Below are 283,623 nucleotides of genomic sequence, written 5' to 3' on the forward strand. Positions count from 1 at the left end.
CAAGAACACTGTCATCTGAGATATTTCTTCTACAGTAGTTAATGGAAGCAATCATTTACTGCTATGATAGTCTTTGGCAGTAACCAGAAATACTGAAAAATATTCAAATTTTAATTTTATTGAGGAAATATAGCATGGTGTAAAAATGAAAATAATTAATCCCATTCACTGATAACTATGACATAAATGATATTGTATCCAATCCTGGTATTTATTCACAAAATGCTGTAGTAACTCAGCAGGTCAGGCAGCATCTCAGGAGAGAAGGAATGGGTGACGTTTCGGGTCGAGACCCTTCTTCAGACTTAAGTCAGGGGGGCGGGACAAAGGCAGGATATAGGTGGAGACAGGAAGATAGAGGGAGATCTTGGAAGGAGGAGGGGAAGAGAGGGACAGAGGAACTATCTAAAGTTGGAGAAGTCGATGTTCATACCACTGGGCTGCAAACTGCCCAGGCGAAATATGAGTTGCTGTTCCTCCAATTTACGGTGGGCCTCACTATGGCAGTGGAGGAGGCCCATGACAGAAAGGTCAGACTGGGAATGGGAGGGGGAGTTGAAGTGCTCGGCCTTGTCAGTGATTTCTATTAGTTCCTGCTTTTCTTCTCAGCTGCATCAAAATTAACCCACTACATAAAATAACGATATTCTACACAGATTTCCCTTCTCCTTAGTTCTTTTCTGTCTACCTTTTCCCTAACTTCCCACAATCTAGGTATACCCAATCTTACAAATATTACTAACTACCAACTCTCATGAAATTATTGTAATATCAATCAACTTTTGATATAGTGAATGTTCTGTGTGCTATTTAATGGGCCCTGATGAGTTGCTTTGACTGGTCAGTGCTGAAAGTGCTCTTTTTGGGGCATTCACCGGGAATTTCAGGCATTTGATCCAACAATAATGAAGGAAAAGTCCAAGTCAGCTTGTTGTGTAATTCAGTGGGAAACATGGATCTCAGGGGCAAGGAATTGTCAAAGTTTTGTACAAATTAAAGGAATTGTGGGCTGTGTTCATGTTCATGAGTTATAGGAGCAAAATTAGGCCATTTGGCCCATTAAGTCTACTCCACCATTCAATCATGGCTGATCTATCTTTCCCTCTCAACCCCATTCTCCCCATAACCCCTGACACCCTGTTTATTACCCTTTAACCTGTCTTCACCTTCATCTTTCCCTCCGCACATCTGGTCTCTATCAGTTGATACAAAGAACTGAGATGCTGGTTTACAAAAAAAGTTACAAAATGCTGGTGTAACTCAGCGGGTCAGGCATCATCTCTGGAGAAAACATGAAGAGGTGACATTTGAATGAATGAATGAATGAATGAATGAATGAATGAATGAATGAATGAATGAATGAATACGTTTATTGGCCAAGTATGTGCATATACAAGGAATATGCCTTGGTGCTTCGCTCACAAATGACAACACGAACATACAGTTAACAATTAAGAATAAAGCATAAACACGTCAAAACAATAAGGATACAACATTACGGTCTAAACATGTGGGTGAAATTAAACCAGAGCAAAAAAGAGACTACAGACTTTGGTTATTGAGTAGAACTACTACTCGTGGGGGAAAAAAGCTGTTTTTATGTCTGGCTGTGGCTGCTTTGACAGTCCGGAGTCGCCTTCCAGAGGGAAATGCTTCAAAGATTTTGTGGCCAGGGTGAGAGAGGTCAGAAATGATCATGCCCGCTCGCTTCCTGGCCATCAGGAAGGTTGCAGCTAACAGATGAAGGGTCCCGATGAAGGGTACTTCTTCAGATGAAGGGTCCCGAACCTAAATATCACCTATCCCAGTACTCAAACGCAGTGTCGCTTTTTATGTCCTTCATCTGTCCCTATTTCATTTGTCTCCACCTGTCATCCATTTGCCTCCATCTCCTAACTTCACTTCCCTACTTTGGTTCATCTTCCCCTTGCCTCCACTGCTCCTTGGTGCACCCATCACCCACTGACCCTGTCTCACTAAAACCCCTATCTTCTTTATATAAATTATCCTCCCTCTCCACTCCCATCCTGATGCAGGAGTTCCACCTGAAATGTTGACAATTCCTTCCTCCTCACAGGTGCTGCTCAACCCATTGAGAATCTCCAGCAGATTGTTTGTTGCTCCAGATTCCATCACCTGCAATTTGTTGTGTCTCACTCATAAAATTCTGGAATGTTGTTGCAGTTGCATCGTTAATTTGGTTGATGGGAATTCCATTATCTCCTGAAATTAATCATGTAGATGATAAAATGACATTGACAAATCTGAAAGCGAGCCAATTATTGCAGATGGGCTATTTCAAATGAGTTTTTCATTATAATTTGAATTTTTGACACTTTCAAAACAGATGGCACATATTTCAGTATTTTACCAAAAGGTTGCCTGTAGTATGTAGATGGTCACATCCTCTCAGGCAGTAGTAATAACTTAGGATGAATTCCTTCCGCTTGTATTCAGTGGATCCTGAAGTGACCGATGAGGTCAATGTGGGAATTGCACACAAATAGGGTGTAAACTGCCTGATACAAAATATAAGGTGGAAGTTAATCAAAAAAGCTAACTTAAATTAAAATCAAGTTCTTAAATTAGTGTGTCGAGCCATAGTAACTGCTGATGCTGGTTTACACAAAAGGATACGGGTGGCACGATGGCGCAGTGGTAGAGTTGCTGCCTTACAGCGAATGTAGCGCCTGAGACTCAGGTTCGATCCTGACTACGGGCACCGTCTGTACGGAGTTTGTACGTTCTCCCCGTGACCTCCGTGGGGTTTTTCCGAGATCTTTGGTTTCCTCCCACACTCCAAAGACCTACAGGTATGTAGGTTAATTGACTGGGTAAAGTGTAAAAATTGTCCCTAGTGTGTGTAGGATAGTGCTAATGTGCAGGGATCGCTGGGGGGCGTGGACTCGGTGGGCCGAAGGGCCTGTTTCCATGCTATATCTCAACAACAACAAAAAAGTGCTGGAGTAACTCAACGGGTCAGGCTGCATATCTGGAGAAACAGTATAGACGATGCTTCAGGTCGGGACCCTCCTTCAGACTGATTGTGGTGGGGGGGGGGGGAGGGGAGGGGGTGGTTGGACTCAGGTAAGGGGGCAGGGGGTTGAATTAGTGCCTTCAGCATGTTTCAATGTTATTCAATATCACCACAACATTGACAGACGTTCTGTGTCTTAAAGGTAATACTGACAATATATTGTAAAAAAACAAAGCATTGGAATAACTTGGCAGGTCAGCCTTTTTATTCAGCCTTGAAACGTTGACTGTCTATTTTGCTCCATGTATGTTGCCTGACCCACTGAGTTCTTCCAGCACCTTTTTTTCCCCCTCAAGAGCAATCAGCAGTAGTAGCAGCAATCAGCAGTAGCAGCAGCAGCAGCAAGCAGCAAGCAGCAGTAGCAGCAGCAGTAGCAAGCAGCACCAAGCTGTGTTGCTTGGGAAGTAGTGTGTGGGGATTGTGTGGGGATTGTGTGGGGATAGTGTGGGGATAGTAAGGAGTAAGACCTGTGTGATCTCCCGGATTAGTTTCGATCGCCTAGCTTGGGGTCGGAGAGGAATTTCCCGGATTTTTTCCCAAATTGGCCTGGGTTTTTTATCCGGTTTTTCGCCTCTCCCAGGAGATCACTCAGTTCTTTTGGGTGGGCGGTTGGAGCGGTTGGAGTAGCGGCCGGGCGGTAGGTTTAGTAACCGAGCGCGGGGCTTTGTTTGGAGAGTATGACTGCCAGGGCAGTTTTTTGTTCTGGGTGTCAGATGTGGGGAATCTGGGAGTCTGATAGTCTTCCAGACATCCACATCTGCGCCAGGTGTGACGAGATGGGGCTCCTAAGGGACCGTATTAGGAACCTGGAGCGGCAGATTGATGACCTCCGTCTGATCAGGGAGAGTGAGGAGGTTATAGATAGGAGTTACAGGGAGGTGGTCACTCCTAGACCACGGGAGGTAGACAAGTGGGTCACTGTTAGGGGGGGCAAGGAACAGAGGCAGGGACTAGGGAGTACCCCGGTGGCTGTACCCCTTGGAAATAAGTACTCCTGTTTAAGTACTGTTGGGGGGGACAGCCTACCTGGGGGCAACGACGGTGCCCGGGCCTCTGGCAAGGAGTCCGGCCCTGTTGCTCAGAAGGGTAGGGAAAGGAAGAGGAGAGCAGTAGTAATAGGGGACTCTATAGTGAGGGGGTCAGATAGGCGTTTCTGTGGACGCAGTCGGGAGACCCGGATGGTGGTTTGCCTCCCTGGTGCCGGTGTCCGGGATGTGTCTGAGCGTGTCCAGGATATCCTGAAAGGGGAGGGAGAGGAGCCAGAGGTCGTGGTACATATAGGTACCAACAATATAGGTAGGATAAGGGAAGAGGTCTTGAAAGGAGAATTCAGGGGGCTAGGAAAAGAGTTAAAAAAAAGGACTTCCAAAGTAATAATCTCAGGCTTACTGCCTGTGCCACGCGATAGTGAGAATAGGAATGGAGTGAGGTGGAGGATAAATACGTGGCTGAGGAACTGGTGCAGGGAGCAGGGTTTCAAGTTTCTGGATCATTGGGACCTCTTCTGGGGGAAGTATGACCTGTACAAAAAGGACGGGTTGCATCTGAACCCGAGGGGAACCAATATCCTGGCGGGGAGATTTGCTAAAATAACTGCGGAGACTTTAAACTAGTACGGTTGGGGGGAGGGACTCAAACACAGATAGCTAATAGGCAGTGTGTGAGGCAGGAGGCAGAAAAGGGAAACACTCAGACCCAATATGTAGGAGAGAAAGAAGGGAAAAGAAATAAACTGAGAATAAGAAATGATGGGTCCCTTAAATGTGTATATTTTAATGCTAGGAGCATTGTAAGAAAGGTGGATGAGCTTAGAGCCTGGATTGACATCTGGAAGTATGATGTTGTGGCGATCAGTGAAACATGGTTGCAGGAGGGTTGCGATTGGCAATTAAATATTCCAGGATTTCATTGTTTCAGATGTGATAGAATCGGAGGGGCAAGAGGTGGGGGTGTTGCATTGCTTGTCAGGGAGGATATCACAGCAGTGCTTTGGCAGGACAGACTAGAAGGCTCGATTAAGGAGGCTGTTTGGGTGGAACTCAGAAATGAGAAAGGTTTAGCAACACTTATAGGGGTGTATTATAGACCGCCAAATAGGGAACGAGAATTGGAAGAGCAAATATGTAAGGAGATAGCAGATATTAGTAGTAAGCACAGAGTGGTGATTGTGGGTGATTTCAATTTTCCGTATATAGACTGGGAATCACATTCTGTTAAAGGGCTGGATGGTTTGGAGTTTGTAAAATGTGTGCAGGATAGTTTTTTGCAGCAATACGTAGAGGTGCCTACCAGAGAAGGGGCAGTGTTGGACCTCCTGTTAGGAAATGAGATGGGTCAGGTGACGGAGGTATGTGTTGAGGAGCACTTGAGTTTCTTGAGGAATATAAAGAATGTAAAAGGAATCTTAAGAAGGAAATTAGAAAAGCGAAAAAAAGATATGAGGCTGCTTTGGCAAGTAATGTAAAAGTAAACCCCAAGGGGTTCTGCAGATATGTCAATAGCAAAAGGATAGTGAGGGATAAAATTGGTCCATTAGAGAGTCAGAGTGGACAGCTATGTGCTGAGCCGGAAGAAATGGGGGAGATATTAAACAATTTCTTTTCTTCGGTATTTACCGAGGAGAAGGATATTGAATTATGTGAGGTAAGCGAAACAAGTAGAGTAGTGATGGAAATTAGGAGGATTAAAGAAGAGGAGGTACGGACACTTTTGAAGAATATAAAAGTGGATAAGTCTCCAGGTCCTGATAGGATATTCCCTAGGACATTGAGGGAAGTTAGTGCAGAAATAGCAGGGGCTATGACGGAAATATTTCAAACGTCATTAGAAACAGGGATGGTGCCGGAAGATTGGCGCATTGCGCATGTTGTGCCGTTGTTTAAAAAAGGTTCTAAAAGTAAACCTAGCAATTATAGACCTATTAGTTTGACGTCTGTGGTGGGAAAATTAATGGAAAAGATACTTAGGGACAATATATATAATTATTTGGATAATCAAGGCCTGATTAGAAACAGTCAACATGGATTTGTGCCTGGAAGGTCATGTTTGACTAATCTTCTTGAATTTTTTGAAGAGGTTACCAGGGAAATTGATAAGGGCAAGGCTGTGGATGTTGTCTATATGGACTTCAGTAAGGCATTTGACAAGGTTCCACATGGAAGGTTGATTAAGAAGGTTAAATCGTTGGGTATTAATAGTGAGGTTGCAAGATGGATTCAACAATCGCTGAATGGGAGATACCAGACGGTAACGGTTGACAATTGTATGTCAGGTTGGAGGCCAGTGTCTAGTGGAGTGCCCCAAGGATCTGTGTTGGGTCCACTGTTGTTTGTCATTTACATTAATGATCTGGATGATGGTGTGGCAAATTGGATTAGTAAATATGCAGATGATACTAAGATAGGTGGAGTAGTTGATAGTGAGGTAGATTTTCAAAGTCTACAGAGAGACTTGGGCCTTTTGGAAGGGTGGGCTGAAAGATGGCAGATGGAGTTTAATGCTGATAAGTGTGAGGTGCTGCATTTTGGTAGGACAAATCAAAATAGGACGTACAGGGTAAATGGTAGGGAATTGAGGAATGCAGTGGAACAGAGGGATCTGGGAATAACTGTGCATTGTTCCCTGAAGGTGGAATCTCATGTGGATAGGGTGGTGAAGAAGGCGTTTGGTATGCTTGCCTTTATAAATCAGAGCATCGAGTATAGAAGTTGGGATGTAATGTTGAAATTGTACAGGGCATTGGTGAGGCCGAATCTGGAGTATGGTGTGCAGTTCTGGTCGCCAAATTATAGGAAGGATGTCGACAAAATGGAGAGGGTACAGCGGAGATTTACTAGAATGTTGCCTGGGTTTCAGCACTTAGGCTACAGAGAGAGGTTGAACAGGTTGGGTCTTTATTCTTTGGAGCGTAGAAGGTTGAGGGGGGACTTGATAGAGGTTTTTAAAATTTTGAGAGGGACGGACAGAGTTGACGTGGGTAGGCTTTTCCCTTTGAGAGTGGGGAAGATTCCAACAAGGGGACATAGCTTCAGAATTGAGGGACAAAAGTTTAGGGGTAACATGAGGGGGAATTTCTTTACTCAGAGGGTTGTGGCTGTATGGAATGGACTTCCGGTGGAAGTGGTGGAGGCTGGCTCGATTTTATTATTTAAGAGTAAATTGGATAGGTATATGGATAGGAGGGGATTGGAGGGTTATGGTCTGAGTGCAGGTAGATGAGACTAGGTCAGGGAGAATGGTCGGCGTGGACTGGTAGGGCCGGACAGGCCTGTTTCCATGCTGTAGTTGTTATATGTTATATGTTATATGTTAAGAGTCTTGCAACGGCAGTCTCTTGTTTCTCCACTGACAATGCATACCTTGGACCAGACATAAGACAAGTAAATGGTAGCATGTAGACAGAATGCATATATGAATGAGTAATCCTGAACCAGTATGATCTTCAGTGAAATGTAACAGGCTCAGTTAATTGGAACTGAGAAGACTCAAATGAAATAGACAAGAAACATTTCAGCTTGCCATCCAAGTGTGAAAGAAAAATACAGGGTCAAAATATTACTTGCGAAGTTTCAATCAGTGGCCCAATTTTTATAACTTAGATCCAAATCCAAGATGTCAGCTCTTTTGCTATGCTGTTCCTGCCCATTAATATTAACAGCATCAGCCCTAATAGTAAGATTAAACGAGAACTTACCAGTTTGAAGTTTGATCTGTATTTTATGAGGAGTTACGATGAGGGATTACGTGAAGACCCCGTCCAGCACGCATGCGCGACATTCTTCAAAGCAGCGGTGTGGATTCACAGAAAAAACACAACGATTGAAATAAATATAGTAAAGAAAAAATAAGAACTTAATTACCAGTTGATCTGTATAATAGAGGGTGGGAGCGGAGGGCACGTAATCCCTCATCGTAACTCCTCATAAAATACAGATCAAACTTCAAACTGGTAAGTTCTCGTTTAATCTTACTATTTTATTTCGGAGTCACGTGAGTGACTACGTGAAGACTTCAAAGCTCTGTGATTCCGAACCGTGTACCAGCTCATGCTTCACTCACTGTCTGAAGACCTTAGAGGGAGGAAGTATGTTATCGCGATCAAGAACCTGTTTGTGAACAAAAAAGGTTTATTAATGACAACAAAAAACAGAGAGCTCCCCAGGGCTTAAATTAAATATTATCTGCAGACTCTAAAATTCTGTCTGCAAATGTAGCAGGTTGCGCCAGCGGTTTATTATAAAACCTTTGGAAAGTTCTTTCCGGGGACCATCCTGGTCTGGCCAGAATATGGTCCATAGGCACGTCCATTCGACTAGCCGCCGACGTAGATGCAGCCCTGGTGGAGTGAGATTTGTAAACATTGGTATTGACTCCCGCGGACTTAAGCACCTGCTTGAGCCACCTTGAAATGGTTTGGCTCGTCACCTGACCATGAGGCTTCTTGTGGCTTATCCATAAGGCTTTTTCTCTCCCTCTTAAGTTGTGTGTTGTGTCTATGTAATTGGCGAGATGGGTCTTGGCACACAGCCGTGGGTCAGATGAATATGCCCAGAACTCCATGACTGGAGGCGTGGTACCTGGTCTAGTTTGTTTGACCAGTCCCTGAATATGGAATGTGAAACAGTCCAATGACTCTGTCATGCTGTCCAGCCTCAGAAGGTGGAGGGAATGTACCCTTTGAGCTGACACTAGTGCCATGAGCATGACTGATTTCAGTGTAAGTTGTTCCAGCGTGAGTGCCCTGGGCGGTGGCCATCCCCTAAGGTACGTCAGCACAATGCTGACATCCCAGATCTGAGTGTACCTTGGTCTGGGGGAGTTAGTGTTAAAAATGCCCCTCATGATTTTGATTACTAGTGGATGGGACCCCAAAGCCAGTTGTCCTGCTGCTGGAACCAAATAAGCTGACAACGCACTCCTGGCTGTATTTATGGCGCTGTAGCTGAGTCCTTCCCGATGTAATCCAACCAGGAACTCCACAACACTGGTGGGTGTTGCTGTAGTGTAGGTAGTTCCTGTTTTGGAGCAATACCGTTCCCATTTTCTTATGTTGGTCAGGTATTGTCTCCTGGTGGACTCCCGGTGGGATGCGGTCATCATGTTGATGGCGTCCTCAGACAGTCCCAGGCCCAGTAGAGGTCTTTTTAGAATCTGCAAGCCAGGAGATTGACTCTGTCATGGCACGGGTGACTAATGCCTGACACTGGGTGGATTAATAATTCCGGACTGCTGGGGAATTCCAACGGTGTTTCGACAGCCATGTCGAGGGCCACTGGGAACCATGGCTGTGTAGGCCACGGAATCCAATTGAATCTTGCGTAATACCCGACTGATGAGGCAGAAGGGAGGAAAAGCATAAAAGAACATTTTCCCCCAATACAGCGTGAATGCATCAACTGCTGCTGCCTCAGGGTCTGGTTCCCAAGCGACATACGTTGGTACCTGGTGATTCAGCCTGGATGCAAATAGATCGATATCTGGTGTGCCATATTGCTTTGTAATTTCGGCAAATACTTTGGGATTTAACATCCATTCGATGTTATCGTTAAATTTGCGTGACCTGGTGTCTGCCACTTTATTTTGCTTACCTGGTAGGTAAGTTGCTGATAACCAAGTATGTCTTTCGACACACCATTGCCAGATTAGGTTGACCAATTTGTCACACGATATCGACTTTATACCACCCATGTGGTTGATATAAGCCACCACCGTGGTATTATCTAATTGCAACCGGACATGTGCATGATGCGTATTAGATGAATATGCTTTTAAACCATAAAACGCACCCAACATTTCTAAATAGTTGATACCCCGTGTCTGTAGGCAAGATGATTCAGAATTAGTCCATCTGCCCCCTGTGCTGGATTGCATGTTAGTTGCTCCCCAGCCCAAAGCACTGGCATCCGTTTGAATGGTTAATACTGGGTTGGTGATTATTATGGGACTGGAACTGAGCCTAATGTTCCTTGTCCACCATTGTAACTCTGGAATGGATTCAGCAGTTAAATACATAGCTCGGTCAAAGTGACCTGAGTTTTGCTTTAGTGCGTGCACTTTTGCTCTTTGTAAATTTTGGTAGTGCAAAGGCCCAAATTGTACAGCTGGAAAAGCTGCTACCATTTTACCAATAACTCTAGCTACCTGCCGTATGGTTGCCTGACGTTTATGCATTAGTTCGTGGCATGATAGTGCCAATTGTGATGCTTTCCCCTTTGGCAGAGTTACAACCATGCGAACAGTATCAATCGTAAATCCCAGATAGTCCATGGTAGTGGACGGTGTAAAATTGGATTTATCTGGATGTATGACAAACCCCAAAGTTTCAAACAAACGTTTGGTGGCTGCTACTGCCAAAATAGCTGTCTCCAAGGTTTTCCCTACTATTAAAATGTCGTCTAAGTACGCCATGACTATATGCTTTTGTTTTCTCAATAATGCCAAGGCGGGTTTTAAGATTTTAGTGAACAACCTTGGAGCGGAGGTTAGTCCTTTTGGTAAGGCTTTAAATTGCCATAGCTGTTTCATCCAGATAAATTTTAAGTATTTACAGTGCTCCTTGTGTATGGGTACTAAGTAGTAGGCATCTTTTAAATCAATGCCTGCTAGAAAGTAGAAATCAAAAGTCTGGCGGTTTCAAAAGTTTCCATCTTAAAATGTGTATACTTAACTGACTCGTTTAACGTAGTTAAGTCAATGATGATGCGACATCCACCATCTTTTTTAGTTTTAGTGAAAATATTAGACACAAATTCCAAAGGTTCATGTTTTGTTCTTTCAATGACACCTTTTGCTAGTAGCCTCACAAGTTCAGCTTGACCCTCTTGTTTCTCTTTGACTGAGAGGGTGAATACCCTTTGGGGTATATGCTGAACTGGCGGAATGTTTTCATGAACAAAGTCCATTTTATAGCCATGAATGCAGCTTAGTATGTACTTGTCATTAGTGATGGTTTCACATGCATCCAAAAACAAGTGCAATCTCCCCCCTGATAGTATAGAGTCCCTACTGCTCATATGCCGAGAGGTACCAGACCCACCTACCTCCATGGTTTCTGGTGTTAATTTCTTCTGCCTCTTCGCTGGACGATGAGGTGTCTGCTGGGCTGTAGAGGGCTGCTGTTGACATTGATGTTGTTGTTGGGGGTGGCGCATTTTCCATGGGGTCCGCTCTGGGCCCTGGCCTAAAAAAGGCTTACGGGGAATGGTTGCGGTCCCCGAGCTTTCACCAGTCCCATATGGTGGTCTATGACTGGTGGACGCCGTGAGGTACTGCCGCCTGGGTTTGTTAGGTCTGCTCGGTCCCAAACCTGCCCTCACGAGACCAAAGGTCTTGGATTCTTCCTCTAGGTCTTTCACCTTTTTTGGAAGGTCCTTTCCAAAAGCAGATTGGAGGTTCTGAACCCGATGTTTTGCGAAGTCCCGCAAACTTAGGGTTGAGGGCAGGCTTGATGATTTCCTTGGTGCACAGCAGAGCTAATGTATCTTGCTGATTTGTGGAGATGTCCACACCATCAATGGACCGAGCATATAATGTCATCCCTGCAGTCAGGGGTTTAAGGATTTTCTGGAGCTTCAACTCCAGGTTCCTGATGTTCTGCCCCAAATGTCCCCAAATTTGGCTGTTTACAGCTGGTACATTCAATGATGTACATTTTTCTGGGGCTGAATATAGTTTAAGAGCCTCATTGACCACCCGTTCTTGTAGGGGTTTTGAGGACAGGTGGTCAATGCTGGCTGCAAGTTTCGGCTCTAAAGGCCGACCCCCTCGTGGAATGACCACGTAGCGGTTGACCACACCCAGCAGCTCTTCCTGATCCTGTACACTCTGCGTACTCCGGACATCTTCAGCCAACAACCCCTCTTCTTGACCAGCCCAGACCTGGTCGCCAATGCTGCCTTCAAAAGAAGGTGAGGCAATGGCCAGTGCCGTAAAGGGCACTGCGGGAGTGCCTGGGCGCTCTGGGCCCTCCCTTGGCGAGTCTGCTGCTGCTCTCAGCAGATCTCGCTGGAGCATTTGCTCCATAAGCCGTTCCATTCGGCTTAGGCGGCTGCCAGTGCCGCTCTCTAGCGGTGTGGCATCTTCATCCGAATCGTCGGATACTACCGCCCGGTTCTGGCTGCAGGTACCTCCAGCTCGCTGCTCAGGCTGCACTAGCGGTGCTGGGCTCGGCTCGGTAGTTTGCCGCCTCTTGCCCCCCCTCCAAAGAACGTTCCTCAACGGAAAACGAACGGGGGCGAGCTGCAAGTTTCTTCCCTCTGGTCTTGTTCATTCATGGAACATAAAACAGACAAGAGAGAAAATACTGACGGCCACGGTAAAACTTACCTGTCGGCCCGACTTTTCAAATTGTAGCGGGAGCACCTTGAACTCCCGTTCGTCGCGCTGTACTGCATGAACGCTAATGTCGCGCATGCGTGCTGGACGGGGTCTTCACGTAGTCACTCACGTGACTCCGAAATAAAATTCATCACTAAACCTCACACTAATCTCACATTTTATTGAATGCAGTTAATACTTTCCATGGAAATTATGGCACCAGTTATAGAAGAGCCATGACACAGAAAAGCACAACTTAAGGCACTGAAATTGAACATGAACTAAACTCATTATTCTTACAATGAGCGCTAAATTGTTTCCAAACTCTGACAGAAAAGTTCACATTTTTGCTCCACCTTTTTGGTACAACCACTTGAGATTTGAGAAATCTAGAATATATCCTCTCAGGTATACTTTTTTATGCTTTCTTTTCTGCATTAATTAACCAGCTACATAAAATTAAAAAGTATTCAAAATCTCCCCCTTGGTATCTACAATAGTGCCCAGACCACTTTACATGACACATGTGAGCATTATTGCTATTGGATTGTTACATTTGTAGATCTATGTGATGGTACAGAACAGCGTAATGCCCAACAGATTGGTAATGTTATTTCTAACTTGAAGCCAGACTGTTCTTAAATTGGTAATCATCAGCCTTTAGTTATATACTAGATGGGTGTGCACCCGTTGGGTGCAAATCTCTGCTGTGGGCGATCCTGCGGGCACGGCTGAGGGAGGGGGGGTATAAGGGGAGTTGAGGAGGGATGGAGTGGGTGCGTGGGTGAGGAGGGGAGGGGAGGTGAGGAGGGGTCATTGAGGGGGGATAGAGTGGGTGAATGGAGGGGGAGGGGAGGGATAAGCGGGGTTCAGGGGGGGATTGAGTGAGTGAGTGGGGGGAGGAGGGGGGATGAGGGGGGTTGAGGGGGGATAGAGTGGGTTAAGTGGGGGGAGGGGGAGGTGGAGGGGGAGGGGGAGGGGTGAGGGAGAGGGGGAGGGGGAGGGGAGTAGGGGGCATGGGGAGGGGGGAAGGTGGGAGGGGAGGGTGCTGGACCATTCAGGAGAGGTTTGGGACCAGAATCATTGCACGGAAAGCTCTCCTTTGGGCCCAACAACCCTACCGATCCATGGAGCTATCGCCGGGCAGGGAATGTCCCTCGGGGCTGTGCCGGGCCCAGCAACCCTACCGATCCATGCACCCATTGGCGGGTGGGGAGAGTCCCCCGGGGCTGTGGGCGGGAGCCGGTGGCGGGCGGGGAGTTTCACCCGGGGCCGTGGGCGGGAGCTGGTGGCAGGCGGGCAGTGTCCCCCAGGGCTGTGGGCGGGAGCCGGTGGCGGGCGGGGAGTTTCACCCGGGTGCTCTAGTTTCTACACGCATCCTAAAGAAGTTTGGGTTTGTAGGTTAATTGGACTCTGTAAATTGCCCCTATTGTGTAAGGAGTGAATGAGAAAGTGGAATAACATAAAACTAATGTGAATGGGTGATCAGTGGTCGGCATGGACTCGGTGAACCAAAGGGCCTGCTTTCATGGTGCATATCAAAGGTTCAAAGGTCTGTCACGTGTACAGTGAAACTTGAATTACCATTCAGCCAAACTAAAAAAAAGCAACAAGACACACAACTACATAAAAGTTAACATAAACATCCACCACAGCAGATTCACATTTCTCACTGTGACGGAAGGCAATAAATCTAATCCTCTGCCTCTTCATTCTCCCACGGTCGGGGCAGTCGAACCATCCGTCAGGGCGATCGATGCTCCCGCAAACGGCGATCGAAACTTCCCCGTCAGGGCGATCGAAGCTCTCGCATTGGGGCGATCGAAGCTCCCGCGTCGGGGCGGTCGAAGCTCCTGTGGCCTGGAGCTCCCGAAGTTGGTCTCTAACCAGGGACCGTGAGCTCCATAATGTTAAAGTCCGTAGGCTCCCACTGTTGGAGCTCCGAGGTCGATCCCGACACGAACCACCAACTCTGTGATGTTAAGTCCACAGGCTCCCACGGTTGGAGCTCCCAAAGTCAATCTCCAGCAAAGGCCGCCAGCTCCTCAATGTTAGGTCGCAATATGAACGGAGATAATATATGGAAATAAATCGCATCTCCGTCGAGGTAAGAGATTAAAAAAAGTTTCCCCAACCCACCCACCCCCACCCCGCACATAAAACAAGCTAAAGAACACTAAAACACACATTTAACACATACTATAAAACAACAAAGAAGGAAGGACGAGACAGATTGTTGGTGAGACAGCCATTGCGGGCGCCACCCAGTGGATAAACTTAGGATAGACTTTATGAGTTGAAATAAATGCTATTTGCTGCTATTGTGCTGCAAAACAAAATAGCTGGAGGGCATCTGTCTGCAAGGCTTGCTGAGTCCGTGAGTAATGAATCTGGATATCAATGAGGCTTCTCAACTGATTAGCTGCACCCAGCAAGCTTCAGCCAGACTTAGCTTCTTCTTGAGGTTTGACGCTATACAGGCATAGGATATTCATGAAGACTGCTCCTTTTGTGCTATAGACCTATGTTATTGGAAGCATACCAATGCTTCCACTTCCTCAAAAGAGTATGGGGGTTTGGCATGTCTCCAACAACTCCTATCAAATTCAACAGATGCACCGTAGAAAGAATCCTACCAGAATGCATCACAGTTTGGCTTTGGTACAGCTCTGCTCAAAACTGCAAGAAATTGCAGAGTTGTGGATATAACTCAGTCCATCTCACAATCCTGACTACCTCTCCCTCCCCCACACCACTGACTCCATCTACACTTCACACTGCCCAGGAAAGCAGCCAACATAATCAAGGACCATGTACACCTTGGCCATCCACACTTCTCGTCTCTCACACCAGACAGAAGATACAAATGCTTGGAAACATCTACGACCAGATTCAGGAACAGCTATTCCCCACTGTCATCAAATTACTGAACAGACCCTGAACAGGGTGTCATCCTGGCCCTTAAACCTTTTTTCATCTGTACTTCAAATGTAACTCTAAGCTATAATGTTGTAACGCTAGGTTTTGCACTATGGCATTTTGTTCTTTGCACTAGCTTATTGTACTTGTGGATGGCTTGAATGTACTCAGATTGTACTCATGTTTGATGTGATTTGACTGCGCAGCACCAGAAGTTTTTCACTGTATCTCAGCACGCATGACAAATTAAACCAATACCAATAACAGTATAGTTCACAGGTACACTTTTAATTATTCTTTTTATTCAGCCTCAGAAAGTGGCAATGAAGGAAAATGCTGAAGATACTTGAAATATGACATGAAACAAAAAATGCTGAAATACTGTTGGTGCAAGGAACCAATGGTGCAAGATGCTGGAATCTTGCATAGAAAACAAAATGCAGATTTAACTCAACAGATCAGGAAATGTCTCTGAAGGACAAGGTTTAGGTGACTTTTAGGTTGCCATTCTTCATAAAATATTCATACTGATTAATTATTGTTGAAATACTCAGCAGATGAGACTGTACAGTAAAAACAACATTTAATGGTTTTGATCAATAACTTTTCATCAGAACCTTGACCATTTCTAGTTGCCTTCAGAAAACAGACGCGGGCTTTTTACTAAACCACTGAAAAATACTTAGAAACATAGAAAATAGGTGCAGGAGGAGGCCTTCGAGCCAGCACCACTATTCATTGTGATCATGGCTGATCATCCACAATCAGTAATCTGTGCCTGCCCTCTCCCCAGATCCCTTGATTCCGCTAGCCCCTAGAGCTCTATCTAACTCTCCTTTAAATTCATCCAGTGAATTGGCTTCCACTGCCTTCTGTGGCAGAGAATTCCACACATTCACAACTCTCTGGGTGAAAACGTTTTTTCTCACCTCAGTTTTAAATGGCCTTCCCTTTATTCTTAGACTGTGGCCCCTGGTTCTGGACTCCCCCAACATTGGGAACATTTTTCCTGCATCTAGCTTGTCCAGTCATTTATAATTTTATACGTTTCCATAAGATCCCCTCTCATCCTTCAAAATTCCAGTGAAATATAAAGTACAAGTAATGTGCTTGTCATGTCATTTCAGATGCCAAATTGAAAGTCAACCAACTTTGTAAGGCAACTGACATCAAAAACAATAGAGGCATGAGAAACTGTAGGTGCTAGAATCTTGACCAAAACACAAAGTACTGGAGAAACTCAATGGGTCAGGCAGTATCTATGGAGGGAATCAATCTGAATAACAGTCCCAACTCAAAACATCATCTGTTCATTCTCTCCACATATGCTGCCTGACTCCCTCCAGTACCTCCAGCACTTTAAGAATAGTTTCTAATCTCCAAAAGGTGACACACTGAGGGGTTTTTAAAGCATTTTCTATTTTATTTCATATTTCCAGCATCTGCAGTATTTTGCTTTATGAATGGGAAATAACATCAATCCTGTTCAAAATCAAAGTGCATTTTCAGTGCCAGTTGACCAATTCAAAGGAATATTGTGATGCTGAAGCTGAATGATCAAAATTTGCATCTTTTGTATCAGCTGAAACCTCATCAGCAATTCATGTCATGATACCTTGACGTCTCCACCCTCTGCAAGGCCCATTGGATGAAGAATCGGTGGTCAACCAATGCAACCAATCATATCTTCTATTCCACTTGTGTCCAAAAATTTCTCAAATTTATGCTCAAATATGCTCAATGACTGAATATCTTTTTCAAGAGTTTCAAGTTTTCAAGAGAGAGTTCGATTTAGCTCTTAAGGCTAATGGAATCAAGGGATATGGGGGAAAAAACAGAATGGGGTACTGATTTTAGATGATCAGCCATGATCATATTGAATGGCGGTGCTGGCTCGAAGAGCTGACTGTCCTACTCCTGCACCTATTTTCTATATTTCTATCTATGGCAGTTTGTGATAGAAATTTAACTCTCTGAGTTAAAAGAAAATACTTACACAAGTCCTAAGTTGTCTAACATAGACACAAAATGCTGGAGTAACTCAGCGAGACAGACAGCAGCACTGGAGAGAAGGAATGGGTGACATTTCACGTCGAGACCCTTCTTCAGACTGATGTCAGGGCAGTGGGCGGTACAGAGATAAAATGAAGTCAGAGGCAACATTGTCTACCTCCTATTCTGAGGCATTGCTCCCTGGTTCAAACTCTCAAATGAGTGGAAACACCTCCTCAGCTTTTATTTTATCAAGTTTTTCAGACTCAATGGGCCAAATGTGTTCCTTGCATGCTGCTACCTTTTTGTGAATATGTGATTTTATGTTATACTTGTCAGAAAACTATGTTAGAAACCTACAAAGGGGGACTCTCATATTGAGAATCAAGGGAAATGGAGTCTGTGCAGAAAGGTAATGATGAGTTGCAAAACCAGCCATGATGTTATTGAATGGTGCAACAGGTGTGCGGGGTCAATAGACAAGAGACAATAGACTAAGTCGAATGACTTACCCTTGCTCCTTCCTTCCACATGCCTTCCACTTATCTACCTTTTTACTAACATTCCCAAAAACTTCTTGAAGTAATTAAGTAATTCCGTCAAATACACTGGTTCTGCCTAGTCACTTTAAGATTTTCTCAACTTCCTGCACCAATTTTCTTAATGGTTTCCCAATAACGACTGTCAGGCTTGTTAGGAAATATTCAGGTGTTATAGAATTGTGTGGATATGAGATATTTATTACAATAAGAACCAATCTTTAAAATGGCATATCATCTGTTCACAAGTTAAATTGCAAGGATACTCTAAGGCAATTGCAACCAGTCATCGGTTGACATTCTGATTAGTGCCATTAACGACAATAGGTGGATGTTCATGTTAATTGGCCCTCATTGAAATCTCTATAATGAGATCAGGAAAGGCATTAAGTTGCCATGTCCTGTATTAATATATCATTGAAGGTATACACTTGCCAGTCAATACACAATCTGTCTTGTCACTTAATATTTTGCTATTTGTGGACTCAAGAAAGTCAGCCTTCACAACAGTAATTTTGGATGGACACAAAATGCTAGATTAACCCAATGGGTCAGGCAGCATCTGTGGAGAACTGGATAGGTGACATATTGGGTCAGGATTTTCACCAAATTCCTCGTCCACCATGAAGTAAAGTTCTCCTTCTGTAGCCCGCGCCTCCAGGCCTTTTTCTACAGTTGGGGGTCCTTACCTCCCAGTGACAATCCCTTCTACTATCTCCAACATTCCTGCTCTTCTTCGACTCCCCTTGCTGGCCTTCTACCCTCTCTGGACCTTTTTGCAGTAGAAGGGTCCTAACCCGAAATGTCACCTATCCAAATGCACCAGGGATACTGCCTGACCTGCTAAGTTACTCCAACATTCTTTGGTAAACCAGCATCTGCAGTTCCTCATTTCTACTAATTTTGGGTGTCTAAATTGCCTTCCTCAGAACCTTTTCGACTATCCTAGTGAATTAGACCATCTTTTAAACCATCCAAGTGACCATCTAAGTCCCAGCAAAGGTGTTTGGATATTCAGAGGTGGCTTGGCAGCTACAATGTGCTCCCTTTGTAAATCCATAATTCTGCAAATAAACCTGTCTACACTCAAAACGTTAAAGCCAAGTAGGTAATTGTAGCCATTGACACTGACTGATCAATACTGATCCATCACTATCAATTAATCTTCACCTTTTCTTTTAGAATACCAGAATGTAAACCATTGAGTCCTGAAGATTTAATGACTTTTGGTTCCATTCATTTCTCCAATGAAAATAATTATTTTATTTATTCATTATTATTAGAACCTAAGTTTCTAATTAATATAGGTGTATTTTATGTGTTCAATTGTGAACACGTTTCCCATTACACTCATCAGCTTATTCTCCATTATAATTTCTTCAATTTCTTCCCCTGAGGAAGCCACATTTACTTTTGCTGCTCTTTTCCTTTTCAAATGTCACAATCTATTTTTACTTTTCTTGTCAGTTATTCACATTGTATTTGCTTCCTCTATGTGTCTTAGTCCTCCTTTGATGGAATCTAACACACAACCAATTCTTTTGACATCTTTTCATTTGAACTAATCCTTAACTGCTTTAATTTATTTGTTCATGGGGAGTGGATATCCCTGGGAATGCTAGGATTTATTATCCATCCCTAATTGCCCCAAACTGAGGCCATTAAGAATAAATCACTCTGCAGGGTCTGGAATTACACTTCAGCCAGACCAGATAAGGCTGATAGCTTCTTCACATGAATGACATTAGATAACTAGATCAAGCTTCTTTTTCGAAATCAGTAGCTGATTTATTTAAATTCCCCAGCAGGGTGGGATTCATGTCCCTGAGTCAATGAGGCAGAATTTCTAATTTAAGAATTTTTAAACATTATGTGACTATCCACTTAGTTAGGATGGGTGAGGTTTTCTTTTATTGTGTTTTTAATCTCCAAATGAAATGTAAACTCATTGATAATCATAAAATATAGTTAGTATTGCTCAATTAACATTGGTTATTTTAATCTAATTTCTGAAATGATCTAGTTTAGTTTAGTTTAAAGATACGGCATGGAAACAGGTCCTTCGGCTCACCAAGTCCACCCAGACCAGCGATCTCCACACACTTATACTATCCAACACACACTAGGGACAATTTTACAATTGTACCAAGCCAATTAACCTGCAAACCTGTACGTCTTTGGAGTGTGGGAGGAAACCGATCTAAACAAACTTTTGACTAATGCTTACGTCATTGCCTTTATTCAGGTTCAAGGCTCTTGTTTTTGGCTTAGATGTGTCATTCTTAGTGTAAAATCATCATACCATAATCACAATTCTCAAGAGACCCCCATTTCATAAGATTACTAATTAACGTCCTCATTTACATAAAACAATGTAAAATATCCTTTTCCCTAGTTGATTCTGCGACATATTAATATGAAATAGTTTCAAATACATTAAGAATCTGATCTTTAAACTACTTTAACAACTTGATTTGTCTAGTCTACTTGAAGATTAAAATCTCCTCCAATTAGTGCATAATCTTTGTTGAGAGGTCCTCTTAATAATTGTATAATTCTGCCAATGGTATAATCAGTTTCATCTCTCATCTCCAAATTTACTAATTGAGTTGATATTTTGAGCTAAAATAATTTCTCCCAAGTGTCTCAAATCACTCTGTACCATCAGGGACCCAACACACACCTCATCCTTTCCATTTTGATTGTCTTTTCAAAATGTCAGCTTGGATGGTTGAACTCACAACATTTAAAGTGTTCAAAATAATTCACTGTATTGAGGGAAACTTGTCTTCTATAAGAGACTGGTTTATGTTGCTATTTTTCAAATTGACGAATGATTCAATTTACTATTGCTTTCTCAACCATCCTGTTTAGGAAAATAAATGGAAAATATTGTCCACTCTTTAGAGTGTATAGGAAAGCAGAGGAACTGAACAATGAATAATAAACACGTTACTTTAAAGTCATTAACAGGTTGAGGTGTAACTAACCATGGTAAAGCTGTGTGAAATATCCTGTGCATTTTAAATAGTGAAGTATGCTTTTTTTCTACATCTGTCACTGAAGATTTCAATGGGCTGGACAGAGGAGCACGCTTTTCCTGTGTCGGAAATGCTAATGTGGGATTGTTGTGAGCCCTCTGCAGGATTATTGCGATTTGACACCAGCCTGGATTGCATGGCGCCGACTGACTGTACTCGCTGACTTTCTGCAGCCTTTTTTTTTTGATGGGATCCTGCGTGGAATCAACAAGGGGACTCCGCGGTTCGTAGGGAATAGCGTGGCGCTAATGAAAGGCTGAATTCACCATGGATCTCTTGTCTCCCTTCTATCTGCCAAAACTATCTGATCACTGTCAACTCTTTGGGCTTTTCCTCCTCAGCGTGTATATATCTTCTGCGCAGTTTGGTAAGAATAAGTTTGTATATTTTTTTAAAGTGTCTTTTAATGCAACTTTTGCATGATTGTTGAATATTTCAGCACTTAAATTATTTTAAGTGGGGAATGAATCAATGTATTTGTGAAATAAAGCATTCTGTTGATATTACATCCCAGTGTTTAATCTCTCTGCATTATTAGAGTTGCCAGCTGTATTCTGCTTTACTTTAAACGCTTAGAAAAAAAACCTACATGAGTATGTCAGTGGTAACCTCTTCCCGTGGGGCAGTTCTATGGCTGCCTTTTGTTGTACTTAAATCTTGGGAGGTCACGGGCGCAACTTGCAGACAACGGGAAGGCGAAAGAAAAGTTGAATAGACATCAAACGAGGCTGCGGGTATTCCTTGCAATGAAAGGTGCTGGTGGCTGCAATGCTCATGGTATGGGTAGGTTGTCATACTTGCTTTTGTTTAAGAGGGGGCTGCATACATGTGTTTGTAATCTCAGAAGAATGATCTGAGGAGCGATGTGATGAATTTGCCCAGATTGCAGATTGAATCAAAACAAAACTCAGTGTGTTTCTCTGTAAGGTGTGGACCAGGCATAATATTAATCACCGCAGGCGCCAGTGTTCTTATGTTGACAGGATTGTCAAAATGTAAAAATCAGAAACTTTCCACCCCCAAACTCTTTAGTTGATTTATTTTATTATCTTTGCTTAATTTCAGATAAATATATCTTAAAAAGTACACTAGATTGAGCACAACCACAACCCAAAAAGATTGAAAGATGTGTTGATTGTTTTTCAAGGCAAAGATTTGAACAAACTTCAAAGCTCTTTAAAGGTTGTCATATATTCACCCTCTTCTATTTTTCTTTAAATTTCACAATTTCCCAACCTCATATGCTGTGACAATTAGTCACAGCAAATGGGGACTTGAAATTGTGAGTTTAAAGAAAAAACATTTTTTAATGTCCATGTTTGTGAATTAAAAACATTAAATTGTTTGAACATAACACTTCACCTTAAAACAACACATGATAGAAAAGATGTTATTACACCAACAAGCCTCCATGAAAATGTCCTCTGGTCACAAAGCTGATTGTAACCTATCAGGCTACTTTGATAGGTAGCCATTGTCATGGGTAGGTAGACATTATAATTCAGTATTAGCCCTGATGAAACTGAACAGAGACAAGAATGGGAAGCGTACAAAGTACGTGTACACTTATCATCACGAGAATGTGACTGAATGCATGATATTTGCTAAATTGCATGTTCAAGCTTTCTATCGACACCAAAAAAGACACAAAGTCCTGGAGTAGCTGTGGGTCAGAAAGCATCTCTGGTGAACATGGATAGGTGACATTTTGGGTCATGCCCCTTCTTCAGACCTGATACAGTCCCAACCTGGAACGTCACCTACCCATGTACTCCAGAGATGCTGCCTGACACACTGAGTTACTCCAGCACTTTGTGCCTTTTTTGTAAGCCAGCATCTGCAGTTCCTTGTTTCTCCTTTCTTTTGACACAGTTCTTCATTGGCAAGGAAGACAAAAGCATATAATTGTGTACATTACAGCTGTAGCTTCCTTGCAAGTTTTAGCAACAAAGCACAAGTCACTTCCACATGCACAATGCCATTAATGCAGCAAAGTGGCCCAGGGTGCTTCACAGAAACAATGTTAAACCAAAACTGACACCAGGCAACGTGACAGAGAAAAACAGTTAGAATTGTATGGATCTCCCATATTTATGTTTCGTGTAACCAAAAACGGTTCAAAAAGTGAGAAGTGGAGAAATAGAGAGATTTAGGAAGTGGAATTGCAGACTTTGGACATGAAATTAAAGTTGTGAATTGTGAAGAGGTGACAAGGACAGAATCCAGATAACATAGAAAGTTTTAGAATGGGGGAAAAAAATACAGATCCTTGAAATATGAAATCAAATTAAAATTGCTGTAAACATTCAGCAGATCAGGTAGAATCAGTGGAAAATTAATGTTTTAGGTCCAGCACAGTCACAGTCAGCGGTAAAGTTGCTGCCTTACGGTGAATGCAGTGCCGGAGACCCGGCTTCGACCCTGACTATGGGTGCTGTCTGTACGGAGTCTGTACGTTCTCCCCGTCACCTGCGTGGGTTTTCTCTGAGATCTTCGGTTTCCTCCCACACTCCAAAGACGTAGGTTAAAGGTTTGTAGGTTAATTGGCTTGGTAATTGTAAAAAATGTCCCTAGTGGGTGTAGGATGGTGTTAATGTGCGGGGATCGCGGGTCAGCACGGACCCGGTGGGCCAAAGGGCCTGTTTCCGCACTGTATCTCTAAACTAAACCTTGTGGGTTAGTGGAGATGACAGATTTACTGAAGGAAACAAAAATAAGATTGTCAATAAATTGAAATGCTTTTCAGGGATCAAAAGAACCATAATGGAATACTTGTGGTACCAATGCAGTTAGAAAATTTAGTTGAGACATTATGATTTCTATGATTTAGTTAACTTTTGAAATTATAAATTACAGCAGTTTGGGGGTAATGACACCATCATAATTCATCATATAACCTCTGGTAGAAGTTAGCATTTTAAAATTTGTATTTTACCAGAGCATATGATATGAATTGGAACAGTGAGCATGAATGGCTTAAGGGAAGACCATTAAATGGAGTTAGCAAGACTGTTGTGGCTGAGTATTATGATGGGCTATTTTTTTAATCAAGTAAAAAACTAGCAAGAGGATATGGAATACATTAGAAGAATTTAAGCTTTATATTACTGATAGTAATTTTAGAAAGCTTCTAATGCTATATTAAAAGCTACAGTAATTTTATCAGCAGGCAGAATTGTATAACAAAACTTCTTGGAGGCTTTCCATCCACCTCCCAGGGCAAAGAAATTAGAATTAATAAGTATAACTAATACATTTCTTATGGTTTTGCATAAGCCAATAATGCTACAAACACACTTTATTTTGAAAAATTCCAAATGAGTACATACAACTACATAAATTAGAATCAGACAAAAAGTGTGGCGTGGGAGACCAATCTGAGCATTTGTTTTTATTTATAGAGTTTAACTAACTAACAAACAAAAGCAGTATTTGACAGAGACACAGTGAAACCTTGGACTCCCAAACTGAAGAGGAGGAAGTTATGAATAGCGATCTGTAGAACTTACTGAGTGTAGGAAAATAACTGCAGATGCTGGTACAAATCGAAGGTATCACAAAATGCTGGAGTAACTCAGCAGGTCAGGCAGCATCTAGAAGAGAGGGAATCCCTCTCTCCTAGATGCCGCCTGACCTGCTGAGTTACTCCAGCATTTTGTGATAATGTAGAACTTACTGAAATGGGATGGAAATTGAATGATGAGAGTGTTTCAGGAAGAAACATCCAGACATTATTCCTTTCTCATGTATCTGTACACTATGAATGACTTGATTGTAATCATGTACAGACAATGTTGTCTTTCCGCTGACTGGTTAGCACGTAACAAAAGCTTTTCACTGTACCTCGGTATACGTGACAATACACTAAACTAGTCCAAGAGATTGAGCTGAGATTATCGAAGGGATAACCGTCAACTCTGGCCTGAAGGGAGGATGAGGATGTGTAGATGTCTGCGAAGATTACTGAGAGAAAGGGGCAGGTAGAGGCTGTGAACAGGTTTAAATCAGTGTGATTCCTGTATTTATCTTGTATGAGCATTCAGAATCAATGATGGTCAGCAAGGTACAATATGAATCCGCATGGATAATATTTTATTTACTTGTGGGATTCACAGATCACTGACAAAGCCACCATTTAGTGTAGCCTTCTTGAAATGCTGCTGGCCATCAATACTGCATGCGCTCCATACAAATTGTGATATTTTGGTGTAAAAGAATTGGAATAGTTGAATGACGAGGTCGTGAGACATATTTGATGATTCCCTTCATTGTTATGAAGGTCTTGAGACAGATGAACCAGTATCAAAGCGGTCAAATTAGGTGATCTTCTGACAGAAGCATGGGGATGAAATGTTTAAATAAGGTTGCCATTGAATCTTGAGTTTGAGGATAGATTCAGTGGTATGTACAAAGAACTGTAGACAATGTTGTTCAGTAACTTTGATCTTCGCACAATTTGACTGAAAGGCATTCAGTCTCAAATGAGGTTGCATTTAATCATACCATTGGGTTTGTACAACACTTCGTTTATGTGAAGACAATACAAATCCTACACCAACATTTACTCTATATCCCTCTTTGCCTTGATCATTCAAATACCTGTCCAGATAACTCCACTGCCTCCTCTGACAGCTCATTCCAAATCCAACTATCTCTGTGTGCAAATAATTTAGAGCTTCTTGAAACTTGTTCCCCATCATTTTAAAACTAGTCCTGTACTTTTAGACATCCTACCATGGGAAACAGACACTGGCTATTTGGCTCTCTAACAGATTCAGGGGTGATGGAGGATATTTCTAGTATGTAACCCAATCTTGGTCATAAAAAGGGCAGAAAAAGGCTGAGTTGGTGTGCTCTATATTGTCTAAAAAACCTAAAATCAACTTTAATTTGACAATAAGCTTGTCTGGACCTTGGCCAATTCCAGAACAAAACTTGTTACATACAGATGGAGTCTGGAGAATTGGTTGCTCCTTCAGACTATATGCTTAACTTTGATATAAATCATCGTAAATATATTTCAATGTGTTATACAGGTACCAGTCAAATGGGCAAGAACAATGGAATTAATGAATCAAGGAGTGTTTGTTCCTGCGACATAACTCATTGCCAAACCACCTTCTCTCAGTGGGTCTGTAGTTTTTCTTGCATCAAAGTTTGGCTACGTCATCTTTTCAGGAAGTTAAAGTTAAATGTAAAGTTTGGAATGAAAATGTGTCCGTTTTCTGGGCAAGGTGCCTAAATTGAACTTTGTGATCAAAGAGTCAGTGATTGTATGGATGCAAAATTAGTTAAGGGTCAGAACACAGTGTGGTGGGGAATGGGTGTGCTTTAGGCTGGAGGGATCAATTGTATCAAGGAGAACACTTTAGAGGGATCTAGGTTCCAAAGAATGCATGATATTTGAGATAATAGTAGATCTCCTGAAGAAGTGTAGGTTAATAAACCATGCGGTGTCATTCTATATTTCATAACTGCATTTTCCCTTAGTATATCACAAAGTTAAATCTTTGTTTAGAAATAGGTTTCCAATGATTAGGCTAAAAATGATAATTGGTCAGAATTTGAAACACAGGACAATTTTAAAGAGTCTACCACTTGACACAATCTTTATGCAATGTTTTTCAAGATACTTCTGCTTACTTTGACAATAGCTGTCTTCAATAAAGGACTTTATTTTGTTGGTTATGTCTAATCTCAATGATATTTTGTTGTTGCAACAACAACAAAAAAATACAGACGTCGTATTGTCCTTGGGAACGAGGGTTTGCTAATTGTCAGTGTTGTGACAGTGACAGGCAGAGCAAGTATGCTCCTGACATTGTTCTGATGCGCTAAATTACAACATAGCCTAGTCTGGAAGCGTCCATGATATGTATCACAATGAAATTGGTGGAAATTACCCAGTCCGTCACTTGTGTGATATTCCACCATCAATGGGATCTGCAGGAAGTGCTGCCACAAGAAAGCAATTCATATCATCAAAGACCCACACCCCGCCCTGGCCATGTTGTCAGGATGCTGCTGCCATTAGGAAGAAGGTACTGGAGCTTGAGAACCATTATCTTCAGGTTCAAAAACAGCTTCTTCCCATCAACCATCAGGCATTTGAACCATCTTTCACAACCCTAACCACAACCCTCACTCAGTACTGAACTACTATGGACTTTACACTATTGAGGTTGCACCATGTACTCTGCCTTGCCAGTAATAGTCTAGTTTAACTGATACTTTATTGTACATTTATTAGTTGTATTGCATTTAATGTGGCCGTAAATATGCAGCAAGTAAAAATCTCATTGCTCTGGTCAGATGACAATTGAACATAAACTCTTGATGCAAAATTGCTTGGTGTCCGATGCCTGATTTAATATGAGCTAATTAACCCCCCTATTGTCTAATATTTGGCTGATGCATTTGAGAATGTCTTGTTTAATTTGTTGTGAATTTGAAATGATTGCATGGAATTAACATTTGAACAGGTTATTTAAAACGGGTGCATGTTTGTATTAATGCCTATTATCCGCACGATTCCATTGCTCCTAAATAATTCCTAACAAATAGCATATCTGGCAGGAAAGTGGAGGATATCAGGGTACAGGTCTCAGTAAGTTGGGAAGAATGCAAGATGTGTTCTGAGCACCTAACCTTTTGATTGATTGAAATATACAGCCTGTGCCATCTTTTCAGATCAGATAATACTATCCATAAGTACAGTCAAGTAAATCTGTTGAAAAAGGATCCCAACTCACCGCTTTATCCAAGTTTTCCAAAGCTGCCTGTTCTGTTGAGTTACTCCAGCACTGTGTCTTTTCTTGCAAACCAGCATCTGCAGTTCCTTGTGTCTGCAGACTCAAGTACAGACAAAGGGTAATCATCCATCAGAATGGTGCTGGCTGGCCTCAAATATACTATTGATATAAGAATTCCCATCTCTTGATTTGGCCTAGAATATTGAGGTAAAAATTGAAATATTGGACATTTTCAGATTTCTTTCCTCTACAGATTTATGCTTTTCCAGAATTTGGGGTGTTGCCTTTATAGACTTTGGGCATTAATTGTCTGTGGTAACAACGTTGGACTGAAGCTGCAGTGCGGAAGTGGAGTGTCAGGCCATGGTTACTCACATCCTGGACATTAAAGTCAAAATAATGGGCACAATAACATAGTAGAATTTGAATATGCTTCTTGGAGATGGGTTAACATGTTATAACCTTTGAAGGTTGCTGCAATAAGAAACATCATTGATAATGGCTCCAATGGAGGTGACACAAGATGGGGAACATGTTGAGGTATGGGGACTCAACTGGAACAATAGGCAGCACAGACCAAGGCCACAAGTAAAGACACTAAGAGATCCCACTAATCGTTGCTGGGAGCCGGTCAGGTATGCCATGAATTCACAAGCTGCACATGTTGCTGCTCATGAACATCATGGCCCCGATGGAACCAACACAACCTAGATGAATGAGCCTTTCTTCATAACTTGTAAGTAATGCAATTAATGTAATTCGAACAGCAGAGGAAAGCAGATGGTAGCTTTAAATTTATATATGATTTAATTTCTGGATTAATGCTGCATCCTGAGATGAGAAATATTTGGGCATAATTGGCCAGTAAGCATAACCGAAAAATAGTTTTGATATGCCTTGTCTTATGTTCTTCCCATCAGCTTTGGCAAGAAGTAGCTGTGTTAACTGGGGACTCCATCCTCTGATAATAGATCATTTCTGTGTGCTAATTTTGCTTGGAGTATTTAAAATATATCAGAAATGTTCCTTTTAAATGTACATATCTCCTGCAGACATTATTAACCTCAGTAATCCGTAGTTACGCAGCCTGTACCTATTAATTATTCATAGAATACAAGATTGTAAATGATTTTACAATGAATTGATCATTTGCCTTTTACCATGTAAATCATATCATGCAAAGAGTGTTTTAAGAGAATGGATAAATGAATGAAAATGATATTTATAAATTAAAAAAAATACAATCTCTGATATTAGAAACATTATGCACCATGTGCCATACCTTTTTGATTTGGGAATTTGAATGCCCTCGGAGAAAATGATATTCACAGTCTTGTTAATATGGTTAATGGTCTTCTGTGACATTAGCCTAACAGAAAATATAATGCATTGTAAAATAAGCTTACCTTTGAAAGGCTTACAAATTTTTGCCACCTATTTTACAATAGGTTAGGATGGCTATGGACCAAGCACAGGCAAGTGGGACGAGGGTAGCTGGGACATTGTTGGCCGGAGTTGGGCCAAAGGGCTTGTTCCACACTGTATCACTCTATGATTCTATGACTCTATAAGACCCACACACACACCTTCAATGCATTGAATAGAAATGCAATGTAATATGATTTGTGATCTATAATATATTAATTGGCTTCCTCGTGTTTCCTGGCCTCCTTTGTAGATTGTTTAATCTTTATCCATTCATTGCAATTAAAATTTTAGAAAAATATATAATGGTTTTCTTTTAATTAAAAACAACCTTGTTTCCTTTGGATTTTGAAAATTGTTTCAGTGGCTTGCAGGTCAATGGTCTCTCACTTCCAGTTTTCAGAGATTTGCAAGAAATGTTTGTTTGGTTCTTAATGTCTGTGATCAATAGTATTTTGATAATGACTTGCCAGTTACCAAAATTGGTTTATTACAGTTGTTCAAAAAAAAAATGTTTGAAGTGGTTGGCAACTTAAAATTCCTTTTAGTTTCTCATTAAATTTGCCACACAACTCAAATCCCCCAAGTCTTATGATCTTATGATCCTGTATCTATGTTTTTTTAATCTGATGTTTTCACAAGATGCAATCCAGTATAAATTGACTGTTGACAAGTTCAAAGGAAGTATTCTACAGGAAATGCTGGTCCAAACCAATTCTGCTAATAGCAATTTAAGAAGTGAATCTTGGTATTTTTAATAGCAATCTTCAGTACTAGCTAATAAAGGTTTGGTAGTGTAGATTAATAGCAATTTTTAGTACTAGCCATTAAAATGTTCTGTAGTAGAGATGTTCATATAGAAGTTTTTTGATAGTATAGATGACTAGAAGTGTGGGTCAAAATCCCAGCAGAGTAACTGGGAAATTTAATTGAAAGTAAACAAATAAACAAGAAATAAACAAGGTGTATTAATTAAGATGACCTTGAAGCTACTACATAGTGGTTGAAATACATCTGGTTTATTAATCTTTAGGGAAGGAGACTTATTCTTGCCCATTCAGATCCATATGTAAGCTATATACTAAAGCTCTCATTTGTTTGTTTGTTATTCCTGAACGACAGCCAAAACGGTACACGACAGCGTGACAATTTTAGGCCTACCTTACTCACCGTCGTCCCTTTGGAGCTAATGGAAGAAGTTTAATTTAAATTGGTGCTATATTTTTAGTTATTCACATTTTAAAGTTTAAATGTATTTTCTTGGGAGGGAGGGAGGGAGGGAGGGAGGGAGGGGGTGGAGGCAGGGGGAGGGAGAGGGGAGGGAGGGAGGATAAGGGGGGTTGAGGGGGATAGAGTGGAGGGGAAGGGGAGAGGCGAGGGGGATGGGAGGGGGGTGGATGGAAGAGGTGGAGGGAGGGGGAGGGGGGAGGGAGGGGGAGGAGGGAGGATAAGGGGAGTTGAGGGGGGTGGAGTGGGGGAAGGGGAGGGAGGAATGGAGGGAGGATGTGGGGGGGAGGGGAGGAGAGGGAGGGGAGGGGAGGGGGAGAGGAGGAAGGGGGATGTGGGGTGAGGGGGAGGGGGTGAGGGGGTAGGTGGGGGGAGGGGAGCGGGGGGAGGAGAGAGGAGGGGGGGAGGAGAGGGTGCTGCACCAATGCAGGAGAGGTTTGGGCCCAACGGGTCCACTTGGTCGGGTTGTTCTATAAAAGGGCCTAGCAGACCACTTAGTCAAACGGGGGCAAATGGAGAAGGATTAGCATGCCAACAATATCAATGTCCTGCGAATAAATGAGTATAAGCAAACATGAGACACTCTTCAGGTAGACAGGGTCACACAATTTTTTTTGTGTGAATCTGCATCTTTATTAAATCCCCCCCCCCCCCCCCCCCCCTATGTTAAATTCCCTCTTAAAAGAGCCATGAAGTGAAGATGCCAAGTCAGTGTCTGAAAGCGAGTTTGTAATGACTCTAATGAAAGTTTAGACACTGGCTCTGCATCTTCTCAATATGGTTCTTATAAGATGATGGTACTGTCCAGGATTATTCCAAGGATGTGTGTATAGTAATGGATCTTTACCATTTTCTTTCGCATCACAATTGTTCGGGTGCGAAAGACTGACCTATCAGTTTGGGTTTCCTTTAACTTGTTTATAGGATGTCGACAGCCCAGCTTGTACAGATGTGGGGTGTGGATGCAATCTCTTGCATCTACTGCTGTCATTTTCTTTTTTTGGGGTGTTGGATGTTAGGTAAAGATGCTTTAATTGATTAGTCATTTGTGGAAATATGAATGCCTTCTTAAAAAAATACATTCTGAGAGGACATGACAGATTAGGTATGGGGAGAATGTTTCCTCTGGTTTGGCGTGAGGATTATGGTTTTAGGATAAGACATTTAGGACCTTGACATGGAGATATTTCTTCACTTTAAGTGCTAAATATATAAAATTATTTCTCACAGACTGAATTTTATAAGGCCATAACTCAGAAAATTGATGTCAGAGCGTAGAGATTCGTCACATTGACCTTGGTAATGCTTATGACAGGTTCAGTATACTTGGCAAGTTCAGGAGGTTTAGGGATTGAGTATAATAGTTGGGACATTGTGCCATTCGTATTCAAAGATTCTGTACAGTTCTGGTCACCACACTTCAGGGAGGATGTGGTAGCAATTGAGAGACACAGAAGAGGTGCACTAGGATGTTGCCTAGAATGGAGAACTAATTAAAAGAAGAGGTTGGATTTATTCTGCATTTATTCCCAATCAAATATAGGAGGATGAGAGGTGATCTCATGGAGGTTTATAAATACTAGGAGGGGCATGGATAGGGTAGATGGTCAGAATCTTTTTTCAGGAGAGTCTACAACTAGAAGGCACTGAATTAATAGGAAACTGTTGGGGTGTGTGGAGGATGCTGCAAACTGGAAGAATAGTATAATGTACAGTGCCCTCCATAATGTTTGGGGCAAAAACCCATCGTTTATTTATTTGCCTCTGTACTCCACAATTTGAGATTTTTAATATTAAAAAATCACACGTGGTTAAAGTGCACATTGTCATATTTTAATAAAGGCCATTTGTATACATTTTGGTTTCACCATGTAGAAATTACAGCAGTGTTTATACATAGTCTCCCCATTTCAGAGCATCATAATGTTTGGGACACAGCAATGTCATGTAAATGAAAGTAGTCATGTTTAGTATTTTGTTGCATATCCTTTGCATGCAATGACTGCTTCAAGTCTGCGAATCATGGACATCACCACTTGCTGGGTGGCTTCTCTGGTGATGCTCTGCCAGGCCTGTATTGCAGCCATCTTTAGCTTATGCTTGTTTTGGAGGCTAGTCCCCTTCAGTTTTCTCTTTAGCATATAAAAGGCATGTTCAATTGGGTTCAGATCGGGTGATTTACTTGGCCACTCAAGAATTGACCATTTTTAGCTTTGAAAAACTCCTTTGTTGCTTTCGCAATATGTTTGGGATCATTCTCTTGCGGCAGAATGAACTGCTGGCCAATGAGTTTTGAGGCATTTGTTTGAACTTGAGCAGATAGGATGTGTCTATATACTTCAGAATTCATTATGTTACTACCATCAGCAGTTGTATCATCAATGAAGATAAGTGAGCCAGTACCTTCAGCAGCCATACATGCCCAGGCCATAACACCCCCACCACTGTGTTTCACAGATGAGGTGGTATGCTTTGGATCTTGGGCAGTTCCTTCTCTCCTCCATACTTTGCTCTTGCCATCACTCTGATATAAGTTAATCCTTGTCTCATCTGTCCACAAGATCTTTTTCCAGAACTGTGGTTGCTCTTTTAAGTACTTTTTGGCAAACTGTAACCTGGCCATCCTATTTGTGCGACTAACCAGTGGTTTGCATCTTGCAGTGTAGCCTCTGTATATCTGTTCATGAAGTCGTCTGCAGACCGTGGTCATTGACAAATCCACACCTGACTCCTGAATAGTGTTTCTGATCTGTCGGACAGGTGTTTGGGGATTTTTGTTTATTATAGAGAGAATCTTTCTGTCATCAGCTGTGGAGGTCTTCCTTGGCCTGCCAGTCCTTTTGCGATTAGTAAGCTCACCAGTGCTCTCCTTCTTCGTAATGATGTTCCAAACAGTTGATTTTGGTAAGCCGAAGGTTTGACTGATGTCTCTAATAGTTTTATTCTTGTTTCTCAGTCTCATAATGGCTTCCTTGACTTTCATTGTCAAAACTTTGTTTCTCATGTTGATAAACAGCAATAAAAGTTTCCAACGGTGTTGGAAAGACTGGAGGAAAGACTGGGTGTTGAGAGCTCTCTTATACCTGCGTTAAGGAGGCATTTAAACACACTTGAGCAATTACAAACACCTGTGAAGCCATGTGTTCCAAACATTATGGTGCCCTGAAAAGCTGAAATTTGTACATGGTGAAAGCAAAATGTATAAAAATACCCTTTAATAAAATCTGACAATGTGCACCGAGGCAAATAAATAAATGATGGGTCTGTGTCTCAAATATTATGGAGGGCACTGTAGATCAGTTGGACATTTGGACAGTGAATGGGGTTCTTTGGACATGGGGTTTAATCTGGACAAATGTGAAGTGATACATTTTGGGATATTACATGCAAAAACAAAATATACAGTTAATAACGGGACCCATTGTAACATTGATGTGCAAAGGGGTGAAAGTCTCCTGCCCCCTGAATGTGGCAAAACAAATGATAAAGAAAGCATATGGTATGCTTGGCTTCATCTGTTGGGGATTGAGTGTAAAAGTTAGGAAATCATGTTGTAGCTGTACAAAACTTCAGTTAAGCCACATTTGCAATTTTGTGTGCTTTTCTGGTTCCACAGTATAGGATGCTGACACTTGTTCCTCCATGGTGCATTAATTGACATGTCGAACAAAGACTCTAAATCAAGGATTAGTGCCCTTTAAATTTTATTAACACTCAAGTTACTTAAGAACGTGTGCAAACCACCGACATTTTTGAAACTTCACATTTGATTTACTGTTGGAGCTTATCGCGTCTTATAATAAATCACATTTTGGAGTTGAATACAAGCCATACAATTGAATTGGCTAGATTCACTTTGCTGATAGTGGAGTAGTCTACTCTGAGCTTTAAATTCGGGCCCCTCTCCTTGAGATGGTTGTTGCCACCAATATCTTGGACTATCCATCTTTTATACGTTTTTTCATAGAACATCGAACAGTACAGCACAGGAACAGGTTCTTCGGCCCACAATGTTTTTGCTGAACATGATGTTAAGTCAAACCGATCTACCTGTACATGATCCATATGCCTCTATTCCCTGCACTTCGATGTGCCTATCTAAAAGCCTCTTAAATACCACTATCGTATCTGCCTCCATCACCAACAGAGGCGTTGCAGACCACAACCACTCTCAGTGTTAGAAAACCCTTGCCCCGTACATCTCCATTAAAATGTCCCCCTCTTGCCTAATAGCCATGGGCTCTAGTGTTGAATATTTCCACCAATGGAAAAAGGTTCTGATTGTCTACCCTATCTATGCCTCCCATCATTTTTTAAAACTTTTATCAAGACTCCTTTCATAACAGGAAACAATAATCTCTGTGCCACACTGTTCGGTCTTGGTACACAGGGAGAAGAAGCACAGCCAGGTGGTCAGATTTTCCAAATTGCGGGCATGGGCTGCAGCCTCGTCAACAGTCTCTGTCTTTTCATTTTTTTGTTATTTTTGGTGTGTTTTAAAAGTATGTGTTAATGTTCTCTGGTTTGTTTTATGTGGGGGGTGGGGGAGAGGGTTGGGGGAAACTTTTTTCAATTTCATACCTTGCCAGAAATGCGATTGTTTTGTGGATCGTATCTCTGGTCGCTCTGCGGCCTAACATCATGGAGCTGGCGGCCTTGCTCGATCCTAACTTTGAGCCCCACCGTAGGGCCGTAGGCATAATCGGAGCCTGCGATCCCTTGCCTGGGATCGACGCTCCAACCGCTGCCTGCGGATTTTACCTTCGAAGAGCTTGCAGTCTTGGGTAGAGACTGATGTCGGGAAGCTCCAAAGTCGCAGATGGTTCGACCAGCCCCGACCCGGGATCCAATCGCCCGGCGCGGGGGAGCTGAGATCTCCCGATGCGGGAGCTTGATCGCCCCGATGCAGAGGGCTCGACCGCCGGCTGCTGGAGCGAAGATCGCCCCGACAACGGAAGGTTTGAGTGCCCCGACCACTGGAGAACAAAGAAGGGAAGAAGATTGAACTTTTTTTGCCTTCCATCACGGTGAGGAATGTGGGGGAGTCGCTGTGGTGGATGTTCATGTTAAAAAATTATTTGGGTGTCTTGTTGCTCTTTATTGGTATGACTGTATGGCAAATCAAATTCCTCGTATGTTGCAAAACATACTTGGCTAATAAAGAACTATTATGATTATGATCCTGCACTCAAATTCATTTGGACCATCTCTGACTCCTCCCTCCCCTTTCTTGATCTCACTGTCTCCATCCCAGGAAATAGACTGTCAACTGACGTCTGTTACAAACCCACTGACTCTCACAACTATCTCGACTACACTTCGTCCCATCCTGCTTCCTGCAAAGACTCTAGCCCCTACTCCCAATTCCTCCGTCTACGCCACATCTGCGCCCAAGATGAGGTGTTCTAGGACATCCGAGGAATGCTCATTCTTTAGAGAATGGGGGTTCCCCTCTCCCATCATCAATGAGGCCCTCACAAGTGTCTCCTCGGTACACCACAGCTCCGTCCTTGCTCCCCCTCCCCTAGTCGCCACAGAGACAGTTCCCCTAGTCCTCACCTTTCACCCCATCAGCCATCACAACACATAATCCTCCAACATTTTTGCCACCTCCAACGGGATCTAACCACTAGTCACACCATTCCCATCTCCACCCCTTTCTGCCTTCTGCAGAGACAGTTGCCTCCGCAACTCCCTGGTTAACTCATCCCTTCCCACCCAAACCACCCCATCCTCGGGTTCCTTCCCCTGCAACAGCAGAAGATGTAATGCTTGTCCCTATACCTCCTCCCTCGACTCTGTCCAGGGATCCCGACAAGTTAGGCAGAGGTTCACCTGCACCTCCTCCAACCTCATCTACTGTATCTGTTGTTTAAGATGTGGACTCTTATACATCAACGAGACCAAACGTAGACTAGGCGATCGTTGTGCTGAATACTTTCGCTCAGTCCACCTGGACCTAACTGATCTCCCGGTTGCTAAACACTTTAATTCTCCTTCCTATTCCCACACTGACCTTTCTGTCCTAGGTCTCCCATTGTCTGAGTGAGGCTAAATGCAAAATGGAGGAACAGCATCTCATATTTTGCTTGGGCAGCTCACAGCCCAGTGGTATGAATATTGATTTCTCTAACTTCAAGTAATCCCGGCATTCCATTACTCCATCCCTCCCCCACCCAAATTGCACCAGCTTCTTGTTTTCACCCACCAAAAGGCTAACAATGGCCTGTTTCTTTTATCATTGTTACTTTTTTGCATATCTTTCATTCATTGTTCTATATCACTCTGCATCATTGTCTATATCTCTCGTTTCCCTTTCCCCTTCCCCATGCCTTTTAGTCTGAAGAAGGGTCTTGACCCGAAACATCTCCACTTCCTTCTATCCTGAGATGCTGCCTGTCCCACTGTGTTACTCCAGCTTTTTGTGTCTACCTGAGTTGATCCCAGTTAATGAAGTAATTCTTTGGTCATGTATTTATGCCAACATTTTTTAAATTGTTATTTGTCATAGAAATACATTCATAACTGACAATACAGTTTGAACCTGGTTCACTGACTTCACCACTTTGGTGGAAATCAAGACTGTGTGCACAGACATATCTGCTGCGTTTCAGAAACTAATGAGAGTGGCTGAGAGCAGATCATTTTCTGTCAACCGTGTTAGGTGTCTGTCCCTTAGAGAGTGTGAATCAAAAAGGAGGAGAGAACACGAAAAGGCTGCTACTTTACATTTCGCATGTACAAAATTAACAGTTACTATTCCCTAATTACTGTTGCAATCTTTCAGCTTTTCAATGTGGTGTCATTTGATTATTAGGCTATAATTGGAACAAATTTGCTATGAGGATTACCTCAGGGTTTTTAAATATTGTAAGAATGCAGTGTGAATTTTAATGAAAGGTGCACAAGCATCAATGTATTTTTTCTGGTGTCAGATCACCTCATCTGAGTTTAGACAATATTGCAAATACATTTTAAAGCTCCTTTTATTTAAACCTCTTCATTTCCTGAAATCATTCTAAAATGTTTTATAGAGAACAATTATCTGCAATGTGTTTATTGGTGCGTGCTGCAAATAAATTGTACAGAGTAAGGGACAACAGGCAAATACCCTATTGTGGGTCTGTAGAATGGTCCCGGCCAGAAACATCATCTATCCATGTTCTCCAGAAGTGCTGCCTGACTCATTCAGTTACTCCAGCATTTTGTGTCCTTTTGTGCAAACCAACAATCTGCAGTTCTTTGTTTTTATTCTTCAACCTTTTAAGTTGTATTGGCTGTGTTGGACAATTGATGTCCAGGTCCAACATGAAATCTCCCATGCTTTAAATTGTGTTCTGGTATGTTTTGTTAAAAAAAATCTAAACAATCTCATCATCTAAGCCAAAAGTTAGTGCCTCTGGCAGTAAAATATACACTAGTTGCTGATCTGAAATGTCAGTGTGGATTGTGCATTCTACTCCTGGAATGGGACTACTTGAACAAAGAGCCACATTTGCTGGGCAGTAACCATTTTCAGCAAGGGTGTGACTCAGCACACATCCCTCCGCTTCCTCCTTGATATTTAACAGCCTTATGGTTGTCAAACCATACACAGAACATGCTGAAAACTTTTAGCAAGTCAGGTAGCATCCATGCAAAGAGAAGGAGAGTTAGCATTTCAGATTCAAGAACCCTGTTCTGCTCCAGAAGCTTTGTGTTTATTAATGATTTCCATCATCTGCAGTCTTTAATTTGGGGAATTTCAGTCTCCAAATCCTTGGGGATATCATTGATTTAATGGAATCAGAAATATAAATAACATAGCTGTAAATGGCAGGTCAGAGGCTAGTTAGTACATAGTATTTCATTCACCTTCTGACCTCCCTCACATTCCTGTTTTATCTACAGGATACAAATTAGGACTAATGAACTACACTCTATTTGCCTGGATAAAAGCATTTGTAGCATTGCTTAGCTGGCTCATCATTATCTGAATCAAATAACCCACTTGATTAGCATCCCAACAACCACCTTAAATGTTCATGCCTTTCCCACCAACCAAAGCAACTCCTGATATGTGTTTAACATTACCTTAGAATCCAGGAAACTTCAAAGGTTAGAAGATTAGCAAGCACACTGGAACATAAACGTCTGTACTTTATTTTCGAAGAACATATCATCTAGACTTGGAGATAGATCTCTGATCATTCATCATGACTGGGTCAAAATCTGGAATTCCCTGCAAACTACCGTTGAGTGGATCATGTGGTATCTGGGTAGTGCCAAACAGTTGCTCTCCATGCCTCCATCACCCCCTCCAATTTACCATTTAAAGATATGTAGCTCCCACTGCTTTGCTAGCTTCAGAGCTGCGCTTGTGTGAAGCAAAAGTCAAAGATGCAGAAAGTTCTGCTCTGATGTGATAGCTGTGTTCCTAACAGCACCTTGTGTGTAGAAAAACACATTATAAAGGTCGTTGTGCCAAGGGGGGAAAAAAAGGTTACAATTTCAGGCCTGCAGTTACACTTTTTACCCCCACAGGATTTTCAAAAGCAGAAGTCTTTTCAATAGCAATATGTTTTGGTTTGTTGCTATAAGCTAATAATACTAAACCTGTATGGTACATTATTTCATTAAATATCATTGCACAGGTGTCACAAATAGAAGTGATTACTTGCCAATCTCAGTGTGAATCCACGGTTAAAGTAGCAGTTGTGTTCTTAGTCAACGGTGTGTGATTAGTGCAGGGAGGTTACATGGCTGCAGTCGTAGTCCCGTCCCCTCCCCCCCTCCCCCCCTCCCCCCCTCCCCCTCCTCCCCCCTCCTCCCCCCTCCCCCCCTCCCCCCCTCCCCCTCCTCCCCCCCTCCCCCCCTCCCCCCTCCCCCCCCCCCCCCCCCCCCGTACTGTTGAATTCCAAGACTGTTTTTCTCTGCTTGTTAATTTTCAAAGTAACTGTTGTGGTTCTCTGTTTTCTGATCAAAATCACATTATAACCAGTTAGGCCCCTGTAATACAAATAGTGTTCCCTAACTCATCTCTTGCTTTTTTATCCAATTCGTGCTAATGAAACGTGCATTCCACCAAACTTAACTGCATTTGGAAACAATGGATAATTTTAATAATTGCAAGTGAAAAATATCAAAGTAAACTAAACAATCAAGTCCACTTTAATCATGTTGAACCGATATACATTAACTTCAATGCTTTATTAATATAAAACCAAAAGTGGGTATTGGGCTTTGTATATCATCAGCAACAGTTGCAGCACATTTTTAATCCAGCAGGAAGGGAATGAACATTTAAGATGGTTGGTCTGCCAACTGCAGCTGGTGTGAAGCTGAGGAACCAGTTATGAAATGTATCTGGTCTTTTGTCTGGAGTGGAATTACTGATGGATGGCATTGCTCAGTCCAACAATGGAGCAGGAGATCATCCCAGTAAGGAATAAGTCATTGTTATTATAAGATATCTCAATTACACTTAGTGTGTGCCCTTTGAATCAATCCCATTCCATCACTGTGAACATGCTCCTTTTTCCTCACCTACTTTTACCAATTCCGTTTGGGAAAGCACTGTTGAAACTCTTCCACCTGATCAGGCAATCCATTTAAAACCATCGGAATTCTATGTCTATGATAATTTCTCCTTTTTATGCACTTTGCTAAATGCAGATATTGCATGTGGTATCAACAGGAAATTATGAGTGGGGACATAGAGAAAGTAGTGAGTTTAATGTTGCAATACAAATATTCTGTAGTCTCTAAGTCTATACGTGTTTGTCTTTCTTGAGTGCCTAATATTTTACTTATTTTTGCCATCTCACTATGACATATTATTTCTTCAAAACAAACTGCACACCAGATATTACAAAGCAACTGAGAATGTTGTACCTTACAGTTTAAATTGCAGTTGGAGAAACCCAAAATTGTCAAATTTTTAGACATTTGATATATGCTTGGAGAATATCATCTGATTAGCTCACTATTGTTAGCATAAATTTAAGATACAGTGCTCTCTAAGATAATTCAGTTTTGAAATATTGAAGTAGAATTTTCTATCACCCACTATAAAAGATAATTAACCTATGGTGCAAATCCCTTGGAAACATCAGGCTGACATTGTCTCTTATTTCTTTACTAGGTGCATCCTGTCTGTAGGTTTGTGATTGGAATACATGAAAGAGTTTCACAGACTTTACTGTTAATGGATATGCGTAATATGTGCTCTTGCTAATACCAAACAGGACAAACAGCAGGAAGTTACTGCAAAACATGTAATTAAATGCTCGCCTTCTCATTAGATTTTACAGCCTGTTATTGAAAATTGTAAATACTGAAAATAAAAGGCATTGAAACTGAAATTGTGCAGCAGTGTTTTAGAAAATTGTGACATTTTGTTTTCCAGTTTGCACATGCTTAGGTAATCATCAGATTCAATTCAAGCCATAGAGGAAAGTTTTGATGTGGGGTGGGGGTGAAGGGATGATGAACACCCAGAGAAATGTGGTATGATGGAAAACTTGCTTCAGTTTACCAACCACATTTAACTGCAGTGTGTTACGCTGCATCAGAGAACTACTGTCTTCCTCCACCACTATCCAAGGACAGATGGCTTGTCATTTTAAGCATTTTAATTTCTCAACGACAAAGAATTTCACGAGTTTGGAAAATTAATTTGAGCCAGACATGTTTGCAGCTTTTAGTTTGGTTTAGTTCAGAGATACAGCGTGGAAACCTTTGGCCCACAGAATCCACATCGACTATTGATCACCCGTACACTAGTTCTATTCCAAACACTAGGACAGGCCCTTGGTCCCACCATGACCATGCTAACCATGATGCCAAGTGCTTGCCCTTCTATGCCCTTCATCAGTCAGGGCATAGAATATAAAAGTTGGCAAGTCATGTTGCAGCTATATAAAACTTTAGTCGGGCCACATTTGGAGTATCTTGTGCTGTTCTGGTTGCCGCAATACCGAAAAGATTCAGAGGCTTTGAAGAGGGTGCAGAAGAGGTTGGCCAGAATGTTGTCTGGTTTGGAGTGTATTAACTGCAACGAGAGGTTGGACGAACATGGATTATTTTCTCTGAAGCATCAGAAGTTGAGGAGTGAAGTGATAGAAGCAGTTAAATTATAAGAAGCAAAATAAATAGTCTTTTTCCTGGGAGGAAATGTCAAGTACTAGAGGACACAAATTTAAGGTGAGAGGAGGAAAGTTTAAAGGAGATATGAGGGACAATTTTGTTTTACACAGAGAGTGGTAGGTTCCTGGAATATACTGCCAGGGGAGTAATATATCAGATATGATAGAAATGTTTGCAAAGCATCTAGATAGACAGATGAACAGGCAATGCCAAGTTGGCATACAGGGCTAGTCCCATTTGCTTGCATTTGACCCTTATTTCTCTAAACTATTCCTATCCATATGCCTGTCCAAACGTTAAAATTGTGTATCTTTTTATAACTTCCTGTGGCAGCTTATTCCAGAAACAGGCTACCTTCTGTGGGAAAAAGTTGCCCTGAGGTCTCACTTACACGATTCCTCTCTCCTCTTAATCCTATGCATTAAAATCTTCTACCCTGGAAAGAAAACTGTGAATGTTCATTTTATTCATACCCCTCATGATCTTGTACATGCTAATAAGGTCACCCGCCAGCCTCCTATGTTCTAAAGAAAAATCTCAGCCTCTCCCTATAAGTCAAGCCCAAACACCCAAGTAACATCTCAGTGAATCTCTTCTGTACCCTTTCCAACTTAATGATGTCCTTCCTATAGCTTGGCAACCAGAATCACACACAGTGCTCTTAGTTTGGGTCTCATTAATGACTTGTACAGCTGCATTACAATTAACCAACTTTTATACTCCATGCCCTTACCAATGAAGGCAAGCGTGCTAAATACCTTCTGTACCACATTGTACTCCTGACTCACCACTTTCAGGAAACCAGGCCTTCAATCAGAAACACAACTCTCCGCAACTACTCTTTGATTCCTTCCTCCAAGCCTATTCTGCGAAACTCTCCAGAGCTCTACAATTTATTGCATAAATCCTGCCCTGGCTTGACATACCAAAGTGCAACACCTCACACTTGACATAGTTAAATTCCATTTGACATTCCTTGGCCCACCTTCCCAGCTGATCTAGATCTTATTGTAAACTTGGATATCCTTCCTCATCTTTTACTATCCTACCAATTTTGGTGTCATCTGCAAATTTTCTAACAAAACTAACTACATTGTCATCCAAATTGTTAATGTATATACCAGACCGTGGTGGGCCCAGCATCGACCCCTGCGGCACACCACTGGTCGCAGGCCTTAAATTTGAAAAACAAACCTCCACAGCTACTCTTTAAATCCTTCCTCCAAGCCAATTTTGAATCCAATTGCTAGCTCACCATGGATTCCATGGGTTTGTAACCTTCCAGACGAGCCTACTACGTGGGACTTTGTCATAGGCCTTGCTAAAATCCATATAGATAAAGTCCACTGCAATGACTCCATTGCATCTCTTGGTGACCTCTTTAAAAATCTTTTGCCAGATTTGTGGGACATTATTCCCCATGCTGACTATTCCTAATCAGTCTGTGCCTTTCCAAATCCTGTCCCTTGGAATCCTCTCCAACAACTTTTCCACCACTGATGTCGGTCTGGCTGGCTTGTTCCTGTGCTGTACTTAAATGTTATGTTCTAATATAGCATCAAGATTGGGTTTATGTTGAGGATATTGCTCTGATTCCAGCCAGATGTCCTGGCATTCATAGCTTTCAGCCTTCCATTGGGGATCCTCCATACTGATGGAAACTCCTTTCTGGAGATATGCCCATAAGATAAGATAAAAATAAAAATCTCTTAAAATTATATTGTAAGGAATTAAATTTAACCTTTTAGTTTGTGGATGAGTAAGCTGTTTTCTATTAAGAGAAGAGTTTATCACCACTCTTGTTCTCTAAGTGTTTTGTGTTTCTGTTTGTCTTGGTGCATTCATACTTGTGTGAAGTAATTCAAATGTGTTTTTTTTGTTACTTATGGCTTTTAATTCTTGATCTTTGTGCTGAGGGCTTAAATGGGAGTAACTGTTTTGTCTGCATGGTGAGTCATCTTAAAAACATTTGTAAGTTAAGTACATTGAAATATTTTTTTCCCTGCTGTTATCAGGCAACTGAACAGTCCTCTCATCAGCTAGAGTGCAGTCTGAAGAAGGGTCTCGACCCGAAACGTCACCTCCATCTTCCTCCAGAGATGCTGACTGACCCGCTGAGTTACTCCAGCTTTTTGTGTCTATCTACCTCCCATCTACCTCATTAGAGACCTTTCGAACTATCTTTTATCGGACAACAGTGTTAATACTTTGCACTAAATGTTGTACCCTTTATGCTTTATCTGTGCACTGTAGATGGCCTCAATGTTTTCATGTATAGTCTTCTTTGACTGGATAGCATGTAAACAAAGGCTTTTTTGCTGTACACATGACAATAATAAACTAAACCAGATTGTCAAATAACATCACTTCAAGTAAATCTTCAATTAACTGAGGAAATCTGTGTGAAATTAAGTTATCTTTTTCAAACAAAGAGTTTCAAACCTCCTTGATTTACCATCTCCCAAATTAAGGTGCTGGGGTTTACACATGAATTTTAAACAAAAGGACTGTCTTTCTCTAGATTCAAATTGATTAATATTATTTTGATGTGATTACAGAGTTGCCCACACAGTAGTTGCTGTGGGTCCAAGAAATGCTTCATCTGAATTTCCACCAGGGAATGACAAATGGTTTGGAAAATAGTCCAGGATATACTGTGAAATACCTTTACATGCCCAAGACATATTACCCAGTCTGATGAAGGGTCTTGACCCGAAACATCACCCATTCCTTCTCTCCAGAGATGCTGCCTGTCCGGCTGAGTTACTCCAGCATTTTGGAGTGTCTACCTTTGGTTTAAACCAGCATCTGCAGTTCCTTCCTACACACATTATCACTTATGACAGATTGATAATAATTTTGTAGACACAATATGCTAGAGTAACTCAGCGGGACTTGGTTACAGATCTGTTTTTCCATGTTGATTCTAGATTTCGTAAATTGCTTGCATAAAAACTGCATGGTCAAGAATGTGCCTTGTAACAGTTATCCAGTTTTATGTCTAACTAGACCAAATGGACCCGTTGGGCCCAAACCTCTCCTGCATTGGTGCAGCACCCTCTCCTCCCTCTCCCCTCTCCCCTCTCCCCCCTCCCCTCTCCCCCTTCCCCCTCCCCCTCCCCCTCCCCTTCCCCCCTCCCCCCCTCCCCCCCTTCCCCTTTCCCCTCCCCCCACTCCATCCCCCTCAACCCCCCCTTATCCTCCTTCCTCCCCCTCCCTTCCTCCCCCCCTCCCCCTCCCTCTCTAGGAGATAGATTTAAACTTTAAAATGTGAATAAATATTACACCAATTTCAATGAAACTTCCTCCATTACCACCAAAGGGACGACGGTGAATAAGGTGGGCCTAAAATTGGCGCGCTATCGTGTACCGTTTTGGCTGTAGTTCAGGAAGAAACAAACAAACAAACAAGAGTTTTAGTGTATAGATTATGCAGCCATGTCTCTGAACTATTTACGACTTGATCCAGCAGATTGTTTTGGCATAAACTATATTATGTTTCAGATTGGAATTTAGGTTTAGAATTCTACAGGGTTAATCATCAAAGATTTTTTACTGCCACCTTGATAGGAAGACTGGCTGGCACCAGATAGATAAAGAAGAGATTGGTTCATTAATGGACTTGTCTGAATAATTAATGATCCTGCCTCTGAAACTGTTATCCATAGCCATCTGGGAGAAGAGATAATTTGTTATCTCATTTCGAACTTCCAGTCGACTTGACACAAGATGTTGGGAGAAATTGTGTTCTTGCATACAAAACGTTGTGTACCATGTGTGCATGTTTGCCAACTGTACATCCATTGCACTCTTTTATCACTCAGTCAGAAGGCTGCAGGTTTAGGTGCCACTTCAGATCATTAAGCACAAGTTAAATAAGGCTATCCTAGTACGATACGTAAGGATTGCCGTTGATGTGCTGGCATTCAGAGAAGCCGCTAATATTTGGAAAGATAGGGCCCTTTGTGTGGTGCACTGACAAATATTTATTCCTCAAACATCATTACTAAAATTATCTCTATTGCATTGCAACTTGTGGGAGCACAATGTGTGTAAATTGCGTGTAGTATTTGCTGTGTTTCAATAGCCGCAACACACAAAGCACAACTATACAATTGCCATAAAGCACTGCTGAACATTATGAAAGACAATACAAATTTGCACAAGGAAGCTGGCAATTGAGTAAATTATCAGCTCTACTAACCAATAAAGATTTTTGTCGAGAAAAGCTGCACAAAGAAACAAGTAACAAATTACTTTTTTTTCATACGTGGACACAAAATCTGGAGTAATTCAACGGGTCAGGCAGCAAAGACAGACACAGGGAAGGGGAGGGGGTGGGGGGTCAATAGGCAGATGGTTGGAACAAATGCCAGAGATTAAACCAAAAGGTGTGAGACAGGAGGATTGAAGAGTTTCACATTGTGAAGCCAGAGGAAGGAATGTAGGAGGAGGGGGAAATTGAGAAATAGACATGCATCTGGGGAGGGAAGAAAGGTGGGGGAGGGAAGTGCGGGAGAAGAGGGAGGGGGAGAGAGGGAGTTGTTAGAGGTTACATATAATTGGAGAATTCAATGTTCATATACTAAAGGCATAATTTAATGTTTGGCCAGATTTCAACCTTGGTTTACAGGGATTAATGTAAATAATGGTGCAGTAATTACCATTAACTCTGTCTGCACTTCATGTTGTGTAAGCAGTCAACATAATCAAAAACCTGTTTCATCCTGATCATTCCCTCTCCTCCCCTTCCCCATTGGGCAACAACGGGTTGAACCAAGTCACTGGAATTATAAGGCAGCAGCACTAACTGCTGTAATTCAGTGTGGTGATTTTTACTCGTGTGTGTGTGGCAACATGCTGATTGTTCTAACTGTTGTTTGATGCCAATTTCCCAACTGCTGACAAACATTGGAATCCTCTTGGAATCCAAATGCTGAGTATTATTTACCTGGGGAATACACCAGAACAGACTATAATTTAGAAGTGTAGGAAAAAAAACTGCAGATGCTGGTTTAAATCGAAGGTAGACACAAAATGCTGGAGTAACTCAGCGGGTCGGCAGCAAATCGGGAGAGAAGAATTGGGTGACGTTTCGCGTCGAGACCCTTCTTTAGACTGATGACAGGGGAGGGGGTGGACAAAGATAATTTAGAAGGGTTATTTTTTTGTTAATGAACACATGAAACTATTTAATCAGTTTTGCTTAGTGTTATATTTAACAGAGATACTGTATATATTTGAAGTAAAAAGTGATTAACTCATTTGTCGCATTTCAAAATATTTTTCCTCATAAATTAGAATAGGTATGAGACCAATTATAATTATATATGGCGAAGTCTTGTGACATTTGCTGGTGGTAAATCAAGATGAACAATCTTTCCTCAAGTGTGTACCAGTTTTATAGTGGTCATGGGTGTGGCCTTTTGTAGAAATGTGAAACTAGTGGTCTGGATGTCTGATCCTGAAAGATCATACTAAAATAAGAATTGCTTGACTGTCGGAAAATGAAGAAGTGTCTCGACCCGAAACGTCACCCATTCCTTCTCTCCAGAGATGCTGCCTGTCCCGCTGTTACTCCAGCATTTTGTGTCTACCTAAGGACTGCTTGACATAGACTTTTAATTTATTTTGATGTTTTTGAGAATATTATCAGGGTTTTTGGCAACTTCATACAAACAGTGATACCAAACTGACATACCTTTATCCCTGAAAGATTAATCTTGAGATCATTAACCAGGTGCATTTTGTAGAATTGGCTTAACAGCAATTTTGCAAGTAATTACTCAAAATTAGCAATATGGTTCATAACAGTTTGGCTTTTTTGTGAAAATTCTTAAAAGCTGTCTGCATCTGCCATAGCACTTATTTTCTTTCGACTACTGCAATTTACCCATCTCTTTCTGTCCCACTTCTACACCACAACCTGTACCAGTGCTTTTTATATTTATGTTGAAGAAATTATGATGTGATAACACAGATAGAACATTACGGTCCAATATGCTACTATCTCTCACATTATGCAGTGTTAGATTACACCACATGACTTAGAGTTTCATATGAAATTCAACTGCACTCATAGCACTGTAGTGGCATGGCCTGCCTATCCCATCAGGGCGGCACGGTAGCGCAGCGGTAGAGTTGCTGCTTTACAGCGAATGCAGTGCCGGAGACTCAGGTTCGATCCTGACTACGGGAGCTGCACTGTAAGGAGTTTGTACATTCTCCCCGTGACCTGCGTGGGTTTTCTCCGAGATCTTCGGTTTCCTCCCACACTCCAAAGACGTACAGGTATGTAGGTTAATTGACTGGGTAAATGTAAAAATTGTCCCTAGTGGGTGTAGGATAGTGTTAATGTACGGGGATCACTGGGCGGCACGGACTTGGAGGGCCGAAAAGGCCTGTTTCCGGCTGTATATATATGATATGATATGATATGACATTGGGTCTTTTGTACAATGGAATATTGCTGTGGGATGATTGAGTATAAAACCAGTTCAGATCCTCAACACAGTGATAGTTTTGTAGTGTTTTTTATTTAGGACCTAAATCTTTCGTGCACCTACATTTTTTAATGTAAGATGAGCTACATCTCAGGGTTGAATGATCTCCAGCCAAACAGGAAACCAATTCTCATGCAGCTCTTAAGTGGCATTTTCCGAGGTTGCACTAGGAGAAATCTGGTTATGTTCAGTTGCACTATTAGAATTCTAGTCAGACAAACTGCCTGATTTCTCCCCGCTTGGGAATTCAGAGGAGCGAAAGCGAAGATACCATAGAGAAGGAGCTATCATTAGTCACTTCCTTGCACTTTGATCAACTGACATGTTCAGCAGTGATTACTAATAGAATATTTATCGACAAAACTTATTCGGACTTTATTCCTTGGAGCGCAGGAGGGGTGATCTTAGAGGTGTATAAAATCACGAGGGGAGTTAATAGGGTGAATGCACAATGTCTTCTACCTAGGAGAGGGGAATCAAGAACCAGAGGATATAGATTTAATATAAGAGGGGATAGATGTAATAGGAACCTAACTCGAAGAGTGGCGGGCACATGGAATGGGCTGCCTGAGTTGGTAGTTGGCACAGACACAATAACAACATATGAGAGACACTTGGACGGGTACACGGACAGGAAAGGTTTAGAGGGATACGGGACAAATGCAGGGAAATGGGACTGGCTGAGATGGGGCATCTCTGTCAGCATGGATGAGATGGGCTGAAGGGCCTGTTTCTGTGTTGGGGGTACTCAGAAGTCTCTATGTGTCGATGACACAACTTATGTTGCGCTGTCTTGACTGCTAACTGCATTAAATCAGAAATTACCTAATACTTAGGTAATGCTTCAGATGTGAGGTTTTGAAATTAAAGAAACAGTTGAGAATCAGTTGTCTTCTTGACTAATCTGTAACTTTTGTTTTCTGCAGCCCCAGAATGCTACCCAGGAGGATATCAGGTTTTGTGGAGCCCTTACCGCAGTGTTCATTTTGATTCTATTGAGCTTCAACAATTTGCAATCCAAAATCTCATATGTGATCATTCCTTGACGCCAGGATGGTATCGCTTTATGATTGGGGACAGGCCAGCAGAAATGCCAACAAAATGTATAGAAGTTAGTAGTATGTGCCACATTCGTATGTCCTAAATTTAACTCAACCTTAATGAACTAAATTTTACACAGGAACTATGTAACTTGCCATTCTATGTAACTATGTAACTTGCTTTGAACTTGCCATTCTGTTTCTTTAAAGTCAATTAAACTCTGGACAAGTAAATGAACTAAATGCGTAACAATTATTTATGAGGGATTTTACGGGCCATTTATTTCAATGTTATAACTCTGACCTTTCTAATAACATTTAATCTCAGATGAATAAGTGTGGCACACAAGCTCCCATTTGGCTTTCTCTTGAAGATTCCAACTCATTGCCACGACCTGGTGAGATGAAGAAATTAACTGCCTGTGCTACATGGCAGTTCTTCTCAGGCAGCACCAAAGACTGTTGTTTATTTCGCATCCCCGTCTCTCTGAGGAACTGTGGAGACTTCTTCGTTTATTATCTTCAACCTACACAGGGATGCATGGGTTACTGTGCTGTTGAAGGTTAGCAGATAAAAATTTGCATTTAAAAAAAATATTGTGAACACTATAATGAAAATTTGTGTGATTGAAGATGTTACTAATTGGCATTGCGCATGTGTAAGAGATACAGCTAACTTAATAGTAAAATAGTCCCTTTAAGGGGCGGCAGAGCGGTAGAGTTGCTGTCTTACAGTGCCAGAGACCCTGGTTCGATCCTGACTGCGGGTGCTGTCTGTATGGAGTGGGTACATTTTCCCCATGACCGAGTGCTCCAGTTGGTTTTCTCCGGGTGCTCCAGTTTCCTCCCGTACTCCAAAGAAGTACAGGTTTGTAGGTTGATTGGCTTTGGTAAATACTGTAAATTGTTCCTAGTGTGTGTAGTATAGTGTTAGTGTGCGGAGATCGCTGTGGACTCGGTGTGCCGAATGGCCTAGTTCTGCACTGTATCCCTAAACTAAATAGGAGTCCAGAACAAGGGGCCACAGTTTAAGAATAAGGGGTAGGCCATTTAGGACGGAGATGAGGAAGAACTTTTTCAGTCAGAGAGTGGTGAAGGTGTGGAATTCTCTGCCTCAGAAGGCAGTGGAGGCCAGTTCGTTGGATGCTTTCAAGAGAGAGCTGGATAGAGCTCTTAAGGATAGCGGAGTGAGGGGGTATGGGGAGAAGGCAGGAACGGGGTACTGATTGAGAGTGATCAGCCATGATCGCATTGAATGGCGGTGCTGGCTCGAAGGGCTGAATGGCCTACTCCTGCACCTATTGTCTATTGTCTATTGTCTATTGTAAGTGCTCTGCAAACAAAACAAAGTTTTCAAGGCCTATATTTGAAAGCCCATAAAAATGGAAGGAATAAATTCACCAAGGGTAATCTGCACCTACAAAATAATATTAAGCAGCTCTGCCAGCTTAAACCTTAAGCTTCACTTTGGTGTCCTGTCAAAGGCTCACCACACATTTTGCATTTAAAACTATCAGAGCTAATGTTGGTGAGTGAAAACTATCTTGCATCAGCTAGTTTAGACTATATAGTATTTATACTGATGACTATTATGAGGTGCACAAACTATCGCTGAATAAATGAACTGTCTTCTGTTTTGGTGATTATAAAATATCCATGGCACTGTTAGATGAAGGTAATTAAATGAGTGAATTAATAAGTTACAGATGTTACAAAGGCTGTTCAGTTATATCATAGCAACTTGGCTTCAGTGATTAGCTAATTATTAATTTATAGTTGAAATCAATGCCTGAGGCTGTTATAAATTGGTAAAATTAATTTGGATATAGACTCCAGAGATAGCAAATAATTTAACACCATTGGAGCCTGTTGAAGTGATTAAAGTTTAAGCATTTGGAGTTAGCAATGCTTCCAGAACAGACACTGGCCACTCTCATAGCAGTCAGGATGTTTTCCAGGAACAAGAGTGCACGTGCAATCAGTTCTAATAGAGGTCATTATAAACTTAAGACCAAGACGGGTCGCTGTTAGAGCTGCTGCCTCACAGCGCTAGAGACCCAGGTTCGGTGCTGACCTCTGGTGCTGTCTGGAGTTTGCACGATTTCCCTGTGACCGCATGGCATTCTCCCAATGAACGCATGGGTTTCCTGAGGTTTTCTCCCACATCCCAAAGACATGCAAATTATAGAGGTTAATTGGCCTTTGTAAAATTGCCCGCAATGTGTAGGGATTGCATGAGAAAGTGAGATGACATAGAACTAGTGTGAAGGGGTGATCAATGGTCAGTTTGGACTTGTGGGCCAATGGACCTGTTTTCGTGCTGTATCTCTAAACAAACCTGTGACTCTGACTTGGGAACTACTCCTCCATAGTGCACAACCAATCTTCATTTTGCATTTGTCATAAATCATGGGTTTAGATTAGTTTATAGATACAGCGTGGAAACAGGCCCTTCAGCCCACTGAATCTGCACTGTCATAAGCACAAGGGACAATTTACAATTTTACCAAGCCAATTCGCCTACAAACCTGTATATCTTTGAAGTGTAGGTGGAAACCGGAGATCACTTTTACATTCAAGTGGCCAAGTCCATCAAATCTTCCACACACAACAGTTGGGAGATGAGAGAGTCTTACGGCCAGCATGAAATGTCATTCATGCCAATCAGTGATGGTCTCAATGCTGCTGTTGTCAGTGAAAAATTACAAAGTAAATTTCAGCAGAACCAGATCGATGGGATGGGTAAGCTCTAAATACTGCCGAAACCTCACTGACTAAACCTCAGCACAATGAATCAAAGGAAGAAAATTTATAGTTATGATCTTGGACATTTTATCAAAGACTGGGCTAAAGAATTTAAGGAGGAGATTCAATGGGTTTTTGTTACTTGTGACTTTTTTTATCTATGCAAGGTAAAAGTTTAGTTGGGCTCTCAGCGAAAGGGGATAATATATTCAAATTTTCACTACGAGACTGAGGAAGAATTGAATCATGGAGAAAATAATTGGAATACCTTACCGCAGGGAATATTTGAGGAAAAGACTGGTGTATATTTTAGTAATAAGATTAAATAAACGTTTGAAACAGAATACGGTGAATGCTGCAGGGAGAAAGGCAATGGAATTAGTTTTGGCTTTGTTTCTAGAAAATAGTTACAGAGTTATTTGGTTCCTTGGCCACTTCTGTGCTGTATAGTTCTACAGTTTGGCATGAACTCATTGAGTAATGATGGCTAGCATCAGGAGGATTATTCAGTAAAGGCAGTAAAGTTCCGCCTGGAGATCCTGGCTGCTGATAAAGCTGGAAGTCTTCAATTTGGAACATGACACTGAACAGTGGACCAGACAATAAGATGACTAACTTTGAATCCAAACAAGTATCTCTGGGAAGTAAAAGGTAACTTTCACATGTAAAGAACAACACATTGTATTTCACGAAATGGCCTAATTAAAGCAAAAATGTTATATGACTATATTACTTTGATAACCTTAATCCCAACTTTCTGGAAACTCATTTGGGTTTGGAAAGAGAATAAAAGTTTTTGTTTTGTTTCTGCTGCACCTTTCACCTGTGGATTCTTTTCATTTGTACAAAAGAAAATATGACTGCAGAAATCATTGGGGAAAAAAAAACCTCAATTCAATCCCGGTGATCTTTGGCTGAACTTTTTTAACCCTGTCATAACATATGTTTAGAGTAACCCTTGGGCTGATAGTACATGGCCATAAAGAAGACAAACTGTTAACATAATTTTTAGCCTTGTTCTTCAAACAAGTTCCACTGCTTTGAAAATAAAATTATTGTGACTGCAATTTGTCTCCTTGAAAGGTGTTCATTCTAATTGCTGCACTTTTCTTTTCACCATAAATAGCCATTACAGAAACAAAATCAACATCCTGTGCCCCAGGAGAAGTGGAAATAGATGGAACTTGTCGAGGTAATGAAGGTTTTTATAAATTTAACAGAATTTCATGACCATACCATAACCTTTTTTATTTGCTTTGACCTATCAGGTTAGTTCAGTTTCATGGCTTAATATATAAGTGCTGCACTGTGGTTAGAAAATACCATTATATTATATAATGCACATTTATATTTGTAAAAGTGAAGCAGCTCTTTCATGCTAAAAAGTCTAATTTCTATTCAGTAAACAAAAGATAAGATCATTCAGACTTTGATTAGTGGTTGGTGAGAGAAGTTGCTGATTACAGGTTCCTATTTGGAAGAATGGAAGATGAAAGCCTGTATTTCTTTCTCCTTTGTTAAAGATGCCTTGCATCTTCAGTGGAATCCAGCACTTTGAAATATGTTGGGTCTGGATTGTAATGGATAAATGTCACACACAGGGTGACCATTAGACACTGGATCTATGATGCCAAGATTAGGATTATGGTGATGCAAAACTGTGATTATAATTTATCTTGTAACTTTAACAAGATGGAGAATTGTAGCAGTCACATTATCGGACTATTACTCCAGGAATGTGGACTAATGATCCAAATACATTAATTCAAATTCCTGCATAATAGCTGGGAACCTATATTAAATAAATGGAATAAATCTGAAATGGGTTGCTGGTGTCAATAAAGGTGATAATGGAAACTACTAGATTGCTATACAAGAAAAATAGGGTTCAGTGTAGTGAGGTTATTTATATTAATAAAATTAATGTTTCAAACTGTGCACCCTCATCAAGGCCCCATGCAATTTCTTATCTTGCCCCTCTCAATAACCCAGGATAGTTTCTATCTGGCCCTGAAGATTTATCCACCTTTTATACTTTTCAAGAAAACCAGCGTTACGTCTCTTTGGATCTCAAACAAGCATGTTTATACGCCTTGCACTGATCCCACTAACGTCCATGTCATTCTTCTGGGCAAAAAACAGGTACAAAGTTGAAACAAGGAACTGCGGATGCTAGTTTACCAAAGAAAGACACAAAATGCTAGAGTAACTCAGCGGGTGAGGCGACATCCCTGGAGAACATGGATAGGTGATATTTCGGGTTGGAACCCTTCTTCAGGCCTGTTGAGTCACTCCATCATTTTGTCTTTCCTAGAAACAAGTACTAATTTATTACTTTGCCTACATGCTCTGACTCCAAGCATGAATACTCTCCATTATCCTTAGGTATCATTATCCTACCTCCTCCCTAGTTACCCTCTTGCTTTTACTTTTTGTATAAAAAGCCTTGAGATTTTCTTTAATCCAACTTGGCAATGCTATTTCATGCTCTCTTCTAATTACTTGCTTGAGTTCTTTCCTGCTTGCCTTATACTCCTTATTTGATTTCCTGATTTCATCTTAAACGTCTGATCTAGTCTTACCCAGTAATAGCTGCTCCTGATTTACTCTTCCTGGCTCCTGCCTAATAATATTATCAACAAATCCATGAGAATATTAAATTGGTCAGCTAGATTACAGGATCTTATTGATTTTTTTTGTAATGATTCTACAAAGTTGAGACCTTATCATCCTTATTTGTTTGCAAAAACATTTTTTTTTCCAAAATGTCCCTGTCAACAAATATAACCATTTAAAGAAGTGAATTATTTCATTGAAAGGGAATCAAAATTAAATTAAAGGATTAGTTGAATTTGTTATGGAAGAAACCAAATGCTTTGCCAACTTAGGGAGAATTAGATATTTTCCATTCTTTTAAGGTAAGCATAGATTTCGGCCCATTTTCCAACCAAGTATGGGGTGGTATTAAGGAGGCATGGTGACTTGTAAGTTAGATCCTCGTACATCTTCTCTTGAGAACATTACATCATAACCAGTGGTGAATATTCATGTGACAGATACCAATGACTATAGTTTTGCCTCTTTAAGCATAAGGTTGGATCACACCTGGGTGGTTACAGACAATTCAGGTCTTTCATGTACTTGTTCCTTCCATTTTCTGTGCCTGGAGCCTTGCACTTGTTCTAAAATTAAAGGGTGACAATACTGAATAGGGTATTTATCCTGAAACAGCTGCAGTTTCAATGGCTCATTTATTTTGATGCTTCAATTCAGAGTAAGCATTACTGATCAAGCTTATAAATGAAAGGAAAATTGGGTCAACATCAAAACAAATCAATTCAGGGTTTAAAAAGAATGCATTATAATATGGTGTATCCTATTGATAATGTATAAATGATAATAAATTATGCGTAGTGTAATGTTTGCTGGATCACTTCCAAGCAGGTTAGCAACAGAACTGTTAGGATGTAAGCAGGATCTGTGTTGAATATTCTAATTTAGGAAATACTCCAAGAGTAAAAACAAAACACGGTGAAGCAGCTTTTAGTCACTCTGCTTCGTGCATCTGGAATAAACTCCCCGAAGAAATCAAACAGGCCCAAACTCTAAATATATTCAAAACTAGGCTTAAAACCTTCATGTTCTGCAGTGTCTATGACTAGCACTTTGATTCTTGTTACTCTATATATCTTACTTTTGGTCTATTATTACTTTTATATTTTATTACTTTTTATCTACTTCTATTACTCTATCGTTCGCTCGTGTGTCGGACGACGTTAGCTCGCTGTTGGCTTCTGTCGTCGTCCAACATGTTGACACAATTGGCCGCTCGACGCGTCACAGAGTGCATCGTGTCGTCTTTTCCGGGGGATCGCCACGAGAAGGCATCTGTCATAATCCCCCATTTATTAATCTTACTTATAATTATTATTTATCTATCTTATTACTCTTATTATTTGTATTTTCCTACCTTTTCTCCTTGTTCTGTATTTTTATGCTCTGTGTAAAGCACTTTGAATTGCCATTGCTGTATGAAATGTGCTATATAAATACACTTGCCTTGCCTTGCCTTGGTATTTGCTAGTATCATGGGCTAATACTGCAGAAGGCTCCCCGCCGAGCCATGCGGCAGAAGGCTTCTTGCGGAGCTGCGCTGTGGACCGGGAACATGGCCGGAGACATTTATTGAAGCGCTGCGGTGCCTCCTAGAAGGCCGCAGAGAAGCCGGGGCTGGAGTCTCGCTGGTCGGAGCCCAGGCCGGAGACTCACGGGTCGGAGTCAGAGCCTCGCGGGACGTAGCCGACGGAGCCTGGGTCGATGGAGCCCGCGGCTGGGGCCTGCGCGGCACCACGGAGGCGTTAGGAGGGGACCCAGCGATGATAGTAGTCGGTGTGGCGACTGTATAGGAGATGCCGACCGATGGATGAGGACAGACCGCATGGAAGTGAGGACACCGCTGCCAGGGGAAGGAATAAAGGAGGACCCGGCGTGGAGGACTGCTGTGAGGTGGGGGAGGGCAGAGAACAGAGTGGGAGGGGGAAAGAACAAAGGTGGACGTGTCATGGGATAATTTATAACTTTGTAAGTGCCCTTTATGTGGCGACTATTGCATACCTTGGGAATGCAAGTAAAAATATTCCCTGTGACTTGTCACATATGACAAAAAAGCATTCATTCATTCATTGGAGGCTATGCTCTGGAGATTTGGCTTGTGATCGAAAGCAGTGTTGATTTCAGTGGGGATTGTAGAATCACAGATGAGGAGAAAAAGAGAAAAGTGTATTCGTTTTTTACTTCTTATTTTAATTTTTAATTATTTGATTTTATTTTGATTATTTTGCTATTTTTTAATTCTTTAGAAATTATGTACTTTTTTCTTTCTAAATGACAGTGTCAAAAGCATCAAAAATATCTCTGGCTTTACATATATTCAAAACATTAACATTTAAATATACTATCAAAAAATTAAAGCAATTGAATCATGTAAATCAGTTTTAATTAAACAATGTAAATTACCCGAAAGTCAGAGGAACTGCAGCAGATGAGACTTCATTGCATGAATAATGAGCTTCTTAACAGTCTGTAAGGAAGTGCAGGTCCCACTAGCGACTGATGATATATCTTTGGAATAAGTCGGGAAGAATTCAGTTGTAAGCAAAGCAGTTGGTTTATAATTACCCAATAGCATTTAACTAAGATCCAACAAAAATGTGATTCCCATTCTGTGGCAGTAATAAACTAGATTAAATGGATTATTATTGGATGTTCCATTAAAAACACGGATTAAAGGGTTTATTAGCTGGGTTCTCATTTCATGCAAGGTCAACATTGCTTGAGATTCTGTGGGTGAGATGAACGGCCATGTTGATCTTTACAGATAGATACAATAATTTCTCGCCCTTTAAGCAGAAGAGCGGACTTTTCTTGAGCAAAACGCAGAGTGCTGGAGTAACGGCAGATCAGTCAGCATCTGTGGAGGGAATGAATAGGCAACAGTTCCCCAGTCTGAAGAAGAGTCCTGACCCGAAACATTGTATATTTTCGATGATAGTTTGGTTTGGTTTAGTTTATTTTAGTTTTTAATGTCATGCGTACCAAGATACAGTGAAAAGCTTTTATTTGTGTGCTATCCAGTCAAAGAAAATACTATACCTGATTACAATCAAGACATCCACTGTGCACAGATAAAGGACAAAGGGTACAACATTTTAGTGTAAGATAAAGTCCGATTAAAGATAGTTCAAAGATTGCCAATGAAGTAGAGAGGAGATCAGGACCGGACTCTAGCTGATGAGACGGCCATTCAGGTGTCTGACTACAGCTGGGAAGAATCTGGACGTATGTATTTTCAAACTTCTGTACTTGTTTCCTAGTGGAGAGGGGAGATGGGAGAATGACCAAGGTGAGACTGGTCCTTGAATTTGCTGGTGGCCTTGCCGAGGCAGTGTGGTGTAGATGGAGTCAATGGAAAGGAGGTTGGTTTGCGTGATGATCTGGGCTATGTCCACAACTCTCTATAATTTCTTATGGCCTTGGATGGAACTGTTCGCAAACCAGGCTTTAATGTATCCCCATAAGATGCTCTCTATGGCGCATCTGCAGAGGTTGGTGAGGGTTGTTGGGGACATGCCGAACTTCATAAGCCTTCTATGGAAGTAAAGGTGTTGGGGTGCCTCCAAATCATGCCCATCTTTCTCAGAAATTCTCAAATCGGGTTTATACTTCTGTCACGTAACTAAAAAAGGACTCCTGTCAAAGTCAAGAGATCCCAGGTAATCTTTAGTTAATTTATCCCTTCTCATTCTTGCTCAGCCCACACCCTTTGATTTGGTTGACTGCACCATCCTCATCAGGCTATGACAGCGAAGATGAACTGCCTTAGACTGTGGTACACTGTGTAGAGCAAAAAATCTCAGTCCAATAATTTTATAGCAACTTCGTGCTACAAGTAAAATTAAAAGCTGCTTTTGTATTTATTGCCGGCTATTGTAAACATGTCAAAACAGTACATGGTATTTGTCTTTAAAGCATGAGCAATAAGTATATTAAAGTGCAGCATATAAAACACACTAAAGACTAGATGTAGTATTCTTCGATAAAATTGGAAGCAGTATTTTTTATCCCCCAAAATGATTATGAGCAGATTAGAGGCCACAGATGGAATTTTTAATTCATTCAATCGATGTGGGCTTCACAGGCAGAGCCAGCTTTTAATTGTTCATCTCTTATTGCTCTTGAGAATGTGAAGGTGTTTTGCCATCTTAAACTGTTACAGTCTATGAGCTGTGGGTAAATCACAATGAGATTAGGGAGGGAATTCCAGGAGTTTGGCCCAGTGACAGCAAGGGGACTTGCTCCATAATTTTTCTGGGACATTAAGACAACGACGTGGGTCATGCTATTGTTGCATAAACCAATGAAGACTTTTGTTGTGGCGTTCATGGAATAATAGCATTGGGCTCCATTATATAACTCCACTCTAACACTGACGTGGTTGGCATCATCAAATGCTCTCAATGGATAAGTTCTCTCATATAACACAGCAGATGTGATCTCACCCGGCAGCTCTGAAATGGACATCCAACATTGCAAACAATACCTTTTCAGTTAGTGCAGCTGAAAGAATGGATGCTGCAATTATGGTGGGGCATGTGAATGCTCCAAGTGTGGCTTCATCAAATACTGTGAAATTGCATCAAATCTTCACTAATGTTATACATACCATTACTTTGCAATAAAGTCCACAATTCCACGTGCCTTCCTAATTACATGCTGTATTTGCATGCCTTCTCTTTATGTTTCATGCAAGAGGACACCTAGATTCTCTTGTGCCACAAGTTTTTGAGTAATCTCACTCCATTTAAATAATAAATGATAAAAACAGAAAATACTGGCAAGTAAAGCAATACTTTAAGAGAGAGAAAAAAAGTATTAGCTTCAGGCTAATTAGGCTGGAAATGTAAACTGATTAGGATGGCATTAAACTGGAAAGAGTGCAGAGAAGTTTTACAAGGATGTTGCCTGGACTCGAGGGCCTGGGCTATAGGGAGGTTTGGGAAGGGTAGGACTTTATTCTTTGGAGTGCAGCAGGCTGAGGAGTAATCTTACAGGAATGTATAAAATCATGAGTGGAATTGGGTGAATGCAAAAAGTCTTTTTTTCTCATCTCCACAACCTTCAAAACCAATAACAAGGGAGTGAAAGCCCACATAATCCAATGTTATGCACCCACCAACGATGCAGAGAAGGAGGTCAAAGACAGGTTCTATGACAGCTTGAACCACCTACTTGGTAGTATTGGAGCCAGAGATCTCATTATCCTGATGGGTGACTTCAAAGTAAAGATTGGAGACCAAAACGAGGGATATGAGGCAGCAATGGGAAAACATGGAGTGGGGAAAATGAATGAAAATGGCGAGATGTTTGCTGAGACTTGTGTTAACAATAACCTAGTGATTGGGGGAAGTATATTCCCCCATAAAACAATCCACAAAACAACTTGGGTGTCACCAGATCATGTCACAGAAAATCAAATTGACCATATTTGTATCTGTAAAAAGTTCAGAAGGTCCTTGGAAGATGTCAGAACAAGAAGAGGAGCAGATGCAGCTTCAGACCACCACCTCCTGGTAGGAAAATACAAGCTAAGGCTTAGGAGACACTACTGGGCCAAAAGCCAAAGAGCAAAATACAACACTGAATAACTCAACAGTGCTCAAGTGGTGAAGAAGTTCAAGGATATCCTCTCAAGGGAAAATACAGAGCTACAGCTGAGGAAGAAGGAAGGATGGACAATAAATGAGGAGGGGGAACACCTAAAAACTGCTTGGAGCTCAACCTGTGAGGAGGCCCTAGGGAGAAGGACCCAAAAGCACAAGGAGTGGATAACACCAGAAACCCTCAACACAATCCAACAGAGGAGAAAGTTCAAAGAGAAGGTGAACAACTCAAGCACAAGAGCTGAAAAGGCTTTGGCCCAAAAGAAGTACAACAGATGCCACAAAGAAGTGCGAAAGAACATCAGGAGGGACAAGAGAACACAGGTGGAGAGGCTAGCCAAGAAGGGAGAAATTGCGATGACTCAAAGAAACATGAGGGAGTTGTATACCATCACAAGTAAATTGTCCGGGACACACCTGCACAGTAATAAACCAATTACAGACAAGAATGGCCAACTGCTTTCAACCCAGGAGGCGCAACTCGACAGATGGGTAGAGCATTTCGAAGAAGTCCTAAACAGGCCACCACCGGCAGTGCAGCCACATATTCCCAAAACCAGGATACCACTACATATTAAGTGTGATAGACCAACAAAATCAGAAATAAAGGCTGCAATCAAGCAACTGAAAACTGGCAAGGCAGCTGGCCCTGACAATATTCCACCTGAAGCCCTTAAAGTAGATATAGACTCATCAACAGACATGCTGGAGTTCAAAATACATCTCAATCAACACCAAAATACGCATCTTTAATTCAAATGTGAAGCAGTTAATGCTGTATGGATCAGAGACATGGAAAACAACAAAATACACAACAAACAGGCTGCAAACATTCATTAACACCTATCTCAGGAGAATACTAAACATCTGGAGGAGAGACAAAGTAAGCAATGTGAACCTGTGGAAAAGAACAAGCCAGGATCCCATTGACTTACAAATTAGAAAGAGAAAATGGGGTTGGATTGGACACACCCTCAGAAAACCTGCCACAAACATCACCCGGCAAGCCCTGAAATGGAACCACGAAGGAAAAAGGAAAAGAGGTCGCCCCAGTAACAGCTGGAGAAGAGGTGTCCAGGCAGAAATGTCTGGGAGTGGGCTCAACTGGGGAGATCTCGAAAGAACCGCCAACAACCGAGTGAGGTGGAGGACATTTGTCAATGGCCTATGCTCCCCAGAGGAGTCAAGGGCTTAAGAAGAAGAAGAAGAAGAAAAAGTCTTTTATCCAGGTTAGCGGAATCAAGAACCAGAGGACATAGGTTTAATGGAAGAGGGGCAATATTTAATAGGAAACTGAGGAGCAACCTTTTTGTAGCCGAGGGTGATGGGTATATAGAAGGAGTTGCCAGAGCATATAGTGAGGCAGGTACTATAACAACAGGTAAGAGACATTTGGACAGGTACATAAATAAGAAAGGTTTAGAAGAATACGGGCCAAATGTGGGCAAATGGGAGTAGATTGGACAAGGCATCTTGGTTGGCATGGACTAGTTGGGACGATGGGCCTGTTTCCGTGCAATATGACCTTATGACGCTATGATGACCAATTACACATTATTATCCCACATCCGTTTTGGGGTTAGTGGCCTTCCTTGCTACAGCAAGGAAGAATATCAAAGTTCGGGTGGGATATGTGACCATTTATGTGATAATTGTATTTATATGCGTGCACCTTTTATTTCAGACCTATCAATGATAAAAATCCACATTTAACTGCAGTCATTAAATTTGTTTGAGCTTTATACATAGTTTATACATCATATAACTTGTGAAATTTGTAACCACATTTGAAGTAAGAGTGCTTGTGTCTTTTTTTCTTCAGCCAGGCTTCCCGTTCTGCCTAACAAACCATTGATTACCCCTGAGTTAGTAGGCACCAGCATCCATCTAAAGTGCACTTATGTGAGCCCTGCCATAAATGGCAGCATGGGATATGTGGTGGTGTGGTCCCGGATTTCCCCACTTCACATGAAGCAAGAAGTAAAGAGGGACACAACCCAACAGATGTTCTCATTTGTGGATATGGATGGTACTTCTTTAAAGCTGGGGGACACGGTAAGATTTTCCAAATTACTTGAAACCATGTCCAAAATTTAGATGTGTATTAGTTGTGTTTGTGGCCACTGTACCGCCCCAACGTGTTTTGCAGAGAATGTGAATAAATACCATTTTGGATAACAGTTTGAGTTAGGGATAATTGTTCCTTCTGGCAATCCCAGTGGGGATCAATGCTTTCACTTTTTCATGGGATATGAGCACAGGCAAGATGGGCTGAGTGGCCTTCTGCAGAGTAGGAAATGGGGCGATGATATTGTCTCAAATAGCATCACTTAAAAAAGTTTACACAGGAAGCAAACTAAAATCTGTGTTTCCTATTACTTATACTTTGTTTTCCAGGTTTACTGCAGTGTATCGACCTTCTTACAGGACTCTCCAGGTATACGCAGCCTGCCCAAGAATAGTGAGCCATTTTTTGCTGGTATTAAGGTGAATAAAAAATGTTTTCTTCAGTTAACTTCAAAATCATACCTTTTATTGCACCTAGTTTACGATGATGTACAGCAAATTTCAAGTTGAAATACATTTAGAGGAAGTCTCCTGTGATTTTTAAGTCCTCAACCAATGATGTGATTCAACTCACTCAATTATTGATGGCGAACCATTTAGATAAAGTGTTTCTATTTTTTTACATCTGTGCTTTTTACCAGAGTGCCAAGGTCAATAATAAGGATCACTGTAGCACTAAAATAGTGTTCGTAAAATAACTAAAGGTACCAAGGAACTTCACGTAAGCGTTATTGCAACACACATGAGGCAAAAAACTAGAAGTTGAATCATAAAAGATTAGTTTTTAAGAAGTTTCTCAAGGAGGAAAAAGCAGGAGAGGAGCATTGGAAGAAATTGCAGGGCTCAGAGCCAGCGGCTGAAGTCAAAGCCACCAATGGCAAAGGCTAGAATTGAAGTGTTGTTCATCTGTCCATTAGTAAGCATTGACAGTGGTTGAATTGAGTGTAGTGCGAGAAAAGTCACAGTATGCTTTACACAATAATTTATTCTGAGATGCATCCAAGCATAATAGGCCACTGCAGGATTGGAAAATAGTGGAGTTCAAACAGACAAAAAGGAATCTGCTAGATATTTGTTCAATTTTTCAGTAATCAGCCACATATCCATGGCTGTAGACGGAAGTCAACCACTCCATATTTCTTTTGAGAACTGCAAGGAAATACTGTATGGTGTTTCAAAATGTGCACAGTATAATTACTGTTGTTAATATAGATGTTGTTTATAAATAATGTTGTCTGATTAAAACTGAAAACATCTTTTTATCATAGCCCTTGAAGTAATTAATTGATGAATAATTACCTTGGAAGCCATTTGATGGGCGACCTTTGTACTTCTGTGTCATATAATATGTTTTAAAAGTTGTTAAAATTTGCTATTTATTTTCTTTGACATAGTTTGAGCTAGAATCTTTGCACATTGCAGAAGATGGAAAGGAGCATTCTCTGTCAATCCAAAGTACTGTCCCGATCTCTTGCCTGGAAGATAGTCAAAATCTAAACAACTGTAAATTAACCTTGCAGCTAACTATCAATGATTCAGGTAAGCATTCTGGTTGTGAATAAAGGCACCAAACTGATGTAAATAGTGATTAAGCCACTGTTGAAAGCAATTAATCATATTTTGATTAATTTAATTAAGAAATGCTTTATTGCATGTTGTACATCAATTATTCATTCACTTTGATGAGACCTTCGCAAAATGGACCATTTATTTTATTTCAACTGAAAAGTTACCTGAATATGAAATAGATACCATCAGAATATATTGAGAAAATTTTCATAATCCATAAAATATGCATATTAAGCATTGTATCAAATGCTGTAAAATCTCTGTCACCATTTAAAATGCCCTTGGTATCCTTGCATACTCTGAAGATCTTGTGAAGAAATTTACATTGAGTTTATTGATTTAGATGTGAAAACCAATTTAAACAGAATAAACGGTCCTTACTTTAGGAATAATATTACCAAGGCTATATGAAAATAGTGATATTTAGCAGCATGTATTTTACAACTCCCTGATGATGGGAAAATAACTGTAATGCTGTCAGCTTTAGACTGCAAATTACAACATGCTAGTGCCTAGAACACATTTTATATAAATTGGTCTGAAATAAATGGCAAAATCCACTTACCATGACTTTCCAGAAATGTTATGTTACAATCTCAACCGAAAAACAAAATAAACCTTGCAGATTTGGAAACCTGAAATAATAAAACAATTGTTGGAAATACTCTGCAGATCAGGCAACCTTTGGTATGAGAAACAGACTTACTGTTCAGGTTGATGACCTTTCTATTTGAGGTCTGAGGAAAGATCACTGATCTGAAATGTTCATTATTTTTCTCCTCTCCACAGGCGATGTTTGACCTGCTGAGTATTTCCAACATTTTTGTTTTTATAACCATGTCAAATTATTTGAGCAAGACAGTGAGCAAGTAATACATTTACATATCCCTGCTGATACTTTACAGAATCAGCCCATTCATTCCATATTCTTTTAAACTGATAAAATAACTTTAGACATAACTTTCTCCCTCTACTATAGTGCATGTGTGAAACAATCTAGGAAAATCAGTAACGGAGACCTGAGATATTTCTCTTGAATAAAATCTTCTTGAAAAAACATGTTTATATTAGTCAAAACTAAGAAGTCAAAGTGTTATGTAAACGTAAAGACTTTGTTATAAATCACTGAGCAATTTGAGGACGGATATTTGGATTGGATTGTCCAGGTCAATGTGTGTTTTTTTCCAATACAATAGTATGTAATTTGTATCATAAGAAGATAAAAAGTTTGAAAATTATTGAATTAATGTGAATAAAATGTGTTTTAATGTGTTTTAAAAGCCAAATACCAAACACAAGCAATCCAGCCTAAATAGCAAAAAATTATTTAAAAGGAAGACATTTCAACCTGGTTCAAATTTTATCCTGGCCAGAACTTGTACATTATCTACCTTCCACATAAATATTACAGAATGAGGCTACTCAGCCCATCAAGTCCAAGAGTCAGGAGCGTCTATTTGTCATTTGCTCTAGGTATAGACTGGAAAAATGTAATTCTTACTAGCTGCCACATTACAGGCATATTCGATGCAACAGCAACAACAATAAATATGCAATACATTATGATTTATTATATGTAAACTAGACCATGAGGGTGCACAAACCAAAGTTTTGTCGAACAGCCATTATAGTAGAAAGTCCTTTGTGGTTCAGTGCAGTTGAGGTAGGTTTGTGGCGAGAGTTGCTCAGGGTGGGTCAAGAAGCTAATGTTTGATGGGGGAAGCTGTTCTTGAAACTGGAGGTAATGATAATCAGGCTTTGTTCCTTTATCCCGATGATAATGGTGAGAAGAGAATATCACCAAAATAATATGCATCTGAAAGATGAGGGAGGAAAGATGTAATAGGAACTTGAAAGGAAACATTTTTACACAATGTGGGTGCATGGAACAAGCTGCCAGAGGAGGTAGTTAAGGCAGGTAGTATTGCAATGTTTAAGAAACATTTAGACAGGTATGTGGATACGACCGGTTTAGAGGGATCTAGGCCAAATGCAGGCAGGTGAGTCTAGTACAGATGGGACATGTGGGCAAGTTAGACCCAAGGGCATGTTTACACGCTGCAAGACTATGATTCCATGGCTCTAAAAGTTTGTTTAAACCATCAGATCTATGCTGTTTTTCTTCATCATCCACTAATAAACTCTGCTTCAACAACTACTTGTGGCAGAGAATTGTAGATAGATTTTTTTTTTAAGTGCTTTATTATAAACTTTTTGCTTTATGATTATCTCAATTTTTGACTCACTTATTACCCTGAATCTATTTGTAGCTACCTATCACAGTGCTTCAAGGTAGTCAACACAATACCAGAATCTCTGCATAAATATCTGGCCCAACTTTCATCTTTGCTTCGATTGGTGATGCATGGTGCTTCCACATTCATTCTGAAGAAGAGTCCTGACCCGAAACAGTACCTATCCATGGTCTCCATTGATGCTGCCCGACACTGAGTTATTCAAGCATTTTGTGTGTTTTTTTTATAAACCAGCATCTGTGGCTCCTAGTATCCACATGTTACTTCGTACCCTATAAGCATATTTTTTTTTGTGGTGATAAGTTAATGGAGTCTCCTTATTTATCCATGGAATTACCTTCTTCGATAGGATCATAGAATCTTTGGCAATGTGGGCTTCCTCCAAGTGCTCCAGTTTCAAAAAAATGCTGGTGTCTTGAATGGTTACTGTGAATTATTCTTGGTGTAGGTCAATGTCAATAAAGACCAAAAGAAAAGTTGATGAGCATATGTGAGAGAGACTAAATTGTAGGGATATAGGAACATGGGGGGAGAAGGAGGAACAGGACTATTGGAATTGTGATGTGTGCTGGCATGGCCTGGATCAGAAATTTGAACACTCTGGATTAGAGGCTGCTGCATAAATTGGAGGACATTGCCCAGCCCATCATAGAACATTGAACAGTACAGCAGAGACCCAGGACCTTTGGCCCACAATGTCTGTGCCAAACAATTATGCCAAATTCTACTCTGATCTGCCTGTATGTAATCCAGATTCCAGGACTCACCTTAAATCTATGTCCTCTGGTTCTTGATCCCTAATCAGGGCAAGAGGTTTTGCTTGTCTACTCAATCTATTCCTCTTATGATTTAGTGCACTCTTCTCTAAGATCTAGCGGCTTTTGTTCAGCACTTTTCCATTAATCCAGAAACAAATTTATCTTCAATGATTTTAAAAAAATGAAATGCAGACACGTACTTCCTCCCCTCCAACTTGAATGAAGTTATGTAAATGAGAGGTAAAATTATAAGATTGCAATGACATTTTCTGCTCTCATAATCTCTCCCTTATCAGGGCTAAACATTAACATTTATTGTTATTCATGTCACTTGTATATGCAAAGAAAAAAAAATTAGATCTGATATTTATTTCTGTTCCTGCACTGAATTGGAATTTCACATTTGTGCCTTGAATTAGGAATGATAATTGATGACATTTCAGAATTAGTTTTCTCCATATCATGTTAAGTGCTAATTCTCAGAATCTGTGAAAACAGAGGACACCTTTAATGTATTTTTATGATTTCATTTGCTGTTGTACTTTCAGACAGTCACAGTTCTGCACCCCAAAATGTAGCACTGTCGGCATGCCAGGTGGATTTAGTGTTGATGCCTTGTGTGGCTGGGAGCTGTGCTAGAAGTACTTTGTCTGTTATAGCTGTGACAGACTTCACCCGAGATGGAAATCGAGTCAGCAATATTAGGATTGAGCCTATTAAATCAAACAATTTCTTGTGGCACGGTTATATCCCAAATAGCATGAAGGTGAGTTCCTAATAAATCATTTTAATAGCTTCAGCAGATTGTTTTCATTTTAATCACAAAAATCATGTTGATTGTCATTCGATATCAACCCTATAAAATTCTTAATCATGCATCACCAAAGAAACAATTATGTTTATGTTCATTTTCATTCATAGCAACTGAACGGAGAAACTTTGTCCCTGACTATTCAAACAATTTGTTTAAATAACGTGGGCCCTTTGGTTTTCCCATCAGATTGAATCAAAAATAGTTACACACAAAGGCAAGGCTGTTTTTTCTCCATCTGAACTGCCTAGTCTAATAGTCTAATTCACTCCACCTCCGCTCCAATACACTTTAACTGTGCTCTTTTGTAATTTTCTGGTTTTCATTTTTTTAATTCATCACTGGAATGCCAGCATTTAATGGATGACTTCTACCCATAATCATGTTTGAACATCTGCCTTTATATTTCATTTTGAGATGTTTCACATTACTGGCACATGGTGATAGTCACTTAATTGTTTTAACTCCTTAACCTTGAAATGGTTCCAGTTTTATCTTGCCTTCAAATTTCCTTTCTCTATTATTTTTACTTATGTTGGGATGCGAGGTGAGCATTTATTAAATCGAGTGGCTGGCTGTAGCTTTTTAAAAGGTATTTCAGAGTAATTCTGGATTGTCACATAAAGCAGAATAGGTAAGGGTAGTAGATCTAGATTTATCCTGAATAGGAATGTCAGTTAACCAGATGGAATTTTCCGAAAATCCAACATTGTTGTGGTTATCATTACTAAAAGCTAGTTTTCTTTTAACATTTCAGATTATCCACTGAACCAAAATTCCACATCTAACCATTGTGGGTTTTGAACAGTTATCTTGATGTTAGTCCCTCAATTATTAATCTGGTAATTTCAGGAAGCAGTGGCTAAGGCTAAAGCAACAGTAGTCAGTGCCACAACCAAACTGTGGGCAGAGTGTAGTTTTGGGAAATACCAGTTCCTCCTCGTCTCAAAGAATATGGAAAAACAGGTTCAAAGAATGTATTGATTTGGGTGTCTTGCGGTTCTACTTCCTCGCTCCACAGTCCTCGGCCGATTTGAAAGAAATTGTTAGACACAGGTCATGGGAAGGGAGTTTGGGTGGGGGAAGAAAAGTTGAAGTGTCTTGGGGAAGAAAGGAGAGGGAGAAGGGGGCTGTTTCTGAGTTAGTTACCTAAAATTGGAGAATTCAAGCGTAGTTGCTATTCCTCCAGTTTGCACATCGCCTTACTCTGGCCTGGGAAGAAGGTCAGGACAGAAAGGTCAGTCTGGGAATGGGTAAAAATCCACAGTAGTTTTCCTGCCTAGGCAATCAGCTAAAATTGTAAAGGGAAAATATGAGCCATACTCCTTTGATCCAGAGGCACGCTAGTGACCAAGGTATCTTTCCGTTTGTCTTTTTCTCTTTTTAGTAATGATGTGAGTTCAATATTATGACTTGATATGAAAATGGAGTTTAATCTGCGCAAAATCTATTCTGGGTTTTCTTTTCAGAAATGCTCAATTGCACTCCAAGTTACTTAAGTCTGACCCGTTAAGTTCCTCCAACCTTGTGTTTTACTTTGCTCAAGATTCCAACATTTGTGATTTTTAATGACTAAATATCATGTGATGCCTAACAACTATGATCAAAAATTTACAAAACGAGTTTTTGATCTCAACAAAATAAAGCTTACTTAATTATATATCATCTTTCAAACAAAAATTGGCTACTGAAGCAGATTGTTAATTTGACTAATCTGCCATTGAAATTAATGGTTGTCAAGTTAGTTGGTGCAGTTTAAACTCCTAATTCTAAAAAGACAGCAGTTGATTTTTAGTGCACGTTGCTCCTGTTTAAAACAAATGTTCTAAATATTTAAAGTGCAACAAAGTGAAATATATTTTGTTGAATGTAACAAGCTGCTGCTGTTCCGTGTTACATTTTAAACAGCCACGCTTTGAACTCTCGCCTTTAGTAATTTTGACCACAAAGATTTGCATCATGATGTCTTAAATGGTATGTACAAGAAGCCACAGAGGAACAAAATCTGAACATCGCCTGATGGAGCAGCAATGAATAATTTATCTCTGTGAGACAAAGGCAGTATCTTTGCACTTAAATCACTGCAGACGTCTCAAAAACAGGATTTCTTTTGATACTAAAAGATACAAAGTGCTGGAGTATCTCAGTGGGTCAGGCAGCATTTCTGGAGCACACAGTTAGGTGACATTTCAGGTCACCCAAAACATCACCTATCCATATTCTCCAGAGATGCTGCCTGACCTGCTGAGTTACTCCAGCAGTTTGTGCCTTTTTTCGTAAATCAACATCTGCAGTTCTTGTCTCTATGTTTTGATATTATCTGCACCTAACCAAGGAAAATGACATTGTGTTATTGGCAAAAAAAACCTGATCTAGATCGAGCGTATTTGCATATCCCTTTGTTATTGTACTGTTACGTAGTTAGCATACAATTTGCATGGATCATTGGTAATATTAGGTACGTGGTAAATATTATTAGTTCCTTCCAATTGTATTATTCCTCCAATTTTCTCTTTTCTGTTTTTCTTCACGTAGGTAACTGTGCAAGATATCCTGACAGGTCACTGCTATTCCTTCACTGATCCACATATCATCACATTTGATGGAAGGTCAGTTTATAGCGCAATCAATGTTTTCAACGTTGTGATGAATTCTGTGCTCAGCGATGTCTGGGGCAACTATGGCTGGGAATTAATACTAGGTTTCTGTAGCAGGCACCGCTTGTTCAGATTGTCTATCAATGAAAGTTAGATAAATGGTACAAAAATGTTTGTATATAAATGTGTCCCAGTGATTTAATCAGAGTTCTATTAAGTAGATCTAGATCTTTTCTGGTATTCTGAAATTGTTAAAATATTAATCCTTAAAATTATTGATTTTTTTTTCCATTGGCAGAATTTTATAGATTGGATTGAAGTCAAGGTTATGCCCCACAATGGAACTCATTGTAACGTTCAATTCCCCACATGATATCCACTCTGTTGCCTCACCTCCATCTCGCATTCTTCTGAAGTATCCATATCCTCTCTGTTGCCTCACCTACATCTCGCAATCTTCTGGTATTCATATTCCTCCAGTTCTTGGTATTTGTGCGCTTTTGATTTTTATTACAGTTGTGCCATCAATTGCTTTGACATTTATCCTAAAAATTCTCACCCTGAACTTCTCTTATCCCCTCCCTCCTCATTTAAGATGCTCTGTACCTTGTTGACTAAACTCTTGAATGCCTGTCATTATCTCCTTTTGTGAGTCAGATTTTGTTTGGCAATCCTCCTGTGACATGCAATGGGTCATTTTCTAAATTAAAGGGGCTATATAAATGCAAGGTATGAATAGTCTATGTGAATGTTAGATTAAAACCAGAGCATGAATATGAGAACGATTGACGCATTTTATTTATACTTTTCCCTGAGCATCCAATATTGGTCTGAAGAGCAGAAAAAAAGATTCACAGCAGATGAATAATCACTTATGTTGTTGGCAAGAAGTAGTCCACATGTCCAATAATGTCACCGACGGTCTGATTTCTTTTCTTTATTCAGTCCTCACAGTGGGGGAGTGGTTGGGGATGGAGAGAAGGAGATTTGATGTCAAGAAAAAATATATAAGCATGAATAAGCGAGGCAATTCTTTGGGCATGCACTACCATGCTGTGAGATGAGTTGATTCTTTATCTTCATTCCATATTGAATCTGCCACTGTATGTTTCTTTTTTTTTCCTAGTCAGATGTGCAGCACTTTGGTCAACGTGGGTTGTTTTTAAATGTGCTATACAAATAAATTGACTTGACTTGACTTGACTATGTTCTTGATTCTCAAAAAGTCTATTAATTTCAGTCTTAAATATGCTCAATGACTAACTAGGTAGTGGCCTGTGAGGTAGCAGATTCTCAATCTCTTCTCATCTAAGACCTAAATCAACCATCCCTTTCATTGAAACTACTTTGTTTACTTTGGATTCTCCAGCCAGAGGACACAAACTATGCTTTCTGGCTCTCTCATAATATCAGGTGTTTCAGAGGCATTGTCATTCATTCCACTAAACTCCATTTAGAACAGACCGATCTGATTTAATCTCGTACCAATTGACAATCAGGGAGAATGTCACAGCAGCACTCATAAAGGACATGCTGGAGGGTTGATCCACTTAGGCAATAGTTTAGTTTATTGTCACATGTACTGAGGCACAGTGCAAAGCTTCCGTTGCATGCTAACTAGACAGCAGAAAGTCAATACATGATTAATACAAGATATGGCTATAACCCAAAAATAAGAAAGGTTCAATTACTCCATTGGGATTATACTGTATACAGGCCTACCAATAGCCATTGGAAGGTAGAGGAACAGATATGTAGACACATTATGGAAAGATGTAAACACAACATCTTGCCATAATGGGTGAATTTAACTTCCCCAATATTAACAGGGGCTTCCTTAGTGCAAAAGGCTTAGATGTTTGGTGAATCCAAGATAATTTCCTAAAACAGTGAGTGGATAGGCCAACCCAAGGAGGAGCCAGATTGGACCGTGTATTTGGAAACAAGACTGGTGTTTTTATAAATGGTGATTTAATCAGTCATTTTACTGGATAACATTGCAGCTCATCCAGTATTGAATGTTGAACAAGTAAGTCTGGCTATCAGGCCTCCAGACTATTGCTAGGCTTTGAGTAGACTGGAAAATAACAAAATCCTATGTTCAGAGAGCAGTTAAAGTTTACAACACCTATCACCATCATCTTTACTATTTCTCTTGTATGCAATGGACAGACGTTCAGCGTTTTGATAGGAGAGGTGATTTTCAACTTGGTAGTCTGGGAGGAACTGAAATCCAGGTGAAGCAAGGAATCATACAAACTCAGTGGGAGTGTCGGTCCCAGGGAGCTGTGCGCGTGGCGGTAGTGCCCCAGGATGCCGTGCGCGTGGCGGGAGTGTCCCGGGAAGCCACGCGGGCCCGATCCACCTGCCGAACAACCGCGGCACAGACAACAATAGACAATATACATTAGGTGCAGGTGTAGGCCATTCGGCCCTTTGAGCCAGTACCACCATTCACTGTGATCATGGCTGATCATCCACAATCAGTATCCCGTTCCTGCCTTCTCCCCATATCCCTTGACTCCGCTATCTTTAAGACCTCCATCTACTGCCTTCTGAGGCAAAATCCACAGATTCACAACTCTCTGGGTGAAAATGTTTTTCCTCATCTCCGTTCTAAATGGTCCACCACTTATTCTTAAACTGTGGCCCCTGGTTCTGTACTCCCCCAACATCAGGAAGATGTTTCCTGCCTCTAGCATGTCCAATCCCTTAATAATCTTACATGTTTCAATAAGATCCCCTCTCATCCGTCTAAATTTCAGTGTATACAACCCCATTCGTTCCATTCTTTCAAAATATGACAGGCCAGTCATCCCGGGAATTAACCTCGTGAACCTACGGTGCACTCCCTCAATGGCAAGAATATCCTTCTTCAAATTTGGAGACCAAAACTGCACACGTTACTCCAGGTGTGGTCTCACCAAGGCCCTGAACAACTGCAGAAGGACCTATTTGCTCCTATACTCAACTCCTCTTGTTATGAATGCCAACATGCCATTAGCTTTCTTCACTGCCTGCTGTACCTGCATGCTTACTTTCAGCGACTGATGTACAAGGACACCCAGATCTCGTTGTACTTACCCCTTTTCCTAACGACACCATTCAGATAATAATCTGCCTTTCTGTTCTTGCCACCAAAGTGCATAACCTCACATTTATCCACATTAAATTGCATCTGCCAAGCATCCACCCACTCACACAACTTGTCCAAGTCACCCCCCATCCTCAGAGCATCCTCCTCACAGTTCATACTGCCACCCAGCTTTGTGTCATCTGCAAATTTGCTAATGTTACTTTTAATTCCTTCATCTAAATCATTAATGTAAATTGTCAATAGCTGCGGTCCCAGCACCGAGTCTTGCGGTACCCCACTAGTCACTGCCTGCCATTCTGAAAGGGACCCATTTATCCCTACCCTTTGCTTCCTGTCTGCCAACCAATTTCTATCCATGTCAGTACCCTACCCACAAAACCACATACTCTAATTTTGCTCACGAATCTCCTATGTGGGACCTTATCAGCTTTCTGAAAGCATCCACTGTCTCTCCCTTGACCATTTTCCTAGTTACATCCTCAAAAAAATCCAGAAGATTGGTCAAGCATGATTTCCCCTTCGTAAATCCATGCTGATTCGGACCGATCCTGTTGCTGCTATCCAAATGTGCCGTTATTTCATCTTTAATAATTGACTCCAGCATTTTCCCCACCACCGATATCAGGCTATCTGGTCGATAATTCACTGTTTTCTCTCTCCCTCCTTTTCCTAAAAAGTGGGATAACATTAGCTACCCTCCAATCCACAGGAATTGATCCTGAATCTATAGAACATTGGAAAATGATCACCAATGTGTCCACGATTTCTAGATCCACCTCCTTAAGTACCCTGGGATGCAGGAGCGACGACCGGCGACCGGAACGCGCCTCAGTAGGCCTGATTCGCCCCACAGGCCTCCCAGGAGACTGCAGAGAAGCCAGGCGGCAAAGCCTGCCTGGATCGAAGGAGTCTCAGTGGTGGCGGCGATGGGAGCCTCGGCGGTGGCAGCGGGAGACTTGGCGGCAGCTTGAGCCTTGATGGCAATGGGAGCCTCGGCAGTGATGGGGCCTAGGCGGCGGCGGGAGGGAACCTCGGTGGTGGCGGGAACCTCGGTGGCGGTGGAACATGAGGGGGGTTGTGGGGAAGACAATGGGGGACCCGGCATGGGGAGGGGGGGTTAGAATCATCTGCACAGGGCATAAGCCTGTGTTTGTTTGTTTGTTTATTGTTCGTTCCGGTTTAGGCGCTGTGCAAACGGCAGCCACCCAACAGTCGCTTGTCATTTTCTATTTTTTTGCACTTTTAATTTCAAGTTTTTGTGTACCTTGTGTGTTGTGATTGTTGGCAGACCAATTTTCCTCTGGGGTTGAATAACGTTTTATAGTATCGTTTCGTATCAAAGCTATGGCGAGAACTAATGTGTTCTTTGAAAACAAAGGGCTGAAGGTTATAATGACTTTCCCAATTATAGACCTGACACTGCTGCTTCTAGTCACTGTGGCACCTTGTAGTGTGAAAGGGAGAACTACATTTCAAACACAATTTGTGACAGGAATGCAAAAGTGTTGTCTGTTATCACCAGCTCTCTGTGATACAGCAGTAGACTTCATATGTGCTGAGTATGTGGGGAATTGTTTTCATTTTACAGTTGACAACCTATTTGGTGCTTTATCTTATTTATGTAGGCTAAGAAAAACTATGACCACATATACCCAGTGATATTGGCCGGCATATCTCCTTTAAAAACTTGAATAGCTTGTTTCCAAAATGTGCTTTTCAAAAAGGGAGTCCAAAGGATATAAACCTACATAATACCAAGACAACTATTCTAGTGGCTTGCTGGGTTTCTCTAGCACTTTGTCTTTTATTCTGAATTTTCTGTTACTGAACTGGCTTTTTGCTGTTTTTTAGTTGTCCAGCGTGGTCATTAATTTGCACGAACGGCTTTAATTTTTATGATAGGATTAATTTTTCATAGAATTTCCTGTCAGTGGATAGAGATGCATAAGACTGTGCAAAGCAGAAAAAGTTCACCAAATGATCTTTACCCCACTTGGATCGAGTTAATATGAATTAGATCATATGTTGCTCTGCTATTGAATAATAAGAGGGAGAGGTTAACTCTTGGCCACTGCATTAAACTCCGTGAATGTGTAGAATTCTGATTCTGAGTTTCAGGTTCCATTGAGTCAGTTCAGATACAGTATCTTACATATGCACCCCGAGAAACAAAGAACTGCAGATACTGGCTAATACACAAAAGGGCACAAAATGCCAGAGTAATTCAGCGGGTCAGCCAACATCCCTGGAGAACATGGAAAGGTTCTCTGAGGATGCTGCCTGGCCCGCTGAGTTACTCCAACACTTTGTGCCCTTGTCTGCACCCCTATATAGTGTGCTGAGTAAAGCAGCTGAATAATGACCTCCTATCGCTTGTATTCTTGCTTGAGGGTTTCTAAGAAAGATTATCCCATGTTGCCATGGATATCTTTAGTATGGCCTCGACACGCTGAGTTGCAACTTTGTGTGCTTTAAAGATAGTTAGTATTATTAAATTTAAGGTTTGCATTCAACTGCTGTGGATTTATCTTGGTCCTCTCTGTATACTTGTAAACCAAAGAATGCTTGTGTATATGGAGTTAAGTTTTAGATTTATCGGTTGCATTCCTTAACTCTTTGTCCTTGGCAGATGTGAAGGTACATTTGATGCCTAGATTTTATGCCTGAATTAACTATCCACAAGTGTCATCATCAATTGTCTGCATTCTTCTATCTCTCCTCTAAAACCGGAACCTGTTTGCAGATGTTTTTAAATCAAGGTGTGATAGTAAAAGGAAAGTAAAAGAAACTGAAAAAAATCTGAACATTAAATTGGCCCTTAAACCCAAAATATCATGCCATATCTTTGTTTCCCCTTTCACTAAATTTCCCCGGTGTGGGACAAATAAAGGAATATATTATTATACTAAAAACCTGTTTTTATTGTCTCTGTGCCATTGTGAGGTAATTGGTTTGCGTTGTTCCAAAAATGACTTGGATGTTTAAATTTGCATTAAGATAATATTATTTGGCACAGCTGCTCTGGAAGCTCAGCAGATGTTCAAAGCTGCTTTCACGGAGTGACGTTTGACATTTTACAACAACAAAGCCTGGGAACGGGCATGTGATTTATGGGATAGTTGGTCAGAATGAACTTTCATACACTGCACAGGATTCATAAAGTGTGTTTCATGGGGTGAAGAAGCATTTTGTTCCGTCATGAGCCGCATGTCAAGTTTCTTTTTGAAGCTTCTGCAAGATAAACAACCCATAGATAATGAGGGATCATAAGATCATGTGATAGGATCAGAATTAGGCCATTCGACCTATCAATTCTACACTGCTATTCAATCATGGCTGATCTATCCCTCCCTCCTAACCCCATTCTCCTGCCTTCTCACCATAACCTCTGACACCCATACACTTATACCCATACAGATATACACTTATTAGTTGTTCTTGCATACACTGTTCCATGAGCATTTGGCTAAATTAAAACCTTAACATGATGCATTGTGCATTTATGTGACAGATCAGTTTAGGCTGACTTGGCTTCATGCATAGAGCTCAAAATCTTTGAAGCTAGGCTCATTCTGTCATCATATTTCTCTCACCTAAACTTTCAACTTCTTTTAAGCTGCTTATATTACTTCATTAGTGTGTGTTTGTTAAATTCTTACATAATGAAACAGAATAATCACCCAAAATGATAAATAATCTAGTTCAAAGTGCAATACCATTAGGTAACATTTCCCTTGGTAATAATTAGATGATATCAACGAAAGTCATAGGTGATATTTTATGATGGCAATTGTACGTGAGTGTTGGTGCACATATGCATAAGGAGGCATAAGTATAAAGAGGCATTTTTTATACATTTGCTCATATGTATAAGGAGGCATTTTAAGATTTCTATACCAGATTATGTATTCGGATTTTAGATGGAGTTATATGAATGACACAGGAAGAAAGTGAGATTGGATGGATTACACTAATTTCTGGGGAGCAGTACCACATCTTCCTTGCTACTCCCTCCTCATTGCCAGCTGGTCTCCAACATCTTCACCTATGCATAGAAAAACAGTTGTCAGAAAAGTGTTAGACATCAGACACTGGTTCATCTGATCTCCTCCACCATCGCTGGCTTCACCATTAAATCCAAGGATAGAGCCCTGATGCACTGAACTGTAGGACTGAATGCACTTGGCACGTGATTCCTCAGATTTACACCGAATCTGAATGTTTTTTTTCCTATTTTATATCGTTATGGATTAAATTAATTTCCATGTCAAGATGTTTTTTTTAAGTAAATGTATTTTTTATTGTTCTTCATTATTAAGCCTATTTGAATTGTTTATAAATCTGTCTAATCAGCAGACTCAATTGAAAATTGTTCAAAAGCCTCTGCCAGCACTAAGTTGTCAGGACTTTTAGGGCTGACAGCCCAAGTCCCACTGCCAGAAGCCTAGTTGCAAAACCTTATACTAACAATCTCGTACACGTAGAGACAGCCTGCCCAGGCATTTGTATATATGTGGTTCATGCAGTTGAGTAGTGGGCCAGAAGGAAATGAGCTAATGAAGGAAAGGATCAGAGCAAGCATTTGGAAGTAGGTTAATTGGCTTCAGTAAAATTGTAACATTGTCCCTAATTTGTTGAAAGTGTGGGGATCGCTTGTCGTCACGCTGAAGGGCCTGTTTCTGCGCTGTATCTCTTAACGTCTAAAGACAGGTAATGGATAGGACAAGTTTGGTGGGATATGGGCCAAATGCAGGCAGGCCGGACTCATGTACATGTTACATGTTGGCCAGTGTGGGCAAGTTGGGCCGAAGGACCTGTTTCCACACGATATCACTCTATGACTATCCCAAAAGGGCTGCAGAGTGTGGCAACTCTTTGCATGCTGGACCCAGAGGAGGTTCGAGTATCATCCTAAACTTAAGGTATTTCGTCTTCGGAAAAGGAAGAGAGATCAATGGAACTAGGGACTAAATTCTGATGAGGGAAAAGGATACAAAAATAGGCAAAGACTTTGTCCTTTACCTTTTAAAGCAAAAGTAATCAGGCAGGAATCAAAGTTATCTCAGCACTGATCTGCATGGTAAGGGTTACACTTGTCGTCATTGGGGATAGATATGCTGGTGTAACTTGGAAAGAAGGATGTAGAGAATATCAGACAGAAGGATGCAAACTGGAGTGTACACTAAGAAACAGAGAGAGGCTCTGAAATGCTATCCAAAGTGAAATTTAATGAAGTTACATTTTGCAATGACAAGAAAGAGAGAAGCACGAGATGAGAAAAAGGTACTAAATAAGGGGAAGAGCTGAAATGTTGTCAGTGTGAACTGGAATGGTGTCCAATCTGTCCACAGACCCTGGCCTAGATGAATTTGTCTGGCTATGGATCTAGGGTAGGTGTAGGAGTACGGATAATGACAACTGAGAAAATTTTGTTCTATTGAAGTTTTCTTTCATGTGGAGATTATGAAATATAAATATGTTTAAAATAGGGCATAAAATGTAAAATTTCCACTGGGATAAATTTTTCATATTAAAATGTAACCAGAGAATAAAATTTTGGGTGAGAATCTATGTTAGCACACATGTAATTCTCTGTTCTGCGGTGCTGACTCAAAGGGCCGAATGGCCTCCTCCTGCACCTATTGTCTATTGTTCTGGGGTGCTATCAGCATGAAATGGAGCATATGCATGTGCTGTGAAGTTTTAAACCCGAGATGATCAGTGTGGTGCAATGGCAATCTTGGTGTATAATGAAGGAAAATAACTTCTCAAAATAATGCTGGCTTAGATTTAGTGCCAACACATTTTATTTGGTCACTATTAATGACACAAATCTAAATTTAGTACTTACGAGATGGTTTTTAAAAAAATGCTGTTTATCCAATTAAATGGTAAAACATACGTTATCCTTGTGAACCTGATAAAAATTGGCTGCAACAACTGTATTTAATCAGAAAGAACAAAGGCATGGTGGCAACCAGATATCTAATAGACCTCTATAAAAGATTGACACAAAATGCTGGAATAACTCAGAGGGTCAGGCAGCGTCCTTGGAGATGACATTTCAGGTCAGCACCCTTCTTCACACTGATTGTTGGGGGGTGAGAAAGAAGGAGAGAGGGTCAGGGCAGAGCATGGCCAGTAATAGGTGACCACAGGCGAGGGGGTTATTTGATGGACAGATTGTTGGAAAAAGGAGTCAGCCAAAAGGATAAAGAGTTGTGAATTGGTAAGCTCAGGGATAGAAAAGTTGGTACATGTTGAGGGGGATGGGGAGGGAAGGAACCAGTGTGAGGTCAGCCAGGTTTCAGGGCAAGGGGGTTGTAGCGGTTGGGGGAGGAAAGGTAAGTGAAGGTTTTTGGTGGAGAAAGTGAAGGGGGAAGGAGGCTCTTGTTGGTTAGCCACTTAAAATTTGAAAATTCAATGTACATACCATTGGGTTGTAAGCTTCCCAAGCAGAATATGAGGTGTTGATCCTCCAGTTTGCAAGTAGACTCTCTCTGGGAACGAAGGAGGCATTATCAAAGGCAATGTGAGACCTGCTATCCACTTATATGTTTCCAGATATAAGGATTGATCCATTAATCTAAAACCATAATAGTTTTAAAAAGTTATTGATAAGGCTTTAATTTCTACAAAGGGTTTGGTGAACAAGCATCTTTAACCTTTAAAACATTTCAATTTATGCCTGTTGTGGTTCTATTTCAGCCATTGCTCTGGAATTTCGCGTTCTTTTCACACTTTATTTTACTGTCCGTTGCATGCATTATACATATGTTTGCAATGTTTTATTTCTGGTTTTAACAACCTTTCTTCCCATTTCAAAATTTTGAGCTCCGAAGTATTTTGATTTTGTACTCCTTTTGATAATCTACGGATTGCTGACACACCCTAAAAGCGTGATATTAGAGGGTGTTCTATCTCATAGTGTTTTCTGTTTGTTAAATGATATTCATTCTAAGCATCTTCCAGTCAGCTAACATATTGATGTTATTTTATTCCAGAGTTTATGACAACCAGAAAACTGGCACTTTTGTGATGTATAAAAGCCTTTTGCGAGAATTTGAGGTTCACGTCCGGCAGTGGGACTGCGGCAGTCGGTATTATGCTGTGTCCTGTAACTGTGGAGTCGTTGCCAGGGAAGGCGATGATATCATTGCATTTGATATGTGCAATGGGCAGTTTCAGGAGACTCGGCCTCATCTTTCAGTCAAAAGCAGTGGATCCGAACCTCATCACGTCAAAATAATGGATGCACACCAGGGGAAGAAAATCACTGTAGGTACTTTCTGAAATGATTGTCGACTGTTCATCCTGATAGCTATTTTTATTAATTAGAAGTGAGCTAGATGACAGTTTAAGTCATAACATTTGATCAGTGCTTCTATTTCCATACACACCTAATTATCCAAAAGTGTAGGAAGGAACTGCAGATGCTGGTTTAAACTGAAGATAGACACAAAAAGCTGGAGTTACTCAGCGGGTCCGACAGCATCTCTGGAGAAAAGCAATAGGTGATGTTCCGGGTCGAGACTCTTCTTCTGAAGAGGAGTCTCAACACAAAACATCCTATTCCTTTTCTCCAGAGATGCCGTCTGACCCACTGAAGGTATTTATTTCACAAAATGCTGGAGTAACTCAGCAGGTCAGGCAGCATCTCAGGAGAGAAGGAATGGGTGACGTTTTGGGTCGAGACCCTTCTTCTGACCCACTGAGTTACTCCAGCTTTTTGTGATTGCCCAAAAGATTATCTTCCGTTTTTAACAGATAACTCGCATTATCAAGTGGATAATGTTCTCACAGATTGATTGAAAAGATATCCTCCCATTTGTATTCAGTGGCCATCAGACATTAATCTTAAGCCATTGGGTTTAGTTGTTAAGTGTCTGGAGATATAGATTGGGATCATTTATCACTGACTCATCCTGCCCTACACTTTTGTTTTGAAATGTTATCAATCCCATGGTGAAGGAAGTATTCTTGGGATGTAAACTGCTGACTGACAAGTGCATTACAGAAATTACCATCTCTGCTGATCTTTATCGATGCACAGAAATTCCCAAAATAATCTAATGCTGGAGATTTGACATTATCAGAGATGAAGATGACGCAATAAAAGTAATATAAAGAATTAAATTTAGAATCCTTGTTTTTTTTATCCCCATTTGTAGAAATACACTGGTGTGCACATTGCACTCTATTTTAGTTTGTACATTTATAAAGTACTCATGAAGAACACTCACTTCATTGTGATATATTCCTAACTTTCAGATTTTATTCATATTTTGAATAGTAACTTAAAACATTGAGTGCAGTTTGATCTCCTAATTTGAGGAAGGACATTCTTGCTATTGGGGGAGTGCAGTTTAGGTTCACCAGGTTAATTCCCGGGATGGTGGGACTAACATATGATGAAAGAATGAATCGACTGGGCTTATATTCACTGGAAGTTAGAAGGATGAGATGGGATTTTATGGAAACATATAAAATTCTTAAGGGATTGGACAGGCTAGATGCAGGAAAAATGTTCCCGATGTTGGGATAGTCCAGAACCAGGGGTCACAGTGTAAGAATAAAGGGTAGAACATTTAGGACTGAGATGAGGAAAACATTTTTCACCCAGAGTTGTGAATCTGTGGAATTTTCTGCAACAGGAGGCAGTGGAGACCAATACACTGGATGTTTTCAAGAGAGAGTTAGATATAGCTCTTAGGGCTAACGGAATCAAGGGATATGGGGAGAAAGCAGGAACGGGGTACTGATTTTGGATGATCAGCCATGAAGGCTCGAAGGGCCGAATGACCTATTTTCTATGTTTCTATGTTTCTAAAATAATAACCCTATGTGTTGAAAGAAGTGGATTACTTTATCATTGTGGAATTTGGCTTTTGCTGGTATATGTTTCCACAGATCATGTTTCCATCGGGAGCATTTGTCCGTGCAGATGTGAACGATTGGGGAATGAGCATAACAGTGCGGGCACCCAGCATCGATTTTAACAACACTAGAGGTCTCTGCGGGATATTTGATCGAAATAGTAATAATGACTTCCATAGTGCAGATGGGAATCCCATGGCAGCTGCACATTGGAATAAATACCCCAATGATTTTATCGAGGAATGGAGGTATGCATTAGAACAAAAAAAGTGCAATTTCTGGTTTTAATTTTTAATGTAAAAAAAGATACATGGTGAATAAATTAAATTTCAACTGTCCAGAGTAATGGATCGTACAACTTGGACGAATTTGCAGGTGAAGCATGTCTTCACTTTTTCACTGCTAGAAGTACTTCAGCTTTTCAGGTCAGAGTTCCACCTGCTCCAGGTATTTAGTTTAGTTTCGGGATACGCTTGGAAACTGGCATTTCTGCCAGCCGAGTGTAGGCCGACCATCGATCACCCGTTACACCCTTTCTGTTTTTCCATTTTCTCATTAGAGGCAATTTTACAGAAGCCAATTAACCTACATACCCCTACACATCTTTGGGATGTATATCTTTAGAGTATGGGAGGAAACCGTAGCACTTGGCGGAAGGCCACACAGTCACAGGGAGAACATGTAAACCACAAAGACAGCGCCTGTGGCCAGGATCGAACCCCGATATCTGGTGTTGTGATGCAACAGCTTTATGAGCTGCACCACTGTGCTGCCCTATTTATTTTACTTTAAAATGGTTTGCTTAAACAAAATCCCGTGTTTTTTAAAGAAATTGTGATTTTTCTGTGCTCTATACTGCTATTACTCCATGGTTCTTTTGTTGTATTATTAATTACTAAATATTTTTAATATTTACAGTGTACTTTGTTTTCATTTCATTTGCTATCCGCATTATAAATAATATTATGTTTCTTAAGTATTTGATGACGATGACAATATGATAATGAATAACGTTGTTAATTCATGTAGACATGAAACTTGTTTAGTTGCTTTCTCCTCACAGAAATTTACAGTTTAATCTAAAGTAACAAAGACTAATTATGTTGTTATATGTCTAGAACATAATTTCTTTTTAAAAAAATCACTTGTATTTAGATAGAATAGTAGTTTGAAAATCTTTGTTATTATCTGACTTGCATGGTCTGTTTGCTTTAGAATACATTCAGGGGAAAGTTTGTTTGACAAGATACCAAGCCCCTCTGTGAGAGAGAAAAGAAGAAATTACTGCAAGTGTCAGAAAGAATATACATTGTCCCTTCATTCAGTGAACAAGTTGGCCTCTGGATATGGCCATTCTCATCCATCATCTCGTTGCTATGCCTATGAAAATGTGGATTATACTTCATTAATTCCTTTCTTGGATGTTACTGCAGAATATATAAACAATCCTGAACTTTCGTTCAGAAAGCGTGACATAATCCAGTCTTCTCAAAGGTCAGCTGGACATACGGCCTTGCTGAAATATATTCAGTCACATGGCCCCAAAGAATTTACCACAAAAGTCAAGTCACTTACTAGTCGGTCAGTGGGATATTCCAGATGGCCACACATAATTGATTTTACTGAACCAGGAGTTATGCTAGATAGAATGAAAAGGCAGGCTTTCTACGAGTATCTACCAACATTCACATTCCAGAGCCTAAGCCAAAGCGATCTGGAAAGCCTTACTTACTTTTTCCCAGAAGACCATTTGTCCAGCAATCGACCTAACGTGCAGCCAAAATGGCCAACTCCAAGTGGACTGACATCAGCCAAAGCCCTAGAGATATGCCAACAAGCCCTAGGAAACTCCACTATTGGTGTAGCATGTCAAGACCTTCTGGGAAGAAGACTTATTGAGGCTGTGAATCTGTGTATTTCAGACATGCAGCTTAAAGATGATCTTGCTTGGGAGGAAGGGATGCGGGCTTTCCTTGACAATGAATGTGAAAGAAAACTTTTGGAAAATAGGGTTAAATGGTCCCACGGAACAAATGGTCCACGTGTTAAAGAGATTGTTACAGCTCTCCGTTGTCCTAACTCCTGTAGTAACAGTGGACATTGTACAGCATGGGGTTGCCAATGCTTTGCCGAATACAGCTCCTATGACTGCAGCATTTCCAATGGTAAGCATAAAAATATTTTAATGATTGCATTTCCTTGTACAGAATAATAGTAGAGTTCAGTATATATGGCAAAAATTGCATCTTCACAAAATTAAAATGCCTTATAAAGACTTGCCCTTTCACTTGCCATTTTGCTGGGAAAAAATCAACTATAAGCATAAATCCTTGGCCGATCACTGTGTTGTTGACAGATACTAAGTCCATGTGGATCTGATACATAAAGCAATTTACCAGGACTATAAAAAGATCAGAGCCAAATGTGAGCTGCTAAAGCTGCTGAGTCCCAATGTCAGTTCTATGGAATTGTTTTAAAAAAATGCTTTATTTTAATTCATTATTTTATCATTTGAATATTTACCAAGATCAGCTTATTGCTTGTTTCTGGAACTGGAGAGGTTCAGATCAGGGAAGAATTCCAGACCTATTTTACCTTTGAATATTTTTGTTTTAAGCTTTACCAATGTGGAGAAATAGTTGTGGTTTCATCTTTGTTCCTCATGGTTCATTCATTAGGATTGACTTGTTATTTGGACGGTCAAATCTAAACTCTAAAATCTACTTGATCTAATCTTTGGCTGCAGTGCAGAAAGTCAATTGAAAAAATAATCAGATGTTTGGATTAAAATTTGGCATCATCCCACGCAAATTACATCAAAGTTAAACCAAATGCTTCTGTTTTCCCAGTAGCTAACCAGAGGAAATTGTGTTTCATTAACAAACTAGAGAGCAGACAAGTATAGCAGCAGAGAAGGGTCACTGAAGGTGATTGCTAAACACAACACTGAATTCTATTCAAATGACAAATAAGATGAGTTGCAAATGTTACCTGCCTTACATATTTTGCAACACGTAGTTGCATATTTACGTGTAAACGATCTTCAGAGAGACCTCGCAGAGTAAGATATCGTTGGTCAGGATTAAATCCAATTTGCACCTAAAATATACATAATCACCTAATATGGCCTGATTTATACACAACATTGCAGTGATTATCGGCAACTTCAAGACACCCATGCAAGTGGAGGTGAAAGCTTTGTGACATAGAAATTCTGCCATGTAGCACAACATTTGTGTCCTGCAATGCAATTCCTCTGATCATTAAAAACAATATAGTAAATTTACTGTTTTAATTGAAAAATCCATGATTGTCCTTAAGAGTCTTAGGTGTCTCTGACTGACCAATGCAGGGAGGCAATATGGTGATGTCCAAAGACACGCATTACACACTAATGCAATACTTTAATAATTTTTATCGACACATGGCTGCAGCACAGTAGCAGACCTACATGGAAGACATGATCTTTCATTATTCCCAGGGATGTGTAATCCAATACTGGGAGTACCTGCTCTGCAGCTTCTCTTCTACATATTTAATGTGCAAGTTGGTTCTCCCTTGGGCTCTCCATGTATACCCCACTCCCCAACCAACAATGGCACCAATCTCTCCCCAATAGGTCATGAGGCTGATCTTTGCCCCTTAGCATCAGCCTCCTGTGTTGTTTCAACAAGGCCCATTGCAAATTAATTATCAGAGTTAACATTTTGAAACATGAATTTTGTTTTGATTTCGTGGATGGGCTTTATTTTATTGTTGTTTATTGTCTATTGACCATCATCTGCAGTCATCAGCAATAATGGACTTTACTCCTTCCATTATGGTCCGTTTATAGTAAACCCTCATTATAACGGACCATAGAGGAAGGAGTGGTGTCCATTATTGCCGATGACGGCAGATGATGGTTTAAGACAAAAGAACAAGAAGTGCTGGAGTAATTAAGTGGGTTAGGATCTCTGGAGAACATGGATAGGTGACATCGGAACCCTTCCTCAGACTGGTTCAGTTGGCTAAATTACTCCAGCACTTTGTGTCGTTTCACTTTAAAACTAGGCGCATTTACCATGGGGCTTCCAAGGTGAAGTATGTCAGCATCTCCAGGGGAAGGGAAGGAAGCAGAGATGGTGGTGGGGGTGGGCGGGGGGGGGGGGGGAGGGAGAGGAGAAGAGGTCGACTGAACAGAGCCACTGGAGAAGTAGGCAGCAGTGGTTGAGCGGGGAGCAGATAATGCCACCCCTGACAGCAAGAAACATCAGCAGGTGAAAAGGGCTCGATGGTGCACCTTGCGAGTTGGGAGTTGGGTCAGGGACGGAGCTCTCAACAGCCAGGGAGACAGAGGGAGCCAGGGATGGGTCGGCAGGTAATTGCATTCACATTCAGGTTATATTGCCATCTGTGGTTGCTCAGGAAATTTCAACTGAGCTCTCGTAATTTTGTCCGGATTATAGCGGGAACCAGACCGTCAATTGCCAGAAAATTTGTGTTCAACCTGTATTGTAGACAGAGAAGAATGGTATCAAGACTTAAAATGAGGTTTCGATCAGCCGGGCAAGTGGGCCAAGAAATGGCAAAAGGAATTGTTGGGGAATGTTGTAGATCAGAGAGACAGAGGTGCACATAGTTCCCTGAAAGTGGCATTACATGGGTACAGTATGATGAAGAAGGCTTTTGGCATAGTGGCCTTCATCAGTAAGGATAATGAGTAGAGAAGCTGGGACATTATATTGCAGTTGTACGAGATGTTGTTTCGCTCGTGTGTCAGACGACATTCTGCCATCGCTTTGCCACAGGCAGTGCTACATCTGTGCCTCTGCAGAGATCGTCCCCAGTGCATGCCTCTCTGCAGCAGGTCAGTGGGTGGGCCATTGTCTGTACCTCTCCACAGTTGCATTTGTCAGAGTCGGAGAAGCCCCACTTCTTCAGGTTGAATCTGCAATGTCCCACTCCAGTGCGGAGGCGGTTTAGGGCTTTTCAGATAGTATAAGGATCTGCGTCCCCGCAGACGGGGGTCTGTGTCCACATTGAAGCGTTCTACTGCAGATGCCCGATCATGTCTTCGAGAATGTTCGTCGATGCCAGCCAGCTTGTACAGATGTTCAACCTATGTTGGCTTCAGGCATCCTGTGATTTTCCTGCAGGCAATGTTCAATGCAGAGTCCACTTTGTGTGCATGTTTAGAGCAGCTCCAGACAGGGCTTGCATATTCTGCCACTGAGAAACAGAGCACCAGTGCTGCAGTGCAGATTGTTGTTGGTTAAGCTGTATTTTGGGTTCAGTTTTTGCCACCCTGCCATTAAGATGCCATTAAGGAGGAAAAGGTGAAGAAAAAATTTACATGGGTATTACCAGGACTCAATGGATTGAGCTGTAGAAAGAGATTGGATAGTCCAGGACTTTATTTCTTGGAGCACAGGATGCTGAGGGGGTGATCTGAGACAGGTATAAAAAATTCACGAGGAGCATAGACAGGGCAAATACACACAGCCATTTCCCCTGGATTGGGGAATCCAGGATGAGAGGGCATGGATTTAACGTGAGGGGGGAAGATTTAATAGGAACCTTAGGGGCAACCTTTTCACACAGAGGCTGGTATATGTATGGAACGAGATGCCAGAGAAAGTGGTTGAGGCACTTAAATAACAATATTTAAAGGACATTTGGTCAGCTATATGGACAGAAAAGATTTAGAGGAATATGGATTAAACACAGGCAAATAGGATGAACATATGTTCAGCATGGATGTGATGAGCCAAAGGACCTGTTTCCATCTTGTATGATTCTTTGAAATACAGAGGTGATTAAGTAACGATTTGATAGACACCATTGATAGGTTATCATGTGATCTGCTGGCTACCAGTAAAAGCTTTGCTATATACTGCATCAAACAAATTGCTTTAGTGTCTTTTACCTGAGATTGTTTGATGTAAGCATAATTTTCCTGTTGAGCAGTTCCGACACATTAAGGTTTTTTGTAGCAATTTTTATGGCTTTTTCAGCGATGGCAGCTGGTGTTAGTTAAGGGTCTCTTAAGGAATGTTAATGTGAGGTTCAACTATGCCAGAAATCTGTCTCTATCCTAACTGATGCAAACTGATTTTCTTTCAGTAATGTACATTTGGGAAAACATCAGTACACTTTTGTACCTTTGAATGTGTTTACATTCCAGTCTGCTACTAGGATCAAGGCCATCCAATCAGTTGCACCTGTCACTTTCCCCTTTCTTTCTGGCAGAAAAGGCCAAACTTCGAACATGTTCACAGTCCTGACTGTAGTAGGCTGCTATAATTTTTTGCATTATTCTAAATTCCCTCAAGCTTGCTCTGAGCACATCTTATACATGAGGCACCATCCCTGTTTCTTTCACCCCCATTCTTATTGAACTCCTGATCATTCAACAACTTCTTATCATCATATCATATCATATATATACAGCCGGAAACAGGCCTTTTCGGCCCTCCAAGTCCGTGCCGCCCAGTGATCCCAGTACATTAACATTATCCTACACCCACTAGGGACAATTTTTACATTTACCCAGCCAATTAACCTACATACCTGTACGTCTTTGGAGTGTGGGAGGAAACCGAAGATCTCGGAGAAAACCCACGCAGGTCACGGGGAGAACGTACAAACTCCTTACAGTGCAGCACCCGTAGTCAGGATCGAACCTGAGTCTCCGGCGCTGCATTCGCTGTAAAGCAGCAACTCTACCGCTGCGTTACCGTTGCCTGCGTTGACTGATATTGTTGACAGTTCTCTCCAACCCGACAATAGCCTATAGCTGACATTGGTAGTTATCCTGCAACCCCTCACTAAAACCTTTTAATCAAATTTCAGTCTACCACTTAATCTCCAAACTTCATCACCCCAAACTTTTTTTTGAATGTATGTTTTCCTGGGGATTTGAATTTTGTTTTGTTACAGAATTTTTTACTTTGTTTTTCTTGGATGAGTCCAAGTAGACTAAATTTCCAGTGAGAAAGGAAGGGAATGTATCCTCTCTGCCAGGCTTCTCAAATAGATAACTGAGTTATGCAAATTTATACTACTTTGAGGAATTGTGGACAATTGATCAATCAGCTCATTCACAGAACCTGGTTTATTATCTGGTGCAGGTTTTTCTAATTCAGGTCCAGGTAGTTTAGCAAATGAAATGCTAGCAAGGAGCATTTTAACTCCCCCTTCCATTCCCAATCCAACCTTCCTGTCCTGGGCCTCCTCCATTGTCAGAGTGAGGCCCAGCGCAAATTGGAGGAATATTTTGCTTGGGTAGCTTACACCCATAATTTGCTTCGATAGCTTAAACCCCAGCGGTATGAACATTGACTGCTCTAACTTCAAATCGCCCTTGCTTTCCCTCTCTCTCCATCCCCTCCCCTTCCCAGTTTTGTTACCAGTCTTACTATCTCCGACTACATTCTATCTCTGTCCCGCCCACTCTCCTGACATCATTCTGAAGAAGGATCTCGATCTGAACTGTCATGCATTCCTTCTCTCCAGAGATGCTGCCTGTCCCGCTGAGTTACTCCAGATTTTGTGTCTACCTTAGATTTAAACCAGCATCTGCAGTTCTTTCCTAGACATTTTATTGGAGAGGTGTCAGTAGAAGTGATTCCATATCAATTTCAAAGGTAATTGATGCCTAAGAAACAACGGTGTCTGATTACTGCATGGAGATTACTTTGAACAGCCCCCCCCACCCCCTCTCCTGTCCTGTTTAAATCAAGGCCAGGTTATTTTTGGTTTGTCAGTTGCCAGAGTAACTTTTAAGTGTATCTCTAATTCCTGACCAAAATCATATTATAACCAAGTCAGCACGCATTATACAATTAATGTTCCCTAATTAATCATCTGTGGATGATGGAATTAGAAGTAACACTAGCAGGTTTGCAGATGACCAAAGCTGGGTGGCAGTGTGAACTGCGAAGAGGATGTTAGGAGGTTGCAGGGTGACTTGGAAGGGTTGAGTGAGTGGGCAGATGCATGGCGGATGCAGTATAAATTAGATAAATGTGAGGTTATCCACTTTGGCGGCAAAATCAAGGAGGCAGATTATTATCTCAATGGTGTCAGATTAGGTAAAGTCAAGTCAAAGTCAAAGTCAACTTTATTGTCAATTTCCAGTTAGTTTCCAGGGGAAGTGCAATGAGGGGAAGTGTAAAGGGGAAGACTTGGGTGTCCTTGTACACCAGTCACTGAAAGTAAGCGTGCAGGTACAGGAGGCAGTGAAGAAAGCTAATGGCATGTTGGCCTTCATAACAAGAGGATTTGAGTATCGGAGTAAAGAGGTCCTTCTGCAGTTGTATAGGGCCCTGGTGAGACCACATCTGGAGTATTGTGTGCAGTTTTGGTCTCCTAACTTGAGGAAGGACATCCTTGCTATTGAGGCAGTGCAGCGTAGGTTCACGAGGTTAATTCCCGGGATGGCGGGACTGTCATATGAGAAAAGATTGGAAAGACTGGGCTTGTATTCACTGGAGTTTAGAAGGATGAGAGGGGATCTTATAGAGACGTATACAATAATAAAAGGACTGGAGAAGCTAGATGCAGGAAAAATGTTCCCAATGTTGGGGGAGTCCAGAACCAGGGGCCATAGTCTAAGAATAAAGGGGAGGCCATTTAAAACTGAGGTGAGAAGAAACTTTTTCACCCAGAGAGTTGTGAATTTGTGGAATTCTCTGCCACAGAAGGCAGTGGAGGCCAATTCACTGGATGAATTTAAATGAGAGTTAGGTAGAGCTCGAGGGGCTATTGTGGATGATCAGCCATGATCACAATGAGTGGCGGTGCTGGCTTGAAGGGCCATATGGCCTCCTCCTTCACCTATTTTCTATGTTATATCCAATTCATGACATGGAAATAAATGTTATAGCAAAATTACCTATATCAAGATTTAGATTTTTCTCCCATGGGGGGCAGTTTTCTCTATCCTTTGATCCTCAGAATTTTGTATGCCTCTTGGCCGCTTCATCTCTAAGAGAGACAATTACAGCCACTGAGTGTCCTCATAAATAACATTCTCCTCTGTACCTCTGTGGTGCGATCAATTGAAACCTTTAGTGTGTTGACCAGAACTGTACTTAATTATCCAGCTGTGGTCTAACTAGCTTTTTTTAAGATACTGTAATCTCCCTGCTCTTATATTCTGTGCCCTGGCTACTGAAAGCAAGTGTCTCATTTGGTTTCTTCTTGGATCATCACCATCTTGGATCCTTAGATTTAGTTTAATTCAATTTAGTTTTAGTTTAGAGATACAATGCGGAAACGGGCCCTTTGGACCATGGAGTCCGGGCCAACCAGCGATCCCCATACACGAGCACTATCCTACACACTAGGGACAATTTACAAGTTTTACCAAAGCCAATTAATCGACAAACCTGTACCCCTTTGGATTGTTTGAGGAAAACTGAGCACCCAGAGAAAACACGCGGTCAGGCAGCACCCATAGTCAAGATTGAACCCGTGTCTCTGTGATTGTAAGGCAGCAACTCTACCGTTGTGCCATCGTGTTACCATACAGTAACTAGGACTTCTGCAGCAAAATCTCTCTGTTCCCTCATTTTTAGATTTTTTTAGATTTAGAGATACAGCGCGGAAACAGGCCCTTCGGCCCACCGGGTCCGCGCCGCCCAGCGATCCCCGCACATTAACACTATCCTACACACACTAGGGACAATTTTTTAAAAACATTTGCCCAGCCAATTAACCTACATACCTGTATGTCTTTGGAGTGTGGGAGGAAACCGAAGATCTCGGAGAAAACCCACGCAGGTCACGGGGAGAACGTGCAAACTCCGTACAGACGGCGCCAGGAGACTTTCCTAAGTGTCTACCGTTCATTATATTTTCATTTAATGTGTTCCACAAACAATATTTAATGATCTACTAGGCAATTTAGATTAAAATACACCTATTAAGAATATATTTTGCAGGTATGATTGCCCTTTTGAAATCATTTGTTACTTCCAAGTGAAATGTGGCTTTTGGTTGAATCATGGCATGTGCCTAATAAAATGGCACCTGTCTGGACACATAAACAGAGTAGGATTAAATGAGGTATGAAAAATGAGTTGTATGCACTTGGGATCCTCTCTCCACATAGTCCTGCACTGAGATTGCCAAATATTGATCTCGATATTTTGAAGCTTGTTTGTTTCAAGGACAAATTGAGGCAGAATGAAATATTATGGGATTCACTATGGTGGTGTGTTCTTTTTCAATGCCATGAAAATAAATGAGCTGTTCTCTTAAAAATCTGAATGAAAACAGAAGTAAACATAAGCAGTAGTGCAGGCAAGAGCAGGAGGAATGCGGTAAAGACATTAAACAGCTGGTGTTCTGCGCCTTGCACATTTATGATGTGTCAGCACTTGAATTTTCCAAATGGTACAGACATCTTGAGTCGGGGTTTAAAGTAAATGTGTATTTTTATGAATAGTTTAGTTTTGTAGACAGTCAACAACTGCAGTGGACACGGGAGGCTCTGGATGCTGGAATCTGGACCAAGCAATAAACTGCTGGAAGAACTGATCAGGTGAATCAATACTTATGAGGGCAAAGGGATGGTCAACATTCTGGGTTGAGATCCTGCTGAACAGTCCATGTCATAACACGATATTCTGCCCTATAATTATTTTCTCTTTAGCATGATCTGATGTACTCATGTATGGTATAATTTGTGTAGGAAGGAAGTGCAGATGCTGGTTTACACCGAAGATAGACACAAAATGCTGGAGTAACTCAGCGGGACAGGCGACATATCTGGAGAGAAGGAATAGGTGACATTTCGGGTGGAGATCCTTCTATAATTTGTCTGGCAAACAAAAAGTTTTTCATTGTATCTCAGTACACATTACAATAATAAACCAATACCAGGTGGAACCCAAAATGTTGATACTTAGTGACCACAGATGCTGCTTGACTGTGCTGAGTTCTTTCAGCAGTTTTATTTTGCTTCAAAAACTATAAGGGTTCAGTATCTGAACCTCTCTCTCTCTCTCTCTCTCTCTCTCTCTCTCTAGGTCACTCTGAGCTTGCAGCGTGTCCATTCACATGGCCCTGCTTCTCTTCGGACAGTGCAATATTAAACTTTTTGTCAGTTTCTAGGTTTCTGGACTGTAAACTGTTCCTTACCCCTATACTTTCCTGTGGGCAGCTAGTGATCTCTGTTCGTCCATCCTCGCTTCACTACGTTTCCTGTAGGCTTTGTTAGAACATACACAAGAAATATTAGAGACAGGAAAAAGATTTAAATTGAGAGGATGAAGGGAGAGGAAATGAAGGGAAAATTGTTCGTGAAGAGATTAAAGAACAGTAATGGATCAAAGAATTTGGTCTTTTAACTTTCATAGTGAATCAAACTTCACTCCCTGCTTGCATAATTTACAAACTATAGAGGACCACATACTATTGTGTTGGATATTTACATTCTTTCAGAATCTTATTACAAATTTATATATATATACACCATTTGGACCAATATCAGAGTGTAATTTTATTGCAGCATCCCAATCAGAGATTAGGTATAAAATATTATGTGGGATGCAGGCAAAGGTGCGTTTCATCATCTGTTTTCTGCAGAGTTTTAGTCATTTTTTTCTGATGTGACACCATTCCTTCAGATTTGGAGACATTTACTTTTTATCAGATTAAAAAATAGTTCAATTATTTCAGACGTAGTGGAACAAGAAGATCAGATCAAAGCACATATGACTGTTCACCAGTGATTGCATACATGATGGATGTATCTTATTACTTTTTACGGTTTTGACCCAGGTCTTTGTTATGAAAATGCTAGGGATTTCTCTGTTGCTGCCACACTAACAGCCAAATCTTGTCCTTGGTAACTGTAACTTGGTAACTGGCATAATTAAGGTTGAAAACTCATAATGTTTCAACCAGTTTTCAATGGTTGACTGTCATGTTATTAATGAATAATTTCTGACTGCTGTATAATAATGTTGAATAACAATTGCTATTGCTAATAATAGCAATATTAATTGCTATTTGATATGCAATTGATATGCGGTTGACTTTGCAATTACTGACAATACTATTGCTACTACTTGTAAATAGCTTCTGATTCAAAACTCTGTGATGAAACTTAGCCCTGTTTGATAAACTGGAGAATAAACTAATTTTGATGAATTAAGATTTTAAAATGCTGCAAGTATTCAGTAAGTAAGGGGGAAATAAAATTAATGTTTCAAGTTTATGACCTTGCATCTGAGCTGGAAAACATTAGATAGTAGACGTGTTTTAAGTTTTAGGTAAGGATGGGGTAGGGAAAAACTAAGAGAATAGAGACTGAGAGAAAATGGATGACACAGGTCGGTGTCTCCTTTGAAAGGATGGTGGGGTCTTGTTGATGGGAACTAATCTGTCTGGAAGAGGTGAAAATAAAAGCAGAATAAAAGAGGGTTAATTTAAAAAATGTTGAAATTGTGAGAAACAGAATATAGCAGTTGTTAAAGTTCTGGAATAAAACAATCATGACTGGATCAGCAACAGAAAGGTCTCGATACCTAAACAAAACCTGGGTGCTTTTCTTTCTTCTTTCTCTTCCTGTAAGATGACATTACTTGCTTATTAGACATTAGAACTAGTGTTAGATTCTTAAAAGATTCATAATGTAAACCAGTGTGGTGATGAAAAGATGTCCGTTTATTTAGCTATAACATGTGCACTCACTAAAACAGATATCTAATCCAATCAAGTGCAACATCATCAGATCAAATGAGACGAAATGTTTGAGTTGTCATTCTCCATGCCTTCCACAAGCTCTCTTCATTGATTACCTTTAATTTTGTGTCTCAGGCCTGAATTCACAAAGATCCCCTGCACTTCGATTAGGACATTTAAAAGTTGCAGTTCACTAGTATGCATCTACATTGATGCGACAGCCAAGAAGGCACACCAACACTTCTACTTCCTGAGGGAACATGCATGTCTCCAGTGACTCTTACAAGCTTCTACAGATGCACCATAGGAAGCATACTATCAGGTTGCATCACAGCTTAGTTTGGGAACATCTCTGCCAGAAACCGCAAGAAATTGTAGAGATGTAGATTTAGCCCAATCCATCACTCAGAGCAGACCTCCCACCAGTAACACCATCCACACTTCACGGTGTCTCGGAAAATCAGCCAATGTAATCAAAGACTTGTCCCACCCCACTCATTCCTTCTTCCCCTTGTACCCATCTGGCAGAAGGTAAAAAAGCTTGAAACGCGTACAACTAGATTTGAGAACAGCATCTTCCACTCGGTTATCAGGTTTCTGAAGGTCCTATCAACTAGGGTACAGTCCGATTCACCTCTACCCCATTATGTATATAGGACCATCTATGGTACTAATGCGTTACAAATGCTGAGAACTATACTCTGCACGCTTTATCTTTCCCTTTCCTTTATTTATTTTACTTGTTTGCCTTGATTGCCTCTGATCTGTTTGGATAGCATGCAAAACAAAGCTTTACACTGTAGCTCGGTACACATGACAATAATAATCTAAACCTAATCCTAAACCTTTTCTCATCTTTGAGTGCAGAGCGGAAGACACTAACCTGTCAAAAGCCTCACAATTCATGCTTGCTTAATTAAAAGCTGCTTTCAATTCCCTTTGCCTTTCAATGCTTTCAGACTTTGCAATTCAACTCTCATAGCAAATGTTCATGTTGAACAGAACTCATCTTAGAAACTATTTCTTGTGACTGTTCATACAGATATTTCAGACGTCCCTTAGTCCTAGCAATTTGCAATCCCTTAACTCCGGAGTTGAGGCGACCTGTTTATTTGGACTCATCTTCCTATATATTTCTCGCTAATCAGCTCTTTCTGTGGGTTTTCTTGCAGACATATTTACCCTTTCTCTGTGCCATGCATTTTAATTACTTTATGGCAGAAGAATGAAATGCACACCGTGGGAATCTATGATCTTGTTAACTGCATCTTTCCCGAGGCTGGAATGTCATTTAAAGATCTCTTATCTTGTTAATAGCTCCATATTTTATGTCTCTGTCAAGTAAGAAGCAGGCCAGGCCAATTATTTAAACCCATCACTCCTATGTTTTTAATTTTAACAGTACTTTGTGGATTCTAAAAGCAGTTGTACTTTACAACTGAGTTTGCATTTTACTGAATTGTTTCCCGAGTAATGCATTTTTGCCTTAATATTTAATTATTTTATAACATGATTAGCGGTCTTGATCGTACTATATTTTAATTTAAAATTAATCCCTAATAACCTACACATGTCTAATATCCTGTTAATTTTTATTATATTCCTGTCTTGTTATCAACATAACAAGATGGAAAAGGCTAGTTAAGCACTGGGTTGCTCATCTAACTGGCTGCCCCTCATCAGAATTTGGGCTGTGAGTTTGGCAGGTTACTCTACCGTGAGTAGCTTAGAGCAGATGAGTCTAATTCAATTTTAATTCAATGTCTAAATGAGCACAAACCCAGCAGGGAATATTGAAATTGGAGTCCTGGCTGATTTTTTTCGTTCAAAAATCTATGGATTTTGATGTCACCTGCTGCACCCTAATTGTGCCTTGTCAAGCACAGGAAAATTAGACAGGCCAAATACAATGCTCTTCATTCACGGGTGAGACAGGAAGGCACATTGTCGATTAACATATATTTATGAAAACTTACTGAAACAGCACAATTGTGATAAAGATATTTGTAAATGCCTCCTTTCATCGAACTATGGCCAGCCCATATACCATCCGCAAATTATTCGCTGGACTTTGTCATGCCCGAAGATACTATTATGTGTGCTTTTCTGTTCAAAGTGGCGACTGTAATCTTTCTCCCTATGAACCATTAGTTGCTGGAATTCAGTTCATTTGGCTCTTTTGTTAAAGCACAAAGACTTTACCTTATGCAGCCATGATGTCTTACTATAACGTGTTGAAAATCGAACTACATGCAGATCTCCTTTACAATAATATGCCAGACACTATATGAATTAGGGTGTCAAAAATGTTATTGAACACATCATGTGGACACCTCCATCTCTGTGACCTCAGGCAGAATTATGGACAACAGTAAAATAACAGCATGCATCACATCTCAGATTTATAAGACTCTTATCCTAATGTACTTTTAAATTAAGGAAAAACCATCGCTTTCTTAAGGCATGTACGTGGGAAAGAAAGGCCCTACATGCATCTTGAGAACAAAGGGAAAGCAAAGGAACAATTAACTTCTCAAATTAATTAGTGGCGCAATTACATGAATGTGCATTATCTTCATGCGATAATATTGCAGAGTGGTCCATTTATCTTCAATTTTTGCTGCATGTAACTATACTGGCCTAAAAAAGTGCAAGTGAACTTCTAATTTCCTGAAGATACACACAAAATGCTGGAGTGACTCAGCGGGCCAGGCAGCATCTCTGGAGAAAAGGAATAGGTGATGTTTTAGATCTAGACCCTTCTTCAGACTGATTTCCTGATACCAGCATCAGCAGCAAAATAAAGTTGTGTCAATTTGTTAAATTGGCTGTAAATGTCTGCAATGCCAAAGATCAGCCTTGTGCATACAATAGTCGGATACTTTCCTCAGGAAGGCCTCAGATGCCAAGAGGATTAACAAGCTTATCAAGAAGGCTGGCTCCGTCCTGGATGCAGAGTTAGATTCATGGGAGGTGGTTTTGGAGGGCAGGAGCATCTTGGGCAATACAGCTCACCCCCTCCATGACACACCGGTCAACCTGAGGAGTACCTTCAGCAATGGACTGGTTCCACCAAGATGCAGGACAGAACACCACAGGAGAACCTTTTTCCCTGTGGCTATCAAACTGTGCAACTCCTCCCCCTTCTGTCGTGGGGTAGACTAACTCCCCTCCCTCCCCCCCTTCCCAATCTTTGCACAATCTTTCCATCTACCACTGTGCCACCCTAAATGTGCTCAATCCTTTCCACTCGTCACTTTAATGTTTCATGTATCTTGCGTTTTTACGATAGAACTGTTGCAGACCAATTTCCCTCCTGAGATAAATAAAGTTCTAAATATCGTATCGTATCATATCAAGATGACCAGAAACACTCCCTTTTAAGATGTAGTTTGACCAGAGCATTATACAGCATGAGAATCACTTTTTTTTTCTGACCTCTATAGTTTTGCATTCAACATTGTATTGTTGCTCTGCATCAGTTGGCTGTGTGAGTGGAGAACCCATTTAGACACTAAGGATTTTTAAAACCTTATCCTTAACTATTTCAATGACATTTATGAAATATTTTGGTTGGCCTTCTTATCCTCATTATGGTTTTTATTCATTCAAGGCATGTGAGCCTCACAGGCTGAGCAAACCTTTAATCTCCCATCCCTAATTTTTAGATTTACATTTATTATTGTCACTTGTACAGAGGTACAGTGAAAATCAACACATAAAAAGATAACGCCTAAGCCTGGTGACTCTCTACATGCTTGTCCCAGAAGTGGATCTGCTGTCATTCATTACAATCGCCCCACTCTTTTAAACCTCTACTCCAACACAAAACATTATTCCATTTATCCTGTATCAGTACACCGTGGATGACCTGATTGTCATCATGAATATTCTTTCCACTTACTGGATAGCATGCAACAACAAAAAAGCTTTTCAATGTACCTTTATTGTAAGCTTTATTTGTAAGCTCTCCAGGCAAATCAGATAATATTATCCAGAAATACATTCAAGTCAAACTCAGGTACAATAGATAGAGTAAAGGGGAAGATTCAGAGTGCAGAATATAGTTCTCAGCATTTTAGCGTATCAGTTCCATAGACAATTAGGCTTGAGAAGGATGTGGTGAATTGCTGCCTTGAACTTTTGCTGTCCTTGGGGTGTGTGTATACTCACAAAGCTGTTCAAGAGGGAGTTCCAGGATTTTAATCTAGCGATGGTGAAGGAAAGGTGATATATTTCCAAGTCAGGGTGCTATGTGGCTTGGAGGGCAACTTCTAGTTGATAGTCCTCGCATGTTTTTACTGCCCTTGTCCTTCCAACTGGTAGAGGTCATGGGTTTGGAATATGTTGCGTCAAGAGTTTTGGTGAATTGCAGCAGTGCATCCTGTAGATGATGAAAACTAGTGCTACTTTACGTTGATGGTGGAGTGAATGAATGGTTTTGGATGTAGTGCCAAAGGAGGGGGCTGCCCTGTCCTAAATAGTGATGAACTTCTTCAGAGTTGCTGATGCTGCGCTCATCCAGTCAAGTGAAGAGTATCCCATTATGCTCATGACTTGAGCCTTCCAGATGATAGGCAGGCATTGTAGAGTTACGATGCAAGATACTCTCTGAAATCTTTACTGACATAACTTTCACCAATGAGATACAAAATAATGTTTTTGTCTTCATTTACTCTTTACAGGTTGAAATTTACCCTCCTAATTATCATTGTAACATAGTTGTATATGCTTCTAATTTTCAATCTATTCCTTTCCTGAACATTTTTGGAAAGGTCTATTTTTCCTTTGATTCACACTGATTTACTTATTAACTTAATGAGCACATTCCAACCTTATCTGATTTTAGTTATTTACATAAATAATAATAATAATAATAATAAGCATTTATTTTATATAGCGCTTTACCAGGTGCTCAAAGCGCTTTACAAAAACAGTCATAACATAAAAACAAACAGACAAACTATCCTGAACTATCAAACTAAATGACCATTTTAAGCACAATGTAAATTATATACTGAAGTTAGATTTTAAAAAAAGGCTGGAGTAACTCAGCGGGACAGGCAGCATCTCTGGAGAGAAGGAATTCCTTCTCTCCAGAGATTCTGCCTGTCCCTTTGAGTTACTCCAGCATTTTGTGTCTACCTTCAATTTAAACCAGCATCTGCAGTTCTTTCCTACGCATTATATACTGAAGTGTTTGGAACAGTTTGGTTTTGCTGTTGCCAGTTAGTCGTTATAAAGTTAAATATACCTTATTCCGAGTTTTTGGGAATTATAGTTCAGATCCCTCTTGATATGCTGTCACGAGAAGTCAGAACTGGAGCCTTACAAAAGCATACTCAGCCGTCAGTGTGAACTTTTTCATTTCAAAAATTAAAGGCTCATTGAGATGTGTAATTTATGACAAATTATGGAAAACCTGTCACTGGAAACATGTCCTCTAGGATTTAGATTAAAGAATCTTAATTTATTTTATGTAAAGCCATAGATCTGAAGTAATACTTGATGTAATAACCAATTATAACCTTAGAGTTTTTGTGCAAAAGAATGAGCAATGCCCTGAACTGGAAAGGGTTTCTGCTTTATAATTGGTAGTTCTTGAGCCAATGAAGCAATATTACCTTCAAATTTTAACTCTTTTTAGAGTTTAGAGAGATATCCAGCTACAGTGGAAACAGGCTCCTCAGCACATTGAGTCCTTGCCAATCCATCTATGTTAACCCACTTGTGCATCCTACACACTCAGGGCAGTTTACAAAAAGGCCAGTTAACCTACAAACCTGCACATGTTTGGAATGTGGGAGGAGACTGTTGTTTATTGACTACAACTTAGCATTCAATACCATCATCCCCTAGAACTTACCAAGCTTAGCGAACTGGCTTTCTGCTCATCCGTTTGCATTTGAATCCCCGACAACCGCATGGACACACCACAATCAGTATGGATGTTCAACAACACATTTTCCTCGATTACCATCGAAACAGGAACACTTCAATCAAGCCTGTGTGCTCCATCTCCTGCTCTACTCACTCTATACCCTGCAGCCAGGTAGAGTCCCATCACTATGCATAAATTGGCTGTCAATACCACCATTGTTGGACGAGTAAAAGGTAATGAATCAGAGTACAAGAGGGAGATTGACAATCCAATTGAATTGTGCCAGAACAACAGCCTTGCTCTCAACATTTGCAAAATCACTCAGCTGATTGTTGACATTAGAAGGATAAAGCCAAGGATCCAGAGACAGAGAGTCAACAACTTCAAGTTCCTGGGCCTGTAAATCTCTGAAGATCTGTCCTGGGCCCAGCATGTTGATGCCATCAGAAAAAAAAAGCCCATCGACACGTCTCCTTCCTTCAAAGATTGAGGAGATTTGCATGTCACCGAATAGTCCAACAAAGTTCGACAGGTGTACACTAGAGGACATACTGTGTAGGAAATAACTGCAGATGCAAATTTACACCGAAGATAGACACAAAATGCTGGAGTAACTCAACGGTCAGGCAGCATCTCTGGAGAAAATGAATAGGTGACGTTTCGGGTCAAGACCCTTCTTCTGACTGAGAGTCATGGGAGAGGGAAACTAGAGGCATAGGAAGATACAAAGAAAAAATGAATGAAAGATATGTAAAGAACAAATCAAAGCCAGGAACAATGATCGAGGAAAGGTGGAGCCAACAATGTTCCATTGTTGGTTGTGGAAAAGGTGATAATGAGTGGATACAGACAGTGAAACTAAGGAGGACGGCAGTGAAGCTAATTGGATAAGTAGGGTGGGGGAGGGACGGAGAGAGATGGAATGCAAGCGTTACTTGAAATTGGAGAAATCAATATTAATACAGCAGGGTTGTTAGCTGCCCTGTATGTGGTGCTGGACCTCCAGTTGTGACTAGGAAGCATACTGACTGATTACATCGAGGCCGATTTGGTAACTCAACATTAAAGGAACAAAGGATGCCGCAGAAAGTGATGGATGTTGCCCAGTCCATCATGATGATATTGACCACCCAGAAGGCCAATTTAATCAAAGACTCTTTCCACTCTGGCCACACTCTCATTGCACTGTGACCATCAGGAAGGAGGTACATGACCCGGAGAACTGTGATCTCCAAGTTCATGAACAGCTTCTTCCCAGCAATCATCCGCCTCTTGAATCCTGCACATCTCCAATCCTACCTCAATACTATGATCTGCAAAGAACTTTCTTTGGTTGCACTACATACTTTGGGTTTGACTATTATTGTCTTGTTGCCAGGTATTGCTGATTAATTTTGTGTTATTGATTACTGTATATTTAAGTGTTATTGTGTTAATGGGCCTGTAAAACTGCATAAAGTAGAAATGTAATTGTTCCATTGCCATACATATGACAATTAAACATTCTTGAGCCTGAACTCTTGGTGTTTTCTGCCATTCCTTAACGTTGTTTCTAATGTTGCTGAATTGCAGAATCAATTTGTAACATTTCAACGGCTAGTTTACAAGCCTTTTTATAATTACAAATCACCTGATTAAGAAGGTTTGTACTAAAGGATGAACAACAGCCTGACATACATGTTCTTATTGTCCAAGCGGTCCAGTGCAGAGTGGGTAACCACAGGGACGGCATACTTAAACTAAACCTCTTCCACCCAATGCATGCTGCGGGTGGGATTTGTGATGCCTTCTCCTTAATGTGCAGTGCCAATCATGATGTTAAATTAATTAGGACTTCAGCCAGGGGTCTCAATTTTAAGAGTGGCTTGCACCACTCTGAAACCAGCCGGCGTTTCTCAGAGCCGACCCTGCATTTCTTCAAGTAGAGGTAGAACTGGTGCAAGTAAGGGCTAAAGTAACTTGATTCAACAAGCATAACTCAACACTTGAGAGACTGGGCTCCATATTTATCTTATGGTGCGCAAATTCTTTAAAGGGGTGGCATGGTGGACTAGCAGTAGAGTTGCTGCCTTACAGCACCAGAGACCTGGGTTTGATCCTGAGTATGGGTGCTGTCTGTACAACGTTTGAATGTTTTCCCTGTGACCGCATGGGTTATCTCCGGGTGCTCCGGCTTCCACCCATAAAGACGTACAGGATTTGTAGGCTAATTGGCTTTGGAAAAATTGTAAATTGTCCCACGTGTGTAGGAGAGCGTTAGGGTATGGGGTGATCACTAGTCAGCGCGGACTCGGTGGGCCGAAGGGCCTTTTTTCACACTGTATCACTAAACTAAACTAAAACTAAGGAGTTAGTACAGAAGTATGACCTATCTCAGAAGGACCACAGAAATAAATTGCATGGGCAATGAGGAGTGATGTCAGGAAGTGAATGCCTGCAGCCAAGAGTGATAGTAGGGTTTGGGTCTTTGTCTCCAGTGACTCTCTTCACCTTATTTCTTTGGATATTTCAGCTTTTCTTACCAGTTGCTATGGATCTAGCTAAGGTTCTCCCTATTATATCTAAAACCTCTGCTTCAGAAAGTCTGTAATATTTTTTATCCGTCTCCCTTCCAAATGTATGCTCATTAAACAGAGGAATATCTCTCATTACTCTGAACATTATCTTTTTTGCTGCCCAATATGTTCAAGCATAATAATGTAAGGTTGACACACAAAATGAAACATTGTTATTTGACATGTTAATTTACACAGACAAATTGTGCTCATCTGTTAATAATATTGTACTTTTATTACACTCATCCCTTACTGGCGAAGGATTTATTATTCAGTTGCTAATGCGATGGATTTGAACTGTATCCTTTGATTCCTTCCACCTCTGGTAGAGGTTTCTCCTTAAAGCAGCAGCCATTCCCCATAATTTTGTGTGTGTGGTCCCAGCAAGAGCTCTTTTAACTTTTCATCCATTGTGTCTTCACAAATAGCAACAGAAAATGCTCTCCCTAAATTTTGATGAGGAATAAATCCTGTCAGAGGATTGCTTTCAGTGGTGGATAACATGGAGTAGTGAATGGTTGGATTTGGCAGAGTTTACAAAACGGCAACTATTTAATGAGATTCTATATCCCAAGAATAGAACGGATTGCCATCATCACTTAGAATAGAATATCAGAGCACATCTTGAGGTTACCCAAATGTTTAATTTGTGTTATTTCTTATTCTGAGTTTTTTAATTTATTTGGGATTGTGCACGGTTTCAGCAGTATAGCAATTGTCAAGGTTTTCAATGAGCTGGTTGCAGTGACATTTACACCATAAATTGGGTGATATTCAAGTTTTCAAGGGCAATTTATTGTCACGTGTACCAATTAAGGTACAGTGAAATTCGAATTACCATGCAGCCATACTAAAAAATAAGCAACAAGACATAAAAGTTAACATAAAGACCCACCACAGCGGATTCCCCATGGTCCTCACTGTGATGGAAGGCAGAAAGGTCCAATCTCCTTCCTCTTTACTCTCCCACGGTCTGGGCAGTCGAACCATCCGCAGTCTGGGCGATCGAAGCTCCCGCGTCGGCACGATCGAAACTCTCGCATCGGGGCGATCGAAACTCCTGCGGCTTGGACTCCCCGATGTCGGTCTCTCACCAGAGACCGCGGGCGCCGCAATGTTAAAGTCCGCAGGCTCCCGCGGTTGGAGCCCCAAAGACGACCCCCAACAGGGATCGCGAGCTCCGTGATGGTAAGTCCGCAGGCTCCCGCGATGGAACTCCTGGTTGATCTCCAGCAAAGGCCACCAACTCCTCAATGTTAGGCCGCAGTGTAGACAGAGATACGATACGGAAAAAATCGCACCTCCGTCCAGGGAAGAGATTAGAAAAAGTTTCCCCCAACTCCCCCCCCCGCCACTCCCCACATAAAACAAGCCAAAAAACAATAAAATACATACATTTAACACATACAAAACAGAAACAAAGAAGGAAAGGACAGACAGACGGTTGGCGAGGCAGCCATTGCTGGCTTCACCCGGTGGCGTGTTGTTTAGTTTTATTTAGTGTTAGAGATACAGGGCGGAAACAGGTCCTTTCAACCCACCGGGTCCGCGCCGACCAGCGATCCCCGCACATTAACACTATCCTATACCCACTAGGGACAATTTTTACATTTACCAAGCCAATTAACCTACATACCTGTACGTCTTTGGAGTGTGGGAGGGAACCGAAGATCTCGGAGAATACCCACGCAGGTCACGGGGAGAACGTACAAACTCCGTACAGACAGCACCCATAGTCAGGATCGAACCCGCGTCTCCAGCGCTGCATTCGCTGTAAGGCAGCAGCTCTACCACTGGGCTACCGCGCCACCATTGTTATAGATATTGTTATAGATTCAATAATTTATACATGATTGTCTTTCCAGTAAATATGAAATAAACTTCCCTATAATGTCTTGCATTTGCTTGAATGCCTTCATTGTCTTTCATTGTCTTTCTTCCTTCTGTGGTCGACATAAAAATCTTTTTGAGAATTGTGAGTGTTAGGTATGTTTAGTTCTAATGAGTTAAAAATGTAAGTAATTAAAACTAAGTTATGTTTTTCTCATTATAAAAAGAAAACATCTGTGTTTGCATTGAAATTTGCCATATTAAAGAGTCATCACTATTTGCAGTTAAAATGGATTTTCAGCATGTCTTCTTAGTGCAGTTCAAATTTATTGTGGATGCTTTTCCATTTTTAAGCTCGGCCTCCTGAGATTACTGATATGGAGAATAATGGCCTCTGTGATATTCGAATCTATGAATGCAATAGTATCAGAGTATTTGGCCTGGGCTTCAGGGACTCTCCGCATCTCCAGTGTGAAGTTATCAGCTTGGCGGTAAGGACTTTCTGGTATAGTGTGATTTGAAATTATGTGTCCCTTTAGACTGCTTTCATGCTTGGAGCAGATAAAACTGTAAACAAAATTACACAGTGACACATACTTGCACTTACTGACATGGACTGTAAATTTAATGGTCAAGCCATGACAAGCACTGTTAAAAATAAAATATTTCCATTGTAATACATCGAGAAAGTAAAATTGTGATTTATATTTAAGGGAGGAATAATGGCTTTCACTCTGCAGAACAAATTATGAGATAGTAGCTGATAAAATATATTTCCCAAGAATATTGATCGAATGAGTTTGACTGGACTCTTGTCTGCTCACAAAAAGAAAGGCAAATTCCAGTGAAGCCTACGTCTATCAAAGCCATTCAGTAGAAATCAGATAAGTTTACGAGAGAAGTTTATTATCACATGAGTCTGACCATGCAAGTATACATTAAGAACAAAGTAAAAATAATACATGACATACTTTTTTTCATTCCAGTGACCTATTGCAATCAAAGCCAAGCTGTCTAAGAGCCATATGTTGATTTTATCTTGCCAACTAAATAACATAAAACTATCCAGTGCAAACTAAAGTAATCTCAGGCAGCATGTGCAAGTTGGTACAAACCTTTACTGGTCATATAGTGTCCATTACGGACCAGGAATGTGCACCAGTGATCATGCAAATAGTTCTGATTGCATTGCATGGATTGGATTGTGCTTTTGAAAGATTGTGGCCTTCCATGGTGAAACAATAACAATTTGGGGAACACTGGCCCCATTCAAACAGGTCAGCTTAGGAGGCACCAACATATCTAAAGCCCTTGGATACTGGCAGACCAGAGTTACAGGTTACAATTCCAACAGAATATTACATGATAGTCTATTGTTACAAAGCAATTGCCTGGGATAGTTAGAGTGCTTACCTGGGATGAAAACGATTATACAGCAAGGACAATTGGGCACTTGCACCAGTGTACATGGTATTACATGATAGTCCATCTGACAAGAAATGTGGGACTTAGGCTGAAATGAAAGCTAGGCAGTTAAAAGTAAGACCTTCCTGGGAAGAAATCACCCAGCTGTTTGGTCAGTGCATACTCCGGAGGCCAATGAATGACTTTGTGTTGTGTTGCACTTTGGGAAGTAGAAGGTACGGGGAAAATATACAGTTAAAAGCAAGACCATTGATGTACAAAGTTGGGGTACTTGGGGTACAAGTTCATCATTCCCTGAAAGTGGTAATACAAGTTAACAGAAAGGTAAGGAAGACATATGGTAAGTTTGCTTTTATCGTTTGGGGCCATTGAGTACAAGAGACAGGAAATCGTGTTTCAGCTTTTGAGGACTTTGGTTAAGCTGCATTTGGAGTATTGTGTGTAGTTCAGTTCGCCCCAGTACAGGAAGGATGTGGAGGTGTTGGAGAGGATATAGAAGAGGATTACCAGAATACAGCCCGGATTTGTGTATATTAGCTACAAAGAGATGTTGGACAAAGCTGAACTATTTTCTCTGGAATGCTGGGGGGTGTGGGGAGACCTGATAGAAGCATATAAAAATTATGAGACACATAAATAGGGTAGAGAGTCAGAACCTTTTTCTGAGAGTGGAATTGTCAAGGACTAAATGGCACGGCTTTAAGGTGAGATGGACAAAGTTTAAAGGAGATGTGCAGAGTGCGTTTTTCACACAGAGATTGGTGGGTGCCAGGAACGTGCTGCCAGAGGTGTTGGAGGAGGTAGACACGATAGTGGGATTTTAAATAATTTTAGATAGGCACACTGATATGCAGGGAATGGAGGGATAAGAATCATGTGAAAGCAGAGGAGATCAATTCAGCTAGGCATTGTGTTTGGCATGGGCATTATGGGCCTGTTGCTTTGTGGTATTATCATATAACATAGAGCCAAAAACTGTGATAAAGTTCCATGGTAGTGAATAGGAACGTGAATGGGAACATGAAATATCGAGAAGTGAGTTTGTAATAAAATGTAACAATGCCTTGTGATAAAAGGGAAAGACGAAAGACATTCTTCAAGAGGCATGGATTTGCATTGCTTGGGTGTCTGTTGTACTTGAAGCCAGTCTTTGGTTCTGATACGGTTGCTACCTACTGAGGCAAATAGCAGAGGTTGCACCACCAGCAAAACATCCCATGTTAAAGGCAGGTATGTAGGTTAATTGACTGGGTAAATGTAAAAATTGTCCCTAGTGTGTGTAGGATAGTGTTAATGTGCGGGGATCGCTGGGCCGCGCGGACTTGGTGGGCCGAAAAGGCCTGTTTCCGCGCTGTATCTGAAATATGAAAAAATAAATAAAAATTTAATAATACAAGTAGACAGCCTTGTCTGACATAACAGTAAATTAAGTGTTATATCACAGGAGTCATAGTTAATACGTTCATAAGTTATAGGAGAAGAATTAAGCCAGTCTACTCCATGATTCAATAATGACTGATCTATCTTTCCCTCTCAACCCCATTCTCCTTGCTTCTCCCCATAACCTTTGACAACCTTACTAATCAAGAACCTGTCAATCTCTGCTATAAAAATACCCAATGGCTTGGCTTCCACAGCCATTTGTGGCAATGAATTCCACAGATTCACCACACTAACTAAATAAATTCCTCCCCCTTTCTAAAGGTATGTCCTTTTATTCTGAGGCTGTGCCCTTTGGTCCTAGACACTCCCACTAGCAGAAACATCCTCTCCACATCCACTCTATCCAGGCCTTTCACTATTCGGCAAATTTCAATAAGGTCGTTCCTTATTCTTCTAAATTACAGTCGTAGAGATGTCAAATGATCATCATATGTTAATTACAATATTAAACACCGCAGTTTGGACGATTCTGTTATTTGTGCGTAAAGACACTAAGCGACCCAGAGCAGAAAATTGCCAAGTTTGTTCTTATTCTGTGCACGTTGACTTCAGTTAGTACTGCTATTTGTCAGTGTCCCTATGCAGTGTCCCAATTCTTATCAAGCAATGACTCCATGAACACAGAACTAATCTCAGATGTTCAAAAAACACTCAAGTCCCCACGTGGATAATTGCTGCCTTGGCAAGCTGCATGAGGATAGAGGGCAAGGAATCAGTGACAATGGGGAAAAATGGGTCAATAGACAATAGGTGCAGGAGCAGGCCATTCGGCCCTTCTAGCCAGCACCGCCATTCAATGTGATCATGGCTGATCATTCTCAATCAGTACCCCGTTCCTGCCTTCTCCCCATACCCCCTGACTCCGCTATCCTTAAGAGCTCTATCTAGCTTTCTCTTGAATGCATTCAGAGAATTGGTCTCCACTGCCTTCTGAGGCAGAGAATTCCACAGATTCACAACTCGGAAGGGTTAGGAGGTCTGGTGACGTAACAAAATGTGGAACAAGTGAAGGGGTCTGAATACTTTCTGAATACACTGTACATACTGGAGGCATAATGCCCGGTAATGAAGGTAATGAACCTAACATTGATAGATGAGGTACAATAAAGTAGGCTGTTTGTTCTGGTTCATGATGAGCTCTTTGTGTTTGTTAGACAATAGACAATAGACAATAGGTGCAGGAGTAGGCCATTCACCCTTTGAGCCAGCACCACCATTCAATGTAATCATGGCTGATCATTCTCAATCAGTACCCCGTTCCTGCCTCCGCTATCCTTAAAAGCTTTATCCAGCTCTCTCTTGAATGCATTCAGAGAATTGGCCTCCACTGCCTTCTGAGGCAGAGAATTCCACAGATTTACAACTCTCAGAGTGAAAAAGTCTTTCCTCATCTCCGTTCTAAATGGCCTACCCCTTATTCTTAAACTGTGGCCCCTGGTTCTGGACTCCCCCAACATTGGGAACATGTTTCCTGCCTCTAACATGTCCAACCCCTTAATAATCTTATACGTTTCGATAAGATCCCCTCTCATCCTTTTCCATCATCTTCAGTGATGGAAATTCTTGAAAAATATCCACTAAGAGATGTCGGGAACGCTTGATTTTTGCAATTCCCTAAAATATCTGAAGAGGGAAGTTGATAAATTTGTACTAACACCATAAAGACCATTCTTCTAAAGATGACTGCATTGTGGAAGAATAGACCATCTTTAGAAATATCTAATACTTTAGAAATGTAAGAAGATATTCTCACCTTGTTGAACATAAAACTGAAAATATTTCTGAATATATATATTTTATTTTTAATTATGTTGACTAATTTATTTATTTTGATGATTTTTTTGTTGTAATACTTACAGATATTGATACATGTAAATAGTGATTCGTTATGGCAGGTGGTTTATTATTACTTTAATTTGCTATGAAAGCTGGATTTTCACAGCATCAAGGAGTTCATATCATATCATATATCTACAGCCGGAAACAGGCCTTTTCGGCCCTCCAAGTCCGTGCCGCCCAGTGATCCCCGTACATTAACACTATCCTACTATGTGGAATTGAAGAATTCTGACAGCGAATCAATACAGAAATTCATGGGGTTTTTCATGGAAAGTTGAGGCCGCTCATTAATTTGTCCGAGTCAAAGAAAATAAAGCATGGTTATTTATTCTTACAATACAGGCAGAATCTCATTTACACCAGACATTGATGCCCAATATATAGTAGTAGTAAGGTACAAGATAGAACCCTTTGTGTTTTTTAAATACTTTTTAGTGCAAATATTTAAATATATCGATAATATGTTTTATTTAAAAATGCATTTTATTGAATGGAATAGCCCCAGGGTGTCTTGTACTTGGCAGTAAAGCCTTCTTTTGTATCAGCATGATCTTTGAAAGGTTGCTGTTATTTATTGCAGTCAGAATGGTCGTGAAATTCAAACTTTTATCACTTATTAGTGTTTTTGGCATTAAATCCTCTCTCCCTCTCCCTCTCCCACTCCCTCTCCCTCTTCCTCTCCCACTTCCTCTCTCCCTCTCTCCCTCTCTCCCTCTCTCCCCCTCTCCCTTCCCTCTTCGTCTCTCCTCTCTCCCTCTCCCTCTCTCCTCCCTCTCCCTCTCCCTCTCTCCTCCCTCTCTCTCCCTCTCTCCTCCCTCTCCCTCTCTCCTCCCTCTCCCTCTCTCCTCCCTCTCCCTCTCTCCTCCCTCTACCTCTCTCCTCCCTCTCCCTCTCTCTTCCCTCTCCCCTCTCTCTCTCTTCCTCTCTCTTCCATCTCCCTCCCTCTCTCTCTTCCCTCTCCCTTCCTCTCTCTCTTCCCTCTCCCTCCCTCTCTTTTCCCTCTCCCTCTTCCCTCTCCCTCTTTCCCTCTTCCCTCACCCTTTCCCTCTCCCCTCTCCCTCTTCCCTCTTCCCTCCTCCTCACTCTTCCCTCCTCCTCCCTCTTCCCTCCTCCTCCCTTCTCCCTCTTCCCTCCTCCTCCCGCTTCCCTCCTCCTCCCTCTTCCCACCTCCTCCCTCTTCCCTCCTCCTCCCTCTTCCCTCCTCCTCCCTCTTCCCACCTCCTCCCTCTTCCCTCCTCCTCCCTCTTCCCTCCTCCTCCCTCTTCCCTCCTCCTCCTTTCTCCCTCTCCCCCCTCTCACCCCCCCCCTCCCCCCCCTCCTCCCCCTCTCTTCCCCCTCTTCCCCCCTCCCCCCCCTCCTCTCCCCCCCTCCTCTCCTCTCGCCCTTTCCTCTGCCCCCCTCCTCTCCCTCCCCCTCCTCTCCCCCCCTCCTCTCCCCCCCTCCTCTCCCCCCTCCTCTCCCCCCCTCCCCCCCTCCCTTTAACATGAGATTTTGATTGATCATTTATCTCAATACTAACCTGCAGAATTAAATCCCATTTGCCTTGATACCCTTAATAATTAAAAATCTTTGTAAATCGCCTTGGGACATGTTTTGCTATGCTATAAATGATATGCAATGCAAAATGTTTTGGTTACTTCTTAACAACCATCAAAAACAGGATATTTCATAATTGTCTCATGCTCTTTATAGCATCTTGCTCTGGGCAAATTAAGTGGCATGCTCCATCTGTTATATTAGTGATTGGACTTCAAAGTGCCGTTTGGGTTATTAGGCACTTTGAAGCTTCGTATGCACATGAAAGGACTGGATGAATACAATCTGTTTGTTTTCTTCTTTGGTGACTTGCATCCATAATACGGGTATAGGTTAAAAATCTACCCGACCGGAAACTTTAATTTTAACACCTTAATAAAGAGATTGTCAGTAAATACATTAGTAATGTGCTGAACAAAATGTTATGGTGATGGAAAGTTGAAAGATTGTTGTAAACAGACCATTGAGATGGGCAGAGATAGTATTTAGTTTCAAATTATATATATATTAATGGGAGTCAGGGTTATTTTAGTATTGCATTAGGAAAATATATTGTTTTTACTGAGTCTTAAGTATTCTTTCTGGATCTTTTTTAGATGTCTGATATACACATACCAAATGACTAATTAAATAGCGTTCATTACAGAAGTTGGATACACAAGGGACTGCAAATGCTGGAATCGTGAAGAAAACACAGAGAACTTAAAGGGTCAGGTAGATCTAGGGAGGGAACAGATAGGTGACGTCTCAAAGAACTGCAGATACTGGTTTAAATTGAAGGTAGACGCAAAATGCTGGAGTAACTCAGCGGGATGGACGATGTTTTGGGTCAAGACCCTTTTTCAGACTGAAGAAGGGTCTCGACCCAAAACGTCACTCATTACTTCTCTCCAGAGCTGCTGCCTGTCCCTCTGAGTCACTCCGGCATTTTGTGTCCAGCAGGTGATGTTTCAAGTTAGGATGCTTCTTCAGACTGGTTGGAGAAGAAGCTAGAAAAAGCCTGGAAACTGATAGATGGATGCAGGGGAGGTTAGGTTGGCAGATAGGTGGAGTAAATGACAACGGCTAGAGGTGAAAAGGAGGCAAAAGAGTGTCAGATAATGAGAGGCGAAGCGAAATGTAAAGCTGGAGGAATGGATGTGTGTGGAAAGGGACAGTGGGTTGGGAAGAGAAAGGGAGAAAAAAGTGAAATGGGAGATGGGTGTACGAAGGGAGGGAGAGGAGTAGGGTTATAAAGGAGGGGAAAGGAACAGGGTAAAGCCCCTCCTTCATACACTAATCTCACATCTCTCAATCCCCCATTTCCGCATTTTTCCCATTGGTTGTGAGATAACTTATTTCAGTATGTATCATGTTGCTACTGATCTATCCTGTAGGCTATGAACTAGTATACCATATCCCTCTGCTTCCTCAAAATATTTACATTTTATTTTATTGTCTCTTTAGTAGCATTGGTCACAACAATGGTATATAATTCATTTATCATCATATACATCCATGTGAAACTCATTTTGTCTGTATCTCCTTTTATTGTTAAACACAGTATATAAATAATGAATGGGTTCCAGGAGCTAAGCATACAACGAAAGCAGAGTTCCTGAGCACCAAAGCGGTTGATTGCCCAATTCCAATCTTAATAACTATGGAAACTGAGACTGTGGACTTCATGTTTTCAGACAAACCATTTGCCAGGTGGCAAATAAAGGTAAGATTTTTGAAGAAATCTGTACAGAAAATTCCAACACAATTTAGCAATGCAAGCTGACACAAATATGTGAAATGTCAGTGCTTCACTAGGCTTGAAGTGTCTGCTTCCTACTTGGCTCTTCTACCTTTTGCACTTTGCTGCTGAAATATGCAGTTTTATTGACAACGCACCCAAGAGCTCATCCGTGAGGAATGTTCTGTGCTTTAAGGAGTAAATTGAAAACTATTCTGAAACAATATTTGGGTGAGTGAGATGTCATTCTGTCAGGGCAGGGAGAATATGGAAAAAATATTGATGTTTTGTTTAAATGCTGGACGTTCATCTTTTATCAAATGATAGATGGATTTCCTTCAAAATATGAAAAATGTTGATCCAATATATCAGCTTTTTGCAACATGACATGTGGCAACTGTAGCAATCTTGAAAGATGTAACTTAAACATGGACTAGGGTTATGTGTTTCCCAAAGTTCTCAATTGCATAAAGTTTTCTTGCATTACGACTGGATTTGTTGTCAGCTATTTGACAGAGATCACTTGGTCATTGATTACATTATTAAATCATACAAACTAGATACGATTTTCTTGTCCAGGAATTGTAATACTCGAACTCAAGCTTGTTTTCATTCTGTCGTACATAGTTCTAACTGGCATGATTACATGTTTTTTGTTCCTTTCTTGAGGCAGAACTAATACATAAATTACTATGCCACCAAAGAGTGAAATCACATAATTAACAGCAGGCGAGGTAGGGCTTTCCTCACCAGCGATGCTGACTGTCACCAATAATGAAATAAGAGGTTGCCTACCTCAATGAAAATTAGCAACTATGAACAATATAATTATCATCCATTATTCGTTTTTCAATTGTAATGAAAATATCTGGTGCTGAATTTGCTGATTTTTTGTAATCGCTTTTCACAAGCATTTAAGTGTTAATTGTTCAGTTACCTCCAATATTTGGTTTTAAATTAAAATTAACCTGTTAGTATATTGCACAATTTCCTAGTCATATTTTTAATGTTATCCATATCTATGCAACTAGCTAAGAACCAATGCTTAAAGCATTCCCCACCGTTGATTATTAGCATTCATTAGGATTGAAATTAATTTACAACCTAAATTTTGTTTTTGCGCATCAGAACCTGCAATTTCCTAGTAAGGCCCTAAAAAACCCCATCATCTCCTGTTATCATCACTTCTTTCTTTGGTAAAGGTTTAGCATTCTAATTTTATCTTGAAATTATTTGGCCTAAATTTTTTAACAGGTGGATATGCGCATTCATGGAACAAAGCACATGTCCATTTATACAATTGTACATTGTGCCTGTTAGAAAACCTGATGGTGTCCGACCTCTTGATTTTCTTCATCACTCAACCTCCAATTCCGGGGATTGTACAGCATTACTCAATACTGCCATTGCCTCTGAATTCCAATTCCTCAATAGAATTGAACCATGCAACTGGAAATTTCTTGTTACTTACCTACTTGCCTACTTACTCTCCCTACTTACATCCTTCAGAAGCATTAACCAATGTGGATATGTGCCGAAGACCTGTCCCATAAACAGTTTTAGTCATCCATCATCCTGCCATTTCAAGTTCCACTTATTTATTATGGCCTCAGCAAATTGTTGGACAGTTCTTTTATTTTCATTTTAGAATCCTTTCTTGGCCTCGCACTATAACATTCAAATGGGTTTAACTTGGACAAGTGCAAGATGATGCATTTTGGGAAGTTAAACCAGGCCAGGACATAAACGGCAAATTGTGGGCTGTGAAGAATGTTGCTGAACAGGGAGACCTAGGGATACAAGTAAATATTTCCCTGAACGTGGCAACACAGGTAGACAGCATGATGAGGAAGACAAATGGCATGCCTACCTTTATTAATCGAGCCAATAAGTACAAGGATTGGGATGTCATATTACAGTTGTACAAAATATCGATTAGGACCTCTTGGGGTGTTGTGCGCAGTTCTGGTCACCACACCAGATGAAAGATGTGATCAAGCTAGAAAGAGTGCAGAAAAGATTCATAAGGATGTTGCCTACATTGGAGTATAAAGGAAGATTGGATAGACTGGTTTGTTTTCCTGAAATGAATGAAGATAAGACATGACATGATAGAGCTAGATAAAATTATGAAAGGCAAAGACGATAGATAACTAGAGTCTTTTTCCATGGTAGGGGTGTCTAAAACTAGATGAAATTGGTTTGAAGTAAGAGGGAGGATATTTAAAGCAGATTTGGCAAATAACTTTTTTTCAGAGTCAGAATAGTTGATATCTGGAAAAAAATGCGATAGGAGGTGATGGAAGCAGAAACAGTAACAATATTCAAGAGGCATTTAGGCAAGTACTTGAATGAGCAAGGCATAGAGGGGCATGGAATTAATGCGGGAAAGTGGGATTCGTATAGATAGGCATGATGGTTGGAATAGTCATAGTAAGCCAAAAGGACCATTTATGCGCTGTACAACTCTTTGTGTTTATGATCACCTTCCAAATATGTCAGTAAATCCCAGGCTTCCCCGCTTTACAGCGCATGAGCCGAAATCCAGAACATATTTGCACTTAGGTAGTCCTGGTAGTTCCAAACAGAAAAGCCACTTAAAATCAGTTCTACCTAGAACATGTGTATAGATCATTACATCCAAAATATTCTGTTTTATTTCGAAGTTATTTTGTTTTAGGAAGATATTTCCATTGCCACGGTGGCGATTTCTCCATTTTATTAATGCCTTCACCAATATCTCATGAATGTCCTCCACCCACTTTATTCCATGTAAAACTTTCAGAGACGGTGAGTAGCAATGCTTGAAAGTAATGCACGAGAGATGATATAAAACTGAACCCAAAAACAGCTGGGAAACAAATGAAATGTAAGTCAAAATGTGGGGGGAAAATGACAGTCCCACTAGGGTTGAATTCCATGCTAAGTTCTAAGCTGCATCTTCCACCAGCAGCAGCTGCTTGCTTCCCAGAGTTTGTATGACCCCCACACATAATCCTCAGTTATGAAACTATTTAGGAGGTGAACTCTGGAGACGATCACTGTTATTTGTCACCTATGAATTCAATCATATGTTTCATTATATTTTTCCTGTATTTTTTAACTGGGAGTTAAGACATGCCTCAAGTATAAAATCTGCAAAGTATTGATAACTCAAGATGAATTAATACAAGATTAATTAAAGATGAATTAATACAAAGTATTTTTGCCAAAAGTGTTGCCTATTTCTCTCTAATTGACAGATTACAAATGATGGATCCTTGTTCAGTGATTCGAAGGTTTTGACACTTTATGATGGAGTTTGCCAGATCTGTGATAATATTCCAACTGGACTTTGTAAGTTGAAGGTAATTTGAAATTCCTGAATACTGAGAAATCTTGATTTTAAATTGGAACTTTAAAGGTTGAAAAGAATGTAATTTATTTGAATTGAATTTGTATTCTGCGTCAGTTGACATCTGGTGAGTAATATGTTACCACAGTGAAGATCTTCAAAGCAAGCCTTTTGCCAAAACACATAGAAATATTCTGTTTCTCTAATATAAATATAAGGGGAATTATTCCCCTATAGGGATGCACTGCACTGTTCCAAACTCAAGAAAATTAGACACAGACTGTCGAAAGCCAAGGTTTAGGCCTTTAAAATATAATTGGGGATACTGCTGGAATATCGCCATCGAAAGCCAAGCTCAGAACACGAGTATATCTTATATTACTTGTCCAGCCAAGGATTACCATACCCTTTATGGAGGAGCATTCAAATAGCATCCCTTGTGCTCGCAGTCTTTCAACCTAGCCATGAAAGTTCGGATGATTTTGTGTTATTCATACATATATTTAATTCACATATTTGCTATTTCTATTTTGTGTGCCTGGTAAACATAAGACTTGTAGCCTCAAGCACCATTCACATACTCAGGGTATTTACAAGCACTTCAAGGCTAATGAGTAATTCTCCTGAAGATGTAATCATGATTTTTAATGTAGGAAAATGGGGTTTATATATGCATAGTAATACTCGTACAAGGCATTGTGATAATGACTTAATACATTTTCTCCTCTTATATTAGTTGAGAGATAAGCATTGTTCCGAAGCTTTGAAATAGTGTGATGGGATTGTATAAAGCCTCGATTTAACATCTCATCTGAAAGACAGTTATGCTTGAAATTGTTATTACTTTTTAAAATTAACTAATAGTTTTTAGGCCATCTGATTGTTAAATATCAAAATTTAAAATATCAAGCTTTATTTTATTGTAAATAAGAGATGCAGGCATAAAGATTGATTTGATCACGTGAACACAACTATGCATTGTTTTATCACTGAAAATCTATAAGTGCCTCAACTGTAAACTCTTGAATTCCCTCCCTAAAAATCTCCCTGATCTACATGAGAGCAGCGACTGTACATATATGTTCAACATCCCTTGGAAACTTGTCAATTGCAAGGATTTTAATTTTGGGCTGTGGCATCAGGGAAGAAATGAGTGAAGTGTTAATTGGAATGAGCTTTGAAGAAGAGGGAAGTGATCAGGAAAGCAAGGTGGGAGTTCCCAGGAGATGACTGGTTGGGAGAGGATGAGGGTGCTATTAGGGAATTGATAGAGGTTGGCTGAGGGGAGGAAGCAAATGTAGGGCTTACACTGCACTACAGGTGGGCACATGCACTGAAGAACTATAAAAGGAGTGGAAGTGATTAGAAGGAAAAGTACGTGAAAATGAATAGGAGATGAATGGAGATAGCAAATTGGTTGAGCAAGGTCTTTGGCATTGCTCAGCAGACTTGAACATGGAGCATTTATAAATAAAACAACTGTATCATGATATTTAAATAAATGACATATATCACATAACATGATTTTAACTGAAAGAAAGCGTGCCACTCTTTGAACTGCTTTTATTTCCACTTGGATAATTCGACAAAATCTGGCATCAATACTTTGGATTTCTTTATTCTTCTGAAATGCATCCACACTCTCAATTGGTGAAATAACTTGCCAGATTTGCTTCTAACTGTTTTGTTTCATTTGAATAATCAGGAATATCTTTTTTCTTTTATTAAATATTGAGGAAGAATTTAATATTTTAAGTGTTAATTTGCTTCAGGAAGTAAAACCCAGTGTGATAAGATGTCAATTTTGCCAGTTTCCCTTCTGTGACACTAATTATGTGATTTTAACTGACAGAAAGTGTGCCGCACTTTCACCTGCATTTATTTCCACTTGGCTAACCTGACAAAATCTGGCATCAGTGCTTATACCTAGCCATTTAATCTCAGCTGTCACAAGTTTCCTGTTGCCATTCTATCAAGCACTTTATCCGACACTATCCGAGGTCCTTCCCAAGACCCCTCTTCACCTTGTCCTTCTCTAATCTTACAATTGCCTTCTGGATGTTTATCACTGTTTAAGAAGGGACAGGGCTGACTGTACTTTCTGAGGAGGCTCTGCTCTTTCACCGTATGCAATAAGATGTGGCAGATGTTCTATCAATTGGTGGTGGCTAGGGGCCATCTTCTTCGCTGTCATGTGCTGGGACAGCAGGGCGAAGGCCACAAACCCCAACAAAATTAACAAGCTCATCAGGAAGGTTGGTTCTGTCTTAGGGGTGGAGTTGGATTCACTGGAGGTGGTCTTGGAGTGGAGGAGGATGCTCAAACTGCAGAGCATCTTGGACAATACAGCTCACCCTCTCCATGACACACTGGTCAACCTGAGGAGCATCTTCAGCAACAGACTGGTTCCACCAAGATGCAGTACAGAACGCCACAGGGAATCATTTTTCCCTGTGGCTATCAAACTGTACAACTCCTCCCCCTTCTGTCATGGGGTAGATTAACTTTAGGGGCACCTTACTCACCATTAGTCTGCGGTGTGCAGTATTAAGTTTTGTTCAAATTGTTGCGCTCTCGTGAACCGTTTTGGCTTTACTTCGGACACATCCCCTATAAACTAAACATTGCCATTTTGATCTAATACTTCCATGTCCATCTTATGTCACATCGGGAACCCAACGGGTATCCACGTGTGTGCAGTTGCGGGAGGGTTGCCTGGTTCGGCGGTGGCACTCCTGCGCAGCAGCGCCGGGGGAGCGAAAATCAAGTAAGAGTATTGGCTAAACAAGAAACTGCAGATGCTGGCTTATGGGGAAAAGAGATATAAAGTGCTGGAGTAACTCAGCAAGTCAGGCAACATCTCTGGAGAACATGGATAGGTGAACATGGAGTAACTCAGCAAGTCAGGCAACATCTCTGGAGAACATGGAAAATGTCCGTTTCGTGCCTTCGGTTCTTGGGGGGGGGGGGGTCCTGTGGCGGCGCCCGGGGGCTAGGCTACTCCCTTGGTCATTCCACTTGGCACTCAGTGGACGGGAGGGATTAGGTCACTTCCTGGGTCAGTTCCCTTGGGTCAGGTGGTCTGGGACTATAAAAGGTTTTGTGTGTGTCGACTCATGAGTTCTTGAGTGCGGTGTTTGTGTGCCTTGCGAAATAAAGTATAGCTACTACTCACCTGGCATCTGGCCTGATTTCCGCGGTGACCGCACCCACTACAGGTCTCGACCTGAAATGTCATCTATCTATGTTCCCCAGAGATGTTGTCTAGGTTACTCCAGAACATTGTGTCCCTTTAAGAGTACTGACTTACAGCCAGCTATCACCTTTACTTAATTTTAGTATAAGTATCCAAAAATGACTTCTCCCTTAATACATTTAATAGCTTAATACATGTAATTGGTAACTGTTTTAATCATAATCAAATGTTGAAGTCATTTGTCAATAGCCCATATTTTGTCAAATGTGATGGATTTGTTTTCATAGGAAAAAACGTGCAATATAGATGGATTGTGTTATGGGGAAGGGGACCTAAATCCAACAAGCCTTTGTTTGCTGTGCAACCCAAACATATCCAAGTTCACCTGGTCTATTAATGAAAGTAAGTTTATATTCAAAGACCCTGAATTTCATTAAGGAATTCATGCCAAAAAATTAGACCACTCAGCATTGTTTATATCTGTACCACACAATTGAAATGGTTCCTCCCACAAATTGTTATTCCGTAATGACTATTTTGAAGTTATTTTACAGTATTTCAGAAATTCCACATACTTACTGATATGTGTTGTTGTAAATTTGATGTGATCATGTCAAAAGATCTAATTTTCCATGTAGGGTTTCCTTGGAACATGTTGGTGAAATTAAATCATGTCCCAGAAATGAATGTCATTAGCCTTTTTAATGGTGACAGACTGAAGCATGAGCTCATTGAATTTCATATTTGTCCGTTATCCTTAAACTCTCTCATCCCAAAATACTGATACCACCATCTCCGCCCACCACTTCAACACCATATCCCCAGTTGTTGACGCTGACCCCAAACCAAAGATACTAGAGGAGCAAGATGAACCACTCCGTCAAAATCACCTATACTGAGGTGTAGTGCACAAAGGAGCATAACGTCCGCCATTTTCATAAACAAAACCCGCTGTATGCTATGCCTCTCGCAGGGTAATCAGTGATTTGGGAGAACAGTATGTGTGATGATACCATAAAAATGCAGAATATATCTCATCTATCAATTCACATATTTTTGTTATTTTTCTTTTTAAATGTTTCTGCCTACTAAATTGGCGCCATGACATACTACAGTTTTTAGGGTCGAATGGTCTATCTTACTCTGCTCTATTATCTTTACCCCAAACCAAGTATCATCAGAGGTCTCTTATCTAATGAACTCTGAGGACCCAATCGCTAATACTCCAAAGCGGTTATTCAATTTTATGGCATTCATAGCCACATAACTGTTTTCTTACTCTGTTCGCCATCAAGCAAGCCCCAAGGCCGATATTGCATCTGACCAATAGCCCTCTCTTTCCCCCAGAGTTGTGGTACCAGATACATGAACATGAAAACATCTATTCAATAGCGAGGTCATGAGTGAAGTTTGTAATTGTGGGTTCAGGACTGGTGTTTGGGGCAGTGACAATGTAACATACACATTAGGGCACTACAATTTTATTTTGGCATTGCTGTTGTATTTTTGGAAGGCAAATTGGAATAGCTAAATGTTTTATTGGATTTACTATCAATGCTTTTGCTTTTTATTCCACGAAGACAATCAGCCACCAATTTATCAAGAGTCTACCACCAAGCTCCAGACATTTTTCGGTGAAAATTTTGTGTATCAGTTCACGGCAGTGGATCCAGAAGGGTCAGCTGTACTATTCTCACTGGATTCTGCACCAGAGAATGCCAGTCTGTTACCTGCTGGACTTCTCATCTGGAAAGTGAATTCCCAAAATTCAGGCAGCTTTGGCTTTACCGTGTCTGATGAGTGTAATGCACAAAGCACATATTCTGTTCAGGTGAGTCCAATATGTGTCATTTAAATGCAAAATCATACATATTTTTATTAATTGTTCAAAATATTTACGATAAACTTTCCTACAAATTGTATCTCACTACTCATCAAATTATTTTAATGACAAACACTTAAGAAAATAATTTGGTCTATGCCTTCTGAAACCCCATTGAAATACCACCCAGCAACGATTTCCTGATAACGTTCTGACGTTGTAAATTGAGAAGAGGTAGGACAATGATGCAAGTGAGTGAATGCAACTGGGCTTGTTTGTATCTCCTTTTCTTACTATTTTTCTATCTCTTTGGAAATACATTTCTTGAAGAATTGTGTCCTTCTGTACAAGTAGAATATTACACATTCCTTGCAGGATCTTCAACGTGAAATCTAACTCTTTTCATGGATACTTACTAATCTGCTATTGTATATTGTTTTGCTATTGTATATTTCCATTGAAGTCACAGTTTTGATTCATAAATATCTGACTGTCCTTGACATGCAACAACATTGAACAAATCCCTCCATCCACTGTATCTACCTATTACTTGCAGGCCTTTGTCTCACCCCCACCTCCCTTTTTTCAGCTTTCTCCCCCCTATTACTAGGGTCTAACAAAGGGTTCCAACCTGAAATGTTGCCTATTAATTTCCTCGACAGATGTTGCCTGACCCACTCAGTTTCTCCAGCACTTTACGTTTTATTTAAGATTTAAACATCAGTAGTCCCTTGTGTTAACATTTGACAGAGTGCATTACCAAAGAGCACTCATAACATTAAAGACTTCTGGAGCTGAGATGAAAGCACACACAACCTGAATTCATGCTTAATAGTGAGGGACCTAGTATTAATGGGAGTTTCATTGAGTGGTATCTTTGGATCACTATATTTTACCTGCTTCAGTTATGAACTTTTCTCCATCACACCATCAAGAGCGAAGATGTTTTCTGATGATCGGAAGTTAGATCTCCTGCATGATAACTTTCTCAATGTCCAAAGCTTTCTTGGCATTAATCAGGAAACTGTTGGATAGATCTTGATTTTCATGGATGTTTGCAACTTTGAATTATAAATCAAAGTCAATTATAAAAGACGAAATTGCAGAGCATTTGGATAGCAGTAACAGGATCGTTCTAAGTCAGCATGTATTTACGAATTGACTAATCTTGACTAATCTTCTGGAATTTTTTGAGGATGTAACTAGGAAAATTGACGGGAGAGCCGGTGGATGTGGTGTACCTCGACTTTCAGAAAGCCTTCAACAAGGTCCCACATAGGAGATTAGTGGGCAAAATTAGAGCACATGGTATTGGAGGTAGGGTACTGACATGGATAGAAAATTGGTTGACAGACAGAAAGCAAAGAGTGGGGATAAATGGGTCCCTTTCAGAATGGCAGGCAGTGACTAGTGGGGTACCGCAAGGCTCGGTGCTGGGACCGCAGCTATTTACAATATACATTAATGACTTGGATGAAGGGATTAAAAGTACCATTAGCAAATTTGCAGATGATACAAAGCTGGGTGGCAGTGTGAACTGTGAGAAAGATGCTATGAGGTTGCAGGGTGACTTGGACAGGTTGTGTGAGTGGGCGGATGCATGGCAGATGCAGTTTAATGTGGATAAGTGTGAGGTTATCCACTTTGGTGGTAAGAATAGGAAGGCAGATTATTATCTGAATGGTGTCAAGTTAGGAAAAGGGGACAAACAACAAGATCTGGGTGTCCTAGTGCATCAGTCACTGAAAGGAAGCATGCAGGTACAGCAGGCAGTGAAGAAAGCCAATGGAATGTTGGCCTTCATAACAAGAGGAGTTGAGTACTGCACCTGCAGTACTGTGTGCAGTTTTGGTCTCCAAATTTGAGGAAGGATATTCTTGCTATTGAGGACGTGCCGCGTAGGTTTACTAGGTTAATTCCCGGAATGGCAGGACTGTCTTATGTTGAAAGACTGGAGCGACTAGGCTTGTATACACTGGAATTTAGAAGGATGAGAAGGGATCTTATCGAAACATATAAGATTATTAAGGGGTTGGACACGTTAGAGGCAGGAAACATGTTCCCAATGTTGGGGGAGTCCAGAACCAGGGGCCACAGTTTAAGAATAAGGGGTAGGCCATTTAGAACGGAGATGAGGAAAGACTTTTTCACTCTGAGAGTTGTAAATCTGTGGAATTCTCTGCCTCAGAAGGCAGTGGAGGCCAATTCTCTGAATGCATTCAAGAGAGAGCTGGATAAAGCTTTTAAGGATAGCGGAGGCAGGAACGGGGTACTGATTGAGAATGATCAGCCATGATTACATTGAATGGTGGTGCTGGCTCAAAGGGTGAATGGCCTACTCCTGCACCTATTGTCTATTGTCTATTGTCTAACAAACACAAAGAGCTCATCATGAACCAGAACAAACAGCCTACTTTATTGTACCTCATCTATCAATGTTAGGTTCATTACCTTCATTACTGGGCATTATGCCTCCAGTATGTACAGTGTATTCAGAAAGTATTCAGACCCCTTCACTTGTTCCACATTTTGTTACGTCACCAGACCTCCTAACCCTTCCGAATTTGGTAGAAAGTTTCCGCTTTCTTATTTCATTTCCGCCATTCCGATTTTGCCTCACATTTTACCGCAAAACACAAGCCTCTCTGCTTGCCCTGCCCCTACCGTCGCCCTGCTGCTCGCCTGGCTTCGCCTCGCCGTGCCGCTCGCCGCTTACTAGCCTCGCAGGGGAGGGGGAGAGGAGGGGGGAGTGGGGTCAGGGGGAGGGGAGTGGGGGTGGGGAGGGGAGTTGGGGTTTCGGCCAAACTATTTATTTTTAATTACTTTGCAAAAATTTCTAAACACCTGTTTTCGCTTCTTCATTCGGGGGTATTGTGTGTAGATTGATGATTAAAAAAATAATCAATTAAAAAATAAGGCTGTAACGTAACTCCCCGTTGGATTGCAACCTTGTCGTGGTCAGGGAGCTTGTGTGTCTCAGTGACCCCTAGAGCTATGCCAGCGGGAGATTCGTCTCCTGTTAGGGTTTCCCATGCTGGACAGGTCGAAGGGTAGAGACGAGACGAAGAGCGATCCACTGGTCTTCCAGATTGGGGGTTGAGCACAGGGCTAACAACCCCGCCTCGTAAAACGAATATGTTACGGAAACAACAACTGAAGGAATCAACACTGCTGAGCGTGACGGACTTCCAGGGCTATCGACAGACGCTAGGATGAATGTCAATGGTGAAAGCCGAAAGGAAGCCACTGGCAGGAAGGTGGAAGTTCTGAATGCCAAACATAAGACTAGGACTGAGAAGAGAACCGGACAGCATCCCAAGAATAGCCCTGCACTGGACACCAGAAGGGAAAAGGTAAAGAGGGAGACCCAAAACCACATGGCGTCGAACTGTAGAGGAGGAAATGAAAACTATGGAATTGACCTGGGGTAGTGTCCAGAACTAGCCAAGAACATACAGGAGTGGAGAACCTTCTTGTTGCCCTACATGCCAGGAGGCATAATGGGCAGTAAGTAAGTAAGTAAGCTGTAACGTAACAAAATGTGGAAAAAGTGAAGGTGTCTGAATACTTTCTGAATGCACTGTACTAACTGCTGCAACAAATAACTAGCTTTCTTTATAAGTATCTCCAACCCCATGATCTCCACCATCAAAAAGGGCAAGGGCACTGCCACACATAATAATAATAATAATAATATATTTATTTTATATAGCGCCTTAACACATGCACAAAGCGCTTTACAAATACAATTAACATAGAAACAAACAGACAAACAGACAAACTATCCTGACGGAAAAGCGGCGAATAATCAACGCCAGCGTCCTCTCACGTCAGGGTCCGGCAGTAGACATTAAAGAACACAAGACACACAGATACAATTTTTTACACAAAACAGCCATCACAGTGATTGCTCTAGGCATACCCTCACTGTGATGGAAGGCAAAGTCTTATCTCCTCCTCGTTCTTCTCCCGTGGCGCCAACAAACACATAGCTCTTTTGCTCGCATTCCACACTCACCAGATTTCAAACATATCGTGGAGACACAAGAGATTGCAGATGGTGAAATATGGAGCAAAAGAACAAAGTGTTGGAGGAATTCAGTTCATCAATCACACTTTGTAGGCAAAGAGATAGTCAGTGTTTTGGGTCCGGATTTAGAGTCCCTATTTCACCCCTCCCTCTTGCCTCTTATTACTACCTGTTTTCCCTCTCATATCCGATATAGGGTCTCGCCCCAAAATGTTGTCTTCATAAATGCCACTTGACCTGTTCAGGTCCACTAGCAATTTGTTTTTTAAAATATATCATCATACCTTAACTCTTTCTGAATCAGAATCCTTTAGTATGCCCAACAAACAGCACAATGGAAACATCTTCACCACCTGATTTGCAATAAATCGACAAGGCTTTTCATCACAAAGTTTCCAAAAGCAATTTGGAATGGTCACCAATTTCTGGGCTTCAATTGATGCCTACATTCCGAATCTGGCAGGAACAATAGAAATACATAACATAACTGCAAGTGACGAACCACCCGATCGGGCCACTAACGTTTGAACTCCTTATAGACTTGCCTTTTCCAGATAAGCCGATTTCACCAAAATACAGCCCATGTCAGGAAGGGGTAACACCATCACATGAAGTGCGGAGTGCAAGCCCTCTCTCCAACAAAAAGTAACTCGGACAATGAAATACATCGCACACAAGCTCTGATAGTGAAAGATTTTGAATGATATTCAAAGACATTCAAAAGCTTTGAAAAATCAATTGAGAATTTAACTTTAAATTATTAATGAGATTAAAATTAAATCTAATTTATTTCACTTTGAATATTTAAAATCATTACAGCAAGCTCAATTAATTCCCAAAAATATACATTACCGTTTGTTTCCCCTTCACATCTGTACCGTCCCATTAATACGAATAAGCTTAGTCTCCAGGTGTCAGGTTTACCCTGGTGTAGGTTCAGTGAGCAAATTCCTAAGTAGAACTGCTGTGGAATTGCTTGATGTAGGTGATGTGCTACAGGACTCCTTGCGAGATCCAAATTTGGAGCACAGCACGGAAACCATTGCTTAGTTCAGCCAACACATGAGGACTTGCTGTTTGCATGGACTTGAGAACGTCACAGGGGATAAATGTTGGCAATTCAACTGTGGCTGCTGGCATTTCGCAGTAAGGTTCATCACACTAAATTCCTCAGCTTCGTATATGTTTCGAATGCTTAAGCAAAGGTTTCAACACAACAGAATATAAAAGTCTCTGTGCTCAAATTTCGTGTGGAGCCACTCATGCTGATCTATAATGCGAGAGTAAAGCTATAATTTAAATCTAATCATCTGCCAGGAAGCTAATGTTTGAGTGCTTGATTTTGGACCATTCAAATCAGTAAAGCATAATTACAGGTTCATTCAGGACTTCTTGCAAGACACGGTTCTTTTAAAATTAGTAATATCTAAGTCCACTACACAATGGTTATTGGAATTTCCATCATGTCGGATCGGCTGTCAAATTTCTTGTTTCATAATTATATCCAGGGAGGAGAGCCCGAGCTGGCCGAGCGCACTGTGTTGCCACTTCCAATGGCAGCTAATTCCATGTATACTACAGACCCTCTGTGTGAAAAACTTGCCCCTCAGGTTCCATTGGAATCTTTCCCCTCTCACCTTGAAGTTTAAACTTTAGTTTTAGATCTGGGGGACAGATGGTAGCTATTCACCATATCTATGTCCTTCTTGATTTTGCATACCTCTATAAGATTGCCTCTAGTGGTCTTAAAATGCATAAATCCCTGGGACCTGATCAAGTGTATTCTTGGACATTGTGGGCAGTCTGAGGAAAATTGCAGAGCCACTGATAGAGATATTTGTATCGTTGACAGTCATGTGTGAGATGCCAGAAGACCAGAGGGTGGCTAATATTGTGGCTCTATTTATGAAAGTGTTTTGGTATAAGCATGGTCAATGAACAATGCTATTTTATTGTCATGTATGCACTGCACAGTGAAATTGTTGCACAGGTCGCCATATTTTGGCACCATTTACAAAGGAAAAGTACAGACCAGCGAGCCTAACTCGTTAATGAAGGGGTTTCTGAAAGACAGGATCTAAATACATTTTGAATAGGAAGGACTGATTATGGATAGTCAGCATGGATTTATGTGTGGGAAATAGTGCCTCATCAATTTGATTAAATTTTTCGAAGAGGTGGCCAAGAAGATTGAGGAAGACATGGTGGGAGATTCAAATTAATGATTTGGATGTGAATATAGGCGGCATGGTCAGTAAGTTTGTGGATGACACTAAAATTAGTGATATAGTGGAGAGTGAAGGTATCACAAAAAGCTGGAGTAACTCAGCGGGTCAGGCAGCATCTCAGGAGAGAAGGAATGGGTGATGTTTCGGGTCGAGACCCTTCTTCAGACTGATGTCAGGGGAGGGGGCGGGACAAAGAAAGGATGTAGTCGGAGACAGGAAGACAGTGGGAGAACTGGGAAGGGGGAGGGGAAAGAGAGGGACAGAGGAGCTATCTAAAGTTAGAGAAATCAATGTTCATACCGCTGGGGTGTAAGCTGCCCAAGCGAAATATGAGGTGCTGTTCCTCCAATTTGCAGTGGGCCTCACTATGACAATGGACGAGGCCCATGACAGAAAGGTCAGACTGGGAGTGGGAGGGGGAGTCGAAGTGCTGAGCCACCGGGAGATCAGGTTGGTTAAGGCGGACTGTCGGCGGCAGTGGCGGTTGTAGCCTCGTGGATGTCGGAGGCAGAGGGCCCGGAGAGGCCTTAGAAGTTGGGGGCAGCAGCGGTTGTAGCCCCGTGGAAGTCGGCGGCAGAGGCCCCGGAGAGGCCTTGGAAGTCGGCGGCAGCGGCGGTGGTGGCCGTTGGTGGCAGCAGCGGTTATAGCCTCGTGGAAGTCAGCGGCAGAGGCTCCGGAGAGGCCTTGGAAGTCGGCGGGTCGGCAGTAGCGGCGGTTGTAACCTCGTGGAAGTCGGCGGCAGAGGGCCCGGAGAGGCCTTGGAAGTCAGCGGGTCGGAGGCAGCGGTGGTTGTAGCCTCGTGGAAGTGAAGAGTGAAGGTTATCTAACATTACAATGGGATCTTGATCAATTGGGCCAGTGGGCTGAGGAATGGCAGATGGAGTTTAATTCATATAAATACGAGATGTTACATTTTGGTAAGATAAATCAGGGCAGTATTTGCACAGTAAATGGGAACACCCTAGGGAGTATTATGGTCAGAGAGACCTCAGGGCGCAGGTGCATAGTTCCATGAAAGTAGCTACACTGATAGATAAGGTGCTGAAGTAGGTGTGTGGCATAGTTGCTTTCAGCGATCATGGAATTGGGACGGCTTGTTACAGCTCTACAAGATATTTGTAAGGCCACATTTAGAATATTGTTTTGTATAAGGAGAAGTTGGATAGGTTGGATCTTTTTTTCCATGGAGTGTATAACCTAAAATAAAAAGCTAGTACTAATAATGGTGATCATGACATTATTGAATAGTTGCAAAACCCACTTGGTTTGCTGATGTCCTTTGGATAATTACTCACTCTGGGCCCGGTGTGATTGTAAACCCAAGCAGTGCGCTTCGGTCTCAACTCCTTCCTGAAATGTACTAACAATTTATTTTGATACATTAAAATGCAACATATCAGAATAAAATCAGTCAGACCACCCAGGAATGATATAGATTTGGATTTGAAAATGCCAAGCATAGTTAACGGGGACAAGTTCATCTTACGATCATCTGTGGATTGTGCCTGAATTAGGAAACCTATCATGCTGTCAAGTCAATGTAATTCTTCAGCAGTTTCCAGGCCTCATGAAATCACATGGCATCCAGTCTACTATAAGCAAGGAAGCTGACTGCTAGTTATAAGAAAATAACTGCAGATGTTGGTACAAATCGAAGGTATTTATTCACAAAATGCTGGAGTAACTCAGCAGGTCAGGCAGCATCTCGGGAGAGAAGGAATGGGTGGCGTTTTGGGTCGAGACCCTTCTTCAGACTGATGTCGGGGGGGCGGGACAAAGGAAGGATATAGGTGGAGACAGGAAGATAGAGGGAGATCTGGGAAGGAGGAGGGGAACAGAGGGACAGAAGAACTATCTAAAGTTGGAGAAGTCGATGTTCATACCACTGGGCTGCAAGTTGCCCAGGCGAAACCAGTCTTTCCAGGTGAGACAGAGGTTCACCTGCACCTCCTCCAACCACATCTATTGCATCCGCTGCTCCAGATGTCAACTTATTTACATCAGCGAAACCAAGCGCAGGCTCGGCGATCGCTTCGCTCAACACCTGCGCTCGGTCCACGTTGGCCAAACTGGTCTCCCGGTGGCCGAGCACTTCAAGTCCCCCTCCCATTCCCAGTCTGACCTTTTTGTCATGGGCCTCCTCCAGTGCCATAGTGAGGCCCACCGGAAATTGGGCCTCATATTTCGCCTGGGCAGCTTGCAGCCCAGTGGTATGAACATCGACTTCTCCAACTTTAGATAGTTCTTCTGTCCCTCTCTTCCCTTCCTCCTTCCCAGATCTCCCTCTATCTTCCTGTCTCCACCTATATCCTTCCTTTGTCCCGCCCCCCTGACATCAGTCTGAAGAAGGGTCTCGACCCGAAACGTCATCCATTCCTTCTCTCCTGAGATGCTGCCTGACCTGCTGAGTTACTCCAGCATTTTGTGACTGCTAGTTATCATCAACTGCCCTTCCTCAGCCAGCCGATGAACACATTAACACAAAAACAAACAGGACAACTCTGTTCAGGCTAACCAATGCCCCATCATTTTGATCTCAATCACCAACAAAGTGATGGGAGACATTGTCAACAGGATTATGAAATAGCACCTGCTGACCAATAATCTGATCACCATCAAATTTGCCAGAAATAGTTGGCTTGAGACTTTCTTTAAGCCTTGCTCCAAACATAGGCAAAGCAGTTGAATGCAAGAGGTTAGGTGGGAGTAACTAACAAGGTAACTTTAAGGTAACATTTGACCAAATAGGCCTTCAAACTAACAGATGAAATTGAATTCCTCGATAAACGTTAGACACAAAGAAAAAGGTTGTTGTTGTTGTATGAGACCAGTCATTTCAAACCATGGACATTGTTGCATGAGTTTTTTTATACCAGTGTCTTTCACCTCAACATCTTCAGATGCTTTGCTCATGCATTTCCCTCCATCATTACATCAAAACTATGGATTTCCATTGCTGATTACAAAATATTCAGTTACATTTGCTTCATCTCAATTATTCATCTAGTATATATGTGCATGCAACAACATCCAAAGACGTACAGGTATGTAGGTTAATTGGCTGGGTAAATGTAAAAATTGTCCCTAGTGGGTGTAGGATAGTGTTAATGTACGGGGATCGCTGGGCGGCACGGACTTGGAGGGCCGAAAAGGCCTGTTCCCGGCTGTATATATATGATATGATATGATATGATAAGACCTGGTTAGCATTCAGGCGTGGACTGAGAAGCGATGGGCTTTACTATCACAGTATTTCCTGCTATCAATATTTTAGAATTAATCAATGGCCTGAGGGGCCAAAAATATAAGTACAATTGTAAGTCAGAGCTCTGTGTTGTGTCTCTCTCTCCTGATAAGCTCCTTCTGCAACAGATCTGCAACATATAGGCTGATGCATCCAGTGTGTACCTTCTATAAATATACTGCAGCAACACTCCGGATGCATTTAAAACAGCTTAAATAATTGCCATCAATACAATGTTGAAAGATCAGGAAACAAACTGCTGGAGGATACAGAATGTCAATCCACAATATTACCTATCCCGTATGTCATAAACTAATGATGCATTCAGAATCTACCCGTTTCATTGAGGCTCCTGCACTTATTTTATCTGCACTTTCTCTGTAGATATAACACTATATTTGCACTCTGGTTCCTTTTGCATTACCTGGTGTTCTCATTTATGGTTTCATTGCAATCACATATGGATGATTTACCCGACTAGTGTGCAAAACAGTTTTTCATTGTACCTCAATAAATTGATTGATAGATTGAAGGATACAGCATGGAAACAGGTCTTTTGGCCAAGGGAATCCACACCATCTATCATAGAAACACAGAAAATAGGTGCAGGAGTAGGCCATTCGGCCTTTCTTTTTTTTTTTTTTTTTTTTAATAAAATTTTATTGGGGATAGGTACATAACCTGTTTACATCTTTACAGTCATACATTTTTGAATTGATAACATTGTCAATTATTATTATATACCTTTTACCCCTTTTTTTAAATTTATTTTATATAAACTAAATAAAGCTAACGAAGTAGATGAAGTGAAGAAAGAAAAGAGAGAGAAGAAAACTAAAAACAAAAACCAATTTAAAAGAAAAAATAACTAAAAACAAAAAAAAAAAAAAAAAAAAAATAAAAATAAGGAAAAAATTAGTTAAAGAAGAATGGAAAAATTTATTAAAATAACAAAAACTTCATTCGAGATATATTCGTACATTCCAAATTATAGCATTTCATTCATTCTTTAGTCCGAGTGCTAGTCAGGTTCCTGTGCTGAACTATTCTGACCCTTTAAGTAATCAATAAAAGGAGACCATGTTTCAATGAATACTTCCTGTTTGTCCAACAGGGAAAATCTGATTCTTTCCACGTTTAAGGTCTCCGTCATTTCTATAATCCACATTTTAATTGTGGGGGCCGTAGGGCCTTTCCAAAATTTTAGAATTAATTTTTTTCCTGTTATTAAACTATAATCAATAAAGTTTTTTTGTGTTGTTCTGAATGTTTTATTTAATTCTAATTCTAATATTCCGAGTATAATTAATTTTGGATCTGGGTCCAATTGTGTGCTGGTTATTTTAGATATTATACTAAAAATATTTACCCAAAATTTTTTAATTTTTATACAGTTTGCAAACATATGAGATAATGTAGCTTCTAAATGTTGACATTTATCACATTTAGGTGAAATATGTTGGAAAATTTTATGTAGTTTTGTTTTGGAATAATGTAACCTATGTAATACTTTAAATTGTATTAGAGAATGTCTGGCGTTTAGTGAACACTGATCTATATGTTGCAAACTTTCTTCCCAAGTATCTTTCGTTATTACTTGATTTAATTCTTTTTCCCATTTTTGTCTATATAAATCCGTAGAAGGCATGTCACTGTCTAATAAAATATTATATATATAAGATATTAATTTTTCTGTATTAGGATGTTTGTTCCAACATTCGTCAAGAATTTCTGAATTTCTAATTTGAAAATTTTGGGAGTTCGACTTTACGTAATCTCTAAGTTGAAGATATCTGAAATAATCATTTCCACGAAGACCATAAATCTGTTGCAACTCCTGAAATGTCAGAAAGGTGCCTTCCTTATAAAGTTGTCCCATATTTTTAATTCCATAATTCTTCCACTGTGTAAAACCCCGGTCTAACCATGAAGGCTTAAACAAAGGATTATTCACAATTGGAAGAAAAAGCGATAAATTATCTAGTTTTAATGTCTTTTTTAATTGTTTCCAAATTCGTATAGCACTAAATATTATAGGGTTTTCCCTATAAATTTTTTTGTTTAATTTAGACGTGGCAAATAATATCGAACCAATATCAAAAGGCAAACAATCTTCCTTTTCCATTTTTAACCAGTCTGGTTGAAGATGGTTTAGGCTCCGAATTTTATAAAAAATTCTATGATTTGCTTAGCCCACGTTTACATAGACTGTATGAGTATATATATACTCAACAGAAACTTCCAGATACTTTAAATGAATCTATAATAATACTGATTCCTAAAGCTGATAAAGATCCGGAAGACCCGGGATCATACAGAGCAATTGCACTTTTAAATACAGATCAAAAAATTTTAACTAAAATACTAGCGAATAGATTAAGTACGGTGATGAATAAATTAATACACCCTGACCAAACAGGCTTCATTCAGAAACGATACTCATACTATAATCTAAGAAGATTATTTAATATTATATATTCCAAGAGAATTATTAATGAAGATCTAGCAATAATCTCACTAGATGCGGAAAAAGCATTTGATCAGGTTGAATGGTCTTATTTATTTTTGGTGATGGAAAATATGCAGCTAGGGGAGAAATTCTGTACATGGATAAAACTGTTATATACAAATCCCACGGCTAGAATATTTACAAACCAAAGGTTGTCATCGAAATTTAGCCTAGCTAGAGGTTGTAGACAAGGATGCCCGTTATCCCCATTATTATTTGCGCTTGCTATTGAGCCACTGGCAGAAAGAGTTAGGGGGCATCCGGAAATACATGGATATAACACAAAGGACACAGAGAACAAAATTTCTCTATATGCTGATGACGTATTAATTTACATCACAAAACCAGAAATTAGTATTCCAAACTTATTAAAGCTAATAACCCAATTTGGATCACTTTCAGGATACAGAATAAATTGGAATAAAAGCGAAATTATGCCAATAAGGGAACATAACAAACAGATAATACAACAATTTCCATTTAAAATAGTAAATGAAAAATTTAAATATCTAGGTATCTATGTAACTAAGATATATACATCATTATTTAAAGCAAACTTCCCCCCGTTACTGAACAAACTACATAAGAATATTCAATACTGGAAAACACTCCCCATCTCAATGGTAGGCAAAATTAATGCCATAAAAATGATTTTTTTACCGCAAATATTATACCTTTTTCAGACAATTCCGATATATTTGACAAAAAACTTTTTTAAAAAATTGGACTCTATTGTTAATGATTTCATCTGGGATTATAAGAATCATAGGATAAATAAAAGACACTTGTGTAAATCAAAAATAAATGGAGGCCTGGCTTTACCCAATTTTTTGTTTTATTTCTGGGCAGTTAATATTAAAAATATGAATTTCTGGTTGGAAGAAATAGATCTTCAGCCATTCGGCCTTTCGAGCCAGCACCGCCATTCAATATGATAATGGCTGATCATCCAAAATCAGGACCCCATTCCGGCTTTTGCCCTGTATCCCTTGATTCTCTCAGCCCTAAGAGTTAAATCTAACTCTCTCTTGAAAAACTGTTGAACTTTTGATCAATGAGTTCTATGTTTTTCCAACTTTTGCACACACTAGGGACAATTTACAGAGGCCAATTAACCTAGAAACCTACAAGTCTAGGATGTGATATTGTCTTTTTAAATAACTGACAATAAGGGAAATTCCGCTATCAGTTTAGGCAATATAACAAGGGGAGTGTCAGGGTGATTTTTACAATGAAATATACACAGGAATTTGGCCAAAACTTACTTGATTATCAACTATAAAATGGTAGTATTAGTCAGTTAACCTCTATTGATCCCTCATGTCTCTATGAAGACTGGGCTTTGAAACTGTTTTAAAATATTCAGTTTCCACATAGTCACATTGTTTGTTTTCCCACTACAGTTTCAAGATCATTCAGCTCACATAAATGAAACCACCATGAATGATCATGGCACTTTAATCCAAATTAGTCTTGGTGCATGTCAAGTTTCCACAATTGTTTATGCGATAATGCTTTAGAATTTCAGTTAGTTGGGCCAATTTTTCGGCTCTACGTATTTAAGGAATTAAATTGGTTGTTTTGTTCTCAGGAGCACTAACAGGAGAACACTAAAAGCTTCTGAATGAAAGAAAGACTTATTTTTACTGCAGCATCTTTAATTACTTCAGATTATCAAGAAGCTCTTTACATTTGAACACTTTCAAAACCTGCACACTTACTGTTAGAGTTCCTGATTACATGCAGAATGGAAATTTCCCTCTGATTTCAGTACACGTTCCTGGTTAACATCATTTGGCTTCAAAGGGAAGAAAGATTGAGCGATGACTACTTCAGACAGTGAATGGAATTATAAAGTGCATGATTTACTGTACATTGCAATTAACAGGTTTGTCTTTAAAGAAAAATAATTATGGCTTGATAATGAATGTGCCAAGTATTTAAGTAGCTACTTTACATTATTTGCAATAAAATTCCAACCTTAATTAGGCATGAAATCTTTTCTGTATTCATTTTGTTCCACTGGTTCTACTGATACATTGATTGGCATACCTCTTGGAATAGTGAAATTGTACTCTACACCTTGCTGTGAGGAGAGATGACCTCCAACTGGGTGAGAAATGAAGAGGACCAAAGGTTTAGCATAGAACTAATTAGTTGTAGAGCAGAAAACAGAGCTTTAATTGTTGTTACAGCAAGCAAAACCGGCACTATTTGATTTTTATTGGTATAAACGCATTTCCATTTGGTTGCCAATTATAAAATGTAAATTGGCCAAAGGACATGGAGCATCAGAGGAAAAAAAATATACACCCTACAGTATGTTCACAGGAATCATTTAAAATCTTCTTGTATGTATGATGGTATACAATCGTGATAGAATGCTGTCTCAAGTGTTCCTTATTTTTCTTCCTAGGTTGCAGTGAAGACATGTGGCTGCATAAATGGCGGAACATGTGTCACAGATATCAACTTCCCCCCTGGAAGTGGTGAATACCACTGTGTGTGTCCTGTCGGTTTTGAAGGGGAGTTTTGTCAAGAAAATGTAGATGAATGCAAATCAAATCCATGCGGTGTGGGCACCTGCATAGATAGTATCAACAGCTACTCCTGTAGATGTCCAGCTGGTCTTACAGGTAACAAGATGTCATTGTCATTATAAATAGAATGATTGATAAAAATGTGAGATGACATGGGAATAAATGTGATCTTGTATTATTTTCTTTGCCTCCTGTATTGCAGGAAGAGATAATTTATCTTATAGAATTACCATGATTACAACATTGCCGTAATTATACAGCAGAGCTCAGTGATTGCTGAAGATGATTGCTAGTCAAGTGAATAATATTAAAGAATTCATTGAATATGAAAGGATTTTCTTGAGGCTGCAGTTCTGAATTTGGCTGAATACCTTATCCCATCTATTCAGTGAAGCTCTCCTTTCTTTCCCTTTCCACAAATTGCAAAAGGGGAGGAATTTCAGGCTTGCATATCATATTTGCAAAGGAAGGGAAATAGATAGTTATTAGGTGGGCAAGACATACTGAGGGGATATTATGGCCTGCGATTAATCTGTTTTGCATTAGTGATGCAGCTTGTGTTCTCATTATAGATGCTCCCCAATTTAAGTCAGATATTATGGAAGTCAGAAACTCAAGCGCCACTGCACACACGTAAATTTACTCTTCGTACTGTGTAGTAGCTGTTGAAGACCACATGGGAACATCCATGAGAACAGCTGACTAGCTTGCAGATACGGTCGCATGCACAGTAGCGCTCTGCTACCAAGACTACCGAGACTCGCAACTCGGAAATAAAACAGTGGGCTTAAAGAATTGCTTGCATGAGTGCGAGTTTGTGCAAGTTGCTTATTACATAAGTCAGGGAATGCCTGTACTTCAGAAACAGTTCAGCTGAGAGGGTTTTCCAATATTGTTATTGTTCCTTGAAATAATATCAAAGATTTTGAGATTGATGGCACACTCAATAAAGTCAATGTAGTTTATGAAAATCAGTACAAAAAGTACAGATGCCAGATTTTTGAATAAAAACCAAAAATGCCAGAAATTCTCAGTATTTCTCATCCTGTCAATTCCTTCATCTAAAAATTAACTTACTTTCCCTCTTTCTCAGTTCTGACTTAAACTGTTGCTCTTTCCATAGATGTGTCCTGACCTGCGGCGTGTTTCCAGCATTTTCTGTTTTTAGTTAACCTAGTTTGTCATTACAGATATTGCGGCAAAACTTATTATTTGCTATATCTTCCTGTTCTGACCCCCACTTAATTTCTTCACCATTGCTTGTTTTTTGTATCCCGCTTTGAAGCACCTTTACAATTTTTCTGCATTAAAGGTGTCAAGTAGATGCAAGATATCATTCTTGTTGGCATCTCAGTTCTCTGTGGAAATCAATGAAAGATGATCTCTGGATGGAGTCTCTTCTCAATTGTAGCCCTAACCACAAAATCATTAAGCAAGCATTGGACTAAAGCTGAGTTCAACAGTAGATTTGGAAATGTAGTTCTTCCATTTCTCAATGACAGTAAACATTTCTGTAGCTATTCACAAATTATTTTTATCTACAAAACGATAACTTAAGAGTAACAAACTATTTCTTTGTTTTACTGCATGTATCGCTGAGCTTTGTGATGTTATGTTCAGTTCATTCATTTCTAAACATTTGCTTAAAAATGTTTTAATAGGCACAATACAGACTAGTTCATTTTCAAAACAATGGATTTGCATTTACAATCTGCGTTCACGATACAGAATAAGTGTAAATTGCATTCAAGTAGTTGCAGCACTTCAACACATGCAGGAAAAACCAACTCCTTTGTGTTTTAGGGTGATTGTATAGTTCCTGCCACATAGCATAAAACCTTATGTGGCAAGGATGTTGCAAAATTATAGAGCTGGATCAGTCCAACATATTATTTTCAATACTAACCAGAAAGCAGAGAATCATCAATATCCTAAGATGACCCATTCTTCACATTTATATTGATGTTGGTGTTTTGGAGCAATAGGTTTTCAGAAAATGAAGTTCTCTCTCACCTGTAAACGAGGTGTTTTTGTGCTTTATGCAGAATTATTAAATAACCTGGGACTGCTGCAGATTTCCATCAGAATTTCTTCTGCCAATACCTTGCTATGACTCTTAAGAGCCCACTTTAATTGACAAATGTCCCAAATATATTAGTCCTATATCAGTCTGAAGAAGGGTCTCAACCCGAAACATCACCCATTCCTTCTCTCCTGAGAAACTGCCTGACTCGCTGAGTTACTCCAACATTTTGTGATACCTTCGATTTGTACCAGCATTTGCAGTTATATTCCTACACAGACCACATGATTGAAGCGAGGGGCTGGTATTTCCCGAGACAAAAAGGCTTCAAATTTGTAAATTGTAGTGAAATGCATTAACTTGCAAGAGTGCATGCGGCATGTTGCTCTTTGTGTAAACTCAATATCAAAATCCTACATTAGCAGAAATTCTGAACTTTGGTAGAGAATCCATGTTTTCACAGAGCGTATACTTTATATATTCATGGGTTGAGGTGGTCATAAGCAAGGATGACATTTATAGTCCATTCCTACTTGTTCCTGAATTTAGCAACTTGCTCAGGGGGAAAATAAGAATCAGCCACATTTATGGGTCTGTGGTTACATAGCAGTAGATTGGGATAAGGATAGACAGTTAGTTCTAAACTATGAGCATGAACAAGTTATGTTTTCATGACAAACAAGTATAGGTCCTCCACCAATTTTCGCCACTGGTGGTCCGGCGCTTCCTTTAATCCAGACAAAAATTACAAGAATGCACTTGAAATCCCCGCCGGAAATGTGGCATCTCGGCCCTGTGAGGCGACCGATCTCAAACGTATCCGGACTTCCACGGCTGATCTGCAGGTTGAATTTTCCCCCTTCAGCTGGGGACCTGGAACTCCAGCTCAGCCGGAGGCAGCAGATCCTTTCCCAGAGCTGTCCTCCGTGGCTGTTCGGTGGGTTGAATTTGCCCCCTGTGGCCGAAGCTCTGGAACTCCAGCCCTGCCAGAGCTGGCTGATCCGTTCCCATAGTTGACTTCCCAGGCCAATCGGTGGGTCGAATTTACCCTCTGCCACTGGGGCTCTGAAACTCTGGCCCTGCCAACGCCGGTAGATCCGTTCCCATAGCTGACTTCCGATGCCGAATTTGCGGGTTGGGATATCGACCCCATGGAGGCCTAGGTGGACCATTCCGCTACCGTTCAATTCCTCTCAGGAACCATGATCTCCTTTGCTCCAGCAAAATGGATAATGCAGAAAGGCTCTGGTACCAAGAGTGGCGAAAGTTTGGTGATGGACCTGTAATATGCTCGATATTACTGATACCGATTTTTTATTCCAGATTTACTTAACTACATGAAGATAAAAATCCACACTCCCTTGGTGAAATTTTTAGTTGTGTCAGTGCATCTATGATCCAGGCTGTTCAGAAAAGCAGAGCACATGGATGCCACTACTTCACATTTTGAATCACTGTCACTTTAGCAGTGATTCTCAAAGAGTGGTGGAAATCTTCAAAGTATCTGCTAAATTCTGTAACTTGATATGGTTTGTTTTAACTACAAACAAAACCCTCATCTACTCTCCCCCCACCACTACTAAGTCATCCACAATCCATCAGAAATGTTGGGCAGCAGTAATGATAAATGGCCCAAAACAATTTATTGGCCCAAAGTTACATCATTCCCGACTAGAAATATTTTATTGTCACTCACTTTGAAGTTAGTCAAAACTCCCACTGAAACCAGGTGGCCCTGATTTAAAATTATAACCAGAAGAGGGAAAGATTAGATTTTCCCTAAAAAAATTCTGTGTGGAAGCTTTGGCGATCAGCCCTGACAGAAGTCTTTGTGCCTCTGTAGTCTTGCTCTCCTAGCGAGTGTTGGCTCACAATATCCCTCAGCAGCACCTATCGGAAGCTAGCGGCTTTGATGCCGTGCTCATTCAAGTTGACACCAGGCAAAAGATGAATTTTAAATATTAACTGAAAATTGGAATTATCTCCTACAGTTAACCAAAGATAAAATCTATTCTTAGTTGATCAGATGATAACCGTTCTTGGGTCAGGTTCCAGAATCAATCCGCTGGGAATATTTTCTGAGAATTCACTATTGCCCAACAGGCATTTCTTGTTCAACAAAGGTTGCTTTCCAATTATTTAAACTTTAGGGTATTTCTGAACTTTGGTTTGCTTTTGACCAAGGGATCTACAAAGACTATTGTTTGGGAGTCTCCAGACTCAATGCCCTGTCAAGACTAACAAGTTCACTTGATTCCAGGTCAAAATTCCCTAGTGTTGGGTGTCTAAGTGAGAATGTGAATTCTAAGCCCAAATTCTTGTTTAAGAAATGAAGTTACTGAAGGAGTGTTTGAGCTTTCCTGGCGCACGAAAATGTTTCTGTTGGAGTTCAGAAGTGTGTAAGTGATAGGAGCAGAATTAGCCATGCGGCCCATGAATCTACTCTGCTATTCAATCATGGCTGATCTATCTTCCTCTCTGAACTCCATCCTTCTGCCTTCTTCACACAACCCCTGACACCCATATTAATCAAGAATCTATCTATCTCTGCCTTAAAAATATCCATTGGCGGCCTCCACAGCACTCTGTGGCAGTGAATTCTATGGAGTCTTTATGTTGCCTTATTTTTGTTACTCATACTCAGGATATCAACAACGTAGGTTAGGCCAAAATTAATTTTCCTTCACAATTTTCCCCTCAAGAGAAGGGATGGCTGACGTTTCAGTCCAAGACCCTTCTTCAGACTTCTCACCTGCCCTCCTCTGACTCCAACCCCAACACATGTCATGTCTTAACCATCCCTCCAGACATCCAGCATTTTATGTTTATCTTCGGTTTAAACTAGCATCTGCAGTTCCTTCCTACATATTCTCCTTGCATCCCTTGCCTGTTGAGCTCTGTCAGAAATTTCTGAGATCTCTTCTCATACTTTTACACTTTTACTGATCCAATCTACTTGATCTCTCCTCACACAACAAACCTGTCATTATGGATCTTCAATGTGCTCCCTATTGCATTTCGTATGTTGGAAGACGAGAGCGACTGGGCTTGTATACACTGTGGAATTCTCTGCCTCAGAAGGCAGTGAAGGCCAATTCTCTGGATGCTTTCAAGAAAGAGTTAGATAGAGCACTTAATGATAGCAGAGTCAGGAGGTATGGGGAGAGGGCAGGAACGGAGTACTGATTGTGGCTGATCAGCCATGATCACATTGAATGGCGGTGTTGGCTCGAAGGGCCAAATGGCTTAGTCCTGCATCTATTGTCTATTATCTATATCTTATTGTAAAGAGACCAAAGAGACCACAGTATTCCAGATGTGGTCTCACCAAGGCTCCATTTAATTACAGTAAGACATCTTTTTACTTCTGTGCTAACAAGCCATCATACCTATAATGGCACATGATACAATTTAGGAGTGGAATGACATAATGTGGATTACCTGAAGTTTACAAGGGATAGGAGAGGCAGGCAACCAGCAGTGAAATGAAATATTTAATTCTAAATGGTAACAACATTGTAAATAAAGGTTTCAAGGCCAGACAATCTGGAGCCAAGGCAGAATCAGTGGTGCTTGTAGATACAGAAATAAACATTTTTTAAACTACTGTATATTTGAGCATATGCAGTTCAAAATCGTCTCCATTGCAATCGTGCAGAAAGATCTGATGTTGATTTTGTTGCATGTGAATGAATAAATAATTGCTTAACATGACATGTCCTGTTAAGTATGTATGGTTGTGATTAAGCCAATCATTTTACTATCATTGTCTCTGACTTTTGGTCATTGAAACATGTGTAACCCTGAATTTCCAGCCACCTGTCACTTCAGTTCTCCATCCCATGTGTATTCTGACCTCTGTATTTGGCCTCTTTTACTATTCCAACAATGCCAACATAAAGTGAAAGAAACTTATTGGCGCGTTGCGGTCGTAAGAACAATTCAGCCTTTTTAGTTGTTGTCAGATAAGGTCAACCATCTGTAATATTAACTCTTTCCACAGGTGCAAGCTATTCTGCTGGGTATTCCCAGCAACTGCTCAGTTCTGCATTTTACAATCCCAATGTGTTCTTTTGTTCCTTTTCTCTAACACAGCACATCCTTAGTCTCCACTTTATAACGGATTCTCTTAACTTCTCCCCTTCTGAGCAAATTAAAACACAAGTTTTTCTTCCTGTGCACCTGTCAGCTGCATAGCCAAAAAAGCACTGATGTTCAAGTATCTGTAAAGCTATGCTGTCATGTATATTATTGTTAGCATTTTGTTTTAAAGACAAAAAGGTGTCAATACCCATATCAATTAAACATTAAGCGTCACCCATATCAATTAAACATTGGCGTCATTGCCAAATTTACTTAGCACGTTCATTTGGCTGGCCTCCTGGTGTGCATCAGTTTTAATAAATTGTCCGTTACTTCAAACACCAACTCTGTGTGTCTTTTCCAATAATATGGATGACAAACAACAGTGGAACCAGAACGAACCTTGTGGCACAACATTGGTCACTCCCCTCTGATCAGAAAAAAAACAACCTTCCACTTCTACCCTCTGACTCCTTCCACCAAGCCAATCTTGAAACCAGTTGGCCAGCTTGGTTCTTGGTCCTCCAAAATATTCCAAATGGAATTTAAATTGGAGCTTACCCTAGATCCTGCGTGATCAAACTTTTCAAACTGGCCTACCATGCTAAAGTCTATATAGGCAGCATCCACTGCCCTGCTTTTGTCGATGTTTTTGGTGATCTCTTAAACCACTGTCAAATTTTTGAAACATGATTTCCCATGCACAAAGCAGTGTTGACTATCCCTAATCAGACCAGACTATCCAAATTCATGTTTATCCTGTCCCTCAGAATCCTCTCCAGTAACAACCATCACTCACCAGCCTGTAGTTCCTTGGCTTGTCCATGCAACTCTTCTTAAATAAAGGTACAACATTAGCCATTCTCCACTCTTCTGGTACTGCCCTTGGGGCTAAAGGTAATACCTCTGCCAAGGCACCTGCAATTTCTCCTTGAGCTTCTCACAATGCCCAATGATAAAAGTTAGGCCCTGGAGATTTATCCATCTTAATATGTCTGAAATATGCTGGTGCCTCCTCTTTTGTAATTGAAATATGGTCCAACACATCACTGCTCATTTTCTTCAATTTCTTTTCTTCCTTTTGATAACTTGGTTATGTACCACAATTTCCTTACCAGTATTCTTGATACGTTTATGCCTCTGCATAATATATAATAAATTATTTTATTTGGTATTGTGCCATAAATTAGAGTATTTTTTTCCACTAAGGACATTTCACTAATCTGAATCATCCCTTAGGTTTACTGGGAACTTTGGCGTATTGTTGAAAATATTAAAATCTGTATTGATTGAATGCCTTTATTACCACTTGCAGAAAGCAAAGCTATTGCTTGTAGGAAAATACTGTCTGGTCATGAAGCCTGTGATTTGAGATGTTCAGTGATTGATGAAGCAATAAAGAGTCCATTTAGCAATGGCCCACCTCCAGAAATATCTGGATATAGCTTGCTGATGGCTAGGTTTGGTAATCCTATAATCGTAGACCTGCAACTGGAAATCAGCTGTAAATGTCGCCAAAATAAGGCAGTTGTGTTGACCAAAAAATGAAAGGTATCAGGTAATAGTCACAAGATGCTGAATTCCATTGAAACTTTATTAAACGTGTAATCACCTGGGGCAGGAAACTGGAACACCCCGATGAAACACAGCAACAAATAACAGCTGCGAATTCACTCTGATCTTGCAGAAACTGCTAACAGCTGTTCCCGCTGTTCTCAACTGACCAGCATGCCTGAGTTTGTCACTGTTTGCCAGCGTTTCAAGATTTTCTCTTAAATTTATGTGGTCAGATGTATAAAGCTTATTAGCCTGTTGCCACAAGTGTTTGCAAAAAAAAACTATAGCCAAGGGAAGATTTGGCTTCTCCAGCAAATCCTTCCATTGAAACACGCAGAACACCCCTCACAACATCTGATTTTTTTTGTTGAAAAATGTCAGAGTGTTTTATGCAGTATCCCAAGCTGATGACATGGAAATTGGCACAAGAGTATTTATGGAACTAAATGAGTCTCGTTGTATTTCCTTACTGGTATAATTCAGCTTAGAAATGGACATAATCACATTTTACTTCATATATAAGTGATTTTCAAACATGTAGCACTGAAAAAGCAATGCTGCGCAATCTAATTTATGGGCTATTAGACTTCATAAAATGCTAAAGCAGTTTTCCAGCTAAGTATACCTCCCAGCAGTTATAACTTACAAAGCATAATTGGACCTATTACGCTAATTATTAACTTACTTTCTCCTTTTTCATTTACGTTTATTTCTCCTGTTCCATTAGCAACTTCTCAAAGCATACTTTGTAATGTAAAACAGTGTTGTACTCACATGTTAGCTCAGGAGAGAGAGAAGCAGCAAAAGGGTTAACATTGCAGGAGGCTCTGTGCACCCAATAAGGTCCGCAACTAGATCATGACTGGTCACCTTGAAGATCAAATAGTAGCAGATGACCAGAAGCAAACCAGCCCCCTATTGAATCTGGATTCCGACCCAAAATATCACCTATTCCTTTCCTTCAGAGAAGTTGCCAGACCCAATGAGTTACTCCAGTGTTTTGTGCCCATCCTCCCTATTGGGTCTGATGACTCTCCACGCAACCACTTCTCAGCTGTTTTGCCTTCAAACTCTTCCAGGCCTCCTCCATACAAGATAGATCCAGGATCTCCCATTTAGTCGTGACTGTTGTATTGTTTTCCAGGGCCATTGGTTATCACCTGGGATGACTCAAGATATATGTATATGACCTCCATCTAGGACTACTTTGATTCCTGCAGTGGATGTTATATGGATTTGCCTAGCTTATCCATAGAAGACGCCTTGGTAATGCTCACAAGCCAATATCCTCCATTGTCTCTGTAGTATTGGCCAGTGAGTGAAATCCCCTTATGCAACACTTAATTTTTGCCATCTCTCAATAATTATAATTTTTGTCAATGGACGAAACATCAGTACACCATGAAAAATTGTAAAATGTGTTAGGAACACTGCAGATGATATGTTGATGTCTATTCTGGCAAGGAAAACCTGCAAACTTGTTAAACAGACCTCACTAACTCAAAATAGCAACTATAATGTGTTAGAGATTTCCACACTGTCTAAGTAAGAAGTCTTTTTTTGGTGCGAAAGCTAAGGTTAGTTAAAACTTTTATCTTTGAAGATTTGCAGAAACATGATAAAACCTAGTTTATCATTAGATCACTTTGGGTATGAATGTAAATGTATTATAAATAACAGTGATGATGCATGTTGGAACATTTATATGGAAATGAAAATTCATTCCCCACTACTTAATCAGCACATTGATAGCTGCAGAGGATTTAAGAAACAATTGGTATCAGTTATAGTGTCACCAGTACTTTTGGACAGAGACATATGTTAAGTTAGTAGCTGCACCTCATTAATGTATAATTTTTGATTATAGATCAATACCAGAAATTCAGCTTAAGAAAAGCTGGGTGATCTCATCTGACAGCTTCAATAGCACAAGTGGAAATTCTTTGTTCTTTGGCAAGTCCTGTCAGTGTTTAAATATTATACAGTAACGATGGTGTCATTTACACCAGAGAAAAGAATGATAAGGTCTAGACAAAAGAGTGACATAAAGTGCTGGAGTGATTCATCGGGTCAGGGAGCATCTCTGAGAGGCCGGCCCTGAATGGCCCTGTCTTTTCTCTCCTCCAGCTCTTCACCCATACCCTCACTCTTGATTTTCATTCTGAAGATGGGTCCCGACCCGAAACATTACCCATCCTTTTTCTCTGGAAATGCTGTCTGACCCGTTGAGTTACTCCAGCACTTTGTGTCTATCTTTGGTATAAACTGGCATCTGCAGTTCTTTGTTTCTACAGAGACCAACTTTATCCGTGTTTGGAACGTACTATTATAAATCTCTGAGTTTCTCTCTAATTTGGTCATTTTTAAGTTCGGGGTTCCATTGTAGTTTAAATTGTAACAAATTGTTTGAATGCTGTCATTTTGGGCAAGTTATTATATGAAGTCATATACTTCACCTTAAATGAGAAACATTGAAATCAATCTTAGATCAGTTTTTATTTAATCTACTGAGTAACTTTACTTTTTGAAATCCGAGAGAACATTTGAGGGAACATTTCATTCTTTCTGTAACATAAAATCAGAACAATTTAAAAGTATCTCTAAAAATGAAGGTTCTAAGATGCTCAGAGTTTTAAAAAAATGAGAGGTAAAAAGTGTCGAAAGAAGTAGAAAGCTACTTGAATTTTTTTTTTGAAGATAGCAGAATAATCAGAGCAGGATCTCAGATCTCAATGATTTCATTGGGAGATTGTTGACATATGAGTAAAGGAGACAATCTTGTTTCATTATTTTGCTTTAGTTTAATGGGTTTAATTATTAATTTTTAGTTTAAGTTTTCTTTTTATTTATTTATTTAAATTATAACTCATTTTAGAAGTCTCTGAATGTCAAAGAGTTTAGTTTAGTTTAGAGATACAGCATGGAAACAGGACCTTCGGCCCACCAAGTCCACATCGAACAACGATCTCCACACACATACATTATTGTACACACACTGGGGACAATTTACATTTTTTACAGCAAGCCAATTAATCTACAAACCTGTGCGTCTTTGGAGTGTGGAAGGAAACCGAGGATCTCGGAGAAAACCCATGCAGGTCATGGGAGAACGTACAAACTCCTTACAGACAAGCATACTTAGTCAGAATCGAACCCGGGTCTCTGGCACTGTAAAGCAGTAGCTCTACCACTATGCTACCATAAGCACTATTAAAAATTGCACTCAGCTTTTGCAATCAGTAAAACTATAGGCACTGCTGCTGTTAGGACCAAGCAATTTCTGCCGAGGACACTTCAAGCATACGTGCTGTAGCCCTCTCTATCGAGACTGGATAACTAGGATAGACACAAAAAGCTGGAGTAACTCAGCAGTACAGGCAGCATCTCTGGAGAGAACGAATGGGTGATGTTTTGGGTCGAGACCCTTCTTCAGACCCCTAGATAACTAGGGATGTGAGAGGGGTTCGTGGTTCTAGACTGCAAACCTAGGTGCATCTGAGAATTTCCAGTGTTTTCCGTTTCAATTTCAGGTTTTCAGCATTAATTGTGCATGACTATTGCTATATTTTTGGTGTGCTCACATTAACTATAAGAACCACATGAAAATCCTACAGTCCTACCTGTCTTTTCCCATTACAGACACCAATAAGCAGTCCGTATATCTGTTGTTATTCTAACCGAATGAATGAAATTGTGCATCAATATATGTTTTTAAAATGCCACATTTTCCGAGTGGAAGAGAATTAGTTTTGTTTCCATATGTTATTATATGAAACATTAATTTCTCCATCTGTTCCATATTGTATTTCAGGACTTGCATGTCAAGAAGATGTTAATGAATGTAAGAAAGCACTGTGTTTTCCCAGAGTCCCTTGTTTCAATAGCTTTGGATCATATAAATGTGGAAACTGCCCAGGCAAGATGAAGGGTGATGGCCGATCTTGCAAAGGTGAGATCTATAGTGTTCTGCTTAATTGAAGTTCACAGAAAGTTGACATTTTATAGGCAAGATACCATCCAATTTTTATAGTTTGCAAAATCAGATTCATGGTGTAAATATATGATAATTTGTTGTGATAATTTAAAGAGGCTGCTGTTTTCTCTTCAGCCAATGATACTTAAAACAGCATCTGCTCAGAGCCTTCAAAAGCTATTCTGTGCAAAATTAAATTAATGATATTAAATTATACTCTTCCCAAAAGATTAGATAGCTTAACATTTTTAACACATTCCATGAGGGTGAGTAGTGGAAGATTGCCTCTTCTGGTTGGAAAGGAAACAAAGTCCAAGAGCCTCTGTTTTGCTCTTAGGATGAAGAGATTTTAATGGATCGGTTTGAAAAAATACTAAGAAAAATCTCTCGAGAGATTTAACATTTACCATTTGTGATTTTTGATGGGAATAACTAAAAGGATTGCAAACATTCTTTGATCCATTTTGAAGTACATCAAAACTGGCAACATGTCAATGGATTGGTCCACATAATCCAAGTAAAATAAGCAAAGGACGCTCTCTCAAATTTATAGCCTTGTTTTGCATTTTAAAACATTATTTAATTTTTGGAACAATTACTTCAATTTCTTATAGTTTTGAAATGTCTCTGAATGCCATCTGCTGTAATTTATTCAAATTTGTTTCCAATTTACAGAATAAATATTGATTAATGGAGGGATGCTATGAGAACAAGACTAGAATGTAGAGCATTGTGTAATGAAGTTGCCAAACCTAGACTATTATTTTGAGAGGAGAAAATGTACAGAGTTGGCTTATCATCTTTCACGTTCAGAAGCATCAGTAAATTAGAAACAGAAAATGATATCAAATGTGCATTTAAGAATAAAGGTTATGGTTTATTTAAAGATTTCAAATGAAACAAGAAATACTGGAGTCTTCTACCTATTCTTTGAATGCGTTTATTTCCTAGTGCAAGTTAGACAGTAAAAAACAGACTTTTGTAAAGAATGAACTAGATGTGGAGCAACAAAATCTTGGCAGTTTAAATTCTAGAATTATAGCGAGAATTGTAAAAGGGAAATGGAAGGATAGGATCCATTATCCATTTCTCTCTTTGTGTTCAAAGCTTATGATACAATTTTGTTACACAAGTGAGATAAAGCTGCTGCCTCACAATTTTGTTACACAAGTGAGATAAAGCTGCTGCCTCACATTGCCAGACACATGGGTTTGATCCTGGTCTCGGGTGCTGTCTGTGCGAAGTTTGCATGTTCTCCCCGTGGCGGTGTGGGTTTCCTCCGGGTCAAGATCAGGAGATAGGAGCAGAATTAGGCCATTTGGCCCATCAAGTCCTCTGCCATTCAATCACGGCTGATCTATCTCTTCCTCCGAACCCCATAATCTCTAACACCTGCATTCTTGTGCTCTGGTTTCCTCCCACATCCCAAAAACATGCAGGTTTTTAGGCCTCTGAAAACTGTCATTGGCCTCTGTAAACTGCCCCTAGTGTGTAGGGAGTAGATAGGAAAGTGGGATGCCATAGAACTAGTGTAAATATGTGATCGATAGTCAGCATTAACTCGGTGGGTTGAAGGGCCTGTTTCCATGCGTAGTTAAAACTGAAACTAAAAATCAAGAACAAGAAACTGAGCACCTTCCACAAAAACAGTCATAGCCGAACTCCACCCCTAACTGTAACTCTCAAAATAGCTGGGACTCTCAAATTAGTACTGGATTTCTCAAATTCTCCATGATTACTTATTTCAGAGGAAGCCACCAATCTAGGTCATCTCACTTGTAGAAATATCACTGTGTAGAAATATCAATATGTCTAAGATAAGAATGAACCAGAGTTAAACTTTGTGTGCAAGTAGTTGATCATGTTACTGACAGCTGCTCACTACTCAGAAAAATCTTATGTTAAACTAAAGAGATAGGGATTTGGAGGAACAGCCACCTTTCCACAAGAAGACAATGAGAAAATAAGAGTCAGAGTTGACCTCTATTGTTGCTTTGAGGTCTCCCTTGTCATTCATTCTGACAATGGCCGATCTGCCTCCGACCTCAACTCTTGTCCTGTGACAGATTTCACTTACTTGATCTTTCAAAAATGTATCTACCTCCTCTTTAAATATATCTCGTGATCTTACCCACCACAACCCTCCTATGAAAGAATTCCAAAGATTCACAAGCAATATACCTAATTTTTCAATGATCACCCCTTTATTTGGTAATTCTATCCCGTATTTTATAGATAAGAGCACACAGGCTCTTTGGTCTAGTGGCCCGATTCTCACTTAGGAAGCTAAACTATATAAAGTTCTACATTCATCTTGGATGATCCCATTTATTAAAGTTGGTACAGTGCCGTAGACTGTAGAGCTGCTGTCTCATGTTGCCCGACATGTGGGTTCAAGGTTCTATGGGCATTTCACTGCGACTGAGGGTTTTACTCGGGTGCTCCATTACCTCCCACATCCTTTCAGTGCTTATTGACCACTGAAAATTACACTGAATGTATAAGTGAGTGGTATAATCTGGGAAGTTTATGTGAATATGGGAAGATTAGGATTAGGGTGAATTAGCGTTTGATGGTTGATACAAACTCAATGGGCTGAAGGACCTGTTTTCATACTGTATCTCTCTCACTCAATTAGTCATATGTGCGAAGCCTCTTCCACAAGTGGAAAATCTCAACATCATAAGAACATCCCCTTAAGAACTCAAATGTTTCAATAGGATCACCCCACATTTCAATAAATCGTCAAATAATAAATATCCATCTTCTTTAGCTGTTCTCTTATTCCAGCTTTTGAAAAAAATAATCAGATTTCCATCTTCTAAACCAGGCCTTCAATCATTTTTAATTCTGAAGCAGTGGCATGAAATTTGCTTCTTTAATGCTGTTCATTTTTTTTAATGTTTAATGTTTAATGCTGCCTATTTTACTTTGTTTCCTTCTGTTATACACTGAGATACCTTATATCATTGTAGTGTCATATGAAAGTAAATTGTTTCAAAGATTTAACATACAAGTTTATGCCTTTCTCATTTGCAATATTAAAGCCAGAAATTAAGTAGGGGGAGGGAGACCTGATTAAATTAAAACAATATTTTTGTAGGCTTTGTTAGAATGGGGCAGAGACTATTTTGTTCTCCCTATATAATGAGGTATTAGGGGAATTCATTAGAATGAGTAATTTACATCTCCTTCCATGTGGTATAAAATCTGTTCAACTCTTGATTACTGAAAAAAATGTGACATAAAAGTGATCTAATCACACACATCACAAGCAGGACAGAAGTGCAAATAAAAGTCTTCAAACTATGCTTGTGAATTAGCAGTCAGATATTCTAGGTTCAATATCTACCAAGAGAGAAATGGATACCAAGAGAGAAATCCATCTCATTCTAGAGTTATACTGCTGGTTAGAGACTATAAAAGACATAATTTCTGGAAAGAGGAAATTAATCCCTGGTGGATTGATTCTAATTTCATTGTTTTATTAAAACTAATTTTTTTTAATGACTCTCATTCATATCCTGCACATTATGACCATGTGAGATCTATTCACTGTTGTAACATTGAAAGCATGACAAACGAATGGACATATTTAAAAGTAAATAGGAAAGAAAAATACATTTCTGGCAGCACAAATTGAAAGATATCGTGGGTAAAGTTTGTTTTAACATCTCACCCGAAAAAAATTGTGCCTCTAAAATATAATGAACTCTGTATGTCCTGAACAGAAATATCAGCCTTGATATTATTCATAGATCCCTGTAGTTAGACTTCAATTCAAACTCTTCTGATCAGGAGGAGAAATTCACTGTGTAATGGTTGATGTGATTATCTTACTATGAGCAGGTTGCTGCACTTTTTAAGGCAACTTTGCATACCGCATCAAATTAGATTTTAATTGCCATGAGGCAAGTTTTTTTAATCTTCAGATCAATCAGCAAAGTGTGGAGGGTACTTCATTTCTAATCAGACTTGTTCTAAAGATGAAGATTCATTATTGAAACTCTCTAGTATTGAGTGGAGCACAAGAACAAAAGTTCTCAGTGATTAATCCATGTTTACAGCCAGAGTATGGCCAGGTGTTTATACATTTCTAGGAATGCAAAAAATAGTGTATAGTATCAGTGGCTGCATTTCACCCATCACAACCTATGTGATTAGAATTCTCCCAAGTACTATTATTCTTCAAAGTTCTGCCACAGAAATCTAGGCATGTAGAGTGGTTTACCGGTTTTAAAGTCCCATCTGAACATTGGTGTCCGAGTTAGCATTGATCCAATTCATCGGAATTTCATTATAATGATGGTGAATGTAATGCATTTCTTATCAGTGAAGTGAATTTTAATTATTTGCTTTCCTGGTAGAGGAGAGTCTCTCCTTTTAGTCCTGTTGATTTCAATCAGACAGTTTCCACATCATCAGAAGAAGGGTAACAGGAGCAGAATTAGATCATTACAGTCATTTTACCTGCTCTACCATTCAATAAAGAATCACTGATTTCCTAATTGTCCGCTTCATCCCCACATACTTTGATTGATGTGTCAATTGTGGTCATGAATGTAATCAGCAATGGACTGGCAACTCACTTTCCCATAGCCACTTAGGTTAAAATTTGCCCATTAATTCCTAGCTCTGAGCACAAACTTGACTTGAGCCTACGCTGATCATAACAAACTTTTGAATCATATCTTACTGGTCCTTTTATAATTAAGCCAGAGCATACATTAGGGTGCTGGTCCAAATGACAGTCGGTTGTATTTGAACAGTCCCTTGTGCGTGTTGATCACGAGCAGGTTTTTGTCTCGTCGTCCAGTTCCACTTGGAGATACGCATCGGTCATGTCCAATTTGGAGAAGTACTGTCCTCCTTACAGCTTGACGAACATCTTGTCCAATCTTGGTATGGGGTGTTGAACAATGTGCAATTGAGGGTTTACAGTCACTTTGTAGTCGCCACAGATGCGCACCTTGCTGCAAGGTTTCTGAACGACAACTATGGGTGTGGCCCATTCTGAATGGTCGACATGGGTGATAATTCCTATTTCTTCAAGGCGGCAGAGTTCCTTGTCGACGGCGTCCATCCGACTGAACGGAACTGGTCTTGGTTTGAAGAACTTAGGGACGGCATCGTCTTTGAGTATGAGCCGTGCTTTCATCTTAGTGTAATGCCCAAGTCCAGGTGCGAAAACGGCCGGAAACTGGTCAAGAACCTTCTGCAGGTTGTTCTCCCACTTGCTGACCACGTTGCAGTCCGTGTTAGATGGCAATGCCATGGTTGATCCTTCGTAGATCAAGGCGTTCATGCCAAGCTTGAAACCACGGGTCCAGTCGATGGCGCACAGGGATGTACCTTCTTTGCCAACGACAATTAGCGGCAACATCTGTATCATACCATCACAGGAAACGGTGACAGTGCATTTGCCTTTTGTGGCAATGGTTTGTCGTCCGTATCCGAAAAGGCGGATGTTGGCCAGTTTCAGTTTTGGCGATCTGATCCACTCCCAGATGTCCTGACCCACTAGCGACACAGCCGCACCAGTGTCCACCTGGAACTGTAGATTGACGTTCGAGACCCGCAGCGAAAACCTCGGCTTTTCGGTGATCGTGAACACACCGAGCACTTCAATAGAAATGGTCTCTGCGATCTGGTCAACTGTATTTTGTGCTTTCTTGCCCTTTCTCCACTTTCCTAAGGATTGACACACTGCCTGCAGATGACCTTTTTGGTTACAGGCGTAACAAACGGACTCGATATACGAGCACTCACGGTGATGATGAGCAGTCGAGCTGCACTGGTAGCAGGGTTTCGATCCTCCCCCCTCAGGGGAACGGCTCTTCTGAAACTGCCCCTTCTTCTCCGGATTTGCTCTGGGTCGATCAAATGGTTTCTGGCGTTGCGGACAAGTCTGACGAACTGTATGCACCTCTTGAGGGAGCTTTGATGCTGTATCGCCAGCCATTTGTGCAGTTCTTTACTTAGCAGCTCGGCCATCTTAGCACACTGCAGCACATTCTTCAATGAGGCGTCTGATTCCTTGAGAATCACCTGCTGGATGAATGCGTGCCTGCAGCCCATGACCTTTTCGCAGCATTGAGCTTTAAAATTACATGCCTTTGCCTTGGTGCGAAGTTCGGCAAGAAATTCGGTGATAGATTGCCCTTCCTGTTGCACCATCCGGTAGAAATCGAGGCGAGCTGCGAGGAAATTTTGACTTTCTTCGTAATGCAGCTGCAAAGCCGTTGTGGTTTCAGCATATGAAACTTCAGTTACTTCTGTAAGTAAATTTTGAAGTAGTGCAAACATTTCTGGAGACATTGATGAACACAAGAGAGCCTTCTTCCTCAGGTCAGTCGTAATTGCCATACTTTCAAAATAAAACTCAGCACGCGTTAAATACGATGACCACCTTTCTCGCTCGGGATCAAAACGATCAAATTGCAGACATGTTTAAAAAATATATATCAAAATAGGCTCTTATCTGGGTCTTTTGGACACAATCCGAAGTCTCCCGTTCCTGACACCACTTTTGTGTTCTTGTTCTATGTCTGTATGAAGCTTTGCAAGTCTTCAAGGTACAACAGAGGTCTTTATTACATTAACTCAATGCTGGCAGCAAGACAAATAAAATAGCCAAGATAACTATGTACAAAAAACCTCCCTTTGTCCTGTGCAGTGCCACCTGCTGCACGGGAGGAGCAACGGGTCCTTCCATCCCACACAGTCCACCAAACATCACATGACCATTGTCGCAGAGGTATGTGGAATACTGCAGGAAGACTGCAGTATACTGCAGGAAGACTGAAGACTATTTAAGAGGGAGTTAGATGTGGCCCTCATGGCTAAAGGGATCAGGGGGTATGGAGAGAAGGCAGGTACAGGTTACTGAGCTGGATGATCAGCCATGATCATATTGAATGGCAGTGCAGGCTCGAAGGGCCGAATGGCCTACTCCTGCACCTATTTTCAATGTTCTATGTTTCTAGTACGTCTAGAGTCTCTCCAAGGAGGTTAAGATCATTTTGAGTCTCAACTTCTTTCCCAAATGACTGCAGTTCTCTGTCATGTCTCTCAATCTGCCCTACACAATTGTACAGGGAGATCACAAAGTCACTGCATTTACTAACATTAACTTCATACACCTTGATTTCATGGCAAATTTCATCATGGTGTGTTGCTGGCCAACCAACAACGGCAATTTAGACATTAGAGATACAACATGGTTCAGACCCTTCGGCCCACCAGGTCTGCATCAACCAGCAATCACCCCATACATTAGCACTATCCTATACACACGAGAGACAATTTACAATTTTACCAAGCCAATTAACCTATAAACCTGTACGTCTTTAGCGTGTGGGAGGAAACCGAAGCACCCGGAGAAAACCCATGTGGTCACAGGGAGAATAGACAAACTCCGTGTAGGCAGCACCCATAATCACGATCAAACTTGGGTCTCTGGCACTGTAAGGTAGTAACGCTACCGCTGCACCACTGTGCTGCCCCAAAAGATAGACTGCAGGGATAAAATCGGTGATAATTCTGGACTGGGGCATTGGTCCAGCCGACCTTGCGCCACTGTGCCACCCGAGTAGTCGGTGCTAAAGAAAGAGCATTAAGGAGATGTAAAACCTGAGACCTTTAAGCCAAACCCTGAAGCCAAAGGAGTAAATAGAAAAGCAACCAGACAAAATGTGGAAGAGCAAAGCACTCAGAAGAATGCCCCAGCTGAATATCTGCTGCTTTATCACCAAGCCTAGATTGCCTGCTTGGATAATAATCTACTCCCTCCCTCGAAAGCAAACTAAGCCTAGATTGCCTGCTTGGATATTAATCTACTCCCTCCCTTCGAAAGCAAACTAATTTGTTATCTCCACACTTCGATCATTAACTACAATATTATTCATCGGAAATCAGCCAGGAAAGATGATGGGATAGATTATAACCTTTCAGATCCTCCAATGTATGGCTACCAGTACTGCTTATAATACTTTGATGAATGTTTGCCCAATCCTATGATTTACCTGGATTTGTATGAAATCTCTTCATAGCTTGTATACCTCAAATCCAGTTTAACAAATTATGATGTCAACTACATTCTGCAGGTCTAAAATTTGTTTGATATCGTAAACTACTTTATACAGCTGCATGACCTCAGTCAGCACCAGAGCCTTGGGAGCTGAAAACTTCAGATAATAACATGCTGTTATAGGGCTAACATTTCAACCCAATAAGGTTCACAATCTTTCAGAAATGAGTACTCCCCCATGAAACGCTAGCTTCATTTTAGACCATCGTGCCAGTCGTCCATTTCAAATTATTCAATGAGGTGTGACTGATAAACTTGTGGTAAAAGTGCTGTGGTAAAAGTCCAGTGCTTCACTCAGATTGAAACAATTGGATGTGCTTTTTGTATTATCATGCTTCCCTGCACAAGCAATCACTTTTCACAAATTCTCTCTCAGCTATTTCTGTCACTTTCAATCATCCACATAAAGAGAGGCTCTAAGTATGGCAACATGTAGCAAAGTTTTAATCAGATTGTGCATCCTCTCTCAAATTTCTGCATCTCTTCAGAGACCTTTCCTCAAAGGTGGAAGAGCGGAACAAATGGAGAATATGATCTGTGAGCTACTATTCAACTTATTGCCAGAATAACATGGAAGCTACCATGTCAGTCTTATTAATTTGCAATCATGTAATGCACTGCAGAGAGGCTATGGTTTCCAAGGGCAAAGCATTACTCAGTGTTTAGCGGCAATCAGCGTTATGCTCAACTGCATTAACCAGACAAGCGTGACATTAGCAATCTTCCTAGGTCAGATGCAGAAGGCGCTGCAGCAATACCAGTGTCACTTTACCCCAACACAGCGATGTTTAAAATGAGTGTACCTTTGTACAGTGCTTGTGGATAGGTCATTATATAACAACAAAAATAACATGCAAATCCAAATTCATTGCATAATTCTGTCTCCAACCTTTTACATCCTGATGCCTTTCCAGTTTGACAAGTTTGCAAGTTGGCCCCTGATGCTCCTAGTGTGCTCTATGGCTTCAACCTGGCTCCTGGAAGATTTCTCCACTCCTTTGAATCTGCACAGATATCCTAGATAACCTTTGAGAAGTCAATGAATCAGCCTCCAACTGTTGTCCCTGGTCAGTGGAAGGAGATGTCTGAGATGACATACTATGGGACAAGGATGTGCAATCTGCCCAAGTGGCCTAGGTGGAAAATAAATGGGTGATATTGTGTAGGCACATCGATGTCCTGAACCTCAACACCAGATGACCTTTCAGAGAATTGGATAGAAAAAGGAACAATGATCTATTGCTACTATGACCTCTCCACTGTTGTTTCAACTTCCAGATACAAAGTTAATCTGGCTGAGAAATTCAGATCACAGGGTCTGGTATTGGTGCCTTCACTCTTCCCCCTGCAGTAAACCCCCTGAGCAATCTGAACAGACCTGTGATCACGGTAAAGATTTGTGTGAATTGGTAGGCAAGTATGTCAGTGTTCCTGCAGAGGAGGTACCAAATCACATGCCATATTTCTGCTCCTTTAGGGTTAATGTTATGCATAACATCACTCTACTCATGTAAGATCTGTTAAAGTGCAGCATCTCTCTGTTCATTTGGAATTGTGAGCTACTCGTGGGTCACATCCACCTGTCCATTAAGTGCAGCAAACAATTTCAGAGACTGGCATCTCCTTGCTCATTGAGGACATCAATTTCCTTGGTAGCTAATCACTCTTAGAGGATTAAGAGATGCAAGAAGGGAATCTCACATTTCTGACCCCATGTGGTTGACAGGACTGCTAGCATTCAGCATAACGATTAGGCAGGTTGCATAGATGGCCAACCTTGGAAGATCACAGATATAATATTACATTGTAGGGTTGGAGGAGATTATAAAAATCATAGCTTAGCTTAAGAGAGGGGCAAAGTTTAAAGGAGAAGTGCGGGGCAATTTTTTTTTTACGCAAAGAGGGGTGTTTGCCTGAAATGCTCTGCCATGGGTTGTAGTGGTTGAAGCAGATGTGTTAGTGCCATTTAAAATACTTCTGGATAGGTATATGAATATGCAGGGAATTTTGGGATATTGGTTATGTGCAATTAAATAAGTGTTGGTCTTGGCATCAAATTCAATAGAGATATGATGGGCCAGAGGGCCTGTTCCTGTCCTGTACCGTTCTATGCTCTATGTTGGAACTCATATTTTCGGTCATACTCATCCTAAACTCGTATCAGAATTATATTTCATTTTTGATACCGTTTTTAATACAAACAAATCTCAAAGGATTTTAATTACAAGTTATTGATCAATGTTATTTGAATTTCATCAAAGCAAAAACAATATATATTTTACTATGGAGTTACAGCATGAAAACAGGGCCATCAGCTCACTAGGTCCACACCAACCATCAAGTGCCTGTTTACACTAGTTCTCTGTTAGCCCACTTTCTCAACCACTCTCTACATACTTGGGACAATTTGCAAAGGCCAAATAACCTACTAACCTGCACATATTTGGGATTTGTGAGAAAACCAGAGCACCAGGAGAAACCCCACATGGTCACAGGAATAAAGTGCAAACTCCACGCTGATAGCACCCGAGGACAGGATCAAACCTATTTTGATCACATGCCATTCTCATTACAAGCCACAGTTATTTCTCCAAGCTCTGTTAGATAAATCAACAAGAAGCAACCCTTTTCCACATGTGTAGCTGCAAAATTGGTAATAACAGTAATGAAAAACAGCTGTACTGACAATTCTTAGCTCCGGTTCATACATGCTTTCATATGTTTTACAACAACCATTACTAGATAAATGCAAGAATGGAATCCATCCGGAACATTAGTTTATATTGGTCATTATTTCTGTGCTCCAGGCCAAATTTTATTTAAAGCTACATGATCATTCTTCATTCAGAAGGAGCCACACATGACTTGCATTACTTATAGCAAAAATATCTACTCTATTTCAACCTGACATATTTTGAGAACTCTGAAAACTGTAAACTTCATCTTAATATTCTGAACCCTGTGTTTTATATATTTTTTAAACAGCTTCTGTAACTGTCGGTTTTCCAGAGCTACTGCATTTGAATTGCTTTATTCTTAAGTTCTTTGATGAAGCAACGGAGCAGCTTGTGCAAGGCACTACTTTGTGAATGTAGGTAGCCTTTTAGATAGAACATCACCAAGCAATGTAATGTAGAAAATAGAACCCTTTGTGTAAAAGGATAGTAGCAACTTGAATACATAATTGAAAGGAGAGAAGAGTGATGGACATAAAATGCTGGGGTAACTCAGCAGCTCATGCAACATTTCTGGAGAAAATGGACGAGAAGTTTCAGATCAAGACCCTACTTCAACCTAAAACATCACCTGTCCACATTCTCCAGAGGTGCTGCCAGACCCTACACACTTTTGTGTTCTTTTATTTATTAACCAGCATCCGCAGTTCTTTGTTTCTACAAAGAGAGGCTGACCATGGATTAATGCTCACATCATTTCTTCTCTTGTTCTGGGCATAAATGACTAAGCTGAGTAAAGGAAACAAAACATGCAGGCTTTACCAAACTTAGAATGGCGACAGAGTGTAGCCGGAAGACATAATAAGACTAATAAAGTTACAGGCACAATTTATGCAGGTAGCTGTCAACCGCTGCATGCTGGAAGAAGAAACATGAAGGGTCATTTTATTTTTGTGAGGAGTGGAAAAGTAAGGGAGTCTGGAGTTTCATATACACAAGTCAGTAAGGCGACATGATATGTGGTCAATGAAGTCAAGAAAAGAAAGGGATTGGACTTAATAAATAGAAACTTTGAACACATAAACAAAGAAATCTTTATAAATTACTCATTAGACAAACATGCCTTTGAAAGATTGGCAACCATTGAAGAGTTTGTGCAGGTGGTTGTGAGAAAGATTGAGGATGAAGATTAGATTATTTTGAGTTTGCAGAATTTAGAGGGTTTTTTTATTTTATGGAGTTGAGAATGTTAGGAAGATACCAAAGAGATTTATTAATATATTTGTAAGATTTTGTACAACAAATGGAAAAAATAATTAGTAAAAGAACTGGAACCAAAATGAAAATAAATGTTTTTTCATGCAATAGTTTGTGATGTGGAGTTCCCTGCCAGGGCAGAAATATCAAAAACTAGTAGGCATGGCTTTCAGGTGAGAAGGGTACAGTTTAAATGAGATGTACGGGCAGATTTTTTTTTACACACAGCACATGGTGAGTGCCTGGAACACGTTACTGGGATGGTGGTGAAAGCAAGTATGACAGTGGCACTTAAGTTTTTTTTTAGATAAATATGAATATGGGCACATGAATATATACTGAATAGAGCGGTATGGATCATTTGCAAGCTGAAGGGATTAGTTTAAATTTGACACAGATATATTTCTGTTCATATGTTGTACTGTCCTATGCTTTTTATTAAAGGAAATTTTAATGTTGGGTAGTATCAAATTGATTGGAGAGAGTCAGAGAGTTACAGGGAAGAGCTTTCAGATCTGGAATTTAATAGTGCATCAATGGAGCTGGAAGACTAAGGGGAGGCATTCACCAAGGAAGGAATTAATTGTAAAGGTTTTTTGTTAAATAAAAGGAGGCTCCTTAGAAGGATTTAATGTTTAGATGTTACCTTTATCAGGCTAGATAATGGAATGCATCTTGAGGAAGGAGGAATAAAGGTGGTAATGATGGGGCAGAAGGGAAAGAATATACCTTTGTAGTCATGGAAAGGCAGTTGAGGATACTGAATAGGTGGTTAAGGAAAATAATGCACGAGTCCTTGAATTTTATATCCTTTGGTGTGATCCCAGAACAGTACATATTGGAAAAATAAAGGCTAGTAGCAGATAACCTAATGAAGCGGATCTTATGATTGATGGTTAAATCTGTCGTGTCGCACATATACTTAGGTTTGTCAATTTGAACACGAAAGATTGCTGATTGGGGTCATTGGTGGAGCAGGAAATGCAAGGGAATTGAAGTAGATGAGAGAAGGTGACAGTCTTCAGCGTATAAATATCTTATCTAGTTTGATGTTCCCACTTATCGAAGAATAATACCTGCTACATGGGGCAATACTGTCCTCCAGATGCCTTGGTTGACAGATGCTAGTTAATAAATTGTTATGGAAGATTGTGATGTTGGTATGCGAGGAGAATAGGTCTCTTCATCAAAGGTTTTGAGGTCAGTTTATTATCACATGTACCAGTTAAATTTGAGTTACCATACAGCCATACTAAGTGAAGAGGAACAAGACACACAACCACATAAAAGTTAACATAAACATCCACCACAGTGGATTCCACATTCCTCACTGTGATGGAAGGCAATAAAGTTCAAACTTCTTCCTCTTTGTTCTCCCGCGATCGGGGCAGTCAAACCATCCGCAGTCGGGGAGATCAAAGCCCCCGCAGCTGGCGGTCGAAGCCCCCGTCGGGTGATCAAAATTCCTGCGTTGGGTTGGTTGAAACTCTCTCTGCGGCATGGAGATCCCGAATCGGCCTCTTCTAACCAGAGACCGTGGGCTTCACGATGTTAAAGTCTACAGGCCCCGCGGTTGGAGGTTCGATCTCCGGCAAAGTGATCGCAAGCTCCACGATGTTAAAGACCCGCGGACTGCCGCGGCATGGAGCGCCGGGTCGGTCTCCAGGAAAGGCCACCAACTCCATGATGTTAAGCCGCAGTGGGGACGGAGATACGATATGGAAAAAAAAAATCGTATCTCCTTCGAGGTAAGAGATTGAAAAAAGTTTCTCCCCCCCCACATAAAACAAACCAAGGAGAGCTAAAACATACTTTTAACACATACTAAAAATAACAAAAAAGAAGAAAGGAGACATACTTTTGGTGAGGCAGCCATTGCTGCTGTAACTAATAAAAGTGCGGTTCAAAAAAAAACCCTTCATGTTTATATGTTTTATGGCCTGGTTACTGATGCATTTCCACTTAATGATCTGTTCTTAATTCTGAGCCAGCCTTTCTGTTTATTATTTAGGCTTAACCAACAGTCCATGGCGCATAATTACTTGTGCAAATAAACCCTGCTTCCCAGGAGTTCAGTGTTTTGATCGGAAGCCACCGTATGTTGGTTTTGTCTGTGGCCGCTGTCCTGCTGGATTCTTTGGCGCTGGGCGGACGTGCATGAAGATTCCACGGTTTGGTGAGTTGATTATATGTAATCATTGTCAAAAAATCTGGGAATGTTTTGAACAGGTTGGATTTCACGAAGGTGGAATGCTAAAATGTAATTACAGTGCCTCCACAATGTTTGGGACAAAGACCCATCATTTATTTATTTGCCTCTGTACTCCACAATTTGAGATTTGTGATTTAAAAAAAAAATCATTGCATGTGGTTAAAATGCACAATGTCAGATTTTATTAAAGGGTATTTTTATACATTTTGGTTTCACCACGCATAAATTACCGCTATGTTTACACATAGTCCCCCATTTCAGGGCACCACAATGTTTGGGACACATGGCTTCACAGGCGTTTGTAGTTGCTCAATGCCTCCTTAATGCAGGTACAAGAGAGTTCTCAGCACCTCGTCTTTCCTCCAGTCTTTCCATTACCTTTGGAAACTTTTATTGCTGTTTATCAACATGAGGACCAAAGGTGTGCCAATGAAAGTCATAGAAGCCATTATGAGACTGAAAAACAAGAATAAAACTGTTAGAGACATCAGCCAAACCTTAGGATAACCAAAATCAACTGTTTAGAACATCATTAAGAAGAAAGAGAGCACAGGTGAGCTTACTATTCGCAAAGGGACTGGCAGGCTAAGGAAGACCTCCACAGCTGATGACAGAAGAATTCACTATAATAAAGGAAAACCCCCAAACACCTGTCTGACAGATCAGAAACACTCTTCAGGGGTCAGGTGTGGATTTGTCAATAACCACTGTCCGCAGAAGACTTCATGAACAGAAATACAGAGCAAGGACGCCCGTTGGCTGAGCAGAAAAGTAAGTGCTAATTACAGTTGAACAGGCAGTTTAAAAAGAGCGCCAAAAGGAAGCTAGTAGTCAATTTGAAAAGTCCGGGAGCAGAGCAAGGACGCCCGTTGGCTGAGCAGAAAAGTAAGTGCTAATTACAGTTAAACAGGCAGTTTAAAAAGAGCGCCAAAAGGAAGCTAGTAGTCAATTTGAAAAGTCCGGGAGTAGAGCAAGGACGCCCGTTGGCTGAGCAGAAAAGTAAGTGCTAGTTTAAGTGAGAAGTCAGGTAAATTGGACAATCAGGCAATTTAATTGGTGATATAAACAATACTTGCAAAAGGGTGCAGCCCTATTCGGGTGCAGCCCAGTGAGAAAAGTGCGAGTCTTTGGCTGCGAGCCTTCGGCGAGGAGGCTGAGGTGAGGAGGATACAATTGTTTTAAGCCAGAGCTGGTTATAGGCACAAGGTGATGGCGGAAAAGTTGGTGCAGTGTGTTTCCTGCAGGATGTGGGAAGACAGGGACGTCGCTGAAGCTTCTGGGAGCTACACCTGCAAGAACTGTGTCCAGGTGCAGCTCCTGAAGGGACGTGTGGTGGCGTTGGAGAGGCAGTTGGATGACCTCAGGGCCATCCGGGAATGCGAGAGTTTCCTCGACAGGACCTATTGTGAGGCTGTCACGCCCAGGGTCCAGGTCGAGCGAAGGTGGGAGACTGTTTCAGGGGGGAGTGGACGTTGACTACAGGAGACCCCAGTGGCTGTGCCTATTGCAAATAGGTATACCCTCTTGGGAACTGTCGGGGCTGAAGACGTTTCCAGTCCGTGTGGCGGACCTGTTGGCAAGGATACTCGACAGGGGAGAGACCGAAGTCTGGAAGAGCCGTAGTGGTCGGTGACTCCATAGTCCGAGGGACGGACAGAAGATTCTGTGGCAGCAGGAGGGACTTGAGGATGGTCTGTTGCCTCCCTGGTGCCAGGGTTCAACACATCACAGACCGGCTTCAGAAAATCCTAGTGAGGGAGGGCGATCAACCTGAAGTCGTTGTGCACGTGGGCACGAATGACGTCGGGCGGAAGAGGAAGGAGGTGCTAAAGCGGGAGTTTAGAGAGTTGGGAAAAACACTGAGAAGTAGGACGTCAAAGGTGGTTATCTCTGGACTGCTACCGGTACCTCGTGCTGGTGAGGCCAGGAACAGAGAGATAGAGGGTATGAATTTATGGCTGAGGGACTGGTGCAGAGAGCAGGGATTTAGATTTCTGGACCACTGGGATCTCTTCTGGGCTAGGGGTGACTTGTACAAAAGGGACGGGTTGCATCTTAACAGCAGGGGGACAAACATTCTGGCAGGCAGATTTGCTAGTGTGACACCTGTGGCTTTAAACTAAGTAGTGGGGGGGAGGGGTTAACAAATTGTGAATATGAAGATGAGGTAAAAGGGAATACAGGAGATATTGCAAAAGACTCTCGGAAGAATGGGAACAGAAGTTCTAGAGGGGAAAAGAAATTAAGGGCAGGGCCAATTGTGAACGATGTGAGAGGGGAGGTAAATACAGAAGTTAAAGTGTTGTACTTAAATGCGCGTAGTATAAAAAATAAAATGGACGAGCTTGAGGCTCAGTTAGTCATGGGCAAGTATGATGCTGTAGGGATCACTGAGACATGGCTACAAGAGGACCAGGGCTGGGAACTGAATATTCAGGGGTACACAACGTATAGAAAAGACAGACAGGTGGGCAGAGGGGGTGGGGTTGCTCTGATGGTAAGGAATGATATTCATTCCCTTGCAAGGGGTGACATAGAATCAGGAGATGTTGAATCAGTATGGATAGAAATGAGAAATTGTAAGGGTAAAAAGACCCTAATGGGAGTTATCTATAGGCCCCCAAACAGTAGCCTCGACATAGGGTGCAAGTTGAATCAGGAGATAAAATTGGCGTGTCAAAAATGTAATGCTACGGTGGTTATGGGAGATTTCAACATGCAGGTAGACTGGGAAAATCAGGTTGGAAATGGACCCCAGGAAAGAGAGTTTGTAGAGTGCCTTCGAGATGGATTCTTAGAACAGCTTGTACTGGAGCCTACCAGGGAGAAGGCAATTCTGGATTTAGTGTTGTGTAATGATCCTGATCTGATAAGGGGACTAGAGGTAAAAGAGCCATTAGGAGGCAGTGATCACAACATGATAAGTTTTACTCTGCAAATGGAAAGGCAGAAGGGAAAATCGGAAGTGTCGGTATTACAGTATAGCAAAGGGGATTACAGAGGCATGAGGCAGGAGCTGGCCAAAATTGACTGGAAGGAGGCCCTAGCAGGGAAGACGGTAGAACAGCAATGGCAGGTATTCCTGGGAATAATGCAGAGGTTGCAGGATCAATTTTTTCCAAAGAGGTAGAAAGACTCTAAGGGGAGTAAGAGACACCTGTGGCTGACAAGGGAAGTCAGGGACAGCATAAAAATTAAGGAGAGGAAGTATAACATAGCAAAGAAGAGTGGGAAGACAGAGGATTGGGACTCTTTTAAAGAGCAACAAAAGTTAACTAAAAAGGCAATACGGGGAGAAAAGATGAGGTACGAGGGTAAACTAGCCAATAATATAAAGGAGGATAGCAAAAGTTTTTTTAGGTACGTGAAGAGGAAAAAAATAGTCAAGGCAAATGTGGGTCCCTTGAAGACAGAAGCAGGGGAATTTATTATGGGGAACAAAGAAATGGCAGACGAGTTAAACCGTTACTTTGGATCTGTCTTCACTGAGGAAGATACACACAATCTCCCAAATGTTCTAGGGGCCGGAAAACCTAGGGTGATGGAGGAACTGAAGGAAATCCACATTAGGCAGGAAATGGTTTTGGGTAGACTGATGGGACTGAAGGCTGATAAATCCCCAGGGCCTGATGGTCTGCATCCCAGAGTACTTAAGGAGGTGGCTCTAGAAATAGTGGAAGCATTGGAGATCATTTTTCAATGTTCTATAGATTCAGGATCAGTTCCTGTGGATTGGAGGATAGCAAATGTTATCCCACTTTTTAAGAAAGGAGGGAGAGAGAAAACGGGTAATTATAGACCAGTTAGTCTGACATCAGTGGTGGAGAAGATGCTGGAGTCAATTATAAAAGACGAAATTGCTGAGCATTTGAATAGCAGTAACGGGATCATTCCGAGTCAGCATGGATTTACGAAGGGGAAATCATGCTTGACAAATCTACTGGAATTTTTTTAGGATGTAACTAGGAAAATTGACAAGGGAGAGTCAGTGGATGTGGTGTACCTCGACTTTCAGAAAGCCTTCGACAAGGTCCCACATAGGAGATTAGTGGGCAAAATTAGGGCACATGGTATTGGGGGTATGGTACTGACATGGATAGAAAATTGGTTGACAGACAGAAAGCAAAGAGTGGGGATAAATGGGTCCCTTTCGGAATGGCAGGCAGTGACCAGTGGGGTACCGCAAGGTTCGGTGCTGGGACCCCAGCTATTTACGATATACATTAATGACTTAGACGAAGGGATTAAAAGTACCATTAGCAAATTTGCAGATGATACTAAGTTGGGGGGTAGTGTGAATTGTGAGGAAGATGCAATAAGGCTGCAGGGTGACTTGGACAGGTTGTGTGAGTGGGCGGATACATGGCAGATGCAGTTTAATGTAGATAAGTGTGAGGTTATTCACTTTGGAAGTAAGAATAGAAAGGCAGATTATTATCTGAATGGTGTCAAGTTAGGAGGAGGGGGAGTTCAACGAGATCTGGGTGTCCTAGTGCATCAGTCAATGAAAGGAAGCATGCAGGTACAGCAGGCAGTGAAGAAAGCCAATGGAATGTTGGCCTTCGTAACAAGAGGAGTTGAGTATAGGAGCAAAGAGGTCCTTCTACAGTTGTACCGGGCCCTGGTGAGACCGCACCTGGAGTACTGTGTGCAGTTTTGGTCTCCAAATTTGAGGAAGGATATTCTTGCTATGGAGGGCGTGCAGCGTAGGTTCACTAGGTTAATTCCCAGAATGGCGGGACTGTCGTATGTTGAAAGGCTGGAGCGATTGGGCTTGTATACACTGGAATTTAGAAGGATGAGGGGGGATCTTATTGAAACATATAAGATAATTAGGGGATTGGACACATTAGAGGCAGATAACATGTTCCCAATGTTGGGGGAGTCCAGAACAAGGGGCCACAGTTTAAGAATAAGGGGTAGGCCATTTAGAACGGAGATGAGGAAGAACTTTTTCAGTCAGAGGGTGGTGAAGGTGTGGAATTCTCTGCCTCAGAAGGCAGTGGAGGCCAGTTCGTTGGATGCTTTCAAGAGAGAGCTGGATAGAGCTCTTAAGGATAGCGGAGTGAGGGGTTATGGGGAGAAGGCAGGAACGGGGTACTGATTGAGAGTGATCAGCCATGATCGCATTGAATGGCGGTGCTGGCTCGAAGGGCTGAATGGCCTACTCCTGCACCTATTGTCTATTGTCTATTGTCTACATTGCAAGATGCAAACCACTGGTTAGCCGCATAAATAGGATGGCCGGGTTACAGTTTGCCAAGAAGTACTTAAAAGAGCAACCACAGTTCTGGAAAAAGGTCTTGTGGACAGATGAGACGAAGATTGCTTCGTGTGATGGCAAAAGCAAAGTATGAACGAGAGAAGGAACTGCCCAAGATCCAAAGCATACTACCTCATCTGTGAAACACAGTGGTGGGGGTGTTATGGCCTGGGCATGTATGACTGCTGAAGGTACTGGCCCACTTATCTTCATTGATCATCAAATGCTGATGGTAGTTACATAATTAATTCTGAAGTGAAAAGACACATCCTATCTGCTCAAGTTCAAACAAATGCCTCAAAACTCATTGGCCGGCGGTTCATTATATACAGCAAGACAATGATCCCAAACATACTGCTAAAGCACCAAAGGAATTTTTCAAAGCTAAAAAATGGTAAATTCTTGAGTGGCCAAGTCAATCACCCGATCTGAACCCAATTGACCATGCCTTTTATATGCTGAAGAGAAAACTGAAGGGGACACGCCCCCAAAACCAACATAAGCTAAAGATGGCTGCAATACAGGCCTGGCAGAGCATCACCAGAGAAGCCACCCAGCAACTGGTGATGTCCATGAATCGCAGACTTCAAACAGTCACTGCATGCAAAGGATATGCAACAAAATACTAAACATGACTACTTTCATTTACATGATATTGCTGTGTCCCAAACATTATGGCGCCCTGACATGGGGGGGGGGGGGGGGGCTATGTATAAACACTGCTGTAATTTCTACATGGTGAAACCAAAATGTGTAAAAATGGCCTTTATTAAAATCTGACAATGTGCACTTTAACCACATGTGACTTTTATATTACAAATCTCAAATTGTGGAGTACAGAGGCAACTAAATAAATAGAAAACATAGAAAATAGGTGCAGGAGGCCACTTGGTCCTTCGAGGCAGCACCGCCATTGTTTATGATCATGGCTGATCATTCACAGTCAGTAACCCGTGCCTGCCTTTTCCCCACATCCCTTGGTTCCGCTAGCCCCTAGAGCTCTATCTAATTATCTAGCTCTATCTTTATCCCAAACATTATGGAGAGCACTGTAAATATCAAGGTGTCAAATTTTTCTGGGTTAAATGTCAAATGTATGTCAGGATTTTACTTGATCCAACACCTAAACCCAAAACTAATTTATATCTTACTACTTACTCCCTGTTGATCTTGGAAATAATGTGGGGTATTTTGTGGTTATTTTTAACTGGCATTGTTCACTGAGATTAGATGGCAGTTTGTTTTCCTGCAACAGTCTGTATGAAAGCCTTCCTGAATTTGTGATGTGTGGCTGTAGTGTTGAAAAGAGTTATCTACCACCACCTATCAAGGAAAGCTGGGGACTGTCATTAAATGTCCATCATATCAGTGACATACACATCCTGAAAATAAGCTTAGAAGAGTTAACGTTAGTGTACTTTAACTGATTACATAGAAATGCATGCAGAAGGTGAACAAGCCCAGATTCGTAAAACCGTTATGCAGTTTAGGCATTTAGTAATGATGCTGCTTTACTACGGCTCAGGATCTTTGAATTAAAATAGCATTGTCACAAGTATGAACCTGAAAGTGTAAACCCATTAAACCTCTTACAGGATAAATTATCATATCATATCATCATATATATACAGCCGGAAACAGGCCTTTTCGGCCCTCCAAGTCCGTGCCGCCCAGTGATCCCCGCACATTAACACTATCCTACACCCACTAGGGACAATTTTCACATTTACCCAGCCAATTAACCTACATATACCTGTACGTCTTTGGAGTGTGGGAGGAAACCGAAGATCTCGGAGAAAACCCACGCAGGTCACGGGGAGAACGTACAAACTCCTTACAGTGCAGCACCCGTAGTCAGGATCGAACCTGAGTCTCCGGCGCTGCATTCGCTGTAAAGCAGCAACTCATGTTTGTTTCCCATCTGTGTTTTGATTTTACTTGCTGTGGTTGCCGTGATTCACTTGGTGTGCTTTGTGTTCATCTGTTTGTATGCCGCTTGTTCTTTTTTATTATTGACGAATATTTATTGTACACACAATGATCCACTTTCACTATCTTCATATTAGTTTTAAAATATATAATCATGAAAAAGGCTGATAGTGGTTCTGAGTATAGAAGTTGGGAGGTCATATTGCAATTGGTGAGGCCACATTTAGAGTATTGTGTTCAGTTCTGGGCACCATGTTATAGGAAAGATGTTGTCAAGCTGGAAAGGGGACAGAGAAGATTTACGAGAGGGTGTGAGTTATAGGGGAAGGTTGAGTAGGCTGTGACTATATTCCTTAGGGCACAGGAGGATGAGGGGTGAATTTATAGAGTATAAAATCTTGAGAGGAATATTTTGGGTAGATGCACAGTCTCTTGCCTAGAGTAGGTGCATTGAGGACCAGAAGACAGTTTTAAGGTTAAGGGGAAAAGATTTAATATGAATCTGAGGGGTAACTTTTTCCATACACAGGGTGGTGGGTGAATGGAACAAGCTGCCAGAGGAGGTAGTTGAGACTGGGACGATCCCAATGTTTAAGAAACAGTTAGACAGTTACATGGATAGGACAGGTTTGGAGGGATATGGACCAAACGCGGGCAGGTGGGACTAGTGTAGCTGGGACATGTTTGCTGGTGTAAGCAAGTTGGGCCAAAGGGCCTGTTTCCACGCTGTATCATTATGACTATGGTTTTATAGATTATTCTAACAAGTTCTCTCCAACTAAATCAACATATTGGTGAAATGTAGAAACAAGGAACTACAGATGCTGGTTTACAAAAGAGGACAAAGTGTTGGAATAGCTCAGCTGATCAGGCAGCATCTCAGGAGAACATGGGTGACGTTTTGAGTTGGGACCCTTCTGGTCCAGATAAACTGATCGTGAGAGTGGGGTGCAAAAGCTTACTTTTCCCACCCCCTACCATCAGACTGAAGAAGGGTCCCGGCCCAAAACGTCACCTTTACATGGTTTCCTGAGACGCTGCCTGACACAGTGAGCTCCTCCAGCACTCTGTGTCTTCTATTCAGGTGAAATTACTGTTGAGGCAGAAAATAGAATGTTGTTAAATAATTGCTCAAATATTCTGTTTGAATTTCCGAATTAAAGATTTCAGCTGCCTATTCAAATCCTTGGATAAATGCTACTCTTTTAATTGGAATTCCAGCAGTACTCAGTTTTCTGGACCTGCTCCTCTACCCTGCTATTTCCCCGATTTGTGCTTATCCTCCATGCCTGGAACCCACCAAAATTCCCATCTCCCAGAAACTGCCAACAACTGTGAAAAGAAAATGTAGGCTCAAAGTAACCCCTGTCCTTTTGTTACCTGCACCCCAGGCATTCACCATTACCAGAGGCACTAAGGCTATCTTCCACGGGGTGACTTTGCAGTGTTTGTTCAGAAGGAGCCCTTAACTAACTGGATTTTGGTTTTGATTGTTGGAGATTTTTCATCATTCCTTGCATCCAACTGACTAACATTGATGATATTTCAAACATTTAAAAATGTCTGAAGTGGCTGCTCAAAGACTGTGTATACATTTTCAAAGAAACTAACAATCTTTGACAAAGTAAACGTAGCACAAAATGACCTTACATACACTGCAGATCTTTCTCATGAAAACACTGGGGATTATGTTTTTAAATGAAAAATTGAAGAAATGCTTGTTTGATGACATTCTAATGAAATTGTAAAAGGTACAGCTGAGATTGTAATTTGCAAACTGTTGTAATTAATAATTTGGAGCCAACCGCAACACACTTAAAATGATCCTTTAATGTGTTTCTATGAGCTGAATAAGTTGATTTGCATGTCCTAGTAACCTCTATTGCAGAGAAACACCAAGCTCCTGGGAGGGGACTGCAGCCAAATACATGATGAAAGTGGCAACAAGCATACTTGTCTGTCAGTCTAAGTGAATGGGGTTAATTTGAGACAAGATAAAATATGATATTACGTTGAAATATGTACAAAAACTTTAATGTACTGGTCCATGTCAGATATGTTCAAAAGGTGCTAATGATACCAAAGTTTATTCATAGGCAGAGTAATGCAAACTATGAGGAAAGGGCATGATGAAAAAACAAAATGTATTACAGCATATAAATGCTGAACAAATTACTTTGATCCTGTTCTCCATACTTTAATGCTCAAAGGCAAAGGTCTACAAAGCATAAGAATCCAGTGTGGAGTAGACACTGCATAATATGAAAGAAATCAATACACATGAAAGAACAAGGATTGATTAATGGGCATATTGAATGACATTTTTTCCTTGGTCAGAGTAGAAATGCTGGTGTGATTGCCATAGAATCAATCATGCCTAGTTTCTGCATTAGTGTAGGAAATAGAAAAAGATTTTATGAACCTAATTGATATATACTATCATACACTGCTTTTCTGCAGAAGTGATACTGTTTTTATTGGTAGAAATTGCTAAAGTATTTATCTGTTTTCCCCTCTGCTCTTGAAGTAATTTATGTTTTTGGTTTGTTGTTTATCATGAGTCCAGACATATTCCCAACAATGATTCCAATTCACAAACTGACACAGTTAATATTCACTCTGTGATTTATTTAAGGGGGAGGTTTCAGTCATCACTGGCATCCTGGAGTTTAGAAAGCTAGGCGGCATTGACAAGTGTGAACCATATCAATCTTGTATTCTGTTATTACTTCAACAATCTTTTGTATAACCAGAGAGGTTCTGGTCAGGAAAGGGATTCAGGGGTATTGGAAATACACTGGAAATATTGTGGGTATAAAGGCCACTGGGACAGAGGTCTTCTCCATTTAGTGTTGTTTATAATTGCATTATTTCACAGTGTTTACAAGCACATACAAGGATAGATATTTCTACTTTTAAGAAATACATATTGGGAACTTGTGCATCTGCAGCCTGTGCATCTGCATCTGCATACAATATGCCTGTAGAAAACCAGGTGATGTATGCAGTGTATTCAAGACTCAAGAGTGTTTAATTGTCATATGCACCAGGGAAGGAACAATGAGATTCTTACTTGTTGCAACTTTACATGCATATTAACATCATAACACAACAATAAATATTTATTAAATAATGCAATGCATTATCTTTTGTACTCGGTTCGTGGATCCTTGGCTTTCCCTTGCAAAGGTCAATAATCAGCTCCTTGGTCATGCTAACATGAAGAACTGTGTAACATTATCCAGCTGTGAAATTCCCGTAAAAATGCACAGGCAAAGAATCCATCTGCGACCTCGTTCAATAAATGTGTTTATCTGGTTATAATGTCGTAATACTGTCTTCATATGTTAACAACAAGCCAATAGTTGAAATAGCTCTGTCCAAAGAGAACCCTGCAAATATTAGACAGATGGCAATGTAAATGTGCATGCAATGGATGAAGGCATAAAGTTAAGGAAGGTACGAAGAATGATATTCCAAATAATGGCATAGGTAAGCAGAAAGATTGAAGTACACTGGTGGGTCTAACAAATTCTTCTGTTCTCCGATGATCAGGGGTTTGATACAGTACAATACAGTATTTTCAGCATTGAATGTCAATTTTAATAACAGTTCTTTACAAATGAGTAAGCTTACATCTAAACATGGTGTTGATGGGCCAGTAACTGTCAATGCTTAACATAAAACCTCTACTGTGAAGGCAAGCTAATTTCTTGCATTATCAAAAGATAAAATATTAACTCAGAAGACATGCATAAAGCTACAAAACACTTATGACCTTTTTTTCTCTCTCTGTTCCTCTAGTCACCCCACACGTTGCATCCAAATTTCAGCAACATTGGGCCCCCACCACAAGACCAAGCAACCTGCCAGCTGGTAGCCAGAAAACTACTCTTGGACATGTTCCTGTGCCTGGCGGACCCACAATGGAGAAAGTAGTTACAATAGCCAAAGCGCCTCCAGTTCTCAAGACAGATAGACCATATGCTGCTTTGAGCTTATCTCCTTCCATTACCTCCATCTCGTTTGGCACTGGCACTACTGCCATGAGTTCTCGAACTACATCACAGCTGGCTGTCCATCCGAAAGCTCCACAAAAAACCACCACTTTCTGGCGACCTGTCACCTCGGCACTGCGGGCTGTAACAGCATCTCAAGCTTTTTCCATTACTCACATTGGTAACGAGTTGATTCCTACTGAAACAAAGGTCACCTGTGCTGACATGCCTTGCTTTAATGGAGTCCCATGTGAGCCTACACAGTTTGGAAGCTTTAAATGTGGACAGTGCCCTTTTGGATACACTGGTGATGGAGTAACATGTAAAGGTAAACACATTCCGTGCAATGGATGCAGAAAGAATTTGGGTCACAGTTGTGATGAAAATATAACTTGTTAAACTAATTTCATAGAGTAATAGCCAAACTTAATATTAGAAATTCATCCTTTGCCTGCTGGTTATAATAACATAATGGTTAAACTACCATTCCAGTAACAGCATTTGAGACCATTGATCCACCAATTGAATTTGAATCTCACCTTAGCAACTGGAGAATATAAATTAATGTCATTTAATAATAAAAAAATAATAATCTTGTCTCAGTGTTGGAAACTATGAAACTATTAGATTGTCATAAAAAAACATGTATTTCAATAATGTGCCCCACAGTTCAGCAGATATAATAGTGGTGTTTAATGCAGATGTTCGGCACAGACATTGTGGGTCGAAGGACTTATTCCTGTACTATAATCATTCACCCTACCCGTCTGGACTATATGTGCACCCAGACCTTGAGTTCCTACCTTAATGTTAGGCCAAGAGGCTACAAATACAAAATGCTGGATTTGTCAATGTCATTCACAACCAGTGAAGAAAAGGGGAACTATGACAGTGACTGTTCCTTCCTTTCTTTGATTTCATTGACTGGAGATCAGGAGGCAGACAATGTCTAATGCATCTTTAAAACTACTGCCAGAAGATAAATTTCTAAGCCTTCCACAGATGTGATGATCTTTCTAACCTTATTTCAGGGATCACCTTCAGTTATATGCCTCTATTCGATTAACCTGCTCCACTCTGCTTGTTCCAGTTACTCAGCCATATCACTGGTGGTTCCTCCTGCAATTGTGGTTATTTTCCTCATTTAACAGCAGTACCTTGCATTGTAAACTGTGCTCAGAACTTTCAAACACCCTTCAGTGATCTTCTCAACAACCATGCTTTTTGGCCTACTCGCCTTCATTCATCCCTCCATTTTAAGAATATAAGAACATAACCGTATTGGAGCGAGTACGCCATTAGGTCTTAAACCTGCTCTGGCATTCAATATTGCCATGACTGATCTGCTCTGAGCCTCCTATCCTCTTCTGTGCCAGTTCCACATATCCTTCAATTCTCCAATTTTCAAAAATTGATCTACTTTATAAATACTCCCAGTGATCTACCTGCACAAGCTACTGTGGTAGTGGGAATTCCAGAGATTTGCCACACTCTACGAGAGGTTCTTGCACCTCCCTTTAAATGGCCAACCCTTATTGTAATTATGCCCCTTGTTTAAGATTTTCTCTCTTGTGGAATCTACCCTGAAGGAAGTTATACGTTTCTAAAAGTGCAGGAAAAAACTGCGGAAGCTGGTTTAAAATCGAAGATAGACACAAAATGCTGGAGTAACTCAGCAGGTTAGGCAGCAACTCAGGAGAGAACAAATGAGTGACCCATTCCTTCTCTCATGAGATGCTGCCTGACCCGCTGAGTTACTCCAGCATTTTGTGTCTGCCATATGTTTCTATAAGATTCTTATAAAGTCCAAAAAATATAGATCCAATTTCTCCTGTCACTGTTTATAGGATAACCCTCTCTTCCCAGGAATTAGCCTAGGAGATCACTTTTAGACTGTCTCCAATGGCTGTAAATATCCTTTCTTTGAAATAGGAGACCAAAATTGTGTGTGGTATTTCAGATGTGGCCTAACATGTACCATGTACAATTGTTATTATACATCCCTACTTCTAAACTCCTGCCTACTTTCATTAAAGGCTAATGTGCCATGTGTCTTCATTATCACTTGCTAACTTTCCGTGATTCATGCACAAGAACACTTAGTTCCCTCTACTTCACTCACAGAGCATAGAATGAGTACAGCACAAGAACAGATCCTTCAGCCCACGATGTTTGTGTCTGGCATTATGCCACTTAAAACTACATATCCACCTGCACATTATCTATATCTCTTATCTCTTTCCTGATTTTATGTCCTTCTAAATGTTGATTTTGTCATACTTACTGAATGCCAACAACTAGTCGTAAATACTGAGGCACACGTTGTAGAGTAGTAACCATGTTTGATATCAAAAACCAACAACTGCAATATTTCTTAGCGATATGCAGGTATCCCTGTGGAAAGAATATGGAATGTGCAGCTCCCAACACATGTCGTTGTCAGCCTGGCTACACTGGGTATAACTGTCATATAGGTAGGTAATCTACTAAACCTACTAAAATTTTCCATATTTGAATTGGATCATTTTGCTTTTATTATCCATAGCTGATTGAACACACAATATTTTAATGTTGCTTCTGTCGGCTGTTCCTTTTTTAAGCAATCTGTCGACCTGACTGCAAAAACAGAGGAAAGTGTATTAAACCAGATAAGTGCGAGTGCCCCCCAGGATACAATGGCCTGACCTGTGAAGACGGTAGGAAAAGTTGTCTCATCTCCCCATTCATCCACAATAAAGGATTGTGTAACTCTCTGCTGTGCATCCATCACACCTTTGCCATTTTTCTGCTACAGTAAATTGGTTGTTAACTCACAAAACTTCATGCGTGGATAAAATGATCATTAAAAGGCAGTAAGAGATTTCTCTTTTAAGGCAGATGAGCCAAGTCTTTTTCTATCATAATCATATCTTTGGAACTATTTCCTAGAGGTCAGTGGAATCTGAAATATTTTCACAGTAGATGTAAATAATTACAATCAGGCCAGGTGCGATCTTACTAAATGGCAAGGTAGAGTTAAATGGCCTCCTCTTTCTCTAAATTTAGCTGTTTGGGTGTATGTACACGTTTTAAGTTTGTCTACTGCAGTTTCTTCATGTTGTTAATAGCAGTTGAAGTAGGGAAACATTAACTCTTTTCCAATCATCCATCACTTCTCCCCATCACAAGGTGGAGGAGGGTGCAGATAAACTGGAACAACAGGTTTGTCCTGGGTCTGGCACTAAACATCCAATAGATGGCACCTTTAAATCTGCAGTTCACATCCAAGTAATACTATCCTATTGTGACTGCAATTTTATTATATAGTTTAGTTTATTGTCATGAGTACCGAGATACAATGAAAAGCATTTGTTGTGTGCTAACCAGTCAGCGGAAATACCATACATGGTTACAATCGAACTGTTCACAGTGTACAGATACTTGATAAAGGGAATCATTTTCACTCCAGATCTGTAAAGGAAACTAACTCATCTACTTCCCATCAAATAGGGGTGTCAAACTACCGGCCAACGGGCCGGATGCGGCCCATGAAGGGGTCCAATCCGGCCCGCGGGATGATTTGTCACCTCCCCACTCCCCAGCTCTCAGGGGTGAGTGGAAGCTACGCCCATATCCAGCCATTCGGTGACGCGGGCGGGAAGGGGCCAGTGCTGGGGAAGGTGGGGAGTCTCAGCATTGCTGTGGACACCGGGATGTGCCTGGGCTGCCGCCACAGAAACCGCCACCATGTACCTGAGACCCAGGTGAGTGCGTGGATAGAGGCTGGTGGAAATCGCCGCACTGTGAATGGGGCCGCAGCCAGCAATCCAAAATCTGAGCTGCTCTCCAGGCTGGGGGCTCTGGGTTTGGGTTAAGGTTAGGTGGGATGTGAAGACGTGCTGGTAGTTATGCGGGAATAGGGAAGAGAAGGGAGAAGGTGGTGGTAAAGGAGGGGGAGGGGGAGCAGATGAGGGAAGGGAGGGTTTTTAGGGATGAGGGAAGGAAGGGGATTTAGGGACGAGGTAAGGAAAAAGAGAGGATGAAGTAAGAGAGGGGAGTGGGGAGTAGTTGGAAGGAAGGAAGTGGGGATAAGAGAAAGGATAGGCTGAGGAAAGGGAGAGGGCAGGTAAGGGAGACCGTGAGGGTAGAGAAGGACATGAGAGGTGAGGGGAGAGGATATAAGGGGAAGGAAGACAGTCATAAGGCGAAGGATGGGGAGCAGGGCCTTCGGGTGAGATGATGGACAGACCATCTTCCACCATGCCAGGTAGCTGCTGTTTGGCTGTTCACCACCCAGCCAGCCCATTGTGGGCAAAACATAAACATTGTAGGAAGATTATCAGTAACATTCAGATGCTAAAGACAATAAGAGATATCACATTTGAGGCAGATGAGGCAAATCTCTTTTTCTGCCAGAACCATGTTCTGTAGGGCAGAAAATGCCAAAATGTCTTGCTTAGAGCTCCCTTCTACTACCATCTCCACACTCCCTTCCTGGCCAAATCTGTAATCTAACAGCAACAAGTTTCGTTTAGTTTATTGTCACATGTACCGACAATAAAAAGCTTTTGTTGCGCGCTATCCAGTCAGCAGAAAGACAGTATATCGAGCTATTTACAGTGTATAGATTCATGATAAGGGAATAATGTTTAGTGCAAGGTAAAGCCAACAAATTTAACAATATTGAGTTCCAGTCTCCTGGAATTCAATTGCACTCTCATCAATTTGTATCTGGGCATGTGTTTTTTTTTGTTGGGCTCAGCTGACATGTTAATCAAATTTAGGAGCTAATATTTTTCCAGGTCAAACTTGGTCCAGGCTGACTGCTCTCCATTCCCTCGGGTCCCCCTACGCACATTCCCCGGTAAAATTGCTCCTGGTTAGTCAATGCACAGCCCCTCCACCCCCGTGACCTCTGTTGACACCAGTAATGAGAATCAAATTTGTTCAATCACAAGTAATTTTGAATGCTCAGCTTCATCCTGGGATATCCGTAATTGATGAAACTGTGAAATTATTTGCTTTGAACATTGCACATCCTCAGAATAAGGCTCTATTATCAATTAAAAATGCAATTACATTGCATCCGTAACAATGATTGTTAATGTTCATGCCACAATAATGATTGGAAGTTGTTAACCCTGCAATGGAGACTAATATTTTTCTATTAAATGGCTCATAAAATGTTGCTGTGGAGGGAGGGATAACTTCCTGTTAATGGACTTTTCCCCCATATCCAGTATGTGATTACATTAATTAACAATATCTGTGTAAAAAATTTACCAACATTTTCAAGATATTATTCAAGCAAATATCATATTTTTTTCTCAGCTTTTGCTAGCTGTAGTCACTACAATTTTTAATGGGAAGAAGCAGTGTTAAAAAATTGATGACAAGAAATGTTCTGTACTCTCTTAACCACTCTATTGAGTCAACTGTAATTTTACTTACTTAGGTATAGTTCCAATGTGTCAACCTAACCAGAGACATTTGCTAGGAGCAATTGTTCATACAAATTGGACAAATTGAGATGGTAATGGTCATATGATCATTGTCTGTCACTTCCACCTTACAAACCAGCAGTTTATTTTGCAGGAAATTGATGAAACAGTCTAACATACCATGTCAAGCAACAATTGATGAGAATTCATGAAGGCAACTTGCAAATCTTCCCAAAGGCAATGTTTCCTTTTTGCCTTTACTGCTTGGGTAATGGGATAAATTTCAGGCAGCCTCTGCACACATATATGATCAGTTTCGCCAGAAACCATTCAGGCAATGAAAGCAAATAAGTGAAAGTGGAAAATGGAGACACAAAAGACTGCAGATGTTGGAATCTGGATCAGTAAGCAATCTGCTGGAGGAACTCAGTGGGTTGAGCAGCACCTGTGGGGCAAAAGGAGTAGACGGAAATGAGATACAGTAGCTGTTTATACCTTCACCATCGCCTGGCTCCCTCTGCCTCTTTTTTTTCTTTTTTCTTTAGCTTCATTTGTCTGACTCCATGTGTCCTCACCTGTCTCTGTCTCCCAATTGTACTACACCCCATGCCTCCTCCCTTCCCATGCCTCCTCCCTTCCCATGCCTCCTCCCTTCCCATGCCTCCCCTACCTGGTTCCATGTCCATCAATCTTCACCTCTCCTGGATCCCCAATTACTCCTGCCCCCTGACTCACTCCTCTCCCTCTCCTTTTTATACTGGCTACCTTCCCACTTTTTTTCTAAGTCCCGATGCAGGGATTTGACCTGAAACACCAACCATTCCAATTGCCGCACAGATGCGGCTTGACATGTTGGGTTCCTCTAGCAAATTGTTTGTAAAGACATAAAATGGTAGAAGCACTCATTAATCAGGCAGCATCAGTGGAAAGTCCTAACCATTCATGGCAGCATCCTGTCCTTTGAGAGACTCCATTGTTTTCAGTCTCCCTCTCAGATTTGCTGTGTTTGGGTTTTCAATGTAATCGAGTCTCCACACAAAGTTATTGTGTCACCACAATACCACAGTGGTAAGGGAGAAGGCGGGGGGGGGGGGGGGGGGTGGAGAAGGGGGAGGGGGATAGTGGAGCTGGATGGCACCATGACGCAGTGGTAGAGTTGCTGCCTTTGGTGCTCACAGCACCAGAGACCCAGGTTCGATCCTGGCCATGGGTGCTTGTCTGTACGGAGTTTGCATATCCTCCCTATCACCTGCATGCGTTTTCTCCAAGTACTTTGGTTTCCTTCCACGCTCCAAAGATGTACAGGTTTGTATTGGCTTGGTATAAATGTAAAAATTGGCCCTAGTGTAAGATAGTGTAATGTGCGGGGATTACTGGTCGGTGTGGATTCGGTGGGCCAAAGGGCCTATTTCTGCGCTGTAACTCTAAAAACAATATTCGGCCTTCACCCTAACAAAACTCTTACATTCTCTGGCGATCTGCACTTACCTGACCAGCTAACTGGACCACAGTACGCATTCAACTGAGGCCCTGCCCCCTAATGCTCTTCCAGCCATTCACAGGAAGTAGGTCTGAGAGTCAACCTCACTTCCTGTCAGCATTTATGTGAGTCTTAAATGTTCCTTCTACTTGGGGAAACATATAAAGTCAATAAATTTACTACAAATAATTTAATAAAAATTATTGAATTTAATAAGAAATAAAATTAATTACAGCATATCAAAACAATGATGAGAGGGCATATGTTTAAGGTGAGAAGGGAAAATGTGGAGGAGATTGGATTTTCACACAGACTGGTAATTATCTGAAATGAGTTACCAAAAGGAGGCAGAGTGACAATTAGTTACAATGTTTAAAAGACATTTGACACACATAAAGAGAAATACCAGTTGCAATATAGCTGCAATAGAGGGCCAAAAAACAAAGATTTCTAACTCTGTATAAGGACAAATCCCAGTAAAGGAGACCCCAGAAAGTATTGGTAAAGAGGTTATGAGAATATTCTTCAAGTTGTTATACTTTACTTTGGAGATATAGTGTGGAAACAGGCCCTTCAGTCCACCGAGTCTGCTCCAGCTCACCCGTACACTAGTTCTATCCTACACACACTAGGGACAATTTACAGAAGCCAATTAAATTACAAACATGCAAGTCTTTGGGATGTGGGAAGAAATTGGAGCTCCCAGAGAAAACCCATGCAGTCACAGGGAGAATGTACAAATTCCATACAGACAGCACCCTTAGTCAGGATCGAACCTGGGTCTCTGGCGCTGTAAGGCAGAAACTCTACCGCTGCCCCACTGTGCCACCCTTCCTAATTCTTTGATAACCTTCCTAAGTCCTAACCTGAGTCAGGGACTCAGTTCCAGTGTTCAACTCAGCCAGAAATATCTCACCACGAGGCAATCTGGTTGTGTCAAATAAATTCTCAGCAGAGCCTGAATCACCACCATCAGATGCTACCCACCAACATTCAAGATGGTAGATTATGCTCTACTAAAATCAGACACCGTTTAATTCAGGTCAAAAACTTTGCACAGTATTAATAATTTGTATTTTTGTGTGCAGCCTTCTGCATTCCAGCTTGTGAGCATGGTGGATCATGTGTTACCAGAAATACCTGCTCCTGCCTGTATGGATTTGTTGGGCCAAGGTGTGAAACAAGTGAGTATATCTGAGTACATTATTTGGTTTGTAATTGTTCTGCACAGCAAAATATTTCTTAGGGAAATGTTAAGTCATACGGGCTTTATCAAAAACGTCCCAATCATTCTTGATATAATTTCCTGGTTATATCAACCACCAGTTGATGAAGTAATATTGGCCACTTGAATGAAACTTCATATCACTAGCCAGGTCTGTTATATTGAAATTGGACCTGTTTGCCTATTTGGAATTTGCCTAAAGAAGCCATTTTGTGCATGATTCAGCACACATTCATTTTCAGGTCTATTCGCAATAATTTGGGCATGAGGGACAATTGCAAGGGTGACATTTCCCCAGACTCGGGTACACATCTAATAAGATCACCTGATACACAGCTTCCATTTTGGCTTTTACTAAGAGAAATGTTTATTAAAGATTACAATACAACAAGGAGTCAACCCCACAGCAAATCGGTAGGGAGGTACTTATTAGGACATTGATGTTTTAGCAGGCTGCCACTAGTCCATGTTACTCCATGTTGTCCACAAGCATCATTGCAGCATTTCTGTATGGTGCAAGATACTATGAACATTGGCCCCTTGATCAGCCCAAAATGGCTGGGAGCCACTGATGGTATTGAGGTAGATTGGGCCTGTTTGTTTAGCCAGTGATACCTTGAGGAACAAGATAGTGCCATGCCTCCCTCCTATCCCACTCCTTTTATGCTGCCTTTCACAGGCTGCCATGCAGAGTGCTCAGTGTCTAAAGGGCCTGTCCCACTTAGGCAATTTTTTTGGCGACAGCCGACGACTGTCAAAGTCATAGCAGATCGCCAAAATTTTCTTTTACCCCACAACAATGACCATGACAATGCCGAGTCAGGTCGAGATTACAGCGTTTTCGGAAACATCGTGAAATTCCCACGCTGTCAATGCTTCTCCGGCGTCCTAATTTTTGCTGAAATCACTGACAAGTCAGTAAGTATTTGAGAGTTTTGAACTATAACATCTTGTATGGGTTACTTAAAAACCAAGCGTCACTGTAACAAGGCATAAACTGGATTTACTTCTAGTTTACTAATAGCAGTATTAAAAATAATAATTTTAAAAGTGGTTAAGTGGATTTTTGTGAAAGGTGTGTGGGCATTCTTTGAAAATGTACGGGAGATGCATATCTGGTTTCTGGGATGCATATCTGTGTTGGGAGCCCACTTTAAATGTAATGGCTGATGGCCATAAACATCGCGAAAATCCCCACGCTTACCTGACCGTCAAACTGTCGCCTCCAATCTATCTGTCAAATGTCTTGACGGTAAGTAAATTGGTTAAACACAAGCATTCTATGGTATTTTGAAATAACTACTTATTTTAATATTATGTGCTTCTAAATGCATTTAAGAGAACCTATCAAACCTGGGGACAGCAGGCGACAGCGCCCGCAATAAGCAACGATACCTGCCGACAAGCCAGCTGTCACCGAGAAGTTTCAAACCGGATGATTTCTCAGTGACGCGCTGAGATCCACTACGATTTTTGGAAGACTCCTCACGATTATGCCCACGATACCCCGGCGAACTGTCGGCGACAGCCTAGTCACCGGCAGTTGCCTTAAAATCGCCTAAGTGGGACAGGCCCTTTAGTCACTTGCCAGCTGTCAGCACAGCAGTTATGCAGGAACTGCAAACTCTGCAGGCAACTGCTGACGTGCTGGTAAAGCTCCTGCACATGATTCAGGTTGAACATCACCCTGTTAGATTTTTAATTTGATTATCCATCAAGTTTCTTGATGTTTTGGGGATCATCGTTTTGAATGATAATCCTAAACATTATCTATTTAGAGCACCACGAAAGGGTGAACTCTGATTTCCATCTCGGATTTGTCAAAATGCCTATCAAAAAGCTTCTTAAACCCACTGTGTTCCAGACACACAGCACCCTCTACTCAAAAAACTTGCCCCGCCAATCTCCTTTGACCTCTACCTCCTCTCACCTCTAAACCTTAAAAAGGAAGGGGTCAATAACTATGAAGAAATGGGAGTGAAGGTTAGAAAACTTGCTTAATTTGTTTGATTTGCATGAGGGTACATGTTTACACATTGGTTGCCAGGGTTGTGTGTTAAAATAGATGAGTAACAACGTTCTCAGGTGCTGTAGAAGTGCAAGATACAATGGCTTTTATGCCATTCACCTCTAACTTAAGCCCCTCTGCCTTCTTATCTATTAAAATATGATACAATATACTTCGATTTCCTTCATTCTGAAGTTGATGAAACAGTGAACCCTTCATCATCTTTACGTTAATGGACGTGATGCGTGCAGTTGAAACTGATGCTATTTTATATTTTTAGTGGTTTGCAATAGACACTGTCAAAATGGTGGAAGATGCACATCACCAGATGTGTGCAAGTGTAAAGCTGGGTGGACAGGACCCTCATGTGAAACAGGTAAATAAACTGGAAGCTTGAACATTAAACTACAGGGAACTAACTTCCCTCCTTAGATGAACATCTATTGGTGTTGATATCATGAATTTTCCAAAGTAAAATACAGCCACATCAATGCCGAGAATTGACATTGGGGAACAGCAGGTTCAATCTTACTTAGACACTTGCAATCTACAGACCACAATATTAAATGTAATAATCTCAGGTGAACATACCTCTCATGTATTTGTTCTCCCTCTCCCTCTATTTTCTCATCATTCTTTAAATGCTGATTATCACATTACTTACCGTAACAACTTTGCTCTGTATCTTATCCTGTTCTCTCCACTGCCCCCAACACAATACCCATTCTGATGAGTGATCTTGGTTCTCCACCAAGTGATGCTGCCTGTGCTGCTGAGTGCTTCTAATACTTTAGTTTTACTTTGGGATTTCCAGCATCTGCAGTTCACTACTCTAAAAGATTTGTGATGTTCAGTTAAACAACATATTTTCCTGTTCTAAAGACGAGGTGTACATTCTCTTGAGTCTTACATGGTTTACCGGTTAATTGACTTCCTCATTTTGTGCAGCTGTTTGCTCCCCCGTGTGTCTCAATGGTGGCATCTGTATTCGGCAGAATGTTTGTATCTGTCCTCATGGTTTCTATGGACTGCAGTGTCAGAACGGTAAGTTCCCTCCCTATTAATTATTTAATGATGAATACATTATTACCTATTATTTATCTGCGGTCTGGAAGTCCAGGGTTGTTGTAAATGATCTTGTCAAGAGTTGCACGAAAGTGGTCTTTTATTCAAACATGGTGGAGATCAGAAATCACTTTTTGAGGGTGTTAGTTTTAATATTAGCACATTAGACATGAAAATCATTCACAAGTCAATTCTCTCCATGTCAGAATATGCACAAAAATTATTCTGTGTGGTAACCATATTTCCACTGTATTGGAATGAATGGCATCAAAAAGCATCAAAAGATTGATGAAAGAACATTTACTATAAGTGGAGAGAGAGAAGAAAATAGCTCTGCCATTTGTAGGAACAAATGGGCTTACATTTAGCGGATTTTGAGTGTAATAATATTATGGGAACTTGCTCGTATGTACGGGTGTCCTTGTCAGATGCTTCTAACCCAGACAACAGCCCATAATAAAGAAACACACATGAAAGCTCTCTGCAAAAAAAAATCTTTTTTTCATTCAACGGCAGTTTTTCAGAATTGCAAAGCCAACCCACTGAACACATCAAGCATGAAAACTAGAAATGAAACCTTGAAACACTTAAAGAATGTTAATGCAGTTCTGAATCAGTGAATTAATCCATCCACCTGCAATAAAAACAAATTAAAGGTTTAAATAATGATTTATAATGATATATCTTGGTCGAACTTAATATAGCAAAAAAAGAATTTGAATGAATGTACCTAAGGGAAAAAGTAAAAGTCTATTCCTTTGCAGCCGTTTGCAACCCCCCCTGTAAGAATGGCGGCCAGTGTATGAGAAACAATTTATGCTCCTGTCCTGAAGGCTACACAGGACGAAGGTGTCAACAGAGTGAGTTCTACAAGTGACTTATGTCAAATATTTTCAACTAATCCATTTATATGACAAATAATTTAACTCTTACTAAGAAAATTCCACATGTTTGCAACATGGACAAAGATCACCCTGTCAAAAAAAGCTAATCAAAACAAGTGCATGGAATTATTTGCCCATTTCTTTATAACACTGGTTTGATTACCCTTATGTTTACAGTTTTTAAACTATTTTATAATTGCCAGTTTAACAGATAAACATCTAGTTGCACAGGGAGGTGGGAGGGATCTTAAAGGACCAACAATATCAGGTTGGCATTGCAAAGACAATGGTCTTTTAATATTTGTAGCATTAGTCTATTTTTTCCTCGCTGTAGGTGTCTGTGAGCCACTGTGTATGAACAGAGGGAAGTGTATGAGCCCGGGTAGTTGTGACTGTCCATCAGGGTGGAAAGGGAAGAGATGTAACCAACGTAAGTACACATTGCAATGAGTAGGAGCAGAGTAATAAAAGTTGACTAATCACAGGAACAAGTTGCTGAACCTAAATAATATGTCCATGTGTATTAACGCATGAACTATTTAATGTTATCTGACCAAACCATTCAAACATTCAATATGCATTATCCTTGCCCTTTAAAATTGTTGATAAGCATTTCAGCAAATGCTTTGTGCCAATTTATTCAAAATCTAAACCATTTTCAGCATAAAGAAATGTCATCTGATTTTAAGTTTAATTCCTTTTGTGATTTTTAATTTATTTTCTTCTCACTGTGGTCTCGACAAATAATGTGCTGTGTAATTTATTGTAACCTTGAAGAACTTTTATTGTTACTGATTTATTATCTCAGTCATAATGGAAAAAAACTCAGCCTCTCAATAATTCTTCCAGCCATTTTTTTAACTTCAAATTTGATCGAATTTAATGCTACCTGATCCAAACACTGTTTAGATTTTATTTTCTCATTAGTATTGAATAGATTTTCAATTATTACTTGTGTTACACAGCGATCTGTCTACAGAAATGCCAGAATGATGGAGAATGCATGGGACCAAGTACCTGTCGCTGTCGGGCAGGCTGGGAAGGAATGCTGTGTCAGATCCGTAAGTAGCTGATGCGTCCGCAATCAATATAATTACATTTTGTGTCACTTTTGATGCGCATTTGTCATGCACTAGCCCTTTAACCTGTGGGCTTTAATCTGTTGGTGATGTGAAAAAAATTGATCTTTAGCCTCTAGAAAACTGCCTGTCTGACCCTTATGCTTCCCTGTACTTAATGTGGATTAGAGAATACCTCAACTCATCAGTCTTTGCAGCTTTTGCGCACTAGTATCCATCCCATTGAATCATACATATCAAGGCAACAAAAAAAAAGGAGGGTACCCTATCATATCTGTGAGCTTATCCAAACAATGCTTTTTTGTCCCTCGGGTGACCACAGGGCCAAGCCCTTTGACCCACAATGTCTGTGCTGAAAATGATGCCAGATTAAACTAATCTATTCTGTTTGCACATGATCCATATCGCTCACTTTCCTGCATATCTGCCACCACTCCAGCCCGTGAGTTCCAGGCTCCCATCACTGTCTGTCTAAAAAAAACTTGTTCCCCCACGCCTCCTTTCAACTTTGACCTTCTCACCTTATAGCAATGTCCCCATGACTTTAATATTTCCACCCTAAAAAAATAGTTTTGACTGTCAACCCTATCTACGCCTCTCATAGTTTTAATCCTTCCCATATTCAAATATTTATTCAGATTCAGATCAGTTCACTGTCATATACATCATGGTGCAATGTCATTTCTTGTTCATATAAAGCTCACAGAGTAAACAATATATGTACAGTAATGACAAAACATTAATAACATTAGTGAGATCACTTATAACTTTCTCAGATTCCAAGTTATCATAAAATGCTGGAGTAACTCAGCAGGTCAGGCAGCATCTAGGAGTGAGGGAATGGGTGACGTTTCGGGTCGAGATTCCAAGTGATCATTTTAAACCAATAATCTCCCCATTGATAGTTCGACAATCTGTTCCCATTTACCTGTTCATCTTGTTTTAATTTAACCAATTAAAAGGAGGGTCGTTGTTTTGTGTTATAACCTTTCTTCAGTGAGGGAGAGAGGGATGGGGGGAAGACATTTGTCATGTCTACAATGCTAGAAACACTGTTTCAATTATCTCAAGACTGAAAATCAACCTTTTTCTGCAGTGCCTTTCTCTTCCAGATGTGATGGAATATGTTAACAGGGAGAAATCTAGAAGCTAGCATAGCAGAACTGGCCTGAGTAAGGGTAAAAAATAGTTACTCCAAACTGAACTCCACTTGGACGATTATTGCTTCTCCATTGAGATAGAGGATCTGGACCCAGAAGCCAGACATACAATTTCAAAATGTGCAGATCACAGTGTTGATAGAGCTGAAAAGCAGAGGTGCTGGATAGAACTTGTACGGAATCTTAGTTACAGCATACTTCAAGTGATGTGAACAGTTCAAGTCTTCATTTGTAACATTGATCAAGCCCTGGAAAAAAATACAAAGAGGATTTATTGGACTGAAACCAAAACTGCGAGATTATACCTATCGGCAACTAAAGAAGCTAGCTCTTTTTCTCTCTAGATAAGACTGATGCTGGGCCTGATAGAGGTCTTTAACATTACGAATATGTTTGATAGTGTAGAAAAGTTGTTTCCAATTGTGGGTGAGAGAAGGAATAGGGCTCATAAATATAAAATGGTACCCGATAAATCTTAAGAGGGAATTCAGGAGAGTCTTTATTCTGTGAGTGCTTTTAATATAAAACTCAATACCTCAAGAAGTAAATGGGATTCTCGTTAATCCGACTTGCCAATGACATTTCACATGCCCTTCTGGCCCTCCTGATTCCATGCTTGAGTTCTTTCCTGCTTTATATTCCTCAAGGGCCCTGTCTGATTTTTATCTTCCTAAACCTTTCATAAGCTTCGTTTTTCTTTTTGAACAAATTTTACAACCTCTCTCGTTATCCACGTTTTCCATACCTTGCAATCATTGTTCCTCCTTCTTGCTGGAACATTGCATCCTGACCTCTGATCATATCATCCTTAAACGACTCCCATGTGTCAGATTTGGATCTACTCAATAAAAACTGCTCCCAATTTGCTCTCCTTAGCTCTTGCCTACTAATGTTGTAATTTGCCCTCCCCTAATATTGCACTTTCCCCCAAGGTCCAGACTAGTTCTGATTCATAATGATCTTAAAACTTGAGGATTTACATTATCATTTGAAGAGGATGCAGGAACAAGCATGAGATTACCGAATATCTAATTGATACACAGGAACCTAATAATCCATTAAAATTTCTGAACCATGACAGTCAAGGCTGAAGATTGAAGCACTTACTAAACCAAAAACAAACCAGATCAAGGTTAAATATCAATGGATTAAACCTAGAAGAGCTAACCGAATTAAATAACAATTTATATCTAATTCTGAAATTGAACCCCATTAGTAAGTTTTGGTGAGAATGATCTAGATGTATTTGAATACTTTCTTGAATAATGAATACTGTTGCTCTATGACTTATGATCTTACTGTGTGAACAATCGTCCCCTATCTGGAGTTTGACTTTATATATTTGTGCCTAATATGTTTCCAGCTATCTGTGAGCAGAAATGTTTGTTTGGAAGTAAATGCATCAGGCCGAATGTGTGTGCCTGCAGGAGGGGATACATAGGATTAGCCTGTGCAAGAAAGGTAATGCAAAAAATTATATAATTAACAATTGTTTTAGATATGATTAAGTTTGGAATAGAATATCTGTAATATTGATCTGTTAACATTTTGAGGATCTAAATACAAAAAGACATTCATTTATATAAATGTTCAATATTCTCATTTACTATTATCCAACTTTTCAAAGACTTTATATTAAGGGAAAAGGGGTAACCCAAGAGAGAATGGGACCCCTCAGAAACCAAAGTGTCATCTATGTGTGGAGCCGCAGGAGAAGGGCAAATTCCTCAATGAGTATTTTTCTGATTTTACCGTGGGGAAGCCTAAGGAACTTTGGAAAGTTAATGGAAATATCTTGAAGACAATATATATTACAGTTGAGGTGTGGACATCCTACGACATATGAATTGTTAGACATTCGGGCTTGTCCAGATATATCCAAGGACACTATGGGTAGCTGGAGAAGAAACTGCAGGAGTCCTGGCTGAGATATAAATGAATCATTGTTCGCCATGGATGACGTGGTGGAAGACTGGAGAATGGCTAATATTGTGCCTCTATTTAAGGCGGCCCGCAAAATCTAGGAACTATTGGCCAGTAAGCCTATTATCCATGGTGGGAAGGTTGCTGGGATGAGGCATGCATGAATTTGAAAAGAAAGGAGTTGATTATGGATAGTTTGCTTGGATTTATGTGTAGATCTATAGATGTAGGCTATAGGGACTTCATCAAGGCCTTTGATAAGGTTCCGCATAATAGGCTGTTCTGGAATATTGGATCGCATTGAATCCAGGAGGAGCTAGCTAACTGGATATAAAATTGGCTTCATGGTAAGAAATAGAGGGTGGTAGGAGAAGATTATTGGACACAGGTCTGTAAAAGTGATGTGTGTCAGGGATCGGTACTGGACCCATTACTGTTTTTCATCTATGTCAATGATTTGGATGAGAATGTGGAAGGTAAAACGAGTTAGTTTGCAGATGACACTAAAATAGGTGACATCGTGGACAGTAAATAGGGTTTTCAAAAATTACAGCGGGATTTTAATTAGTTGGGAAAGTGGTCCAAGGAATGGATAATGGCGATTAATTCAGATAGGTGTGAGGTAGTGCATTTTGGGAGGTCAAACTAGGGCAGGGCATTGACAGTGAATGGTAGGGCCCTGGGGAGTATTGTAGAGTGGAGTAGATAGGGTACTGCGGAAGGCTTTTAAAGTGCTGGCTTTCATCAGTCATGGAAATTAAAATACAGAAGTTGGGGCGTTATGTTACAGTTGTACAAGATGTTACTGAAGCTGCACTTGGAGTATTGTGTTCAGGTTTGGACATGCTGCTGTAGGAAAGATGCCAAAGCTGAAACGTGCAGAGAAGATTTACGAGGATATGGCTAGGACTCGATGGCTCGAGCTAGAGGGAAAGGGTGGGCAGGCGATCAACCTGAAGTCGTTGTGCACGTGGGCACGAATGACGTCGGGCGGAAGAGGAAGGAGGTGCTACAGCGGGAGTTTAGAGAGTTGGGAAAAACACTGAGAAGTAGGACGTCGAAGGTGGTTATCTCTGGACTGCTACCGGTACCTCGTGCTGGTGAGGCCAGGAACAGAGAGATAGAGGGTATGAATTTATGGCTGAGGGGCTGGTGCAGAGAGCAGGGATTTAGATTTCTGGACCACTGGGATCTCTTCTGGGCTAGGGGTGACTTGTACAAAAGGGACGGGTTACATCTTAACAGCAGGGGGACAAACATTCTGGCAGGCAGGTTTGCTAGTGTGACACCTGTGGCTTTAAACTAAGTAGTGGGGGGGAGGGGTTAACAAATTGTGAATATGAAGATGAGGTAAAAGGGAATACAGGAGATATTGCAAAAGACTCTCGGAAGAATGGGAACAGAAGTTCTAGAGGGGAAAAGAAATTAAGGGCAGGGCCAATTGTGACCGATGTGAGAGGGGAGGTAAATACAGAAGTTAAAGTGTTGTACTTAAATGCGCGTAGTATAAAAAATAAAGTGGATGAGCTTGAGGCTCAGTTAGTCATGGACAAGTATGATGTTGTAGGGATCACTGAGACATGGCTACAAGAGGACCAGGGCTGGGAACTGAATATTCAGGGTTACACAACGTATAGAAAAGACATTTATTCACAAAATGCTGGAGTAACTCAGCAGGTCAGGCAGCATCTCGGGAGAGAAGGAATGGGTGACGTTTCGGGTCGAGACCCTTCTTCAGACTGATGTCGGGGGTGGGACAAAGGAAGGATATAGGTGGAGACAGGAAGATAGAGGGAGATCTGGGAAGGAGGAGGGGAAGGGAGGGACAGAGGAGCTATCTGAAGTTGGAGAAGTCAACGTTCATACCACCGGGCCGCAAACTGCCCAGGCGAAATATGAGGTGCTGCTCCTCCAATTTCCGGCGGGCCTCACTATGGCACTGGAGGAGGCCCATGACAGAGAGGTCAGACTGGGAATGGGAGGGGGAGTTGAAGTGCTGGGCCACCGGGAGATCAGTGGCGTTAATGCGGACCGAGCGCAGGTGTTCAGCGAAGCGATCGCCGAGCCTGCGCTTGGTTTCGCCGATATAGATGAGTTGACATCTAGAGCAGCGGATGCAATAGATGAGGTTGGAGGAGGTGCAGGTGAACCTCTGTCTCACCTGGAAAGAATGTTTGGGTCCTTTGATGGAGTTGAGGGGGGAGGTAAAGGGACAGGTGTTGCATCTCGTGCGGTTGCAAGGGAAAGTGCCCGGGGTTAGGGTGGTTTGGGTAGGAAGGGACGAGTGGACCAGGGAGTTGCGGAGGGAACGGTCTCTGCGGAATGCAGAGAGGGGAGGGGATGGGAAGATATGGCCAGTGGTGGGGTCCTGTTGTAGGTGACGGAAATGTTGGTGGATGATATGTTGGATCCGCTGGCTGGTGGGGTGGAAGGTGAGAACGAGGGGGATCCTGTCCTTGTTGCGAGTTGGGGGATGGGGAGCAAGAGCGGAGCTGCGGGATGTAGAAGAGACCCTAGTGAGAGCCTCATCTATAATGGAGGAGGGGAAGCCCCGTTTTCTGAAAAATGAGGACATCTCGGAAGCCCTAGTCTGAAACACCTCATCCCGGGCACAGATGCGGCGTAGACGGAGGAATTGGGAGTAGGGGATAGACTTTTTGCAGGGGACCGGGTGGGAAGAAGTGTAGTCCAGATAGCTGTGCGAGTCGGTGGGCTTGTAATAAATGTCCGTCACTAATTTTTCTCCTGTGATGGAGATGGTGAGGTCCAGAAACGGGAGGGAGATGTCAGAGATAGTCCAGGTATATTTAAGGGCAGGATGGAAATTGGAGGTGAAGTGTAGAAAAGACAGACAGGTGGGCAGAGGGGGTGGGGTTGCTCTGATGGTAAGGAATGATATTCATTCCCTTGCAAGGGGTGACATAGAATCAGGAGATGTTGAATCAGTATGGATAGAAATGAGAAATTGTAAGGGTAAAAAGACCCTAATGGGAGTTATCTATAGGCCCCCGAACAGTAGCCTCGACATAGGGTGCAAGTTGAATCAGGAGATAAAATTGGCGTGTCAAAAATGTAATGCTATGGTGGTTATGGGAGATTTCAACATGCAGGTAGACTGGGAAAATCAGGTTGGAAATGGACCCCAGGAAAGAGAGTTTGTAGAGTGCCTTCGAGATGGATTCTTAGAACAGCTTGTACTGGAGCCTACCAGGGAGAAGGCAATTCTGGATTTAGTGTTGTGTAATGATCCTGATCTGATAAGGGGACTAGAGGTAAAAGAGCCATTAGGAGGCAGTGATCACAACATGATAAGTTTTACTCTGCAAATGGAAAGGCAGAAGGGAAAATCGGAAGTGTCAGTATTACAGTATAGCAAAGGGGATTACAGAGGCATAAGGCAGGAGCTGGCCAAAATTGACTGGAAGGAGGCCCTAGCAGGGAAGACGGTAGAACAGCAATGGCAGGTATTCCTGGGAATAATGCAGAGGTTGCAGGATCAATTTATTCCAAAGAGGTGGAAAGACTCTAAGGGGAGTAAGAGACACCTGTGGCTGACAAGGGAAGTCAGGGACAGCATAAAAATTAAGGAGAGGAAGTATAACATAGCAAAGAAGAGTGGGAAGACAGAGGATTGGGACTCTTTTAAAGAGCAACAAAAGTTAACTAAAAAGGCAATACGGGGAGAAAAGATGAGGTACGAGGGTAAACTAGCCAATAATATAAAGGAGGATAGCAAAAGTTTTTTTAGGTACGTGAAGAGGAAAAAAATAGTCAAGGCAAATGTGGGTCCCTTGAAGACAGAAGCAGGGGAATTTATTATGGGGAACAAAGAAATGGCAGACGAGTTAAACCGTTACTTTGGATCTGTCTTCACTGAGGAAGATACACACAATCTCCCAAATGTTCTAGGGGCCGGAGAACCTAGGGTGATGGAGGAACTGAAGGAAATCCACATTAGGCAAGAAATGGTTTTGGGTAGACTGATGGGACTGAAGGCTGATAAATCCCCAGGGCCTGATGGTCTGTATCCCAGGGTACTTAAGGAGGTGGCTCTAGAAATAGTGGAAGCATTGGAGATCATTTTTCAATGTTCTATAGATTCAGGATCAGTTCCTGTGGATTGGAGGATAGCAAATGTTATCCCACTTTTTAAGAAAGGAGGAAGAGAGAAAACGGGTAATTATAGACCAGTTAGTCTGACATCAGTGGTGGGGAAGATGCTGGAGTCAATTATAAAAGACGCAATTGCTGAGCATTTGGATAGCGGTAACAGGATCATTCCGAGTCAGCATGGATTTACGAAGGGGAAATCATGCTTGACAAATCTACTGGAATTTTTTGAGGATGTAACTAGGAAAATTGACAGGGGAGAGTCAGTGGATGTGGTGTACCTCGACTTTCAGAAAGCCTTCGACAAGGTCCCACATAGGAGATTAGTGGGCAAAATTAGGGCACATGGTATTGGGGGTAGGGTACTGACATGGATAGAAAATTGGTTGACAGACAGAAAGCAAAGAGTGGGGATAAATGGGTCCCTTACGCAATGGCAGGCAGTGACCAGTGGGGTACCGCAAGGTTCGGTGCTGGGACCCCAGCTATTTACGATATACATTAATGACTTAGACGAAGGGATTAAAAGTACCATTAGCAAATTTGCAGATGATACTAAGCTGGGGGGTAGTGTGAATTGTGAGGAAGATGCAATAAGGCTGCAGGGTGACTTGGACAGGTTGTGTGAGTGGGCGGATACATGGCAGATGCAGTTTAATGTAGATAAGTGTGAGGTTATTCACTTTGGAAGTAAGAATAGAAAGGCAGATTATTATCTGAATGGTGTCAAGTTAGGAGGAGGGGGAGTTCAACGAGATCTGGGTGTCCTAGTGCATCAGTCAATGAAAGGAAGCATGCAGGTACAGCAGGCAGTGAAGAAAGCCAATGGAATGTTGGCCTTCATAACAAGAGGAGTTGAGTATAGGAGCAAAGAGGTCCTTCTACAGTTGTACCGGGCCCTGGTGAGACCGCACCTGGAGTACTGTGTGCAGTTTTGGTCTCCAAATTTGAGGAAGGATATTCTTGCTATGGAGGGCGTGCAGCGTAGGTTCACTAGGTTAATTCCAGGAATGGCGGGACTGTCGTATGTTGAAAGGCTGGAGCGATTGGGCTTGTATACACTGGAATTTAGAAGGATGAGGGGGGATCTTATTGAAACAAAAAGATAATTAGTGGATTGGACACATTAGAGGCAGGAAACATGTTCCCAATGTTGGGGAGTCCAGAACCAGGGGCCACAGTTTAAGAATAAGGGGTAGACCATTTAGAACGGAGATGAGGAAGAACTTTTTCAGTCAGAGAGTGGTGAAGGTGTGGAATTCTCTGCCTCAGAAGGCAGTGGAGGCCAGTTCGTTGGATGCTTTCAAGAGAGAGCTGGATAGAGCTCTTAAGGATAGCGGAGTGAGGGGGTATGGGGAGAAGGCAGGAACGGGGTACTGATTGAGAATGATCAGCCATGATCGCATTGAATGGCGGTGCTGGCTCGAAGGGCTGAATGGCCTACTCCTGCACCTATTGTCTATTGTCTATTGACTTCATTCCTTGGAGCACAGGAGACTGAAAGGTGATGTTATAAGTATAAAGTCCCAAGAATGTGAATGCACATATTATTTTTCCCAGAGTAGAAGAATCATGAATTAGAGGGCATAATTTGAAGGTGAGAGGGGAAAGATTTAAAAATTGGGCCCAAAGGACAACATTTTCACAGAGGGTTGTGGGTATATGGAACAACCTGGCAGATGAAGTAGTTGAGGCCGGTGCAATAACAGCATTTAAAAGACATTTGGACAAGTACATGGATGGGCAATATGGGTCAAATTCAGGGAAATTGGACTAGTTCGGATGGGGCATCTTGATCAGCATGGATATGTTGGGCAAAAGGACCTGTTTTTCTGCTGGATGACTCTATGACTTGGTCCTCTAGACTATGGTCAATGCTACAGAACATTCATATAAGGTGCTGTTCCTCCAGTTTGCATATTCACTCTGGCAATGGAGGAGGTTCAGAACAGAAAGATCAGTATGGGAAAGGGAGTTAAAATTGTTAGCGACCATGAGATTCAGTAGGTCTTCGCAGATCGAGCGCAAGTGTTCAGTGAAACAGTCGCAAAGTCTATACTTGGTTTCGCACATGTATAGGAGGCCACATTGGGAACACAGGATGCAATAGATGAGGTCAGAGGAAGTGCACATGAACCTCTGTCTCACCTGGTAGCTGGGGCCCTTGGGTCGTTGAGGGAGGAGGTATAGGGACAAGTGTTACATCTCTTGTGGTTGCAGGGGAAAGTACCTGGGGAAGCAGTGGAAAGAGATGAGTGAACTAAGGAGTTGTGGAGGGAGCGGTCTCTGCTGAGGCGGAAAGGGGTGGAGATACGAAGATGCGACTTGAGGTGGGATCATGTTGGACAAGATCATGTCGGAGAGTGTGATGTGTTGGATGCGGAGGCTGGTTTTCTAGGTTTACTGCCAGACCCGCATCTGCAGTTCTTTGTTTCTGTGTTATTGAGAGATGAAATCCAGATTAGAATGTGTGCTTTTAAAGTTCTTCAGAATTTATGTTGCTTTTGCTTCTTTTGTGTGCCATATAATTAATCAGCAATGCCACTCTGTGAAATTTACAAAGTTGCCATTCTTCCTATAACTTTCACAAACAGCTTAAGGGGACAGGCAACAATATTTTAAAGTACAGAGCAATTTCCATGCTAATCTGTAATTGTTGCTGCTTTCAAATAGTGTGCAGCATTGACTCAAGAAGAAGGCTGCTACAAACAGCCTGGTATCTGTAAAACGTTATCCACAGACAGCTAACATCTGATGACTATTTTGTCCATTGCAGCAAGTTTGAATGGAGAAATTGGACAACATTTTCTTCTTGGGCAACATTTTCACTCAGTAGATAGAAACATAGAAAATAGGTGCAGGAGTAGGCCATTCGGCCCTTCGAGCCAGCACCGCCATTCAATATGATCTTGGCTGATCATCCAGAATCAGTACCCCAATCCTGCTTTCTCCCTATATCCCTTGATACCATTAGCCCCAAGGTTAAGATAGTCTATATCTAAAATGATCTGCTAGAGGAAGGTATAAAAGAGGATTGTTACGACTTTCATAAAACATTTGGACAGATATATGGATAGGAGGGATGTAGAAAACTATAGGCCGAATGCAGGCAAAGGGGACTCACCCCATATCCCAGCTTGGCTGGTATGGACAAGGTGGGCTGAAGGGCCTGTTTTTGTGCTGCATTGCTCTTTGGTTCTATAAAACCATAGTGAATCAGCGCCAAATGCAGGCACCTGATAATCTGCTGATCCAGATTAATTTGAAAAGAAAGCATCAAATACTTAGGGTGGATGTTTATAACTAAGAACATTGTTTAATCCAGTTTTATAATGTACAAGTTAACATATAGTATCCCATGCTGTCCCTCCAATTCTGTGGGAAACATCTGAGGGAAATGTACACTACAATGCCCAAATAATAGTTTAGTTTAGTTTATTTTTGTCACATGTACTGGGGTACATTGAAAGCTTTTTGTTGTGTGCTATCCAGTCTACGAAAAGACTATATATGATTAAAATCAAGCTGTTCACAGTGTACTGATGCAGGATATAGGGTATATCATTTAGGGCAAGATGAAGTTTATTTAAAGATATACACAAACTACTGGAGTAACTCAACGGGTCAGTCAGCATCTCTGGAGAAAAAGGATAGGTCCCGACCGGAGACGTCACCAATCCTTTTTCTCCAGAGATGCTGCCTGACCCGCTGAGTTACTCCAGCACGTTGTGCCTTCTCTTTGGTATAAACCAGCAACTCCAGTTCTTTGTTTCTCCATTTAAAGATAGTTCAAAGGTTTTCATTGGAGTTGATGGGAGGTAAGGAAAGCATTCCATCAATAGGAATAAAATAAGTCGAACTAATAAAAGTATGAATTAGAATCCACTCTCCCTGAACTCTGTCTATTTAGCACCCCACTTGATTTTACAGTCTGTACCTTGACCATGCCAGTCATTAAAATTATCCCTTTTAATAGCATTCAGCTACTCAAGCCTGTTATCAAAGGCCTATTCAGAGTTGTTACCATACCAACATAAACATGTAACATCCTGCTTTAATATAATGCAAAAATGAGTTTGATTCATACCACTGTATTTTCCATCCATTGCAGCTTCCAGTTGGACGTGGATGATAAGGTGAAACTGTTGCAACCGGTTCTTCTGATCTGTATGCAGTTACCACAGTGGATCACGCATTCACAGAGCTGCATGGTGAAATGATGTGAGGAATGCGTCACGGCCTGTATATTTTCACATCAATACATCTTAAAGAAGTGATTTTAACCTTCCCCAGAAAATTATATTGCCATTTAACTGAAATGTTAATTGCAGGAAACAAAGATGTTGCTGTAAGTTATTGCATAATTTATATATAATCAACTAAATATAATTTTTGAAGTCATTTTACAGGATGGTCGACTGTACTTTACGGGTCCCAGTATTCCCCTGTAGTTTGACTACCTCATAGACATAAAATCTTGTTTTCTCATGGGACCTACACTCTCTGCTAAGACAGTTTAAAGTTCACACTGCAGTGTTTGCAAGCTGAATCTCACAGCACATGACCCTTGACCTGCACTACAGTTATGTATTGCAACATCATGCTATTCTCTGCTTTTATTTCAATGGTGCTAATATTTTGGAAACCCCTTGCTGATGTTTATTTCAATTTTTTTTTTAAACAATATTGCAGTAAAAGTCCACGTTTTGTCATTCTCCTTGCATATATTGCTAACTTAAAATTTAGAGATTGTTAATTCTCATCACACAACTCTATAATTTGGCCACAATTGACAATTAGAGATGGAAAGATGATTAACAGGGCAAATTAGAATGTCAGTCTGAATTAATAAGAGTGATGAATGTAAGATTAACCTATTGCTGCACAGTTTTGCATCTTCCCCATGTCTCAGTTAGTCCAGGAATGCACAGTTCTGAAACAATTGCTCCAGTGCAAAATGTTCCTCTCCCTACTACCGACGTCCCTCAGTTTAATGTGAGCAAAAAAATGTTCATGAAAACTAAGTCCATGTACTCGCTGATTGCAGTTCATTCTTTGAAGAAAGCAATTGTATTTGGCAAGTGAGGATAAAGAAATTTTCATTGGAGCCTTGGAATCCTTTTGAGATGTGAGTAAGATTAAATATTTATGTCAGATTAAAATCAATTTCTAATAAATGTAAACACAATAATGCATATAATATAAATCACAATATAAATCAAAACATCTTTTTTTGAATTATTCCTCTTAAAATATAACCATTTTATAGCCATATATTTGATAGAAAAGGAGCAGGAAAAATACTGCAGTTGGAACAATTAAGTCATTTTTTTGAAGAGCCAACACAGGCATAATAAACTAAAATAAACACTGCGAGTGTAATATTCAATCAATTGGTAATCTCAAACCAAAGACTATGGGCAGTTTCATACAGAGCCTAGTTATTTCTAGTCCTAAATTAAAGGAAGATATAAGAGCTTACATTGGGACTCATAATAGCAATGCAATGTCACAGAGAGACATCAGAGTGGATGTAGGATGATGTTAATTCTCCATCCCTCTTTGACCTGCCTGTCTGTGATCTGTATTTTTATAACAAGTCCTAATGTGAACTTGAAGAACAGCAGCACATCTACCACTGCGCCAGATTGGAGCATTCTCGATTCAATGTCAAATTCAACAATTACAAATACCTTTTTATATCAGAACAGCCCTGTTCAATTGTGGGTTATCCATCTCTAAAACCTACTTAGACACAAAATGCTGGACTAACTCAGCGGACAGGCAGCATCTCTGGAGAGAAGGAATGGGCGACGTTCGGGTCGAGACCCTTCTTCAGACTTATACTTACCTGTTCTTTCTTCACCTGCATTGACTTGATCTACAGGCCATTTCATACAGCTCTGGCCTGCATTTCACAGGTTTTCCAATCAACCAGATTGTTTCATGAACAATCTATTACCCCTGCACACCTGGCGAACATAAATATTTCCTGAGTCCTCTTCATCCATATCCCATCCTCTGTAATTAAAACAAACTTGCCTACTCCTCCTCTAGGCCTCCTCACCTGTGTAGACCTATTGCAGTTCCTTGTTTCTTACTTGCTTTCTTTATTTCCTAATTGTAAACAAGGGTCTTTGATCTAGAACGTTAACTCTATTTCTCTTTCCACAGATACTACTTGACCCGCTGAATGTTTCCAAAATGTTCTGTTTCTATTTCAGATTTCCAACAACTGCAATCTTTTGACTTTCATTCAGCTGCACAAAGTTTAATTTTAAATTTAGCCTTTCCCTTTTGTTTCTGGAGAAAAAAAACATTTTTTCCATTAATTAACGCAAATGTGAAGTATGGGTGCTTACAAATTTGTCACTGGCCACACGTCTGAGGCACTGAATTAAAGGAATATTGGCAACTCTTTATGAAGTAACATGACATATAGTGTAATTTAAAAAAAACCTTAATATGGTAGATAGAGCAACAGCATTGCTATACTGAGTTTTGCCCCAATAAAAAAAACGTGCTATTTTTTAAACTTTGAAATTGTCTACACAGTTTGTCACACGAGGAGAATTGGAACCAAGCTCTAATTGTATCCTAGTGTTCAGCTTACATTTAATCAGAGCAGAAAAATGCACAATATTATAAATTTAATGGTCAATCCATCAATATTCAACAGCAACTGTGGAGACTAAAACAATGCATGGACATTTTTTTCCCACATTTTCCATTCTTTTGTAACAAACTAACTTATTGGTTTACTGAAAATATTAGTTTTATGAAAATGTTTTTGTACAATTTGCTGATGTATATAAAACAAGAAATTGAGTATATCCATATAATGTTTAAAACCAAATTTGTAATATTTCTAGTTAATTTGTGAAAACTAATATTGAGTTGTGATGTATATAGACAGTGCTCAGATGGATTTGCCATACATATAATTATATAAACTGTTCATAAAAACAACCTAAAGTATTCTTTTGTTCATTTTATGCCATCAAAAAGTATTGGTTACGCTGTTAAGCCACATTTGGAATATTGTGTGCAGTGCTGATTGCTGCATTACTGGAAGAATGTGGAAGCTTTGGAGAGGGTACAAAAGAGGTTTACCAGGATGCTGCATGGATTAGAGGGTATTAATTATCAGGAGATGTTGTCCTAGCTTGCATTGTTTTATCTAGAGCATCAGAAGCTGAGGAGAGACCCGGCAGATGTTTATGCACAGACCTGGCAGGCTGTCAGGATCCTTTTCCCATAATGAGAATATCCAATGCTAAACAGCATCGCTCTGAGATGTGAGGGGAGATGTTTAAAGGACATATGCAGGACAAATATTTTACATGGAGTGAAAGTTCCAGGAACGTGTGGCTAGGGATGGTGGGGGAAGTAGATACGGTAGTGGCGTCTACAGGACTTACAGATAGGCACATAAATATGCAAGTAATGGAAGCTTATGGATTATTTGCAAGCGGAAGGTATTAATTTAATTTGGCATTATGTTCAACACAGACATTTGTAGGCTCAAGGATCCATTCTTGTGCAGTATTGTTCTGTGTTCTATCTGAATAGAGAGGTGTTCCTCTGAAGCAATGAAGCAAGACTCCAGGAGATGACAATAGCCCATTCCTCATAATTGCATTAGTTGCCAACGATTTAGCTTGGTATAATCGGAAATGCCCTGCTCACTCAAGGGCTTGTTAAAGGACTGCAGCAAATCTATTTCCACCACTGTGCGATATTCTATTCCAGCAGCAATAACTACTTCAATACTCTCCCAATTACAATTTGAGGAGAAAATTGGACATGAATGACAAGCAAGTGCCCTTGAAGATAGAACTGCTAACTGCATCAATTTGTTTTCCAGAAGGCAGGGTAAAGTTTATGTTTTACCAAGACTGCAGCCTTCAGTTCCAAACTATTTAAATATCAATGGATATGTAGTTAGAAATTAATTGATAAATTAAAGGAGAAGGATACAACGTGTAACATAAAGTACATAATTTGCACAGGGCTATAATTCAGACAGAGTGCCACTTTCTGACAGTCTGTAATTACTGTGGGGAAGAGGTGAGGATAAAAGCTGAGCTAGGCTGAAAATAGAGCTTATGTACCAAATTATTGTGTTGGGTGCTGGCTGGTGCTTACTGAACTATGGCAGAATTCTCTGCTTAACAAGGAAAACAACCACAAAGAGCTGAGTCCAAATTTTCCATAATACTGACTTCGCAATTTGCAACTTAATGGTTTGCTTTGGAGGTCGTGATGAATGGGCCAAAGAAAATACGAGTGGACATGAAAACAAACTGAGGTTAGCTTGCTCAGCATTCAGGCGACATCACATTACTGTTTTCCACTTTACCTTTAGATTCAAATATCGAAGAGCATTCAAGTGTGCGAAAAAGAGTTTTGACTGTTTCCCAATACTTCACATCAGTAGACAATAGTCTTAAGTCATTAACACTGTCGGCAGCAGATACTGAATTATTCCCTGGCCTGGTTTCATTAATTGTAGCCTATGGGCTTTAAAGAAACACTGAAAAATCATATGCCTTCGGAGTATAATGCAGCAAATAGTAATAAACAAATTTCAGCCTGAGGAAAGAAGTGTTGCCACCGAGATAACAAAAATAAATTGAAAGTCTATAATAATAATCTCAGCTTTCATTTTTAGCCAGTGCAGTACATTTATGTTTCTGCTCTGTATAGCATATGTTTTGGCTCAGTGATTCAGCTGCTATGCCAGAAGGCTTGATCACAAAACATCAGGCAGACACTCCAGTGCATGATAGAGAGGTTGAGATTTCAATGTTTTCATCGCTCCATCCTTCTTTTCCAATTCCAAACTGAATATTCAGTTTATTTGTTAGCAGGACTATTATCACCAATGATACCGATAGAATTGATACAATAGTGGCATCTAAGATGCTTTTAGGTAGGCACATGTATAAAATCATGAAAGGAATAGATCGGGTAGATGCACAGAGTCTCTTGCCCAGAGTAGGTGAATCGAGGACCAGAGGACATAGGTTTAAGGTGAAGGGGAAAAGGTTTAATAGGAATCTGAGGGATAACTTTTTCCACACAAATGGTGGTGGGTGTATGGAACAAGCTGCCAAGAGGTAGTTGAGGCTGGGACTATCCCATTGTTTAAGAAACATTTAGAGAGGTACATGGATAGGACAGGTTTGGAATGATATGGACCAATTGCGGGCAGGTGGGACTAGTGTAGCTGGGACATGTTGGCTGGTGTGGGCATGTTGGGCTGAAAAACCTGTTTCCACACTGTATCACTCTATGACTCTATGGATATGCAGGGAATGGAAGGATTTGGATCACGTGCAGGCAAAGGAGATTAATTTAACTTGGCATCATGTTTGGCACTGACATTATGAACCAAAGGACCTGTTCCAATGTGGTACAGTTCTATTTTCTCCATGTAATCATTGTTTGAAAAGTACATGGTGAGTCACACTCTGCTTGCTGGGCCATTTGGGAAGACAGATATAAATTATCCACATTACTGTAGTTTTACAGTCATGGATCCCTGTAGGTCTTAATTAAAGTCAATGAGTTTTCATGCAGAGGTTGTGTGGCTTTATTTTTAAATAATTTTAGATTAATGAAATGAATATGAAGTCTCCTGCTGTCTGGATTTTAAGTCAGATGATTAGACTAAACTTTTGGATTACAAATCAAATAATGTAGTCCCACATAACAAATTACTCTTGAATCCACTCAGTCAAAGTCAATAGTCAATAGTCGTTTATTTGTCACATACACATAAATGTGCAGTGAAATGAAACATTACCCGCAGTTGAACAATAAGACCAATAAGAATAATCAATTAAAAATGCAATAACACATACAATCACAAACTAACACCAAACAAAAAGAAACATCCATCACAGTGAGTCTCCTCCAGTCCCTCCTCACTGTGATGGAAGGCCAGAATGTCTTTTCTCTTCCCCTGCCGTCTTGTCCCGCGGTCAGGCTGTTGGAGTTGCCACGTCGGGGCGGTCGGGGCTCCCGACATTGAAGCCCCCGCTGGGCGGTGAAAATCCTGCGGCCTATTTCAGGCCGCGCCGGACGGTGAAAGGGCTGCGGCGGGCCGACCCAAGCCCCGCGATTCGGGGCGGGCGAACACGCTGCCGCTGCCGGAGCTCCCGATGTCGGCCCCCACCCAGGGGACTGCGGGCTTCCGACGTCCACGCGGCCCGCGCCGGAGCCTCCGGAGACGAGTCGCAGCCGCTCCCGCAGCATCCGCAGGCAGCCAGCGCCGCAGGTGGTGAGTCCGGGCCGCGGGCTCTGCAAACCAGAGCCCCAGGTGGTCCCAGGTGCATGGCCGGTGGTAGGCCGCAACGGGAACGGAGACACGACACAGAAACAAAGGTCGCGTCTCCGTTCGGGAGAGAGAATTTTACAGTTCCCGTTCCCTCCCAACCCCCCCCAAACATAAACATACAAACCCTACACCATATTAAAACTACAATTCAGACAAAAACAACAAAAAACACAAAAGACAGACGGACTGCAGGCAAGCCGCAGCTGCGACGGCAGCGCTGGCTCCTACCTCATAAAAGAGAAGAACAAAACAACTATAAGAAAGGATGCAGAATCACGATAATTAACAGATGCGGCAGAATTTCCCCATCACTGCGGCAGAAAGGTAGCCAGTTTCTTTCTTGTTTGATTATAGCCCTTCAAGATAATGGATCCCAAACACTTAACATGTTTGTGTTAAAATAATAACATTGTATAATAATTGTACATGATGAAAGACATGTGTTTGCTTTGGGAATGAGAGTTCAGTGGCATTTTTCTGTTATAATTTGCACAGGTTGAACATCAATTTTCCAGTAAATGATGGTCTACCCACCCCTATAAACCAGACAAAATTTATGAGAGCTCAGTTGAAATTCCCTGAGCGACCAGAGGTGGCATAGCGAGTGGTGAGCGCTCTTTCCGGTCATGTCCCTTGGTGGTGAAAGAGTTATTTGTTTACATCAAAACATTGAAACCCCTCCTTGGCCTTGTCTATTTTTATCTCTGTTGGCTCAATGTTTACGTTATTTGTGTTTCAACTCTGCCTGGCCCCCATGCACCACCCCACAACTCCTCATCCCACCATGTTAGATAGAGCTCTTAAGGATAGCGGAGTCAGGGGGTATGGGGAGGGGTACTGGTTGTGGATGATCAACCATGATCACATTGAATGGCGTTGCTGGCTCGATGGGCCAAATGGCGTATTCCTGCACCTATTGTCTATTGTCTATTCTCTTACCCTTCTACCCTCTGGAACTCTGAACTTCCTGTCAAGCCTTCTCTAATTTACTGGGCACATTTAAAAGGCAGATTCCCAAAATACCTTTTCAACTCGGCTCTCAATCTTCTCTCCTAACTGTTTTACAATACAGACAATACAGGAAAACCTAATTTTAATGCCGACGCTTATGAATTTTGGATATAGTGGACGGATCTACCGACCCAATCCCGGCTCCCACCATCTCTCTGTAAATGGATCACTGTAAAATGACCTGCCCACCCATCCCTGCCTCCCACCATTACCCCGGCTGTTTAGAGCCACACCTTCCGATCCCGCACCCTACTCACAAGGTGCACCAACGAGCCCTTCTTCATCCACCACACGGTCCAGTGGCACAGATGTTGTTCTGGCTCACGTTGTACCCCTGGGGACAGCGCTTTCTTTGGGCTGCCGCCACCGACAGAATGCGCTCGGTCACTGCAGGGCTGCCCCCCCCCCCGCTCCAGCTGCTGTTCCTTGCTGTCGGCGGTGGCTTTATCCGCAACCCGTTCCACCGCCATCGCTACCTTCGCCTATCGTTCTTTCCAGTCAGCCTCTTCCACCCCCTTCACCTCCTCCCGCTATGGACCATTTAGAGTAAACCCTTGTTATAACGGACCATAGAGATGGAGTGGTGTCCGTTAATGCCGATGACTGCAGATGATGGTTAATAGTACAAAAGGACACAAAGTGGTGGAGTAATTCAGCAAGTTACTATCTCTGGAGAATATGGATAGATGACATCGGGACCCTTCCTCAGACTGGTTCAGTTGGCTAACTTACTCCAGCACTTTGTGTTGTTTCACTTTATAACAAGGCGCCGATGACACTGGTCTGCGCCTGGTTCACACGCCTATTGTTGTGGCTCATGTTGTAGCCCCTGGGGACAGCATTTTATTCAGGCCGCTGCCAATGACAGGATGCGCTCGGTCACCATGGGGCTCCCTCCCCACTCACCTGCTGTCACCTCCAAGGTGGGGAATATCAGCAACTCTGTAGGAGGCAGCTGCAGTGGGGGAGGCAAGAGGCCGACAGGACAGAGCACTGGAGAAGCAGGCAGTGGCAGTGGAGTGGGGAACAGACAAAGCCACCGCCGGCAGCAAGAAACAGCAGCAGGTGAGAGTGTAGGGGGCAGCACAGTGACTGAGCATGTTCTGTCCGTGGTGGCAGCCCGAAGAAAGCGCTGTCCCAAGGGGTTACAACATAAACCACAACAACAGCTGTGCACTGGACCATACGGTGGGTGAAGATGGGCTTGTTGGTACAACTTGCGAGTCAGGAGTAGGGTCGGAAGGGCTGTAAACGGCCGGGGAGACCGTGGGAGGCAGGGTTGGATTGGCAGATCATTCCATTCACGTTCAGTTTACATTTTATATTTGTTTTGTTGAAGATTGTGGCACTTTGGAGACAAGGGAGGGGTGGCATTAGCACGCCAGTGTTGTATTGTTGTTTCATGATCACATGACCTCTGTTGATACGGAAACACGGATAATCCAGAAAGGCTTTGGAACCTAGGGTGCCGAAAAATGAGTGTTCAACCTGCACAAGACATTGGTGAGGCTACATTTTGGCTATTGTGTTCGGTTTTGATCACCCTGCTGCAGGAAGGATCTTGTTAAGCTGGGAAGCGTGTAGAGAAGATGTATGAGGATGTTGCCAGGACTTGAGGCCCTGAGCTATTGGGAGAGGTTGAGCAGGCTAGGACTTTATTTCTTAGAGCTCTGGAGAATGAGGGGTAATCCTATAGAGGTATATAAGATCATGAGAGGCGTAGATAAGGTAAATGCACAGTCTTTTACCCAGAGCAAGGGAGTCCAGAACCAGAGGGCATAGGTTTAGGGCGAGGGGGGGGGAGATTTAATAGGAACCTGAGGGGCACCTTTTTTAAACAAAGGGTGGTTGGAATATGGAACAAGCTGCCAGAGGAGGAAATTGAGTCAGGTACTATCACAACGTTTAAAAACATTCAGACTGGTACATGGATAGGACAGGTTTACAAGGATATGGGCGAATTGCAGGCAGATGGGACTAATGTAACTGGGCCATGTTGGTTGGTATTGGCAAGTTGGGCCGAAGTGCCTGTTTCCATGCTGTGTGACTCTATGACTCTATAACTGTACATCACTGTACAGCGAGGGATCTGTGGTAATTCAGATAGACAACTTGGTCAGCATGGATGGGTTGGAAGAGTTAGGCTGACCGGCCTGTTCCCATGTTTTATAACCCTATAACTGTGACTCTATCCAGGATGCCCTCATTTAGCAAATGAAAACATTATCAATCATATAAGTTATCAACTTGTTACAAAATGCCTTTGGCACTTTTAGGCAAATGTAAGTGTCTTTCCCCTCTTATAGGATGAAAAGAGATGAACTGATTTATTTAATCTCAGTCCTGATTTTTATGTTCTTTCACGGCAAGTTGTCTGACATCCTTCTTAATAACAATTTAGTTATGCGATTTTTATGAAACATCACTGCTGAGTGAGTACAGTTGGGGTTTGTTATCCAATTTGCAATAAAAAGATCTCACGATTCTGAAAAATTTACTGTCAACAGAAATTTTAAAAATGACAGTAACATTCTGTTCCACATACATCAGGCCTATTTTGTAAGCAATCCTAGCAATGGTTTTGCAGCAACAACCCACAGTTGAATGCTTCGAAAATATTTTTGGGTGGGATTTGCCAGAGCAACATAAGAGCCTCTTGTTTCTCTTTAAATGCTGACATCAATTTACCATTCTAATGGATGGCAGCTGCAGCATTCGTGTATCACCTCAGTGATACACTGGAGCATCAGCCAAGATTAAGTGCACAAGTTCTAGCGTAGGGCTTGAACAAACAATCTTCTGGCTCAGGGACAACTGCATCATCAATCAACCCTAGATAAGCTAAAGATTTTATGTGTTTTAACTCTATTAAAGGTGAACTTACTATTTAATCAGATCATGTGGCAATTAAATCCACAACATTAAATGTTACGGCCAGACTTTGAAGCCAAGTTATAACTTGAGATGTTATTGGTGTTTAGCAAACTGCTGGCTCACTTTATTTGGGCAGTGGTGTACAATGTAATCCACTGTCTGCTTTCCACAACCATAGTAATGTAAAGAGATGAATTTGAACTGCCTGAGAAAGTGAACCTTTCTGCTAAGAGTAGTCTATTACCAGTTGATGCCTTCCCATATTCTCCACAGCAGATCTGTGCCTGGTGGTACTTTCAACAGAGGGCTGTTGAACTATGCCAGCATTGCTTCCAATTGGCCTCACTCAAATGTTACGTTATCAATGGTCTTGACAAATCCCATAGGGGCTTCCTTGTGGATCTAAAGTTTTGGTTTGCACAAATGCATTCCATTGTTCTCACTGTTTGTATATCTTTGTGGATCTAAGTGCAATGCCACACAGGTTCAGTTCACAACCTTCAGATAGTTTCCATTGCAGCATAAAATGGGGACGTTTAGCATCGTCACAAGAATGCTCCCTGCCTGCTGGGATTCAGTGTTCAGCCTTCAGCAGGATTGGTGTCTGGGCTGCCTGACTTTTTAAAATGATGGCATTTGAACAATTATCCATAAATAATGTGTCACTATTTCATGTTAATTTGAGCATTAACATTAAGAAGTAATCCCTCAACAACCAGTGGTTGATAAAACAGCAATTAAGCACAAGTCAGGGAGATGTCAAGATGAAATTTGAAAACCTATTAAAAAACATAATATATTGCTCCTATTGACTTGTCTTGAAATACACTGGAGATCTGCAAAGCATGAAAGTGGAATAGATCGTCAAAGTAAATTACAATTTACCACATTTAGTTTATCTCTGATGTTGATTATTCTATCGCTTGGTTTAGTACTTTAGTTTCATCTTGTCCATGATCTGTGTCATGATCTGTGTCATGATCTGTGTCATGATCTGTGTCATGATCTGTGTCATGATCTGTGTCATGATCTGTGTCATGCTCTAAAAGTTCATATAGCTGCCCCGCTTCATTGAGTCCACTTGGAACTGTGCACCTCAGGTTGGTAGCTAAAGCCAAATCTTCGGGTGAATGAGTTATCCTCAGTACATTTCTATCTTCATTAGCCCACTAGTAATAGGCACCATTCCAACAGTAAAAAATAAAAGTGGGATTAATGTTTTGGCAACAACCAACCAAGGCTGTCAGTGACTAAAATGTTATCACCTGGCTTTAGGTATATATATTGTATTAAATGTTATGTATAATGGAAAAATAATTAAAACAATCTACCCTTGATTGGTCAGGATGATCTAGCACTGCCTAATCTCCTACTTCTTCAGTTCAGTTCAGTTTAGTTTATTGTCACGTATACCGAGGTACAGTGAAAAGCTTTTGTTGCGTGCTATCCAGTCAGCAAAAAGACAAAACATCATAAAAATCGAGCCATTTAGTGTATAGATAAGGAACACAGCTACCAGCCTTGGAGGGCATCTACAACACACGATGCCTCAGAAAAGCCACCAGCATTCACAAAGGCTCCTCACACCCCTGCAATAGTCTGTTTGAACTTCTACCATCTGGCAGACGCTACAAGGCCTTCTACGCCCGCACCTCCAGACTCAGGAACAGCTTCATCCCCAGGGCCATAGCTGCTCTGAACCGGTCCTGCTGAGTCGGATGGTCACATCGCACTGCCTGACCTGTTGAGTTCCGCCAGCATTTTGTGTCTATCTTCAGAATGAATGAATCTTTCCTCCTACGTAGCTGGCTTTTGATTTAATGCAGCATTATTGCAGAAGATGCAGCAGAAAGTACTAAATTTTTTGTCATGAAGACCCAAGGTGTTTATTTTTATTCATTAATCACTCAGCTGCAGCCCCTTGTCTATTCATCTTCTGTATCTGTTTGCCCATTTATTGCCTATCTTCTAAAGAATAGTTAATCTTCTTTGCATAAATCTATCAGCCCTTGTGGTTCACAGATACTTCAGAATGAATCATTATATTCACTATAGCCCCTCTGTGACAGGACAGAAAAAAGAAATGTCCATTTTTAATCCCATATGTAAGGAGCTACAAGAGCAGATTTTACGTGAGTTTTGCAATCAAGATAAGAGCAATGAATGCTTGGCCAATGTTTGTAACATCATGGAAAAGATTTCACATAACATTAAATATTCTTTAGAAGATAAGTAATGAAAGAGCAAACAGATAAAGCAAAGATAGCTACACAAGGGACAGCATTAGAGGGATTAATGGAAAAAGATGTGCAACAAGGAAATGCAAATGCTGATTTAAACCGAAGATAGTCACAAAATGCTGGAATAACTCAGCGGGACAGGCAGTATCTCTGGAGAGAAGGAAAGGGTGAGGTTCCGGGTCAAGACCCTTCTTCAGGCTGGTTAGGGATAAGGGAACCGAGAGATATAGACGGTGATGTGGAGATATAAAGAACAATGAATTAAAGATAAGCAAGAAAGTAACGATGTTAAAGCAAGCAGGCCATTGTTTGCTGTTTGTAGGGTGCAAATGAGAAGCTAGTACGACTTGGGTGGGGAGAGAGAGGGGGAATGCCAGGGCTACCTGAAGTGAGAGAAATCGATTTAATACCACTGGGCTGTAAGCTGCCCAATCAAAATATGAGATGCTGTTCCTCCAATTTGCATTTCGCCTCACTCTGACAATGGAGGAGACCTAGAACTGAAAGGTCTTTGTAGGAATGGGAAGGAGGATTAAAGTGTCCTGCAACCGGGAGATCAGGTAGGTTCAGGCGGGCTGAGTGAAGGTGTTCTGCGAAACGATCGCCCAGTCATGAAAAAAAATGTTTTTCTATCAAAGTATAAGTAAATATACCCATACACACACACAAACACAAACATAATGTGTAATGTAAATGAAGACAACAAAGCATCAAATATAGACAAAATAAATCTCCCATTCATGAATTCTGCTGTTTTTACTTAAAGCTAGTTCTAAAATTATTGTGAATGATGGGTAAAGATGCCACACACAGTACAACAAATTCATTTACTCTGGGATTTACACAGCATTATAGTCCCTGTATAGCAGATCTGCTAGTGGTATTGTTATTCCGCTATTTATGGTTTAAAAACAAGACAGAACCTGAACATGACAAGATTTAAATCTTTTCAGCACAGCTCTGAATTCAAGAACTGAAGGATCTTTCAAACCAAATGAGGTTTGCTTTGCTCTAATTTCTTTATTAAGCTAATTAACAGTGATACTTGTAGTTTAAAAAAAATGGAAATGTAAAAACAAAATTATTTGAACTACAAAAGTCTGCATGTTTTATTTGTATTAATTTCCATGATCTCAGTGTCATTGGCACTACCAGCACTGATTGCATGTCTACAATTGTTCTTTCAAAGGAGATGGTACCCACTTCTTGAACCACTGCAGTCCTTCAGGTGATGGTACTCCCGTTGTGCCCTTGGACAGGGTGATTTAGACATAGAAATAATGAATAGCTGGTGATATATTTTCAAGTCTGGATGATACATGACTTGGCAGGGAACCTGCAGACAGTGGTGTTACCATGCACCTGCTGCCCTCTTCTTGTGAGGTGTGGGGAGGTGCTGTCAGAGCATCTTGAGTAACTAAAAGCAGTGTAGATGCTACACACTAGAGCCATGATGTGCCACTGGTGTAGGGGATATATGTGTAGAGGAGTTCCCCTGAGTGTTTTCAAGCTTCTTGGGAGCTGTTGGCACTGAATTGATTGAGGGAAAATGGAGAGCATTCCACTTTACTCTTGATTTGTGCCTTGTTGATGATGGGAAGGCCTTGGGATGTCAGGAGGTGAGTCGACCTCTGACAGTTGTATGTTGCCAGAGTACTTATGTGGCTGGGTTCATCTGAGTTTCTTGTCAATGGTAACTTCCAAGATATTAATAGGATCTTTGGAGTTGGTAAACTTGTCAAGGCTAAGTTGTTTGATTATCTTTTTGTTGGAGATGGCCATTTCATGGCCCTTTTATCTCACAAATGTTATTTGCCACTTATCAGCCCATACCTAAATGTTATTTTTAAATGCCACATCCAAATGAAAATACAGTGCAAATGGAATTGCACATGGTGTAATCATCAGTAACATTCCCATTTGTCACCTTTTTGCTAAAGGGATCAGGGGGCATGGAGAGAAGGCAGGTACAGGTTACTGAGCTGGATGATCAGCCATGATCATATTGAATGGCGGTGCAGGCTCGAAGGGCCGAATGGCCTACTCCTGCACTTATTTTCTATGTTTCTATGATAGAATGAAGGTCGTTGATGAAACTGCTGAAGGTGATTGAGTCTTGGACACTGTTCTCAAGAACTCGTGAACTGATGCCCCAGGATTGTGATCCTACAACAATCACAACAATCTTTTTTGCGTGAGGAATCCCTTTTGACTCAATGTGTACTTTGTTGGTGAGTGAGGACTAAGAGGGGAGAATGGGCTTCATCGGACAAGATGGCTTACGTAGTTCTATTTTATCCTATAAACTTTTATTAAGATCCTTCACTTTACATTAATTGCTGATGCTCATGTTCACCTACCAGTATAAATATATATATGGAGGATTACAACTGTTCCAATTTTCCATCAATGAGATATATTAGGTGAATCTTCTATTTTAAGTTAATTTTAAGAAATGTCACATGTTTAAGAAGATGCTCCTGACAAAAATAAATTTCCAATCATCCAGGAACTCAAGGAACCTTTAAGCAATCATCACAAGGTAATCTAGAGAAAATTTACTCTTCACTCCCATTAATCAGATGAGCAATTTAGCTGGCAAGTAATGAGCTTTTGGATTTCATGACCCATCTTGGCGTTAATATGAAAACATTAAAGTTCCATTCTCTGTTAAGGAAGCATGTTCCATTGCTCAGAAGGTATTGTTCGAGAAGGTAGTAACCTATGCATTCCCTCGTGATTATATTGGCTTCCTCCAGGTGTTTTCACATCCCAGAAACGTGCAGGTGAGTAAGCTAATTCATCACAAAGGTATTTATTCACAAAATGCTGGAGTAACTCAGCAGGTTAGGCAGCACCTCGGGAGAGAAGGAATGGGTGACGTTTCGGGTCGAGACCCTTCAGTCTGAAGAAGGGTCTCGACCCGAAACGTCACCCATTCCTTCTCTCCAGAGATACTGCTTGACCTGCTGAGTTACTCCAGCATTTTGTGAATAAATACCTTCGATTTGTACCATCATCTGCAGTTATTTTCTTAAGCTAATTCATCACTGTAATTTGCTCCTCAAGTCCAAGTGAGTGGGTAGAATCTGGAGGGGATGCAGGGTGGTAAGTTGATGAGAATGAGGGGAGTTCTGCAGCTGCGGCTCACCGGCAGTCTCTCTGTCTTTTTTTTGTTTTTGTCTTTGTTATCGTTTAAATGTTTCTTTTGATTTATTTTTAACTCTGTATATGTGGGGGGGAGTGGGGGAAACCTTTATTTCTAATCTCCTCAACGGAGATGCGACCTTTACCGTGTTGTGTCTCCGTTCGTGCTACGGCCTAACACCGTGGAGTCGGCGGCCTCCAGCTGTGATCGACCTTGAAGACTCCAGTCGCAGGGCCTGGACTTACCATCTCGGAGGCTTCGGCCGTGGGCCCTGCAGACCGCAACATCGGGAGCTCGCAGGTCCCTGGCTGGCGACCGGCTTTCGGGAGCTCCAGCCGTAGCAGCTTCGACCACCCCGAAGCGCGAGGTTTGATTGACCCGCTCGCAGGCCCTTCATCGCCCTGCGTGGCCTGGCCGCGGCACTTTCCATCGCCCGGTGGGGGCTCAGGACCTTCATCGGCCTGCTCGACTCGGCCCTGGGACTTTCCATCGCCCAGTGGGGGCTTCAAAAGTTGGGAGCCTCGATCACCTCGTGGCACCACGGGGGAAGAATGAGGAGGAGATAAGACTTTTCTTTGCCTTCCATCACAGTGAGGGTGTGCCTGGAGCAATCACTGTGATGGCTGTTTGTGTTAAAAATTGTAATTGTGTGTCTTGTGTTCTTTATTGTCTACTGCCGGACCCTGACGTGAGAGGACGCTGGCGCTATTTGTTCGCCGCTTCTCCGTCAGGATAGTTTGTCTGTTTGTTTTTATGTCTTGACTGTTTTTGTAAAGCGTCTTTGAGCATTTGGAAAAGCGCTATAAAAAATAAATGTTTATTATTATTATTATTATTATTATTAAAAATATCGGATTAATGTAGGATTTGTGTAAAAGGCTGATTGATGAGCAGCATGAAGAGCCTGTCTCTATGATGTCTCTCACTACGAAATTAAATTCCTTCAAGGCACTTTACCCAGGAGATTATAGTCAGTATCTGTGCATATTGGTGAACCAAAGAATTATCGAAGAAACATGTCAGAATGAGGCTGTAAAAAGTGAAGAAGAAATGCATTTTCAAAAAAAAATCATGATTATTCTGAAGCGTAGAACCAAGATAGGTAAAGATAGTTCCTCTGATGGTGGAGTAGGGAGGAAGGAGATGGTGAATATACAAAAATCTTGATATTGAAACATGTGGTTTGGGACATATTGCTGAAGAAGATTATAGGAAGGAGTCCCAGTAACGCGGTCCAATCCCAGTTGGTTGAGGAGACTGTTAAGTGTCAACCACATATAGATCAGACTGAATAAGGAGAGCTGATTCTGTTCCCTGTAGGTTCTTTGCAACAACGCAGGTGTTTCTTATTAGCCTCTCCTGATGTTGTTGTTGTTGTTGTTCGTCCTTCGGGTTCGAAGATGACCATGACTTCACTTTCAGTTGGAGGATTGGTGACTGTGGGTCCGGAAGTGACTGATGAGGCCAATTCGAGCCCGGAAGGCACGCCCACACGTAGGGCACGTGGATGGCTGCTGCCGTGGGAGTGGAGGTAGCCCGGGCCTTGCGTGCAGTGCGTTTCCTCTGGGCCTCTGCAGTGCGTCTGTTCTCTGCTGCACTGTCTCCTGTGGCGAGCTTGCTACGCCAGGTTGGACGGTCCAGAGCAAGAGACTCCCAAGTGCTGAGGTTGATGTCCAAGTCTTTGAGAGACACTTTGAGGCAGTCCTTAAACCGTTTCTTCTGTCCTCCTACTGAGCTCTTGCCGTGACACAGTTCACCACACAGTTCACCCACAGTTCACCATACAGAAGCCTCTCCTGATACCCACTTATTAAAAAACAAGTTTTATTTAATTAATTTCTTTTTGTACGATGGGATTCAAATTCATGTCTCCGAATCAATGGTTTGGGTTTCTGGATGTTAGTCCAAAAACTAAACACTGCAATGCTAAAAGAGCTGAATGCTGCAATCAACCTATATGGTTCTAAATAGCTGATAGTTAAACATGTCTAAATAATTGGGCAACTCAAAAGATGCTCCTCCATTGATGTTGGGATGGGTGTGGAGGATACGGTTTAATCTGTAGTCATGGAGACTTTATTAGGTGGCCTTTTACCTCTGATCACCCAGTTTAAGCTTGATGTTCCTGAATAAATATTTTCTGAAATAATGAACAAAAGTGCTCAAAGCAGATGCAAATTAATCCTCTTTTAATGAATTTACGATTCCTCCTCTGGATTGTGCACAGCTGCATCCGATATTTCCAGTTATCTTTAATTGCTGCAAATACCAAGACTATTCCAAAGATCTGGCAACACTGCTTGCCAGTAAAAACTAGAACAGAACATCTGTCTTCAAAAAGCATAAGAATATGGAAAAGGCATGGAGATAACATCTGCACAGGAATGCTGTGACATGACAGGAACAACTTTGTTCTGAACAGGCTTTAACATTTAGCATTTACCTTCAAAAGAATTATTCCTCCTCTGGCTGTATAAAGGTGCGCTTCATAATTTTCTTATGGTGATGGTGGATATGTAAATCATCCCCTGCCCTTACTGTGATATTTAAAAAAAAGATTATCATGGTTGCACAATTATCTAAACCTTGCAAATCCTTGTACAGGGAGGATTTAGTGATCTAAGGTGAGCATTTAAGCTCATAGATCAGCTGAGTGTGCGAGCTCAGTGTTATATGTATATTGATAGTAAGGCACTACCTTTGCTTCTTCCAACTGAACATATGTATGTAAAGAACTTGGTGAAAATGGGGCAGGGCTTAGGACATCAACAAGGGATGTGTGGCTGGATTGTGCTGATGACAAGCTCGAGCTTCAGTAGAGAGCCATCAGCTATCCTATAGAGAACCAGCTGCTATGTGCAAATCAGTATCTGCTGGAATTCTACATCAGACCTTTTACTACATCTCTCACTGACCATTGAGACCAGAAAGTTCTTGTAACTACCGAGCCAGAAGGTTTGATCCACTTCATATCTGATCTCTCCTCATCTGGGGCTGCCCCTTTCTTTTGAATGGGGTTGCTGACCATTAATAAGATCAGTAGCTGTTATTTTAGTTTTTCTGCACTTTAGTGGATATTGAATGATTGAATGAATTTATGAATGAATTAATAAATATGTTATTGTCACATGTGACAAATTACAGTGATATTCTTTGTTTTGCATAAACAAGGTATGCAATTTTAACAATTTAATTAATGATTGTTAAATACATTTATAATTTCTTTAATTCTTTTTTAGACATTATAATTATTTAATTCAGCTTCCATATTTTTATATGTCTTTGACCATCATATCTGAGCGAAGGCTTGGGCCACAGGTTGAAACACCTGGGAAAGCCAGGTTGTTACTCCAAGCCCAACCCACCTATAGCTCCACAACAGTGGTCTCACAGTGGCTGAGACCCACAGAATTGCAAATGTTCTCTTACATATTAGCCCCTAAGTATGTTGCAACAATTGAACTGCTGCTTCTGGATCATAACTGGAAAATCATGCAGAAACTTAAAAGTTATATTAACATTTGGCAGTCATATCCAAACTAATAGTTGCTATGCACATTTCAATATTTTAGCTGTGAGTAGGTTTTTACTGATGCCAGGAAAACGTGCTCCATTATTGCAATAAAATTTGTGCATCCATTGTTCTCATGTCAAAGCTATGGCAAGAAATTGGGATATTCCCAGTGTAGAACTTCAAAAGTTCAACGTTTCTAAGTATTTAATGTGCATTGGTATTGAATACAACCACACAAATTACTGTACATACTGCATGTGCTAAATGGAAATTAAAATACCAGTCAGCAACTGCACATAGAAAAAACATAGAAAATAGGTGCAGGAGGAGGCTATTCGGCCCTTCGAGCCAGCACCGCCATTCATTGTGATCATGGCTGATCGTCCCCAATCAATAACCCGTGCCTGCCTTCTCTCCATATCCCTTGATTCCACTAGCACCTAGAGCTCTATCTAACTCTCTCTTAAATCCGTCCAGTGATTTGGCTTCCACTGCCCTCTGTGGCAGAGAATTCCACAAATTCACAACTCTCTGGGTGAAAAAGTTTTTTCTCACCTCAGTTTTAAATGGCCTCCCCTTTATTCTAAGACTGTGGCCCCTGGTTCTGGACTCGCCCAACATTGGAAGCACAATTCAAGTCATCCTAAAACACTTCTGAAATTGACTCTGTCATCTTGTAAAAAAACAATTTAAAACATTTGTAGACTCTACAGGACTGATAAGAGTATCAGGATAGTTTAAAGTAGCACTAGGGTTGCAATTTTAATAGGAAGTTAATAATTCCCATCATGTATTTTTTTTTAAAATCTTGTTATTAAATAATAGAAATTCAATGGCAGATATTGAAAATGAGAAATGAAGTTTAATCATGAAGTAAATGTTGGTATCTTTGAATGAGGAAGATTACTTGTCTGTCAGCGCCTACTCAAGATAAAACTGGTGGTAAACTGTACAAATCTTCACAATTATGTCAGTCGCCTTATCTGTCGCGGCAGTGTCTCAAATTCCAGAAACCTTACATTGCATATCTGGAATCTAGTTGCACCTGCAAGTTAATTTACTTAAAGGCCTTCCATGAGATTTTGACTCACTTCACTCAACAATTGTGAAGCACACAAGTATAGTTTGTTAAACCATTTAAATGATGCAGCAACAAAAAAAATTCTCTCCGTGAAACAACTTGAAAACAAACTTTTAACATTAGAACTGATATTTTGGTTCAATATGTTTCCTTGTTCAAAGTAACAAATAATCCACACATCTCCCACTAGATGTGTATCTGAAATGGCCCCATAGTGAGCTCCATATTATTCATCATTCAAACTTTTGCAATTTGTTTTGCATTCTGAGAACATTCATGTGTCTGAAGAAGGGTCTCGACCCGAAACGTCACCCATTCCTTCGCTCCTGAGATGCTGCCTGACCTGCTGAGTTACTCCAGCATTTTGTGAAATAAATACCTTCGATTTGTATCAGCATCTGCAGTTATTTTCTTGCACTATATGTTTAGAGTGCCATGTATCTATTGTTAAACACATTAAGAGCCATTTTTAAACTGAGCTAATATGCCAACTTCTATAATTGATGCAATGGTTTTATGATTTAAAATGAAGAGTTAAGTGGTGGAAAAGTTGCTTTCACCTTCGTTCAATCCCTTGAAGTTATTTTCATCAGAATTTAACACATAGAGTCCAGATTCACTTGTGGGTTTGTGTTTGAGCAATATTTAAGGCAATTATCAACTAGAAATGACTAACAGTTCACACCTTAACAAAAGTTGTTTTATTTATTCTTTAATTCCCAACCACTCCTGTCAATGAATCAAAGGTGTTGATTCACATTGGGCATGTTTCCATGGCAGACACTCTGCTAATCCTTTCAAGTGGGTTTTCTGAGAAGCGATACTAAAACATTGAGTACTGCAGTCATAACAGCCCAACTAAGATTCCACCTCAGCCTGATAGCCATGTTTGTGCATTGTCTAGTAAAGGTCAGGAATCTTTGCACAATATTCCCGTCCCCAGTTAAATTGTGGCTTAATTTCCGAACACCAATGGTAATATTCACATTGCTTTTTTTTCAGCAGAAAACCTAGCTCATTGCAATTCTTGATGTTTAATCCCAAATTAATTGGAAGGACAGGAAACTTTTTCATCATTCTGTTCATTTTTTGGTTTGTACTTTATTCAATTGCTGTAAAATTAGTTATGAATCTAACACCATTGTGACATTTGCAGAAAGCAAGTTAATATTGCATGCACATGCCAGTATTATTTTATACTAGACCAAGTGGGCCCGTTGGGCCCGTCCTCGTAGGGTTTCCATTGTAACTGGGAGGCGGGGAGGGAGGGGGGAGGGGGACCACCTGTTTTCCCAGTACCCCTCTTTACCCGTTGTGGGATGGGAGGGGGGAGGGGAGGGGGGAGGGAGAGGGGAGGGAGGGGGTAGGGGGGAGGGAGGGGAAGGGGGAGGGGGGAAGGGGAGAGGGAAGGGGGGGAGGGAGGAGGACCTCCCCTTTTCCCAGTACCCCTCTTTCCCCGTTGTGCCCGTCCTTGTAGGGTTTCCATTGTAACCGGGAGGAGGGGAGGGAGGGAGGGAGGGAGGAGGGAGGAGGGGAGGGAGGGGGGGAAGGGGAGGGCGGAAAGGGGGGAGGGGGGGGAGGGGGGGGAGGGGGGGGAGGGGGGAGGGAGAGAGGGGAAGGTTTGAAAGAGCATCCCTCTCCCCATCAGAACTGCCTCCTCCATCGACTCCTTTAAGTCCAGGCTCAAAACCTATTTCTACCCCCTAGCTTTTGAGGCTAATTGAGGAGGTACTGTGAACTGTTTGGGAGGGGAGGGGAGGGGGGAAGGGGGGAAGGAGGGGGACCTCCCCTTTTCCCAGTTCCCCTCTTTCCCCGTTGGGCCTGTCCTCGTAGGGTTTCCATTGTAACCGGGAGGACGGGAGGGAGGGAAGGGGGAGGGAGGGAGGAGGGAGGTGTGGAGGGAGGAGGGAGGTGTGGAGGGAGATGGGGAAGGAGGGGGGAGGGGATGGGGTAGGGGGAGGGAGAGGGGAGGGAGGGAGGGGGGTAGGGGGAGGGAGGGGGGAAGGGGGGAGGAGGGGGACCTCCCCTTTACCCAGTACCCCTCTTTCCCCATTGGGCCCGTCCTCGTAGGGTTTCCATTGTAACCGGGAGGAGGGGAGGGAGGGAAGGGGGAGGGAGGGAAGGGGGAGGGAGGGAGGAGGGAGGTGGGGAGGGGGAGGGAGGGGAGGGAGGAAGGGGGGAGTGAGGGGGTAGGGGGAGGGGGTGGGGAGGGTGGGGGAGAGGGGAGGGGGGGTAGGGGGGAGGGGGGAGGGAGGGGGAAGGGGGGAGGGAGGGGGCTCTCCCCTTTTCCCAGTACCCCACTTTCCCCGTTGGGCCCGTCCTCGTAGGGATTCCATTGTAACCGGGAGGAGGGGAGGGAGGGAAGGGGGAGGGAGGGAGGAGGGAGGAGGGGAAGGGGAGGGCGGAAAGGGGGGGAGGGGGGAAAGGGGGGAGGGGGGAGGGGGGAGGGAGAGAGGGGGAGGGTGGAAAGAGCATCCCTCTCCCCATCAGAACTGCCCCCTCCATCGACTCCTTTAAGTCCAGGCTCAAAACCTATTTCTACTCCCTAGCGTTTGAGGCTCATTGAGGAGGCGCTGTGAACTGTTTGCGTGCCACTGTATGTTTCATTTTTTCCTTAGTACCTAATCAGATGTACAGCACTTTGGTCAACGTGGGTTGTTTTTAAATGTGCTGTACAAATAAAATGGACTTGACTTGACAGCTCTTCGCAACAATGTAGCACAGGGGCATTGTGACGTCACACGCTGAATACCGCTGGGGTGGGGGGAAGGGGGGTCAGCTCGAGTTCATCTCACAGGGGCATTGTGACATCACAATCCGCACCGCAGCGCCCCCCTTCTGTCAAAACTTCGATAAATCAGGGGGGGCAGCACTTTTAAACCTCTGTAACTTAAAAAATATGCGTCCGAATTAAATAAAAATATCATTTTCCAGCAGCGAACCGCATGCTGATTAAGGCGGTACAAAAATCGTGGCGCTACGGTTCACCGTTTTGCTGGAATTGCCGTATTCAGCCGACATCAGTGGAATATATATATATAGATACAACATCTGAGTTTTAATAGTATATAGATATACATAATGATGAGGAAATTAGGGTTTAGTTCAGCTGGATAAAATTTGACACTTTGCAATATTTTAAATGAGTGATGCCGTGACAACAGTGTTTTCTGATATTGGGTCTTTGATCTAAAATTTTCACCACATTTCTCTCTCTGTAAGCGCTGTCTGACCAGATCTTACTGTTTCTGTTTCAGCCCATTTTATCTCTTTGGATTAATTTGGGGAATAACATGGTTTAAAAAAAGAACAAGGCTATTGACTCGCTATCACCAGATTGACACCATTCTGACAGCTCAAGTTTATCCCCACCATCCTCAATAAAATAGGAACAATCTTAGTGTTACAAAAAGTGAGCATGTTTATTGGCAACAATTTTGATAAATAATTCTAAACCTGAATTTTGCAAAAGTAGGAAAATGTAGGGGATTTTTAAAATGAGGATGTATTTTGGTGAAGTTCTAAAGACAATGAAATACCGAAAGAACCTAAGTATCTATAATGGAGTTCTTAGCCTTTGTAAATAGGCACTTTGAGAAAGGCTACAAATTTCCTCCAAAGAAGAGAAGTTGTGCACGAATAACCCACATCACCAGAGATTTTTTCCCCCCACACCTACTGGTCCACTCAGGTTCTCTCCCCCTTTGATCACCATTTTCATTCCTTCCCTTTACCTGGATTCATCACCTATCATCAGTAAACTTCAATACATTCAAAACTCCGCTGCCCGTCTACTCACCCACTCCCCGATCCGTGACCATATCACCCCCGTCCTTTACAAGCTCCACTGGCTCCCCATCCCCCAGAGAATCCAGTACAAAATCCTCCTCATGACCTACAAAGCCCTCCATAACCTGGCCCCATCCTACCTGACTGACCTCCTCCACAGGCACACTCCCACCTGCACCCTCCGCTCTGCTGCTGCCAACCTCCTGTCGTCCCCCCCCATCCGGACCAAACTCAGATCCTGGGGGGACAGGGCTTTCTCCATCGCTGCTCCCACCCTCTGGAACTCACTACCCCAAACCATCAGAGACTCCTCCTCACTCACCACATTCAAAACATCACTGAAGTCTCACCTGTTCAGCACTGCCTTCAACCACTGACCGTCACCTCACCTTCTGTCTCCTTTTTCTGTTTGTTTACTTATTTATCTATTTATTTTCTTCTCTATGTTCTAGTAATCCCTGTAAAGCTTCTTTGAGTGTTTGAAAAGCGCTATATAAATGTAATGCATTATTATTATTATTATTATCCCCACCTGGTTCCATCTGTGCATCATCCACACACCTATCCAAGTGGGTTTCTTCTACTTTGACTTACACCCTCCCTTCTCCTCCCCCCACTAGTTCCATCTGCCCATTAACCCCGCCTTATCTTATTCCACATCATTTCCAGCCTCTGCCTTTCCCTTCACTCTCCCGTCCCCCACCTGGATTCCCCTATCCATCACCCACTCAGCCACCTACCTAGGTTTCTTCTCCTTTGGCCTACTCCTCCTATCCCCTCTCCCATCTGCCTCTATATATCCATCATTCCCCATCTCACCAAGTTCCACCTGGCACTTATTAGTCCCTGCCTCACCTCACCATCTCACCTCTTTACACTATCTTCCCTCTGCACTCTCAGTCCTGATGCAGGGTCCTGAAACAAACCATCAACCATCCCTTTGCCTCTACAGATGCTGCTTGATCCATTGAGTTCTTCCAACTTTTTGTTTTTTGCTTATAAATTCAGGCTATTAATGTAATGGCTCCAATTTCTCAAAATCTGGTTGTAGATTCTGACAGAATGATTTCATGTATTACATTACATTCACATTTAATTTTATGTCACTTATTTGGAAATAAAGCAATTCCAAAATATCTCCTCAAAGTCACATTTTAAGAATGTAATATTGTCTTCCAATAGTTTAGTTTAGTTTAGTTTAGTTTAGTTTAGTTTAGTTTAGGTTCAGCATGGATACAGGACCTTTAAACCACCGAGTCCATGCTGACCATCAGTCACCCATTCATACTCGTTCTATGTTATCCTACTTCCACTCATCCACTCACCCACACACCAGCAGTAATTTAAAGAGACCAAGTAATCCGCAAACCAACACATCTTTGAGATGTGGAAGGAAACCAGGGCACCTGAAGGAAACCCTCTGGTCACAGGAAGCACATGCAAATTAAAAAATAATCATTTCTTTTGCTTTATGCATAATGACTTTATAATTGACTTTAGAAAAACCAGTGGAGATTACGACCCACTCTACATCAATGGGGTCTGTGTGGAAAGGGTACCAGCTTTCAGGTTCCTGGGTACGCACATCGCAGAGGATCTTACCTGGTCTACCAACACCATCACCACAGTAAAGAAGGCACAGCAGAGACTCCACTTCCTGAGGATCCTCAGGAAAACCAACCTGCAGGAGAAGCTCATGTTGTCCTTCTATCGCTGCTCCATCGAGAGTGTGCTGGCATACTGTATAACCACATGGTATGCCAGCTGCTCAGAAAAGGACAGGAAGGCCCTTCAGAGGGTCATCACGACGGCCCAGAAGATCATCGGCTGCTCACTGCCCTCCCTGGAGCACCTGTTCAGACTACGCTGCCTCAGTAGAGCAGGCAAAATAATAAAAGATCCATCCCACCCCGGCCACCGTCTGTTTGTTCATCTGCCCTCTGGTCGACGTTTCATGTCGATCAAATCCCAAACAAACAGACTTAAGAACAGTTTTTACCCCAGGGCCATACGAGAACTGAACACTACCTTTGCACTAGGCAACACCGTTAAAAAATCTTGTACTTAATATAATTGTATTTAATTGTATTTATGTATTTATTTGTTTTTGCATTTATTGCATATATGTTTGTACGCACCGTCAGGATTGGCTATTTTTTAATTTCGTTGTACTCGTTGCAATGACAATAAATGAATATTATATTATTATTATTATTATAATGCATCACTATTTGTGTCATCAACTTTCCCCAGTAAAATTGCAATGGTGGCTTGCAAGCTATTTGTTGAATGATAGCCTCCAAAAGCAAACAGATCAATGTTTACAACCCCACTGTTTCAAATTGTGGGCCGTTTCATTCCTAACCAGTGTAGTTAGTATCTAAGAAATAAAGTAAATTATTGACAAGCAATAAACCTGTTACATTTATAAACTGAGCCTTTCTCTTTGTTTATAAATATAGGTGAGCTGCTGACTGTTCAACACCTTATCCCCACAGTATGTGGAAAATAAACATTTTCAGTGGGAAGGGAAAAGCCGCACTGTGCTAGCTGCCAGGATTGTTCCGTACCCACTTGGGACTCACGTTGGAAGCTATCTAATTCCATATATTTCTCATCAATTGCCTTTATATCAAACAAAAATATTTTTTCTCAATGCAGCACAGCTCCTGAGTCTGAAATAATGTGACTGTTGCCAGAGCTGCTGAGTGATTCTGGCAATGACTGAGTATGACCCTAATTCCTACCACAGGATACCTCTCCTGCCTTGAGTTCACTAATAGCACTGATAATAGCTATGTTTGACAGAAGATTTCCAATAGAAGCTGAGGAATGGCAGTAAGGTCACAGGGTATGGTGAAACACCAAATTTATATTGTATGTTCTCTGGATCCTTCCTTCGCGCTTGGGATTGAAAAAGAAATCAGATATACATGAGACAGCATTAATTAATAATCATTGCTTGTGCAAGAAAGCAGGAGTGGCCACATATACCGCTTGAGAACAGGAAAAAATCTGATGTCCACAGCTGATTTTGCCAGTTCTTTGTAAAATTACTTACACTTTCAGTTCCATTGAGGATTTCTCATTGCTCCTGGGTGGCTAAACATCACCTATCCTTGGTCTCTAGAGAAGTTGCCTGAACTGCTGAGTTATTCCAGCACTTTGTGTCTTTTTGGCTGTAGTCATTAATAGGCAACACTGTGGAACATGTATCGAGTGCCAGTGAAGTTTCCACATCTGTTGGTGTGTACTGAAAAGAGCCCCTGGTCTGATTTAGTCAACAACATCATAATTTCAAGACGTTGCTGCCGTTCTTCCACTATAATTCAGGTACTTTGATTGCATCCATTGATACTGCATTTACCAGCTGTAGCTGAAGAACACACTGGTGTGGGAGCCTTAGTCACCAGAATCCATCCCTTTGAAAAATGCCTCCTGCTGAAAACATCCAAATATGAGGACTCTCTCAGAGCAAAGAGCTCACGTGTTATACACAAGTATGGCATTCCCAATCAGGGAGTTCTTCTGGTACATAAAAATATGCACATTCAGTGAGTAGAAACTCCTCTTGTTCATAAAAGATTGCGACTATTAATGGGAACTCTTATGACAAATCAGCTCAGTCAGTAGTTGCCCATCATTTCTGTTTCTGTTTTCTACTGCACAACCACCATCAGCTGGGCTATCATATCATATCATATCATATCATATATATACAGCCGGAAACAGGCCTTTTCGGCCCTCCAAGTCCGTGCCGCCCAGCGATCCCCGTACATTAACACTATCCTACACCCACTAGGGACAATTTTTTTTTTTACATTTACCCAGCCAATTAACCTACATACCTGTACGTCTTTGGAGTGTGGGAGGAAACCGAAGATCTCGGAGAAAACCCACGCAGGTCACGGGGAGAACGTACAAACTCCTTACAGTGCAGCACCCGTAGTCAGGATCGAACCTGAGTCTCCGGCGCTGCATTCGCTGTAAAGCAGCAACTCTACCGCTGCGCTACCGTGTCGCCTATCTCATGCATGGGGAAACAAACAATGAATGAATGAATGAATAAATACGTTTATTGGCCAAGTATGTACACACGGTCAAAATAATAAGATTGAAAGTGAAGTCATGGTCAACTTCGAACCCGAAAGACGAACAACAACACAACAACAACACACATACTTGCAACCAAATGCAGCCAAATCGATAGGCCCGTGATCCTGTCTCACTCAAATCAAAGTGGATGGAACTAATTTTTAGTGACCTCCTGATGGCCTTTTCTGCTACATTGATACATTGCTGAGCAGTAGGTTGGGAGATGTACAATGTAGAACACAGAAGTACAACACAGAAGCAGGCCCTTCAGCCCACAATGTCCATGCTGAACATGATGCCAAGATAAACAAATCTCCCCTGCCTGCACATTATCAAATAACTCCAGTCCTGCATATCCATGTACTTATCTAAAAAGCTTCTTAATTGCCACTTTGTATCTGCCTCTCTTACCATGTACCCGCCACTTTCTGTGTAAAAAAAAACTTGCCCTGCACACCTCCTTTATCCTCTCCTTAAGGCTATGCCTCCAGTCTTTGACATTTTCATCCTGGGAAATAATGTTTTAACTGTCAGAGTCAATGTGACCTCGATTTCCATGGTTACAAAATAATGCCTACATCAGCGTTGACAGCATTAGAATATGAATATGTTGCTCAGCAGGGAGTGCCATGTATGATGTGGTGACTATGAAGACTTTCTTTGAAGACAGACATTATTTTATCTTCTAACTTGTGGTCCTTCAACTACCCTGGTGGCTATCTCTGCCATACAATGACACCTTCACTTATAGAGGATTGTCTGAAATTATGCTCGATATTCTTCCATCAACTCATACATTAACTAGACATTCTAATCACTACCATTTATTCAATGTTTTTTTTTGCACAATAGCAGTCATTGTATTTTCTTTCAATTAACTCTTTTCTCAATCAGAATAAACTCTATGAAAGCACTTGCAATTACTTAGAGGTTGTTGTCCTATATTACTCTGCATTGGTTGGAAGGATAATTAAAGTGACATATTAGCCTAGAAAGGTTATCACTTGGAATTAGAGTTTAAGGCATCACATGTCTTACTCAGCTGCTATTTGAGGTTAAATCCTCACCCCCGATCACTAAATCCACCATGTTCAAGGACTTACAGGGTTTAGATAATTGTATCAAATCAATTTTGCCTGTGCCAATGATTGCTTCTGGTATAAATTATGGTAGGCATGAAGTTAGAATGGGCACTTCCATGTGCAATGCCCTTTAGTATGCAAGATCTTTTCCCACCACCAGGCAAGCAGCGAATGCCATCCTTTGCCATGCAATGTCCATTTATAAACTAAAGCTCCGCCATATGACTGTCATTGAATAGTTAATGGCCTTCAAGGTTGGCCGCAGGAGGCGCCCCCAGGGTCACAAAGATGGCCAGGCGAGGAGAGCGATGTCGGTTCACGGGCCGATCCAGTCAAAGGCGATGGAGGGAGTCCTGCAGGAGCCTGAGGCTTACCTGGACCAGGAGCCGTTCCAGTAGACTGAAAGTGCAGGCAACCAAAATTTTTACTTTCCAAATGGCACTAAAACAAGTCAGTGCCCGCATATGTGCAAATATGTGAAAATAATTTCACTGTGCAGTTGCACATGTGACAAATAAAGCACCATGGAAGAGACAGGAAATCATGTTGCAGCTGTATAAAACCTTGTATAGTTGGTGGGTGTGTGGAGGGAGGTCGTTGAGGCAGGTACTTTGCAACATTTAAGAACCATTTAGAAAGGTGCAAGGATGGAACCGATTTAGAGGGTTAAGGGCCAAACGCAGCCAGGTTGAACTAATGCACATTGGACATGTTGGTCAGTGTGGGAAAGTTAGGCTGAAAGATCTGTTTCCACACTATATGACTCTATGACTAAATAAACTATTTCTTAGCTTGATTTTTATGCAAATATCCAAATTGGTGATGCAGCTTTTAGTGATTAGTGTCTTTGTACTGCTCTCTTTGGTTCCTTTGTTGCTTTACTCCAACTGGGGTTACACTGTCCACACTGCCTCCCTATTACAGCACCTCCTTGTACTTCCTACCAAAATGCACTGCCTCACATTTACCTTTGCTATTTGGCCTCCGCTGCATCAACGAGGTAATCCAGGCAATGTGTTGGAGGTCCAAGCAAGGAGAAAAGAGGTCCTACTGCAGTTGTACAGGGCCCTGGTGAGACCACACCTGGAGTATTGTGTGCAGTTTTGGTCTCTTAATTTGACGAAGGACATTCTTGCTATTGAGGGAGTGCGGCATAGGTTAACCAGGTTAAATCCCGGGATGGCGGGACTGACATGTGATGAAAGAATGGGTCGACTGGGCTAGTATTGACTGGAATTTTGGATGAGAGAGGGTCTTATAGAAACATAAAACATTCTTAAGAGATTGGACAGGCTAGATGCAGGAAAAATGTTCCCGATGTTGGGAGGGTCCAGAACCAGGGGCCACAGTTTAAGGATAAGGGGTAGGCCATTTAGGACTGAGATGAGGAAAGATTTTTTCACCCAGAGAGTTGTGAATCCATGGAATTCTCTGCTGCAGAAGGCAGTGGAGGCCAATTCACTGGATGTTTTCAAGAGAGAGTTAGATATAGCTCTTAGGGCTAATGGAATCAAGGCATATGGGGAGAAAGCAGAAACGGGGTACTGATTTTGGATGAGTAGCCATGATCATATTGAATGGTGGTGCTGGCTCGAAGTGCCGAATGGCCTACCCTGCACCTATTTTCCATGTTTCTGTCTCTTTGTATTCACAAAAGAAAGATTTTATCTACTTTGATATCAGTGATCACAAGGCAGGCAGAGTGCAGGCAGCCATGTTTTTTGGAGACACAGTTGACACTTGGAGCTATGGGAAGTCCACAGTGAAGGACATTTTCAGACCCCAGTCATGCCTGGAGTGATAAACCCTGGGGCATCAAGATTAATCTCTACTCACTGATTCTTAATGTTATTGTTGTCCAAAACGATAGCAGCAGAGTATAGAATCAAAAAGAGTCCCTCAAGTCTTGGGGACAGCAGTTGAAAATATATATTTTATTTTTCAATACAAGATTTTGTTGTCTGCACCAATTAGTGAGAACCTTTGAGATGTTGAGGCTTCGGTTTTGTGAGCTGCACGCTGCTCCAGCTTGCGAACAAAAAGAATGGCTGATTCCACTTGAAGAGCACAAGATCTGGTGCCTGAATCAGGCACCAAATGAAAAGCCAGAGCAGGAAGGGGAGCAGGATGGAGATCAAGGGTAATGTCTTTGTTTCGCCCCATAGCCTCATCTTCCAAATGAATAGAGGAGAAAAGCATTGCTGGCGCTGGTTATAAGGGGCTCGCTGGTAATGATCACTTCATGTGAAGAGTTTGCAAAATCATCATCCCCAGTGCATCCAAACTAACCTTCTCCACCATTCATCTTTTATCACAAACAGAATATGCCAACAGCTAGGGAGGAGAGTCCAGAGGATTTATAAAAATCCCCTCACACACTTGCATCCACACAGATTATTACATGTGGATTTGTAACCTTCTTTGGTCACTTTAATGACTTGCTGCAACATCTCTGTATTTCCTGAAGAGTGGTACTGTGTTTAAAGTACCCAGAACTCTGTATAAAATATTCTTTTAAGCTAATTTCCCCAATCTGCAAGTGTAAACGACAATGTGTAGAACACATTAATATATCTTGAGAGAACACCTTTCAGCACTGCTCCATTCGTTAAAAGAGAGCACTGTAGCCACTTCTACTAAGACTTGTTAATGGTCGGTCTGACCTTTCTCCTGGGGTATATACCTCTTTGACCAAGATGTGCATGCCCCTTTGTTTTACTGTCAGAACTGTCTCCTTCTCACCTGCAGTCTGATTCTTTTATGGCAGTTATGATATGCATGGTTTTGAGCATGAATGGCAATCTCAGAATTCTGAAGGCCTGGCCCTGTGTAATAACCTCTCAAACATTTCACTGGTGCAATGTTTAAGGATGAAACATTTATATTATTGATATATGTAAACAAAAATATTGAATTGCTTGGTACAGTGAATTAAGAAATTGACAATCTTTATTCTTCGTTCCCGCTGCTGTGAGACTGCACAACCAGCGCTACTCCAAGTGGACCAGTCAACAGACCAGTTAACAGTAACAGTTAAAAAAAAACACAGTAAATGATGACAATTATCCTTATCTTTATTTTTATTTATTTATAATGAATGTTTCTTACTATCCAGTTTGCTGCTGAAACACTGCAAATTTCAGCAAATGGGACAAATGAAGGAATATATATATATGTAGTATATATATATATATATATATATATGTTCTTCCAGTATATGCGATGACAAAAGTATATTATTGGGAAGAAAATGTGTTGTTGTGTGGGTCCTGGGGGAATTTGCTAAGAGCTGATTATTGCACAGCAAACTGTTAGGTCCTGTGCTAAATTAAATGAGATCCTGTTGGGAACCACACAAGTCTCATTTTAGCACTTTTTTCTAGATATAAAATGCCCCTATATGGTTTCAAAGTGGATTTTGGCCAATTTTGTGTTTTTATGCTGGGATCTGATTTTGCATCAGGGCTAAATAATTTCAGCATAAATAATTTCTCAACATACATTCTGTGCTTGATCTTAGTTCTCCTTCATACATTAATCCAGTAGAGATTAGATTTTAAAAATGTCCGCACTGCAGTGAAGCATAATTACAGCAGCTAAATGACAAAGTGGGACCCAAAGCAGCGTGAAAGCTGCTCATTAAATAAAGAAGGCAGCTCGTTTGAATTTACAGAAACCTAGAGATTAGAAATTAGGTTTTTCTTTATGTTTTATTTTTTTTTACTTCTGACAAAGCAGGAAGAATTAGCTGGAGATTAATTTTGCAATATTTGAAGAGTGATCTCAAGGGTGTTAACATCATTTCTCTTTACAATTCCTGGGGTGCTGAATATGCTTCTGCTCGGATTTGAAACTTGCTTCCTCAAACAAAATTCTTCAGGAATCTAGACTTTATCTTTGTTGATGGAAATGAACAATGTATAAACCAAATTGTATGCTATGTTGCATGATAATATATAATTGACATCATATGTTCCTTACCCTTCTCGACACTTTCATTAAAAAAAATTGATTTTAACACTTGGAATCAAGGATCCAAGAGCCCACATAATGACCAAAAATATCTTCAGGAACCATGTGCACAAAGAGTACAGAGAGGATTTATAAGACAAAAAAAAATCCATCTCTTTTCAAGCAAACCATGATTTTGATGTTTGCCAATTCACAGCAATAGACTGAATTTTCTGAACGGCCTGCCTTTTACTGCCATCTTGTGGTGTGAACGAAACAATGAGTCTGGGCAAGTGTGAGCAAGAATATACTCAGTACATTTCTCCATTGTTATTTAACAGCCTTAAACTAGATAAGATGTGATCTTAATGCACCAGCAATTGCAGTACGCCATGAGATAATGATAGACATATATGAGATGCACAACCCAACTTTTACACCATGAGCGCCAATTTTCTATTATGTGCTCTGAAAGTTACCTATGATTTACACAAATGCAAAAAGATTTCTACTAAAAGCCATGGTTCATCTTACAGCTGTGAAGAAGCTTATTACATGAGTGGGCTGACAATACCATCATTAAAGATAATGTACAGGAATCTAGGGGGGAATCAAAAACCTTTCCTCACTCCAGGCTTGAAGAGATATTAAATAATTGTTGTGGAATGGTGCTGTCAAAAGCTGAAGAACACCAACTTAAGAAGCTACCACATCTTTGAATGGGAGTTTGGGCAATCCATGCTCCCGGAATTCATGGGATTTCTATTTTTTGCTCGGGTCACCACACCAAATGAACACCCACAACAAAGTGAAGCTAGTTTTTTTTCTGGTGATTCTAGTTGTACACAAAGACATATGTTGTTGAAGACAGACACAGCATCTCTGGAGAGAAGGGATGGGTGACATCTCAGGTCGAGACCCTTCTTCAGATTGTGTTTCTGATCCCTGCGAGGAAGAGTAACTGACTACAGATCTTTACTCGTTTAAAATTGATGAGGCAGCTAACTGGCAACTTGACCAAGAAATGAAAATCCAAAAATGTAAGGTGCCAGAATTCTGAACTAAAAGCAGAAGGTGATGGAAATGCTCAGAGGATCACGCAACATCTGTGGGGAGAGAAACTGTATTAACCTTTCGGGTCAGGGATTCTTAATCAATACAGATAAAGAGAGAAAAGCATGTTTTTAGTCATAGAATAGATGTCCAGTTGCACTAAGTAGGCATAATGCTATCTGTCACCTGAATTTGCTGCTTTATTTTCAGTTCTATTGAAGTCAGTGCAAGGGTATAACAGGAGGCTAATTTTAGTTTAGTTTAGTTTAGAAATACAGCATGGAATCTCGGCCCCTCCGAGTACATGCTGACCAGCGATCCGTGTACACTAACGTTATCTTACACACACTAGGGACAATTTACAATTCTACCTAGCAAATAGCCTACAAACCTGTACATCATTAAGTGTGGGAGGAAACCAGAGCTCCTCGGAGAAAACGCACACTGGTCACGGGGAGAACGCACAAATTCTATACAGATAAGCACTCATAGTCAGGATCGAACCCAGGTCTCTGGCGCTGCAAGGCAGCAACTGTACCGCTGTGTCACCATGCTGCCTTTTAAAATATAAAGTATGAACTATGTTGTAGGTGTTAATTTTGATGTTCTGACCCGAGCAAAAAAAAAATCCCATGAATTCTGGGAGCATGGGTTTCCGAAACTCATGTTCAAATTTAAAATGTAAAATATTCATTTTGGTCAAATTCTTACACCCAACCCCAAGCTGAATTTCTTCTCTGTGATAGCAGTATTTCACAATGGTCAAACCATTGGACAGGGGATGTGTAAATATTGAAGGAAAGAATAAATGTTTAATTTTGGATGCACATTTTCAAAATAAAAGCACATTCTGTAAACTCTTCTCTCACATGTCTATAATTTAAGCGTTACCTTGTTTTGGGGGGTTTTTCAGCCGGGCAGTGGGTGTTTTTGGATTTTGCCACGGCACAGTTTAATTAGAGGCTGAGAATTTTACAATGAAAAGGAGAAGAAAAAGTGCAGGAAATCTTAGCACGTTGGTTGCTTTTGTGGAGGGATAAATAAATGATATTTTTAGCATCATAGAGAGAGAGTGGCATCTAACACAGAAACAGGTCATTCCACCTATCAAGTCCAGGCTTACTACCACACATCCATTTACGTCATTCCTATTTTATTCTTGTCATATTTTCATCAGTCTTCTCCAAGTTCTACTTAGGAGCAAAGAGGTCCTTCTACAGTTGTACCGGGCCCTGGTGAGACCGCACCTGGAGTACTGTGTGCAGTTTTGGTCTCCAAATTTGAGGAAGGATATTCTTGCTATGGAGGGCGTGCAGCGTAGGTTCACTAGGTTAATTCCCGGAATGGCGGGACTGTCGTATGTTGAAAGGCTGGAGCGATTGGGCTTGTATACACTGGAATTTAGAAGGATGAGGGGGGATCTTATTGAAACATATAAGATAATTAGGGGATTGGACACATTAGAGGCAGGAAACATGTTCCCAATGTTGGGGGAGTCCAGAACAAGGGGCCACAGTTTAAGAATAAGGGGTAGGCCATTTAGAACGGAGATGAGGAAGAACTTTTTCAGTCAGAGAGTGGTGAAGGTGTGGAATTCTCTGCCTCAGAAGGCAGTGGAGGCCAATTCGTTGGATGCTTTCAAGAGAGGGCTGGATAGAGCTCTTAAGGATAGCGGAGTGAGGGGGTATGGGGAGAAGGCAGGAACGGGGTACTGATTGAGAGTGATCAGCCATGATCGCATTGAATGGCGGTGCTGGCTCGAAGGGCTGAATGGCTTACTCCTGCACCTATTGTCTATTGTCTATTGTCTACCACTCATCAGTATATTGTGGTTACAGACAATGGCCAATTAATCTACCAACCTGCATATCTTTGGAATATAGATGAAAAGTAAAACACCAAGTAGAAACCCGCATGGAAGCAGGAAGAACATTGTGAACTCCCCACAAACAGCACCAGAGGTCTGGATCTGGAACTGCGAGGCAGCAGCTCCACCACCTGCACCACTCTGTTGCCCTATTTGATCAATGACCTCTCACATGAACCGGAACCTCTTGATTAGCAAATACATTCAAATAAAAGAGAGTTGGGGGCAGGGTCAAACAAGATGATCTATTTGTGATAAGGTGGAGAACCAAATGGTTCCTCAGGGATGTGGTGCTAAGCAAAAGGTGATGCTAAAAGAAGGGGCCAGTGGAAGTGGAAGTGATTACTTTCAAACCATTAGTTGGATTTGAAATCTGAGAAAAACAGGAACAATAGTCACAATTTGAAGATAGACACAAAAAGCTGGAGTAACTCAGCGGAACAGGCAGCATCTCTGGAGAGAAGGAACGGGTGACGTTTTGGGTCGAGACCCTTTCTTCAGACGGGAAGATTTCAAACTGTTAAACTCAAGGTTCAAACCAAAAAATTGAAGTGTCAAAAATTGAGATACTTGATCCTGCATTGAAACCGTGTGAGTTGCTGAAGACAAAGAGTGCACTATAAGACTGGAACAGAGAATTATAATAACTAGAAATCAGAAGTTGATGGTTACATAAAGGACTGAATATAGACATTCGGAAAAGTAATTGCCCTATCCGTGCTTGATCTCCCTGCTACATAAGCAATTATGTCATGTTCAGAAAACACAGTGCACAAAATTGAAAGAAATGTTAACATCACTGCTTCAGCTGGGCAAAAAGTATGAACTGATTGTGTCAAACTGCTTTTGTAATGCTGCAGTGTTGGACTAGAGATATTGGCTCCTGTGGCATGGCAACATCACAATACAATACAATACAATATATCTTTATTGTCATTGTACAGGGGCACAATGAGATTGGGAATGCACCTTCCATACGATGCAATAAATTAATTAGCTAATCAGTATAAATTTAGACAACCCAATGAAACAAAATTAGAAACAGTTTTAAAACAGAATAAAGTTCAAGTAGGTCTGTGCCGGTTCATTGTGCGATGTGACCATCCGGCTCAGCAGGACTAGTTCATAGCAGCTATGGCCCTGGGGATGAAGCTGTTCCTGAGTCTGGAGGTGCGGGCATAGAAGGCCTTGTAACGTCTGCCCGATGGTAGAATTTAGAACAGACTATTGCAGGGGTGTGAGGAGCCTTTGTGAATGCTGGTGGCTTTTTTGAGGCATCGTGTGTTGTAGATGGCCTCCAAGGCTGGTAGCTGTGTTCCGATAGTCTTCTGAGCTCTATGGACTACTGGCTGAAGAGCTCTCCTCTCTGCCTCCGTGCAGCTGAGATGCCACACATGGATGCCATGCGTTAGGATGCTCTCTATGATGCAGCGGTAGAAGGTCGTCAGCAGTTGTTGGGGCAGACCAGACTTTTTCAGTGTTCTCAGGTAGAACAGTTGTTGCTGTGCCTTCTTGACCAGCGCAGCAGTGTTAGTAGACCATGTGAGATCCTCCGAAATGAAAGTGCCCAGAAACTTGAAGCTGGACACTCTCTCCACACTGTCCCCATTGATAAAGATCGGAGCGTATTTCCCACTGTGTGATCTACGGATGTTGATGATCAGCTCCTTGGTCTTCGAGGTGTTTAGGGACAGGTTGTTATCTGAGCACCAGTCCGCCAGGTTCTGCACCTCCGCTCTGTAGTTTGTTTCATCACCATTGGTGATCAGCCCGATCACCGTTGTGTCGTCGGTAAACTTGACAATGGTGTTGGTGGCAAATGCAGGGAATGTGAATAGGGAGTAGAGCATGGGGCTCAAAACACAGCCCTGTGGTGTGCTGGTACTCAGGGTGATAGTGGAGGACAGGTGCAGGCGCATTCTCACTGCCTGCGGTCGCTCCATCAAGAAGTCCAGGATCCAGTCGCATAATGATGAGCTGAGGCCTAGCTGGTGGAGTTTGGTGATGAGCTTGGTGGGGATGACCGTGTTGAAGGCAGAGCTATAGTCAATGAATAGCATCCTCACATATGTGCCCTGTCTCTCCAGGTGAGTTAAAAGTAAAGCCGTAAGATACAACAAGCTCAGTGGGCAGGAAGAATGTTTCCAGATGTGGATGACATTTACTTTGAAATTACTGTGAGCTGCACATGATCCACAGTATTTGTGATCGGTGGCAGAGTAAAAACAGTTTAAAAAAAATAAGGCCTCCTGGTCTACAAGGGGCTCTTTTCTTTCAATGTAACACACTGGAAAATAGAATGATTAAGGATTAAAATGCAGAGTGCAATATGTACAAAATCCACACATTATATGCAATATTTAAGCATGTGTTTCTGGCTCTTTTGCAGCCAAACAATGGTTATGCAGAACCTGCAAATTTAATGATATAATCCCTACCTTATTTTAACCCAAATTGCAAAGGCATATCATGGTGCCAGCTTTGTCAATCAACTTTACAGTGAAGAAGGCAGGCACTTAGTGATAATAATGATTTGAGTTGCATGCTTAACACTGATCCATATATAAGATGATAAGGTTGCTAACATATTGCATGGGGTCAGTGGTGAGAGTAGAAGTACAGTTTCAATTTTACTAATGGAGAGACTAGAGGATATTACATTTAGCTACTAGAAATTAAGGCTTGTATACATTTTCCAGAAGGAAAATCCATGTAGGCAATTCAGAATTTCCAGTAATTGGAGCACAAACATAAAATGGTTCTATCTGTGTTTCCCTTGGCACTGCAATTTTTGTTTCACCTTCAAGCTTGATCGCATATGCACATTGCATATGAGACCAAAGGAATAAAACAAAACAGATCTACTATGCCAATGGATGAAGGAGAATTAATCTGTTGACATAATCTGTGACTTTAGAGCCATTAATCTAAGTGGGCATACAAAAATAACTGCTGCTATTTATAATTATTAAGATTAATTAGGCTATATCTGCAAACCAAACTGACTAAAATAGCATTAAAAATGTTTCCTTTTCTGAAATCATGATGTCTATTTCTGTAGCTGGAGTATCTCGGCAGGACAGGCAGCATCTCTGGAGAGAAGGAATGGGTGACGTTTCAGGTCAAGACCCTTCTTCAGTGGTTAGGGATAAGGGAAACGAGAGATATAGATGGTGATGTGGAGAGATAAAGAACAAAGAATGAAAGATATGCAAAAAAGTTATGATGATAAAGGAAACAGGCTATTGTAAGCTGTTTGTAGGGTGAAAATGAGAAGCTAGTGCGACTTGGTTGGGGGAGGGATAGAGAGAGAGGGAATGCCAGGGCTAGCTGAAGTGAGAGAAATCAATATTCATACCATTGGGCTGTAAGCTGCCCAACCAAAATTTGAGATGCCGTTCCTCCAATTTGCATTTAGCCTCACTCTGACAATGGAGAAGACCGAGGACAGAAAGGTCTGTGTAGGAATGTGTCTCTCACTTCAGGTAGCCCTGGCATTCCTTCTCTCTCTATCCCTCCCCCACCCAACTCACACTACCTTCTCATTTTCACTCTACAAACAACTTACAATGGCCTGTTTCCTTTATCATCGTTACTTTTTTCTCGTTTCCCTTATCCCTAACCAGTCTGAAGAAGAGTCTCGACCCGAAACATCACCCATTCTTTCTATCCAGAGATGCTGTCTGTTCCGCCGAGTTACTCCAGCTTTTTGTGTCTATCTTCGGTTTAAACCAGCATCTGCAGTTCCTTCTTACACGTGCCTATTTCTGTAACTATTTCCTGCCACCATGGGCTATTTTAAGATTAACACCCCAAAGAAATTAATATGCAAATAGAACTTGATATTGGAGCCTGACATAATGTTATCTTCACATGTAGAATGAAACAGAGAGTGGTACAAAAATAATATCTCCCTTCTTCTTCCCCAAAGATTTTTATTGTGTTTAAATTTCTCTCCTTGATATAAACCTGCAGTTCTGGTTGCCCCATTACAGGAAGCATATTGGAAAGGGTGCAGAGGAGGTTTACCAGAACAATGCCTGGATTATGGGATATTAGTTACAGAGATAAGACTGGAGCGACTAGGCTTGTATACACTGGAATTTAGAAGGATGAGAGGAGATCTTATCGAAACGTATAAGATTATTAAGGGGTTGGACACGTTAGAGGCAGGAAACATGTTCCCAAAGTTGGGAGGGTCCAGAACAAGGGGCCACAGTTTAAGAATAAGGGGTAGGCCATTTAGAACTGAGATGAGGAAAAACTTTTTCAGTCAGAGAGTTGTGAATCTGTGGAATTCTCTGCCTCAGAAGGCAGTGGAGGCCAATTCTCTGAATGCATTCAAGAGAGAGCTGGATAGAGCTCTTAAGGATAGCGGAGTCAGGGGGTATGGGGAGAAGGCAGGAACAGGGTACTGATTGAAAATGATCAGCCATGATCACATTGAATGGCGGTGCTGGCTCGAAGGGCCGAATGGCCTCCTCCTGCACCTATTGTCTATTGTCTATTGTCTATAAACACAGAAACTGGAGTAACTCAACGGGTCAGACAGCATCTCTGGAGAAATGGACTAGGTGACATTCTGGGTCGAGACCTTTCTTCAGACTAAGAGTCAGGGGCAAGGGAAACGAGAGATATAGACAGTCATGTAGAGAGATATAGAACAAATGAATGAAAGATATGCAACAAATTAATGATGATAAAGGAAACAACCATTGTCAGCTGTGACCTAGGTGAAAACGAGAAAACACAATGAGACTCAACAAGACAATTTTGAAGCTGGTACAACTTGGGTGGGGGAGGGATGGAGGGAGGGGGGATGCAAAAGTTACTTGAAGTTAGAGAAATCAATATTCATACCACTGGGTTGCAAGCAGCAGGTTGTAAATTACAGGGAGCGGTTGGACAGACTTGGATTTATTTTTTCTGGGATGCCTAAGGTTGCAGTGAGACCTGATAGAGTATGTAAAATGATGAGAGGTATAGATAGAATAGAAAGTCAGTATCTTTTTCCCAGGATAGAAAAAAATACAAATGCTGGAGGGCATTGCTTTAAGGTAAGGTGGGCAAAGTTTAAAGGAGAAATGCGGCATTGATTTATTATACCGAGGGTGGTGAATGCCTGGAATGCTCTGCCAGAGATGGTAGATGAGACAGATGCATTTAAGAGACATTTGAATTGGCATATGGATATGCAGGGAATGGAGGGATATGGATGATGTACGGGCAGTTAAAAGTTTGGCTTCATCATGTTCATCACAGACATCGTGGGCTGAAGGGCCTGTTCCTGTGCTGTACTTTTCTATGTACTGTGTTCTATGACATGATAGGAATAAAGCTAATCTTACAAAATAAAGTTAAGTATGCCCATGTCTCATTCAGGGGACTTTCAGACAGTGTCTCATTCAGGGGACTTTCACACTGTCACATTGGCACTAGAGTAGCAGTAAAACAAATTGAACTTTGCACATGTATTTGCATATGAACTTTGTATTTGAACAACAAACCGGATGTCTAAACAAATTTATTGTTGACAAAGTTCAAGTAGCCCAAAGCATCAATCGCTGAAGCTTCCTTACCAGAAGACCTGCTCAACAATGCTGACTTTGCCTGTACATTTTAAACCTCTGCAGTCATAGCCTAACCATGGACAAAACAAAATTGAACTCTTGAGGTGAGGTGGGTGTGTCAGCCATTAACATTAATATTCGATTCAGTATTCAGATGAAGCAAAATAAAAAACAAAGTTCTTGAAAATCAGGAGAATGAAGTTATACATTGCGCAAAGGGAAATGATTCAAAGTTTTGGATCAAGGACTTTGAAGCAAGAGTAATCAAGAGTATTGTATAATTTATTTCTCCTCCCGGAGTTGGTAATTTCATGTCCCCATTTGATTGTGCCACAGCTAAAAGTGGTATCACCCCACAATTCCAGAGAGCTAAGTTTGATCCTGTCTTCCAGCGACATTCGTGCGGAGTTTGCACACTCTCCCAATAACTCCAGGTTTGTTCCAGGTGCTTTGGTTTCTTCTCATACTCCAATGCAGGTTGTTAACTTATTTGGCCACATTAAGTGCTTTTAATATAGAGGCGACAGGTGGTATCTGGGGGCAGCTGATAGGACTGTGACGAGAATAAAATGGGATTAGTGTAAGTGCGTGGCTGTCATGAGCACAGACTTGTTTCCTTGCTGTTAAAGTCATGCGACTTAATCTGCCAAATTCTTGCCATTGCACCTATTCCACCCATATCCTTAGATATATCAAACTTAGCTCTCTGGAGCTGTGGGGTGGCATCACTTTTAGCTGTGGCACTGTCAAATGGGACATGAAATTACCAACTCCGGGAGGAGAAATAAAACAGGCACTATACTTTTCAAAAAAAAGTAAAGAGCCAAAAAATAGTTTAGTTTGAGTTTAGTTTAGAGATACAGCACTGAAGCAGGTGCTTCGGCCAGCCAAGTCCACATCGACCAGTGATCCTCACATTTCAACACTATCCCACAAACACTAGGGACAATTTACACTTGTACCAAGCCAATTAACCTACAAACTTGTGTAGGAACTGCAGATTTTTTTGTTGTTGTTTTTTTTTTTGATGCTGGTTTAAACCAAAGATAGCCACAAAATGCTAGAGTAACTCAGCGGGACAGGCTCAAGACCCTTCTTGGAGAGAAGGTATGGGTGATGTTTGGGGTCGAGACCCTTCTTCAGAGTCTGAAGAAGGGACTCGACCCCAAACATCACCCCATCCTTCTCTCCAGGGATGCTGCTTGTGCTGCTGAGTTGCTCCAGCATTTGTGTCAACCTACAAACTTGTATGTCTTTGGAGCGTGGGAGGAAACCGAAGATCTTGGAGAAATCCCACGTGGTCATGGGGAGAACGTACAAACTCTGTACAGACAGCACCCAAAGCCAGGTTCGAACCCATGTTTCAGGCGCTGCAAGTGCTGTAAGGCAGCACCTCTACAGCTGCGCCAACGTACTTACTGTGAGTTACTGTATTTGTTGTCATGAGAATGTCTGGGGAATTCAGGAATAGGACTGTGAGTGGGGCAAATATAGAATATGGTGATTATCTTTCCATCAGTTATATGAATGGAACAAATAGAAACTTATTTGCTTTTCCATAATGGACAGAAAGGTATAGACGGAGAGATGTAGCCTGTTTAATGCTCCCAACTCTCAACTTTTACCCTTTCACAAATTATGCAGTAATTCAGATGGAAGTGCAAACTTGTGTGTTTCTATTCATACTTCTCCTCCTCCAGTACCTCCTCCTTCTTCAGTCACTCAGGTTTACCAACAATTGGAAGCAATGGAATCAACCAAAAGGGTCTACTACTTAACCTCTTCAATATTTTCCATTGTTCTATCGTATTGTATTTACAGTGACATTTCCACAAAAGAACAGGAATATATTTTGGGATGTGTTATGTGTTTTTCACTTTAAATTCTTGAATTGTCCATTCACCAGATCTTAAGATAAAACATCCGTCTTTATATAATCATATGAACACTGTGCTTACATTATAAAACGTGGCAATGATGTTACTACTTTACAATGTTTATTGCTGAAGTAACCCTATATCTAATATATGTGTTATAAATCTATGCAGATATTTTTAACATGGGCGAGACATGGCATATTGGCAGCAATCAAAGAACTACAGGCAAGTATAATTAATAAACACACCTGCACTTTTCACTCATAAATGGTCCTATGAGCTTTCCTTAAAAGTCCAATTGCTGTGTGAGTTTTCAGTTATATTTATCTTTGAGTAAAGCTATTGCAAATTGATTATACATTTGCCAGGAAGGAAGGAATCATTTCACAAGTTAGCAAAATTGTTATTCCAGTAAGATAAAATAATGACGATTGAACAGTTAGGTGTATTGTACATGAAAGTATTCTGTGGAGAAAGGTCCCAGTTTGGATTACTAATTTGTTGTTTTAGCTGATTTTGGCAAAAGATTGTACAACAGATGGACGGAGAATTAAACTTTAACAGAATATGGACAGAGTAGAAAAGTCAGATGAAATTTAAGGCTGAAAAATGACAAGCATCACATTTCAGTATCAAGAATAAGGAGAGGCAATACTATAATGAGAGGAGATCTTATCGAAACGTATAAGATTATTAAGGGGTTGGACACGTTAGAGGCAGGAAACATGTTCCCAATGTTGGGGGAGTCCAGAACAAGGGGCCACAGTTTAAGAATAAGGGGTAGGCCATTTAGAACTGAGATGAAGAAAAACTTTTTCAGTCAGAGAGTTGTGAATCTGTGGAATTCTCTGCCTCAGAAGGCAGTGGAGGCCAATTCTCTGAATGCATTCAAGAGAGAGCTGGATAGAGCTCTTAAGGATAGCGGAGTCAGGGGGTATGGGGAGAAGGCAGGAATGGGGGACTGATTGAGAATGATCAGCCATGATCACATTGAATGGCGGTGCTGGCTCGAAGGGCCGAATGGCCTCCTCCTGCACCTATTGTCTATTGTCTATTGTCTATAATGGGTACCAAATCATAGAGGTCTCAGGGGAATATGTGAATAAGTCAGTGAAATGGCAGGACAACTTATGGAGGCAATTATAAAAGCTTAAAAGATTCTGGGTTTTGTAAAAAAGCATTGAATACAAGAGCAAGATGATGAACATATATGAATATACGAGGTATGATTAGTTATTGTATAGCTGACAGAAACTTTTGATGTTGCGGATAGCAAATAAAGTTTTTTCAGGCTGCAACAGGCAAGAGATAAGATCCAAAGTTGATCAGAGCATTGGCCAAAGTCATTTAATCCCAATAGATATGGTGATATATTTTGGAAGGTTAAAAGGTGGTTGGACACATATAACAATGAATGTTGAAGAACAGAAGAATCTCAGAGATCCAGTTCCCTGAAAGTGTCAACACCGGTATACAGAATGATAATGACGGCATAGTGCATGTTTGTCTTCAAGGTGAAGACAGAATATCTTTATATAAACTCTGGTCAGATCGCACTTAGAGTATTGTGTGCTCTTCTGGTTGCCACGCTGTAAGAAGGATGTGGTTGCAATGTAGTGATTACAGTGGTGATTCACCAGGATATTGCCTGGATTGGAGGGCATTAATTATGGGAGAGACTGAATAGATCATGTTTCTTTTATTTGGAGCAAAAGAAGCTGAGGTGTGACCTCTTAAAGGTACGTAAAATTATAAGAGGGATACATAGGGGAATAGTCAGAATTTATTTTCTATGGTAAGGTTATCAGAAACAAGAGAGCATACGTTTAAGTGAGAGGAAAGAGTTTTAAAGGGAATCTGAGGGGCATAACATATATCGTGGTTAATATCTGCGAGAGAAGGTTGTGGGTGAAGTTGACAGCAAAAGGATGAAGACAATATGAGGTATTTTACAATGTGCAATGGACAATTGTGATAGAAAACTGCATGAATAAAATGATGGATTTTTTTATATTCACACACACTTGTGCAAAAATCACTTTGAGGGCAATTCAAATTTAGAAACCTGTCCTTAGAAAGTTTAATTTCATATCTGCAACTAGTTAATTGTTAATTGTTGTGATACCAATTTTTTTTTTTAGTTTGTCCAAAATTGCAATGTATGCAAAATTGCAAACATAACAAAACCGATTCAGTAATGGTTTCTGTATCTAGATTGCTTACCAAGATGCCTTTGGAGCATGGTGATTCTTTGCCTGCCAGTCCCAGAAATGAATCAGATATCATCCATTAGGATCATTCCACTCTTTTAAATCTTTCAACTGAATGGTCCTCTCATCAGCTGCAGTGCAGTCCTGGCCTGTAGATTAATTGATTCACGATTTGTAAGGGTATCAGGGGTTTTGTGGAGAAGGCTGGAGAATGTGGTTGAGAGGGAAAGATAGATCAACCATGATCGAATGGTGGAGTAGACTTGATGGGTTGTATGGTCTAATTCTGCTCCCATGTCTGATGGTCTTATGGGAAGTTTTGCCTTGGTGGAAAAGGCAGAATGAAGAATGTGGCAGAGACAGCTGAATGAATGTTCCCAGTCGTTGTTAGCAGAGCATCAAAGGTAGGCGTGATACAGTGATTTAGCAAATTATCAGTGGCACATAGATTTGGCAAGCAGTGGAACTAAAAATAAAAAGTTCAGAGTTTGGACATGCTCTATATATGACACTGTAAACAAAGGGAAGTGGTGTTGGAAATGGAAAGGGTTTGTCATTAATGCAGAACAGGGGAATTAAAAACTTTTTTCGGTTATGATGTGGTTAGAGAAGTTTCAGAAGTGATAACAAATATGGGTGTGAGTGCATATAGAGAGCCACAGTTTAAGGGGAGAAGGAGAGGCAGAAAACAAAGAAGTAACTCTAAGATGAAACATTGGAGTTTGAAGTCAAAAGAACAAGGAGAAACATGAGGATATCTTCAGAATTTTTTAATCAGGCATAAGTGGGCAGTGAGGAAAGAAGATGTTAATGCACAGGTGATAGAGATGCTTATAGTGCAAAGGTCATAGGAAAAGAAGGTACAATAGAATCAAAAGGACTGATCTAAGTTGCCAGCATTACAGTTTGGTCTGGCACTGAATGGGAGACATAGCCAGTTGGGTAAGCTTCATAAATGAAAAGAATATACTAACCTTTCGATTTGGGCATGGTAGTAATGCAATTATCTTCAGCAAAGTTATGAATGCAAAGGTTTTCTTCATCAGTGAGTAGACAGTCTAAAGGCAGAATAAGAAATACAATACCAAAATAAAAACGTACATCCTTAAGAATTAAGTTAATGGGAAACTTTTGTTTATATTTTAATAAATCTAGATATATATATGAGGTTGGGGAGGTAGGTAGTTGTTCACATCTTGCTTCATGGCACCTGATCCTTCACTGTCACTGGGTCTAAGTCCTAGAACACTCTCCCCAACAACTATCTTCATTAAGATGGCAGTTGTTCAAGAAGGACACACACTAATATAACAAAGATAACTATGTATCTGTAAAAATTGTTGGTCTTGTCAGCAAAGTCTTTATTCCATTCAATAGATTTCTTTCTTTTCATCCTCCAATCTATATACTTTCTTGCAGCTAATCTTTAATATTCATAAATTAATTAAGCTGTTGACTACTGGAATGTGATATTCAGTGACTGGGGGGAGTAAATATGACAATGATATTACTGAGGCACTTAGATAGGGACATGAACGTGCAAGGAATGGAGGACTATAGATTATATGCAGGCAGACAGAGGTAGTTTAATTTGTCTTTATGGCTGGTGCAGATATCATTGGTTGAAGGGCCCTGTTCTGGACTGTACTCTTCTACATTCTAATTCAGACCAAGCAAATAGTTCATAAGCATCTCTTGCTTTAATTTTCATTTACTTCATTCTATTTTAAAATTAGAAACCATTTGAGAAAAACTTTAACAAATGTATTAGAGTTTTGGACAATGCAACTGGTTGTAATCTGAAATAATAATTAAACAACCAAAATCTGAATTCTGTCTATTCTTTCTAGGGGATTTCACCCTGCAGAAAAAAGAAACTCCAGATGCCGATTTACCAAGGAAAGACACAAAGTGCTGGAGTAACTCAAGGGTTCAGGCAGCATCTCTGGAGATGGTGGATAATTGATGTTTCAGGTCAGGAGCCTACTTCAGACTATCAGTACAGTTCCCTGTATCTGATAAATAAATTCCTGTAAAGGATTGTAAAATATAATTGATGTGGGCACATAACCTAATAGTGTTTGATTACCAACACAAATTGTTCATATTTTAACAATCCAGAAATGTTCTGCTGTATTTTAATTTGCCATTTGAACGCTGCTTACATGTACCTTATAGACAATCTTCATAGAAATCTTTAATTTGAGTTTGGTGCAAGATTGTGATTCTTAGTGAGTTGTTCATTTATACAGTGCATCCCATGGGATTTAAATATCCTCCTTACAATCATGGTCAGCTTAATTTTTCTTTCCTTTAGCTGGTTCCATGGTGATAAAGTGTCTGATAATAAATTGATTAGTGAGTTTTATATAATTTGGAAATGCTCCTCTGTATATGTGCAAGATTTTCCTGCACCCTGCAGAGAAAATCTCCCCGTACAACACCATCATGTTGCACGTGACAGAGGATAATAGCCTTGAAAAAAATTCTAAGAGCAGAAAGTAAACAAAAGGTCAAGTATATTAAAATAATATGTAACTTAACCATTTACACATCACTGTTTTTTTCAAAATAACCCCATTTGTAAAATAAATAATACTATGATTTTGAAATGGTTAGGCTCTTGCTACAACTTTAATTTAAAGGTAAGTAATGTTCCAAGGAGTAAAAGCTCCACCCTTTTTGCCTTATACAGAAGCCACATGATTCAGCCTATTTGTAGTAATCATTCAGAAAATGGCCTGCTGAACTACCAGGGGATAAAGTGGACACTGATGTCAGCTTTTCTGTTTTGAAATACTGGGTACTTCTATCACAGGAAATGCTAGTGCTCTCTGACCCATGGTGCACAATTTTCAGCTTCTTCCCATAGTAGATGCATAATGAAGTCTACAGGGAATATTCAGACCTGTCCATCAGAAACCTTTGCTTCTGATACCGAGGAACTTGAGAGCGAGAGTGAGAACAGTCAGATTGATGGCATTGCAAAAAAGAAGAGAAAGACCTATTCAACTGGCATTAACAAACAACGGCAAGCAGCAAACGCGAGGGAGAGGGACAGAACTCACAGTGTGAACACAGCATTCTCAGCTCTCAGGAATCTCATTCCAACCGAGCCATCAGACCGCAAACTATCGAAGATAGAGACCCTGCACTTGGCCTCCAGTTATATTTCCCATCTGGCGAATGTCCTCCTCCTGGGAGAGGATTGCCTGGACGGGCAGCCCTGCTTAAAATATCGAGCTGTCAGGCAGGGCAGCAATAACGACTTAAATACTGCAGCTCCCAGATCTATATGCACCTTCTGTCTTAGTAATCAGAGAAAAATGGTGAGATTTGTGAACATGTTAATTTATTTTACCACTTTTAAAACAAGCCTAAGAACTGTCTTATTGGAATTACTTGTGTGTGATATTATTATCCAAAATTATTGAAGTTGGCAGCCCACTTCTCTGATAGTTGCAAACTTTAAAACAAAATGAAGTTCTCATCTAAAATGAAGAGTTGAAAGAATTTCTACCAAAAGAAATGAGCAATTAGAGGTAGTAATTATTGAAACTGTTGATTAGTGGAACCTACTTTACATAATTGTTTCATGCATGTATATTTTCAGCTTAGAGAAGGAGAAAAGCACCTCCCTGTCTGATGTTTATGAGGACATCCCTTTGGATGAGATGCACAACTCCTACTGCACTGACTCAAAAAAAACAAAGACAATTTACCATACTAATATGTTTACATAATATGTTATTTATTGTAAAAGAAATGTTATATATTCTAATATGTCCATTAGATAAATCTACTTGCACTTTCTGTTTACAACGTTGAGTTTTCAAGTTAGGGTGTTCTATCAATGAAACCTAACACCGTGGGCAAGGTTGCACCTGGTATTACGGTTATTTTTAGGGGCAGAAATGTTAAACCTCAGCATCTCCAATTCGAAGGAAGGCTGTGGGACTCAGACTAATGTCACATGAAGTAATTTAAGCAGACGCACCCAGTGCTTTCTGTCAATGTGGTCTTCACAACACATCATCACCAGTTACCAGGATCCAATGACTGACCATATCCTTCAGTGTGAAAATAACAGGGGAAATATCTGTCCACGGTGAATGAGTTGCTTACCTCAATAGCATTTAAAAATACATCTGAACAATTTTTAAAGGGAGATTGTTTGCTACAAATCCGCAAATCCTATTTTTTTTACTATCTCAAGTCGACTTTTATTCAAATATGGAGCAGAAATATTGTGCACTATGCACTAAACCACTCTGAGGTGCTTCAAGAAGTAAAGTAATAGTTTTCTTCCAATTGTGTGTATAATGTCACTACAAGTATAAATAATTGATGGTTTCATACTGATTAAATGTTATTATTAACTTGGGACAAAGTCAGGTAGATTGATATCACTTTATGTGTTATCCCCAAAGGGTTCAGTTGCTTACTTTGACAATATTGCCAAGTGATGCACACAAACTGCTGACTGCCTTATCCACCATATTCACAAAATGCTAGAGTAACTCAGCAGGTCAGGCAGCATCTCAGGAGAGAAGGAATGGGTGACGTTTCGGGTCGAGACCCTTCTTCAGACTGATGTCAGGGGGGCGGGACAAAGGAAGGATATAGGTGGAAACAGGAAGATAGAGGGAGATCTATCCCTCTCTTCCCCTCCTCCTTCCCAGATCTCCCTCTGTCTTCCTGTTTCCACCTATATCCTTCCTTTGTCCCGCCCCCCTGACATCAGTCTGAAGAAGGGTCTCGACCCGAAACGTCACCCATTCCTTCTCTCCTGAGATGCTGCCTGACCTGCTGAGTTACTCCAGCATTTTGTGAATAAATACCTTCGATTTGTACCAGCATCTGCAGTTATTTTCGTATCCACCATATTGCTCGGTATGGTGAAAAAGGGAAGTGCATATAGCATCTCCTATTCATTTGAACTTTAATGGATTTTGCACTTCTTTAAATAAATATGTCTATAGTCCTGCTGTCAATCTCTCATCCCATAAAGGAAGAATAATTTATCAAACTAAGCATTGTATAGCATAGCATTCTAACCATACCTTGGACTATTTAGTTTACCCTGCATAATGGATGTTTATCGAAATATTCTTCAGTGGATGGTTGAAAATGCAATGAGTGCCAAGTTACATTCTTTTACAATGGTTCACTGTTTAGCTACTGATAGTAGGGCACCAAATGATAAAAGAAAGATCGCCACTTTATTCTGTGCTGTGTATCCATTTTTTGGTGGATGAACTAAATTGCTACCATTTTGATTTGGTTTGATGTGGTCAGTACAAAACTCGCCAACAAAGAATGTACAGATTAAAACTATTACTATATTATTATACATAGATGCAACAAGTTTTATTTTTATGCACAAGACATCTGTTTATTTGCCATGGTTTTTATTGAAATGTTTAGATCTCTGGTAAATGGGTTTTAGTCTAGATAAATTTATACTTGAATATGTATGGAAAAATAGCATGCAGTCTGCCTCTAAAGAAAAGGTTATTTTCTTAATTTTACTTATTTAAGAATTAAGCAAATAAAATATGTCAATTCAGATTAAGTTATATATTCATTTTCTTCACTTGTTTTACTATGCATCAATGAGATAATATTTATGAATATATGATTAACATGGTTACTCAAATACTACAAGTTATTCTAATTAACACACAAAGTGTTGGAGTAACTCATCAGATCAGGCAGCATGGATAGGTGAGATTTGTGGTCAGAACTTTTCTTCAGACTGGATGTCTGAAAAAAGTTCCTGATTCAAAACATCAGATATCTATGTTTTCCAGAGTTGCTACCTAATCTGCTGAGTTACTCCAGCACATTATGTCTTTTTTTGTAAACAAGCATCTTCAGTTCCTTGTTTTTACGTTATTCTAATTATTATGTTCTGACTGCAGCCTTTTTACATAGTACCCCAGATTTTAAACAAAAGCTCTTGTAATATTCAATACCATAATTACTACCCTCTTTAAATTACCCACACTATAATTTAGGGTGCACATAGTATAATGGCAGAATGCAAGCCTCCAGATGCATTCAGAAGTTTTGAACCATTTAATTATTGCATTATTAATAGAGTTGCATCATTGGATCACAAATGTGCTTGATTATTTAATGCATCTTAATGACATGGAACAGCATGTTAGAGTGTATTTTAAACTTGTTGATTGACACTGACAAAAGCTCTGCATGCTTCATACCATCAATAGATTGAAGTGTTCTCAATGCACACCATAGGATTTTATAATTCATTCCCAATAGGTTTAGGTCAGCATGAGCACCAGCTAATGTCAGGTTTTTGTTTAGAATCTACACATTATGTGAAATAGGACAATGATATTGAGAAATGGAATGATCATATTAAACTAATTAAATGAAATAAAAAATAAACATGGGTTGACATTTCATTAAAGTGCCTACAGTAAAAAATATATATTTAAAGCAAAATGGCCTTAATATAAATTATTCTCAGAGTATTTTTATTTTAATGCTATATATTTAATGCTTTCAAAATTTTGAAGTGACTTAAATAAGATTTCTAAGGGAGACACCCACTTTAAAAATATTCCTGATTTGGCTGGATGTAAGGAAGAGAAGTGCTATTAAGTTCAAATGCCTTAGATGTGTCAAACTTTTTGGAAAGCTTTCATTGTTATTGCTAAGAAAACAAGGCGATGCAACAACATACTTTTGTAGTGTTACAAAAGAATCTACTCTAACCAAAAGATCTGTGTTCTAAAGTGAAACAAGGGTTGGTATTGGTCTTAGTTTATTATTGTCATGTGTACTGGAATACAGTGAAAGGTTTTGTTTCCCTTGTTTTTCCAAAACAAATCATGACCATACTATATATCAGGTAATGCAAAAGAGAAAATAAACAGAGCAGAATATAGTGTCGGAATGGATGATCAATTCTTCAAGTCTCTTTGATGATGCATGTTAACAGCTTATCTTAAAAAATACATATCAAGTTACATACTAATTATCTCATGGAAGGAAATGTTCCTATTCAAGCACACATATTAAAATTTCGATGAAATACAGACTATCATGTATGTAGTTATATAGAAGCAAGAGTAGGCCACTGAACCCCACAGGGTGACCTCACCAGATCGACCCTACCAGAATCATGGGTGACGTTTTGGGTCGAGACCCTTCTTCAGACTAAAGAAGGGTCTCGACCCGAAACGTCACCCATTTCTTCTTTTCCTAGATGCTGCCTGACCTGCTGAGTTACTCCAGCATTTTGTGATACCTTCAATTTGTACCAGCATCTGCAGTTATTTTCCTACATCACCAGAAAACATGGCTGATCTCCCCAGCCTCATTCTCTTCCAACCAATCTGCATAACCTCATGTTGCCTTCATCAAATCTTTTGCCAAGCTTCTGTCCATTCACTCAACCTATCTATATCCTGTTGTCGGGTCTGAATATCCTTATCACAATATACAATGCATTCAGAAAGTATTCAGACCCCTTCACTTTTTCCACATTTTGTTATGTTACAGCCTTATTTTAAAATTGATTAAATTCTTTTTATTTATCATCAATCTGCACACAATACCCCATAATAAAAAAGTGAAAACAGGTGTTTAGAATTTTTTGCAAAGTAATTAAAAAGAAATAACTGAAATATCACATTTACATAAGTATTCAGACCCTTTACTCAGTACTTTGTTGAGGCACCTTTGGCAGCAATTACAGCCTCAAGTCTTCTTGGGTATGAAGCTACAAGCTTGGAACACCTGTATTTGGGTAATTTCTCCCATTCTTCTCTGCAGATCTTCTCAAGCTCCGTCATGTTGGATGGAGAGCGTCGATGCACAGCTATTTTCAGGTCCTTCCAGAGATGTTTGATCGGGTTCAAGTCCAAGCTCTGGCTGGGCCACTCAAGGACATTCACAGACTTGCCACGAAACCATTCTTACGTTGCCTTGGCTGTGTGCTTAGGGTCGTTGTCCTGTTGGAAGGTGAACCTCTGCCACAGTCTGAGGTCCAGAACCCTCTGGAGCAGGTTTTCATCAAGGATCTCTCTGTACTTTGCTCCGTTCATCTTTCCCTCAATCCTGGAAGGAGGGAGAGAGAAAACGGGTAATTATAGACCAGTTAGTCTGACATCAGTGGTGGGGAAGATGCTGGAGTCAATTATAAAAGACGAAATTGCTGAGCATTTGGATAGCAGTAACAGGATCATTCCGAGTCAGCATGGATTTACGAAGGGGAAATCATGCTTGACAAATCTACTGGAATTTTTTGAGGATGTAACTAGGAAAATTGACAGGGGAGAGTCAGTGGATGTGGTGTACCTCGACTTTCAGAAAGCCTTCGACAAGGTCCCACATAGGAGATTAGTGGGCAAAATTAGGGCACATGGTATTGGGGGTAGGGTACTGACATGGATAGAAAATTGGTTGACAGACAGAAAGCAAAGAGTGGGGATAAATGGGTCCCTTTCGGAATAGCAGGCAGTGACCAGTGGGGTACCGCAAGGTTCGGTGCTGGGACCCCAGCTATTTACGATATACATTAATGACTTAGACGAAGGGATTAAAAGTACCATTAGCAAATTTGCAGATGATACTAAGCTGGGGGGTAGTGTGAATTGTGAGGAAGATGCAATAAGGCTGCAGGGTGACTTGGACAGGTTGTGTGAGTGGGCGGATACATGGCAGATGCAGTTTAATGTAGATAAGTATGAGGTTATTCACTTTGGAAGTAAGAATAGAAAGGCAGATTATTATCTGAATGGTGTCAAGTTAGGAGGAGGGGGAGTTCAACGAGATCTGGGTGTCCTAGTGCATCAGTCAATGAAAGGAAGCATGCAGGTACAGCAGGCAGTGAAGAAAGCCAATGGAATGTTGGCCTTCATAACAAGAGGAGTTGAGTATAGGAGCAAAGAGGTCCTTCTACAGTTGTACCGGGCCCTGGTGAGACCGCACCTGGAGTACTGTGTGCAGTTTTGGTCTCCAAATTTGAGGAAGGATATTCTTGCTATGGAGGGCGTGCAGCGTCGGTTCACTAGGTTAATTCCCGGAATGGCGGGACTGTCGTATGTTGAAAGGCTGGAGCGATTGGGCTTGTATACACTGGAATTTAGAAGGATGAGGGGGGATCTTATTGAAACATATAAGATAATTAGGGGATTGGACACATTAGAGGCAGGAAACATGTTCCCAATGTTGGGGGAGTCCAGAACAAGGGGCCACAGTTTAAGAATAAGGGGTAGGCCATTTAGAACGGAGATGAGGAAGAACTTTTTCAGTCAGACAGTGGTGAAGGTGTGGAATTCTCTGCCTCAGAAGGCAGTGGAGGCCAGTTCGTTGGATGCTTTCAAGAGAGAGCTGGATAGAGCTCTTAAGGATAGCGGAGTGAGGGGGTATGGGGAGAAGGCAGGAACGGGGTACTGATTGAGAGTGATCAGCCATGATCGCATTGAATGGCGGTGCTGGCTCGAAGGGCTGAATGGCCTACTCCTGCACCTATTGTCTATTGTCTATTGTCTATTGTCTGACTAGTGTCCCAGTTCCCTCCGCTGAAAGATATCTCTACAGCATGATGCTGCCACCACCATGCTTCACCATAGGTATGGTATTGGCCAGGTGATGAGCGGTGCCTGGTTTCCTCCAGATGCTTGGCATTCAGGCCAAAGAGACCAATCTTGGTTTCATCAGACCAGAGAATCTTGTCTCTCATGGTCTGAGAATCCTTTAGGTGCCTTTTTGCAAAATCCAAGCGGGCTGTCATGTGCCTTTTACTGAGGAGTGCCTGCCGTCTGGCAACTCTACCATAAAGGCCATAAAGGTGGAGTGCTGCAGATATTGTTGTCCTTCTGGTAGTTTCACCCATCTTCACAGAGGAACTCTGGAGCTCTGTCAGAGTGACCATCGGGTTCTTGGTTACCTCCCTCAAGGCCCTTCTCCCCCAATTGCTCAGTTTGGCCGTGCGGCCAGTTCTATGAAGAGTCCTGGTGGTTCCAAAGTTCTTCCATTTAAGAATGACGGAGGCCACTGTGCTCTTTGGGACCTGCAATACTGCGGAATTTTTTTTCCCCTTCCCCAGATCTGTGTCTCGACACAATCCTGTCTCGGAGGTCTACGGACAATTCCTTCATCTTCATGGCTTGGTTTTTGCTCTGACATGCACCGTCAACTGTGGAACCTTATATAGACAGGTGTGTGCCTTTCCAAATCATGTCCAATCTATTTAATTTACCACTGGTGTACTCCAGTCATGTTGTAGGCACATCTCAAGGATAATCAATGGAAACAGGATGAACCTAAGATCAATTTTGAGTGTCATAGCAAAGGGTCTGAATACTTATGTAAATGTGATATTTCAGTTATTTCTTTTTAATTACTTTGCAAAAATTTCTAAACACCTGTTTTCACTTTTTTATTATAGGGTATTGTGTGTAGATTGATGATTTAAATTTTTTTTAAATACATTTTAAAATAAGGCTGTAACATAACAAAATGTGGAAAAAGTGAAGGGGTGTGAATACTTTCTGAATGCATTGTACACTCCCACATACTTTCAAGTCATCAGCAAACATGAAAAGCTTACATCTTGTCCCTCCACTTTATTAGCATAAATATAAATTATTGGAGGCCAAGAATCAATTCTTGGGTCCATCTGATTGGTTAGTTTAGTTTCGTTTAGTGATATCTCGTGGAAACAGGCCCTTCAGCCCACCGAGTCTGCTCTGTCCATCGATCACCTGTTCACACTAGTTCTATCGTATCCTACTTTTACATTCCACACACTAGGGGCAATTTTCAGAAGCCAATTTACCTACAAACCTGCACGCCTTTGGAATGTGGGAGGAAACCAGCCACCCAGAGAAAAATCACACGGTCACAGGGAGAACATATAAACTCCATATAGACAGGACCCTTGGTCATGATTGAACATGGGTCTTTGGTGCTGTAAGGCAGCAACTCTACCGCTGCACCATTGTGCCGTGAAGATTCCGCCCCCAGAATCTGAGATCAGAGATACAAGGCCATTGTCGGTTCATGTTAAAGTATAAAGCTCTACAAAGAGAACAACATTGTTACTATTGTTAGTAAAAGCAGATTGAACACCATATCAGGCAAGAAATGCTTCCCTTTTAGCTTGTTGAAGGGCTGTTGGTATCCAAGGAGACGTCAACACAGTGCAGTGTTCTGGTCCCTGACTGTAGTGTAACAGAATAAATCAATATCAGACCAAGCATTCTGAAATAGGACTTCATTTAAATTTCTCTGTCCAGTCATGGGATCTCAGTAAAGAAAACATCAATGTAAAAATTGCATGCAATTCCTAGGTGTTCCTTTAAAATATAATAAGACATGATATTTACTAAATGCACTGGGAATAGTTTGCAGCACAACATCCTCGTTTTGATAGCCTCATACTGAATTTGAATACTTTTATCTGTATAATCACATTTAGTTAATTTCACTACTCCATATGTTTATATCTAAAAAAAACTAAGCTTATTTAGGAGCTGCCATCAGTGAAAGGAGAATTTTCTCTTTCAAGTTTACTTCTGATTTTTTGTTCTAATGCTATGACATGTGTTAAATGTCAGCATATGGTCTACAAATTTCTATTTGTAGAACTGTCAAAGATGAACATAGACCTATTTGACATACACATACTTTATATTCTTTTTGAGCAAGGTCACAGGACAGGGATCAGAACATGAATCCTGGCTGTACTTTCCCCTATGTAGCACATGGGTGTATTGAAGCATGACCAAGTGCAACAAATGCTCTATAAAGCAGGATCAAATGGAGTTCTTCCAAGCAATACCTCTTTCTATTGATTGTTTGCAAATGGTGGGAACCTTTTAAAAGCTGTAAGGGATTTTGCATATTAAAATGCCAATTTTTCGAACTATTAACCAAACTGAAACTTTGAAGCATGATTAAAATAGTTTTGCACGAATAGAGATTGAAAATCTAAGAAAAGAAATGTTGATTCTAGAAATCAGGAAATAAAACCAGAAAGTACTGGGAATACCCAGAAGGTCAGGCAGTGCCTATGCAGAGAAAAACTCAATTAAAGTCTCATGTCAATGACCTTTCATCAGAACTCAGCATTACTTTTTGTTTTTATTAGAAAGAAAATAATTGATTTTGTCATTATTACCAACAGACGTAAGGTAATTGAACATAATGAGAATATTATCATATAAAATTAAATACAAAATATGCATGTTTTTTTAAATATTCTGAGAATAAAGTAACAAGAAAAATATTGTTCACCTATTTACTGCTTTAAATGAATCACATCTTTCATGTAAATAAAATCTCTAAATGAGAGAAATTAAGTGGCCTGTTTGCAAATAGAATAAACTTGAGGCAGGTGTTGAATTTTACTTTCTTTCTGATTACTTAAAAGGAAAACATTGGACTAAGTACCAGGAAACTTCCCTCATCCTTGAAAAGTGCCATAAAATCTTTTAAATCTGATTTAGAAATTTTGTCAATCTTGCTAAAATACATGTTCTAAAAGCAATACAAAATCATATCTCAAAAACATATTCTGATGGCATACACTAAGAACCCCTGGTGTGTGCGTTTGTAACCCCAAACGACAATAACTGTTCATCTGTTTCAATAGACAATAGACAATAGACAATAGGTGCAGGAGTAGGCCATTCAGCCCTTCGAGCCAGCACCGCCATTCAATGCGATCATGGCTGATCACTATCAATCAGTACCCCGTTCCTGCCTTCTCCCCATACCCCCTCACTCCGCTATCCTTAAGAGCTCTATCCAGCTCTCTCTTGAAAGCATCCAACGAACTGGCCTCCACTGCCTTCTGAGGCAGAGAATTCCACACCTTCACCACCCTCTGACTGAAAAAGTTCTTCCTCATCTCCGTTCTAAATGGCCTACCCCTTATTCTCAAACTGTGGCCCCTTGTTCTGGACTCCCCCAACATTGGGAACATGTTATCTGCCTCTAATGTGTCCAATCCCCTAATTATCTTATATGTTTCAATAAGATCCCCCCTCATCCTTCTAAATTCCAGTGTATACAAGCCCAATCGCTCCAGCCTTTCAACATACGACAGTCCCGCCATTCCGGGAATTAATCTAGTGAACCTACGCTGCACGCCCTCCATAGCAAGAATATCCTTCCTCAAATTTGGAGACCAAAACTGCACACAGTACTCCAGGTGCGGTCTCACCAGGGCCCGGTACAACTGTAGAAGGACCTCTTTGCTCCTATACTCAACTCCTCTTGTTACGAAGGCCAACATTCCATTGGCTTTCTTCACTGCCTGCTGAACCTGCATGCTTCCTTTCATTGACTGATGCACTAGGACACCCAGATCTCGTTGAACTCCCCCTCCTCCTAACTTGACACCATTCAGATAATAATCTGCCTTTCTATTCTTACTTCCAAAGTGAATAACCTCGCACTTATCTACATTAAACTGCATCTGCCATGTATCCGCCCACTCACACAACCTGTCCAGGTCACCCTGCAGCCTTATTGCATCTTCCTCACAATTCACACTACCCCCCAACTTAGTATCATCTGCAAATTTGCTAATGGTACTTTTAATCCCTTCGTCTAAGTCATTAATGTATATCGTAAATAGCTGGGGTCCCAGCACCGAACCTTGCGGTACCCCACTGGTCACTGCCTGCCATTCCGAAAGGGACCCATTTATCCCCACTCTTTGCTTTCTGTCTGTTAACCAATTTTCTATCCATGTCAGTACCCTACCCCCAATACCATGTGCCCTAATTTTGCCCACTAATCTCCTATGTGGGACCTTGTCGAAGGCTTTCTGAAAGTCGAGGTACACCACATCCACTGACTCTCCCTTGTCAATTTTCCTAGTTACATCCTCAAAAAATTCCAGTAGATTTGTCAAGCATGATTTCCCCTTCGTAAATCCATGCTGACTCGGAACGATCCCGTTACTGCTATCCAAATGCTCAGCAATTTCGTCTTTTATAATTGACTCCAGCATTTTCCCCACCACTGATGTCAGACTAACTGGTCTATAATTACCCGTTTTCTCTCTCCCTCCTTTCTTAAAAAGTGGGATAACATTTGCTATTCTCCAATCCACAGGAACTGATCCTGAATCTATAGAACATTGAAAAATGATCTCCAATGCTTCCACTATTTCTAGAGCCACCTCCTTAAGTACTCTGGGATGCAGACCATCAGGCCCTGGGGATTTATCAGCCTTCAGTCCCATCAGTCTACCCAAAACCATTTCCTGCCTAATGTGGATTTCCTTCAGTTCCTCCATCACCCTAGGTTCTCCAGCCCCTAGAACATTTGGGAGATTGTGTGTATCTTCCTCAGTGAAGACAGATCCAAAGTAACGGTTTAACTCGTCTGCCATTTCTTTGTTCCCCATAATAAATTCCCCTGCTTCTGTCTTCAAGGGACCCACATTTGCCTTGACTATTTTTTTCCTCTTCACGTACCTAAAAAAACTTTTGCTATCCTCCTTTATATTATTGGCTAGTTTACCCTCGTACCTCATCTTTTCTCCTCGTATTGCCTTTTTAGTTAACTTTTGTTGCTCTTTAAAAGAGTCCCAATCCTCTGTCTTCCCACTCTTCTTTGCTATGTTATACTTCCTCTCCTTAATTTTTATGCTGTCCCTGACTTCCCTTGTCAGCCACAGGTGTCTCTTACTCCCCTTAGAGTCTTTCCACCTCTTTGGAATAAATTGATCCTGCAACCTCTGCATTATTCCCAGGAATACCTGCCATTGCTGTTCTACCGTCTTCCCTGCTAGGGCCTCCTTCCAATCAATTTTGGCCAGCTCCCGCCTCATGCCTCTGTAATCCCCTTTGCTATACTGTAATACCGACACTTCCGATTTTCCCTTCTGCCTTTCCTCCTGCATTTTTCAACCACTTGAGGGCACTAGTTAGTTGATTCTAAACCAAACAGAATCTGAAATCCAACACCATAGTTCTCATTTTCAGGCTGATGGTAATTTCTAAGACAGAACAGACTGTCAAAGCAGAAGAAATGAATTGCATGAAGCTTTCATTAAAATGAAAGTCAAGTTCTGTCTGATCTTGGCCTTTTGTCAAATCGTTATGATTCAAGTGGTGATCGTGCCACAGAGTTACTTGCAGTTCAATATATTTAAACAGAAATTGGAGCATTTGGCCGAAGGATTTTGTAGTTGTATGCAAAGGTTTGCTGGTGATTTAAAAATAAAAACTTGGGAAATACGAACAGGAATAAGCCATTTAGTCCTTCAAGCCTACATTGCCATTCAAGCAGAATCATGGCTGAACTTCTAACTCCATGCCATTTCCTATCCTATCCCTACATCCCTTGATTCTTCCAATATCTAAAGATCTATTAATCTATACTTCGAATATATTCCATCACTGATTCGTTTCAGATTCCTCTTGCATGAAGAATTCCAAAATTTCATCACACTGAGCGTTGAAATTCCTTCTAATCTAATCCTAAATGCCCTTCCCTTCGTTTTATGACCATGACCACAGCTCTAGACTCCTTAGTCATGAGAAATATCCTCTCCCCTGTTCCCTACACCAGACTATTGAACCCTCTTATGTATTTGGTATGTTATTTGTGTTCTCTATTTTGGAAGTATTTTATCTTTTTGCTCTATTTACATCTTGAGGGAATGTGAATGGCCCATATGCCCCTAATAAACAGAGACATGCTTAAAACAGATGATTCACCACCTCATTGTAAATACTGTGCTCACTGCAAATGGTGTCTCCAATGGTATTGTTTTCAGATTGTTTGGTGATTAGAATATGAAGTAACTTAAGAGGAATTGATCTTTCTTCCTGAAAATAAAAATAATGTTTGAAATTGGTAACATTCAAATTATTGGCTTTCTCTGACTTGTGTGGTGTTCAAGGAATTAAATGCAGCAAAGGAGCTGTATTGCATTTCCAAACAGAATGTTGTGCAACTTGGATGGTAACCAAGAGTGTATAGGAAGGAACTGCAGTTGCTGGTTTACACTGAAGATAGACACAAAATGCTGGAGTGACTCCGCTGAGTTACTCCAGCATTTTGGGCGTATCTTCATGGTAACCTACAGGTGATGTTTCCAGAACACTCGCTGACCTTGCCCTTCCTGGTGTGGCACAAATGTGGTAAATGCTATCCAGAGTAGATCAAGCAAGTAATGGTAGTGCCTTTGGCAGATGATCCAAACATGAAGTCAAGAGAATTCGCTTCTCCTATGCACCGGGACCGGAACAATGAAATTCTTCGGGGAAGTCCAGAACAAGGGGTCACAGTTTAAGGATAAGGGGGAAGTCTTTTAGGACCGAGATGAGAACGTTTTTTTTCACACAGAGTGGTGAATCTGTGGAATTCTCTGCCACAGAAGGTAGTTGAGGCCAGTTCATTGGCTATATTTAAGAGGGAGTTAGATGTGGCCCTTGTGGCTAAAGGGATCAGGGGGTATGGAGAGAAGGCAGGTACGGGATACTGAGTTGGATGATCAGCCATGATCATATTGAATGGCGGTGCAGGCTCGAAGGGCCGAATGGCCTACTCCTGCACCTATTTTCTATGTTTCTATGTTTCTATGTTACTTGCTACAGCTTTACAGGCACATTAACACGACAAATAAATATGCAATAAACAATAATGTACTAACTTATCCGTTACACTAGGTAACCTGACTATAATAGTAGAAACAAGGAACTGCTGTTTATAAGCTAGATTGGATTGTAAGCTACACAAGCGGAGTAGGAGATACTATTCCTCTATTTTGTATGTGGCCTTGCTCTGCCAGTGGAGGTGGCCCAAGGACAGAAAGGTCAAAATGGGAATGTGAAGGAGAGTTAAAATGATTAGCAATTGGGAGATCTGAAGGACTGAGCGCAACTATTCAGTGAAATAATAGTTCAAGCCGAAGTACGTAGTGCAATCTGATGTAATGTCTACAGCAGTTTGATGCTCAGATAAAGTTGTCGTTAGGATTGAGAGCTTGATGGTCAATAGAAAGAAGGTTTTTTTAAACCCCGAATGCACAATTCTCAGGCTCCTGTACCTTCTTCTTCTTCACGGTGATGGAGGAAATGAATGCTTATATTGGTGTTAATCAAACAAGTTGCTTCATCGTAGATGGTGTTGAACTCGTAGAATGTTAATAGCATTGCCCTCATGCAGACTAGTGGAGACTAAACCATCACACTCCTATCTCATAGATGCTAGATATTGGTTTCAGACTGTGAGCCACTCACTGCAATATACCCACCCTCTGATCTTCTCTTGTCGCCACAGCATTTATGTAGCTGATGCAGTGTACATTCCGTGCAAGAAACTCCCAGAATATTCCTGATGTGTAATTCAGCAATTTTAAAGCCATTGAATGTTAAGGGAAGGAGGTTAGGCAGTTTCTTGTTTGCCATTTTGGAAGTGCAGATATAACTTCCAAAATTAAACCACACAAGCATATTGCAGGCCTTGCAAGCATGGGTTCCTTCATTTGGTAAGGTGTGGTGAAAGCAATTGGACGTCAGTAAAATTCATATTTATCATGGAAGGAAGAGCATTGATAAAGCAACAGAAGATAAACATAGAAAAATAGAAAAAATAGGTTCAGTAGTAGGCCATTCGGCCCTTTGAGCCAGCACCACCATTCAATATGATCATAGCTATCATCTAAAATCAGTACCCTGTTCCTGCTTTGTCCCCATATCCCTTGATTCCTTGAGCCCAAAGAGTTAAATCTAACTCTCTCTAAACTAGATGTTTACGTCTAAGACCTGTCCTTGAGAAACTCATACAACAATGTCCTGGGACTAGATTGAATAATCTTCAACAGTCAGTAAAATGCTGCCTTGATGTCACTCTACCAAACCTCTGAAATTCAAGTCTTTTATCTAAGATTGAACTAAGGCTATGATAAAGTCTGGAGCCATGTGGGCTGAGCGAAACCCAAAATGGCCATCTAGGAACAGGTAATAGGTAAATGCTGTTTGATAGCATTGTCAATGACACCTTCCAAAACTTTGCTGATGTTTGAGAAAACAATACTTAAGCAGTAGTTAATCGGATTGGATTTCTTCTGCTTAAGGTGATTGGTACCAAGAGCATCATTATGTGTCACCTTGTAGTTGTAATGAGCAAAAGTGATAAGTTGTTCAAACATTTATCAGTTTGAGGTCAATATTTTCCTGGTGTCTAATATCAACTAAGGTTAAGTGATTCAATTGATCTGCTTCTCCTCAGTGCAACTGTAAACATCATGGCAGTCACACCACTGAACTTTACTTGACGGACTGAAAGAAAGGTCACATATTTTTCATCCAACTTACCTGGAGAGAGGGGGTCGGGAAGAGACAGAGTGATTTTTCTTTATCTCACATGGTCAGAAATAGAATTTTTAGCCAGTCACTTTCAGTATCGAACGTCTTCAGATCAGAAAGGGGACGTGTATGAACAATAAAGAAATTACCGTACAGCTCCCATCACAACTCTAACATTGATAGAATCATTCCAGTTGTTCAAGAAATGTATTTTTGATAATTCAATGAATTATCTTACAGTTTTCCTCATGATTTAATAAATAGGGATCATTATCATTTTGGAAAATTGAGAGACAGGTTAGTTAGATTTATTCAAATGCTCTGAAGGTTCAAATGTTCTACTTATTAGTCATGAGTCATACAGCATGGAAACAAGCCTTTCCACCCAACTTATCCACGTTGACCAAAATGCCATTTGCCAATGTTGGGCCCATATCCCTCTAAACCGTTCCTATCCATGCACCTGTCCAAGTGTATTTTAAATGCTGTTCTAGTACCTGCCACAACTATCTCTTAAGGCAGCTTGTTTCTTATACCTATCACACACTGCGTGAAAAAAATGATGCTGGCATTCTCAGATGTTGGTATCTCTGTAATATCTCTGTAATATCTCTGTAATATCAACAATTCTGTCCATCTATTGCTGAAACGTCATCCATATCTTTTTTTATTCTAACTATGATTGTTCCCATGCAATCTTGGCAAGTTTCTTATATTCCACCTCAGTAAACTTGAAGTCATTCATAAATCTGTTGCTCATGTTCTAGCTGGCATCAAGTCTATCATTCCTCAAGCACCTGCGTGTTGACCTGCATTATTTCCCAGTTAATTAATACCTTGACTTAAAGATTTAATCCTTAATTTCAAATCTCTTCACCCCTCCCAGTAAGTTTGTCCAAAGCTTGATATATTAGCACTCAACTAATACAGTATTAAAGATCTCTATTTTTGTTTGGTTTCACCTTTGATGTCTTTAGCTTCTAACGGTCTGAAATTTATTTTCCAAATCTCCCCAGCACGCTGTTTTTTCTTTCTTTAGATATTCCTTGTACCAATACCTTTGATGTAGGCCAGGGTCCCTCACATAATACATCCTTACATAGCTCTGTCAAAATAAAGTTTGACAATCTCCCTGTGAATAGCTTTGGAATGTCTTTAAAGTTGGTGTTGTATCACAGGGTTTAAAAAAAAAAGAAATAATCTTTACTTCATTGTGTTTTGTATGCCACAAGGCATTCCAAGAATTAAATTCAATTGTATTTTTTGTATATCATACCATTGTGGTACTAATTTCCCATTATTTTCAGAATAAAACAATTGCCTAAGGCACCTTGGTCAATTTTCCATAGGTTCTCTATACCAAACAAATTCAACCCCAATTACTCAATGTTACGGTCGCAGTGAACACCAGTGAACACCAGTGAAAATGTTCAATATCAGGGAGATGGAAACTAAAAGAGAACAAATAAACATAATCTCTGTATTCAAGATTCAAGATTCAAGATTCAAGATTCAAGATAGCTTTATTTGTCATCCAATATTGGACGAAATTCAGTCACCCACAGTCCAACAATAAAAGCATTAAATAAGCATTAAAATTACACAACCCCAAAAAAAAACCAAAACACAGTCCAACAATAAAAGCATTAAATAGGCATTCAAATTACACAACCCCAAAAACCCCCAAAACACAGTCCAACAATAAAAGCATTAAATAGGCATTCAAATTACACAACCCCAAAACCCCCAAAAACACAGTCCAACAATAAAAGTATTAAATAGGCATTCAAATTACCCAACCCCAAAAACACACAAAAAAGAAACATCCATCAAAGAAACATCCATCACAGTGAGTCTCCTCCAGTCCTCTCCTCACTGTGATGGAAGGCCACAATGTCTTTCCCTTCTCCTGCTGTCCTCGCCCGCAGTCAGGTTGTTGTGGTTGCAGGCCGCATCGGACGGTCCACAGCGGGCCAAGCCCAAGGCGAGTCGCAGCCGCTCCCGCAGCCTCCGAAGACGGCTGGCTCCGCCGATGATAAGTCCGATCCGGGGCGGGCGAACACGCTGCTGCTGCTGCTGTTGCTGCACGTCGGGGCGGTCGTGGCTCCCGACATTGAAGCCCCCGCCCAGCAGAGAAATATCCCGCGGCATATCTTAGGCCGCGCCGGACGGTGAAATGTCCTCGACCCAAGCCCCGCGATCCGGGGCGGGCGAACCCGCTGCCGCTGCCGGAGCTCCCGATGTCGGCATCCACGCGGCCCGAGCCTAAGGCGAGTCGCAGCCGCTCCCGCAGCCTCCGAAGACGGCCGGCTCCGGTGATGGTTAGTCCGATCCGCGGGCTCTGCGAACCAGTGCCCTGGAGGCCGACAGCTCCAGGAGTTGGGCCGATGGTAGGCCGCAGCAGGAACGGAGACACGGCCCAGAAACAAAGGTCGGGTCTCCGTTCGGAAGGGACACATATTTACAATGTTACAGTTCCCCCCCTCCCCTCCACATACACACATAGTACACAAACACAAAAACACCACATCACAACTACAATTAAGACAAAAAAAACAACAAAAACACAAAGACAAATGGACCGCAGGTGAGCCGCAGCTGCTAGGGCACCGCCATTATAAGTGAACTCACAAAAATATTAACAGATGATGACAAAATCAATTAAACGTTGCATGAAGATCATTGGCAGTTATGTAAGAGAGATGCAGATAGAAAAATAAATAGATTTGAACCCTTTTTTATATTTAACCAATTTATTTTGGGCATTATGGAGTGTGAAAATGTATTTTTACATCTTAGTTGGAGGCATGACAAATTAATCCTTTTATCATGCTTCCAGTCAGCATGTAGCATAACTACTGGACATGCATGCCTGAGCAAAGAGGATGAAGATAGGCCCTTATCAAATTATGCTGAGCCCCTTTGCAGAGCCAATGAATATTCCATGGCCAGCTTAATTCAGCCATTTAGTACCATTGGGGGCTGGGGAAGGCAACCATTTCCACTAACTTTCACTGCACAAACCCCACCCCAATAGCTTAATTGCAACTGTCATTCCCTACTCCCACTGATCTTGTCACCCAGCCTGTGGAATCAATAGAATGACCACTAGGTGGCGCCGACGATGGCTGCCTCACCAACGGTCTGTCTCGTCTTTTTCCTTCTTTGTTGTTTTTAGTTTGTTGTAAAATGTATGTTTTAGTGTACTTTTCATTTTGTATTATGTGGAGGGTGGTGGGGATGTAGGGGAATCGTTTTAAAATGTCTTTCATCAACGGAGATGCGATTATTTTCCATGTCGTATCTCCGTCCGCACTGCGGCCTAACATCTTGGAGCTGGCAACCTCTTGCTGGGGACCAACTTTGGGATCTCCAACAGTGGGAGCCTGCGGACTTTCCATCGTGGAGCTTGCGATCTCTGTCGGGGATCGACTTCGGGAGCTCCAAACTTGGGAGCCTGCGGACTTTAACATTGTGGAGCTTGCAGTCCATTGGTTAGGGACCGACTTTGGGAGCTCCAAGTCACAGGAGCTTCGACCGCCCCGATCGCGGGAGCTTCGATCGCCCTGATGCGGGAGCTTCGATCGCCGGCTGTGGACTTCGATTGCCCCGACTGCGAATGGTTCGACTTCCCCGAACGTGGGAGAAAAAGGAGGAAAGAAGATACGATTTTATTGCCTTCCATCACAGTGAGGAATGTGGAGGAGCCACTGTGGTGGATGTTCATGTCAAATTTTATGTAGTTGTGTGCCTTGTTGCTTTTTGGTATGACTGTATGACAAATCAAATTCCTCGTATGTTGCAAAACATAGCTAATATATTATGATTATGATTATGATTATGATTATGAGAATCATTAGGCCCTGACAGCAATTTGTAACAGTGGTAGCAGAGTGCCAGAAGCTTTCGAAAACTTTGAGAACTTGAGAAGTATAGGCCCCTCCACTGCATTTTACATAAGGGCCGGATTAAAATATTTTGTCCATTCCTTAGGCAGAGGTAAATAGATAGGGAGGTTGACTAGTGAATATATGTTCACATTAATGGCACCAATTGCAGCTAGGTTGCAGAGGAGAAGAGGCTCAAGGGCCCAGAATTAAGTGGAGCTTTGAGATGTTGAAGGAGGAACCATCATGAGCATTAGGTAAGGGCTGTAACAAAGTAAAGGGGAAGAGAGGAATGAAAAAGTTAGGGATATCAGAGATGTTGAAAGACATTGACTGGGGTGGTAGCAATGAGGGGGCAGGAAGGGTTCAGTAGGGTAAAGTGGAGAAGCTGGAAGGTCTTGCTGTCACATCGTCTCCTCCCAAACGGAACCAAGGTACGTTTTCTTTGCCCTCACCTTCCATTCCTCCAACCTACACACTTCCAACATGCCCAATGTGACATCACCACCAGACATAGCTATCTTTCCCTCACAGGATTCAGGATTACCTCATTCCTTCCTGTATCATCTGCCTAAATAATCACAGGAACTGCCACATCTGTATTTTTATCTCTTTGGACACAACCTCCTTCCCAAACAATCTTTGCAAGTAGAGTAATGATCCATTTATATATGCTTTATATTATGATATAATATGGGTTGCTTATAACATGATCTCCTTTACACTGGGAATACTAAATATAGAGTGGGAGATAGTTTTGCATAACATCTTCACTCAGTTTGTAAGAACAACCTTGAGGTTTCCGTATCCTGCCATTTTAATCCCCCCACCGCATTCTTTATCCTTTGTGCAGTAAATCCACAAACCTGTACGTGACCTCAGACCCACCAACACGGTTGAATCTGAAGTAGCTCAGCAAGTCAATCAATTCATAGACAATAAATATGGCTTTGCCGGTTTAGTTTCGAGATACAGCGTGGAAACGGCCCCTCAGCCCACCGAGTTCACACCAACCATCGTCACCCGTACACTTACAGTATGCACTACACACTAGGGGCAATTTACAGAAGCTAATTTGCCAAAAAACCTGCACATCTTTGGAATGTGGGACGAAACCAATGCACCCGGAGAAAATCCACACGGCCACAAAGAGAAGGTACAAACTCCACACAGACAGCATCTGTAATCAGGATCGAACCCAGGTCTCTAGCACAGTGAAGCAACAGCTCTACCATTGCACCAGTGTGCTACCCTTTGATGCAGAGATTCTGACAAATGAATAACTAATGGAACATAAGAAATAGCAGAAAGAGTAGGTATTTAGCCCCTTATGCTTGCTCTGCCATTCAATATGATTATGCCTGATCCTTTAAGTTAGTGCAATTTTTGTGTACTGACCTCATATCCCTTGATTTGCCTGTAATAAACATTTTATGTACGTTACACAAAGGCAAATTATTCTGCACAAATTACTGTGCAAAGTCAATTTAGATTACTTTACAATCTAAAAATCTATCAGTATTTGTCTTATATATCCTCAGTAACTGAACCTCCAGAGCCTTTGTTGCGTAGAGAATATCAAAAAAATACCGCCCTGTGCATGAGGAAATTTCTTTCCATCCCAGTCCTGTATGTGACTACTCTTTTAGCTTCACACGTACAGCTATTGAGTTGATGCCAAACAAAAGTCCAAAAGCATCCATTTATTCACTTTCACTAAATATGACAAAGGATTGAGATAATGTCAAGATTGTGAGTTTGCACTTGTCGCAAAGGAGAAATTGATCACAATTGTTGGCCAGTTTAGTGCCCAAACCATTGAATCTTATTTAGAACCCCAAATGTTTCCCTGCTTGATCTACAATCATTCATACTTTTGTGTAACTGATTCCATTGAATTATGGTGGTCCTGCTTCCAAGGAACGATTTCCTTAAGTAATACCTAACTGAGTAATTCGCCCTCGTGTAATAAGTACATAAAATGTTTATTACAACCAACCCTGCATTACGGCTGCTCGGATTATGGAAATTTTCCCTTATGGAATTCAGAAATCACTACCTACAAATTTGAGATGTGGAATAAAATTCACTCTTGTGAAATTTATTTGAGAAAAAGAAATAAAGAAATAAGCACGCAATGCAAAAGAAACAACAAAGTGTGTATTATTGTGTTTTACAACTTGCATTTCTTAACACATATGCAAATAATGTTGTGCTTTCTTTTAGCACAGGTTCATTTTGCTGTTTAACAGTTACGATCAAGATTTTTTAGCATATTATTTATTCTAAAGATTTCTAAAACAGGGTCAGCAATTTTGTGCCATTGGAAATGTAAATGACTCCTGTTGCTTGTTGTGAGTTATATCTTTAAAACATCTTACTTACATCTGAAATGCATCTAAAAGTATATGCCTCAATTCAACCTGAAAGCTGGAAGGTGATTAGCATGTGCAGTCACTTATGTCTCCAAGTACAGCTGCTGGACATCATCTAGTTAGTTTGCAAAGAAAATCTTATGTGCTCCTCTGGCTTGAACCGGCAGTAACCGTGATCATCATTACAGCCGAGGGAAAAAACATCCCATGGGAATACATGTCCACAAAATCATGGCATTCAATGGGAAATACAGTATTGCATTTGGATTTTTAGGGCTTCTCGAAACACAATCCCTCCATAACACAGGGGTAGCCTGTACGTACATACATTTATCTGTGAATTTGGCAGTTATCACATTTTGTTTGATAATAGATAGTCACAACTATTCAGTCATGAATTCCAAAAGATATACAACATGAAAATAGCCATTCAACCCATCATGTCAATGCTGACCAAGTTGACATTCTGGGCTTGTTCCATTTGCCTTAATTTGGCCCATAACCCTCTAAACCCTTCCTCTCCATGTATTTACCCAAAGGTTGATCCCAGTTTTAATATTCCTAAAATAAATTATCCATTCAATTCCATTTTTTTAAATGTATCCGTTATTGATTTTTTTCATTTATACCGACAATGGAAATGTTTTTATTCACTCAACTATTGCTAACTCGTTAGTTTATTTATAAATAAAATAGTTATTTCCCAGCTCTTAATTTACTCCAATGTCGCAGCCCTTGAGAAGAAAATAAATGGTAATGGACAGCAACCAGTCACCTACCTTCTGTCCCTCACATTCCGACCATTCTCTTCGTCCCTCTCTTAGACGTTTCTCTGTCCCTCCCATCTCGACCACTCTCACTCAGCCCTTTCTGGCCCCTCACATCCCAACCACTCTCACTCAGCTCCTTATGCCATGGAATATAGGAGTCATAACATTCAAAGAACATTTCTGGAAACATGGAACATTTACAAGAATTTTTACATGATAATCAATCAATTATTTTAATTGATCCTGTTTCCATCTTTGGAGCTTCTGTATAAGGCCAGTGTTTGACAGTCCAATTTCTGTGGATTCTCCTGAGTATTGTTCTAATCCATCTACAGCTGCAATGAACATTTCTCCCATGTTCTTAAGACACAGAAGTTGGCCATTTAATCCATCAAGTCTATGTCAAATTGAAAAAAACATACTGACTTTGATTTACATTTTTTGTAACCTTCAGACAACCTTTGATCCTTTTTGTATATTTGCCTTGTCTTTCTTTTTGTCTTTTCAGCTATTGAGGTGCTGATTGTTTATGTGCCTCTTGCCTGCTTTCTATTTACTTACTGCTGCCTGCATTTCTTAATTCAATCTGCAGAAATTCTCCGTGACCTGGAATTTCCTTGGACCTGGAAATTATGACGTTATAGTTTTTCATTAGATTTGTTTACATTAGTAAGCTATTATGTTTTTACCTGTTTAAAGCACATATATAGTGACTACTTTTATCACATCTTTATGTTTCCATTTTAAAAAGTGACTAAAAGTTTAATGATTTGGTATTTTATTGTTAGAGCCACAGAGACATGGTACAGCAAGGAAACAGGTCCTTTATACTATATTGCCCATGCCAACAAGTTAGCATATTGGGCTAGTCCTATTTGCCTGCATTTGAATTATAGCTCTCTTAACCCTTCCTATCCATATATCTGTCCAAATGTCTTTTGAAAGTCGTAATTGTATCCGCTTCTACAGCTTCCTCTGGCAGTTCATTCCAGGTACGGAGTGCCCACTGAGTGAAAAGGTTGCCACTGAGATCCCTCTTAAATATCTCTCCTTTTGCCTTAAGCCTATGCCCTCTAGTTTTAGAATCCTCTGTGATGGGAAAATAACTGTGTTCACTTTATCCATGCCCCTCATGGTCTTGTGCACCTCAATAACATCATCCCTCAGCCTTTTATGCTCCACGGGAAATAAATCTTAGCCTGCCCAACCTCTCCCTATATCTCAAGCTTACAAGCACTAATAACATCCTGGAAAATCTCTACTGCGGCCTTTCCAACTTAATGACAGCCTTCTCATAGCTGCGTGACCAGAATTGCACACAGTGCTCCAGGCGTTGTCTCACAAATGGCATGCATTATAATGTCACAACTTTTGTACTCAATATCCTCTCCAATGAACACCAGCATGCCAAATGCCTTATTCATCACAAAGTCCAACTGACTTTCCACATTTAGGGAACCATACACCTGTACTGCCAGATCTCTCTGTTCTGCAACACTCTCCATGGTTCTACTATTTACTGTGCTGCATTTACTTGTATAATAAAAGTGATTATACTTTATTTCATTGGGAGAGAGAGCATTTTATGATGTCTTAGGAGTGTCTGCTGAAGATCCTACAGCATGACAAAAATATTCTTTCTGCTTCTGTCACAAAAAAAAAATTGTGATTGTTTTGCACTTTGGAACAACCTGATGTTGTGAAGGGGCACTGGATTAATGTAAGTTATTTTTCTCTTTAAGAATAATCTTTTTTGCACCCTGTCCCATCACCATTAAATAGAAAGGTATTTCAGATTTCTACAGCAGTTCAGCAGAGACTAAACAAAATATTTGTGAAGTGAAACGACACCTGTGTTTGCTTTGCAGAATGTTTCCAGCTCCGAAGATTGTTGGCATATTCTTTTTAGCTGAGGAAATGTGCATTTGGTAGAGTTATGCAGATTTGACCCAATTTTGCAGCAACTAAAAAGAACATAAAGCATAGAAAAGTACAGCCCCGGAACTTACTGCATTCCACAGCTTCTGGCTTCTGTGCTGAACGTGATGCTGAGATAAACCAATCTCATCTGCCTGCACATGATCCATATCCCTCCTACATAGAAAACATCCTAAAACTACATAGCAGCAAAATATTTATCTGGTGATATGTTAGCGTGGAAAATAAAATGCAACCTAGTCAGCTTCACAGAGAAATCCAAATTCATACTTTGGCTGCGGCTATTCAAAAAGCACCAGTGAAGTTTACATCCTCTCTCTATATGAATGTACATATCTACATTTTTCATTTTCTCATTCATAATTTCCAGAATTGTCTGCAAGTTTACAGACTATTCAATCTATTCAAGCATCAATGCAAACCATAAAACATCAACCCAAAACTAAAAATTACATTGCGTCAGGAATTATATACGTCTTAAATTATATGGATCATATTCTACTCAATACCACATCATACCCACTGACAAGTGATTGAAGCAAGTCTTAATATGACTAACATATTGTGCTACAGTACCTTCAATTACTACCATTTTGCCATATGTATGAATATATTACTTTAAGAAAATGCAATGTTTTCCATTTCAGAAAAAACTCTGCTCTTATTATGAATAAAAATCATGCCTATTATTCTACCTCATTCTCCACACAATATCACCTACTCAGCCAACTTTGGTGCAAAAGTAAATGAGATTATAATGGGAAATAAAGTCAAACAATAAGCTGAAAAAAATCTTTTCAAAGAAAAGCAAAAATTATATACATTCAAAAGAAATTGAGGTGCGTGCTATAGATGATGCTGCAAATAAGGAGTTCAAGATATAACATTAGACTTCAACCTTTTGATGAAATCTTTCATTAGAATCTGTTCATCATATTATACCATAGTACATTCCAAGATATCTTCATGCTCCATTTTTGCTAATGGCTAGACAGATATTTACAAGGACAGACTTAAGATTAGTATCTTGTACGAAGCACTGAAGTTGGAAAATACCTGCATTAAACTGAAGTCACTATCTGGATGATAGAACACAAGCGGTGATGTAGTTATACCTTAACTTTTTCTCCTTGAGTTTATTCACAAGGTGAAGAATATGAACATGGGTAAATGAACATGCCTTTCACTGCCTTCTGCCAGCTTCATCATCTAAAACTCTGTCAAGTTTCTACAAAAATAGAAAATGGTGAAGTACTCAGCATGTCCAGTTGCAATAGAGGTGAACAAAACAGAGTTGAGGTTTCAGGTCAAGGTCTCTTTTACAGTTGCAGTGAATGAGAAAGTGGGGAGAACAAAGGGAATGGTTGTGATAGGGTTCAGTCAAAAGTTAGAGCAACAATTAGTTTTAAAAGTGGAAGTTGGAGACAAATTGAAAGAGACATGGTGAAACAGAGAGGTACTAGAACCACATGCACGGAGAAAGTTTAAAAAAATGGTTACCAGGTATTTTTAAACCTGATATTAAATCCTGAGGACTTCGAGGAACCAAATGAAAATGATGTGCTGCTTCTCAAGCTTATGTTGGACAACATTGGAGCAATATGTAAGGCTAAGGGTTGAGACCAAGCTAAGGTGTTTTTTCTTGATCCTAGATTGAGTTGTTGCTATATCTATCCAACCTACTCTCACTCTAACCTGCTCTTTCAGTAATGCTGAAGTATATACATTTGACCCAGAGAATGGAAGCGGCATTTTAAAGACATAAATAATGTTGCCACCAATCCACCCTCCCAAAAAAACCCTCAAGTCATAAAGTCACAAGGAATAGGAATAGAATTAGGCCCACCAAGTCTACTCCGCGATTCAATCATGCCTGATCTATCTCTCCCTCCTAACCCCATTCTCCTGCCTTCTCCCCATAACCTCTGACACCTGTACTAATCAAGAATCTATCTATCACTGCCTTAAAAATATCCACTGACATAGCCTCCACAGCCTTCTGTGGCAAAGAAATCCACAGATTCACCACCCTCTGACTAAAGAAATTTCTCCTCATCTCCTTCATAAAAGAACATCCTGTAATTCTGAGGCCATGACCTCTAGTCCTAGAAGTCTTCTTCTGTTGCTGTTGGAGCCTCCATTTGAAGCTGGCTTCTGGAGTTCCTGACTGGCAGACCAGAGTTGGTTAGAACTGGTCATATCTTTCCACTCTAACCCTCAACAATGATGCTCCTCAGCATTTTGTGCTCAGTCTCTTTATCTATTCCCTATCCACCCATGGATTGTGTGATCAAGTACAGTACTAATTGATCTTTCAATTCACTGATGATAGAAAAGCTATCAACCAAATCAACAACAATATTAAGAAAGTGATCAAAAACCTTGTGTCATGGTGTCAGGGCAACAACCTAGCCTTAAGGTCAGCAATACAAAAACATTGATAGTTGACCTGACAAAGAGGGAGAAGAACGCAATCCTGTCCTGATCAATGTACCTGGTTGTGGAGAAGGTCAGCAGCTTCAGGTTCCTTGGCATTCATATCACCAGAAATCTAACCTGGTCCCTTCATACCATTGAGGTTATTAAGAAAGTACATCAAAGTATTTACTTTCTTAGGTGCCTGAGAAGATTCGGCATGTCCAAGAGGATTTGCTCAAACTCTTACAGAGAAGCTACAGATTGAATTTTGACAAAATCCATCTCAGTCTGGTAAGGTAAAGCTCTGCTCTCGACATCCTGAACGTGCTGTGAGTGGGGAAAACAGCCCAGCCCATCCAAACCATCTTCATGGTGTGCTGCATCAGGAAGGCTGGAAGTATCATCAAGGATGCCTGCCACCTTGTCTGTTTCTTTTTCTCTATGGTGTGCCACATGCTGGGACCACAGCTGTTTTTTGATTTATATCAACAATTTGAATGGGTATGTACAAGGTATGACTAGGAAGTTTGCAGATTACACTAAATTAGTTGGTATTATGGACAGTGAAGATTGTTAGAAATTACAGGATCCTGATCAGCTGGGCAAGTGGGATAAGGAATAGGAAATTTAGTTTAATGCAGAGAAGTGCAAGGTGTTACATTTTGGGAAGTCGTACCTTAACAGGAACTTCACAGTGACTGAAAGGGCCTGGGAAATGTTGGGCAGCAGAGGGATCAGGAAGAACACTTACATAGTTCCATGTGCGTTACAGATAGATAGGATGGTAAAGAAAGGTTCATCTATCAGTATAGAAGTTGGGACATTATTTTACAGTTGAACAATATGTTTTTGGAGTATTGTGTTCAATTTTGATCATCCTTCTGTAGGAAGAATGTCATTAAGCTGGAATGAGTGCAGAGACGATTTACGAGGATGTTGCCAGGACACAAGTGCCTGAGTTATAGGGAGAGGTTGGGCCGGCTAGGACTTCATTCCTTGGAGTGTAGGAGGCTGATGGGTTATCTTATGGAGGTGTATAAAATCATAGATTGTGTTAGAGTGAATAAATCTATACACAATATATTTTATACATGATAGTTAAAGGGAATGCACAGCGTCTTTTACACAAGGTAGGGGAATCACAAACCAGAAGACATATGTGAGAGGGAAAGATTTAATAGTAACCTGAGGGGCAACATTTTCACACAGCTTGGTGCGATTATAGAACGAGCTGCCAGATCAGGTACAGGTACATGGATAGGATAGGTCGAGACGGATATGGGCCAAACACAGACAAACCAGCATAGATGGGGTATCTTGGTCAGCATCGAGTTGGGTTGAAGGGCCTGTTTCCCTGCTATATTACTCTATGACTCTATTCTACCTTCTGAGAGAAGATGCTGGAGCTTGAAAACCCTGATGTCCAGACTTAAAAACGGCTACTTCTTCACTGCTATCTGACCCATGAATCTCTTTCACACTTCCTTCCTTGTGCTGCCATGTACTCTTGCCCATAACTCTACCTCATTCAGTTCTTCTATTACTGCACTTTTGTATTATTTTTAACTATTTTAGTTTGTACCATTTTTCTCTTCCTGCCTTCATCATTGCATTTATTATGTACATATTGCATTTATCATTGACTCTATGAACATAATGCAAACTAAGAATTTATTTGTAACAAGGTGCACACGACAATAAACTAATCTGTATCTGAATCACACTGTTATCTCAACGGAGACCCCTGGAGCACAAAAGTGATAAGGACAGGGTTATTCTTGTGATTTTGTTAGCTGTATTGTTCATTTCAAGTGCCAAAATATTAATTACATTCCATACAATAGATGGCCACATAATTGAATAAAAATATATATTTTTCCACAGTGCTTAAAATAGTCATTACGACACGAAGTGAAAATGACTCAAAGCCTCACAGGTGATATGTTCTTCACACTATGTCCATTTTCCATCATTAAACTTGCCAGGGGCAATAGATATTAAAACTTCCCAAACATTCTATCATTATAATTATTGCACATTCTACTTCTATCAGAACTGTGCTCGGAGAGATGCAATATCCAAATGTCATCCTAAAAATTACAATAATATTTGAGGCAGTGATGGAATTTTTTTTGAATTCACTTTGGCTTCAAGTCCTTTGTCTCATATCCAACCCACTCTATCCTTCAATTTTCTCCCCTCTCTTCTGAACTCCCACAGAATTGCAGATCCTCCAAAATGTTCTCCAATTGGCCATTTGTCATATTTCAATCTGCACACCTTTCTGGAAGCCTTATTAGGAGGTGGTCCAACAAAATGCATTAATCTCTCTCGTACATCCCCCACACTAGTCGTTGTACTAGTTTCACAGGCGTCCTGTTGAGTTTCACTGTCTGTATAATATGTTATCACCTAGCCCAGTGCCAACAATGGACCATTGTCCACTCCACCTTACATTGATCATTACTTTTTGCATATCTTTCATTCATTTGTTCGAATATCACTCTAATCTCTCTCGCTTCCCTTTCCCTGACCATCGGAAGAAGGTCCCGAAACATCACCTATTACTTTTCTCCAGAGATGCTGCCTGACCCGCTGAGTTGCTCCAGTACTTTGTGTCTATCTTCCGTATAAACCATCATCTGCAGTTCCATCCTACACAAAATGTGTTAGTTGTCTCTAGGTCATCCATTGAATCATCAGTTTCAAACTACATGGGCATTATCTGTCATAAGTCCACCTTATTTAACCTTCCGTTCTCACTCACTCACACTGAGTGTTCACCCACACCAACTATTCTGCCAGTATTAGATGCAAGACGATATACAGCATCAACCACCCCAGTGCTCCTCTACTGCCAGTAGAGTGCCCAAAACACACCATGCACTGACTTAAACAAATGAGGCAATGTCATACAGCAACAGGTAATTTAATCTTTCTTCCCTGACAAATTCAGTGCCATGGTCAGTTTGGGAAATCTGGCTTTGAAAATCTCATGGCCTCTCCCTAAACTATGAGATGCAGAGATGGATATGAATGATGTAAATAAAATGTAAAATATTGGAAAAACTCAGAAGATCTGGCAGTTTGAATGGAGAGAGATAAACAGAGTTTAGGTTAATGATGTTGCATCAGAATGAGTGGCAGTTTTTCATAACAGCTGGAAATATGTTTATTCATCTGTAAGAATGACATGCAGAACCTTATCAAAGACTTTACTTCAGCAAGCCTTTGATAAGGTACCACATACTAGGCTGCTCTGGAAGGTTAGATCACAAGGGATCCAGGGAGAGCTAGCCCACTGGATAGAGAATTGGCTTCATGGAAGGAAGCAGAGGGTGGTGGTAGAAGGATGTTTTTGGAACCTGAGGCCTGTGACTAGCGATGTGTCTCAGGGATCAGTGATGGTCCCATTACTGTTAGTGATTTATATTGATTTGGATGAGAATGTACAAGGCATGATTAGTAAGTTTGTAGTTGACATTAAAGTAGGAGGTATCATAGACAGTTATCAAAAATTACAGCAGGCTCTTAATCTGTTGGGCAAGTGGACTGAGGAATGGTTGATAGAGTGTAAGGTAGATAAGTGAGAGTTATTGCATTTTAAGAAGTTATATCAGGCCAGGATGTTCACAGTAGGGCAGAGGGATCCAAGAGTACAAGTAAATACATCTCTGGTAGATAGTGTGGTAAAGAGGACTTTTGGTACATTAGACTTTTTATTCTACATTTCTTTGTTACATTCATCAGTCAGGGGATTGAGTATAATAATAATAATAATAATAAACATTTATTTTATATAGCGCTTTTCCAAGTGCTCAAAGACGCTTTACAAAAACAGTCATGACATAAAAACAAACAGACGAACTATCCTGACGGAAAAGCGGCGAACAAATAGCCCCAACATCCTCTCACGTCAGGGTCCGGCAGTAGACAATAAAAAGCATAAGACACACAATTACAATTTGAACACAAACAGCCATCACAGTGATTGCTCCAGGCACACCCTCACTGTGATGGAAGGCAAAGAAAAGTCTTATCTCCTCCTCATTCTTCTCCCGTGGTGCCACGAGGTGAGCGAGGCTCCCGACTTTTGAAGCCCCCACCGGGCGATGGAAAGTCCCAGGGCCGAGCCGAGCAGGCCGATGAAGGTCCTGATCCCCCACCGGGCGATGGAAAGTGCCGCGGCCAGGCCACACAGGGCGATGAAGGGCCTGCGAGCGGGTCGATCAAACCTCGGGCTCTGGGGCGGTCGAAGCTGCTACAGCTGGAGCGCCCGAAAGCCGGTCGCCAGCCAGGGACCTGCGAACTCCCGATGTTGCGGTCTGCAGGGCCCACGGCCGAAGCCTCCGAGATGGTAAGTCCAGGCCCTGCGACCGGAGTCTTCAAGGTCGATCCCAGCTGGAGGCCGTCGACTCCACGGTGTTAGGCCGTAGCGCGAACGGAGATACGACACGATAAAGGTCGCATCTCCGTTGAGGAGGAGATTGGAAAAAAAGTTTCCCCCACCCCCCCCACCACCCCCCACATAACAGAGTTAAAAATAGATCAAAACTTACATTTAAACGACGACAATAGACAAAAAAAAAAAAAAAAGACAGAGAGACTGCCGGTGAGCCGCAGCTGCAGAACGCAGCCACGCCCCCCTATAGAAGTTGGAACTTCTGGTTACAGTTGTACAAGATGTGGTGAGGCTGCATTTGGAGCATTGCTTTTAGTTTTTGGTCACCCTGCTATGGGAAGGATGTCATTAAGCTGAAAATGGTGCCAAGGAGATGTTGCCAGGACTCGACATGCTGAGCTATAGTGAGAGGTTGAGCAGGCTATGACTTTATTCGTTGGAGTGCAGAAGACTGAGGGGTGATCATATAGAAGTGTATAAAATTATGAGGTAAATTGGAAGGGTGAATGCACCGAGTCTTTTACCCAGGGTAGAAGAATCAAAAACCAGAGGGCACAAGTTTAAGGTGAGAAGGACAAGATTTAACAGGAACCCGAGGGAAAACTTCTTTCACTCAAAGGGTGGTGGGTATATGGAATGAGATGCCAGAGTAGGTATGTAAGGCAAGTGCCATAACAGCATTTAAAAGATACTTAGTCAGGTACATGGATAGGAAAGATTTATAGGGATACGAGCAAAATGCAGGTAAATGGAACAAGCTTATATAAAACATTTTGGTTTGCATGGATAGTAAGGTCAAAGGGCCTGTTTCTGTGTTATATGACTCTATGTCTGAAGATGAATAGAAATTTTGCAAGACGTATCTAAACTAAACTCATCAGCCTGCACATGATCCATATCTCTCCATCCCCTGTAAATTTCCATGCCTATCTAAAAGCCTCTTAAACCCATATCTGTTTGCACCACCACCCCTCATAGAGTGTTCCAGGCACTCACCATCCTCTGTTTAAAAAAACTTTCTCTGTACATCTCATTTAAACTTTGTCCCCAACACCCTAAAGCTATGCCCCCAAGTATTTGATATCTTCATCCTGAAAATAATGTTCTGACTATCTGCCCTATCTATGTCTCTGATAATTTCAAGTACTTCTATCAGGTCTCCCCTCAACCTCCGGCATTCCAAGGAAAACAATCCAAGTCTGACCAACCTATCCTTGTAGCTAAACCAGACACCATTCTGGTGAATTTCCTATTCATCTTTTTCAAAGGCTCCACATCCTTCTTGTAATGCGGCAACCTGAACTGCATGCAATCCTCCAAATGCAGCATCAAGACTTCCTGACTCTTATACACAATGCCCCGACCAACGAAGTCAAGCATACCATTTGCCTTTTTTTTAAACCACTTTATCTACTTGTGTTTCCACTTTCAGGGAGTTATGGACTTCGACCCCAAGATCCCCCTGGACATCATTGATTATCAAGGTCTTGCCATGTGCTTGTATATTTTTCCCATACATTCAATGAACAAAAGTGCAAAATCTCCCTCTTGCTTCAGATTAAACCATTTGTTATTCCTCTATCCACTTCTACAGCTGATCTATATCTAGACTCTGTGACCCAACAATCAGTGTCATCTCCAAACTTAATCAATAAAATATATTTTTTTAAAGCTTTTAGTAAAGCTCTCAGGATATTTTTGGTAGCACAGGCATGATGATATGGAGAAAATATGGAGAAGATGGGAGAAGAATTAATCATCAGTTAATTGGGATCAGGACCTGGGCTGACTTGTGGTTGGGGATGAAATTCAGGGACAATATGGTGGTGCAGCGAGTTAGTACACTGGAGGCATTGGTGGAACAGTATCAGTTTGGAAGACGAATGTGGGACATATGTTGCTGCTGACACAATCTATGACTTTAATACAAAAGCTTGGTCGCCAATGGAAGGGTTATGTGGACATTACTTAAGGTACTATTGAATCTTGTCAGACCAAATTGAATTTTCACAGTGACACCAAAATGAGTCAGAATTGGTTGTTATCACATTTTATTCTCTTCAGGTGTGTTATGTTCGAAGAAACAAGACAGTGTCATCTAATTTCTAGGTTACATACCACTGATGGATAAAATTCTGATCAGACTGACTTAAACACATGAAATGATCAAAAGCTCCACCATAGATTTATAGCATTGATGTTTCCATTCCATGTTTCTATGTGACAAAAAAACATCTCTCTCAGGTGGGAGTTAAGCCACTGAACAAAGCAATGGATTCATTTTAATTAATTGGGTGAAGTTGCATTGCTACCTCTGTACATAATTGTAGGCATGCATTGTCAGCAAGAGTATCAACATTTTATTAATATATGAAATAAATGGTGGAACAATGGATGAACTTAGTGGTAGCACTGTGGCACAGCTGGTAGCTTCAGTTTAGTTTATTGTCACGAGTGCCAAGTTGCAGTGAGTGCTGCCTTGAGCACCAGAGAACTGGGTTCGATCCTGACCTTGGGTTGTGTCTGTGTGGAGTAGGCACATTCTCCCTGTGTCTGTGTGGGTTTCCTTTGGGTTGCATCCCAAAGACCTGCAGGTGTGTAAGTTAATTGGCCTCTGTAGATTGCCTCTAGTGAGTCAGGAATGGATACGAAAGTGGGTTAACATAAAACTAGTCTGAATGGGTGGTCGATGGTAGGTGTGGACTCAGTGGTCCAAAGGGCCCGTTTCCCTGCTGCAACTGTAAACTAAACTTACAGTTAATGCAGGAGATGAGAAGGGCATGTCTGCAGTTCCATCAGCAAACAGGAGAAAGAACAATCTGAAAATGTGAATCTAATAACTCAGAAGCAGACACCATGCAGATAACCAACATCACCTCAAAGATAATTATTCCAGTGCTCATAAATCCTACAGAGAGACTTTGACATTCAGCTCCAATGAAATACTACCCCACAACCAATACTAGAAAACCATGCTTTCAAGATATTTGGTATTGTCTTACAATTATATTGTTACCAGAAGTTACATTGGTGAAAGTTGGTGTCAGTTGCTTGGTGAATGTGGACAGTTCAGGCACTGCTGTGAACTGCATTTCCGAAATGGCATTACTCTCAGGAGCAAGTTTTCTTGATGGGTCATCAGCATTAATTATCTCACGACAATGCCGAGAATGTGATGATTTCCCAACTTCACATTGCAACCTCCATGCCTACACTTTTATTTAGTACCATACTTCAAACTAGTGGAGCCAGAAGCTTCAATTGATAGGCAAGGGACCTTTTTATGCCATTTATGTGATTCTTGGCTTTGCTACAGAATCTGAGGAGTGCAATGATGATGTTGTTATGAAATCCGAATTTTGTGTCCTGTTCTGAAACTTCTGTGCACATAAACCATATACCTGCATGCACAATTAGGATGCCTAGTAGCCACAATCTTGCAACCATATTCAGTGGTAACTACATTGATGTTGGTTACTTTGATAAAGTTATTGTAATAGTGACAAAAAAACAAACAGAATGCAGCAATCCATTCACGTTGGTTAGTGCAAATCACCAACACAAAGTCAGCTCTGTGCTCTGGAAACCTAGGAAACTGGAAAGAGTAAAACAAATACTACACTTTGTAAACAATGCTGTGGATATCATGGACAAACAGAGGCTGTTGCAAACTCTATAGATGCAATCTTCTCTGCCTATGCATTCCGAGTGAGCCATTGATGTTAATGCAACACCGATGGTATCACAAGTCGCTGCCTCTTGCTTATCAGTTCCCCATGGACAATTAGTTCGGTGAGGTGGAGGTAGTCAGGTACCTCCGACTTCATCATGGACCAGCCTTGCTGAATGATTAAACACAGCTGCTCCTGAACCTGATGATTAGATGTACTATGATTATGATTTGCCATTGGAATTTTCCACAAGAAGTGATTTGCTTTGATTAATTCCTTTCCCCATGTGTAAAACTATAGACGTTTGGCAGATGTGCTCTGCTGATTGTATCTGCTAGGACCATTTCTCTGCTGTGATAAGAAACTCACAGACCGCATTTCTTAAGGCAGGGAGGTCACACTGGAACTCCATAAAACTGCATACAGGTCTCAGCTAGAGTACTGCATAGAAGTCTGGCCATATGTGGGGAAAATGTCAATAGAGAGGGTGCAGAAGAGATTTAAAAGGAAGTTAGCAGGCAAATTAGGAGGAGAGGCTTATTATGGTGGTGTCATTTTCTTCATAATGCAGAAGACTGAGAGGAGAGTTAAGCAAGATAAACAACATTATGAGTTGCATCGCCCGGATAAAACAGGAAAAAGATTAATTCTTCTTACCAGTGACATTGATAACAGTGACATAGATTTAGATTAATTGGTAGAGGGATCCTAGGAAAGTTAAGGGGGGGGGGGAAAAAACCGAAATATTGTGGGGCTCTGAAAATCACTGCCGGAGCAAGAAATCCTCAATAATTTTAAAACATGCCTGGATAAGCATTTGAGGACCCATAACCCATAAGACCATAGGCCAGGACTTGCAAAGGCCATTGTTGGTCAGCATCAATCAAATGATTCCCTTCTCTGTGGTAAAATTCTGTGATTCTAAGATGTTAGAAGATGATTATCAGAAACCTTTCTGAATCTAAGCCGATGTGCATGATTTGCTCCAGTGATTGTTGTTACCAGTAACCATAGCAAATCACAATCAAACTGATCCAGAATATCAATGTTTTAGGAAGGGCACCAGCAGGTCTGATTAGACATTCCTGGTATCCTTCAGTATGGCCCTTAAAGCTACAGGAACTCATTGTTGTACTGGGTAGATTGAGATGTTAAGCCTGACTTGGTGCTCTCCCTCTACTTCTCCTTTCCATGACTGAGGACTCTAAATTGTTTCAGCGTTGCATGATTGTTCATAGAATCATGGAATCATAGAAATTAGGTGCAGGAGCAGGCCATTCGACCCTTTGAGCTAGCACCGCATTATACACATTATTCTGCATCTGCCATGCTTCTGCCCACTCACCCAACCTATCCAAGTCACCCTGCAGCCTCATAGCACCCTCCTCGCAGCTCACACTGCCACCCAGCTTTGTGTCATCCGCAAACTTAGAGATGATCATTGGTCAGAAGGATGCAGACATTAATTATGTGTACAACAAATCTGAAGGACACTACCCTTATTTTATTGGGTCAAATTGTACTTGCCTTTTGCTGCCAGTTCCTTAGAGAACCATCAGTGATGCCCTCCATGCAGTTTAGCGCAATTAAATAATGAGCCTGTACAAAGTGCAAAGGCCAGTGTCAGGCAAATTTGATCTAACTCCGCTGCTGGATTCACCACTGTGTTCATGGTACAACACTAATGGAGTGAGCTGATACACTTCTCATCCTGCCTCTTCGCCTGCTGCTAGTCATTGATAACTTATAAAGGCAATTAAACGCAAGACATTTATGTGGAACAAGCAGCAACAGTGAAGCCAGAAATAGAGTTAATGCTTCAGGTTGATGGTAATCATCTCAGTAATTCAAGCATTTTCTGAGATTTCCGACATTTGCTGTTATTTGCTTTTTTATTTATAAAGGTTGATTCACAGAAATCAACGTAAGTTACTTCTTGTTGGAATTAATATCATTTCATTTTATAATGGCCACGAATCGGCTTCTTAATTTTTCTGAAGGAGGTTTCAAGATATTGGCCAATGAATCACAAAAACAGGGCTCAGGCTTACAGTTCAAGTGATCCACTAAGAATTATTAAGGCACTCTACATGGTATAATGATCATCGACACAGTATAATAAAATTGAATATAAACAGATTATTTGTATAATTAATCATATGTTGATTTTAATGCTAATGTGAAACCTTGGAGCATTTCATTTATTCAACTCTACATGAAGCCGTTGGCAACCACTGAGTTATGGCTACAATGCGTCTCGTCTTCTTTATGGGGGGTTTACTGGAATTCAGCTGGATACTGCAGTTCTCCGCTGAATAGGCTCTATTCATTAGAGCATAGCAACATAAATAAAAACATTGCAGAATCAACAAAAAAAAGTCCACAATAAATTTCTCAGACCGGCCTGAGCATGTCAAAAGAAGTGAAATGCATATCTTGATCTGACCACTAGAATGCGCTGATGGAATGCCTTTGTTATGAAAGATGTTCTCTGTCCATTTGAATTGATGATTCCAACTCCAGCAAACATTCTCTGTAAAATATAAGTTTTTGTTTTGGTGGAATGAGTGTCTGCTTTAAAGACATTTGTAAAATCCAAGTCTTTGGTGAAGGCTGTCTGTGTTTTGTTAAACTGAGATTCTGCGCTGTTTCACATCATCAACGTGAAATGCAACGACGTTATGGCACAAAGTTCGTGTCGGGAAGTACCGGCTTCTGTTAAATTGCAAGAGATTTATGGAATGCACATTCATATAAGCATTTATTTCGGAGATGAATGTTAGTTCGACAGATAAATAACTCTTATCTCTCGATACGTTTTCCAAATCCGGTGGACATTTAATAGGTTAAAAGTTAATTTGGGGTCCACGTTACAAATTGGAAACATTAAACCTAAATGCCATAATACGTCTTGAAAACTTAAAACCATCCGTGTTCGCTCAACCTTGTAACTATTCAAAGAATGTTGCTCAGACAGGGACAGAGAGAAGGGTAGACAATATC

The 283,623-nt window shown here is 41.0% G+C and overlaps 2 protein-coding genes across 2 annotated transcripts; both read left to right on the forward strand.

Moving 5' to 3' along the window:
- Positions 1-21,036: 21,036 nt before the first annotated feature.
- On the forward strand, positions 21,037-199,958 carry LOC144595763 (von Willebrand factor D and EGF domain-containing protein). The gene is made up of 31 exons (XM_078403383.1): positions 21,037-21,210; positions 48,804-48,988; positions 49,246-49,480; positions 52,789-52,854; positions 61,704-61,936; positions 62,279-62,368; positions 63,343-63,487; positions 67,079-67,296; positions 69,877-69,950; positions 80,040-80,313; positions 81,946-82,160; positions 83,128-84,077; positions 105,211-105,347; positions 112,643-112,804; positions 116,062-116,166; positions 119,637-119,751; positions 120,930-121,180; positions 135,599-135,818; positions 147,197-147,334; positions 161,391-161,555; positions 172,588-173,109; positions 175,160-175,255; positions 175,382-175,477; positions 180,770-180,865; positions 183,195-183,290; positions 183,863-183,958; positions 184,744-184,839; positions 185,198-185,293; positions 185,829-185,924; positions 188,466-188,563; positions 197,247-199,958. Exons 1-31 carry the CDS (start codon positions 21,111-21,113, stop codon positions 197,265-197,267), a joined length of 5,487 nt encoding a protein of 1,828 aa, XP_078259509.1. The 5' UTR covers positions 21,037-21,110; the 3' UTR covers positions 197,268-199,958.
- Positions 199,959-245,724: 45,766 nt separating this feature from the next.
- LOC144596211 (transcription factor 15) lies at positions 245,725-246,488 on the forward strand. The gene is made up of 2 exons (XM_078404415.1): positions 245,725-246,171; positions 246,456-246,488. The coding sequence occupies exons 1-2, from the start codon at positions 245,725-245,727 to the stop codon at positions 246,486-246,488; spliced, it is 480 nt and encodes a 159-aa protein (XP_078260541.1).
- Positions 246,489-283,623: the final 37,135 nt, after the last annotated feature.

Source organism: Rhinoraja longicauda, chromosome 8 (genome assembly GCF_053455715.1).
Source record: "Rhinoraja longicauda isolate Sanriku21f chromosome 8, sRhiLon1.1, whole genome shotgun sequence".
NCBI lineage: Eukaryota > Metazoa > Chordata > Chondrichthyes > Rajiformes > Arhynchobatidae > Rhinoraja > Rhinoraja longicauda.

Bases quoted from the DNA above. Each gene is read 5' to 3' on its own strand.
- LOC144595763 (XM_078403383.1), top strand. From the start codon at position 21,111: ATGGATCTCTTGTCTCCCTTCTATCTGCCAAAACTATCTGATCACTGT. The intron at 105,348-112,642 runs GTAAGGACTTTC...TGTTAAACACAG, and splicing joins GTGAAGTTATCAGCTTGGCG to TATATAAATAATGAATGGGT. The intron at 112,805-116,061 runs GTAAGATTTTTG...TCTAATTGACAG, and splicing joins TTGCCAGGTGGCAAATAAAG to ATTACAAATGATGGATCCTT.
- LOC144596211 (XM_078404415.1), top strand. From the start codon at position 245,725: ATGAAGTCTACAGGGAATATTCAGACCTGTCCATCAGAAACCTTTGCT. The intron at 246,172-246,455 runs GTGAGATTTGTG...GTATATTTTCAG, and splicing joins TTAGTAATCAGAGAAAAATG to CTTAGAGAAGGAGAAAAGCA.